This window comes from Myotis daubentonii, chromosome X (assembly GCF_963259705.1).
Source record: "Myotis daubentonii chromosome X, mMyoDau2.1, whole genome shotgun sequence".
Taxonomy (NCBI): domain Eukaryota; kingdom Metazoa; phylum Chordata; class Mammalia; order Chiroptera; family Vespertilionidae; genus Myotis; species Myotis daubentonii.
The window spans coordinates 131100013-131388370 of NC_081861.1; the positions used below are offsets into that span (position 1 = coordinate 131100013).

A 288358-nucleotide genomic window follows, 5' to 3' on the forward strand; every position below is an offset into this window, starting at 1 on the left:
GAGAGCATGGGGGATCCTATATTTAATACCTTGCCATCTCAGCCAAAATGTGACACACATCCCTACCACTTACATCCCATTGGAAAGAATAAGTCGTGTGCAAAGAGAGCTGGGAAAATACAGCTCCTGGCTGAGCAGCCTGTTCCTAGCAACAAACAACTCTACTCTACAAATCCTTGGTAGTCAGCCAATCATGTCTTCCACAACACCTCTTTACCCATTGAATTACTTCCAACCTCTCTTTTTTCTTTTTGTTAATCCTCACCCAAGGATATTTTTTCCATTGCTTTTCAGAGAGAGTGAAAAGGAGGGAGGGATAGACAGGAGACAGAAAGAGAAACTTCGATATGAAAGAGACACATTGATTGGTTGCCTCCCCTGGGGCTGGGATGGAACCTGCAACCCAGGTATGTGCCCTTGACCAGGAATCAAACCTGCAACCCTTCTGTGCATGGGCTGACACTCTAACCACTGAGCACACCAGCCAGGGCTATTTCCAACATCATTAGGATGGCATTCAAGGCCTATCCCAGTTTAGCTCAAATTCAAGTCATGAAGGCTATCTTCTAACCAATCAAGATGACCCAGTTTTTCCCCAAACATATCAGTTAGCTTTTGTTACACAGAAAACCATTCAAAAAATTAATGGCTAAAAACAACAACCATTTATTTAACTGTCAATTTGGATTGAGCTCAGCTGAGAGATTTTTCTGGTCCAGCTGTGCTCACTCATGTGTTTACAGTCAGTTGTTAAGTTGTCTGGGGGGTTTGAATCTAGATGGTTCCTCAGCTGGGATAGCTTTCCTTTGCTTCACATGGTCTTTTAACCTCCAGTAGGCTAGGCCTGGCTTTTAAACATAAAAGTGGTTGGCTTATAAGAATGAGAACATAATTGTACATAGCCATTTGAGGCCCAAACTCAGAACTCACTTCGGCAGCATTTTATTGGACAAAGCAAGTCACAAGGCTAGTTCAGATTCAAGGGGTGGAAAATAAATTTCACCTCTTAATAGGAGGAGCTTCAAAATGACTACACTAGATATTGGCTGTACTCTCCATGTCTTCCTGACAATCTACAATTCCAGTTCAAATGCCTTCTATTCCACAATGGTTTCTGATTTTGTGTAGGTTCTCCCAAAACCAGAGCCTGAGACAAGGACTTGAGTACAGATGTTGAGTGAAGAAGTGAGGAGAGTAAAGCATAGATGGAGGAAAAACCAATGTAAGAGTGCTTTACTGAGACCATTGCTGTGGTCAATGAGAGGTTGATTCCATAGGGATCCCTGAGTAACTATGGGATACCTCTCACAATTGCCCATCCTTCAAAGAAGTGTAACCTGGAGAGTTCATCCACCAGTGACCATTTCCATTGGTTGAGGATTACCCTGGAGGGCAGTATCTCCCCCACACCTTTGGGTTGCTCTTGCAGATGAACCAAGCCATTCCCACTGCATCATGGAAAGCCTTGAGGCAGAAAGAAAACATAAGCAAGCTTGAAGTGGTATGCTGTCAGCATGACCCTAAGCTTGCCTAGACTACCCACTACATCTGTGTCTGAAATCAGAGACAAGGGAATGTTTCATGAGGTATCAAAAATGTCAGGTATAAATTATCTGATGTCTTGTTGGAGGGGAATTCTCCTTCCACAGGGATTCTGTGCTCTGAAGTTTCCATCATTCTTCTGGCACCTATTACACACTGTTTTTAATTGCATACATTCATACATGTGCATAAACTCCCCTGATGTACTACAAGTTCCTGGAGGACAATGGCCACATTGGACAGAACCTTTTAGACCCCTATGTTGGCTCCTATGGCAAAGCCCTATCAGTTATCTTGGCTGAGTGAGGGAAGAAACTCCTAGATCCAAGGCATTGTAATCTTTCACTCAAACTCTCTTTCAAGGAGGAACTATAGGTACCTATGATGGCAGTACTAGAAGAGTTGTCAAAAATAAACAAAACAAGCAGAAGACCAACATTCCCAAATCTTGAGAATATTTTTAATCTAGTTGTGCTAGAAAACCACACATACACACCATAGAGTCTAAGATGCCCAAAGCAAAAGTAAGCATGTTTAAGGCAGTGCCACAGGAGTGATCAGGGAGGACAATGGTTATGCAGGGAGGGGTTATATTGGTCTGGCTCACATAATGCAGGCCTAGTTGAAGAAGGACATAATGCAATAAAAACGAGTTGCCATCTTCACCAAACCATTCAATATTTTACAACGTCCTTCTGATCATAAATATGATACATGTGCATTAAAAAAGTTAGAAGATGCCAAAAAGAACAAAGAATAGAGCTGGCACTCCTTCATAATTCTACCACACAAGGGTAACCACTGAAAACATTTTGGCATAGTTCCTTCTTGCCTTCTTCCTACATATTTATGTTACATGATTGAAGTCATACTGGATATTGATTCCTGGTTTATTTAGCATGAGAGCTATAAAAGATAGCTAATGGTGTCCAATTTCCTCACTATATAAATGAGAAATAGAAGGCCCAAAGAAATCAAGGGATATATGAAGGCCCTAGATCTGAGACCTGAATAGAAGTTTCCCAATCCCAACCCAGTGCTACCTCTATTTACCTCTTCTTCTTCCCCCACATAATTGTGACTACAGACAAGAAACCGGTTTGGGACTTTAAATTTCCCAAATCAATATGTGCATTTAAAATTGTCTGTCTACATATGTATACATTGTTCTGGAAAGAGATAAAGGCTGCCAACAGAGCCACTGTGCGAGTTAAAGGAGATAACATAAATGAGAAAGCACCCAGCATGCAACAGGGACTCTGTCAGTGTGGCTGGGGTGTACGTGTTACTGGAGGGTGTAGAGAGAGGCAGAGCAGAAATCCAGCTGTTTTCCCCCCACATGTCCTCAAATATAGGCTCACAATGTTCTTTTGCCCATGCTGGAATATAAAATAACAAACTTCTCAGCCAGGAAGGTGGTTCTGCGAGGTCTCCTCTGTCTGTGTGGATTCGTTATTCTATAAACTTTATGGTCCTTTGCAAAGAATGACTACAAGGGCTGCAGATGTTGCAGGCTCCTGTAAGCAGATGTTCACAACTGTAAAAATCTCAGAAATTATACCTCAGCCTTTTAAGTCAATGAGCTAAAACCCAACATAACATGCTGGGTTCATTTATTATTTTCCCTTCTTACAGAAGGCTGAAGATTAGTAGCAGGGAAACAAACCTACTTCCTAGGGAATAGCCCACAGTCACTAGAGTCACAGATAAGCCCAATCTTTCTGTGTCTTGGCCATTGTGATTATCCTTCTTCTGGGGTTAACTGACAACACAAACCCTCTTGTATCAGAGGAGGAATATATCAAGGGATTCTGTGGGTGGCAAAGAAAGCAACACCTCTCCCACCTCTCTTCCCACAAGCAACTTCTAACCCCTCCACTGCCATTATCACCCATGCCAGTGGTGAGAGAAGCAGAACATCATAAAAGAGCTTTGGAATTATTGAACCTCGCTCCTGTGCTGGAATCCAGTGTAGTCTTACAAAAATTATGTATAATAATCAGGAAGGCTTAAAGAAATTTTAGAAATAGAGCATTAGAAGAAGTCACAGCTAGCTTGCTTTCTGTCTTTCTTTGAGTAAATGTAAGAATATCTATTTTGCTCACATATATCTCAGTGTCTAAACATTTTGTGGGAAGGGATCAGGTTACTTGTGTAAAGCTATGCATCATTCTCTTCAAGAATAAGGACAGGGCATAACACTCTCATCATGAGCAAACAAGTACACAAGCTGTTCTCTTTCCTCCCCTCCACACAACCTCTCCTCCCTTCATATCACTCCTTTCTCACAAGCTTGGAAGTCAATTAGTGATGAATAACAACCTCCCTAGCATGATGGTTCAGCATTAGGCCAGGGCATTGCAAAAAAGAAGATTCAAAGTAACTTTCAAAAGTAGAGTCTGTTCAAAAACATACTCTGCCCCTCCCTCAGATAAACAAGTGAGGTGCAGATTGGTTCACAACCAGAATCCCCGCCAATGGAAACATAGAGAGAGTGGCACCCTTTGAAACAAAACTGGGGGAAAGCCACATAAAAATATTGGACTCACTTTAAATGACTAAGATTGCCAGGCACTAAGAACAATTTCTAACCAGCAAACAAATAGGCAATTCATTGTTGAGTCCATCCTAAGCAATGCAACTAGGAATCAATCTGGTTCTGTTGGTGGCAGTGGGCAAAGGTCCAAGTTCCCTTAGTTTATTCAAACTGGTTTGTCCAATCTCTCACTTACATGTGCAGAGTTTGTTTTCAAAAGTCTTCACGAAGGGCTTCTCTCACACTCCCATTGACTCACCAGATCTGTCTTTGGTGGAGAAAACCAGGGCTGTTTAGTAAGTTTGGGGGTCAGAAGTTGAACAAGTTCCCATCTGATGCCTTCTATCTTCTCTGTAAAAAGAATGACAAGTTTATTTCCTATAAATTTAATGCAGGTGGTACGGGGATGTGTGTGCATGTGGTGATGGAGGGCAATTTTAAGGAAAATGGAGAAGGTTGAAAATAGCTCCTGCCAAAAAATGGGACAAAGAGAGTGAAGGACATAATGATCGTATAACAGTTTTGATGTCACAGCTAATTTCAACAATCTAACTTTCTTTGTGCCATTGTCTAATTTTTTCCCTATGAGCCTAGGTAAAGATTGAATTGGTCAGAGATCTAGATTGAACTAAGGGTGGGGTCTTGCCAGTTGAGTGCAACTAAAGAACAATGAGACCATGGAGTTGAGGATATTAAGACAACTACAGCATAAAGGGGAAGCGAGGGGAAAGGGATCCATACGGGAGTAAGGTTTCTAGATTTTCATTGAAGTAAGAAAACATTGATTCTAAGTAGACTGAAAAGTTAAGTATGCATTTTGAAATCCCTAAATCAAGGACTAAAAGATAATCCACTGTTTAAAACACACTACAGAACTGACCCAATACAGGAAATTCTACCACTGCTGCAATAAAAAAGCTAATAGAAAAAGCCATCAGAAAACTACCACCACTATTATTGCTCTAGGACAGGGGGTCAGCAAACTATGGCCCATGGGCCAAATTTTTATAAATAACATTTTATTGGAAAACAGTCATGTTCATTCATTTGCATGTTATATATGCCTGTTCTCATACTTTAAGGGCAGAGTTGAGGAGTTGCAACAGAGACCACATGGCTCACAAAGCCAGAGTATTTGCCATCTGGCCTTTTACAGAAAAAGTTTAACTGCTCAAGTACCATACAGCCTCAGCCCAAGCCATATCCACAAAATGAAAGCCCCACAATCTGCTTCTCAACACCCATAAAGTTATAGAGTTTCACCCAGGGACCACTGTACCGCTGCTGCAGAGAAACAGAACTTTGTAACTGCCCGTGCCATGAAAAGCATGGCATCCACCTCATTTCCACTTTGCAAATCTCTCAGTGAGGTATCATCAAGGCAAAACCTGGGACACATATGGAAACCAAGCTGTAAGAGAATATGGGAAATGAATTATTTAGATGTTCAGTCCCTAGCAGTCTGTAAGGCATGCTATAGAGGGTTTGGAATGGAACGGAGTGGGTCAATTTGTACTATCTGCCAAACCATCCACCTTAGTGGTCATTCCAAATAAGAAATCCACAACCAAACCAACAGGATGGAGACCAGGAAAAGGTTTAAAGAGAATTAGAAGGCTCCTTTTATTATTTTTTCTTTATTGATTAAGGTATTACATATGTATTTTTTCTTTATTGATTAAGGTATTACATATGTGTCCTTAGCCCCCCATTGTCCCCCAAACCACCCCCACTCATGCCTTCACCCCCCCCCTGGTGTTTTTGCCCATTGGTTATGCTTATATGCATGCATACAAGTCCTTTGGTTGATCTCTCCTCCTTACCCCCATCCTCCCCTACCTTCCCTCTGAGGTTTGACAGTCTGATCAATGCTTCTCTGTCTCTGGATCTGTTTTTGTTCATCAGTTTATATTGTTCATTATGATCCACAAATGAGTGAGATCATGTGATATTTATCTTTCTCTGGCTAGCTTATTTCGCTTAGCATAATGCTCTCCAGTTCCATCTATGCTGTTGCAAATGGTAAGAATTTCTTATTTTTTACCTCAGCATAGTATTCCATTGTGTAGATGTACCACAGTTTTCAAATCCACTCATCTGCTGATGGGCACTTAGGCTGTTTCCAAATCTTATCTATCGTAAATTGTGCTGCTATGAACATAGGGGTGCATATATCCTTTCTGATTGGTGTTTCTGGTTTATTGGGATATATTCCTACAAGTGGGATCACTGGGTCAAATGGAGTTCCAGTTTTAGTTTTTTGAGGGAACTCCATACTGTTCTCCACAGTGGCTGCACCAGTCTGCATTCTCACCAGCAGTGCACGAGGATTCCTTTTTCTCTGCATCCTCACCAGCACTTGTCATTTGATTTGTTGATGATAGCCATTCTGACAGATGTGAGGTGGTACTACATTGCCATTTTGATTTGCATCTTTCGGATGATTAGTGACTTTGAGCATGTTTTCATGTGTCTCTTGGCCTTCCTTATGTCCTCTTTTGAAAAGTATCTATTTGGGTCCATTGCCCATTTTTTTTATTGGGTTGTTTATCTTCCTTTTGTTAAGTTGTCTGAGTTCCCTGTAAACGTTGGAGATTAAACCCTTATCAGTGACAACATTGGCAAATATGTTCTCCGATGCAGTGGGCTTTCTTGTTGTTTTGTTGATGGTTTCTTTTTCTGCACAGAAGTTTTTTATTTTGATGTAGTCCCATTTGTTTATTTTCTCTTTAGGTTCCATTGCTCTAAGAGATGTATCCCCAAACATATTGCTATGAGAGATGTCTGAGATTTTGCTGCCTATGGTTTCTTCTAAGATTTTTATGGTTTCACAATTTACGTTCAAGTCTTTTATCCATTTTGAGTATATTCTTTTGTATGGTGTAAGCTGGTGTTTTCATTTCTTTTTTTTCTTTTTTCTTTTTTTGCATGATTTATCCAGTTTTCCCAGCACCACTTATTGATGAGACTGTCTTGATTCCATTGAATGCTCTTGCCTCCTTTGTCAAATATTAACTGAGCATAATGGCTTGGGGCGATTTCTAGGGTCTCTGTTCTTGTACCAGTACCAGGCTGTTTTGATTACAGTGACTTTGTAGTATAACTTGATATCTGATATTGTGATCCTTCCAATTATGTTCTTTCTCAGGATTTCTGTGGCTATCTGGGGTCTTTTGTGGTTCCATATAAATTTTGGAGTATTGTTCTAGATCTGTGAAATATGCCATTGGTATTTTAATAGGGATTGCATTCAATCTATATTGCTTTGGGTAGTACAGATTTTTTAATGATGTTAATTCTACCAATCCCTGAACACGGTATATTCTTTCACTTGTTTATATCTTCCTCTATCTCTTTTTTCAACATCCTGTAGTTTTCCAAGTATAAGTCTTTTACCTCATTGGTTAAGTTTACTCCTAAGTATCTTAATTTTTTGTTTCAATGCTAGGTGGGATTGTTTGTTTAGTTTCTATTTCTGAGAATTCATTATTGGTGTAGAATGTATGTATATGCCATCGATTTCTGGGTGTTAATTTTGTATCCTGCTACATTGGCGAATTCATTTATTAAAATCTAGTAGTGATTATCCTAAGGATTATAATTAATACCTTAACTTATAAGAACCTAATTTGGATTAATACAAACTTAAAATTCAGTATACAAAAGCATTGTTCCTATATAGCTTCTTAGATTGCTGTAAACTTTTGGCTAATTTCAGAGTTCTGAAAAAATTGATTTTGAACATTTTTGTCAGTGTTCTTGTTGCTGTATGGAAGAGAGGCTTTTGGGGGAGGTTCTTGTTCCAACATCCCCAATGATATTAATCCCAAAAAGTTCATAAAAGGATGCTACAATCTTGGAGAGGAGTGAGATGGAGCAGTTAAAAGTGTGTAAGTAAAGGTAACTGTTGTTGCTTCTCAGTCTGTATATAGGTATAGCATCCCATATAAACTTGATTGATTGATTGATTGATTGATTGATTTTAATCCTCAACCACAGATGTGGTTAAAATTTTATTAATTTTAGAGAGAGAGGGAGAGAGTAACATTGATGTGAGAGAGAAACATCGATTGATTGTCTCCCATATGCACCCTGACTGGAAATCAAACCCACAACTGATGGGACAATGCTCCAACCAACTGAGCCAACCAACCAAAACAAATTTCCATATAAATTTTAGAGTTGGAATATCAGTTTCTACAAAAAAAATAAGTCTAGGATTAAACTGCTATGAATCTATAGATAATTTGAGAAGCATTGATAACCTAACAAATTTGAGCCTTCTGATCCACGAACATGGTATATCAAGAGAGAGAAATAAAATTCAATCTTTGTTTAGGTACATATGTGTTTTTATTATACTACTAGAGGCCTGGTGCACGAAATTCATGCACGGATAGGGTCCCTAGGCCTGGCCGGTGATCAGGGCCAATCGGGGCCTTCCAGCTGCTGGCTGGGGCCTCCCTTCCCCGTCTGCCAGCTGCCGACTGCTGGCTACCGGCCAGGGCCTTCCTTCGTTCCACAGCACCCCCTGGTGGTCAGCTCATGTCATAGTAAGCAATCAACCTCCCGATCAAACTCCCGTGGGGACAATTTGCATATTAGGCTTTTATATATATAGATTTTCATTACCTATGAAACATTTTAAAAATTATACAGACAATTAAGGGAATATTTTTAAAATCACCCTTAGAACACAACAGCAATAATTGCTGATGGCAAGATTCATTGATTTGTATATATATGCCAAATTCATCAAATTTTACACTTTACATATGTGCATATTGTAAATCAGTTATACCTTAATAATACTAGAAAATGCATTAATCTGATTGTATTTTATTTTCCAATGAAAAGTTACCAGTTCAGTGCTTTCATTCAAATAAAGAAGGTGAACTTTCTATAGGCAGAAGAACTGTTCAAATATCTATAGTTTGGGTATCAGAGCATATCAAAAATAATCAGAGCAGTCTGTGTTGGGGTCTTTTGTGGACCTTCACCCTTATCACTTCAGGTACTGCCCAACTTCCGACAGCCAGCACTTGCATTTGTCTGATGGACTTCTCTGGCTGTTCAGACCTACTTTACCTGCTCATTTCTCAGGCCAGAAGTGCCAGGGAATTAATGCCCCCTGAGGAACTGCCTCCATTAGTAACTGCTTGGAATTGATTGTTATATAAGTATCTCAGCTTTCTCCCCCTTTGGGTGGAGTAACTCTGGAATGCATGTTCTATACTGTTTCCCAGAGTTCCACAACAAGATTATGTTCTGCAGATGCCTGCAGAGCTAACTGGCTGGATAATGTACCCTTTAATGGCTGCCTTCCCATTCTTGTTTCACTTCCCCACTTCCTGGACTGGCATTTACTTTATTTCCAAATTCACTAGTTGCACTAAATTTTTCTCTCAGAAGTGGCTTCTTGGGGAACCCAAACTAAGACAAATATGTTGTAGGCCCCTTTAGTGACTACATGAGCATCTTTTAGAAAAATTACAAAGGAAGATATTCCCCTTGAATAGAAAAACTACCAAGAATTTCAAGAACTTAAAACATGGGGGGTTTTTTAGCCCACAAATAGGTTTCAGAATTACTGTCTATAAAATCCATGCAATTAAAAATAAGCAATAGTATACGCAACTGGATTAAAGCTGGCCTTCTCACCATTTCTAATGGACAACTCAAACAACTTTGGCCGTCACTCAGTTTCTTCTCATCCTAACAGTATATACTTGTCTATTTGTCACTGTTCAGCAACTTTTCACCCCTTGGGCTTTTGTTTTTGCTATCCCTAACTTGTTTGTTTTCTTAAGCTATCCGAGAAGAAAAGAAGTGGGCAAGCTCATTGCAAAAAGCTACAGATTCATAAGGCAATTACTTATCCTAATGAGAAAGGGTGCTGGGCTCAAGGCATAAACACAATGGACTGACAATGAACAATTTGCATCATGCATTAACATGGCAATTAAAAGCCATGAGAAACCTAGATATTGAAAATGAAATGGTTGTGGAAATAGCAGCAGCTGACAAGGTTAGTAACCACCTCTGAGGAGAAAGTGTTGGTAATTGTGATAGATGGTGAAATTTGCCCAAATTCTTCACCTTTCCCTGTATCCACGCCCTTTTGCCACGTGGCTTACTTTAGGACTACAGAATATAAGAGGACATGACACAAGCAGAGGCTAGAAAAGAGCTTCCATGATTGGACTTTCTTGCTCTTGATCTCTGCCATAACCATGGAAACATGCTCAGGGTGACCTGCTAGTGGATGAGAAAAAAGTGGAGCAGAGCCAAGCTGGCCCACTCATTTTAGCCAAGGCCATCTTGAACCAGCAGACAGTCAGCTAATCCCCAAATATGTGAGTGAGTCAGGCAACACCAGAAATACTGCCCAGCTGAGACCAGCTTAAATCATCAACCCACAGACACAGTTAAATTTATACATAATATTTGAAGCCACTGAGTTTTGCAGTGGTTTATTACATAGCATTTTGATGGATATAGGTAATTAATACAATAAGGTTTGGAGATTGAGGAATATAACCTTTCTTGGGACAATAAGGCCCAAAAGTCACATGAAAATAGATAAATTCAGCAAGTAATCTAAATGATCATAAATATCTAGATAAGTGATAGATTGTAAAATACCCAGATCAGAGGTTTCAAACTGGTGGCCCACCATCCACATCCACAGATGTGTTTCTATGGAATGTTGAAAGCATGATTTCTTGTCTTCTTTTAAGTCAGAAAGAATAAGTGAGTCTATATTAGACAGCTTACCTCTAATAATTTAAACTTCTTTCACTACTATAAATTGGATGTAAAAATCTAAAGCTAAACCTTGGGGTCAGGAAAAGTTGACTCTGTGTATCAGACAGGGTTTAGTCAGAGAAGCAGAACTACTAGGAATGATGTAGAATAGAAATTGATCATAGAGATTTGACCTTAAGCAATTATGAGCACTGGTAAAACAGTCTTGTTTGGCTGTTTCCTCTGCACCTGGGGCAACTAAAACCTGTGAGGAACAAGCTGGAATGTGCATTGGCCTTTACCCATCTCCAAGCCTCCAACCTTGCTGTTTTGGATGACCTGCAGGAGAAGTTAGTGCTATTGTCATGAATCCACAGTAGCACCTGGCCTAGGATGTGGAGAAGCTGAAGGAAGAGATCATGCAATAACTGGAACTGTAAGCCTGGGTGCTACCCTGTAAACAAGGTACACCAGCAGAGCCATGAAAATGTGCACAAGCTGTAACAGGGCCTGACCGACACTGACCTTCTGACAGCAAACATGGCTACTGCTTTACTTCCACCTTCCACACCTGCAAATTTCTCCTGTGACTAACTCTAACTAGAAACATACAGGGAATGGAACTCTGGGAAATGTAGTACCAGCTTCCAAAATGACATATTACAAAGCCACCACATCTTAACACTTATTTGAACAAGTGAAAACTTAGGTGCAAATCAGGAATTCAGCTATTATATCCTAAGCTTTAAATTTATGGGAGAAAAGTAGAGAGAGAAGAGACATCCAGTTGCTGTGTGTCTCAGGAAGCTCTTGACTGCAAGTGAGACAAATTGGCTTAAATGTAGGGAGACTTCTTTTATCTCATATAATAAGTTGAGGCAGGAAGATGGTGGCGTAGGCAAATGCCTATACTTACCGCCTCACACAACCACATCACATTACAACTAAAATACAGAGCAACCATCATCCAGAACCATCGAAAAGCTGGCTGAATGGAAGTCCTACAACTAAAAAGTAAAGAAGAAAGCACACTGAGACCAGTAGGAGAGGCAGAGGCGCGGAGCGGGCTGGGCCAGCACCCATGTGTGCCGCTTTTTAAATTGAGAGATGGTCTCTATAGAGGCTGCCCAGAGGAACAAGGGGTCCCAGCCCCACACCAGACCCCCAGCCCAGGGTCCCAGAGCTGGGAAAAGAAAACCCTGTAAATATGGGCTATAAAAACCAGTGCAGATTGGGGCTCAGTGACACAGAGGCTGCTGGAGACCCAGCTGCTCCTCTTAAAAGCCCGGCACACAAACAACTTACAAGGTCCCGTTTGCTTCCTCTGAGTTCCAGCACCAGGGCGAGGCTCTGGGGAACACAGACACATATGAGGAGGAACTGGATTGTCTGGCATCGGGGCAGGAACTTGGGGGTGGCTTTCTCCCAGACGGAGGTGCTTGCAGGGATCATTGTTCCTGTTCTGGGACCTCCCTAGTGGGTCGCAGGTCTGACTGACAGCCATTTATGTTGGCTCCACCCTGGTGATTCTTTAAGACCCCGCCTCATCCAATTTACAACCCCACCCAAGCTGCCTGCAGCTACTTTTGCATATAAATGGCCTGTCCTTGAAAATCCCAAACAAGCTGCAGCTGGGTCAAGGAGCCCCAAACCTATCAATAAAAGGCTGAAGACCTAGTACCAGCACCAGCACCAGCCTGCCTTGCTTCATAGCTGAGCCTCAGCTGGGCACTTCCAAAACCAATACAAACAGGAGGAATCTGCAGATCTCTCTGTAGCTCCTGCTAGGTGGCCCCAGGCAGTGGCTGACTTTGCACCTCCCTGGATACCCAAGAGCCAGTGTACTCAGTGCTCAGTGGCAAACCAAACCTGATTACAACTTTACACATCTATAAGTGACACACTCAAGGTGCAGACTCAGTGAGCACCAAAGCCCCACTGAAGCAAGTCCTGCTCCATAAGGGTGTCTCCTGCACAGCTGCTCTCCCATTGGAGTCACAGCTGGTCCTCACAGCCAATTGGCCTGGAGGTCAATTCCTCCCAGTGACACCAACAGCAATCAAGTCTCAACTACAACAAGACTGTGCTCACAACTCACAAAGGGGTGCACCTAGAGTGCCCAGCTCAGGTGACTGGGGAGGCTGAGCCACGGGGCCCTATAGGACACCTACTACACAAGGTCACTCAACCAATTCCAGGAGACATAGCAGCTCTACCTAATGCATAGAAACAAACATAGGGAAGCAGCAAAAATACAGAGACAAAGAAACATGTTACAAATGAAAGAAATGGAAGAAAGCAAACTACTGGATATAGAGTTCAAAACACAGTTATAGGGTTACTCAAGAATCTTCTAGAAACCTCCATGGCTACCCATTACCTGAACCAAACTGGGTTTCTATTAGCAAAGAATAATAGCAGAGATGGGAGGGCAATGGCTTTTTATGTCTATTCATTCACTTGGCATTTATTTAATATCTGCAACCATATCAAGAACACCAGATACTAACGCTCCACAAATAACATGTAGGAAAGGGGGAAGAATTTCTTCCAAAGAAATAAACTGTGACCATCTTGTGAGTTCTAGAAGGAAGCTTAAAAATAGACATAAAGTGACCAACAAGCTCATAAAAAGATGCTCAGCATCATTAGTCATTAAGGAAATTCAAATCAAAACTACAATAAGGTACCACTTCACATCCACTAGGATTTTCCAAAAACAGGGAAAATAAGTGTTGGTAAGAATATGGAGAAATTGAAACCCTCATACACTGTTGGTGGGAAAGTAAGTTGGTACAGCTGCTCTAGAAAACAATCTGGCAGTTACTCAAAAGGTTGAACAGAACTATCATCACCCAGTAATTCTATTTCTAGGTATCTACCCCCTAAAAAATACAAACATTTGTCCATACAAAAAAAAACTATACACAAATATTTATATCAGCATTATTGATAATAGCCCAAAAGTCAAAACAACCAAAATGTCCATCAATGAGAAACCAGATAAACAAATCACAGTATATACATACAAAGAAATTTTATTCACCTATAGAAAAGAATGAGGTTCTGATGATACATGCTACCATGTAGATGAACCTTGAAAATATCATGTCAAGTGAAAGAAGCCAGACACAAAAGGTCACATATAATGTGTGATTCAATTTACACAAAATGTCCAGAAGAGGCAAATCCATAGACAGAAAGCAGATTAGTGGTTGCCTGGGACTGGGGGACAAGGAGCTAGGCCAGGGGTCCTCAGACTTTTTAAACAGGGGGCCAGTTCCCTGTCCCTCAGACCGTTGGAGGGCCGGACTATAGTTTTAAAAAAAACTATGAACAAATTCCTATGCACACTGCACATATCTTATTTTGAAGTAAGAAAACAAAATGGGAACAAATACAATATTTGTATTTGCATGTGGCCCGCGGGCCGTAGTTTGAGGACCCCTGGGCTAGGCAATGATTGCTTAATTAAACCCCACTGAATTTTTGGAATGATGGAAATGTTTTGTAGGTAGATAGAGGTAGTGGTTGTACAATACTGTGAATGTGCTACCACTGAATTGTTCACTTTAAAATGTTTACTTTTATGTTATTTGAATTTTATTTCAATTTTTGAAAATTTAAAAAGGACATATGAGAGAAAATAGCTTTTTCCACTCTGTTGTTAAGAATAAAGTGGTTGGAACTGCTAAAGCAAGTTCAGGAAAAAACAAGTGTGAGGAATAACAACCTTCTAAAGATGGCAGGAAAAAAGATAGAAGGAACCTGGGTTCTGGATGGGTCATCAAGCCATTTAATTGATCTGCCATAAAACCACTCTTCCCTAGTACTTTCTACTTTGTGAGATAATAAATTCCCCTATTAAGAAGTCCTACTAGGGATATAATGTTTTCCAAATGCTTTTATTTTCTCTTTTATTTATATTTGGTACCTGGAATCTAGTAGGCTTCTGGCAATTTTCCTGGGTGATTCCAGGTATTCCCATAATCATTTTCAGGCACCACAGCTTTGGAAAACACTCCTACTTACCTGAAGAAACCAGACATGCACCATTCCTGCTGTTATAAAAGCCAAGCCCTGTGAATCTAACCACTTGCAGAATCCTACTATTCCAGACCTCCCAGAAACACAGACCAGAGCAGGACAGAACACAGGCACATTCTGTCCAGATCTTATCTGCAGTCCACAGGCACTTGAGATTCCACAGTCAGAAGAAAACTGACCTTCAACATAATGGATCTTTCTCTCTCTTTTTAGTCCTAATCTTACTTCAATTAATTTTAGTGTTTCCATATATGCTATTGGGGTCTCTTACCATTCCACCACTATATTCATACACGCATATACGCACACCTACACACACGTCACTGAATGTATTTTCCCTTGAAATCACTCAGAAATCACAATGCCACAAATCCCTCAATGTAGTTTTCCCTCAGCCTCCTCTAACCCCATCTCCAAGAAAACCACCTTGGGTGGAAGCGAAAAGGAGGTAGGAAGGAAACTTGCCACTTCCTGCCCCTACTCCCCTGGAGTTGCGAAGGAGGGAGAAATCCTTTGGGATACTTGAGCTATGGTTGTGGGGATCCCATGGCGGTAACCCCATCTGCCACTTACCAGGAACCAAGGGAGGGTCTCCTTTGTATTATCCAAGACATTTTATATGAAGCACTCAATTGATGTCTGTTGATTTAAGTTTTGTATCAGGTGTAACAAGTTCCAGCTGACATGTGATGCTGTGTAGCTGACAGAATACTTCCACGTGCAGTATGTTATTTAATTGGGGTTACCATTCCTCAAGGTGGACCCTCTTGTCCCTACTTTATGATACAAAGCCAAGGAGAAGTTAGGAGGAATTATTTCCACCTAGCTACAGCCTGGAAGTAGCAACCGGGCCCCCAGTCCAAACCTTCTGATCCCAGATATATTGCTCTTTCCTTTTCTGTTCCTTGTTGTGGACATCTGGGGCCCAGCTGCTAGTCCTTGCCCTCAGGATTCTCCTCTGAAGGTCTTGGGAGTCTCCAGGGACTCCTAATTCCCAAGGTCCAGGCTGTCTGATGCTCCCTCTACTAACCTCACTGTTATAGCTTGTATCTGCAATTGTGCTAATAACAAGTGCTGCTTTCATGGCCAGATTTATGAACTGGGGAGTAAATAGCAACCCTGCAGGACTGATGTAAGAAAGAACAGAGCCTCCTCTAGAAACCAATTAGAAGCACCTGTTGTAGTTCTATGACATTTTGAAAATTTTTTTTCAAGAGACATTTTTTCATAAGGAAAAAAAATAAATGCTCAGAGAGGTCAGAAAGGGCCTTTTATCACCCTGGCCAGTTGCTCAATGGTTGGAGCACCAGCCCTCAGACCAAAGGGTCACAAGTTCGATTCCTGGTCAAGGTCAAGGGCACATACCTTGGTTGCAGGTTCCTCAGCCTCCATAGTGGTGAGGGAGGGAGGCAGCCAATCCATGTGTGTGTGTGTCTCTCTCCCTCTTCTCCCTCCCTTCCACTCTCTCTGGAATCAATGGAAAAAATATCTTTGGGTGAAGATTAAATTTTAAAAAGGGGAGGCCTTTTATCTTTTGGCCTCTCCCCTATCCTTTCCTACCAAACCCCTAGAAATTCCTACTAGACACCATAATGTTAGAAACTGAATAAGGACTTTGTATTGGCTTCCTATTGCTGCCATACCAAATTACCAAAAATTTAGTGGTTTGAAAAAATATAAATTTATTGTCTCACACTTCTCAAAGTCAGAAATCTGGGTACAGCATGACTCAACTGAGTCCTCTGCATATAGTTTCTCAAAAACAAAAATCAAGGTGTTGACAAAGCTATATTCATTTCTGGAGGCTCTGGGGATGAATCTGCTTTCATGAACATGCAAGTTGTTGGCAGAAATCCGTTCTTGGTGATCACAGGGCTAAAGTCCCTGTTTCCTTGTTGGCTGACAGCTAGAAGCCTCTCTCAGCATCTCATGGACACCTGTATTCCTCATCACATCACCTCCTCCACCTGCAACACCTCATGCTTCACATCTCTCAGCCTTCCTCTGCTGCCTATAAGGGCTTATGTGATCACATTGAGCCTGTTGGATAATCTGGGATAATCTCCCTATTTTAAAGCAGCTGATTAATCACCATAACTACATCTGCAAAGTCTCCTTTGCTATGTAACATACTATTATCACAGTAGTAACACTAAAGGGCTAAGACCATGGGGGCCAAAATTCTGCCAACCACAACCCATACTCAGGTGAGCCCCATGATTCCCATCCACTCCACATGCATCCATTCCTCATGGCCTCCAAGTCCAGATGTTTACTAAGTATCTTTACAGTATTTAGTTTTAGGCTTTCACTAAGATGATTTAGGGTTTTTCTACACTTGTCCTTAATCCTTCTGCGTCATCACCAAGTTTTTAATATCCATAGTTCTACCAACAGTCTGTTCAAGACATTGAAAGTATTTTTCTATCATGCTGCCATGTTCTCGGTAAGTTACTTTACCTCCACAGTTAAAAATTTCCTCATCTACATAATAATTCTAATTTCAAATGTTAGGAGAAATAATACCCCACAGAATGATCTTAATCATCTTCTGTGTGGCTTTGGAGCTCCGTCATTACTAAGCTCCACAAGAAGAATGTCATTAAACCATCCAGTAGTCACATTTTGGCCAGTTCAAGGAAGGTAATGAGGAAGCAGTTTGGCCAAGCTGTTTGCCTGTTTTTAAATCAGGAGTGGGCTGGTGGTCTTTGAAATTATCTCTGAGGTAGAGGCCCCTGTGGCCTCCTATTTTCCAATGCTGAACATAGTGCCAAGGCCTGACATCAGCCAACCAGCCTTCAATTTTTAATTTAGCAAACACATCTAATGCTTACTAAGCACTGTTCTAAGTGCTTTGTATTTATATTAACATATAGGCATCATTGGTAACTAATGGATGAGGAAATGAGACAGAGAAGCAAGTAACTTGCCTAAGATCACATAGCTATTAAGGGATGGAGCCAGGATTTGAATCCAGGTAGTTCTCGTGTTTTTAACCACTAAGCTATGTTGCCAGAGTTCCAACCTTTAGGCCATCTCTTCTTATTCATCTTAACAGTGGGGTTAGAAGAGGTGACAACAGGAAATTATTCTCCCATCTCCCTCCATTGCCTCTAACTGGGCCATCTGAGAATTAAGGAAGAGTGGTGCTTGGGAGAAGAAGAGAAGAAGAAGACCAAAACCAGAGTTAGGGAAGGAGGTAGAAAATAAGGAAGCTGGACATTAATGAGCTCAAAATGTTAAAAATTTAAGCTCTGTTTCTCCATATCTTCTGCCTCACTGCAGCTTGAAGCTGACTTCCAGAGATGCTGGGAAATTCTAGAGACAGAGAGCAAAGTGAAAGGGGTGTTCACAGGGCCCACAGGCTAAACACACAGTGGAGACCAATAAAAGAAAACTCGATCAAATTGTATTTTAAAATAATTTATTTAATTAATGTTTCCATCAGAGTTGAGAGGAAGTGCTTTTAAACCCTAAATTCACTCTCACCAGCCACTCTGCCACCAAAGGGAATATTTCCTATTATTGATAAATAGATCTCTACATTGCTTCTTCCCCTTACAGAGGCTGGCAAGGAGAGAATGAGAAAATATGGAAATGTGAAAACTTCTATGACTCTTCTACACTGCTAAAGGTGAGATCGCAAACTGGCAATGTATGGGCCTGAGCTGGCTCCCAGGCATGTTTTGTTTGGCCTGCATAATAGTAGCCTGCACAGTGGTTTTTCTCCCTCAGTGTTTTAAATTGGAACTAGTTGCTAACATATAAAAATATTCTTTGGCAAGAATCCTTTGACAGATGTATTGCAAATAAGTTCTACTGTTCCACAGCTTGCCAAAACTCTTAGTTATGAATTTTGATAAACAGCAGTTCTTAATGAAATCCAATTTATCAATCTTTTCTTTTATGGTAGTGCTTTGTATACCCTGTTAAAAAAAAAAACTCCTTATGAAATTCATGAAGATATTATTCAATGCTTTCTTCTAGAAGCTTTATTGTTTTACCTTTCACATTTAGGTCTATGACTCATATTGAATTAATTTTTGTGCATGGTAGGGATCCAGGTTCATTTTTTCCATGTGGATATCCAATAGTTCCATCACCACTTATTGAAAAGACCATATTTTCCCCCACTGAATTATGATGGCATCTTTATTGTAAATCAAGGGAACCTATATGTGTGGAGGTGTTTGGTGGCTCTCTATTCTGTACATTGATCTATTCATCTAACATTTACAATACCACTCTTAAATTACTGTGGCATTATCATATGCCTTGAAATCTAGTCATGTAAGTCCTCTAATTTTGATCTTCTTCAAAGTTATCCTGACTATTCATTGGGATGAAAACTTAAAATTGGTGCACGTAAGTATGTATGTTATTTATCAATGAAAAAGTAATGCCAAAAGGACTTTCTGGAGGTGAGGGAGATGAGACATTGAACCTCTCTCAAGGAATCAGAAACCTAGCAACACAAGAGCCTATATGGCAATAGTCCAGGACAAGGTGTACAAGCTCTGATTTGTCATAGTCCCCACGTATTGTTCCCTATCACTGAGGCAGATGGCCTAGTACCACTTTACTTTCTCCTCATGGCTTCACTTATTTACATTGCTACTTGGACCCTGAAGGTATTTGAATTAATGGGCTAATTTAGCAGAGCCTATTGATGTAACTTTGACCCTGTGAAGGGATGTTCCTGGTAGTCATAAGGAGAAAGCTACATTGCTCTGAATAATTGCGGGAAATGGAGAGAAAACTGAGGGACTTCTTTGAAGCCACTTTCTCCACCACAACACTATTGATATTTGGGGTAGTGCCGGGGTCCAACCCCAGCAGGTCCAGGGGTTCCATATGCCAGGTCCCTTGAAACAGCAAGGATGGACTGGCTCCTGGCAGGGTAGGATCATTCTTTGTGGTGGACACTGTCCTATGCACTTTAGGACATTTTGGAGCACCCCTGAACCTCTACCCACTAGATGCTCCTCCACGTTATGACAACCAAAATGTTTGTAGACATTGCCAAATAGTCCCTGGGAGCAGGGACAAAATTGCACCCAGTTGAGAACTACTGGCCTAGACCTAGAATAGAAACAGGAAGGGTAAAAAAGAGGTCTACAGTGGGGGTATAGGCACTGTATTATAAATACTGGCAGGATTCCCAAGGTTACCACCTGCCCCCTTCCCTCAGCCAGCAGAGGCAGAACAATAGTGTATAGAATATGTGAATAATGTCCCCTACAGTTGTTCAATGTGGTGGCCCTGGGGAAATTATGTACAAGCTCCCTCTCCCTAAGTATTCTGTGTATTCTGCCCCTTTCCCATTCCACTCTATCTTCCATACATATACACATGAACAACTGCTGTAAATGATGTTGGGGGGGTATGTGATAGATGGTCCATTTATCAAACTAATTCCTAGGAAGCATACCATAGTCAGAAGTGACTAGGATAAAAACATCAGTTCTTCCACCATTACCTCTGCCTCTCAGAAAGATTGAGATGCAGGCTCTCACAGCACATGGGTTGAGGTTCAGGCCAATTTCATTTGCATTTCAAAGGCCCTGCTTCACCATTCTCTGTATCTGTATTTAATTCCCCAAGCATTATATTTCTTTCCCTTGGCTTTCCTTCAGCCTTGTAGCTTTGATTAAGTATAACACAGGGGTGGAGGCACTGCTCTACACCAAGGATGGGAGTGTCCACCCCAGGCACAAGTATAAGGGGTGCATTTTTGCATTCTCTGTAGAAAATGTTGAAAACACTAAAACTTACTAAAAGTCAGTCTGCTGTTATTATCACCATTTACCAGGAATTCTAGAATTGTTTAGACATTAGTCTTCTCCCACCACCACCCCCAAAATATTCTATTGTTCTATGTTCTAAACAATTATTGTGGCTATTATTGTTTTAAACATATATGTAATTTTTATATTTACAACGTGGTGCAAAAGTAGGTTTACATTTGTGAGTATGCAAAACAAGGAGTTTATTCTTGTATTACTATTTATTATTATACTAGATGCCTGGTGCATGGATTTGTGCACTGGTCGGGTCCCTCAGCTTGGCCTGCACCCTCTCACAATCCAGGACCCCTTGGGGGATGTCAGACTGCTGGTTTCAGCCCAATCCCCACAGGCCAGGCTGAGGTACCCCACCAGTGCTTGAATCCATGAACTGGGCCTCTAGTATGCATGTAAGATCTTTGGTTAATCTCTTCCCACCCTCCCCGCTCCCTCCTCCCCCCTTCCCTCTGAAATTCATCAGTCTGTTCCATGTTTCCTTGCCTGTGCATTGAGCATCTTCCCCCTGGTGGTCAGTGCACATCATAGCTACCAGTCGAATGGTTGAATGGTCACTTAGACTTTTATACTACTATATATAGATTATATTCCATACTGTAAACCTACTTTTGCCCCACCTATATATTTATCCACTGAGCCAAACCAGCTAGGGCCCCACCCCGATATAATAAAGTGGTAATATGCAAATTGACCATCACTCCAACACACAAGATGACTGATCCCATGTGGTCAAAGATGGCTGCCCCCATGTGGACACACGATGGCCACCACAAGATGGCTTGCAGGGGAGGGCAGTTAGGGGTAACCAGGCCTGCAGGGGAGGGCAGTTGGGGGCAACCAGGCCTACAGGGGAGGGCAGTTGGGGGGAACCAGGCCTGCAGGGAGGGCAGTTAGGGGAGACCAGGCTGGCAAGGGAGGAAAGTTAGAGGTGACCAGGCCAGCAGGGGAAGGCAGTTGGGGGCAAACAGGCCTGTAGGGGAGGACTGTTGGGGGGACCAGACCTGTAGGGGAGAGAAGTTAGGGGTGACCAAGCCAGCAGGGGAGGGCAATTAGGGGCAATCGGGCCAGGAGGGGAGGAGTTAGGCATCAATCAGGCTGTCAGGGAAGTGGTTAGAGGGTGATCAGGCTGGCAGGCAGAAGCAGTTAGGGGCAATCAGGCAGGCAGGCAGGCGAGCAGTTGGAAGCCAGCAGTCCTGGATTGTGAGATCGGGCCTAAATGGGCAGTCAGACATCCCTCGAGGAGTCCCAGATTGGAGAGGGTGCAGGCTGGGCTGAGGGACACACAAGCCCCCCTGTGCATGAATTTTGTGCACCGGGCCTCTAGTCTATATATATAAAAGCCTAAGCAAGTGGCCGGTTGGCCGATGTGACTGGCAGGTAGCTATAATGCACACTGACCACCAGGGGGAAAACATTCAATGCAGGAGCGGAAACCACTGGCATGGAAACATGGAACAAACTGATGAATCTCAGAGGGAAGGAGGGAGGGGGGGAGGGGGGAAGAGATTAACCAAAGATCTTATACGCATGCTAGAGGCCTGGTGCATGGATTTGTGCACAGTGGGGTCCCTTGACCTGCCCTGCACCCTCTCACAATCTGGGACCCCTCAGGGGACGGCCGGAGAGCCGGTTTCAGCCCAATCCCCACAGACCAGGCCGAGGGACCCCACTGGTGCACAAATCCATGTACCAGGCCTCTAGTATATTTATAACATAAGCATAAGCAACACCAGCAAAAGATAAATATTCTCTATATATGTACACATATAAATATAGAATACACACACACACATACATACACACACATACATACACACACACACATATATATATACATGCAGTATTTCTATTCTAATTATGTTGCTTTCGCTTATGGTGCTAGAGAATATAGTAAGTCCTCACTTAACATCATCAGTAGGTACTGTGACTAAGTGAAATGACGTATAATGAAACCTACTTTAAACACAGGCTAATTGATACACTAGTAAGCAAGAGCTGAGTTCCTGTGCATCTCATCAACATTATAATAAAACAATGTTATTTGAGGACCTGCTTATACTCACAGGTGAATCTTGAAAATTTTATGGTTTCTGTGCCAAATCTGCTAAGAGAATTTCAGGGCAAATAAAGGAAGGTATATCTGGGTTACAATCTTTTACTCAAAGGTAAAAATCCTTTTTAGTCTGTTTGAAAGAAAAATGCAATGAGGGGAAGCCCACTCAGATGCCTGAAAATACTAGTGTCCACACTTCCAGAACACCTCATATTTGAAAAACAACATGGCAGGACCCCTTGAAGTTGGAGTTTGCCATGGAGATGCAACACTGTGAGAATTTTCACCCCCAGGCTTAGGGATATTTCAGACTTGTTAAATAACCTCAACTAAGAATTTTTGTTCAAAATGAATTGGATATTTCAGCTTCATTTCCAAACCCTACACTTTGATAAGCCTCTGTGCCAAAAGAAGAGCTTTGCACCTCTTGGTCATCTCGAGGCCCCCTGATATCTCCCAAAAAAAGAGCTGAGGATGGAAAAGTCTCAACTTACCCAATAGGACTCTTGCCTACCAGTGTTTAGGCCCTTGTGTTCTGGGAATTGGACCTTTGTCCAAGCACACGCCAAAAGATGTGTAACAACTCAGACAGGCTGAGTTCATGTTAGAAACACTAGGTTACAATCTCCCAGGGAAGCATTTTCTTTCTAGGGGGAGGAAATAATTGGGAGAACACAAGTATTCCTTGAAGATGAATGAAGTAAGTGACTGCATGAATTTGAGCTTAAATCCTGAAAGGGAGCTGTAATCTCAGGGTGCTTTGTGCCTTCTCATGACATGTAAGACCTTCCCATCTGGCCCTGTGTACAACTCTTGCCATTTCCCCCCACTCTACACTCCACATCAACCCATTCTGTCCACAGGAGAATCTTTTATAGTTCCCTGCATAACCACAAAGAAAATGGCAAAACTATGAACACCCACTCTGGTGTAGGTGAGTGAGAAATCAGCCTTCACTGTGCCAAGCCACTGAATACTTCGTGTACTTTGTTACATCAGTTAGCTTACCCTAATAACCTATCACCTATCTCATGCTGCTTTGAGAATCATTTTTAGGTCTCTGTGAGCTCCATGAGGGAAGGAATTCTGGAGGTTTCATCTCTAGCTCCTATCATAGTGCTTGACACACAGTAGGGGCATAGTAAATATCTGTGGAAGGAAGGTCAGGAAAGGGAACAACTCATGAATGGGCACTGTAGCACAGAAGAAAGTCTGCCCTGGGAACATTTTTATCCCTTGCTCTGAATTAGCTGGGACCCTAATGAGTCAGTTTTGCCTCTCTGGACCAGTTTCCCTGGTTCAACTCCAGTGAGTGAGCATCAGTATCACCTGGGGACCTTGTTTACATCAAGATTACCAGGCCCACTCCCAGAGTTCCAGATTCAATTGGGGTGGGTTCAAATAATTTGCATTTCTAATAAATTCCCTGATGATGCTGATACTGCTAATCTGGGAAACACTTGCCTAGATAATCTCAGATCTCTTTTATCTCTAAAGTGAGTAACCCAGTGATCCTCACCAGTGCTTGGGAAATGTCAGGGCCTGGTGATCTCCAGTGTCAAGCTTATGAACCAAATCATAGATGATTTTCCAAGAATTAGTTTAGCATTTGGTACCAGATTAGAAATATCCTGTGTTGGCCCACCATTGGCATTCACTTTACGGAATAAAACCCCCACCTGATAGGACACTAGTGCCTCCAAAATCATTCAAATTTTAAATGAGGGAAACTGCTGGAGTACCAGATTACTTGGTCAGAATTTTCAAGCCAACTCTTCCCGATCCCTCCCCTTCACTTCCACTCCCACTAAGGGCATTATGATGGGACCATTTTTTGAAGGGATTAAGCAGCCAGTGAATGGTTCTCTCTCATTGATATTTCTTCCAATTGCAGACCATAAATAGACTGACACCAAGACTCCATAAAAGCCACACTTAGTTATCATATATTTATTTTTAACATAGCACCCCAGTTTCACATCATATACATTTTCCAAAGTTAGAGATTCTTAACCTACTATGTTCTTCACAGACTTTTCAACAAGTGTGAAAAAGAGGCAGTAAAGGTTAGCTGGAGTCTACAAGTCACAATCCAAATACAGGATACCCTATATTTATTTACATTTAAGATCAATATAGATAATGTTCCCAATGCTTAGCAAATCAATGAGACTGTGGCTGAGTAAATATTAGCACAACTTATTGGCACATACTCATGAAAACACAGAAGGCATCAAATATATACTTTACTGTTACTTGTTTTACTGTTCAATGTACCTGTCATGAAAAAATATACATTTTTACCTTCAAGGTTAAAATAGACCATCAGCTCATTCTCTCTTCTGGCCCATTGCTACGGAAACTAAAGTGGCTCTTCCCACCTGTGGCTCACTTGAACATATTTGGCCTGAAGAAAAACAGAATGGTAGTGCTAAAGAAAAAGGTACACCCAGTTTCCAGGGTGGGTGCAACTGAAACCCTCACACAAGTTGCCTTAAAACAAAACAATACAACACAATTCAGTTGATCTAGACACAACATAATGGGTTTATTGTGTCAACTGTTCCATCCCCAGGGCATAATGGAGCTATGTTTCCTTACTGTAGTCCCCAAATTCCAATGCATGCCAATGTTCTCTGGTCTTCAGAGTCATAAACCTGCTTTTTCCAATCTCACACAGCCATGAATTTAGCTTAGAGTGAGATATGAGCACTCACAAAACATGAAAAATGAACACCCCTCAATTGTTAAAAGCAGACCAAGGCTTCTATAACTTGAACAAGTCATCTCAATTGAAACCCTGCAATGTCTTTTAGAAAAGGTTCCTTTAACATCATGTGTGTTAGTCAATGTAGAAAATAACCATAGAAGCCTAAAAGCAACTACATACCTGGAATGTCTTGCTCAATTAACAGACTGAAATTTCAAGGAACACTTGTAAGTCAGCCTCTGAAAGCCTAATTTTGAGGAGGGAAGCAGCTCTTAGAATCTGCTTGTATTGCTTTTTAAAGCCTGGCCCTCTGTCTGCTGTTCTTGCAGTTGCTCTTGGGAAGGTCACATAAATAGATGCATTTCTCAATGCAAACAAGCAAAGCAGGGTGGCTCACAGAGTAAGTCTCACATTCAAATATCCATTAATGATTTATCTGTTGGCATTGGTGGGCAGCTCCCCTTAGCCTGTGCCAAAAGAGAAGCAAGATATGCCAGCTCAGGACTCCAAAAACTCCAATGTCTACTTTGTTCCACACTAAGTCATGGTACAAAAAAAAAACATGACAAGAACACAAATAACTAAAGTGTAAATTCAAGTAATCCTTTGATTAGAGTTTTAAAAGTGTACACTTAAAACAGAATAAACCAATTGGAAAGAGAAACCAAAGTTACTACTGTTCTATTTAACTAAAAATGAAAAAGGCCTCTCAACTGATATTTCATTTTGTTCACACATTCATAATTTTCAAGCTACAACCTACTGAGTCATACTTGTCAATATGGAAAGACCTGGTTGCTAAGATATTTGAAAATCTTTTTATATGTTTAAAATCACATTTCCCTTGGTGATATCTATCCAGGAGGTGTGATTCTAGTTTGTGTTGAACAAATGTTTTTAGCTCTAAGGTGTTATACTATAATTGAGATTTTCAAACTACTGCTTAGAAGGCATTTGCAAGAGCTTGCCTTAACTGCAAAAAAACACACATCCATTCCAGATTACTTTCTTATTGATCTTCTGAACACACATCTATTATCACCATGAGTGTGAGATAATTTAAGAAATAGACAATATCATTTAGAAACAGACTATAGAATCAAGTCACATATGAAAAGAAGGATGCTTTATGATAGTTTAGACATTGGTAGAAATCAAAGGAAAACTCATGTTTTTGACTACTCACCCTAACATATGCTGAAATTGAACATTTGCAACCAAGTAACTAAAGATATATTGAAGAAAACTAACTTACTACATATTGAGTTCATTTCTAGTCTATTTAAAAACAAATTCCCATAAGGAATACAGGAATGGAATCCATTCAAAGCAACAGCTCTCAAAAGTTCTGCCAAAAAATTCAGAGTAACATTGCATCATGAAAGGTGAGGTGTTCAAAAGAACAAATAGTTAATCATATTCTTTCCCTTCATATTTTATTTTTTGCTTCAATCCATGAGAAACATCTAGAACTAATATTCATTAAAACATGTTTTAATATTTTAAGATTGATTAAGTAAATAAAATTCAACAAGGTAAATAGAAGAAACCTTCTAATCTGTTTTTAATATTGCTAGAGGTTCAAGGAGTTAATTTAGAATCCATAAATCAGGTGGGCATCCCAATTCTGCCACTAATTCTATGGATCCTTGGGCTAGGAACTGTGGTTTCTCAGGGCCTTGAATTCCTTAAGCAAACAGCAAGAGATGGATACAGGTCCTCAGAGGTCAGACTTCCTAATTCTCCAATGACAGTAAAATGGGCATAGATTCCAGATAAGCTGCCTCCTCTCCCAATCAGGCCCAAAGCACTTCTATAATATTAATAAAGCAGTTAAATCTTTCCAATTAAAGCAAATATCTGCCTTGATGACAACACATACTTCCATTCCAGATATCTATCTTTTGGTTTTGCTCCATGCCTACTGGATAAGGAGTTGGAAAAAGGCAATATGCCATATACAAGAGACATTAAGGTATCCAATAGGCCCACTATCAACTCCTACTGTACTTTCATCCTTGGGACTATGGGACCTCTATGAAGGACCACCACTTACCAACCAGGTTATTAAATCCCCACAGATGGGGGCAACATTGGCCTTCTGTCCACAGAACTCTGCCCAACAAGCAGGTCTAATTTTGGAGTAGTTTTATAGAATAGGTATAGTAGTAATTTCAATAGCTCAGTCTTCCTATAAATCACATTAAAGGCGCACAGAAACATTATTGGGAGTTATAATCCTAAATTGAAAGTATACATCCTAAGAAAACAGAGAAACAACGAATGAGCACTAGTTAGGTAATAATAATGTGTGTAACTGTACGTGCATCTATGTGTTTATGTTTGATTTTTAAAAATCTACTTCTAAACAACTAATAAACTGAGGTCACTAAAGGTCCAGTCAAGAAGACTAGGTATAGATATTATTGGTATGTGCTTTAATGCAATGTCTATCTTAAAATATTGGTGAGACTATGCAACTCATGGAGCCTTGATTGTCTGATGCAAGTTTTTTCCTTTAATGAAAACCAAACCAACTAAACAAAACCCCAACCTAATTTGGCTTACTCTGTCACTGGCTTGATGGGGGAAATGTCAATATTTTAAAAGTACATCATATAACATTCCTTGGTTTATATTTCTGCTTAATGGATATGAAGTGCTATCTCGAGTGAATGTGTATGTACTGGAAGATTATGGGATAAAGTGCATAGGCTATTCTTTCTTGGATTTAATGTAACAAAAGGCAAACATACTATAAAATGTCTGCAACAAGGACACTGTTGATAAAATCTGTTGCAGTCCCCAGATCTGAGAACATGGGAAAGGAGGTTAACTTTGCACTGACCCATTCATGATCTTAGGAAGGGTTTAAACTGATTCTGAACACTTTCTACAGGGACCAAAATGGTAGCCAAAGGGGAAGGAAAAATGTATGAAATAGAGAAAGAGTTAAAGATTCGTGATTTTTAAAACCAAGCCAATTCAAAAACCTTTAATATGCACAGAACAAAATCAACAATTTGTTTTTCTTTGGAAAAACATCATCTGTTTAAGCCTTATTTCTGCCATTAAGCCATTGATAAAGCTTGACAATGGAATAAGGAAACATTAAATAAACTCCTACTTTTCTAAAAGCTGTCAACTCTATTGAAATCAAAGACTTAATCTCACATGCTACAAACCTATCCAAAACACTTCAAAAGGACCCTAGGCACACCCCACCCCTCTATTCTAAGAATGGTTAAAGTAGAAAAATGCATAGGAGACAGCTTTTCTTGGCATCAATCTCTCAAAGTGCTATTAAAGCTGACGTGCCCTGATCCCTGTGAGGGTTGGTCAATTCCCATTTGCAACTTGAGTTTTCAGGTGAAGCAGCAGTTATCAGAATTTCTATAGGATACTGGCTTCTGCAATTTGAGCTCACTATTTTACCTCACGTACACTGGAGTCAGTTGGGCCCTTCTGTACTGCACATGAACCAATCACTTCCCAAGAGTATGCCTCACATGGAACCAAATACTTATATATCCAGTGTTGTAATTGGCTTCCTTTCATTATTTCTTCACATCCAATATACTCACAATCCAGGTTACAATAACAAAGACAAAAATAATTACCAGAGATTGTTGAATAGTTAGTAACAACCATTTTCCCTCTTCTTCCCCAGTTTGAATACCTGGGTTCCAACAACAAATGTTTATCAATCCAAACAGTCTCATCAGCCTTTCATATTTGGTGGGTAGTTTCCAAATTCATGCATTTACAGATATGTTTTCCCATGCAGGATAAAAGTAAGAGATCTGGCAACTATTTTAATATGATCAGGAGAGGCAGCTAAAGCACATTGCTCTTGCCTAAAAATTTACATGAAAGGACTGAGTTATCTGGGTTGACGGCCTAGCTGGGCCAAGTTAAATAGATCACTGACAAAACGTCCACTTTACAGAGGTGTAAAGACCCAGTAAGTCTTTGACATTCAGTAGAAAACAATAGTTATATATTATTTATAGCTAGATAAAATCAAAATGGCACTAGAGAAGCAATTTTTGGCATATGGTGGTGGAGGGCACAGCGCCAGTCTAAATCTGATGCTTCTGTTTTATTTTAGTTTTTGTTTTATTATCATCATGCCAAAGACTATACAGTTAGAATTCCAATTATTCAGGAAACCAACCTACTGTACATGATATACATCCAAAAATATAACAAGCATCCTAAAGATACAAGATTATAAGGTCTTGTACAAATCATAAATTCTTTAAATAAATAATGCTCTACATTGTCATTTGCTAGAAGGTTGATTTTTGTTAAGGAGCAACATCTAGCATCTCAAGAAAGTACTGAAGAATGAGAGAAATTCCACCGATAATTACAATTTCAAGTGTGATAATCAGTTATATATTTCCATCACAGTAAAGCACATAAGTATAACAGTAAAGGTGACATGGATTCTATTCCACTGCTTACAGCTTTTGACACAGTCAGACATCTATGACAAGTAGTTGGATTGAAACAGTTAAAGGAAAGATCTTGGCAGAAAACGTCACCCGCTATTACTTGGATCTTGGGGTCACAACACGGTGACTGGACGAAGTTGTTCCAATTGGTTTTCCAATGCAATCCGTTCTTGATGAACCTCCTGAGTTATATAAAGCAGAGAAAAGAGAAAAAAAAGCAAAGGGGTCATTTCCTGGGTTCATCTTTAGTTCATGAGATATTAAAAAGGAATATAACTGGACCCATAAACACTTAAGTACCGTATGACTCAAGGACGGGTGGACTGGAAGGTATCATGTTTATAGCTGGTGATTAGTCAAAGGAAGTTTCACATTCTGTAATCTCCTAACTCTTTTCTGAAGATGATAAAATGGAACTGACTAACACACACACACACCTGCCACAGCTTCAATCTCACCTTCAGTTTTAACAGGATCAGTGACTGGCAGAGAATAATGTTAAACATTAAAAGACTGATTAGTGAGTGAGTAGAAAAGCAAAAGTAGACTCCTAATACTGAGAGGTGAAGCCATCATGGACTCAACTTCAATTCAATCTCTTGTTTCTAATCCAACACCATACTCAGTCAGATTTGAAGGATAAAAAAGTGCACTTGGATGGCCCTCTACCAAAGTCTCTTCTAGGCTGTTGCACAAAATATGGCTTGAGGTGTAACTTCTGGGTGAAAGGCAGAAAAGAAGATCAGCAATATGCTATTTAGGAATTCAATTTTTCGGCCCTAAAACAGATTTATTGGCAGGGAGAGAGGGAGACACATAAAGGCATTCTTAGCATTTATTCACCCACCCTCCTATCCACCCATCTAACAATCTGAGATCTATCTACTATGGGCCAGATTCTGCTCTAGGTGCGATCATACCAGCAAAGAACAAGATAGATCATACAATGGAATATTATTCAGCCACAAGTAAAAACAAAATCCTGCCATTTGTGACAACATGGATAAACCTTGCAGCTATTATGCTAAGTGAAATAGAGAGAGACAAATACTGTATGATCTCATTTACATGTAGAATCTAAATAAGTGAAATTCATAAAAACAGAGAGTAGAATGGTGGTTGCCAGGGGCTAAGAGGTGGGATAAATGGGGATTTGTTGGTTAAGAGCACAAATTTCAGTCATAATATGTATAAGTTCTGATGATATAGTGTACAGTATAGTAACTATACTTAACAATGCTGTATTTATACACTTGAAAGTTGCTAAGAGAGTCAATCTTAAATGCTCTCACCACATAAAAGAAATGGAAATTATGTTAGGTGATGGATTTGTTAACTAACAATACTGTGATAATCATACTGTAATATATAAGTATAGCAAATCAACATATTGTACACCTTAAAATTACACAATGTTACACATCAATTATATCTCAATAAAGCTTAAAAAATAATAGAACTACCATATGACACAGGAATCCCACTTCTGAGTATACGGTATATCTAAAGGAACTAAAATCAGTTTCTCAAAGAGATATCTATATTCCCATGTTCACTGAAGCTTTATTCACAATAGCCAAGACACAGAAGCAGCCTAAATGTCCATTAATGAATGAATGGATACAGAAAATGTATACATGCAAAGCAATATTATTCATCCTATAAAAAGAAAGAATCATTACTGGACTTATAGTGTGGTGATCACCTCATAAGTTATATAAATGTTGAATCACTATATTGTACACCTGAAACTAATATAATATTGTATACCAACTCTACTTAAATGTACAAATAAGTAAATAAAATAAAGGAAATTCTGCATTTGTGACAACATGAATGAACCTGGAAGACAGTATGCTAAAGAAAATAAGCCAGACACACAAGGAAAATACTACATGACCTCACTTATACAGTATGAGGAATCTAAAATAGTCAAACTCATAGAACCAGAGTGTAGAATGGGGGTTGCCAGAGGCTGGAGTAAAGGAGAAATGGGGAGGTATTATTCAAAGGGTACAAAGTTTCAGTTATGTAAGATGAATAATACGCATGATCCATTTGTTTTTTTAAACCACTTTATTGAGGTATGGCCGTCATACAAAAAAGTTGTACATATTTAATGTATACAATGTGATGAGTTTGGAGATAATTATATATCCATGAAACCATCACTACAGTTTATGCCATAAAACTATCACCTCTAAAAGTTCCCTCCCACCCTCTTTATTATTATTATTTTGTGTATGTGATAAGAATAATTAACATAAGACCTACCCTCTTAGCAAATTTTTAATAAATATATTACAATAAAGCCTTTAGAAAAAAAAACACAAGAGAGTATCTTCATTATTTAGATACTAGGGGCCCGGTGCACGAAATTCGTGCACTGGGTGTGGGGGAGGGGGAGTGTCCCTCAGCCCAGCCTGCCCCCTCTCACATACTGGGAGCCCTCAGGCGTTGACCCCCATCACCCTCCAATCGCAGGATCGGTCCCTTGCCCAGGCCTGATGCCTCTGGCCTAGGCGTCTGGCCCAGGCAGAGGGGACCTGCAGTGGCAGCGGGGGGCGCCACGATCGCGCGGGCTCCGCCCCTGCCCCTACAGGAAGCCTCTGGCTGAGGCGTCCGGCCCGGGCAGCGGGGACCCGCAGCTGCAGCGGCCCCGCGATTGCGGGCTCCGCTTTAGGCCCAGGCAAGGGACCCCTAGCTCCTGGGACTGCCAGCTTCGACCGTGCCCAGCTCCCATCGCTGGCTCCACCCCTACTTCCTGCTATCACTGGCCAGGGCGGAATAGGCGCCCGATTCTCCGATCATGGCTGGGGGGCCCCCCAGCTCTTAGCTCCCTCCTGGGTTTCTGATCACTGTCAGTGGCAGGGGGCTTCTTCCTGCTTTCCCTTTCGCCTCCCTGCATTGTGCCTACATATGCAAATTAACCGCCATCTTGTTGGCAGTTAACTGCCAATCTTAGTTGGCAGTTAATTTGCATATAGCCCTGATTAGCCAATGAAAAGGGTAGCTCGTATGCCAATTACCATTTTTCTCTGTTATTAGTGTAGATAGGCAAAGTTTCCTTATATAGGAAGAATGCCGGAAGCCAATTCCAGCATGTCATAATTGCAAGAGTTTCATCGAAAGGTTGATGGAACTTGGGGACTCAACAAGGGCTGAGTCACATATGTTATCGCCTGTTGGGAATGGCTAAAGGCATTTTCCCAAACCTGAAAAGGGATGACTGCTTGCTGCCAGACGGCTCAGGGCATCTTAATCTATAGGTTATTGCCTCCTACTGGCCAAACACCTAAACAGCCGTAGGCAAATTCTTCCAATCTGACAATGGACTTTGTAAATGAAACCTAACCCTTTGACGTGTATATCTCTGCCTCACCTTAGGACAATTTGTATTAATAAATAGCATGGGGTCCTGAGACGAGGAGAACTTAGTTCCTTTAGCTAGGCTCCTCTGACCCCCGAATGCCATTCAAAATTATGCTTCATCCCTGGACTCTTTATTAAGTTACACACAGCCCTTCTCCAGATTGCTGAACCCTTCTAGATGCTGGAACAAGAACCCTAGCAGAAGAAAGTAATAATTATAAGAGAAAAATGATAAATTAGACTTTATCAAAATTCAAAACTACTGTTCATAAAAAGACACGGTTAAGAAAATGAACAGGTAAAACAAAGGCTGGAAGAAAACATTCATAAAACAAAGCACTAAAAACCCAATTTTTAAGATGGCCAAAAGTTTGAAAGGGGACTTCATAAAATATCTGAAAGGTAAATAATCACATAGAAAAGTGCTCAACATAAGCATCAAGAAGATGAGGAAATTAAAACTATATCACCACAGGACTGGCTAAAACTAAAAGAGTAACACACTAAATGTTGATGAGGATGTAGAACAATTGGAACTCTGCTATATTAGTGAGGGTTAATACAAAAATGCTCTAGCCACTTGGGAAATACTCTAGAAGTTCTAATAAAACTAATCACATATTGTCACCACCTAATCTACAAATCCTAATCCTGAGTAGTTACCCAAGAGAAGTGAGAATGTATTTGCACACAAAGACTGGTTCAAAATGCAGTTTTACACAAAACTAGAGGCCCAGTGCACAAAAATTTGTGCACTCGGGGGAGGGGGGTCCCTCAGCCCAGCCTATGCCCTCTTGCAGTCTGGGACTCCTCGGAGGATGTCCACCTGCTGGCTTAGGCCCGCTCCCCCAAGCTGGCAGTCAGACATCCCTCTGGCAGCTCAGCAGCCCTCAGGGGATGTCCACTTACCAGCAGGGAGCAGACCTGAGCTGCAGTCGGACATCCTTAGCGCTGCTGAGGAGGCGGGAGAGGCTCCCACCTCCACCTCCACAAGCCATCAGCCTGACTTGTGGCTGAGCAGAGCTCCCCCTGTGGGAGCACACTGACCACCAGGGGGCATCTCCTGCATTGAGTATCTGCCCCCTGGTGGCCAGTGTGTGTCATAGTGACCAGTCATTCCCAGTTGTTCTGCTGTTAGGGTCAATTTGCATATTACTTTTTTATTATATAGGATAGAGGCCTGGTGCATGGGTGAGGGCTGGCTGGTTTGCCCTGAAGGGTGTCCCAGATCAGGGTGGGGGTCCTGTTGAGGTGCCTGGCTGTTGGGGACCGTCATGCTGCTGGCAAAGTCTAAGCTGACCAGAGGATATGGCAAAGCCCTGGACTCTACCCTATATTGATCCTGGAAGGTTTTAAGGTCAAAGCTCAGGAAAGGTTTAAGGCTTAATCAGGGTTTGCAGCAAAGTGGAACTAAACAAGGCTTGACCGAGGCACGACCTCTGTAGCTAAAAGTATTATCGTAGTAACTGTCAAACATAGATGGATCTAGACAAAGCTTGCCCAGTCTTGCCCAGCCTGTAACGATCTGTTACTTCCCTATGACAGGCCAAGCCCTAGCAGTGATCTATGAAGCATGACCAGTCACAGCTTAGCTATAAAGCAGTGTGTGTAAAGAATAAAGTTGCTGGTGCCTTGTGCCAGTCCTCCCAACCCTGTCTCCTGGTCTTTCATCCCACTCCGCCTCTACCCATCGGACCCTCTCCAAGGTGCGGGTCACCACAGAGTGGCGCCCGAACAGGGACTTGAAGGTGGGCTCGTGAGGACCCCAGAGTTGCCAACGAAGTCAGAAGTCTCAGTGTTAAGTGAGTTTTCCTGGGGAAATTTGGTTCTTATTAATTGGGAGTAAAAATGGGGCAGTCTGAGTCCAGAGAAAGGCAGCTTTATGCTCAGATGTTAAAGTCTATGTTAGTTAGTAGAGGAGTGAAAGTCTCATCTGCTCAAGTAGAGAGGTTTTTAAAATTTGTTCATGAGCAGTATCCCTGGTTCCCTGAGGAGGGTACTGTCAGCCCGGAGACCTGGGAGCTAGTAGGGCAACAGCTTAAGGACTTTCATGCTGGAAACCTGACCCATACTCTGTTGGATGCATTTTCCATCTGGGGTTTGGTAAGGGACAGCTTGGGGTCTGTGCCCGAGTCCATGTGTCGTTCTCGGTCTCTGGATTCACTGACGGGGCCTTCTCATAGGAGACCTCAGCGGCCCAGGGATGATAATGAGCAGTTCTCCACTCTTAAGGAAGATCATTTGTATGACTTCCCGGAGAAGGGTGATGAGGAAGAGACCTTCATGGCCTTAACAGAAGATAGTATTGAGCAGATGAGAACAGTGTTGGATGAGATCCAGAAAAAACTACGAAAGGGTAAAAGGAAGCATGAGGATGAAGGAGAGGGGCCAACGGCTCCTCCTCAGCCTCCGCCTCTACCCATCGGACCCTCTCCAAGGTGCGGGTCACCGCACCTGGCCAGCCTGGGTGAGGGGCTGATGGGTGTTTGCAGGCTGGTCACACCCCCTTCAGGGTGGGGGTCCCCACTGGGGTGCCAGGCCAGCCTGGGTGAGGGGCTTATGGGTGTTTGCAGGCTGGTCAAGCGCCCTCCCAGTGGGGACCCTCACCCCATGGAGGTTTGGCCAGCCTGGGTGAGGGGCTGATGGCTGTTTTCAGGCTGGCCACACCCCCTTTAGGGTGGGGGCTCCCCACTGGGGTGCCTGGCCAGTCTGGGTGAGGGGCTGAGGACCTTTTTCAGGCTGGCCAAGCCCCCCAGCAACAGAAGCTCCCAGTCTCTCCTTTTTTTCTTTTTTTTATATTCTGGAATTTATTTACCTTTTATAATTGAAACGTTGTAGCCTTGAGTGGAGCTCAGAGCTGGCCAGGGCGGGGTGGGAAGCTTGGCTTCCTCCATCACCAGAGGCAACCCAAGCCTCCTGCTCACTCCAGCTCTGTGGCCACAGCCAGCTGAAAGCAGGTATCTGGGCCTTATTTATCTTCTATAATTAAAACTTTGTTGCCTTGAGTGGAGCTCAGAGCTGGCTGCAGCAGGCAGGAAGCTTGGCTTCCTCCATCACTTGGGCAACCAAGCCTCCCACTCGCTCCAGCTCCGTGGCTGCCAGCCGCCATCTTGGTTGGGTTAATTTGCATATAGTCGCTCTGATTGGCTGGTGGGCATGGCTTAAGGCATAGCAAAGGTACGGTCAATTTGCATGTTTGTCTTTTATTAGTGTAGATAGCTCAAAACTGGAAACAGTTCAGGTGTCCATTAATATGAGAATTGATAACCAAATTGTGGCATATTCACTCAACAGTATACTACTCAGCAATAAAAAAGAGCAGATTATTGACACATACAGCAGTATAAATGAACTTCAAAACCAATATTAAGCGAAAGAAGTTTCACAAAAAAGTGAATGTTAAGAGGGGTCAGAATCGACCAGGAAGGAGCAAGAGGGAGCTTCCCAGGATGATGGGAGTATTCTGAACCTTGATAGGGGTTTGGGCTCTGTAAGTGTATGCATTTGTTAAAAATTCAACAAATGTACCCTCAAGATTTGTGTATTCACTGTATATAAAATGTACATCATAAGAAATGCCTGTAAAAATATTAAACTATAGTTAATGCTATGCATGCTGAAATATTTAGTGCACATGTACAGATGTCTTCAATTTACTTGAAAATATGTTAAAATAAGATGGACTATGGATAGATAGAGGAATAGATAAAGAAATGAATATGAAAAAAAGAGAAATGGATAAGTAATAAAACAAGTATAGGAAAATATTAATGGCAGAACCGAAGTGGTGGCTATAGAAATATTTACTGCATAATTCTTTCAACTTTCTTGAAAACTTGAGAATGTACATAATAAAATATCGAGGCAAGTGGGTTAACAAAAGAGAAATAAAAAAAGGAATAGACAGCAGAGAATGCTAAAGAGGAAGCACCAGTGAAGTAGAAAAAAAATGTGCCAGGTTTGGTTTCCCAAAAGTCAGTTAGAAAAGTGTCTTCAGAGGAGGGAGAGGCCAATTGTGTAGAATTCTTTGGAAAATTCAAATAATATTAAAACAGGCTCATTGGATTTGGCCATAAGAGGAGTGGAGTGGAGGAGAAGGAAGCCACACTGAAGTGAAGGGAGAGAAAATTGTTGGTGAGGAAGCAGAGATAGTAAATGGAAAGGACTCCTAAGAAACGTGTCTGTGAAGGAGGCCAGAGAGACCCACAGCAGCTGAAGAAGGATAAGGGAGCATGTTCGCATGTGGATGGGAATGAGCCAGTAGAGAATCAGGAGACTGTGTCCCCTGAAAAGATATGTTTAAGTCCTAACCCCCAGTATCTATAAGTATGGTCTTATATGGATAAAGGATCTTTGCAGATTTAATTTATTTAAATGAGGTTATGCTGGATTAGGCTGGGCCCTAATCCAATTAACAGTGTCCTTATATGAAGAGGACACTATCAGAAGAGAAATTTGGACAGAGACAGAAGGTCTTGTGAGAGTGGAGGCAGAAATCGGAGTGATGTGTCTACAAGCCAAGGAACTCCAAGCACTGCCAGCCACTACCAGAAACTGGGAAGAAGACAGGCAGGGTTCTACCCTAGAGCCTTCAGAGAGCGAGCTTGGCTGTGCTGACACCTTGATTTCAGACTTTTAGCCTCCAGAACTATGAGACTAGATTTCTGTTCTTTTAAACCACCCATTTCGTAGTACTTGGTTGTGGCAGCCCCGTGAAACTAATACGGGGAGATTAATAATGAAGGGACACAGATGATAAGAACAGGGGTGATGTCCTTGACAAGGTGATATGGAGCCATTTCCAAGGTACCAGGAAAGGGGCTGGCCTTTGATAGTATCAGGACCACTTTCCTCCACTGAAATAAGTATAGCATCATTCAGGGTAGATCTAAACAAGTAAGGGTTTACCCAGAAGCTTCAGACTATAATTAATGCTTCAAACCGCCCTTGTAATAGATTCCCTGCCCTTTTAACTAACACAATATGCAACCTACATATTCAAGTTACTAGTCTTCCTCTAAGTATTCAAGAACCAATCCATGAAACTTAGATACAGCAATTCTCTGCCTTCTAAAAGGAGTTTGAGAACGAAGAAGCAAGTCTTACCAACAGGAATGGAACCAGATGCTCAGCTAATCGTCAAAACAGAACAAATAGGTGAAAAGCCTGGTAATCCAAAATCAGAAAGCCCCTTACCTTGAGTTGCTGCTGGAGTTCACTGTTCAACCGGGCCAGCACTGCATTTGCCTCTTTATTTTTGCGGATAGCAGTTTGAATAGCCTTCTTCTGTTTGGAAGACTGTCTACAAAAAGTACAAACAGTTCAGTGAAATAGAACTTAGAGGTCTGGACCCTTGTCAAGACTCTGTGATTCATGAGAAGTGCTAAATTAACAAGGGGCTAATGTCAGAGGGCTCCAAAAATAAAATCATATGTTCACAGCCAGGCAGGCAGACACACCCCAAATAAAACAAATTTGTCAGGATGAATTATTTACACCTGAAGTAATTCCCATTTTATAACTTGAAGAAAGGCTGTGAATCGGCCTTTATAAACACTCTGCATTCCATTTATTCCAAGATATTTTAATAAGTATTTCTTCTGTACAAACCATATTAACTGCAATGCCCTTTTTGTGTAAGCATTAATGGCATTTAAAAAAAACTGCAGGTAGCCCCTGTGGACTAGTCTGAAGGTAAAAATAGAACATTCTCTTTAGCAAAGATCCTACATTAATTTTACCAGTCCCCATAACTCTCCTTTATTCCTTTATTATGAGGCATGAATGCCTGAGTATGAGCATGTGCATGTGCATACACCAGCATGTATATCTGTAGCACTTGAGAAATACACAGAAATGTCTCAATACTTGTACTCCCAAATTAAGTCAATAGTAAACTCATTCAATCGATATAAATAAGGTGATCATATGTCTCACTTTGTCCATTACAGTCTCTGCTTAGACTGCTTGTCCGGCCCTTATTATTCTTAGCATCCTGTTTCTCCCTCAAAACTGTCCACAGTTGTGATAATAAATCAACATGGCTGTATAACCTACAACTTTATATCTCACAGCAAGAAATACTGAATATCAGAGCAAAATGGCAATTTAAATTCCCCTAAAAAAAACAAACATATTTGTAATCATTGGGAGATGGGTTCTAGGCCAGAGCAACTCAACTGATATGCATTGTGACCACTGTAGTGATATGATTAATATTCACTGAGAATATTCTCTATGCCAGCCACTCTGCTAATCTGTATAAAGCATGCATACTCCTTTCCCCAACAAATTTGAAAATTAATTTTTCATACATATATATGCAGGGAAGGGGCTTCGAAACCTACTTTTTAAAATATATAGATTGGATTTCTGGTTTCAGGACAAGATGGAAAAGATACACTTCTCTCTATTCCTTCCAATAAGTACATACAGTTAAAACCCTGGACATAATGTATAAAACAAACATAAGATGACTCCAAAAAGTGGAATGGAGGTGACTAGGGAATTCGGTACCCAGGGAAACATATTGCAGTAAATTGTTGTTGTTGTTGTTGATGTTGTGTGTCTTGGAGGTTTGTGTTTGTTTGTTTGTTTGTTTGTTTGTTTGTTGTTTTTTGCTTCATAGATCCCAGACTGGATAGTGGAGAAGGTGGCAATCCAAAAATGAACAAAATAAATTGATGAACAAAATAGATGCAGAGACATAGAAGCATGTAACAGACTGTGGAATCTCAGAAAGAAGGCAGGGAGGGAGGATGGGTGAGTGGGAAGAGATATGCATATATGCGTAGCCCATTGATGCAGACAATAGGTGGTAGGGGCCTGGAGCAAGGGACAGAGGAGGGCTAGAAGTCAATGTTGGGGAAAAGAGGACATATATAATACTTTCAACAATAAAGATATTTTTTTAAAAAAACTACAGCTGTCATACTTAATGAAAAAGTGAATGTTTTCCCCCTAAAGATTAGGAACAAGACAAGATTTCTACTTTCATCACTATTTTCATGATAATATTAGAAATCCTAGCCAGCACAATAATGTGAGAAACGGTATTAAGGTACACATCTTGAAAAGAAATAAAATTGTCTCTATTTGCAGATGACATGATGGTCTATGTAGAAAATCCCAAGGAATCTACAAAATCTCCTAGAACTAAAAAATGATTTCAGTATGGATAAAAAGGAATTTGCAGGATAGATTAACATACAAAAATCAAAAGAATTTCAATATACTAACAGTGAACACTGCAAATCAAAATAAAAAATATGATATGACGGGCGAGAATAGAAGCGATCACAGGAGAAGAAGTAAGAGAAGAGATCAGCAAGAAGAGATCTCGGGAGAGGAGGCAAAAAGAGATCACACAAGAAATGTTGGGGGAGAAGAGGAGATCAGGCAAGAAGAGAAGAGGGCACAAGAATAATTCACAAGAAAGGTAGAGTATCACCCGAAATGGGGAGGGTACAGAAGAGAAAAAGAGATCATGTGAGATAAGAGGAGTGCGCAAGAAGAGAAGCCATTACAGGATAAGAGGTGCATAAAAAGAGATCATGCGAGAAGAGAAAACGGGAGAAGAGAAGAGCTCGAGAGAAAATAAGAGCATGCGAGAAGAGATCACGTAAGATGAAAGGAGCGCCTTTCTTAACCAGTGTTCTGATAGAGAATTAAGAAAATGATTTGTGACTCTTTGCTCGATTTTCTAAAAGACAATACAGAGTAAAGACCATTCTAGATGAATAGGAGAGAAATTTACTTACTATAGACAATGGATGTCTAAGGGCACCAGAGCTTAATTCTTTCCCAGAACACTGGCCGAGACAGGACCATAGACTCACCATCATGTGTATAGCTGTCTCTCTTCCTCAGGGCTTAAAAATTATTAATGCTAAGTCACTTCTTATTACTTCAAAATAAACTGGTCTGGGAACTAAAGTCAGTTGTATGAAGTTCCCTGACCCCCAAACTTAAATTCCTGCCATTTATAGCACTATTTGTGTTACCTGGTGGGTGCTAGTCTCTCAGCCTGACACCATGTGTTTTTACCTAACCAGTGAGAAAGTATCATAGTGAGGGACAGTCACTGAATAGGCAGATAAAATAGCTCCTTTCAACAAGTGGTGCTGGGCCAACTGGATATCCATATGCAAAAGAATGAAGTTGGACCCCTTCCTCATACTATACACAAAAATGAACTCAAAATTGGCCATAGGCTTCAATCTAAGACGTGAAACTACAAGACTTTTAGAAACAAACATAGGAACAAATCTTTATGACCTTGGGTTAGGCAATAGTTTCCCATATGTGACACCAAAAGCACACGTGACAAAAGAAAAAATGAATAAATTGGACTTCATCAAAATTTAAAACTTTTGTGCTGCAAATAATACTATCAAGAAAGTGAAAACAACCCACAGAATATATTTGCAAAGTATATATCTGATAAGGTACCTATATCCAGAATATGTAAAGATCTTATAACCCAAAAATAAAGATAAATAATCCAATGTAAAAATGGACAAAGAATCTGAGGAAACATTTCCCCAAAGACAGTATACAAATGGACAATAAGCACATGAAAAGATGCTCAACCCCATTAGTCATTAGAAAAATGCAATCAAAACCACAATGCAATATCACTTCACACACACTAGGATGGCAATAATAATAATAATAATAATAATAATAATAATAATAACAGATAACAACAAGTGTTGGCAAGGAAGAGAAGAAATGAGAGCTCTCATACATTACTGGCAGGATTGTAAAATGCTACAGCCACTGTGGAAAGCAGTTTGGCAATTCCTATGAATTAGGAGGTCACATTCGATTCCTGGTCAGGGCACATGCCCGGGTTGCGGGCTTGATCCCCAGTGTGGGGCATGCAGGAGGCAGCTGATCAAAGATTCTCTCTCATCACTGATGTTCCTATCTCTCTCTCCCTCTCCCTTCTTCTCTGAAATCAATCAAAATATATTTTTAAGAAAGATCACGGGGATGTAACGTACAGATAGAAAAAAGAGTCAATAACATCGTAATAACTATGTAGTGACAGATCATTAATAGGCTTATTATGATCAATTTGTAAGAAATATAAATGTTGAGTCACTGTGTTGTACACCTGAAATATAATACTATTTATCAATTATAATTATAATAAATTATTTTTTAAAAAAATTTTAAAAGAAATCACACCCCACATCTACTGAAAGTTGGGTCTGAGGGTCATGAAGCAAGCTATTTGCCATGGGAAAACATGAGATAAGACAGGCAAAGAGAAAACTTCCATTTATATTACTGTCTTCTTCCTGAGAAAATGTGGGCCAGTACAAGGAAGAGAGATCAGAAGAAGTGGAAGGGGAGGGAGGAAGGGAAGGGAAGGAAACATACCATGGCCTTGTCCTCACTTGCCCCTTGTGTCAGGATATGTCCTATAGCTTATAAGCCTCTTTCTATGTGACTGGAAAATAGTAATCCCATCACAGAGATAAGTAAGGTAAAACTACATCCATAAAATCACAACCTTTTATGGTATGAGTGTAAATGTAAACATCTACATTTACATATACACGAAGATTTAAAAGGAAGCCTCCAATACTGCTCTCACTTATCTGTTCTACTTACTTCTGGACTATTGGATGGGGTTTCACAGTTGCTACAGACGCTGGCCCGCCAACGGTGGTAGAAGGCTCTTGATTTTCTGTAGCTTGATTTTCTGGTCGTAATTTTCTACGGATGGGCTTTGATGGAGGCTGAGAATATGGTGTGTCCTGCAGGTTAAGAACAAAATAAACACCCCCAACAGTTAAAAAACAGGCATGTGTTCTATTGAAACTCTGCATCCAACGATATGTGACTGATTCTTGGCTAGGTAAGAGAGGGACATGGGCATCAGATTTCAGTGGCCTTTGTTTCTTTCCTCCTTTTTTTTCATGCTTGCAGCCTATTATCTTTTTGTCACCTGGAAGGACCCAGGAATCAGATTCCAGGGGTCCACCAACCCTCTTTTCCTTCCTATTTTAAATGCCGTGTGCATCTCACAGCACAGAGCCTTTTCCACTGAAGAAAATTCACTCTTGCTCTACTTTGGGGCTTTTTGGAATATAGTTTTGAAGTTTGTAATGATCTTAGTCATAAGTTCAGAATTCTCCTACCCCCAATTGCTACATGAAATCAAGCTCAAGAGCCACAGTGTCTTCTGGAAGGAGACAGATGGCCTGCTTCCTTGAAGGTCCCTGCTTTACCTGTGTTCCTGAGCCCAGGGCCCACTCTCTTTCATGAGAGAAGGGCCTGAGAAAATGGGGAAGGACAAGAAGAGGGTGAGAAAATGAAAGGACAGCACCATGAGTGAGTGGTGTTTACTGAGCAAATGACCCAGGACTCAGTGACGCAGATAGGCTGAGGTGAAGATGCTAAGATGCAGAAGAGACCACAGCACAAAGACAAGGAAGGAATGGCTACCATGCCCCCAAAACGTACTCCTAGAGGCTTAGCAGTGTGTGGGATTCTGAAAAAGGCATCTGTCCCTCCCCACCTCACCTCTTAGTCTTACTAACAGCAAAGCCGCCATATTTAGCTGGGAGGTTGAAGAGGAAAGTACAAACTGTCAGTGACATCAAGGTCCAGCCCAGGAGTCATCAGGACCCCATTTTCACAAAGAACCCAAATTCTAGGAAATCTGGGTCATTAACATTAACATCAGGACATCAAAACCTTAAAATGGTAGATGTGCTCACAGAAACAAGAAGCCCAAGGAAGGGCTCGCAACGCCATCCCAGTGGCACCCCTGTGCTGGCCTTACCTTCTTTGTTGGACTACTCTCTGCAGCTTGCGAGGGGGCTCTGTTCAGCTGGGGGTGTAGCTCAGCCTCAGACACTTGTTCAGACTGCAGCAAAAGATCAGAGAGAAGATAAAAACGTCAAACCATAACCACCCAAATATATAATGAGGAGCACTTAAGAAAACAATCACTATGAGGAAATTGATTTAGATCAGGTTGCAACCAAGCATATGCAAGTCTGCTGATCCTTGAGAAAACCTTCTATAGACCCTGCTCTTCCCTCCCATCCTTCCTTCCAACATTGTTGAATATTAGGAAAAGGAGTCATGAGGATGTCTTCTATAAGTGGACATATATATTACTAAAAACTAACACTTCACAAGTTCAAACTGAAAATAACAGAGCTTACTGGAAAAACAGGGCTGGGAAAGAAGTTAAAATTTTAACCTGGACACTAACAAAAACAATAATCATAATTAAAAAACACTGAAATTTAAAAATATATATTAAATTCCTAATAAAGAAACATTCTAGTAGCTATGACTCCTTACCTTAAATAAGGTAAGGGAGGGTAAGCATGATGGAAGCAGTAAACAGGGGTTCCGGCTGCTAAGTGATACAAAAATCAGTGAATGGATGCACAAAGATGGGCAAAGACTGCCCAAAGCCCTTCTAGACAGAGCGGGCACCAAAGAGCCAAGCAGAAGACCCAGGGAGACTGGGTACTATGTCCCCTCATTCCCTCAGCCCGAGGCTGCTACATTCAGCTGTGCTAGAGCATTTTGTTTTCAGCTGCTACTGGCCAGGGATGCAAAATAGTAACACTGGGGGGGAGGGGGGGGGCGCCTTTATTCAAACCAACATATATCCACATTATACTGACATCAGTCATCTATTTACCAACAAACTAATTTGTGTTACACAAGCACACATTACAGCATAAGAGCCAGCCTTAGTGTTCCCCCTTCATCCCTAACCTAGCCTCTTCTGAATGTGGCTTCTTTCTTCCTGACTCTACTGAAAAGGCTTGTACCCAAGGACACTACTGCTCTCCCATTTAGCTGATTCTAGTGGCCTCTTCTAGTCTTCTCTAGACCAGTCCCTGGCATCTGATGAACCATGATCTCCTACTAAAATCATCTTTCTTTCCTGTTGACTTCTCTTATTACCACACAGACATAAGATTTCTCAAGGTTCTGTCATATATTGCCCAATTTTCCCCTCCCTTTTCATTCTTCCCAGAGTAATCTCATCTGCTCCTACATTTTCACCGCCCTATCTAGAAACCTTGGTTCAAAACCAACTCCCACCTGTTCCAAGCCCATTTTACAAGTACTCAACATGCCTGATTTCTAGTTCCAACTTTTTCTTATAGTCTTCTCCTTTCCATTAAGGCTAACCGTATTATTATGAATTATTATTATTAGATACTGCAAAACACAGAACACTTACTATGTGTTACACATTATTCTAGGTCAGGGGTGGGCAACCCCTGGCACGCATGCCAAACATGGCACGCCAGTAACTTTTGCTGGCACAAGAAACCCTCTCTTATAATCTTCCATTTACAATTTTTGTGAACATTTGAATGACTTAAATATTAAATTACAAGGAACTGGCAAGACACTTGATGTTATGTTTGGTTACATAAAGGCTTTTGAAAAGAAACTGGAAGTCTTTAAGAGGGATGTGGATGGTGAGAGATTTAGATATTTCCCAAACCTCAAGAGGCACATCAAAGACCTCCCAAAAGATGACAGAACAGACTGTCAAAGCCTTCAAAAGCTGTTTTTAAACATCATCGAGTCAACTATTGACCAGTTCTTCTCAAGATTTGCAAAATTCAGAGAACTGGAAGAGACAGCAAAATTCATGAGGTTTCCAGACAGCATGAAACTGGAGGAACTAAACTTACAAATGTTTTCATGGATAGACATGGCTAACTTTGAAATGCAGTTGATTGAATTTCAGAGTAGCTCAATTTGGAAGCAGAAATTTATTGACCTTAGAGTTGACTTGGAAAACATTGAAAAAAAGCAATTAGAGACAGGAGTACCAGAGAGAAGTGTCAAAAAAGAACTACGGAGGACTTGGAATGCCATTCCAGAAAATTTTTTCTGTTTAAAAAACTTTGCAACAGCATTACTCTCCATGTTTTCATCCATATACACTTGTGAATCTTTGTTCTCAGTGATGAATTTTGTTAAGTCTCGTAATAGGAGTAGCCTGATGGATGAAAGTAGTAGCTCGTGCATATCTCTGAAGGTCACAAAATATAAACCTGGTGTAAAATCTCTGTCATCAGTGATGCAGCAGCAAAAGTCCCACTGATAATATCAAACGGAGTCATAAAGTTTTCTGTCAGACTATCAATGTACATGTATACATTTTTTTAAAAATGTATTTTTCATCATCATATACTGTGTTTTTGTCGCTCGAGTGAATTTTATTATTTCTTAAAGGTTCTTCACATACGTACACCTTAAGAGATATCAAGTAGGCGTAACATGTTCTCAAAAAATTAGGGTTGGCATGCCAAAGAATTTTGAGTCAGAGATTTTGCTGGTTTTGGCATGCACTCACAAAAAGGTTGCCCACCCCTGTTCTAGGTGCTTTGCATGGATTATGTCATTTCATCACACATCCTAGGAAATAGTTATTATCCCCATCTTATTAGTGAAAAAATTGAGGATTGAGAAGAAACTCACTCAAAATCACACAAATAGAATGGTCTGAACCCAGGCCTCAGGTCCTAATGCTGGACTATGCTTTATATTTCCTGGGCCAAGAAATATCTACTAAACAGCTACTACAGGCAGGCCTTATGCTGACACTGGTATTAAAGGATGAGCAAGCCCCAGACCTTGCTTTCAAGGAGTTTGAAGTCTAGTGGGAAAGGCAGAGAAATGATGGGTCAAACATGCTTCAGTGGAATTAAGATGGTGGTAGGGAAGTGTGAGGGCTCCAGAAGCACTCAGCCTTCTGGGTCAGCAAAGATTCAGCTGAAGGTGATATCCCAGCTGAGATCAGAGTAATAAGCAGGGTGCAGCCAACCAGAGGGGCACCACATGGAGATAGTGAGAAAGGAGGCTCAAAGGGCCTCCTATGTTCCAATACCCAGAATATCAGCCTGGGGTACCACAAGAACACTGAGGCCAATCACCAAGAAGGAAACCACAGGACAAGCAGGTATGAGGGGGAGCTCACTTTGAGGCCTACTGAGTTTGAAGCATGTGGGAAAAACCCAAGCAAGCCATGTAAGAGCCTTCACTATCAGGAGTCTGGGGGATGCAGGCACTCACCCACCTTCCTGGGAATTCTGACAAATGGCATCTTACTTGAAGATCTGCCAGCCTCCTGTCAGTTTTATTAAGGGCTGAATGAGGGCCCAATAAACCCCCAAATGAAGGGCTTCCCATGAATTGTACTAAAGAATTACAAATTGGGCCCAATGTCCTTTGTTGCCTTCTACCTAAAATCTATTGCTTGGAACACATATGTTCTGGCCCCAAGCCTATGTGTGTAGCCCCCTGCAGGGACCTCAGGTACACTGCACATTCCACCAGCCAGGCAAGAGAAAAGGAGAGACAGAGCAGTCAGTCAATTACTCTGCCTTTCAATTGGTCAGCTCCCTTTTACCATCAAGCAGAGAGAAGCATTTTCCCTAAGACTCCCTTTCCTAGAGGGATGAATGAAGTCTCCTTCTTGTGAAAATATTAAAGGAAATGATAAATTGGATCCTCTTTTTTTAAATGACGTTTCTGAGCACAGCAAAAGTAGTAGCTGTACTTGTCATTGCTTTCATTTTCTCTTAACCATCTCTAAAAACACAAACAACAATGGGTTGGGGGTTGGAAAGGATAAGAAAGCAGTTGTGAGATGTGTCTAAATTTATTTTTTCATTTACATATATGTATCTTCCTGAAATGGCATCCAGAGGCCTGGGTTTTCTAGTGTATGACCAGTAACCAGTAACTCCTCAGCATTATGTCAGGCTGGATGGAACCATCAATCTCCTTACAAAGAAACTCAAGACCTCCCCACCCTTTTGTACTGCTCCATAGCTGATTCTAAATGGGTCCATCTGTTGAACATACAAAGGAGTGAATCTCATGAGGAAGCAGGAAGGTCCTGGAAAGGCAGAGCCTCACCAGAGCCAGAAATTATCCCAGGAAAAGAGATGGGGCAAGAAAACTAGCCTTGTGGGGGGAAAAACTAAAGATGAGATTTAGACATGTAAAAGCCTTTCTTCCCAATAAACTATTTCACTTTCTTTCATGAAAAGTAGTATGAGGTTTACATTAGACTTAGCAGCTGGAAAGCAGAACAAACCAGGGAGATTTCTTTGCTTTTCTTCAGACTTTTCTAACTTAACAATTTTGGGGAAATGATAACTCATGAAAGCAGGGGGTCTCAGTGGCTCCCTTTTTCTTCCATGTATTAAAGAAAGGGGGGAACAACTCTGCTATCAATATGGACAATATGCCCTTGTCCAAAAGTATAAGTTGTCTGAACTGAAATCCAATGCTTGAATCTTGTGAAAGAAACAAATGTTCAGATTACAATTAATATTGCAAATGGCAGTGCTTCCCTCATGACTCCTATGTAACAGTATGCACCCAGCCAGGATGTGACAACCCAGGAAAAATGTACTTTTAGTCAAGAGCTCATTGAAATTTGAGCTAAGTTCCAATTAAAAATATATCTCTCATATTTTAATATTAATATTCCCCTACCCACAAAGGAGAAATATATTTCATTCTAGTTTTGTAATAAAAAGCCTGAATAGGTCACATTGATGTTGAGGTGCTGCCGCAGGATGTGGAAACTTGTTCTGGGCTTTTCCCAATCCTATGGTTGATGGGACAACATGGCTCCTGTTCAGTTGGCTCTCCAGAAACGGACATGGCCCAGGGAGGCTAAGCATTTTAATTCTTTATCAGAAGAGGGGTTTATTCAGTTATTCAATTATACAGGTTTTTATTTCATACATCTGATGTGTCATTTTCCAAGAATCCTCATCTCAGGTTCTGGACCCCAGACACCAGGCAAAGTGCTCCCAAACAAGGGGTGTTAAAACACTTAGAAGAGGATCCTCCAGCCTTAGTTGAGCCTTCAGATGATTACAGCCCTGACTGACATCGTGCCTGCAGCATAATGAGAGAGCCCGAGCCAGAACCACTCAGATTAGTTGCTCCCACATCTCTAACACATAGAAACTATGAGATTATAAATGTTAACTGTTTTAGGACTCTGAAAAAATACTCTAGTATGTCTACAATTTGGGGCCTAGTAGGGTGGAATAAGGATGAGCGGTGGAGAAGAATGGGAGAACTGAAGCTGAACAATGGCAGTGGAGTGGATCATACATGGTCTTACAGATCATTGCCCTGAATTTTCTATGAGCCACTCATCACCATTCCCTGCTTCTATGCTCTTCCCTACACTACAGGGAGTAGAAGCCTGACAACTACATTTATAGAATCTCCTTTAAACAAAGGTCCTTGTTACCACTGAGACTCATGCATATGAAACCAAGAAGGTAAAAGAAAAACCATGCCATTTCTCCTCTGGCAGTGTCTTATACTGGACTCGGGCATTTCCCTGCAAATCATTACTTAGGTGCTGCAGGCAGTTTGAACAACTTCAGCTGTTTCCTTCAGTTCTTACAATATCTTAACTTTCAGAAAATTGTAACAAATACCATAGTGGTGGCCTTCCCCCTCATCTTTGTTCCTCTAGAACATCTTCTTTTTAAGTACCACATTCCTTGAATGAAACCTCTTCCAGTGTGAAATACCTAGAATGGATTCTGTTTTCCTAACTAGGCTTTGGCTGACACATCCCTATTCAGGATATGAACTTATTCTGAGGACCATGCAGGCAAATGGATTGGAAGCAACCCATACTAGGGGAAGGGAACTCAATTAGAAAGCAAAAGAAGAAAACAAGGTAAGAGATTATGGTCCTTTAAACCACTCTGGTGGGAGTGGGGATAGGCAGATTTGAGAGCTATTTAGATTGGAGACTGTATACAACCTTGGTGATTGGTGGAATGTGGTAAGTGAAAGAACAATGACATGAAGAATCCAGGTACTTATCTTAGACAATGGGTAAATGGTTGAGAGAGAAAATAATTTAAAGCAATAGGGAAGAAATGTGGTAGCATAGTAACTGAGGAACATTAAGCAAATTCATCACAAAGCAGTGCTAGGCCAACACCAGTTCCATAAATTGCCTAGAGCAGGGACTGGCAAACTTTTTCTATAAAGAGCCAGATATTAAATATTTTCAGTTGTCCAGGCCACTCAATCTCTGGGTCTCCAGGTCTCCATTGCAATTTTGCAATCCTGCCCTTGCATGCTAAGCTGTGCAGGCAATACAATGAATGGGTGGGGCTGTGCTCCAATAAACTTTATTTACAAAAACAGGTGATGGGATAGATTGGCATGTGGTTCATAGTTTGCCAGCCCCTGGCCTAGAGGGAAAAAGTATCACAAATAAGCTTAAGAAACACCACACAGTCTATCTCCCTCTTAGAAATTCATAAAGCACAGAGCACATCACCGACTCTGAAATCCTGTGAGGTAAAGGAAGCCACTGTCTTTGCTTATCCCAGCAGTTCCCAAATTTATCTAGCGTCCACTCCTTATTCTCATGTACCTTCTATTAACATCCAGCAGAATAATGTTCAGTGAAACACATTTTGGGAAACACTGAACCATAGGCTGGGTTTTAGAGGAACAAAGGAAAAATATTCCATTTTATTTGAATGTCAAATGACATGTTCCACACCCAATCCTTCGAGAGGAGCATTCTCCACAGTGGTTGGCAGATCCAATTCCAGACGCCCCTGCTGTATATACCTCCCACTCTCTCCTTGGCCAAGAGCATGAGGCAGGGTGACGATGGGGTTGCTGCCTGGCAAAAATGGGCTCCCTTCCCTCCTCCCATCCTTTTCTCCCTCCCTCCCTCCCTTCTTCTCGGCAGTAGCAGCTGTTGCTCCTGCTGCCAACTACTCTGCATGAATTTATTTACTGGGCTCTTTTAAAACCTTCTGGACACAAACAATAAAAATTATTCATTATAATAGTTAAAGCATATGAACACAACACTGATAAATTATGGCTTTTTTTAGTAGCTTAAAAACAACACATCTCATATCCAGTTCCACCCAGGCAGGCCAGTTTTACAAAGGTCCCATAGCGCCCATCTAAGTCCAGGTGCTCAACACACCTCCTGCCTGGGCCACTACAAAAATGTCAGTGGGTCTTTTTCCTCCCTTCAGCCAACTCCCACCACCCCCCCAGTCCAATCCACCCTGCACACCACTGAGGAACTACTTTGTAAAGCACCTTCTCATCAAAACACATTTTCTCAAAGACCCTCAGTGAGTCCCTAAGGCCTGTGGCACACAACACAATCCCTCAGCCAATTAAAGACCTTCCATCATCTGGCTCCAATTTCCCTCTGCATCACAATTGCATTAGCTCGCCCAGATGGAACCCGCTCCAGGCACATTTTTTACCTTAATCTTCAAACACCACAGAAGTTTCTTCCCAATTCAATTCTGTTTGTTCTAGACCATTTAGCCCAGTGGATCCCAAATACAGCTGCACAGGAGAATAATCTAGGAAATTTTTATAAATTATAGACTTTTAGATACTATCCCAGACTTCCCTAATTATAATCTCCTAAGGGTGGAGCATTAGAAACTTCTATTTTAACAAGCTCCCTGTGTGATTTTTATGAAGCCAGCCCAGACCAACTGGGGACCACTGATGGTCCAAACTCTTCATTTAAGAGATGATAAAAACAAGTATCCAAGGTCCTAGTCGGAAAGGGCCACGAGTGCTCCAGTAAAAACTAACTAGGATTCTCAATTGTTTTCTTGCCTATTTGCCATGGAGGGAATAGAGGGTGTGTGCAATATGGTTCTATAAGTAAATAAATAATTGAAGCTAAGCAAAATCTTCAGCAATAAGACTTGTTTAAAAGTCAAATCTACAACTACAAGTCAAATCTCATTAAAAAATAAGTAATCTAATTGCTGAACTATTTGCTAAGGTGTATATAATTGATTAATTTTTAAAAATTCATAATATTCATGCTACTGACACATTAGAAAAAGAAACTCAAACTCCATTTATCACCCAAGAATCCAGGCAGATCCTAAGGCCAGGAATCACAAAGGCAGTGGCTAAATTCTAGGCAGATGAGCAGACAATCCTGCTACAGCCTCTAGGGCAGTGGTTCTCAACCTTCCTAATGCCACGACCCTTTAATACAGTTCCTCATGTTGTGGTGACCCCAATTTTATTGTTACAAATTGAACAATATTAAAGCATAGTGATTAATCACAAAACAATATGTAATTATATATGTTTTCTGGGTCGCGATCCACAGGTTGAGAACCGCTGCTCTAAGGGATCTCCAGCATCTTATTGGTATTCTAACTATCACCTAACCCACATCTCTGCTAGGTAAGGGCACACTAGAAAGCCATGTGGTCAAGCACAGGCATAAAAGATGCAACACCAATGGCCAGCATCACACTGCCCACAGCAAAACCCATCATTCCCCAGTCAGTCTCAATAGGGAATCCTTAGGACTGAATTCTCTGTAAGAACAACTCCCAAAACCCATGACCAAAGTTACCTGTAAGAGACAGAAATAGAGCTGAAGTATAAGCACCTCCTAGAGGGTAGGATCTATGTCTTGTTTCATTCTCGTTTTCCTGGTGCCTAAGCTGAATACCAGCAAATAGCAGGCCTTCTGATCAATGTGTGCAATGAACTAGTAATGAACCCAACACTGTTTCATGCTCCAGGGGACAAGTCAAAAATTCATCCCACTGTAACTGGAACCATGGAGCAGAGCAGTTATAAGGCACAGGCTTTGAAATCAAACTCAGGCTTTGCACTTGCTTGGTGTATAACCTGGGCATGTGCTTAACCTCTATGAGCCAAAATTTCATTGTCTGAGAAAGGGTATAATACACCTAAACTCCTAGCATTATGAAGATTAAGTGAGGACAACCAAGATGGCGGCATAGGTAAACACCTGAACTTGCTGTTGTGCACAACCACATTAAAACTACAACTAAAAGACAAAACGAGTATCATCCAGAACCACGGGAAGGCTGGCTGAGTGGAAATTCTACAACTAGACAGCGGTTCTCAACCTGTGGATCATGAACAATGAAAATACATCCTGCATATCAGATATTTACATTACAATTCATAACAGTAGCAAAATTACAGTTATGAAGTAGCAACAAAAATAATTTTATGGCCAAAACCGGTTTGGCTCAGTGGATAGAGCGTCGGCCTGCGGACTGAAAGGTGCCAGGTTCGATTCCTGTCAAGGGCATGTACCTGGATTGTGGGCACGTCCCCAGTAGGAGATGTGCAGCTGATTGATGTTTCTCTCTCATTGATATTTCTAACTCTCTATCTCTCTCCCTTCCTCTCTGTAAAAAAATCAATAAATTATATTTTTTAAAAAAAATAATTTTATGGTTGGGGGTCACCACAACATGAGGAACTGTATTAAAGGGTCACAGCATTAGGAAGGTTGAGAACCACTGAACTAGAAGGAAAGAGAAAAGCACATTAAGTCCGGTAGGAGATGCAGAGGTGTGGAAGTGCAGAGGTATGGAGACGCACGCGAAAGGGGCTGGCAGCTGGGTACGCTGTTGTCTTTTTCAATTGGGAGGGAGATACAAGCTCCAGGCTGCTCTGAACTCCAGTTCCGGGCGAGAATCTGGGGACCCAGACTCATACCGAGAGAAACTGGACTGTCTGGCATCGGACAGAACATGAGGGCGGCTTTCTCGCAGAGGTGCTTGCAGCAGTCATTGTTCCTGCATGGGGCCATGGGACACAGAGACCCGGGGATCTCTCCAGGGCAGGGCTGACTGGCAGCCATTGCTCTTTGCTCTGCCCTGGTGATTCCCTGAGACCCTGCTCCACCCAATTTACAACCCCATCCAAGCTGTGTGCAGAGCCTTTTGCATACTAATGGCCTGGCCTTTCTCCACTTAAAAACCTGTCAAACTGCAGCTGGGTCAGAGAACCCCAAAGCCTCCAAAAGAAGGCCTAAGGTTCATCAGCAGCCTGCATTGCTTCACAGCTGTGCTTCATCTGGGCACCTCCAAACCCAAAACAAAGAGGAGGAATCTGAAGATCTCTCTGTAGCCCCTGCTGGGTGGCCTCAGACAGTGGCTGACTTTGTACCTCCTTGGAGATCCAAGAGCCAGTGTACCCAGTAGTCAGAGTGAGACCATCCAGATTACAACTCTTCACATCCATAAGAGACACACTCAGGGGGTAGACTTAGTGAGTGCCAAAGCCCCACTAAAGCAAGTCCTGCTCCATAAGGGTGTCTCCAACACAAAAGTTCCCCCATTGTAAACACAACAGGTGCTTACAGCCAATTGGCCTGGAGGTCAATTCCTCCCAGTGATACCAACAGCAATCAAGGCTTAACTACAACAAGACTGTATACACAGCCCACAAAGGGGTGCACCAAGAGTGTCCACCTCAGGTAATTAGGGAGGCTGAGCCACTGGGCCCTATAGGACACCTAGCCCACAAAGCCACTCTATCAACACAGGAAAGCAGCCAAAATGTGGAGACAAAGAAACAGGTCACAAATGAAAGAAATGGAGGAAAGCAAACTACTGGATATAGAGTTCAAAACCATGGTTATAAGGTTACTCAACAATCTTCTAGAAACCTCTGAGAAATATAGTGAGACCCTCAAGGATAGGAAAAGGGACCAATTAGAAGCATACACTGACTGAAATAAAGAATAATATACAGAGATCTAACAGCAGACTAGAGGATCCCAAGAATCAAGTCAAAGATTTGAAATACGAAGAAGCAAAAAACACCCACCCGGGAAAGCAAAAGGAAAAAAGAATACAAAAATATGAAGATAGTGCAAGGAGCCTCTGGGACAACTTCAAGCGTACCAACATCTGAATTATAGTGGTGCCAGAAGAAGAGAGAGAGCAAGATATTGAAAACCTATTTGAAGAAATAATGACAAAAAACTTCCCCTACCTGGTGAAAGAAATAGACTTACAAATCCAGGAAGTGCAGAGAACCCCAAACAAGAGGAATCCAAAGAGGACCACACCAAGACACATCATAATTAAAATGCCAAGGGCAAAAGACAAAGAGAGAATCTTAAAAGCAGCAAGAGAAAAACCATTAGTTACCTACAAGGGAGTACCCATACGACTGTCAGCTGATTCCGCAACAGAAACTATGCAGGCCAGAAGGGAGTGGCAAGAAATATTCAAAGTGATGAATAGCAAGAACCTGCAACCAAGATTACTTTATCCAGCAAAGCTATCATTCAGAATAGAAGGTCAGATAAAGAGCTTCACGGATAAGAAAAAGCTAAAGGAGTTCATCACCACCAAACCAGTATTGTATGAAATGCTGAAGGGTATTCTTTACAAAGAGGAAGAAGAAGAAAAAGGTAAAGATAAAAATTATGAAAAACAAAGTGAAAACAAATACATATCTATCAACAAGTGAATCTAAAAATCAAGTGAATAAAAAATCTGATGAACTGAATAAACTGGTGAATAGAATAGAATCAGGGGCATAGAAAGGGAATGGACTGACAAATCTCGGAGGGAAGGGGGTGTAGGGGGTGCAGGAAGAGTCTGGACAAAACTCGTACACCTATGGACGAGGACAGTGTGTGGGGGGGTAAGGACAGGGGGTTGGGTGGGAACCAGGTGGAGGGGAACTATGAGGGGAAAAAGAGGAACAACTATAATAATCTGAACAATGAATATTTATTTTTTAAAAAAGAGCCCTAACTGGTTTGGCTCAATGGATAGAGTGTTGGCCTGCGGACTCAAGGGTCCCAGGTTCGATTCTGGTTAAGGGCATGTACCTTGGTTGCGGGCACATCCTCAGTAGGAGGTGTGCAGGAGGCAGCTGATCGATGTTTCTCTCTCATCGATGTTTCTAACTCTCTATCCCTCTCCCTTTCTCTCTGTAAAAAATTAATAAAATATTTTTTGGGAAAAAAAGAAAGTGAATAAACCTGAAAAAAAATTAAGTGAAAGATATGTCTGCAGTACGAAGCACAATTATATGGTATCTGTTCAATAATGGCAGCTACTATCATAGTCAGAAGTAAAAGTACAGTTGGTTTCCCAGACATAGGATCCGCTACTAAAAGTAACAGCCAATTCAACATAAGGGACTTTTCCCCTCTTGCCAAAAGATTAAAACTTAAACTGAGAAAGTGCTGACTCAAGTTTAGATTATAAGCAGATCCACTATAGCAGGTTATCCACAATCCAAATTTGTGCTACTGGATATTACTACTATCAGTATAAGAGGAAGAAATTTTCAAAAATAAAAGCCCTTTCAGATTTCACCCTGGCTGCTTCAGCACAGACATCTCAGGCAGTTTTAACTGAATGTCTCTGGTGGCCCCTACGACTGGCCAGTCCAATATTGGAGATAACCAGGGGAACAGTGACAGGGGAGCTCAGGGACAATTCTGATGGACATAAATAATCAGTAACTATAATGGGCAACTAACCCCTGGATACAGTAATGACACATCATAATCCCTTGGGGATTCCTGGAACCACGGGATTATGGACAACATCCAAGAAACAGACTTACTGTTACAACTGTAGGACTATGAGCACTACATTTTGGTCTAAAAGACAAATATTTTTACCATGACTAGGGTTTTGTTCTTCCAGTTACATTTCTAGTCATAGAACACAGACCCTCTACTCATCACATACTCAAAGCCATATTATAATGCCACCTGCAGAGCCAACAACATGGGTCTCACAGAAATGGTGATCTGTGGCAGGATTCTCTTGAGACTCATGTTCCCTGTTGGATAAGGCTGAAGAAAGATGCCGTCTGCATGCCTCTTACCACACCAAGCAGACCCTTACTAAAACAGGCACCCACCATCATCACAATTCAAAGGCATCTGGTTATGAGGCCTTTAGAAATCCTTTTTTCTGGTCCCAGATGCTAGACATATATAGGCCTTGCAACAATACCTAACGTATATAAAAATTTCAAAGTGTTTCAGGGTCCTGGCCTCACCCAATATTTTACCACACTTATAATTTTGAACCCCCTTCCAGGTTTCATTGCTCTGTATTAGTGATGAAATGTCTGAATAATATATTTTCTAACCACTGATAGCTCATATTTAGACTATGATAAATGTCCCCTTTTGGGTTGACACATCCATTCCTGAATAAGCTATTTCCATCAGAAGAAGGTGCTTTTTAAAAATCCAGTTGGAAATAGCTGGCTAGAGAGGGACCTATGAAATTATGCGAGAGTTAGGACCCAGCTAACATAAAATAAATTCAGTATTGATGAGGACGTGGAACTGAAATGGGAACACTGTGGATGGAGTATAAATCACTACAAACACTTTATAAAACTATCTGGCAGTATCCACTAAAGCTGAATAGATGCTTACCCTATGACCCAGAAATTATACTCCTAGATATATATCCAAGAGAGATGAAAACTTGTACATGAATATGCATAGCAGCATCCTATACTAATAAAAGAGAAAAATGGTAATTGGCGTACAACCGATACCTTTTTCATTGGCTAATCAGTGAGATATGCAAATTAACTGTCAGCCAAGATGGCGGCTGGCAGCCAGGCAGCTGAGAATAGGAGGCTTGGTTGCCCCAGCGATGGAGAAAGTCAAGGATCCCCGCAGCTGCGGGGCTCTGAGCTCCTGAAGCAACAACTCCAAAAGATACAATGTTTCAATTATAGAAGCTAAAAGATGGCGGTTAATTTGCATACTCAGGCTCCAAGCAGAGCGAAGCCAAACAGCCCTGAAGCCGCAGGGCAGAGAGGCCTCAGGGCCTGGGATCAGCAGAGCCGAGAGGCCTCCCGGCCCGAGATCAGTGGAGGCCAGAGTCGGCCCAGCCCCACAATCAGGGAGGCGAGAGTCGGCCCAGCCCAGCAATCAGCAGAGCCTAGAGGCCCCCCAGCCCCAGTTACCATCCGAGCCGAGAGGCCTCCCAGCCCCGGTGATCAGCGGAGTCGAGAGGCCTCCCAGCCCAGGTGATCAGCGGAGCTGAGAGGCCTCCCAGCCCCGGTGATCAGCGGAGCCGAGAGGCCTACAGGCCATGGTTATCAGCAGCCGAGAGGCCTCCAGGCCAGGGATCAGGGGAGCTGAGAGGCGTCCTGGCCCTGGGATCAGCAGAGCAGCGAGGCCTCCCAGCACCGGGATCAGTGTGACAGGGTGCGGAGCCCCAACCCTCTGATCGGCCCTGCTGTGTGTGTGACAGGGTACAGAGCCCCAACCCCCCTGATGGGCCCTGCTCTGTGCATGACAGGAGTGGCGCTGCAACCTCCCTATGGACCCTGCCTTGAGTGTGACAGGGGGCGGTGCCCCAACCCCCCAATCGGCCCTACCCTGAGCGTGACTGAGGGTGGCATCGCAACCTCCCAATCCGCCCTGCTCTGTGCATGACAGGGGGCGGTGCCCCAACTCCCCAATTGGCCCTGCTCCGAGCCCGACCAGGGGCTGCACCTAGGGATTGGGCCTGCCCTCTGCCACCCGGGAGCAGGCCTAAGCCAGCAGGTCATTATCTCCTGATGGGTCCCAGACTGTGAGAGGGCACAGGCCAGGCTGAGGGACCTCCTCTCCCAACCCTGAGTGCACAAATTTTTGTGCACCGGGCCTCTAGTTATTTATAATTGCCAAAATATGATAACTACTCAAATGTCCACCAAAAGTAGAAAATAGTGATATATTTGCACACAATGGAATACTATACAGCAGTGATCTACAATTACACACACTATAGATGAATCACACAAACAGCATTTCAGGAAAAAAACAGACATAAGAGTATATACTGCATGGTCCCACTTACGTAAGGTAGAAAACAAAACTAATCTATGCTGTTAGAAGTCAGAATAGTGGTAACCCTAAGAATAAGGGATAGAAATGAAAATAGCATAACAGGAGCTTTCTGGGGTGCTACTAATGTTTCTTGATTTCAGTTTTGATTACACACACGTGTTCTGCTTGTGAAAATTTATTAAGTTGCACGTTCAATGTGTACTTTTCAATATGCAAATTATACTTCAATAAAAACTAAAAAAATAAATCCAATAGAGCCAATTTCCTGTAGTGTCCTTAAAGCGCCACCTAGTGGTACAAGTTAAATGTAAACAAGAGGGAAGATTCATCTCTAATGACTTAATTCATCTCTAATGTGCCCATTTCTAACAGCACATGCTGGGATTGGGCTGAAACAGTGGCCCTAGATGACAAGAAAACAAACAAGCAAAACCAAAACAAAAAACATAGCGCATGCTGGTAGCAATGAGCCAGTGATGATGCACATCTATTCCTGACTCCACCTGCAATCAGCCACAATGGGAGGATTTACAGCATAGACATCAGCACAGGTATAAATTGGGGCTTTTTGTTTTTCGTGGGGGTTTTTTCAGAGAGGTTTACCAACATACCATTATGGTATCTGCTGAGCAGAGCAGGGTCTTCAGGAGGGCGTCTGAAGGAAAAAATCCTTTATCCTGTTTCTACTGACAGCCTTATTTCCCTTTTCCTCCCCTTGAAGGTGAGACCTTACTTTGGTTTCTTCTAATAATGCTTGAGAAACACAGATTTGGGAAGGACCACCCACAGCAAGCTTTTGAAGCTGCCAGTTGGATAAAGGATATCTGCTCAAGGTTTTGCTTATGGAGTCTGAAGGATAGAGCATCTTGATCAGATAAAGTTCCTCAAGGCAAAGCCACAAACTAGACATGGGCATTGATTATAGTCCTTGAGTCAGGAGATAGTGGGTTAAAAGGCTAATGGGGAGACTGATCTGTCTTTCCATTGATTCATCTCATTTCCATTATCTTCAGAAACAGGTGATGACGTGGATTTGGTCTACAGAGTGTAGTTTGCTGACCCCTGATATAGGCAGAGGGCCAGCTTGTGAAAGGTCACAGAAGTGGGAAAGAATGTGATTCTACTAAGAAGTTAGTGGACTTGTGACCACTAACTTCTGGCTATCCTGAATCTGTTCTTCTGTGTTTGCTAACTAGCCTCTGCCTCTGTTTTTCTGGGCCTGGAATGATGATAAGTATTAACAGCCAATTATCATTGAGGGTTGACAATATGCTAGGCACCGTTCTAACTGCTTTAGGGATACTAACTCATTTAAGCATCACAAGAACCCTATGAGAGCAGACACTATCATTATCCCCATTTTACAGATGATGAAATTGAGACACAGAGAGGCTAAGTAACTTGCCCAAAGACACACAGCCAGTAAGAGGCAGAGAGAGGATTTGAATACCGAGTCCATGTTCTTAATTACTCTGCCTCATTGGGCCTGACCTCTGGTTGACCTCCATTGTCCTTTCTCATTAACACCATAGCACATTTGAGTGCGATCCCATCCTGCCCCATTTCTGCAATCGCTCCTCCCCTGACATTTAGGAGTGCTTCTTTGTTCCTGCCACTGTGTGGTTGGGGAATCAGAGAAGAGAAATAAGGATTCCATTAGTTCAGGAACCTAGAAACCAGCCATCACTGACCCCCAGGGGGGAAACTGGACTAGCTTGTTATAGGAAACATGGTATCCAACTATTGCTTACAACCCTTGACAATAAAGCATGAGGAGATAGGTTTAAATGAGACACACAGAAAATGACACAGTTATACATGCACACTATGAGAAACTAAGAATGGATGGCATTAGGCACGAAGGTAAGGAAGGCTGAAGGAGCTACAGGTTAGAGCATATAATAACCTTTGTGCTCCTGCAGCTCTCAGCAAAGTGTGGCCCTATGGTAAGTACATTCTATTAACCCCTGATGAATTATTACATGAACATGTAGCATCTTCCAAAGGAATTATGTTAGCAAAGTAACTTTTACACAATATCATGAACATGAACAATAAGGAGGGAGAAGCCCAAGAAAGAAAACAAGCTATCAGTGGTGAAGTATAAACTAGTTTGTTAAGAGGTTCATAACATAAAATATATTCCTGACCAAGATAACGTGTCAACTCAGTTGTTACAAAGAGAGAGGTTAAGAAAATAATTCTGAGATGTGGTTGTACAGCACAGCATAGTAGGAGGAGCTGGCACTCCGGGGCTAAATGGCCAGGGTCAGGATCGCAGCTTTAACTCTTACTTTCTGTGAGTGACCTTGGGCAAATTCCTCAAGTTCTCTGTGCCTTAGTTTGCTTATCTTTAAAATGACGATAGCAACAGAACCTATTGCACATGGTTGCTAGCATTAAATGAGTTAATATGTGTAAAGCACTTGGAAGAGTATCTGGCGCATAAGCACTATACTTGAAGTGCTTTGTAAATTAATAAAATAAATAAGAATCACACAATGCATCTATGGTTTGTGTACTTCTAAAATCAATTTTGAAAATAATTATTTATGATGATGAAGTTGTCTTTTTTTGCCAAAATAGCTTTCACATTTTGGTCGGTATGTCATATTTGGTATAGCAAAAAGCCAAGTGTAACCTTCTTGTTCCCTTTTAGAAGGCAGGATAAGGGTTACACTTGGCCTTTTGCTACACCAAATATGACGCACTGACCAAAATGTGAAAGCTATTTTGGCCAAGATTAATGTAAGTCTGCACTGGGAAGGCACTTTGTAATAAGAATTTTAGCTTAATGTGAGGAAATACTTCATATTTGGAAAATTGCTGATGGGCACAGAGATTAGTAATTCCTATTAACTTTTGCTTAGCAGATCTATAGTTAATTTTTGTGACACACGATAAATGATTTTTCTTTCTCTCTAAATGCTTATCATCAAATTCCTAGCACTTCCACAGACATCTTTCCCGGCTCTCCTTTCTCCAGAGCTGGCTCTGTCACTTACTAGTTGTAAGGTTCCAAGTATCTCACTTCTGCTTTCTGAACCTCAACTTCCACTTCCATAAAATGATATGCAATGACAGATGTGAGCATAGGCACCAAAGTGTTAAAATTCAAAATGCTTAGACACAGCTTGGAAGCAAGATAAAGATCCCTGAGGGACCAAATCACAAAGTGTAGGCCAGGCTGACAGTTCAGAAGCAGGTAGAGGCAGCTGGGAGCTGATACACAGCAGAATAGCAGGGATTTAAATGCCCACATGAGGCGAATCCAGAGGTTAAAGTGTGTTTTACTACCTGTAAGCTGAAAAACCAGGATGGAGTCTGTGAAGGTGCTCAGGGCTATCCTCTTAGGAAAGAAAGAAGAAGCAGATATAATAGTGCAGGCTGGTCTTGGGCCAAGCCACCATCTGGTGCCATCTGCACGATCCCTGACATCAGAACCAGATGAAAGTGCTGAACCTCAAGTGTAAGAACTGGGCCTAGACTGGAGGCCCCTGAGTTCAGGGGTATGGGGTGAAGTCGGTAGAGAGAGACTCCATTGAACTGCTGGAAAGACAGGCACTCAGAGAACTGAGAATGAAATGTAAACTCCAATTCAAAAGAAGACTGGTAGCCCTAGCCAGTGTTGCCCAGCAGTTAGAGTGTTGGCCTGTGCACAGAAGGGGCACGGGTTCAATTTCTGGTCAGGGGCATGTACTGGGTTACAGGTTTGACCCCTGGCCCCAGTTGGGGCACACGTGGGAGGCAATCAATCTATGTGTCTCTCTCATATTGATGTTTCTCTCTCTCTCTCTCCCTCCTTTCTATTTTTCTCTAAAAAATATCAAGGAAGAATATCCTCCGGTGAGGATTAACAAAGCCAAAAAAAAAAAGACTGCTAAACAAATTTCCAAAAAGCATGAAGAAGAAAAAAACAATAAAAACAGCCCCCCCAAAAAATGAATTTACTCCTGGCAAAATGAAAATCGAACACATTTAAAATAACTTTTACAAAATTATGTTTAGAGTCCTTCCAAAATTAAAATTAGAAAACACATTCTTTAAAAAGAGATATGTAACATAAATTAGGAAAAGTGAAAGAATAGATTGATATTTTTAAATAGATTATAAAACCTAGAATTATACACAGTTATATAAAAAGAGTTATTAATTTAGGAGACAGAAATTTCATCCAGAGCCAGCCTAGAGCAATCACAACATACTAGTAGAAAGATTTTTTTTAAAGCCATTACTGGAAATAAAAGATGTATTAACAGGCATAGAAACATAGCTAATTGGAGTTTGAGAAGAAAATAGAAGAAATAAATAGAGAATCAAAACCTGCAGAAATACAATTAAGAGTGTTCTAAAATTAAAGACGTGCTTTTCCAGATGGAAAAATGCACATCAAGTGTCATCTTAGAATAAATAAGTTCAAATCTATGCCTTAGACATATCACAGTGAAATTGAAACAGAACATCCAAAATAATAATAAAGTTTTAAAAGCCACCCTAGAGAAAAGAAACTCTAAAGAAACCAAAAATAGATTGACAGTAAAATTCTCAATGGCAGCAACAATAAATACCAGAAGAGGAAGGAGGTTAATACATTCAAACGGCTGAGGGAAAATAACCTCCAAACTATAATTCTATCACAGCAAAATTACCATTTAAGAGAAAAGGCAGTAAGATTTTACTATCCAGAGAACACGGATAAAAAACTACTAGTTGATATATTTCAGTAAGCTGTTTATTTGAACCTCACAATTGCTGGAACTATCCCAACTATATGATTATGCATCATTTCCCCATCTATTTAAACATCTACCAATTACTTAGTAGTATACCTCCAAATTCTTAAGAATAGACATTGACATTTAGGACTAAAACAGCTTGAGACCTTTAAGGATACCTCAATTCACAAATATACTACTCATATAGAATCTTCTGAAAATAGAGAATGTACTTATATAAAGATAGGTAAATTGTAAATGAATTACTTAAGTAACCGCTTTAAACTGCTAGATAAGAGTTAGTGGAGCCCTGGTTGGTGGCTCGGTTGTTTGGATTGTTATCCCATATACAGAAAGATTGTGGATTTGATTCCCAGTCAGGGCATATACCTAGGTTGCAGGTTTGATCCCCAGTCAGGTTACGTACAGAAGGCAATCGACAGATGTTCCTTTCTCTGTGTGTTTGTCTCTCTCTCTCTCTTTCTCTCTTCCCTGTTCTCTAAAATCAATAAGCGTGTCCTCGGGTGAGGATTAAAAAAAAGAGTTAATGGAAATTCACTGAGGAGTCAAGAACCTCAAAGACCCACTGGGAAGGGAACACTGGCCAATATCACTAAAAAAGTGAGTAAAAATCTGACCACAGAAAAGGGGTCAACCACTATATTCCATGGACCTTCAAGATCACCCTCAGAGAGCAGAAAACCTTACTGTCAAGGTTTACTATGCACTTTTATGCAGTGCAATCAAGAAACATTTCTGTAGGTAGTTGTTACCCCTCTTTTCTAATACCTTCCATGTAATCATTTTAATGGATGTCTAATATTCTATTAGGTGGGTATAGAGCCTTAACCAGAGCCTCCTTCTTAGACATTTATGTTGTAGTGTTTTTTATTTTTATCAATAATACTAAAATTAATGTCATCATAGAATTCATTTCTTTTGAACTAGTTCTTGGGATAAATTCTAACGGCATTTGTTGATAGTTGGCAAACTTTAAGTGCTCTTTTAAAAAAGAAAGGTTTATACTTAATCTTTTCTCCTCTATTCCAATGCCAGTATTTCATCACCATTTCTCACTCTCGCTTCTCCTTGAACTTATCCTTACAGCCGATTTCCTTTGCCTTTTGAATTTCTCATTCAGTGCCAACTTTTTGAGAATAGTAGTTTTCAAATTCCTTTAATAAATCCTTGTAAGAGGACTTGCAGAGCTCTGGAGATTCAATCAACAGATGTTGGTCTAAACCACAACTGTTTCTTCATGCTACACCAACCTGAAGCTATGATTAGCTCTTTGAGTAATCTATGAACCAATTCTACAACTAGGGAACATAGTACAGCAAAATGTACCATCAAAGTCAGTACAGGAAAAAATAACTTAAAACGGAATCACTTTACTGAAGTATTCAACTTTGATAAATTCAAAACAATGTTATCCACAGTGAGAGATAAATTTATCAAAACCTGATTTTAATTTAAAATATAACCTTGTATTTTGACCAGAGGACAATACACACTTAAATTCATTCTTGATCAGTCTAACAAAAGGTTTGTCAATTTTATTGATCTTAAAAAAAAACTTTTGGTTTCAATGATTTATTTCTCCATTGTTTTTCTATTCTCTATTTCATTCATCTCTACTCTACTCTTTATTTCCTTCTTTTGCCTAGCTTTGGATTTAGCAGGCTCTTCTTTTGCTAGTTCTTACCATGTAAAGTTAGCTTATTGAATTTGGTTCCCTCCTTTTTTTCCAGTTTTATTAAGATACTAGAGGCCCGGTGCATGAAAATCGGCCTGCACTCTCTCACAGTCTGGGACCCCTCGGGGGACGTCCACCTGACAGCGTAGGCGCGATCCCCCCTGCAGTCAGTCATCCCTCTCACAGTACGGGGTTCTCAAAAGTCCGGGACCCCTCACTTCTTACCTCGCTGTGCTCACCAGCCATGAGCCCAGCTTCTGGCTAAGTGGTGCTCCCCCTTTGGGAGCGCACTGACCACCAGGATTCAGCTCCTGCGTGGGGCCAGGGTGGGATGCAGGAAGTTGGCCAGCCTGGGAGGGACCATGGGAGGACTCCAGGGCGTATCCAGCCCATCTTACTCAGTCCCGATTGGCCGAACCCCAGCAGCAGGCTAACCTACTGGTTGGAGTGTCTGCCCCCTAGTGGTCAGTGCATGTCATAGCGACTGGTCGACTGGTTGACTGTCTGCCCCCTGGTGGTCAGTGCACGCCATAGCAAGTGGTTGAGCAGCCTTAACATATCATTAGCATATTATGCTTTGATTGGTTGAATGGCCAACCGGACACTTAGCATACTAGGTTTTTATTATAGAGGATAATTGACATATAGCTTTGTGTAAGCATAAGGTGTACTGCATAATGACTTGACATACATATATTGCAAATGATCATCACAATGTTTAGTTAATATCCAATCTACTAATATAGTTACAATAAAATATTTTTCCTTTTGATGAGAATTTTAGGAAGGATCTTTCAAATATACCATATAGCAGTGTTACCTACAGTCATCAAGCTGTACATTACATACTCAGTACTTATTGCTAGGAGTTTATACATTTTGATGATCTTCATCCAATTCCTCTACTCTCTGCCCCCTGCCTCTGGTAACAACAATGTAATTTTTTTCATGAGTTTGATTTTTTGTTTTGTTTTTTTGTTTTTTAGATTCCACATATAAAAGAAATCATACAAAGGGAACAAAAATTTAAAAATAAAATAATTCATACAGTATATGTCTCTCTGACTGGCTTTTTTAACTTAGCATAATGCCATCAAGGTACTAGATAGATCTGTTCTTTCTTAATGTAAGTGTTTACAGCTATAAATTTACTGCTATCACCGCATTCCGTAGGTTTTGTTATGCTTTGTTTTCATTCTTCCCAAGGTATTTTGTATTTCACTTATAATTGTTTTCTTTGACCCATTGCTTTTTAATAATATGTTGTCTAATTTCCACATATCAGTGAATCTTCTGATTTTACTTCTGCCATTGATTTCTGATTTTATTTCATTGTGGTCAGACTAGATAATTTGTATGATTTCAAACTTTTTGAATTTATTGAAACTTGTTTTATGGCCTAACATATGGACTATCCTCAAGATATTCCATGTGCACTTGAGAAAAATGTATATTCTGCTGTTCTTGGGTGGAGTGTTCTGTAGATACCTATTAGGTCTAGTTGACTTATAGTTTTGTTCAAGTCCTCTATTTCTATATTGATCTTCTGTCTAGTTCAGTGGTTCTCAACCTTCCTAATGCCGCGACCCTTTAATACAGTTCCTCATGTTGTGGTGACCCCCAACCATAAAATTATTTTCATTGCTACTTCATAACTGTAATTTTGCTACTGTTATGAATCATAATGTAAATATCTGATATGCTATATGTGTTTTCCGATGGTCTCAACCCACAGGTTGAGACCACTGGTCTCGTTGTTCTAACCATTATTGAAAATGAGCTATTAAAGTCTCTATTACTGTAGAGCTGTCTATTACTCCCTTCAATTCCATTAGGAATTGCTTTATATATTTTCAGACTCTGTTGTTAGGTGTGTATAAGTTTGTGTTTATCTTCGTAATGGATTGACCATTTTATCAATACATAATGTCCTGTGTCTTTTATAACAATTTTTGTCATATAGTCTATTTTGTCTGATATTAGTATAAACCCCCAGCTCTCTTCTGGTTACTATGTGTAATAGAATATCTCTTTACATCCCTTTACTTTCAACCTACTTGTATCATTGGATCTAAAGTGAGCAGACAGCATATAGTTGGATATTTTTTAATCTATTCCATTTTTGCCTTTTAACTGGAGATTTTAATAAAATAATTACTATGAAAGAAAGATTTATTTTTGTCATTTTGCTATTTATTTTCTATATCTTATAGCTGTTCTGTTTCTCAATTCCACCATCACTGTCTTCTTTTGTGATTAATTTTTTTCTAGTGTACCATTTTTCTTACCTTCTCATTTTTTCTGTATATTTTTTTAGTTTTTTTTTCCTTAGTGGTTACCCAGGGATTACAGTTAACATCATAACTTTTTAACAATCAAATTTGAATTAATACCAATTTAGTTTCAATAATATACAAAAACTCTGCTCCTTTACAGCCCCACTGCCCCCTTATATATTGTCACGAATTGTATATTTATATACATGCCCATTAACAGATACATAATTATTGTTTTAAGTATTTCCCTTTTAAATCATATATAAATATAAAAGAGGAGTTACAAACCCACACTGCAACACTACTGGCTTTTGTTTTTACCAATGTAGCTACCTTTACCATCCTTCATTTCTTTATATGGCTTCAAGGTACTGTCTAGTATCCTTTCATTTCAGCCAGGAAGACTCACTCCCTTTAGCATTTCCTATAGGGAAGGTCTACTAGTGACAACTTCCTTGAGTTTTTGCTTATCTGGAGAGGTTTTGGTCTCCAGTGACACTGTCTGTCGGGGGGGGGGGGGGGGTAAAGTGCCTCCCAGGCCACCTGCTGCCATAAGGCTGGGGTTAGGAGACTAGATTCCCTCTTTGGTCTCTGTTGAAGCCATCTCTGCCAGGTAGGAAAGCACCACCCCGGGCTGGTTGCCACCAGGTAAGGGGCAAGATACCATACTCCTCAGTTAGTCTTTGCTGATGTCAGAGGGAAGGGTATCCATGGTGATTGGCTGGAGTAGGGCAGGTATTGCCAAAGATTTATATCCAGCTTGGTTATCCATTTTCCAGTCCTTTGGCTAGACAGTAGACTGGGGGGGGGGGGGGGTTGGCCTGTGTCTGTTTATGGTTCCAGGTTGTAGGCTTCTATAGTGCCCAGTCCAGAATACATGGGAGACTTTAAAATTTTTTCAGGGAACACACCGCCATGCCATTCCTCAGGTCCTAAGACCATAGCTAGTTACTTTCCTCTTTATATCTTTTAAAGTCCTCCTTCTGTTATATTATGTCCAGGGTTTTTAGTTGTAAAAACTAAAAAAAAAAAAAAAAAAAAAAACTTAGCAGGGTAGAGCAGGGAGAAATTAGCCTAAGCCATCTTGTCCCCCAATTGTGTAGGATGATGTTTCATCTATATTTGCAACAAAATTTTTCTTGGACAGAAGAATAAGACACAGAATCAGAGATCATAAGCATTAGAAGGAGCCATCTAGTCTAATTTTCTCATTTCCATTAACTTATGGAAAGAACACTTGTAGTGATAGGATATTAATTTACAAGGACAGGGTATTTTTTAAAACACAAACTGTCAAATATTTCAGAAGTCAGGGCCTCCAAGTGGCCATTTGAGTTTATGTGAGCCTCAATCTTTCCTTTTAAATGAAACATAGGCAGTACTTTATAAAAAGCTGTATCTAAGCAACTTGGCTTTGAAACAGAGCAGCATGCCCAGCATATTCCTATTGGGTGTAGTACTGCCTTAGGAACCTGATTCTAGGCACATGACAAAGTTACAAGAGAGATTAGCCATCTGTGTTCTTGGCTAGTCCTTCACCACAGTACACACAGGACCTGCAGCACACAGTGACTAGTCCTTCCAGAAAAACCTCCTCATAGTGTTCTCTGATCCTGTGGGCATCATTCATCACAAGAAGCACAAGGCCCAGGCCACTGTCGTGATCTGGGTTTTTGTCGCCATGGGATCTGAGTGCAGTCGTAATTTGACCGCCCACCTCCCACCCTCCCCAACTCAAGAAAGCCTTCCACTGTGCCCTTGAAGAACTCATGGCACATCATCAACAAATCTCCTATATTTTCAACATCTCCGCTGAACAATCCTTCCTCTTGCCTTAAATCACTGCTTCTCAGTCTTCGCTGCATTTCAGAATCACCTGGGAAGCTTCTTAAAACTCCCAGTTCCCCAGCCTCACCCCACACCAAAATTTCTGGGTATGAGACCCAGACCTCAGTAGGTTTAGTTCCCCCAGATGATTCCAGGGCACACAGAAATGAGCACTGCTGAGCTAAGTAACACCCTGCGCTCTGTCTTAAGGGGCTGCTCTCAGATGGAGCTCTCTTGTCAAGAGGCCCTTCCTCTCCCACAGCTCTGGCAGCAATGGGACTGGAGTGAGTGGGCCACTTGCTTTTTTCACTGCCGCCTCCAAACACTAGATCTCTCTCCCCCAACATCTCATGCTTTTCCAAACTTCAGGCAGTTCCTGGAACACATGGGGACCTCTTTGCATGCCTGTTCCTTTGCATTTTCTTTTTCTCTACAGTAAATCTCTGAATGCCTCAATCATCTAAAAGGAAAAGTTATCTTGTTTCTTTAAAGCTCATTTTAGCCCTGACCAGTGTGCTCGTTGGTTAGAGCATCGGCCCCAGCACCAAAGGGTTTCAGGTTTGATCCCCAGTCAACACCATGTACCTGGGTTACAGGTTCGATCCCTGGCCCCACTTGGGGTGCATTCGGGAAGCAACTAATCGATGTATCTCTCACATCAATGTTTTTCTCTTCTTCTTCTTAATCTCTCTCTCTCTCTCTCTCTCTCTCTCTCTCTCTCTCTCTCTCTCTCCCTTCCTCCCTCCCTCCATCCCTTCAACTCTCTCTAAAAATAAATGGAAAAAATATCCCTGGGTGAGGATTAACAAAAAAAAACTTTTAAAAATAAAACGCATTTCATTGGTCACCCCAGCCCTTCCATGAAACCCTCCTCTGTCTCTCAAAGCTTCAAAGTATTGATAAAGTGCTTCCTTCATAATGCTTTCTTCTTATAATGCTACTTTAGTACTCATCAGACTGCTGGTGAGGAGCACCTGCCATTATAAGGTGAGCCATTAGTGATATAAATAGGAAAATTCTGAGCACATTAGTCTACAGAGAGCCCAGATTCATCAAATGTGGTGCTAATATAAAATTGAACAGATTATGCTTTGTATCAAAAAATCTTTTCTTTAGTAAAGATAATTACATTGAAGCTGCAGCTCTATTACAATTGCCATAAGAAATTTGGCATGAGATCAACACTATTAAAGGGATTTAGCTCCTGAAGTACTAACTGGCCCTTAGCAGAGAACTGACCTCTCTACCTATAGGACAAGCACCAGTTCTGTAGATGGCATTTCATTTAGTTTATATACACACAGTGAGCTAATAAGCTTAACTAACTCTCATTTTAACACTGCTCCCTATGAAACAGTTAACTTTAATCACCTTTTAGTCATTTATGCTATGAATCAGTCTCTTAAAAAAAAAAAGTGTGTCACCTCTTCTGAACTGAGCCAAAATAACATGCCCTGTCTCTAGCCTGTCCACAGGAAAATGGGGACACCAACCATTTGATTCTTCACACAGTCACTGGGTCCTTCTTGATCTTACCTACAGTATGAAAAATAAAAGGATCTGTTTCTCTGAATTTATTCCTTTTCCTAACTCCAGGGCCCCATTTGTATAACTCAATCCAGATGTTCATATCACAGTGGTGCTTAGTGTAAGTAGAGGCCAGCTAAACTGTGTTTTATGCTGAAAACCTATACTCATCTCTCTCACTTAATAACAGTGGAGATATACTTTTGGTATATGTAGAAATGATCTAAATATACCTTTGTGCACACAGCTGCAAACATATAAACTCTTTTTTTTAATCCTCACCTGAGGATATTTTTCCATTGATTTTAGAGAGTGGAAGAGATAGGGAAAGACAGAAAGAAATATTGATGTGAGAGAAACACATCCATTGGTTACCTCCTGCATGCACCCCAAGTAAGGCCCAGGGCCACAGAGGAGCCTGCAATTGAGGTACATGCACTTGATCAGAACTGAACCTGGACCGTTAGGTCCAAAGGCCAAGCCTCTGTCCACGAGCCAAACCAGCTAGGGCCAAACTCTTTCTCTTATATACTTAAAACCTGGAAGTACATCGCTGATGGGCCACATAGTTTGTAAAAGTGTTTCTTTCTAGGAAATAAAACATTTTCTTATTTATTACAACCTAGTTTTGCCCATTTAGCAATAACATGAAAATTTTAAATCCAAAAATAATTTGAAAATATTTCTCTTAATCTCTTCTCAGAACTACAATAAACATAATGATTTTAATTATACCAGGCTTCCTGGTTTCTCCCCTAGTTTAAGCCTCATAAAAGAAATATCTGTAGTTAAGAGCAAGATGGGGCAAAAGTAGGTTTACAGTTGTGAGTATGCAAAATGCAGTTTATCAACATATTATTATTCATTAATTATTGTATTTTTTCCATATGAACAACTGCAAACCTACTTTTCCTCCACTCTGTATATATATCTTTTTCCCAAAGTCAGGAAGACTGTCCAAGGAACATTCAAAAATATTTTTAACAGCAAAGAAGAATTTAGAGTATTTAGTGGGGGGGAAAAAAAACTCATAGGAGAGTAAGCAAGAAGGAATAGGAAAGGGAGGAAGGAAACACAACAAACTGAAAACATAACTTGAAATCCCAAGCTAATGTGCAGTAAACTTTCTTTTTCATTTTCTAGAAAAAAACTATTGGCAGAAGATATAAAATTTTAGCTTTAATCACATATAGAGATGAGGTGACAGATGAAAGGGGTTTGGAGATGTTCTTACCAATACCTTAAGGCTGGTGTATAATAATGTTTCCTAACCACTAAGCCCTCCGGATATGAATAGGTATTTTAAAAATAAAGAGATGAATGGTCACACAAGCTAGGAAATTGCCAGCTTTAACAAAATTGACCAGGTTTCTTTATTGTATGACTTCAAAGCCTTTCACGGGCTCATATGCACTGGGAATCTCCCAGAGCCACACAGAGGCAGCAGCCTGCAAATGTGTCTTACCACAGGGCCCTAGTAATGTCTCCCAGAGACCTTTTTATCACAAGTAGTTTGGGGAACACAAGGTGGAGAGTGGGGTGGGGGCTTCCTGCCTGAATTCTCACACACCTGTTTCTGTAGTCTAAAATCTCCATAGTTAGGCAGCTGAGTTGAAGGCTTGGGCTGAGTGCTGGGCTCACTGTTTGCATTGTGATGGGAAATGGAGCGGACAAGGCAGCAGTCTCATACATTAACAGTGACTTGAGAATTCCCAGTTCCTGTCAGATCCTGGGTCACTAAGCCCCAAAGCAAGCAGGAAGCCCACCTCCAGCAGCTCAGATGAGGACTGCTGATAGCAGAAGCACAAGGAGAAGTAACTATTGGCTCTTGCACAGCAGGAGAAAGATAAGGAGGTTGGTCACAAAAGCCCTTTCAGACAGGCCTTCCATTCATTCATCCAGGTGCCTCCCAAGCCCATTTGAAGGCAGCAGCTGGCAGAATGCCCACTAATTTTGCTGTGACAAAGTCCAGGTTTGCTGTTGGTGCAAATCCAGAGCCTCATCTCATCTAGGTCCTCCTTAGGGGGACGTGGTGAAAGCCTCAATTGCCAGTGTTATGGATCACTGTCTTCCTGTATACAGAGACATTCTGACTCCAATGATGGGGAGGGGAGGGATCTGCAGGAGATGGGCCTCAGTTTGGGAGCTGGCTCTACTATTTACTAGCTATGTCACCTTGGGTGACTTGCTTAACCCCTGTATGCTTCAATTTCCTTATCTGTAAAAACAAAAAGGATAATATTAGTACCGATGCCATAGAATTTTTGTGAAGATGAAAGAATGCATTGAAAGCACTTTGCTTAATGCCTGGTCTATTGTAGATGCTCAATATTGTAGATGCTCAATAATTAAACAAGCAGAAATTATAACCAGAAAAATGCTTAGGGTGGAACTAAAACTGGGCATTAGACATATAGCAGAGACTCTATAAATACTTATTGACAGATTACCCAACAACATCTCTTAAACCCATTGCTGGAGTATTGGAAAAGAGGTTCTCACTTGTTTATATGTGGTAAGGAAGAACAGGGCTTTTATTCCACTTCAAACTGAAGCAGGAAATCAATACCTCACAGTATTTACATCTCAAGTTTGAGTGAATGCCAAAAACCATCTAATTCTCTAAAAGGACAAACAAGTGTTAAGTGGTTTTAGTGACTCAGCGAGTCCTGAGATGCTGATATGGAAAGGTATGCTCTGAACTACCCAGAGCAATACGGTAGAAACTGAGAGTACTTACTGAGAAATTGCCCAACATTGTCTGCCAAAAGTCAGAAGGTCTTTAAAGATAGAAAGTATCTTAAGCAGAAATGAATAAAAAGAAGGATCTGTTGCACCCTTTACCACACTCCACAGATTGTTGCTTGCTTCTCATTTTCAACTCTACAAAGAATGGTGATGAATAAGGCCAGAGTAGCACATGTAAATAAGGCAGAATAAATTCACAGGTGAACGAGTTTTTGGTGACATGCTTTCCCAATTCCCGCTGTTTCAGCTTATTTTTCCAAGGAAAAATACTATCCTAAAGAAAGCGCTGTGGGCCCAAACCACAGCACTAACCCCAGGTTAATAAGCATTTCTTTTTAGTTTATTCAGAATTAACACAGCTCCTAAAATACATATGAAACTATACTGTAGGCACCAAGAGTGCACATGCTATACAGAAAAACCATGTCCCCCACCTTAATTAGAGAGATTCCCCATTTACTACTCCCTGTCTGTATGAAAACCACATGCAACCTTCTACAGCCAAGAGTGAACTAGTACACATTTTCTTGGTTGCTTATTGAGGAAATTTTCCCTTTTCCACAAGAGGTTAGGGGACTAGCTAGATAAGAAAAAGTTCAACCATTCTCAGCTCTTGGAAACCTGACCGGCCAGTTGTGCGGCGATCCACCCTCACAAAGGAAACCCAGTGGTAGGACAACTGTTCTCTACCACCCAACAGTTTACAGAAATCAACATCTGTCTCCTACCTGTGATGGACAAGGTCTCGGAGGGAGCGCCGGTGGTGGAGGTAACAATCCTGACTTAGTAGCTGAAAAGAAAAACATACTGTTAAAGACCACCAAAAACAAAATAAAACACAACTTCCACTTGTTAACTAGGAATAGCATATTGTTACTTTTTGTTGTTGTTGTTAATCTTCACCCGATGATATTTTTTTCCACTAATATTTTTTTAGAGAGAGTATTAAGGGAGGGGGAGAGACAGAGAGAGAAACATCAACATTGATGTGAGAGATACACATCGATTGGCTGCCTCCCACATATACCCCGACTGGGGCTAGGAGATTAAGCCTGCAACTAAGGTATGTGCCCTTGACTAAAATCGAACCCAAAACCCTTCAATCTGTGAGCCAACGCTCTAACCACTGAGCAATAAAGGCTAAGGCAGGAATAGCATTTAATATATTTAAGTTGTTAAAGTCCATCTAAAGGCTTAATTTTTAAAAAAGAGTACATGCTTTTTCTAATCCCTTTTTTCATTTTTATCCCACCCAATAGTCAAGTATTTATATAGGCTGTTGTGATTAAGAAAGTGTAAAATGGTAAGAAAAACCACTCTGATAAAAAAAATTGGAACCCAGCAAGGAAAGGCAGTCGATCGCTCATTATTCTGCTGTTAATTTTTTAGTTTTAAATGATCTAGAGCCTTTGTTCTCCCTAGCTGTGGGCTATTACACTGTTCATTGGCTCAGTGAGTAAGCTGCAGAAACTAAGAGAACCAGGATCGATCCCAAGGCAACAATAGTGCCCTGTGAGTGAGTGGGTCTGGTAGCAGTAGGGAAAGCTGAGGTGATGGACTAAAATGATATTTAGGGGTTCTTCAAAGATCACAATTTCCTTTTCGCTCCCTACTCCTTATTATCATGGATAATTAAATCTGTTTCTAAAATAACCTGGTCCCATCTGAAGGATCTTTTGAAAGAAACTTTCAGTCTAATTTTTTTTATTTTGTGAGATATAGAGGAAATTTTAGTTAAGCCAAAAACATTAGAATTGTAACTTAATGAAAATAAACATCTGCTATTGAATTATAAATAAAGCTCATAATCACACAAAAAATAAGTTTATTATTACACACTGGCAAGTTAAACCACATTCTTTATAGACTCCTTAGAAAAGCACAGCATGCTCTATATAACTATATATAGTTTATTTGCAAATCTGTAATATGTGTGCTAATATTTAGACAATTTTCTGTGCCTTAAAAATAAATCATAGCAATGTGCCAAGAACATAGAAGTTTCTGCAAATCACTCTTGATTTTGTCCTAGCTAGATCAGACAAGCTAGAAGATGGAGTTTGGGGCTTTCCACAAAGGTAACTCAGTAATTTCATAGAGATTTTCATTCTGAGCCAGTGCATAAATATGGTACAACCATGTGGCCCCATCAATGATTTCTCTCAATCTGTATTTCATTAAAATTTATGAAATAATCAGTGGGTCAAAACTCCAAAGTTGAGACCTTGAACAGCCTTCAATAACAAAGCACGCAGCAACAGAGAATGACAAAAGCCTCAGGAATTATCCATCTCAGGGCCCCTACTCTACAGGTCCTCATGGACTGGTCCTTTAAATTACCAGCTACTTTAAAAACAAAATGAAAACACAAACAAAAAAATCTCTATGTGCTTTTAAGGGAAAAGCCTTGCACCAGCATTAATGTGTTTGTTAAAACAACCCTTTATTAAAAGAAGACTGAGAAATATGCCATTTAATTAAACTGACTTCTGCTTCTAGCCAAGATGGCCAGATGAAGGCATTAGGGCCATACTGAAAATAGGAAGATTAGTAACATATGTACTCTGGATGCTGAGTCTCTTCCAGCCCTCTTCCTCTCTGCTCCCAGACTATTACATCCAAAGAGTGGAAGAATGTGCTCCAGGTAATTGAACCAGTCAACAAGGAAGATCTAGACACAACATAAGGAGATATCCAACAAGATGGCCAAACAAGATCATTCTACCATGAAGCCCACAGATAGCAAGTCCCATCTATTTATTCTTTTACTCCAGTCAGCTTTTAACCCCCATTCTTAAATATAAACAGATGATGAAGTATCACCAAGTATCTGCAGAAAATTTTCTAATCTAAGAGCAATCTATAATAATAAAAGCATAATATGCTAATTAGACCGGACAGCCAAATGACCTTCCGAATGTCATTCTGGACGTCCTTCTGGACGAAGCCGCAGTGGCGAAGGCCAAGGCAGAGGCAGTTAGGGGTGATCAGGCAGGCAGGTGAGTGGTTAGGGGCTATGAGGCAGGCAGAGCAGTTAGGGGCAATCAGGCAAACAGGTGAGTGGTTAGGGGTGATCAGGCAGGCAGGTGAGTGGTTAGGGGTGATCAGGCAGACAGGTGAGTGGTTACGGGCTATAAGGCAGGCAGAGCAGTTAGGAGCAATCAGGCAGGCACGTGAGTGGTTAAGGGTGATCAGACAGGCAGGCAAGTGGTTAGGGGTGATCAGGCAGGCTAGTGGTTAGGGGTGATCGGGCAAACAAAGGCGGTTAGAGGCAATCAGGTAGGCAGGCGAGTGGTTTGGGGCGATCAAGCAGGCAGAGGCCGTTAGGGATGATCAGGCAGGCAGATGAGTGGTTAGGGGCGATCAGACAGGCAGGCAGAGGTGGTTAGGGGTGATCAGGCAGGCAGGCAGAAGGGTTAGAGGCAATCAGGCAGTCATGCAGAGTGGTTGGGGGCGATCAGGCAAGCAGGCAGGCCAGCGGTTAGGAGCCAGTGGTCCCGGATTGTGAAAGGAATGTCCGACATCCCCTGAGTGGTCCTGGATTGCGAGAGATTGCAGGCCAGGATGAGGGACTTAACCCCCTACCCTGTGCATGACTTTTGTGCACCAGGCCTCTAGTAAAAATATAAAAAGGTAACACCAAAAAAAAAGATTAGATCTATACTAGGAGAAAAATTTAAATGTATATTATTAATACCGTCAGAAAGATAATCCAGCTTATTCCAGAAATATCTAAACATTTACTATGTGCTAGACACTTTGAGATTCTGGTAAAATACTAGTGGGGAAAAAATATCTCTACCCTCATGAAACATATTCTACAGATAACGGGGTCAGAATTGGGAATGCAATTTTAAATAGAGTCATCAGGGAAAGTCTCAATGAGAGATAAATGTTATTTATAAAGATGAAATAATGGGATGCTATTGGAAAACGAACATTCAAAAAAATCAAAAAAGCACTTGGAAATTAAAAACATAATAGCAGAAAGAGAAAGCTTAATAGAAAGGTTCTTTATATGTCTAAATGAAACTTATTTGATCCTTGATGCAAAGAAGATTTCTGAGTTGTCTTTGTATCTTTTTTTTCCTATCACCTTGCCCATGGTAGGTGCAATCAATTGTAAAACAATGTGTGACTGGTATGTGTGAGGCCTGTGCTAGGCATTGGGATACACAAAATGAATAGATGTGATCACTTCTGAGGCAGTACAACGAGTGGAATCCACACATTTTCTTTAAAAGATGATAGGTATAAAGAGAGCTGAAGATTTATGGGACAAGTTAAACCTCATTCTAAGTGTAGGCACAGTTATAAAATATCAAGATGTTAGGGATCTTTTTTAAAAGTATTTTTTTTATTGTTTTAAGAGAGGAAGGGAGAGCGATATAGAAACATCAATGATGAGAGAGATTCATTGATTAACTGCCTCCTGCACGCCCCGTACTGAGGATTGAGCCTGCAACCCAGGCATATGCCCTTGACTGGAATCTAACCCAGGATCCTTGAGTCCATAGGCCGATGCTCTGTTCACTGAGCCAAAACGGCTAGGGTAAGATGTTAGGGATCTTGAAACCCAGCCTAACTACAGACTTAATCCTGTGGCCAAAAATACTTCATTTCTTCATTATATATCTTTTAACATTCAAAAATAAAAGCTTAATAGAAAGTTTCAAAGATAATCTGAGGAAATCTTACAGAAAGTATAGTAATATCCAAATAAAAGTTCCACAAAGAGAAATAGAGCAAATAGCAGGAAAAAATCAATTAAATAGTTCAAGAAAATGTCCCAAAAATGAAGAATATGAGTTTCTAAATTAAAAGAGCCCACTGAGTACCCAAGACAATAGGGAAAAACAAACAAAACAAAACAAAAACAGATCCCTGGCAGGACACATCAACATGAAATTTTAAAACACTGGAGTTAGAAGATTCCACAAGTTTCCAGCAGAGGGTGGTAGAGGAGGGCAAGCCTCATATAAATGATCAGGAGTCCATATGGTTTTAGACTTATTAATATACTACTGGATGCTAGAATTCATTGGAACAATGCCATTAAAATTCTGAAGAAAACTTATTTCCATAATAATTGTATGCCCAAACTAGCAGTCTTCGTGATGGTTAAATTAAATATATTTTTAGACATTCAAGGTCTCAAATTGAGTTCCATGCACCCTTTCCAAGAAAGCTACTCAAGGATATTCTCTACCAAAACAAGAGAATAAACCAAGAAAGAGCATGACATAGATACAGGATAAAGTAGATTCAACATAGGAGAAAGAAGAAGGGAATCCTTGAATGACAGTGTAGGGAGATACCATGATAAAAACTATATAACATGCATAGAAAACAATTGCTTTAGATTTCCTCAGAAAGATGAAACTTGATGTGTCAGAATTTCATAAGAAGAACTTTGGAACACTGAGTCTACAGTTGATTTAGGGGCAAGTACATTGAAAAGAAAACAAGCTGATTATTCACTCCAAGGCATACAAAAATTTGTGCAAGGAAGAAAAGTAAATAATGTAGCAAATGGCTTACATAGCCATAATAAGATAAACACTAAATACTAATCTAACTAAAACTATAATATAACTATATTGGGAGAGTGGGAGAGGGGAAAGGTGCTGAGGAGGGGAAGACAAATGATGATGACTAACACTGAAATATCAACAAGAGGTTATACAAATGTTATTTTGAAATATGAAGGGAACCAGAACAATCAACATAAAAGATCCTGTAGCAGAGTGTATTCTCCCAAGTCCTGAGGTAAACCAATGGCCTTGGAGTACTTCTCAGACTTTAGTTTGTCTCCGCAGTTCAGCATGGAGCTCTGGGCCTTCCCTTCCAGCAAATCACTTTTCCAGCTTTTTCTCTCTCTTTCCGGAAGTCTTGTCCACTGACTCTCAGTCAAGAGAAGGGAAAATTGAGATTACCTACTCACTCCACTTCACTCCCAATTTGGAGTATCAGTAAGATATCTTAAGTTTCACCTACTCACATATATGGCTTCTGGAGGGAGACAGGCAGTCGAGAGCATGCCCCAAATCTTAGGTTTTCCCTTAGTTGCCACTGTTCCCAAAGTAAAAATGCCATTAGCTCAGGCATCTTTCCTTGTTTGGATGCTGCTGAAGAATCTCATCCTTGTGTTTGTATTCTGTGTTCATTTCCTTTAATGGTAGGAGATATTAATCTAGCTTTATTCTACCAATTTTTTATCTACTTCATCTTTTTGTTTCCCATAGCACGAAAACACACTGCCTTGTGTTTAGTAAGCACTCACACAGTGAGTGAATAATGAGAATTAAATTCAGTAAAAAATCTCCTCTTATAATATTTTTAGTTAATTCATGATGTTAAATTAGATTCAAAAAATTGTTTTAATCCTCACTGGAGACTATGTTTTATTGATTTTTTAGAGATAGAGGAAGGGGGAAGAAGAGAGAGGGGGAGAAAAAGAGAGAAAGAGAAAGAGAAACATCTATGTGAGTGAGAAACATCAATCAATTGCCCACTGTACATGCCCCAACTGGGAATTGAACCTACAACCCAGGTATGTGCCCTGACTGGGGGTCGAATCTGCCACCTTTTGGTGTATGGGACAACATTCCAACAACTAAGTCACCTGGCTAGGGATATATTCAAAATTTTTATCCAGAATGCTCTAATCAATGTTTTTAAAAACAGAAAGAAAGAAAAAGCATAACTTCATGAAAAATGAAATTGAAAAAAATACTTTGGCTGAATAATCTAGGATATGCATGCAAAAGATGACAATGTAAGTGCTTTTCCAGAAGGTAACAGAATGAAAGAAGAGAGGGGAGGACAACATTTTTCTGCAGACATTAAAGCCACCATACTCATGAAGCAATTGCAGGTTTATTCATGATGTCTTATAGTTAATAAGGTGGGACACCAGATACCAGCAAGGCTTTCTCAAATCCACAATTTTATAAGTGCAACCATGGAAAAAATAAAACATAACCAAATCCTGAAAAAAAAACACAGATTAAAAAGTTCATGAAAGAAATTGCCATTTAATCCTAAATGTAGAAAACACATTAATGATTTCCAGTGTTTATTAAAACACCATTAGAAGATGTATATTTTCTGAAACTGATCTACTAAATCTGTTTCTCGGTATCTTCATTCAAAACTCTAACTTCTAAAAATCTTTATCCTCTTCATTATACTTAGAAATTTCCAGGCAAAATATTATTCATAGATATTACTGTCTATTTACTAATTTCCTTCAGATTTTTACAAAGCCCCAAATCAATGACTAAATGAAAACATGTTCTAACTTACTGAGTGGAAATAAAGCAGCAGATGTGGTGATTGAAAGCTTCAAGGAAAGAAAGCCGATTCTTCAGGGGAATGAAACTTGGAATAACTTCAGCTGTGGAAAAGGGCCCCTATCCTCCCAAACTCGGAATATTTTATGAAGAAAATAAAAGCATTCTAATGCCAAAGGAAAATAAAAAAAAACACTTACAGGATGGAAAATGTTGAAAGGAGCTTGCCAGTGGGAACTACACTTTTAAGTATCAATCAAGTAGAGAGTTAGCCATATGCAAAGCTTCAAGGATTTCATCAGTAAGGACCATTCCTCTTCTTGGCAAGTTCATAAAAATGGCTCTTTCTTTGTAACAGAAATCATTCTCTCTCCTTTCTAATCACAAAAGCATGTGCAAGCCTATGCCTACCTAGCCCCTGATCACCCAGTTACACAGTGATGGATTCATCTGTCATATACACCTATGTACACAATAAAATGTTTGCCAGGAGCCACTATGGAAGACAGTATGGAGTTTCCTTAAAAAACTGAAAATGGAACTCCCATTTGACCCTGTGATCCCACTTCTAGGAATATATCCCAAGAAACCGGAAACACCAATCAGAAAGGATATATGCACCCCTATGTTCATAGCAGCACAATTCACCATAGCTAAGATCTGGAAACAGCCTAAGTGCCCATCAGTAGATGAATGGATTAGAAAACTGTGGTACATCTACACGATGGAATACTATGCTGCTGTAAAAAGGAAGGAACTCTTACCATTTGCAACGTCATGGATGGAACTGGAGAGCATTATGCTAAGTGAAATAAGCCAGTCAATGAAGGAAAAATAGCACATGATCTCACTCATTCATGGATAATAGAGACCATTATAAACTTTTGAACAATAATAGATACAGAGGCAGAGCTGCCTCAAACAGATTGTCAAACTGCAGCGGGAAGGCCGGGGAGGGTTGGGGGGCAGGAGGGAGGGGGTAAGAGATCAACCAAAGGACTTGTATGCACGCATATAAGCATAACCAATGGACATAAGACACTGGGGAACAGGGGAGGCTAGGAGACTGTCTAGGGCGGGGGATAAAATGGACACATATGTAATACCCTTTGTAATACTTTAAGCAATAAAAAAATAAAAAATATATAAAAAATATAAAATGAAAAAAAGAAAGGAGAGAAAGAAAAAAAAATGTTTGCCAGGACTACCTTTCCAATGATACCTGCCCCGATCCTCTGGTGATGCCCAGCCTACCCTCAAAATACAAGCTCATTCAATTCTCTGTTAAAAGAACAATTTTTTCACCAGTAGAAAGAGATAAACTTACACATACCTTGGAAATGTTCAACAGGGAAAATATCAATGACTGAGACTGGAAAAGTAATAATATCAAATTCAATTCTTTCACTTTGCAAATGAGAAAATTAAGGCCTGGGGAAGTAAAATGACATCATCAATGTCACAAGGCTACTATGATCAGGCAGCAATCAATATAACATTTTGAACCTATGAGACAGGTAGTAGTAAAAAGCAAAAAGGGAACTGAGTTGGAGGATAAGCAAGTAGACAGGAGTTATTCTACATCCAGGGAATAAGCATGTCAGAAGGCTGCAAAGCAATAAAGTATTGCAACTTTAAGGAACTAAAAAAAAAATGCTTCTCATTACGCTTGCATCACAAATTCACATAAATAAGACACTAGACACTATCTAAAAATATGCTAGTGTAGCACATATTTAGCCTTCTGAGTCAGGTGATTGCCTCTTGACAAGACTATATATGACTCCTCTGCTTTAAAAAAAACATTCAGTGTAGCACTGGCATAAGGATATACAGAGCAACAGAATAGAATGTAGTGCAGAAATAAACCCTTTATTCACAGTCAAATGATGTTCAACAAAGGTGTCAAGGCAATTCAGTACAGAAAGGAGAGTATTTTTCAGCAAGTAGTGCTGAGAAAACTGGATATCCACATACAAAGAGATGAACTTAGACTCTTAACTCATACTATATATAAGAATTAAATCAAATGGATTAGAGACATGAATGTAAGAGTAAAATTATACTTTTAGAAGGAAATATAAGAAGGTCTTCAAGACAAAGATTGCTTAGATATGATACCAAAAGCATGATCCAAACAGGAAAAAACTGATAAATTGCACTTCATCAAAATTCATATTTTTGTGTTTCAAAAGACACCATTAAGAAAATGAAAAGACAAGTCACAGATTGGAACAATGTATTTACAAATCACATATCTGGTGTAGGACTTATAACTTATATACAAAGGACTCCAGAATATGCAACTCAACAATGAGACAAACAATTAAAACTGGGCACACAATTTGAGTAGATATTTCACCAAAGAAGCTATAGGAACCACTAATAAGCACATGAGAAGATGCTCAACATCATTAGTCATGGGGGAAATGTAAATCAAAACCATAACAAAATACCACTTCACACCTACTAGGATGGCTATAATAAAAACGATAATCAGTATTGGTGAAGATGTAAAGAACAAGCAATCATCATAGATTGCTGCTAGGAATGTAAAATGGTAGAGACACTTTGGAAAAGTTTGGTAATTTCTTAAAAGATTAAACAAAAATTTACCATACACCCAGGAAATGTACTCCTACATGTATACCCAAGAGAAATTAAAATATGTGTATACCAAAACTTGTATTCAAATGTTCACAGCAGTATTATTCATGATGGGCAAAAAGTAGAAACAACTCCAATGTCCATCAAATTGAAAAATGAATAGACAAAATGTGGCACGGCCATACAATGAAAGTTATTCAGCAATAAAAAGAAATTAAATACTGATGCATGCTATAACATGGATGAACCTCAAAACCATTATACAAAATAAAGGAAGCCAGACACAAAAGGCCCCAATTTGTATGATTCTGCTTATATAAAATGTCCATAAAAGGCAAAGCTATAGAAACAGAAAGTAAGTTAGTAGTTGCCTGGTGCTGGTATGGGATTAAAATGTTAACAGACATAAGGGATATTACTGGGGTGCTGAATATGTTCTAAAACTGGATTATGGTGACAGTAGCACAATTTGATAAATTTACTAGAAATCACTTAATTGTACACTTATAATGGATGAACTTTATGGTCTGCAAATTATATCTCAATTTTTTTTAAGCTAAGGGTAGAGTCTAGCCGGCATGGCTCAGTGGTTGAGCATTGACCTATGAACCAGATCACAGTTCGATTCCTGGTCAGGGCACATGCCCAGGTCACGGGCTCAGTCCCCAGTGGGGGTGGTTCTCTCTCATCATTGATGTTTCTCTCTTTCCCTCTCCCTTCCTCTCTAAAAATCAATAAAAACATATTTTTAAAAAAGCTAATGGTAGAACAAAATGTAATTAATCTTATGGGAGGGAGAATACAGATTAAACAAGATGGGCCATAATTGATCATTGTTAAAGTCAGGGATTCAATATACTATTCCTTTTACATATAATATATACTATGTATATATATTATATATACACTCTATAATAATTCTTATCATTAAATAAAAAATAGATATATTCCTAAGATTTCTAAGTATTTATGAAGACAAGACTTTCTTTCCTGTCTCCCTTAAGTATCTCAGGAAAATCTGCCCAACACTGTAAATCACATGGGAGAGAACACAGGAAAATAATATTAATTTCTTGCATAAAGAGCGTACCATATTTATTCTTTAATATAGCTTTTAAGTTTATATATTAGTGTTATTACCTATAGAAAAATTAAGGTGTGCCCCTCAAGTTAAATTAATATAGATTGCTTTCTCTGATACCAAATCTGCTGCAACAAAGATCTGAACAAAGATTTCCCATCTTCACAGGATTCTGAAGGAGAACAAAGCAAGTTACATTCACTGGATCTCAATCTCCTTGCCTATAATATGTGAGAACTGGCCAAGATGATATTTCAATTCTCTTTCAACATTGACACTCTATGATTCTTTAATTTATTTGCCAGTGTTTACCAATAACTCCTTCATCATGCACCATGGGATATGTAGTAACAGTTTACTAGATCCCAGATGGAGAGACATGCACAGAGTTAAGCATCAAAAACACATGATATTTAACCTTATGAAAGTCAAGTTTAATTTCTCATATTACATTTACATCAACGAATTTCCCCTGGGAAAAGATTCTACTATCTTGAAACTGTCTCTTTTCTATCATGAATTTTTTAAATGTGACATATAGTCAGACAAATTTCTAAGCCTTAAGCATTTCAAAATGAGTTTGTGATGACAACTACACTACATCAGTTTCTCAATCACTCCACAACCTTTTACAACGTGGATTAACCCTATCACTGCAAAAAACTGTTCTAAGACTTCCTAAGGACACAGTTTACAAATTTCTCCCCTACTTGTCATTCTTTTTGCCCCATCAGCAGACTTTTTAGTCTTCTGGTCTCCACTTATTCCTGAAATATACTCCCCCCTGAGCATGCCAGACCATGGTACTATGTCCCTTACTGAACTCATGTATTCTCGTGGCTTCAGGTCCAGTTTTCAAGACAAAGATATTTGGTATTCACATAAAGGAAGGGTTTTAGTAGAGAGGTGACATCATAGTTGTGCTTAAGGAAATTAATCCTGTTGCTCAATGAAGGAAAGAACAAAGCAAGCAAGCCAGATTAAAAATTGCTATAGTAGCCTCCCAGACAGCTGGTAATAAGAAGTGAACCAAGGCAGATATCAAAGAAGAATCAACAAAATCTGACTCCAAAAATCATATCCATCCTTCAAAGGTTAGCTCAACAGCTTGTGTACCCTCCCCACCACCACATCCACAGCCCGTCCTAGTTAGAAACCACCCAGACTTCAGCACTCTTCTCACAAGTTAACTAATACTGATTGGCAGAATGTGGGGCCATATCCATATTCCCCTTTGAATTCTCCACAGCAGCAAGCACACAGTACATACTCAGTAAATATTGGTTAAATGAATAAGACATTCTTCCTGGTCATCATTACTGAAGTCTATTTCAGTTTTCATACGATTCTATAAACTCAAATACATATAAGGAATGTGGTGATGTATTGAGAATTATATTATTTTATGGTATTCTTCAGCTCACAAGTTTTATAATAGTCATAAGTGAAATGTCCAACAATAAGAAAAATGGTTAAATAAACCATGGTCCAAATTAATAAAGGTAAACATAATAAAATAGAGTATCACCATAGTACCTTGCAACTACCAATGAAGTAATGGATCTAAGCTGTGGTTTGCTGGAAACAATTCAAACCAGCTTGTGAGAGCCAACTGTGCACATCTGTTCCAACCCCACATTCAGCGACACATCAGTAAGAGTGAAATTGGCCATGACAGGAGTGTTTATACCATAAAAACTGGCAAATGGCCAGTTGTTAAACATTTACCAACATTCTTCCGGAATGTAGGCAAGGATCAATACTTGACTAAAAAACATTATTTGAAAGGCTGCTGGGGATCTTTATCATAATGGATTAATCAGCCTAATACTACATGAATACACTGCTCAAGCAAACATCACAAAAACAGCAGCATTAGACATCAGGGACCTCCTAACAGGATGCAGTAGGAAGTACACAGCATCACTATGAAGTATTCTTGCCAAAAATAGAATCTGATTCTAATCAAGCCTAGATCTACCTACCAATTTATAGGAAATACAGGAGGTGGAAGAACAGACAACCAGCCAAATACAGAATGTGGAAATGTCTACAGGTTGGATAATTTTCCTATGAATAAATGAATGAATGAGTATTAAAAGGGGGAGACTGAAGGAGGACCCTATCTATTGAAAGAAAGTTAACATATGTCAAAACAAGCACGATGTGCATGTAGCCCTTGTCTGGATACTCATTTGAACAATCCACTACAAAAAGACATACTTGAGACAATTCAGTAAATCTGAACATTGGTTAGATATTAGATGATATAAAGGGTTTATTGTTAATTTTTACATATAACAAAGGCTTAGTAGCTAAATTTGTTCAAAGGCCTTATCCATTAGAGCAGGGGTGGGGAACGTCCAGCCCGCAGGCCCTATAAGGCCCGTGAAATCATTTGGCCTGGTCCTGCCAAGGCATTAGGGGTGAGTTAATTAAATGTTGGACCAAATATAGCAGGCTAATTTTTAAGTTGATAATTTTCTATGGCCCAAGAATGATGTTATAAATATCCCAATGGCCCTTGGCAGAAAAAAATGTTCCCTATCCCTGCATTAGAGATACATATAAAGTATGTATGCATGAAATTATAATATCTGGAATTTGCTTCAAAATAATCTGTGGATGGGGTTTCTCTTTTACATATATTTGAAATTTTCCATAATACAGTCTTTAACAGAGTAGCCAGGATATAGAACATATATAAAAGAATTATAAAATTATCAGTACTGACATGGACATTATCTCCAAGAAATAATCTACTATGAAAAAGCATGGAGGGGCCCTGACCAGTATGGCTCAGTTGGTTGGAGTGTCGTCCATGCACTGGGTCACGGGTTCAATTCCCAGTCAGGGCACATAGCCAGGTTGTGGGTTCGAACCCCGGTTGGGGTACATGTGGAAGTCAACCGATCGATGTTTCTCACATCGATGTTTCTCTCCACCCCCCCTCCCTCCCTCTCCTTTCTACTCTCTCTAAAATCCATAAATACATATTCTTGGGTGAAAATTAAAAAAACACATAGGGGAAACATGCACAATGTGATTCCAATTATTTTAAAGATAAATAACATGAAATTGATGTCACAGGTACACATCTATGTTTGTAAATGCACTAGAAAATGTCTGAGGAATACATTCCCCGGGGAGGATGCCATGGTAGGGATAACATTAGGGACAGTCCTGTGATGTTTGATTTTATACACAAGAAAGAATTTGTCTATCTCTCAAATGAGTTTTATAAGCATTTTTAAGTTAAAGGTTATACTAACATTTCCCACTACACCCTCCAGAGATTCAAGTCCTGTTCCTCCCCACAGGCCCTTGTCAACGGACTCAGCCAGCCAGGGACAGCTGTAAATCTGGAGGGTGGATATAAAAGAGCATGCACCCTGCCCAATAGCTGGATTGGCTGCACCCTCACCTTGGCAAGCCTTTGAAAATTTCTCCAGGCTTTTGGCATTTAGAGGCATAAATCACAGCACTGTTCTAGTATAGAAACTTTCACATAAGTTATTGAGGGGGGAGGCATAAGTAGAGAAAGAAACAGGAAAAGGAAAAAGAAGCCAAGAATAGACTGTACACTGCAACCACACCTTCCAAAGACTGAGACTGGCATACATCTCAATGAGCATGATGGATACTGGCACAGACAAATACCTGGACTGTACTTTTACCTCTGAAAATTTTCAGCTAGCCCGACAGCCCATATATACTTCTCTATGCTCAAAACGAACTTTTAGACTTCAAATCTCATGACAAAATAACACTATATTGCAGCCAACACCTTTTATTTATTAAATACTGAGAAGCTCAAGGAAAACCTGGTGCTCTGTCACTATGAATTCTGAGCGTTACATCTAATAATAGAACCCTACCACAAATAAGATCAGGCCTGAAAGCAAGGATAATTGGGAAGCTCAGGATATAACACAGCAACATAGTATGATCCAGTTGATCAAAAGTGACATATAAAGACAAGTGTAGCTGAGAGGTTACTACTAGTACATGGGCATCATGGTTCTCACTGGGTGCACTATTTTGATAGGTTTATAGTCTACTTCATGCTTTCCTAGTTTGTCAAAAATTTTAGTAAGTAATTTCTAGCAAAATGCAATACACTAAAATTCTACATAACTTAGATCCTTATACTTTCCTATGAAAATTAATCAGCATGGAAACAAAATAAGTAAATGCAATGGTATCACCTGTTTTCCATACTGCTCTTTTCTCCATGTGATCAATTTAAACTGCTAATTAAAATGTTTTTAATAAAGAGTCTCAGTAAAGTGGGAATAGAGGGATCAGACCTTAACTTAACAAAGGCCACATATGACAAACCTATAGCCAACATCATACTCAATGGGCAAAAACTGAAACCATTTCCCCTAAGAACAGGAACAAGACAAGGATGTCTGCTTTCACCACTCTTATTCAACACTAGTGGCCCGGTACACGAAATTCGTGCACGGGGAGGGTGTGTTCCTCAGCCTGGCCTGCACCCTCTCCAATTTGGGACCCCTCAAAGGATGTCCTACTGCCAGTTTACAGGGATCGGGCCTAAACCAGCAGTCGGACATCCCTCTCACAATCCGGGACTGCTGGCTTCTAACCGCTCACCTGCCTGCCTGCCTGATTGCCTCTAACCACTCTGCCTGCCGGCCTGCTTGCCCCCAAATGCTCCCTGCTGCCAGCCTGATCACCCCAAATTGCCCCCACTGCTGGCCTGCTCGCCCCTATCTTCCCTCCCCACTGGCCTGCTCATCCCCAACTGTCCCCTTGCTGGCCTGCTCACTCCAAACTGCCCCCCCGCTGTCCTGATCACCTCCAACTGACCCCCACTGATGGCCTGCTTGCCCCCAACTGGCCCCCCTGCTGGTCTGCTTACCCCCAACGGCCCCGCCCCCCACCAGCCTGATCACCCACAACTGCCCTCCCCTCTTGGCCTCTAACCACCTCTACCTCGGCCCCACCACCATGGCTTTGTCCAGAAGAACACCTGGAAGGTCTCCCAGTCTAATTAGCATATTGCTCTTTTATTAGTATAGATATATTTGTCTGTAAATATGGTTATGATTGCAGATGTGAGTAGGACCAGGTAAAATTTTATAGAATGGGCCTTTTATTACAGATGGTTTGCCATGTATGCATTTTTTCTAAAGAAGTAAAAATCACTTTAAAAAATGTTTCAGGAAGACTTTCAGAAATTTATAGTATCTGCTTTTCTTCCAAGAAAGTTGTCACTTTTATGCCAGAGTGAGAATTATTTGTATGCTTTGTATGTCAGTATTGGGCCACTGTGACTGGGGGGCACTTAGCTTGACTTGAGAGTAATTATCTTGCTCACTGGCTGGGAGGGAGGGTGTGAGGCAGAGGAGATAAATACTTGGTTCTGGATTATTCATAGATTGCTGACTTTCTGGATTGATTGTGCAAGCCCCTCCTTTTATTGATGTCCACCTTCTATTGACAGACATCTACCCTGGGAGAGAAATGAGATGAAACTCTCTTTCTTTTCATTGTAAAAAGCATTTGAATTCCTAAGGTGTGATAAGGCCACCCAGCCATCCACAGTCAAGGTACACATTTTCATGGAGGATGTTCCCACTCTTGAATAAATTAAAACAATTTTTTTCTTTTAATTTAAACTTTCTTCTATAACTGTTTTCTTGCTACTTAAAAGCTAGTTTTTCTGAAACTACTTCCAAAGCTTTTCAAGCTGTATATGTCCTTGGAATGAATTTATAAATAAGAATTGAGCCCGGCCGGTGTGACTCAGTGGTTTAGCATCGACCTATGAACCAGGAAGTCACAGTTTGATTCCAGGTCAGGCCACATGCCCGGGTTGTGGGCTTGATAACCAGTACGGGGCGTGTAGGAGGCAGCCGATCAATGATTCTTTCTCATCATCGATGTTTCTCTCTCCCTCTCCCTTCCTCTCTGAATCAGTAAGAATATATTTTTTTTATTTTTTTAATATATTTTATTGATTTTTTACAGAGAGGAAGGGAGAGAGACAGAGAGTTAGAAACATCGATGAGAGAGAAACATCGATCAGCTGCCTCCTGCACACCGCCTACTGGGGATGTGCCCGCAACCAAGGTACATGCCCATGATTGGAATCGAACCTGGGACCCTTGAGTCTGCAGGCTGACGCTCTATCCACTGAGCCAAACCGGTTACGGCAGTAAGAATATATTTGAGAGAGAGAGAGAGAGAGAGAGAGAGAGAGAGAGAGAGAGAGAGAGAAGAGTATATATGTTTGTAAATAAGAAAACATGTATTTGATGCTCTTAGAAAGTCTTATTTTCTTTCATTAAAACTTGTGCAGCCGAAACCGGTTTGGCTCAGCGGATAGAGCGTTGGCCTGCGGACTGAAAGGTCCCAGGTTCGATTCTGGTCAAGGGCATATACCTGGGTTGCGGGCACATCCCCAGCGGGAGATGTGCCCGAGGCAGCTGATCGATGTTTCTCTCTCATCGATGTTTCTGACTCTCTATCTCTCTCCCTTCCTCTCTGTAAAAAATCAATAAAAAAATATATTAAAAAAAAAAAACTTGTGCAGTATAGGGAACTCCACAGATTCTCTTAATTTGAAGAAAGTTAGAAGGAAAGGTACTAATTCAGAGTTCCTTGGGGAAATGTGTCACTTACATATTTTTTATGTTTATTTTTTTAAAATCAAAAACTGAAATATTTTCTATTCAGAAATATATTTGGATCTAAATATCTTCTATAATTTTAACCCTAAAATATCAATTTAAATATTTTAAAAATGGTTGGGATGTTTGTTTTTTAAAATAAGTTAGGTTACTGGCGTTCTACATGTTACTGGATCACCTGGGGTAATTTTCTGATTAGAAAATTAAGAATTATAGTCAGAGGGGAGGACATGAGAATTTTTGAAGAACATATTCAATTTACTTTAGAAGCCGAACCTCTCTTATCATGTGACTTGTTTTGTATGTTTGTTAAACTATATTATCACATAAGCATTGCTGCTATTGGGACAAACAGTGACAGTTGATTCGGGTCATTTGAATGTCCACTGTCTGTTTTAATTTTTATATTCGTTTTGACTCTGTCATACGCTCAAACTTCAGTGGAAGTCATGAGAACCTATTATTTTTGCCTGCTCCCTACTTTACATTGGAAATATTCTTTTCTACTCAGAGGGACCTTAACTTTGATGTAAGGGATTGCTTCCGTTGCCAGCTTTTTTCTTCCTTGCCAAGTAAGAGAGTTGTTGTGAACTCTTCAGTGATGCCTTCCCCAGGATATTTGCAGATGTGGTTGGGAAAAGTCATTTCATCCCCAACCTTTGCATCTCAGGTGCTGGGGTGCCCGGGTGCCGCCTTGCCTGCAGCCAGGCTCTCTGATCGCGATTCCAATCCCAATTGCAGATCACGGGGCCACAGGCATGGCGGCACCCGGTGCCTGGGGTGCCGCCATGCCTTCGGCCCTGGCTCTCCCTTCACGATCACCGGCTGGGGGCAGGCAAAGGCAGCCCTAGTTCTCCGATCCAGGGGTGGGGGGCAGGGCAAAGGCAGCCCCCAGGGCCGCCTTTGCCCTGCCACCCTGCTCTTGCCTGCCGCCTGGCTTTCTGATCACCATTCTTCCCTCCTTCCCCTTTCACCTCCCATCACTGCGCCTATGTATACAAATTAACCGCCATCTTTCTTGGCAGTTAATTTGCATATCGCCCTGATTAGCCAATGGGAAGCGTAGTGAAGGTACAGTCAATTAACCTTTTTGTCTTTTATTAGATAGGATAGTACTGGAAGTCCTAGACACAGCAAACAGACAAGAAGAGATAAAAGGTATCCAAAATGGAAAGGAGGAAATAAAACTGTCATTATTCACAGATGACATGATAGTGCACATAAAGACTCCACTAAGAAATGATGAGATTGCCGAAACCAGTTTGGCTCAGTGGATAGAGCGTCGGCCTGCGGACTGAAGGGTCCCAGGTTCGATTCCGGTCAAGGGCATGTACCTGGGCTGCGGGCACATCCCCAGTGGGAGATGTGCAGGAGGCAGCTGATCGATGTTTCTCTCTCATCAATGTTTCTAACTATCTCTCTCCCTTCCTCTCTGTAAAAAATCAATAAAATATATTTTTTTAAAAAAGAAAGAAATGATGAGATTTAATAAATGAATTTGGCAATGTAGCAGAATACAAAATTAACACCCAGAAATCAATGGCATTTTTATATACCAATAATGAACTCTCAGAAAGAGAAACTAAGAAGAACAATCCCATTTACCACTGCAACATGAACATTAAGATACTTAGGAATAAACTTAACCAAGGAGGTAAAATATCTGTACTCGAGCCCAGCCGTCATGGCTCAGTGGTTGAGTGTTGACCTATGAACCAGGAGGTTCAATTCCCAGTGAGGGCACATACCCGGGTTGTGGGCTTGATCCCCAATGTGAGGCATGCAGGAGGCAGCCGATCAATGATTCTCTCTTATCATTTATGTTTCTATCTCTCTCTCCCTTTTCCTTCCTCTCTGAAAACAATAAAAATATATTTTTTTAAAAGAAGCTGTCTTAATTCAGGTTCTCCCAAAAGCAGCCCCTAAGATGGGGACTTAGGAACAGGTATTTTATTTGGGTGTGGGGAAAGTGACACAGGGCAGGAGGGAAGAAAGTCAAGAAAAAATGTGTTATTAATGGAGTACTACAGCATGCAATTGGGGGACAAATCACAGAACTGTCACGCTGGGGAGGCAGTCAAGGATGTCAGAGGGCTTTATCCTCCTCAGACTCCCTTCCCTCATCAGTCTGCTCCAGGAATGAGTGTCTATGGGCCAAACATGTTGCTATTTGGATTATATATTTACTAGAGATCCGGTGCACAAATTTGTGCATGGGTGGGGTCCCCTAGGCCTGACTGGCGATCGGGCAAGCTGGGGGGGAGAAACTGCAGCTGGCCGGGGGCAGGGACCAAGGGAGGTTGGCTGTGGTAGCACACTGACCTCCAGGGGCCAGCTCCTGCATTGAGTATCTGCCTCCTGGTGGTCAGTGTGCATCATAGTGACTGGTTGACCTGTCGTTCTAGTCGTAATGGTCGCTTAGGCATAGATATAGATATAGGCATAGATATAGATATAGGCATAGATATAGATATAGATATAGATATAGATATAGAGATATAGATATAGATATTATCTCACCCAAACCCTCCAATTCTCTGGATATTGGCCCTATTTTACAGATTAGGAAATCGAGGTGCAAAAAGATTAAACCAGTTGATGAAAATCATATGGTTAATAAGCAGCAGAGCAAGTCTCTGAGTCCAGTCTTGTCTCTTCCTCTCTAGGATGCAATGTCATAAAAGCCACAGCACATCCATTCTCCAAACAGCTAGCACTCCTTGTGGAGTTACACAGCCTGTGAGATGCTTGTGTTTCTAGCCTCTCTCCTTGTAAAGAAAACATATTGAGACAGCTGCCCAGATTGTTTTAATCTTCTTGCATCCACAGAAAAATCTTCTAGGTCATAATCCACCAGTCATGTAAAATTTTTATAGCATCATCATCCATGGCTACTCCCACCCCAGATACTAGTTACTATGAAATTATGCCAGAATTTGGATCAAAGTATGGGGGGAAATTCAAGGCAAATTTTTATCTGATGAACTCATGGCAGAGAATCAAATTTCAGAGAGAGCTCCAGATTCTAGTATATTAAAAAACATTCTATAACTTTACTGTGAAGAGAGTACTTTATTAGAACAAATAAAGCATGCTGAGCTCTGCCGGGACACAGAGGTCATGCTAATGTGTGAGCCAAGGAGTCTTTTCTTGCTTTAGTAGAAAAGATAATAATCTGAAAATCATTAGCATATGAGGTTGGCTTGATTTAAAATGCACATAGGTATAAAAAGGTCCAGGAAATCAGTGTATTTATAGCTTGCCTACATTAGTCAGTGGAAAGGCCCTTGCTGCTCCGAAAGTAACACTTGGGATGGCGCTGTATCCTAGTACCTTCAGCAAAGCAAAGGCATGATTCTCATCTTCTGTTCCATAGGTTCCCTAATATTCCACTTTACAGGGAGCCAGGGGAACAGTCAGGCCCCTCTGACACCACCCACACTCTAGCCCAGCTCTACAGCAGCTAGATCAAGAAAGTCACAGCCCCAGGAGTCCAAGAGCATCCCACCTGAAGGAGCCCTTACCCTAGACCCCACCAACTACCACCTAACCATCAGTCAGACTTAGAAAGCAGAGTCCCCTTAGCATTAAACCCAACAGGACACAGGATCTTCGCCACAGGGATAAAATGCAAAGCATTCTGGCCAGGCACTGCTCACCCAAATCTTTCACAGAAGAACTGAGGAAATGACAGATAACAATCATGTATACAAATGACCAGGATGCAGATAACAAGACCCCAGCCACACAATCAGTGGGCTGTCTGAATGAAGCATTTTTATCTTCTTGGTACAGAACTTCATAATTCTTGGTCCAGAGCAAGTGTGGGCAAGGCTCCAGACACATGTGATATCTATCTGCCTAGAACTGCTTTCCCTCCCAAGAATCTCATAGTAAGTGTAGACTTTCCTGGGATGGGAAACAGCCAGGTCTGCTCATTTTCTGGGCTCACAAAGGCCTCTATGGCAGACACCCATCCACTGACTCTAACAGGAAAGGGAAGGGCTGGGGTGCAGAGGGGAACTTCACCTGGCACACTGGGCTGGAAGACTTTATTCAGATCCAAGGAGGAGGCTCTGGAATGGGTTTTCTGTGGCCGCGGTGGCGGGGTGGGAGGGTCCTCGCCCCTTTTCATGGCCTCTTCTATGGAAGTGCTAGAGTAAGATCTGCAGCAAAATAAGGGAAAATCAGAAAGGAGGCAGCAAAGCTTTACTCTCTGAAGTTGGGTTGAAATGGAAAATACCCACAAAAGTCAAAGTGGCTACAAAGGACTGAAAAGCTCCCAAAGCAAACATGAATTCTACTGTCCCCTGGATGCCCTATCTGCCACAATGCCCAAACCCCAATCGTGAATCAAAATCGTTTTAAATCTTTGCTCCTATTATATCTTAAACCTAAATTTACTGAAAAGAAAACTTTCTATAAATTAAAGTCTGTTTCTACTGGAATTATTAATAAGAATAGCATGAAAACCCTTCTGCTTAGGTACTTCTCTATTTTAGAAGAAGGGATTCATGCTATTAACTGAGTGCAGAACTTTTCTTCTGTTTACATGCAAAGGTGATGACAGGCACATACTAAATTGGTACAGACAAGCTGAGAGTAAGACTCAAATGTTCAAGGGAAAATGCCACAAATGAAATTCAGGAAAGGAAAACACACACCAATCAGGTCGAGGGGTCTAGTTTGTCTTACCATGAGAAATACGGGTTTGGGGAAACTTTCAAAACAAAAGCCTCCTCTTTACTTCCTCCCTCAGTTTGTGACAAGGCAGTAGCTACCTAGACAACTTCTGAGATCATAATGTCAATAATGACATTTAAAGAAAAATGAGCTAAATAATTTGCCAAAGGTCACACAGCTAGAAAGTTGCATAGGTTCAATTTAAACTCTAGTCCCTATCTGTTTCCAAATTCCATTTCAAAAATGTTTTGATACTGCCCATGAGCCAGGGAAGAAATCTTTTGGTGATAGCAGCTAGACTATTAGAGACTACTTACTTTCTAAATTAATTCCACTCAATACATTATTCTAATGCTTAGGAATAGGCTTGTGGATGAGTTCCCAATATGATTTTCTAAGAAGTGAATGGGTATGTACGTCTGTTCTATTCAGCTTCTCAGCCGACGTTGTGTCAAAAAAAGAAAATGACCTTTGAGTCAAAGATTTGTCCTAGGGACAAATTAACCTTAGAAAACTGTTCTTGCTATTTAGCTATTAAAGTGGCACTTATGAAATTAGAATCTATCCATTTTTATTAGGTAACTTCAGTTCTTGGTAAAGTTGGTTTTCACATAGAAAGTTTTTGTTTTCCTGAATGAGTTCCTCAAGGTTTCTGTTTTGTTTGCCATACAAAGTTTTGATCTTTAATAAAGCCACCATAATGGCATGTGACGTGCTCTGGGGTGGTCCCTATCACACAACTGGCAAGACAGGCAAGTCAAAGGCATGCAGAAAGTATCAGGAAGAATGCTCTAATACTTTCAACCAGAATAAAATGGAATTTATCTGAAAGGACGACAAAGTTTTCAAATGGGAACTCTTGATTTAAAAAGGAAATTAGAGCCCTGGCTGGTTTGGCTCAGTGGATAGAGTGTCAGCCTGTTGATTAAAGGGTCCCGGGTTCGATTCTGGTCAAGGGCACATTCCCGGGTTGTGGGCTCGATCCCCGGTAGGAGGCATGCAGGAGGTAGCCAGTCAATGATTCTCTCTTATCATTGATGTTTCTATCTCTCCCTCTCCCTTCCTCTCTGAAATCAATAAAAATATTTTTAAAAATAAAAAAGAAATTAGAGACCCTAGCTGGAAATTAAAAGAACTTCTAATGCCAAATATAGCTTTAGTGACATTATTCACTAAATAAAGAAAAAATGTGGGGGGGGGGGTAGGAGATCAACCGAAGGACTTATATGCATGCATATGAGAATAATTAATGGACACAAGACACTGGAGGGTAGGGAAAGCCGGGGGAATGTCAAGGGGGGAAAAAAAGGAGACATGTGTAATACTCTTTGTAATACTTGACGAAATAAAAAAAAAATGTGTGTGGCGTACGCACGCGCACGCGCACACACACAGTTAAACATACTACTCTTTACCACATATCTCATGCCACTTTATTTCCATATATAACCTGTATATTTATATTTTGTTATTGAAAGTTAACTGAATATCAAATAAGTGATGCTGAAAAACTGTGATTGAAACCAATTAAAATATAAATGTGCAGGGAATCAAAAATGATTAATACAGTAGTATTCGAGTGGTGATTTTTCCCACTTTCCCTAATATTTCTACAAAGCTTTATTATTCAAAAGAGGAGGATAAAAATGATTTTATTCTTTTGGTCTCAGTAAAGACCCAAATAGGAGTAGTGAAATAAAAACATCCAAATTCGACCAGCAGACTAATCCCCAAAAGAATAATATATTAAAATTTAGCCAGTGAGATTAATAATCAAATATGTAACTATGAGATTTTGTAATTTCACTCACTTTGGGAGAGAGAGGAAGTCAGAAGTGAAAACTTTGAGGTTCAATTTACAGTTAACATAGAACACATAAGCAGATTTCTGCAGTTGAAAGGTTTTTCCAACTATAAAGGCAGATAAATGTTACTAGTCCTACATCCTAAAGCCTACAGACTAATATGCAAAAGATCCATTCATCTTGTCCACCAGTGTGGCTCAGAGGTTGAGCATTGACCTATGAACCAGGTTACAGTTCAATTCCTGGTCAGGGCACACACCCGGGTTGCAGACTCCATCTCCAATAAGGGTCTGCAGGGGCAGCCAATCAATGAGTCTCTCTCATCATTGATGTTTCTATCTCTCTCTCCCTCTCCCTTCTCCTCGGAAATCAATAAAAATATTTTTTTAAAAAAGGATGATATATATATATATTTGCTCCTTCTATATACAAGGAAACAAAACTCCAATTTGGAAAATCCAGACATAAAAGATACACTAAGGGGTACGGTAAATACGAAAACAAGACTTCCTTAAACATCAATATTTCAAAATACGATCAGATTTAAATTCACTCTTTTAGGAATGTGTCTAGTATCCAAATGAGAAAAAAAAAGTCACTAAGAGCCAAAGGAAACCTTGGAAAAGACACATGTAGTATCCTATCTCACACTGCAGTCTACTGGTGAAGAGGGCTCCCAATATCATCTTCTCTCTTTGATGTCCTATTGGTTCTTTTAGTGTTTCTGTTTTGTCCTTGCTCCGCCTTTCTGATGCCTCATGTCAGCCACAGCTCTGCCTCCCTGGCTCTCCCTCCCTCTTTTGCTAGTCTCTAGTGATTGAAAAACAGTGAAGCTGAGAAGAGGCTCTAATATAGGATGAAACAGACCATAAGTACTGCTTACCTGAAGGTTTACACCTCATTGGAGTCACCGTAAGCATTTCCTTTCCCTATTCTAGATTAGATCCCAGACTTCCTACTTTTTGGTGTTCACCTTATCATGACCATAAATTTCGGTGTTAGTTACCTTTAAATTTTATTTTCCTCTTTACAAGGCTACTTCCCCCTACTCGTTATCATCCTGCAACAACTGGGGCATATCACACAGGCCACTTCATATCAAGTGACCAGAGCATAGCAGCTACTGTCTTCCAGCACCAACAAACACAGAAACTAAGAGTCTCCCAGTAGCACTGCATGCTCCAGTCAGGCCCCTCATGACAGTGAACTCACCCTTAGTCTAACTTTCGAATCAAAAGGAAAAGGAGATTGTGGGTTGGGCTTTAGGTTGGGGGTTTGTATTTCTAATTTGAAACAGGCACAAGGGCATTAAAGTAGAAATTAAACAAACACTACCTGGATCTTGGTCTTGCTTTGAGACTGTTGGAATCCTTAGGAGTTGCTGAAACAAAGATTGATTATTGTTTGCTTGGGTTTCATTTCTGCAGTTAACAGGTTTATATACAACACCTGGGCTAGTACAGAGCACATCAACAGGTTAATGTGAAGTACAGGTGTCCACGTGGAGAACTTGACGTCTTCCACAGTTCCATAATTTCAGAAATTTATTTCTAAAGTTAAAGGCACAATTGAAAGGAAAGAAAAAACAACATATTTTCCTTTCCTCAGAACACTAAGAAGCCATTCTCAAATCAAAGTTGATTAACAAAGAAATTCCAGTCTAAAAAGACAACCTTCTCAAGGGGTTATCTATGTACATAATGAAGGGTTCAGACTTAAGGATTTCTTGGTCTATCATGACAGCCTAGTAATACATTTTGAATCAGTCTCCCCTGCAGGCTAGGAAGAAATCTATTGGGCTATATATGTTAAGGTTTTCTTAAAATACACTACCAGAGCAGCATGACCAGAAGAAATCAAAGTTCCAATGAGTAAGTTGCACTGCGCCAAGCAGCTTTTCCTAAAAGAAAATATTCTTGTGTCCTATGTCTCTATGACCAAATTGTACAGAGAATATTATGGCATGAAATCATTAAAATGTTTTGTCTACCAAACAACCCTTCCTTATCTTATTTCAATCATAAACTAACTTGCTCACTACTGACACCCATAAAGCCTACTTCCCCATCCCAACTTGTTGAGAGTAATTAGAAACATTTACAAAAACATTAATATCCTTTTGATGTTTTCAATCCTCTATGAATGTCAACTTTAGAAAACACTAAAGTTGATATTTTGCCAGCACTGCAAATGTTTCATCATAAAATGGCATAAAAATTCACAGAAAAAGCGCTGCTAACTAGGAACAAGGAAATATAGTTTATATATTGTTTGCACAAATCCTTCCAGAAAGAAAATGTCTCACTGCATCATCTCCTCCTCTTTCACATCGCTCAGAGATAAAACCCTCCTTGTGTATGAAGCAGCCTGAATTTACAAGGACCATTAAAATCCTTGGGTTAGATAAGCAGAGCGGGAAGGGGAGTTAAAGTGCTAACAAGACACAAAGCAAACTGGGATTATGCAGCCCCATTCCATGGGGTCAGCTGCAGAAGAGATACATTTCTCCCAACCTACACATTTTGGCTTGTTGTAGTGAGAATACAGGCATCTTTCAACTCAAACCACTGAAACACTGCCAGAGCCCCGGAAAGCCTGGGCAGTCCAAGAGTCTGAGCCCTGTCTTACCCATTATCAACAAAAACTAATTCCCCCCAGGCATCAAAGGAAAACAGCCTAAGGAGAGCCTCTGAGACCTCCAGCCAAGCTGGCTGCCTTGGGGTGGGTGGAAAGTGTGAGCAGACTCACCACAGAGCTGGGGGCCACCCTCTAGCAGGCTGCCCACAGCAGGCTCCGGTTCTGTGGCCCTCTTCTCCCTCAGGCCCCACTGCTTTCCACAAATATGTAGGTAGAAGTCTCAGCCATGTGAAAATACTGTTCACCAAACCAGACGATGGTGACCGTTAATTCTTTTGTCAATTGACACTATCTTTGTCTTTTTGCTGGGGTAGGGATGGGTGTGGAAACGGGGTAAACCCTGCTGGTGAGAGATAGACAGATGGGGTGAGGGGCGCAAATGAGCATTAGAGACCAGTTCAGATGTCATGAGGCCTGGATGCTCCTCCTGGCCATGGCACTCACTAGTTGTTAGCTCTCTGAGCCTCAGTTCCCTCGCCTACAGGATGAGGAAAATAAAAATGTAGCCATTCCTCACGGGAAGAGACAAGGCATCAAAGGTACTTTAACAACTGTATGTATTTTAGAATTGCAAAATATTACTGTTGTACAGTTTTCCAAATATTTTAAGTTTAGAAATCTCATTTTTAAATATAGTTCCTTCTAGGACAGTAAAGGAAAGGCAGGTGGGAGTAGGTAATGGAAACAGAGAACTGATCTATCCCATAGGACCATGGGGTGATAGTTGGCCATCGGGGAAGCTGCTAGAATCACTAACAGCATTCAGAAGACTACACCAGTTTGAGGATGAACAGGCTTAATCCACTCAGCATTACCTAGAGGCATCAAGAAAAAGACCACCATTGTACAGTGTGCTCTGTTGAATTAGCTGAAATATAATGATAGCTAAGAAATCTATTAGACTCCACTGATATGTAGGCTTTCCACAATTAAAAGGGTCAGGTTATATGAAAAAAATATGTACAAGGGATACTCCCTTTCCCTGATAATAAAGTCGCACCCCATCTGTAACCCACCACATTGTCATCTTCATCACCATTACTATTACTAGTGTCCTGGTGCACAGATTCATGCACATTGAAAGGAAATTAATTAAAAGAGATATTTTAATATCACTGTTCGCCCTTTCTCTATAATAGAAGTGTCAACCAAATTCACAATCGACAGTGACAGATAAAAACATAAGCATGCAACTGGTGCCAGCAAGAGTTTTATATGTATTGCACATGTGCGAGCCAACTTAGCCTTTCATATATATAGAATAAACTTGCTTAATTAGACCTGCTTTCTGATTTAGCTAAACTTTTTCCAGCCCAGTGAAGCACCCCAACTTCTCTTTCAGGTAATTGTCAGCAACACAGCAGTAAATATCAACATGAAGCAGGTTATTATTATAGATCACCCAGGGAGAACAAAGGGTAAGATATTTAACTACAGCGGTGTTTGACTATATGCTGCGCAGTGAGAAAACCTGAAGTCATTTTCAAGGTCCACCATTTCTCACTTCATTTCAGTCGGGTCAAGTTTCTAAACTTTCTAAATCTCCATTTTCCAGCTAATGAAAAGAAAATAGGATTCCTTCGAGTCTCCTAACTACCTACTCCAGGACTTTTGTGAGAATCAAATGAGATGAGGCACATGAAAACGCTTCACAAACATTTGGTTAAAGTGTAAAATGCACCTGGCTATAAAACAAGTCGTGTTTCTGGGCTGAAGAAACTCCAAGGAGAAGTTGCTAAGGAGAGGAAGCTGGGCGTTGCTATGTGACGTCATTACCCGGTGCCCACAGCCACCGGCTGGGCTGTGGGCCGCATTTTGCACCATGGGGTCTTGGCAGCATTGGCTGTGATTTGGTGGGGTGTTGCTCTGGGGTGGGGCCTGTGTCTCACTTGGGGAAGCCAAGTGTTGGTTTGTCAGTGCCAGGTCCGTGGTGCCGTTTATTTTTAAATGGCCAGTGCATGTCATGGCAGCTCCTGCATTGAGCTTCTGCCCCCTGGTGGTCAGTGCACATCATAGCTACCAGTCAGACAGACACTTAGCCTTTTATACATATAGATTATTATCACCACCCACTGTGGAAGAGCAGGGCATAAAGATGCTTTTCCTCCCACCTGCAAAAACATATCCCAGGCATGTCTTGGTAAGTCTCCACAGGTTTCTCCACAGGAGTTCACTATTCCACTTAAGTCTTCCATCAGTCTCTGAGCCCCTGAAAGTCAAGCTCAGCATTTGGAGCATGTGAATATCTGTAAAAACGGTGACGCATGTTGTGTTGAAACCCAGGCAGACGCCAACGAGTGGGTCATTGCTTCTCATTTAGTTAGGAAAGGGAAGAAGAATGACAACTTCCTAGAATACTCCAGGCATGTCATATTTCCAGGAAAGAGGTATGGGATAAGAATGCAAGCCTGAACTGTAATTCTCAAAAAAAAAAGGCAACAACTCAACTGAGGTGAACTGTCCACGTGGCACAGGCAGCCAGAATTAGAAACCACCACCTTGAAACTCCAATGTCTCCTGCTGGGAATCCAATTCCCTCATATAGATTCCAGAAGGGGGGAAGCAGTGGGAAAGCTAATCAGGAATCACATGGCATGGTCCCAGGCAGAATGTGAAACAAATTTGGATGTACTTCACACAATGTGGCACTCCCTGAGAGGTTTCATCTAGTGACACCACATCCTATTCAATGAAGGAATGTTAACGACGATATCTAAAGCTCACCCCAGAGAACACATGATGCTCATGGGGAAAAAACAGAAAGAGTTATTAGCCTCAAAGGCTGTTGGAGAAGCAGCAATTTAACTCGCTACATTAAATAGTTTTTACTAATTTCATAATATGAAGTTTACAAAAATTGGGATGTATCCACTTTAGCTCCACAAATTAGGGTTACAAAGAACCTGCCTCAGGCATTTCTCCTACACAAATAGAGCATTTCCCTCATGATAAAGGAATCCAAATCAATTTCAAAAGCCAAAACTAGGCTTGAGAATTCCTACCACTTTTGGAATCATGGCTCATCTTCATTTTCTATTACTTAACACTAGTGGCCCAGTGCACAAAATTCATGTGTGTGGGGGGGGGGGGTGTCCCTCAGCCCAGCCTGTACCCTCTCCAATCTGGGACCCCTCGGGGGATGTCGGATATCCCTCTTGCAATCCAGGACCTCTGGCTCCTAACCGCTTACCTGCTTGCCTGCCTGATCGCCCCTAACCACTCTGCCTGCTGGCCTGATCACCCCTAACTGATCACCCCTAACTTGCCAGCCTGATTGCCCCCACTACCCCCCCCCACTGACCTGCTTGTCCCCAACTGCCCCCCCCCCCGCCAGCATGCTCGCCCCCAACTGCACCCCCTGCCGGTCTGCTCGTCCCTAACCATTTCTGCCTTGGCCCACCACCATGGCTTTGTCCAGAAGCACGTCCAGTCTCCCAGAAGGTCTCCCGGTCTAATTAGCATATTACCCTTTTATTAGTATAGATGGCCTTCTAGAGATAGCTGTTACCAAAATAGGTTACACATCAGAATCACCTTGGGGCTGCCTAAAAATACAGATCCTTAGGCCTCACATTTGAAATCAATCATAGTCATTCATATGCTCTCTCATGTATTTCTCTCTCTCTCTCTCTCTCTCTCTCTCTCTCTCTCTCTCTCTTCCCTTTTTTCCTCCCCCCTTCCACCTTCTCCCTCCCTCCCTCCTTTTCCTTCTTCCTCCCCCTTTCCCTCTATTCCTCTCTCTTAAACCTTCAATGAACTTGGTGTTGGGGAAATAATGCACTATAACATAAGCCTCAATGTTATATTGACCCCTTTGTTCCAACTTTAAACAAATAAGCCTGGGATGACAGCTAGCTAACCAAAACAAACATGATTTACTTATTAAATATTGAGAGATTAAAAAAGAAAGCAGCAATTTCTTCCATATCCTCATAATCAGAGCTCCAAATACTAACACCTTCCCTAGCTAGTTTGTTTGTAACTAGGTTCATCTTGGTTCAATGATGGGTCCATTGAGAGAGCTGAGGATACAGGCCCGGCAATCTCCATGGTCCACAGATACAGTTCCAACTCTCCAGGAACCTGGGCAAACACAACTCTTATTTTTCTCTTTGGAATCCACTCCATATGCAAGAACATTTGTTTGCCTTCCTGGTGGTAAAGTGTAATAAAAATACTTGAGATTTTTACTTTCGAAATGGAAGATTTCAACTGCAGACCTCCAATTAATCTACTCCATCAACTCATTCTACACAGAAATTTCAATGGCTTGTTGAAATCCTCTCAACTCCAAGCTTTCTCAATTCTACACTTAGTAACAATGAGACTAAATTCAAACTGAGTGATCCTTTCAGTAAAACCTAAATTCAGAACTTAAGAAGAAATACCTGAAAAGGGGAAAGGGGTAAAAAAATTTCCTTGTAATAAAACACAAAACAAATATTTCAAGAGAATTATACATACTATCACACTTATACCAATGTTCTACTCACTAGAACTAATGGAGATTTTTTAATTAGAAATAATTACATACATATGTTAAAATGGTTTTCTCCTACCTGGATCCTCAGATGTGTCCTTTGGTAAGGCTTCATCCATAGTACTTTTCAGAGCTAGTGACGTTTTGTTTTTAAAGAACAGAGAAAGAAAGAAGGGGAGGGGGGGAGAGAAAACTATAACACTTTATTTCTCTGGCAAATTACATTAAAACAAAGAATCCCTAGTCATCACTTATGAAAATGGTGTTACAAACTTCTATAACTGCTATAGCACTTACTAAAACAATAAAGAACTCTTAAAGTATTAAAGTAAGTTCTCCCAAGAGAACAAAGCAGTTATTTTCAACTTTCAAGAGACAGCGCCTCTAGTGGCTATGAGGAGTATTACCAGGAGATATTAGGCATTTCCCCTTTCATTCCTGACATCCAGACCAATGATATCAGAATCTCTCTTGAAGTGAAACCCAGGCTTCAATTTTTTTAGAGCTCAGTTGATTATTCCAATATGAACTCGAGGATAAGACCCCCTAATTAATAAAGAGACTGGTCAGAGTACATCCTGCCATCTATTGTCTACAATGTCCAGTTCTGTCTGCCTCTCCCAAGCATGCAACTATTGTTTCCTAAGGGAAAACTTATTTTTCATGTTTAACTCCCATACCAAGTTTCATCAATGGCAGGTCTCAACAATAAAACCTGAGATTGCTTCAATGATTTTTAGAAGGAGCACTGGCCTGAGAGAAAATCTTGGTTGTTATCCCCTCTCTTTTTCTTTTATTTAAATAGTTTATTGACTTTTAGAGAGAGGAAAGGAGAGAGAAAGAGAGGGAAACATTAATGGGCTGCCTGGTGCATGGCCCCTACTGGAGATCAAGTCCACAACCCAGGCATGTGCCCAGACCAGGTCTAACCAGCAACCTTTCAGTGTATAGGACGCTGCCCAACCAACCGAGCCAAACCGGCCAGGGCCTCTCTCTCTTTTTCTTACTAAGCAAATGATTCATACTGAGTCTGAACTTCAGTTTACTCATTTCTAAATTTTAGGCGATGAACATACCACCCTCCATTCGGTTTTGTGAGTTCTGGGTAGATAGTGTATGAGAAAAGATGTAGTAGATAATAAAGCATTATACATAAGTATGGAGTTGAGGGGGGGGTTCCTCCTGTTCTTCTCAATATTCCCAGGCCAACTTATCTCTGTACTTGGTAATAGCTATAACATGGATCACTGTGTTATACTGCTTCTCATCCACCCACAAAGATAGACAAATCTTTATCATAGCCCCACAGTCACAGATAAAGCCCAGGGACAGAAACTCTCTCCAGAAGATAATTTCCTCATGGACTAGAGCTTTGTACAAATGTGCATTTGTATTGATGCTCTGGGATCACATCTGCCAAAATAAGATGCTAAGCTCTCAATTATTTCAGCTTCCAGTCATTTCCTAATTAGTATGACCAGATTCCAATGTAAGGAGTCAGGATAGCCTGAGGGTCAGCAGTGAGTAAGGAGCCAATGAGCTGTGGGGGGCTTTGGACACTCAAGCTCTTGTTACCACTTTATGAACTATAGTTTTGGGACAACAATTTAAACTACTGAATCCATCCAAATGTGTTCATGTACTGATAACTGCCCTCATGTGCTCTAGAAGCCAACCATTCCAAGAGGAGTGGATAAACAAAATATAGGCAGAATGTCCCTAATGGAAGAAAACTCATTCTTTTCATACCTTGTTTGTCATCACCAGTCATGTCTTCGGTAGAAACGGGAAAGTCAGCCACGTCTTTAATAGATAACTTCTTGGAAAAGGAAAGAAAATTAATTATACTGATTGAATAGAACTTAAATGATGTGCACATATGATGAAAATGTTTTAAAAGCAATATATCTTGCCAATATTTCTGTCTTCAGTAAACCCTAACATTTAATATTATTTTATAGGTTCCTAGTGAGGGATAGTTAATTGCATTGAAATAGATATATGCAGAGAGGAATAAATAACCATTCAGATTAAGGCATATGTATAGACCACATATTAAATCTGAATCCCATGTAGGATTCAGCCAGAGACTCTTGTAGCATTTGTTCATTCAGTGAAGAACAAACCCGTGCCCTAGCCAGTTTGGCTCAGAGGATAGAGCATCAGCCTGTGGACTAAAGTGTCCCAGGTTCGATTCTGGCCAAGGGCACATGCCCAGGTTGCAGGCTCAATTCCCCCCCCCCCCCCCGCAGTAGGAGGCGTGCAGGAGGCAGCCAGTCAATGATTCTCTCACCGTTGATGTTTCTCTCTATCTCTCTCCCTTCCTCTCTGAAATCAATTTAAAAAATTAAAAAAAGAACAAACCTGTAATTTATGTACTTTTTCATAAGCCAAGAGAGATTCTGACAAGTATCCCCATAAGGTGGGTATATGCCAGGATCTGTTAAGCAGAGGGTATTCTACCCTGATTCAAATAGCCTCCTTATCCTGGAATAAGAGCATTTTAATGATGAGCAGAACAAAATGTCCTCCTAACTGACTTATGAGAAAAGTCTTCACTTATACTAATAAGATGAATACCCAAATTGATCAAATATTGATTAGTTTAAAATTATGTTAAAATCTACTTACTATAAATTTATTTCTTATAAAGTCTCAATTAACATGCACTCTAAGACTTCTGATAGATTAAAGAATAATATATTCATATTTTCTATATATAATCAAATCCTAGAAAGATATCTACAAATTGAAGGGTGACTGGGTACATAAAGGAAAGAGATGGGAGAAGGACTTGTCACTATATGCCTTTTGGTATTCTTTTTTATTTTAAACATATTCAAAAAATCAAATAAAGAAATAAATTTTAAAACTTAAAGGAAGTAGGGTAAATTCCTAGAGCTACCTGGAGCTCCAAAATGTTAATTGGTTTATCTCTCAGAATCTGAACAACCCCCGAAAGATAAACAGTACTTCTGTTTTTAAACTGTTCCAAAGAATGGAGTTATAGTACTGCTTGATAGTAATCTGATCTACTAGTAGGATTTAATTCTCAGGCAGGTCATTCTTGGCATTATGATGAAGTATCCAGATGTAATTGCCTATTCAAATTCTACTATCTCCAATGGAACAAAGAATGTATCTTAACATTGCCTTTCTTTCATTTTCTTCTCCCATCTAGATTAGAAACCAGATACTTAGTAGAAGAATATGACTCAGGGGTAGAAAATGTAGATTAGAAAGAAATCTAAAAAAGAGTTGAAATAAATTTTAAAAATCTAAATAAATTGAACAGAAAACTTATTATTAGGATGGCACTACTCCCCAAACTCATCTACAGATTCAATGCAATCCTTTTCACTTTTTTGCAGAATTTGACCATATGATCCTAAATTTCATAAGGAAATGCAAGGAATCCAGAATAATGAAAATATTCTCGAAAAAGAAGAACAAAGTTAAAGGACTCAGACTTCCCAATTTTAAACCTTACCACAAAGTTACAGTAATCAAGACAATGTGATATATACTAGCATAATGACATATAGATGGGATAGAATTGAGAATCCATAAGTAAGCCCTTACATTTGTTCAAGTGATTTTCAATGAAGTTGCAAAACAATTCAATGGGGGGAAATTGTTTTTTCAATAAATAATTCTGGAATAACTAATAATCCATATACACATATAAAAGAATAAAGTTAGACCTCTTCCTCACAGCATACACAAAAATTAACTCAAAATGGATCATAGACCAAAATGTAAGACCTAAAACTACAAAGTTCTTAGAAGAAAACAAAGAAGTAAATCTTCATGATCTTCTATTAGGCAATGGTTTCTTAGATATGACACCAAAGCACAAGCAACAAAAGAACAGATAGATAAATTGAACTTCATCAAAATAAACATTTGTGTTGCAAAAGATGCTATAAAGAAAGGGAAAAGAAAAACGAAAGAAAGAGCAAATACTTGCAAATTATATACCTAGTAAGGGATTTATATCCAGAATACATAAAGAACATGTATAACTCAGTAATAACCCAATTTATAAACAAAAGGTTTGAACAGACATTTCACCAAAGAAGATATACAAATGGCTAATAAGTACTCAAAAAGATGTTCAGCATCATTAAGTCATTAGGAAACTCAAATCAAAATCAGTAGGATGGCTAAAATAAAACAGACAGTAGGGGAGGCCGGGGGAATGTGGGGAGGGGGGCATATGTAATACTCTTTGTAATACTTTAAGCAATAAAACAAAATTAAAAAAATAAAATAAAATAAAACAGACTATAACAAGTATTTACAAGGACATGGGGAAATTGGAACTCTCATACATTGCTGGTGGAGGAATATAAAATGGTGCAGCTGCTTTGCAAAAACAGTTTGATAGTTCATCAAAAAGTTAAACACAAGTTACAACATGATCCAACAATTCCACAACTAGGTATATATCCAAGATAATTGAAAACATGTTCACACAAAAACCTGTACATAGGCTGGCCATGTGGCTCAGTGATTGAGCATCGACCTATGAACCAGGAGGTCACAGTTTGATTCCCAGTCAGAGCACATGCCCATGTTGCGGGCTCAATCTCCAGTAGGGGGTGTGCAGGAGGCAGCCTATTGGTGATTCTCTCTCACCATTGATGCTTCTGTCTCTCCCTCTCCTTTTCCCTCTCTGAAATCAATAAAAACATATTAGAAAAAAAACTTATACATAAATGTGCATAGCAGCATTTTTTCTAACAGCTCAAAAGTGGAAACAATAACCCAAATGTCCATCATCTGAACAATGGACAAAATGTGGCATATCCATACAATGGAATACTATTCACCAATAAAAAGGAATGAGCACTGACACAGCATGAATGAACTTTAAAACATACTAAGTGAAAGAATCCAGCCATAAAAGATCACATATTATATGATTCTATTTATATGAAATGTCCAGAATAGGCAAATTCAGAGACAGAAAATGGATTAGTGATTATCAGAGACTTGGGGGCTGGGGAATAGTGAATGACTTCATGAATACAGGATTTCTTTTTGGAGTGATGAAAATGCTCTAAAACTAGACTACAGTAATGGTTGCATAGCTTTTAATATACTGAAAACCACTGAATTGTATACTTTAAATGAGTATGGTATGTAAATTATACCTCAGTAAAGGTGTACACAAAAGAAAGAAATCCAGTGATCTAAGAAACTCTGCTAAGAGGAGTATACCTGAAATTATAATCTTTAATTCTTGATAGAACATGGTTACAGCTCTGCTGTCTTTAGAAAAAGATGTACTGCTGAGCAAACTTCTCATGACCTGAATCAGCTACAGCTTCATTCCTAACACAAGCACCTGTATGGAGTCATCCCTCACAGGGCTGATGACCAAGATCTATTTAAACTCCATGCATGCATTCATGAAAAAATAAAAGGGTGTAGAAAGAACAATGAATGAAATAGTTTAGAAGAACAAAATATTTAATCATTAGCTATTAAATTCTGACCTATAGTGTTCAAATGGCCAAACCATCAATTAACCTCATTACTTCACCCCTGATTTTTGTTTAGTACATCATTATCTAAAAGCACTGCACCCTTAAAAATAACAGTTTTGTTGGGAGTTTTTGTGTTTTTTTGTTGTTTTTTGTTTTTTGTTTTTTTGTTTGTTTTTTTTGTTTTGTTTAGTTTTTGCTTTCTTGTGTGGATAGGACAAAGCAAAGACTAGGTAGCTTTTAACCTACTCCCTCAAAGGAACCAGTTAAAGCTTATAAAAGTATATAAAACTTAGCTGCACATAAGGTCCATGTGTGTGTAAGTCAGTAATTAATTTCTCCAAAAAAAAGCATTATTTGTCTCTGTTGAAGGGGCAACGACCATCTGATACCATGGCAAGCTGGAACAAAACATTTATCCAGCAAGAATAATAATTTATGACACTTTTTAGTAAATTACCTAACAACCTCATAATTTTACACAAGCAGGGGGACTCATAGCAAAAAAAAAAAAAAAAAAAAAAAAAAAAAAAAAAAGGCAACTACATAAGAAAGCTATGGAGTTTGTGTCCTGGCCTGACAGACAAGCCTCTCCAGACACTGCCAGCAGTCCCAGAGTAGACTGAGGACCATCAAAAATGGTTATAGGGCCCTGGCTCGTGGAAAGAGCAACAGCCTGCAGACTGAAGGGCCCCAGGTTTGATTCCAGTCAGGGGCACATGCCCAGATTGTGGGCTTGATCCCCAGTGGAGGGCATGCGGGGGTGGGGGGGAGCAGCCAATCAGTGATTCTCATCACTGATGTTTCTATCTCGCCCTCTCCCTTCCTCTCTGAAATCAATAAAAATATTTTTTAAAATAAAATTTAAAAAGTGGTTATATGTTTGTTATATGCTTCTCCATCATATTCAATATACAGAAAAAGAAATTTAAAAGGCTGAAAGTCTTCAAAAGCACATCTATCACACCTTCTGAAATCACTGTTCATTACATCTTTTTCCCACGAGTAGAAATTTGTTGAGGAAAGTAACATGGAGGCTATGACTCCAAGAAAGAGCAGCAGAGAAGCCAAGAGCGCTGTTAAGAGAGAGAGCACTGTAGAAGCAGGAAAATAATAATCACACACAATTATAAGAACTTAAAGAAATGGCCCCTGTATACTGCCTTTGGCTTCTATCATGTTGCCACGGTTTTAACTAGTGTCAGAGAACTGTTTTAGGAGCCTGTGAATAAACCTCCATTTATTAAACTTTTCTAGATTTTTAGGACAGGAAGATTAGGTATCATAAGTTGTTATCATTGCAATCATGATGAGGATGATGATGATAGTGCTGAAATTAACAATAACTATAATAACTATTTATCAATGCATACTGAAGGAATACTAAGCATGTGGCTAAGAACCTACATCAATGGCCCACCATGGTGGGAATTCTGGTTTCTCTTGGGGATCATCCAAATCAATCTTCTTCTGGTCCAAAAGTTAAACACTCTGAGGGAGAAGGCAGCTTTGAATGTGGTTTGGGGCCCTCACATATAGTTCTCAAACCTCCTCTCAAAACTGTTCTGGTTCATTATATTTTGTTAATACTTAGCTACTAAAAATACAACTTTACAATTTTTACTTCGAAATTAAAGCTTGGTTAAAGTAAGTAACTTGGCTAGCATTTTTCAGGCTTAGTTTGGCTATACCTCAATTTCACCTCTAGAAAGTCAAGAGACTATTTTGCTTATTTCACCAAATCTAGTTTTAGGGAGAAAATTAAAAAGATAATTATAGATATGCCTGGGGTCAAAATTTGAAAGGATGAGCCCCAAATTAAGAACTAACTATGAAGAGAAAATGTTATAAAAGTAGATTTTACAGAGTTTGTAAAGCACATAGGCTAATGGATTTAATTCTAAACACATCCTTAACTAATTTACATATGAAGATCTTTTACCTCCATCCGATTCAAGTCATGAGGTTGTTGGTTTGCTGGCATGGACTCAGAATAAGAATCAAATAACGCACACTCCCACTTGGGTTTAGGAAAGGCTAAGAAGAAACAAAAAGAATACATATAGTCATAGCAGGCACTGTTTCCTATATAACAACAAAATCAGCTGGCTCCTATAACTGGTTATGGCACTCATCACGCTGAGATATAAATTTTCTATATATATAACCTGGAACTTCTATCATCTCCATTTATACATGATGAAACTGAGGAACCAGGAAGTTAAACAACTTACTCAAAGTCATATAGTTGGTAAATGGTTCAGCAGGGACTTGAATTGCCAGCAGTCCTACTAAATGGTCTTTAGCATTTCATGTTGTAACATAGTTGTTTTCTATATTAACCACTGCTATCACAATACTTAAGTTTTAACTATATACTACTAGCATAATTTTTAAATAGTAGTAACTATGGTAATAGTTTTAATACTATAAACATTAATAAAGGAAACACTACAGTTTAGTTATTCTTGTTGGAAATAGAATCTTACGATGGTATGTGCCCAAGAAAATTTTATGAAATACTCCTTTCTTTTGGTTAGAAGGAGTAACAAAAGTAATAGCACAGGTTCTTGCTGATTTACAAGAGAGGAAATAAGAATCATGTTATGAATTTCTAATACAGAACAGTGACAAGGGCTGTTAGTTTGGATGCTAACTAGATCAGCATGAGGAAAAATCATGCCACTACGTAAGCTAATACTTATTTAACACTCACGCTATTTCTTAGAAGTGGCTTGTTTCATCACTGTGTCAGAAAGTAATTAAGAAAGATCGGTCTCAATAACTAGAAAATTTGTCAATATTCCAAAGAGGAAAAGCAGATTGGGGTAGACAATAAACAGGAGCTACAAATCAAATTTGTCAAGACCAGCTATTAAGAAATCAAAATTTAAATGCCATGTGTGATATTATGATTTATAATAAGGAATACATATTTGGTCCTACTCCCCATTTCTGGCACAGAGTTTCCAAACTCCTAGGAATTTCCAAAGTAATGAGAGCAACAATGGTGTCTCCTTTTATGTTAATGAGATGATGAAACCCATCAAAGAATGTTAGCCAGGTTGCCATGTGGTTAGAGGACTGGAACTCCTAGCCTCAGCCTCTTATTTCCCATGAAGGAGAGAGGCTTGAGGTTGAATCAATCACCAATGGCCAATGACTTAGTAAATCGTGATTATGTAATGAAGTCTTCATAAACCTCCCCCCAAAAAAGAAAACCCTTTTTTTTTTTTTTTTCGGAAAGCTTCCATGTTAGAGAATCAGAATGCTTCCATGTGCCACTGTGTTGGGACTCAAACTCCATGAGGACAAAAGCTCCTTTGTCCAGGACCTCACCCTTTATATCTCTTCATCATCTCATCAGGCTGTTCCTTTAATATCCTTCGTAATAAATCAGTAATCTAGTGGGTAAACGGGTTTTCCTAAGTTCTGTAAGCCATTTTAGCAAATTAATTAAGTCCGAGGAGGGGGTTGTAGAAGCCTGTAATTTACAACCAGTTGGTCAGAGGCACAAGTAACAGCGAAGACTTATGACTGGCATGTGAAGAGGATGGTAGTCTCGTGGAGCTCCGTACCTGTGGAATCTGATTCTATCTCTAGTTAGAAAGCGTCAGAACTGAGTTCTCAGACACAAGAATTGCTTGTTGGTGTGGGGAAGCCTCCATCATGTTTTTAAAAAATGGTTTTAATCAAGGGCTTAAAATAAATTGGCATTGTTGTTAATCCTTTCTCACCCTTCCATCCCCACCAGGGTTTGAAATACCAACTTCCCTCTGCAGTAAAGTACTGGCCAGTGAGTAACAACTACAATAGACAGTTGAGTACAAGTAGATTAAATTGTTCATTTGCTTATTCTGGTCTGAATTTCACTGATATCAGGTCGGGCAAACCACGGATCCTGGTGATTTTCTGACTATACCAAGGTGGTCTCCCTCTTTCCTTGGTAAAAACAGCAAAAACACTTTTTCAAGTACTGTTTCTCAATCCAGCCCCAAGAGCGAAATCCAAGATAAGATTTCTCTTTCTAGTTTATAAGTGATCTCACTAGAATTTCATGACTAATACCTTATCATGAGGCCCTCTTGCTGGGTAAAAAGCTAACACTTTCAAAAACTACAAATGCCATTAACTAACTGCTAAATCTCCCTCCAGTGTGTCCTCATCTCTGCATCTCCATTATCATATCCCCAGTGTCAACCTCCCCACAGCTCCTGACTAGACTACTGCCATAACTGATCTTGTTTCCACCCCTTACTCCTGAAAACCTGTTCTGTGGTCCAAAACCAGCAGGATTCTTTCAAACAACAAATCTGATTGTGTCAGTTCAGTTCCTGCTTGAAACACATCAACATCATTTCCCAAGATTTGTTCCCCACCTTCTTCTTCAGCCTCATCCCCATTCCCTTCACCCTGGCTCTTTGCCCTCCAGCCACTGTGGCCTGAACTGCTCCAAGTCCCTCTTAGGGCTTCTGCAACATACCTGCTGTCCCCTCTACCAGCGCCCACTCTTCCCCCTTCTTCACCTACACAACCCTTAGCACATCCTTCTGATCTCAGCTCAGACATTTAAGAAAGTCTTCCCTAAGGTCATGCACCCTCTTACTGCAGCTATACTTCCCCTTTATAGCACCTACCATTGGCTCCAATTATGTATATGTGTTTATTTAACATCAATCCTCTAACTGCCAGCAAGTTCCACGATGGTAGGAATTCTCTTTTATACAGCATTATGACCAGAGAGAATAGCACAGTGCCTCTCATAGTAACTACTGAAATATTTTTAACAAATTACAGTAAAAATCTATACCAGAATCTACCCCATCACCCAGACATAAAAAAATATCAAAAGGCCCATGTGTAAGCCACCAAATAATCCAACATTTCCTTCCAACTCAGCCCTTTAATTGTCACTGTTAGGGGGGAAATCAGATATAATTCCTGTTTCATTATTTTATTGAAAAGAAGCTTATATAGTTGTAAATGCATGAAGGTATCAACCAAATTTATGCTTTTCACTAATCTTGTCAAAAACTGGATTCGATTTTTTTAAAGAGTGATTATAGATCAATTAGAAGACTGTTGGAACAAGAGCTGAGTTTTTTTAAAAGCCAAAGGGATACCATAAAAATGAACTCCCCAAATCAACAGGACCACTCATATTTCAAAGTCTAAAAGCACAGAGAACTAGAAAGTTCTGGCCATTTTCTTGAGCTATATAGAAAGATAACCATGGGTGATAAAACATTAAGTTAGCTAAACCCTCAGGATTTGCCTAAAATATACTATCACTGAGTTTGATGGGGATTTATGAGGTCTCTCATGTTTTTATTAGAACTATCCTATCTAATAAAGAGGGAATATGCTAATTGACCATCATGCTCTCACAAGATGACGGCACCCACAGCCACAAGATGGTGGCGCCCAGTCCCCTCAGCCCTGCCTCATCCAGCCAGAGTCCCCCAGTCCCCTCAACCCCATCTCATCCAGCCTCAGTCCCCTCAGCCTCGCCTCACTCAGTCCCCGCAGCATCCAGCCTCATCCAGCCCCAGTCCCCCAGTCCCCTCAGCCCCACAGGAGAAGGCAGTTGGGGGCAACTGGACCGGCAGGGGAGCAGTTAGGCATCAATCAGGTCAGCAGGGGAGTGGTTAGGGGCAATCAGGCAGACAGGCAGGCAAACGGTTAGGAGCCAGCAGTCCCGGATTGTGAGAGGGTACAGGCTGGGCTGAGGGACACCCCTCCCATGCATGAATTTTGTGCACGAGGCCTCTAGTATAAATATTATTTAAGACTGATCCCACAGCTCTGGAAATGATGTGTGATTTTTGTTTAATTGAAGGGTATGTGATGGATTCCACAGCTGTTTCTGTATAAATGCATGCTGACAACCTTCACAGAAGATCAGGAAGAACCAAGGGGCTTCATTCCAAATGAAGTGACATGCCTCTTGGCTGGCACTCTATTTTTTTTTAATCTTTATTGTTGAAAGTATTACATACTAGAGGCCCAGCACACAAAATTGTGCGGCCCCACCCACCTGTGCATGCCTCGCCGCGCCCGCCCACCAGCCGCCAGCCGTGCTGCAATCAGAGCCTATGGGCTGCAGGGGAGGGACCGAGAGGTGCCCCATGCAGTTCATGGTGACTGATCATTTAGTCGTTTAGGTCATGATGACTCTGGCGTTTTATTATTATGATGTCCCCTTTTTCCCCCCATTGACCTCTTCTAGACTGACCCTAGCCCCTGACCCAAATGTTCACAACCCTATTGTCTGTGTCCATGGGTGATGCATATATGCATACAAGTTCTTTGGTTGATCTCTTCCCACCCACCCACCCTCCCCCACCTTCCCTCTGAGATTCAACTGTCTGTTCAATGCTTCTATGTCTCTGCATCCACTTTTTTCATCAGTTTATTTTGTTCATTAGATTCAACATATGAGTGAGATCATATGAAACTTGTCTTTCTCTGACTGACTTAGTTCACTTATCATAATACTCTCCAGGTCCCTCCATGCTGCCTCAAAGGGTGAGTGATCCTTCTTTTTTACTGCTGAATAGTATCGCATGGTGTGAATGTATCACCACTTTATCCACTCATCTAGTGATAGGCACTTGGTCTGTTACAGTTGCCAAGATAGCCCGAGGAATACTGGTGCTTCTTTGCCTCAATCCAAGGAAGAAAGAGGGATGGGGAGAGAGGGAAGGGGGAAATGAGGAAGAGATGGAGAGGGGAAGAAAAAAGAGGGGGGTTGGGGGTAACAGAGATGAAGAGAGACACCAAAGAAGAAATAGAGCAATTTGTCATGCTGCCCAATTGCAAACTAGTTCCTAGAGATCACTGAAAGTCTTCCCCATCCTTTGCGAGGAAGGGTAGCAGGCTGGAGTTACAGCCAGCTGTAGTCAGAAAGCAGCTGCTATTGGCAAAGCCCGAGTCTGAAATGGGTAGTAACTTTTGCTCTCTGATGCCTCCCCTTCATATATTTTATGGGGGCATTTGGGGAAGATCCCAGAATGGGTCACTCTTTCCTAACATGTTTACCTGTCACTGGCATCAGCCACATACATGGTCTCTTCCCTTCAAGTCTCAGCTCAACCCCCTCCACCCTCCCACTACCTAATACAGAAAATGACAGACTATTTCAGAGTCAGAGACCCCAAGATTGATTCAGATAAGTCATTGACCACTTTGAATATGGTATGAGGAGGGGACAAGATAAGGTCATCTAAGGCCTTTTCCAGATCTAACTACAAAACTTATACTCTATTAACGACTAATCACATTTTCTTTTTTTTCTTTTTCTTTTTTTTTATTGCTTAAAGTATTACAAAGGGTATTACATATGTATCCATTTTATCCCCCCGCCCTAGACAGTCCCCTAGCCTCCCCTATCCCCCAGTGTCTTATGTCCATTGGTTATGCTTATATGCATGCATACAAGTCCTTTAGTTGATCTCTTACCCCCCTACCTCCTGCCCCCCAACCCTCCCCGGCCTTCCTGCTGCAGTTTGACAATCTGTTTCAGGCAGCTCTGCCTCCACATTTTCTTTTGACACTACTTCCTCTTGTCAATAATCATCCATGACTAGCTCTCGTGTTTTGAAAAGACCTTGCCTGCCTAAAAAGTGAGAAAGTTTGTTGAAAGCACCAGATGTTTCTGGACCCTTTTGATGGAAGCTATACTTCTCTGAGTAACAGAAATCAGATCACTGCCCACTGCCTCTGAAAGGGGCAAGAGAAACTGCTAATTTGTCCAATCTTCTGAAGTAATTGATATAAATGTTGGATATATTTCCTAACCAAAGGGTTTGTGGAGTAACTGTTTTATTAATAAGAAAGGCAATTCTATTCCAACCTTCTGGTGTGCTGGAATTTTCTAAATCATTATCTGATTGTAGTTACATGGATGCATATATATGAAAAAATTCATCAAGTGTATATTTAAGATTATGGCACTTTACAGATTTCATTGCTTATGTAATTTTTTTTAACTTTTTCATTATGTATAACAGTTCTATTTCAGTTCCTTGCCCAAGGCCACTTGGAGACACTGGGACGTGCCTAAAGATGCCATGTCAGCACTTGGCTGTATAGGAAGATCTTCCTCTTCATTTTATATCAGCTGGGAGATTTAGTAGTTGCCTTTGCCACAATTTTCATGAAAGGGCAAGTGACTTTGGTTCAAATCCATCTAGACTAGAGAGTACTAGAATGAAAATAACAGATGACTCACACTCAGATCATCCCTATTAATCATATTATAAGATGCAAAAAGTCTAATATCAGTTAAAGGACAATAACTGTAGATTCCAGGGACTCCCCAAATTACCTGGACACCATTTAAGAAACAAAAGTTTCTTGTAAGGCCAGATGGAAAATGTCTAGGGTTTAAGATTTTGGATGAGCCCTTACCTGCTTGCAGGTACTCTGGCTGCAGAGTTGGAGGGAGGCCCTCGGGCAGTGGATAGCCGTTCTTCCGGGCCACAATGAGATGAAATGCAGCACAGAACTCAGGCAGGGTCAGGGCTCCATCGCAGTCAGCATCACTAAGTTCCCTAAATATAAAAGATGTCATGAGTACCTCACACGGGGCTTAGAGGAAAATTTACTGAGCCCCAGACATGCAAACACAATTCCCAGGGGTTCCTGAATGCTTCTTTGACCCTGCAAAGTCCCCAAACCCATGTGAAAACTCAGGGGGCCATTTGGAGGAAGAAAAAGTATGACAGACAGCACTGGTATCAATAGTACTTTATAAATAAAAATTTAAGTTATTCAGGTCTCTGATAGGTCTGTTTTACAACTATAAGTATACAAGACAAGCATATATGGCACAAAAAGTTAAATGCTGCCCAGAATTCCACAGTTGACAGCCATTCAGTAAGTGTGTGATGTAAAGAGCTCCTGACTTGGTGCTCAAAACAGTCAGACGAAGGGCTGGCCCTGGCCCTTTTACAGTTGTCCCAGCCATTATATAGTTACTGGAGCTCAGGAATGAGCACTTCATTTTTTTCAGCTGTAAGGAAAAACCTTGAACTTTTCAAGTCACACAAATGTTGTATCAAAATTTTGCTTGAGAATCCTCTCCTGGGAATATATAAGTAAACTCAATAAATACTGGTTGAATTATGTTTTCAGATAAAACTAGCAACTAGGGAAGGCTGGAAACAGATAAAACAGAAAAGAAGAAAGGGAGAGTCTTGAACAGGCTTATCTTTGCTTCAGTCATTGTTTCCCACTGAAAGGCACAGACCTATTTACTCAGCACAGGAGAAACCTATTTGCCAAAGTAACTAAGACCTTCTAAGCTCAACCCGTCTCAAGTGTACAGAAACAAGTATACTTGTTAGAACAAGTAAAGACATAAGACATAAAAATGTACTAGAAGTGTGTTACTATTTGAAAGAACGAATATTGAAGGTAAGCTCCATTCACATCCTCCTCCCCCAAATATTTAATATGTACCAGCCCTGAAATAGCAGCTCCCAGGCTGAGGGGACTGCTGCCAACGCTGAATGGAGAGAATATCATTCAGCTTTTATGTATATGTCCCCACAAAAAGATAGGAAGTCTCATGCCAATTATGGTAAGACTGGGAATTTTGCCAAAACAGATTGTATTCTTCTAAAAATGATAATTTCTTTTTTCCTCTAGCTTTAAAATCTAACATAAGGCTTGTTGTAAAAAAATTACACTAGAATATATTGCTGGTGAATAAATCTAGCTCAGGGTCCTAGGTACATTGGCATGCACAAGCATTATTACAATATTTTTCCAAGAAAATGCACAAAACATGACAAAATGATATAATTTTTGTGAATCTCGTGAAAAAAAGTTTTACATAAATATTCCAATGTTTTAATTATATATTTATAGCAGCACAGTCTCCTGCCCAGTCACGAGGAAGAACAGCCCACACACAGCTGGGAGTTTTGGAGGCACCAAGCGTTTTCATAAATGCAAATGGCGCCATCTGGACTGTCCCAGCAAAGCCCTTTGGAATCAGGGCTGTGTCCAGCTAAGCAGCAAAGTACAATACACTCCACAGCTGCAATTCTAAGCTAGAGTCCAGCTGATAAACCTAGAGTCCAGCTGATAAACACCAGCCAAATTTACAGGCAGCTAGAATAGTCAAATTTAACTTAATTCCAAGACATTTCACCCGGCCTCATAAAATATTATAAAGAATAGCTTTTCAAGGTCCTCTGGTTACTTGCATCACAACAAGCCGAAAAATCGGAAAATAAAATACACAAAATGGAAATTCTCATATGCCCACACGTCGCTTAGAGTCCAGTGGTTCTCAACCTTGTGGCCCTTTAAATACAGTTCCTCATGTTGTGACCCAAATATAAAATTATTTTCGTTGCTACTTCATAACTGTAATGTTGCTACTGTAATGAATTGTAATGTAAATATCTGATATGCAGGATGGTCTTAGGCGACCCCAGTGAAACGGTCGTTCGACTGCCAAAGGGGCCTCGACCCATAGGTTGAGAACCGCTGGCTTAGACTGAAAAGGGATCTAGATGAAGATAATAACTAGGAAATTACTTTTTTAAATAATAGCTAATACATACAATATGCAGTATGTTCCAGATACTGTTCATTGTGATTGTCATATAACTTATTTAATTTTCACAGCAACAAAAACTTAAATTCTGCCCTGACTGGTTTGACTCAGTGGATAGAACGTCTGCCTGCGAACCAAAGGGTCCCGGGTTCGATTCCAGGAAAGGGCATGTACCTTGGTTGCGGGCACATCCCCGGTAGGGGGTGTGCAGGAGGCAGCTGATCGATGTTTCTCGCTCATCGATGTTTCTAACTCTCTATATCCCTCTCCCTTTCTCTCTAAAAAAATCAATAAAATATATTTTTTAAAAAACTTAAATTCTTTTCACTCTCTTAGTCTGTTAAAAAACATTCAAGAAATAAGACTTTTAAAATGCAACAGTAGGAACTAAAGAATGAATATGGATGACTATATCATACCATATGGCATTAATTGTACTTACCATATATAGGAGAGTTCTGGAATGGAAAGCTTTGATTTGGTGAAGAAGTTCTTGGCCACTGAACCTGTCAACAGCCATTGTTTAAATAAATCATTAATTAATATGTAGAGCAGCTTTTATATTTAATGTCAATGAATCACCATTTTTTCTTTCAACAATCTCTACCACAAACACAACATTTATTCATTAAAGCAAATACAAATCATGTGTCTAAAAACAATATGTGAACAGCTTTTAAAAGAATATATAAATTAGAATAGGGCAAAGAAGCAATGACATAACACTTATTATAACATGTAAATTATAGTAATTAATTCCTGCTTCACTTTTACTGAAAGTGTGCGAAATTTTACTAAAAATTCAAAAGACAAATTTCAAAATTATTAAAGTAAAAACCTGTCAAGCACTTTTAATAAAAATGCAATACACAATCATGGTAAAAAAATAGCAAAAAATAAAAAAATCACTATTAATCTTATCACACAGACATAAGACAGGCCTATTGGGATAGAGTTTTAGTGAGATTTAAGCTCTTTGGTGGCTCCTTAAGAAACTTACCCAGGAACCTTCTGCTACTTTCTTTAATCATTGTAAATTTACCAATATCAATTTAAATCAGGTACTCATTCCATTTTACATGTTAACAAAGCGGCACTAAAGTCCCAACTACACTTAAAATGTTGGACCCAACCATTATTGAGATTGAAATTTTTATGCTTTCAACTCTAAAAACAATTTCATAGTTCAAAAGCTTCACTTCTAACACAAAGAATAGTCAATTCAAAGCCCCAAGCTCTATGTTAAGCAGATAAAGTCAGAAGTCATTCCATGGCAATGACAAGTCTTCTAATTGGCCTTAAAACAATTAATAAAGTAGACTTATTTTCCTTTGATAGCTCATTAAGGATCAAAAGCAAAGGACCCAATGAACATGGTTCATTCTCAAAAAAATAAATAAAAAAGCAAAGGACCCTATAAACCAATAAGCCTTCTCCCCAAAAGTAGCCTGAAAATAATGCTGACATATGGCTGTTGGCCATCAATGTCAAACGTTTGTCAGGAAGGTCTTGAAAGCCTATTTACCAGCCATAGACAATGTCCCCTCATGTTATTCTTCTTTTTCCCCCTTGATATCCTTCTTCAAATCACACTAGGCCGGAACCCAAAGTGAGAGACCTGGATTGGTCTTCAGAGAGTAGAGACGGTTGTACTATGGTGTCCCAGAGAGGTTAGCTGGAGCCCATAGGGGAGCCAACTGCTAACAAGTTCAGTTGTGCTATGGCTGCTCCCTGCCAAAAAGGGAAGCTAATGAGAAAGCCCCAGTACTCCCTCCTTTGGAACTGACAAAAGTTCAAGCCATGAGTTGGAACCCTCCAGCGCAGCTCCACTCCCAACCACCATAGAAACTCCAAGCCAGCCTCTTTTCCTTGTTCTCTGCAGCTATTATCATACCTTGCTGGGGAGTCACATTAGAGGCACACAAGGGAAAGGAGAGGCTTAAAAGTTGTCAGCAGTCAAACATCAAAACATGAATTCAGACTTGTTATTATAAGAAATCTCTCAGTCTCAGATCTCTCATTTCTCTCCTCATTCTCTCAATTTTCTCAGATTTCTCACTTCTCTCCTCATTCAATTTTCTCAGAACTCTCAAGAGTTACACACACCATTGATATATCAGGGATATAATAGTAGCACACCAAATACATATAGATCTGTGCAAAATAAAGATGAGTAACCCAATATAAAAATGGGTAGACCTGCCTGACCATTGTGGCTCAGTGGTTGAGCATCAACCTATGAACCAGGAGGTCACCACCCAGGTTGCAGGCTTGATCCCCAGTGTGGGGCCTACAGCAGGCAGCCAATCAATGATTCTCTCTCATCATTGATGTTTCTATCTCTCCCTCTCCCTTCCTCTCTGAAGTCAATAAAAATATATTTTTAAAGGCATTTGTATGATAATCAGGGAAATCTGAACAATGACAACTTGATAATATTAAGGAATTCATGTTCTTCTATTTTAATGTGTGCCAATGAATTGTGGTTATATTTTTATTCTTTTCTTAAAGAGAACTCTTTCATGTATTTTTTAATTGATTTTAGAGAGGAAGGGAGAGGGAGAGAGATAGAAACATCAATGATGAGAGAGAATCATTGACTGGCTACCTGCTGCACGCCCCCTACTGGTGATTGAGCCCACAACCCGGCATGTGCCCTTGACCGGAATCGATCCCGGGACCCTTCAGTCTGCAGGTTGATGCTCTATCCACTGAGTCAAACCAGCTAGGGCTGTGGTTATATTTTTAAAAGAGGCCTTATCGCCCTAACCAGTTTGGCTCAGTGGATAGAGCATCGGCCTGCGGTCTCAAGGGTCCCAGGTTTGATTCCCGTCAAGGGCATGTACCTTGGTTGCCGGGAGTGTGCAGGAGGCAGCTGATCGGTGTTTCTCTCTCATCGATGTTTCTGACTATACCTCTCCCTTCCTCTCTGTAAAAAATCAATAAAATATATTTTTAAAAAAAGAGGCCTTATCTTTAGAGATATATTCTGAAATATAGGAATAGGCAAAAATAGGCTTACAATTGTCTGTATGGAAAATAATACAATAATTAATAAATAATACAAGAATAAACTGTGTTTCATGTACTCACAACTATAAACCTACTTTTGCCCACCCTGCATTTTCAAACAAAATTATCTGGTAATTGCTTCAAAACCATCTTGGGTAAGAGGGGATATAAATAAAACAAAATTGTTGGGGCTGTGTGATAGGAGTTTGTTATACTAGCCACTCCAGCTATATCTACATTGGAAATTTTTCAAAATAAAGAAGTTTAAAGAAAGTAAAAACATTCCTAACAGCTACCTATTTGTATTTGTCTAATCATTTGTATAGACTATGAAGAAACTCACTTAAGCAATGGGTAAGGTTAGCAAATAGTCAGTACATACAATCTGTTCCTGCTTATTTCTTTAAAATCATGTTGTTAACATTAACTTGTTTGTCTCTACAATAGTCTGCCTTCAATCAAGCCATTACCATCAATCAGAAAATGATGGTCGCATCTATACAAGTACATTTCGATTACACACCTTATTTCACAAGAGAAAATTAGTCTTAGTCCTCACTTCAATGTCAGGTTACAATTATCAAGGACATATTGTTATTCTACAAAATTAAAGTACAAAAAGAAAGTTTTATGAATTTTTATTCGTCTCTATTATTTCACTGTTTGATTAGTCTTCACCCCAGTAAAATGTAGGCACAGAGGAATTAAATCAATTCCTCTCAGCTTGAATTTTACATGAGAAGGCAACAGGAATACATATGTCTGAAGACAGCCCAAAAGAACTGACATGTGGACATAAAAATGCTGGCCAATTTTCCTCCCATATTTTAATTTCTCTCCAACAAACCAAAGGAGAAAGTCTTGAGCCAAAGAAAACGAGCATGAATTTGAACTTCTAAGGCATATATAACATAAGGAGACTGTAATGCTAGCTATAGAAGGTTATACTACATCTTTCTCTAACTCTAATATAATGAGTAAGCAATTAAAGATGTTGCCTTGGTGCCATACTCTATCATTTCAAAAACTGCTCCAGCTATTAAATCACAAGGTCCAGACCAAATTCTGATTTAACCCTCTGAAACGGAAACATAATTTTTTCTAAATGTCATTGCCAAGTGTTTTTCTGCATGGTTTATAGCTGATAAGAAATTCGATCTTAGAGGGAAATAAATTGAACTCACAGAAGGCTGTCATACTCATTTTGTGTAAACTATTTCTCAAGATGTGTACTGTTATTTATATGAGACAATAACCTGGAACCCACATTCTCACCTGTCAGACTTCATTACCTGAAATGAAGGAACTTGGGTCTGGCTGAAGGGATCGGAACTGATTGACATAGTACTCCCGCTGCTCTTCTGTTATCCTCCACGGTTCATCCGGGTAATTACTGTTATCTTGTGGTTCTCTCTCCACTGAAAAGGACTTTAAAAATAAATAAGAAAATGCTCAGAGCATCTCTCTTTAGTGAGATGAAGTAGATATATTAAACATCAATAAAAGTTATCGTGCATTATATGCAATTTTTTCCTCAAGGGAATAATTTAAACAACATGTAACTAGAATGTAAACTTCTGAAGGGCAGACATCATGCTTTATATTTTTGTAGTGAAATACTGAACACTTTGTGAGTGATGAAAGTGTTTCCAATGTAATGAAGGAGGGTAAAAAAATTATTTGTCACATTTTGATTTTCAATAGCTGAGTAGATAGTAAAATAACCGATTCTTTTTTAAAACACAAAAAGTAAATCTTTAGAAAAGCTATAACCATATCATCCTTTTTTCTGAGGCATTCCCACTGTATAAATCTGAGAATCAAAAATTCCAATTCAAATCCCACCTCCCAGGTCTACTTAAGTGGCAAATAAGGATCACCCAAGCTCTCATCCGGCGTTTGTGAATTGGGGTTAATATTTAGTAATAGAGCTGAATAGAACGGAGAGCTATGATGGTACAACAAATGGAGTAACAGGGGTGCATCAGACATGCCACTAGGGGGCGTGCAAGCCAAAGTTGAGGTTTTAAGGATACAGAGACCCAGAGAAATGGTGCAGAAGAAAACAAAGCTTGTGTATGGTGTCGGGAAAGAAGCAAAAATGGTGATTCTGGGAGAAGGCGTCCAGGGCTTTGCTCTACCCCTCCCATATACTCTAAGGCTAAGGTGCTACTACAAAGGGATACCTTCATGGAACCAAGAGGTGAACACAAGGAAAGTAAACCTCTAGGACAAAAGAGACTAGGAAAGAAAAAGTTTTATTGCAAATAAGCTACCAGGTTGCCACTTATGAACACACTATCAAGAAATAATTAGGAGGCCACTGTATTCACTATTCCTAGAAAAGGCAGCAGTTCATCTTCACCCCCTTCCCCCCAACACACACACCCCATTCCAGGAAGTAATTCTTCCCAGAAACACCTGGCTCTCCTCTGATGACAGTCTGAGAAGACAGGAGACTATAAAACTTTGAGCTGTGATATAACCTTGAGATGTCACCTTTGAAGTTTTTATACTAGGCGAGTTTTTACTAAATGTAAATCAAACCATTTTTAAATGCCCTAGAAGCCACTATCCATTAAGTCAATACCCTAAATTCAGAGTGCTTTGAAATTTACAAAGCATTTCAAACATCCCGATCTCATACAGCATCTCAAAACATTTGAGAGGTAGAAAAAGCAGGTGTCATTGTCCTTTACCCCATGAGGAAAATGAGGGTTAGAAGACTTAAGAGAGGAGCCCATACCCTTCAATGAGCCCCTGCAGTCAGCAAATAACTGCCCTCTTTAAAATATATATGTTTTTATTGATTTCAGAGAAAGAGGAAGGGAAAGGGAGAGGGGGTGAAACATGGATGAGAGAGGGAAACATTGATCGGCTACCCCCTACCTGGGATTGAGCCTGCAACCTGGGCATGTGCCCTGACCAGGAATCGAACCAGCGACCTCTCCGTGCATGGGACAATGCTCAACCAACTTAGCCACACCAGCCGGGGCACCTGCCCTTTTTTTCTCTGTTGTTCAAAGCCAGGCTCTGGCATATTGAGCTTTTTTTTAAATTGGGTTGCTTCCATCTGAATTGTTTTCAGAAACCCCCTATTCATTCTGGTAAGAAACAAACAATATAAATAAAGAAAGCAAGAAAGATCCAAAATCAGTTTGAGCACCTGATGGACCCCAAACAACTTTCCAAAATGCTCCAACCAGATTCCAGAACCAAACTCAAATGTTCCAGGTAGCACTTTCTGAAGAAGCCCAGATGTCTGAGCAGTTCAGGGGGCAGAACCCAGGATGGAGGTAGTCAACATGCGCTGGACTGTGTTCCTGGCCAGATGGTAATGTGTAGAGCTCACAGGAGCTCTGCCCTCCAGGTCAGCACCGACAGAAACAGCTGGAGTAAAGGAACCTAAAAAGCTGGGCACGGACAGGTGAGACAAGAATGACCATCTATGAATGAACAATTTAAGCAGGCAGAGATGGTTCACAAAGCTTGTGGGACACAGGTGGAAAGCTCTGTGCCACTGCTGTCCTGGGAATGAAGGTGCGGATAACTCCGTGCAGGCTGTTGACTGCTGTATTCTCTGGTTCTGACATGGAAACTACTACTCTCATGGAATTCATTCCTTCCCTCCAGGAACTGAAGATGCCATATTCAGTTGCTGTTGTTAATGTCAGCCCATGTTTGTTCTTTCACAAATTCCAGGACCACTACTCACTCTACTTCCTCTCCAACGTAACCTCACTCCTGAGTGGCGTCAGTGGCTTAGCAGGTCTCTCGGATCTATTCTGACAGCAGGAATCAGGAATGGACAGAAGAAAGTGATTGATTCCTCTGTTTAAAAGCACAGTGGCTGGTGTGGCTCTGGGACTGGGGCCCATGAATCTGTGATTTAACAAGCCCTTTGGGTGATTCAAACCACAGTCAAGTTTGAAAAGCAATGCTATAGACCAGTGGTTCTCAACCTGTGGGTCGCGACCCCTTTGGGGGTCGAACGACCCTTTCACAGGGGTCGCCTAAAACCATCGGAAAACACATATATAATTACATATTGTTTTTGTGATGAATCACTATGCTTTAATTACGTTCAATTTGTAACAATGAAATTGGGGGTCACCACAACATGAGGAACTGTATTAAAGGGTCGCGGCATTAGGAAGGTTGAGAACCACTGCTATAGAACATTCATGGCAAAGCAAGAAAAATGAACAGCATTTGCAAAACACCCAATATATCCTAGCAAGAGAAAATAGCCATCTCCTGAAAGTAGCTTGGTTGGGCTACATATAGAAAGACTAGGCTGCCAGTACAGAGAGGGTATTAGTGGAATTGCCTCAAGATGGTCCAAACAGAAAGCAGGTCCCAGATTATAAAGGCCCAGGTGCACCAGGTTAAGGGGTTTAGACTGTATCTAGAAAATAGGGAGCCACAGATAAGTATTAGGACACTGAAATAATGAGATTTGACTTACAGAAAGAACACTTGAGTGAGGAGATTGGAGGAGAAAAGACTAAAGGTAAGCTCTAGCTGGTTTGGCTCAGTGGATAGTGTTGGCCTGTGGACTGAAGGGTCCTGAGTTCAATTCCAATCAAGGGCACATGCCGAGGTTTTGGGCTCGATCCCAAATAACAGGCGTGCAGGAGGTAGCCAATAAATGATTCTCTATCATCACTGATGTTTCTCTCTCTCTCCCTCTCCCTTCCTCTCTGAAATCAATGAAAATATTTTTAAGACTAAAGGTAAAATGACTAGTTAAGGCCATATCAGTAACCCCGACCAGAGGTCAAGGTGACCTCAGGGTAGGGAGGGCTCTGAGAGGAGTAAGAGAAAAAAGCCTTATGGCCACCACCAGAGGAAGGCCCGTTCTAGCAGTGGGATGGCAGCTCGGAGCCTTTCTGTCAGCAGCCAGGGGGCCATCTCGTTGCAGGACCGGAGATATGGAACCATCTCCAAATGAACCCAAAGTCAACCACAAAAATCAACCTAACTTTTCAGACAAAGTCAGTCACCTAAGACAAAATGTCTTATTGCAAAGATTAAAGGCATTGAAAAACAGGGCTGGGTGAACTGTGGACCCTTGGGCTTCCAAGTAGAAGCCAAAACCAAGAAAAGCTCCAGTTTTGCATGCGCCCTAAGAGACCTCCCCCATTTCAACTCCAGCTCCAGTGGTTTGGTTGGCTGGGTGGAGATATATGCTGCTTGGTGCCAATTTTGAGCTCTGCCAGCATTTTTAAGAAAAAATAAAAGGAGAGAGAGAGAAATTGTCTACATCTGTCTGCTTAAGTCACAAACATATGGTTCATTATACAGTTTCTCTAGACGCAAGAGAATTAGATTTGCTTATATTTAAAACATTCAAACCCTTGGTTTTGTTTCAAGTGAAATGCAAATATTTTGCACTGTAAGTTATTATCTCTGGGGAAAACAAGCTGTTTATAATGAAAGGGACTTCAAAAGACTCATTAAAAAATAATACTATTAATAAAATCCCCAAAGTTGACATTTACCGCTGAAGTATCTTAAAAATCAAGCATAGTTGAATAATATGAATTGCAAGGAGGCATTGTCAGGGGGAACTTCAGAAGGGTGTGTATATTTTTTCAAAGATAGAACATTTCTGTTTAGAATACAATCCCACCCTGGAAGCATCCTGTAATTGCTGCCTGTGAGTCCAGCCATTTCATCCAAGGTTGCAATGACCTTACAACAATATATTTTAGGTGCCTTAATAAACAAACCATCTGGAGTAGCAAAAACTGTCACTGAGTGGCTACCCACTCAGGAATGACATTTTCCAGCCCCCCACCCTTGCAGTTAGGTACAGCCATGTGACTGAGTTCTGGCCAATGCAATGTGAACGCAAGTGACTTGCACCACTTCCAGGCAGGGCTAGTGCCGGGAGCCGGTCCATCCTTGCTGTTTCAAGGGACCTGGCATATATAGCATACGGTTCTTAATATGTTTGCTCACCTTCTTGGCGCTGTGTTTTAACCAAGGTCACCTCTCCGAGAAAGGTTGAATCCCCAGGTAGGGATTTTCCCCTGAAGTTAGGGAGGGGATGAAACTCCTTAACTAAGTGCCAGGCGGGTAGTTAATCAATTTAACTACAAACAATCATGCTTAAGCTACATAATCTTTACTCCCTGGAATGGAGATAAGAAACGCCCTAACCTTTGTAATAGAGATTGATAGGATTGAATCAACTGGTATAAATACAGATGTAACTAGACAGCAAGACACAGGGCTTGGAAGACAGAACCAAGAGAGACAGAGCCTAGGCACAGAACCTACACAGAACGTTCTCTAGAGACAGAAGAACTTCGCTGGCGAGAGCATGCCGGAGGATCCTGGACAGGGACTGGCCTCGGAGCCTGGAGGCGGAGCCTGGCGAGAGAGCATGGCAGGGGATCCTGGACTGAACCTGACTGCGGAGATTGGCAGGAGAGCCTGACTAGAACCTGGTGACTGAACCTGACTGGCGAACCTGGACAGAACCTCTCTGGAGATCCGAAGCAGAACCTCTCTGGAGATTGAGACCAGAACTTGGCTGGAGATCCTGGCTAGGCTGCTGATCAACTGAACGCTGTCTCCGTGTCATTCCTTCTTCGCCGACTCCGTCTACGCCTTTGGGAACCCCTGGACCTGCTGGGGTTGGACCCCGGCAGGCTAGCACCCTGCAGCACTCCTCTATGTGTTCCTTAACCATTGGCCCACAGAATGGGAGATGGCACAGTCACGGGACAGGAGGAGCTCTGGAGCCTGAATTGCCATGTGGCAGAAAGCAACCTACCAACCTGTTAGATGAGTGAGAAATATACCTATTGTGGTTAAATAATTAAAAAGTGGGGCACGTTTGTTATAGTAGCTGTTAACCTAACTAATCTATCCTTCAAGCAAGGCCCAAAGTAAAGACAGACCTGTGCAGTCCCAACCACAGCCATTCCATTTTTTGTTTTGTTTTGTTAATCCTCACGCAAGGATATTTTTCCCATTGATTTTGAGAGAGAGTGGAGGGGATTGGAAAGGAGGAGAGAGAGGAGAGGAGAGAGAGAGAAACATCAATGTAAGAGAAACACATCGATTAGTTGCCTCTGCGTGCGCTCTAACTGGGGCCAGGGATTGAACCTGCAACCCAGGTCACTTGCAATCGAACCCACAATCCTTTGGTGCATGGGCTGGTGTTTTAACCACTAAGCCACACTGACCATGGCAGAACCACAGCCATTCCTGCATTGAAGATGGAAGTATGAGGCCATCTTTGTTTTGCAATTTGACCATCTAATGACATGAGAAGATTCTGAGCCCAAATAACTTTCTAATTATAATTTGGTTGTCCATGCAGACTATCTACAGGGACAGCACATGGATGCATCTTTATATCCATCTTTCTATATTTGGTTAACAGGAGTTTATCTTTCATTGGTTTGAAGGAGATTCTGGGGAGGATATAAGAGAGTGAAGAGAAAAGAGGAGGTCAGGAGAGTGAAGAGAAAAGAGGTCTAGAGGAAAACTGCTAAATGAGGAATAAAGAAAGGGAACTAGAAAAGGAGATGGAGCTCAGCTATTTTTTCACATTAAACCATGTTATATTATCCTATATAATAAAGAGGGAATATGCAAATTGATTGTCACTCCACCATAAAGATGGTGGTGCCCACAGCAGAGGCAGAGGTTTCCATAACACAAGATGGCTGCGCCCACAGCAGAGGCAGAGTTCCCGTTACAAGCCTTAACAAGCAATCAGCGGGGACCTGAGGCTGCACTCCCCCCCGCCACCCATGGGGCTTGATAGGGGATCTCAGGCCACGACCCAACCCTGGCACCAGGCTGGGGGGCCTCAGGCCATGCCCCCCACCCAGTGGGGCTTGACAGGATGGGACTGGCCAGGTCAGAATCTAGCCCAATGGGGGGGAGCCAGCCGGGTCTGGGTCTCGCACAATTTTGAGGCGCATGTGGGTGGGCGGGGACTTGACTCTGGGTCCCGTGGTGCACCCCAGGAGGAAGATTTTTATATACATTTTACTAATTTTCTTTCATCTCTGACACTTCTATTATAGAGAAAGGGCAAATAGCAATATTAAAATATTTCCTCTAATTAATCCCCTTCTAATGTGCACGAATTTCATGCACCGGGCCACTAGTACTCTATAAATCTTATCTCCCACCCCACTCTCACTATAAAATAAGGTCCATGAGGGTAAGAAATTTTGTTCATTATGATCACAGCTGTACACCTAGTACCTATCAAATAGGAAACACTCAATAAATATTCATTGAATAAGTAAACAAATAGACAAATGATTGGACAAATTGCCAATTCTGGTCCAGATACAGAAAGGTTAACCCGAGCTCTCCTATAATGACTAGAGCTTAACTTCATGTGCACTTATGAAAAGTGTCACCCAACAGTAAAGGCTAGGCCCTCTCCCTTACCTATGAAGTTGGAGAGCTTAAAAGATTTTTTTATTTTGAAATAATTATAGATTCACAGGAAGTTGCAATAAATAACTTCTGTTTCTGACTACAGAAAAGTTCATTACAATTAAATTCTAACAGCGCAATTTAACCTCATCAGTTTCTTCTTGGAAATAAATGCAAAGATGTCTTTAACCACATGTTGTGAAATTCACTCAGGGATCTACTTTCAACAGCTCAGAAGGTTCTCTCTGAGTCTATTAGGCAATGCACAGTGGCTGTTAACTAAGATAAACAACATTTTTAAAACTACCACCACAGTCACGGAGAATGGTAGGTAACACATATTCATTTCTTTGCTTAGTACCAGTTACTTGGGCCAATTATTGTAAGAACATAATACATGTGACCTATTTTCATCTTCACAACAACCCTGGGAAGTGGGTCCCATTATTTTCATTTTACAGAATAGGAAACTGCACATTGGGGAAAGGAAGTGGCTTACCAAGACCATACACCTAGTAAATGGTAGAGTCAGAACATGAATGGGGGTCCAATGTACTCTTAATCAGCAAGTCCTATGGTTCTCTCCCTCCATCATCAATCCATCCATTCATCCATCCAACAACAATGTACTATTTCCTTTTCAGAACAACCGATTGTGGCAATTTTGCAGATTGAGGATCTGTTGCAAGTAGTCTGCCTTCTAAGACTGTTGGGATGACTGAAAGGACACATACAATCTAAAGGACCACTACAACACTGGGCCAAATAATCACTGGGTCAGTAGTGATACTTTGTTGAGATAGGCATCTGGGGACATGGTGTCACCTGCTCACCTGAGATCAAAGGCAATGCAGATGGGCCTACATCAGGGCTAAAGTAGTGCTATTGTAAAGGAATCTTCCATATTCACAGCCTAGTATATAGTAACTGAGACTGAAAGGTCCTGTGGCATATGCTAGAAACAAACACCACTCTCCTTTCCAGCTTTAAAAAGTACTGTGTGGGACCAGGAGTTCAATCGAGTGTTTTGAGCTACATCTGAGAGGCTAAATCTAACAAATCTATGTGGGCTCTAGCTATTACCAGGAAAGTTCTGGACACCATAAGCCTTTAATGCAATGCTCACACCTTGTGGGGAAAACAACACTGACCCCACAAATTAGATGTATTTATTTGCTTTCATCAGTAGTCTAACCGACCTGCTGCATGGATGCTAGAATTCTAATGTGGACCAGCCTACCATTTTGACCCTCCCCTCACACCCCACTATCTCTAAAGCATGGATTTTGCAAGGCCTCATCAGTCCTAATACTTATGGAGTCAGTGTCTTTTTCCCAAAAATATCCTTCAATTTCTATACCAGATACCCTCTTCTTATCCTGGAGTCACCTGTCTTTCAATGATCCAATATCTTTTTGCTATTCTCATCTTATAACAAAACATTTTTGTCTTTCATGTAGAAATGCCTCCCAGCAAAGAAACCAAGCAATTAACATCACTTTAAGTGTTAAGAAATGTGGGTACAAGGTAAGCACCTGAGGAATACAACAAGAGACAGCTAAGATTTAGGCTGAGAAAAGTAAATTTCAATATTAATTTAAATTAAATGTTTCAAAAATAAGGACTAGGAAATCTGAAAAAGAATTTTAAGTAGGTAAAGAAAGTAGGAAGGCTTGACGCCATAAAAAATAGGACCTCTTTGTGGTAATAGTGACCATTATACATCTGTTAGTCCTAGGTAGACACAGCGAAGAATATGCTGAAGACAAAGCAATCTTTTACCTCCTAGGAATGGTAAAATTCCAGTGAGGGTTTAAAATCAAATAGAGAAGGAATCCGGTAAAACAAGATGTCAAATCAAGAACAACGCACATACATTCCTAAAAATTTATCAAACCAGTTCCTCCTGTTACACACAAAGGCAAACACACATATATTCTCTCCCTCCTTCCTCCTCCACCCTCCCTCTATCTCTCTCCTTCCTATTTCACTCAGAGGAAGAAAACTGAGTTGTCTAAGCAATGCTGAGAGGTCAACACACACAGACACACTAGGTTGACATTTACCATCGCTAACAACAGATTTTCCTAGCCCTAATCTCTACCCATAAACTCAATAACTCAACTTTACTGACATGAAGATATAACCAAGATATAACCATTGTAGGCAGCCTGGGGTACTCCAGAACTGAAAAGAAACTGGGGTCCCTACCTTCCTTCCAGGGCCTCAGGAGCCCACGACTTCCTCTCAACCATGCAAAGAGCAGTTTCCCACATACATTGCAGTCGCTCACTCATCCAAAGGAACAGAACACCAGTTTCTATTTTCAGACTGGTAGAAATGACAAACCAATAAGGAAATACTGATAACCCAAAAGAAAAAAGAGGGCATGGGATATGAACAAGCAATTCACACAAAAAGCAAATACAAATGACTCATAAGCTTAAGATATCCCACTTCACTAATAAAGAGAACTGCTAATTAAAACTACACAGATACCATTTTTCACCTATCAGATTGGCAAAGATTTGTAAGATTTTTAGCACATTGTGTTTGCATGGGTATGGGAAAATAAGCACTTTCATACACTGTTGGCGAATGTATAAATTAATATAGTCTCCAATTTGAGAATCTCTACCAAAAATTAAAAATGTGTAAACATTTCCCCCAAGTATTCCATTTCTGGGAACTAATGCCATACACACACACACACACACACACACACACACACACACACTAATAAAAGAGAAACATGCAAATTGACTGCCCCTCCACTATGCCCACCAGCCAATCAGCATGATATGCAAATTAACCCAACAAAGATGGCGGTTAATTTGCATACACAGGCACAGAGCGAAGACTGAAGACAGCGTAAAAGGAAGCCAAGCACTGCAGAAGGGAGCGAAGAGGCAGAGAAGGGAACAGAGCCAAGGAAGCAGAGATGGGAGTAGAGCTGAGGCAGCAGACATGGGAGGGAGTGAGGCAGCAGAGAGGGGAGAGAGCAAAGTGGCAGAGAATGGAGGGAGTGAGGCGGTGGAGATGGGAGGGAGCGAGGCGGCGGAGAAGGGGCCTCAGGAAGCCCTATTCTTGCAGGAATAGGCCCAAGGACGCCCTATTCATGCAGGAATCTTCCTGCAACAGGCCTCTAGTATGTATGTATGTATGTATGTATGTATGTATATGCAAATGATGCAGTGATTGCAAGTTCTAGATGTTGATCAGAGGGGCTGGTTAAATGGTTGATGGAAGATGCACAGAATGAAATACTATGCATTTGGAAAAACAAAAAGATAGGGAAGTACTTTATGCACTGCTATAGAATATTATTAAATTTTATTGTTAAGTAAAAAAAGTACACAGTGTATAACAGATGTATAACATGCTACCATATGTATAAAAAGGTAGAACTATATATTTTGCATATATTATATGTAATTACATACAAGAATACCTGTATTTACATATATATGTGCAAAATATTCTTAGAACAATACAAAAGAAATCAGTCCTGCCTGGCCAGCATGATTCAGTGGTTGACTGTTGACCTATGAACCAGGAGGTCACAGTCGATTCCTGGTCAGGGCACATGCCTGGGCTGTGGGCTCCCCAGTGTGGGGTGTGCAGGAGGCAGCTGATCAATGATTCTCTCTCATCATTGATGTTTCTTTTTTCTTCTTCCTCACCCTAGGATATTTTTCCATTGATTTTTATGGAAAGTGGGAGAGGAAAGGCAGAGAGAAACATTGATGTGAGACAAGCACATCAATTGGTTGCCTCCTGCACGAACCCCAACCAGGGCCCAGACCGGGGAGGAGCCTGCAACCAAGGTACGTGCCCTTGACTGGAATCGAACCCAGGACCCTTTGGTCCACAGGCCAATGCTCTATCCACTAAGCAAAACCGGCTAGGGCTCATCATTGATGTTTCTATCTCTCTCTCCCTCTCCCTTCCTCTCTGAAATCAATAAAAATATATATTTTTTAAAGTTACAAACTTTTGGGTTGATATGGTGCCTGGCTAGCAATGTCTAACAACCTACCCCTACCTGTTCATTAGGAAACTTCTGCTGAAAACATAGCCAAACCCCCAACTAGAATGACAGTGTGGTAAAGTTCTCTACATGCTATTTGGCATTATTTTGTCTTTGAAGTAAGAAGAAGAGTGAGTATTGAGAATTTACCCCAAAAGACTGTTACATTTGTCTCTCCAGAAAGAGGAGAAAACCTCACAGCATGTATGTTTAGCATTTAAAAAGTGAGTGTGTTTGCCCTGGCTGGTTTGGTTCAGTGAATAAAGGATTGGCCAGTGGACTGAAGGATCCCAGGTTCAATTCCAGTCAAGGGCACATGCCTGGGTTGTGGCCTCCATTCCAGTGGGGGTCATGCAGGAGGCAGCTGATCAATGATTCTCTCTCATTATTGATTTTCTATCTCTCTCCCCCTCTCCCTTCCTCTCTGAAATCAAGACAAATACATATTTTTTTAAAGTAAGTGTGGTTTTGGTTTAAAATAAAGATAATTTTTTTCAGGTGAGATCTGGCTACAATGATATTTCATTTGCCAAACCTAAAATCCCTAAAGTCGGGTAAAAATAAACTGCATATATTAGATAGCTATAGGAATACTTATATTTGCTTACATATGCATAAAGCATTCCCGGAAAGATACAAAAGAAACAGACATCACCAAATGTCTCTGGGATGAAAAAACAATAAAGATAGGATACCCCTTCCTTTGGCTGAGATTCTTGGATAAATGAGATGAGGAATGAACCATTTTTTAAGAATTAAAAAATGGAAACCTCACATATACAAGAAATATTAAAAAATGCTCACATTTTGTGTTATCAATTGGAAAACGCATAGATGAGCTGAGACAAACGAGAAAACAAGGGCAAAGCAAGGATGAAGAGTAAGGTTTCCACACAGAACACGGACCATATAGGAAATGACGAGGAAGTCTGCATGGCCAGAGGATGGAGGGAGAGAAGTAGTGGGCTGCCGTGACTGAAGAGATCAGTGGGGGGGCCAAACACCAGGCCCTGAGAACCATGTTCAGGAATGTGGATGATATGTTGAGAGCAGCGGGTAGTATGTGACAAGTTTCAATCAAGGGAGTAGGAGGGGCTGATTTGTGTTTTTCAGATAAATTTTGTCTACAGTGAGGATAATGGATTTAAAGAGGGCAAGAGTGGCAGCAGGAAAAAAAGAGTTAGAGGCTTATATAACAGATTTGGTGATGGAAGATGGCCTGAATCAAGGAAGTGCAGCAGATAGATAAGAGAGGTATTTAGAAAGTGAAATGGCAAAGACTTGGTAAGTCAATGGGAAGAAGGAGTGAGAGAAGAGTCAGAGACAGCTAAACCAGAAACAATGGCCACAAGCATGTGCTGATTAGTGGATAGAGCCAGGAATGGAAGAGTGAAAGCTGGTTTTCTGGGAAAGATGTTTAAAATGACAGTGGGACATTAAAGTGAAGATGACTGGCAGATGGAGATATGTGGTCATCAACCTCCACATAACTAAGGAGTAATAGAGTGAGAATTGGTTCTAGGGCTCACCAACATGTATGGGACAGGCAGAGGAAGGAGAAATAAAAAAGATCAGGAAGAGATAGTCATAGAAGCAGTAGAGGACAGCATCGTGGACACCAAATGATGAGTCAGTGTCAAAAGCTTCTAAGGGGTCAATGAGACAGGGGCTTAACACAAGGTAATTTCTGGCAACCATGGCAAAAACAGAGGCAGTGGAGTAGAGTGGGAGAAGAAGAGGCAATTCTAAATCCTATGCCAGCGAAATTACAAATGCCTACATAGTCTATAGTTAGGATAATGTGTGAAAAGTAAACCATAAAATGACCTATAAACATGGGATAAAAGATGAAGCAGAAAAGGAGAGTTTACTTCTTTACAAACCACTATCAACCATCCACCACCTGAACAAAAGAAAACCTGAAATTCCTAAAAAAATTAACCAAAAAGAGTATTCATTCCAAAGTTTGGGTGCTGGTTTTGGCATAAATACCTCTAAAATGCCAAGCTCATGAACTACAACAGAGTTGGACCAGGGTCCTTAAAAGCCTCCCTCAGTACCCAGAGGTAACCCCTTCTAATCAGGCAGGAAGGGCTTGAATACAAGGCCACAGGGGAAACTGCCATCAGCACGTTAAAATGGCAACATAAGGGGACTTAGTTACCCTGACCTGGCCTAGCACCATGCTGAATCCGTATTAATCCTCTTCCACCAAGAACCTTCACTTCAGATCCCCTCACCTACATGACTAATTCAGGTTGGCATTTTGCTTTCTGGGACGTGAAGCCCAGCCAAACCAAGTTGACAGGCATAAGAAGGAAACCTAAGAACTAAAAGAAAGAAAAACACATCAGCCATGAAAACCACATACTGCTGTCCCAAAAAAAGGCTCCTTGCTCTCATCTTAAACAGAAGGCAATGCTCCAAACAGGAGGGGAAGAATCTCCATTGATGCCAAACAAACATTAAGGGAATCAGACTGTTGCAGATTATTACAATAGACTGTGAAATCCATTCCAAGTCATTCATATTACAGAAAAGAGAAGCAACTTGCCCCAAGGTCACACAGAGTTTGGCTAGGCCTGGGCAAGCACCTGTCTGGTTTTTTTATGCACTATACCATAAGTCCTCCTAATGGCCAATTGCTGCCAAATACTTATGTCCAGCCTCACTCTCTCCAAAGCTCCGGACTCATATATCCTACCATCTGACACCTACTCTTGGCTATCTCAAAAGCTCAAATTCCCAACATCCAACACTGAACTCATGATCTTTCCCTATTACTCCCAACACCAGTTTTTCATCCAAGGCCTCTTAGCTTACAGATGACATCACCATCCATCCGGTTCCTGAGCCAGAAACTAAGGAAGCATGTCCAGTGTTTGACCTCCAGCCCTACCACTTCCTGGCTGCAACCTTGAGTAAATTAAATAAGGTCTTTTAAACCTCAGGTTTTAGCAGCTGAAAAATGGAATAATAACAGGAATTACTTCATAAAATAGCTGTGAACAGTGAAAGAGATGATGTGTATAAAATGCTAAGCATAGAAAATATGTGTGCAGTTCCCTCTATCTTATTGCCTGCTTCCTCCAATCCTACCCCTCCACCTGCTTACCACCTATAAATCATTCTCATTTCAACTCAAATGTTACTCACTGCTGGAAGCCTTCCTTGATCACCCTCTGCCTGCCAAGGTTAGGTCATAACCGCCCCCCTGCCACTTTTAACCCTCAAAGCACAGTTTAATTTCCATTCACATCACACTATGATGGTTTGATTAATTGCCATCTCCTCCAATTGCCTATAAACTTCATGAAGGCAGAGAATGGGAGTGTTATACCTCATTTTTATATTCTCAACACTGTACTTAGCACATAATAGGTGTTTAGTAAACATTAGTTGAGTGAAATGCCCAAGATGCATTTTTATCAGCAGAAAAATGGACCTAGAGTTTTGAAGAGAAGTCACAGAACATCAATTCAAGCTAGAGCTCATGGCCATCCCATCCAGGGGGCCAGGTAGAAGGCCTGGCGAGCCCCATCTGACCTACAAAGTTCATGACTTACTGCCTGTTTGACCGTCATTCTAACTGTTAAGAATTTGGTCTCCATGGTGCTAGAATATACTCTGCATAAACATGCACAGCCACACCCTGGGCATTTTTTTAGATGAACCCCAGTCCCTCCTATACCTTTCCTAATGTAACCATCACTTCACCGTAGGTGTAATTCTAGTGTTTAAAGACACATATTTTTGTACCACAGGACCTCTAAACACAGCCAACTGCTACATCTGGGGCTTATCTGAAGAAACAGTTGTCTGTTCTAACTCCAGGGTAAAATTGAGTTCTATGGGATCTAGGAGGGAATGGCATTTTGGCTCTCCAATGTGGTACCAATAAGGTATTTTCAGGAATATTTTTTCACTACACCCAACATTTATTTATGCAGAAACTTTAGAACCTAGCCTCCTTCTAACATGGGACTCTAATGTATAGCAAAGTATTTTAAAGTGCAGGTTTTGACATTAGGCAGGCCTGGGTTCAAATTCTGGTTCTGCTACTTAGGAATTATGAATATAATCTTAGACCCATTACTTAACCTCACTCAGTCAGTAAACTCATCTATAATAATAGATATAATAGCACCTAGATATTGTAGTGGCAAGGAACACTAAATATAAGTACCCTGCTTATGGCTAAATTATTGTATTTAAGAAAGTTCTTTGTATGGGGTGGAGGGTGGGGTGGGCTAAGGAAGGTCAATGGGGGAAAGGGAGACATATGTAATACGTTCAACAATAAAATTTTTTTAAAAAGGAAGTTCTTTGTACACAGAGTGCTATCACCTTAGAAGATAAAGTTCTGTACCATGCCTAACAGTGCCCATTCCCAGTGGGTATTCAGTGAACACCACGATCTTCCTTAGCTTTGTCTATTTTGGTCCAGACACCAGCCCACTTCCTTATGGGAGTATCTGACACCACCCTGCTATTTTGAGTAGATCTGCCTGCACATAAATGATCCTCTTCCTAACTTGGACAATTGAAATGTTATACAAATCACCCTACTTCCTCTTGTCTTTAGGGTCAAACAGTGAACCAAGTTTTTTCATAACTTCTCTCATACACACACACATGCACACACACACCCTTTGTTGAGAATATGACTTCCCCAGCACAGGACTCAGAGATACTACACAAGAAAACAGTGGCAGACACAGGGGGAAAAAAAGAGTTCTTTATCCAAGGGAAAACACTAGAGAAAGAAAGGGGAGCTGAAATGTTCTAAGCGATGGTGTAGCCAGGAAAAACTGAAATATCACTGTTTCTACCATAATATTTCTTTTGTATCAATTAAATATGAGAAAGAGTAGTTGCTGCCACTTATAAGATAACTGCTCTCCAAACAGCATTGAACTAGGCACTGAGGGAGAATACAGAAGGACTACCTCTGCCTTCCAAAAGCTTGCAATGTAATTAGAGGCACAAAACAAATGGGCAACACCTAACTATGCACTGGATAAATGATAATAAAGAATAAATAAGGCATAGATACAACAGGCTGTTTTGGGAAAAGTAAAGCTCTCCTGAAAAAGGTACCTAATGATTAAGTAGATGATGGTGGAAGGGCATTTTAGACATACCAATGACCAGGAACCAGCCTGGATTAGTCTAGATACAGTCAGAAACATATATAATAAAAAAAGATTTAGGAAAATATATAAGCAATAGAACAAGAAGTACAATCTATGCATGAGGAGGGCAGTTTTATATCGTCCTTGCAAAAAAAAAAAAAAAAGAGGACCCATCAAAAAACCATATCCCCAAAATCTCCCATTGGCATAACCCCACAACATCTCTTACCCGGATGAGGGAAGCCTGATGCCGAGGCGGCTTGGTTCCTTGGTTCCCCGATGAGGGTCCCTCAGGCTGTCTAGCTTCATAAGGAGCTGAAACCGGAGCAAAAGTCATCATGGTACACAAAAATTCTACCCAAGAATTATGACTTCACATTCCAACCGATACAGTGTCTGCTTTTAAGGGTAGAATTATCAAAGGAATCAGGGTTTATGTACATAGGGCAACCTAGGACCAACAAACCTTGGTGCCCCTGGGTGCAATTTAACTGAACAATCTAAGGATATCCAACCAATGTATGATAAGGCAGGAAAATATTTACATCAGGTTAAGATTAGGAATAAATTGTAGGGGTGAAATGGTAAGAACCTAAATTGGGATAGAAAACAATGAGAGTCATTAGAAAAGTGCCATGTTATAAATGTTCAAATTCTTGAGATAGGTAAATTCTATATATACCCTCCTATTTAAAAGTCTTCCATTCATTCCCCTCTCCCTACCCTCCACCCTTGCAAAGAAGTAAATGTATATGCATTTTGTTGTTGTATTTTGTTTTTGTTTTAATCTTTAATTTCTTTATTGGTTAAGGTATTACAAATGTGTCCTCATCCTCCCATTAACCCCCAACCTCCCCCCCACACACGCACTCATGCTCTCATCCCCCTGTTGTCTGTGTCCATTGGTTTGGCTTATATGTATGCATACAAGTCCTTTGGTTGATCTCTTCCCCTTACCCCCACCCTCCCCTACTTTCCCTCTGGGGATTGACAGTTTGATCACTGTTTCTCCATCTCTGGATCTGTCCCTGTTCATCAGCCTATGTTGTTCTCTATATTCCACAAATGAGTGAGATCAAGTGATATTTATCTTTCTCTGACTGGCTTATTTCACTTAGCATAATGCTCTCCAGTTCCATCCATGCTGTTGCAAATGGCAAGAATTCCTTCTTTTTTACCATAGCATAGTATTCCATTGTGCAGATGTACCACAGTTCTTTAATATGCATTTTGAATACTAAAGCTCAATATTATCATTTATTTTGTTTGTTTGTTTTTGAGAAATAAATAGCACTATCTTCTTTTCCTTTTTGGAAAGAATGTGAAACCAAGTTGAGAAAAATACCAAAAAAAATAAATGTATTTTATTTTTTATTTCCTTTTACTACGAATAAATGTATTTTATATTTATTATTTTATCATTTGATAACCAAACTAAAACTAATTTTGTTATCTTTAAAAGAAGGTTTTTTAAGGCACAAAAAATGAACACTTTTTTTACTCCTTTTATTTCCAGAACACTTAATGACCTTGCCAATAGGGCAGAAAAACAGTTAAACATAACCAGATAGTATGCAGCTCTAATAGAAAAGAGAAATTATCACCCAAGATGAAACCATTTCTGATATGTGTGGGTTAACAGTTCGAGCTTTTGGAAGTATGTAAAGAAGTAAAATGCTTTCTTTCTGTAGTTTCCTTATAAGTAAAATTAGGCAGAGAGAGCAGAGCAGCCTATTAGTGCAGCACCTTTAGCACAGTGTGATCTTTTTAAAACAAAGAAGGTATAATAACAGCACATCAAGAATAACAAACAACTCCTCAGCTCACATCTGCTTATTGTGTTTCATCCAAGAAACTGGAACACAAGATTATAACAAAATAAAACACATTAACATATCAAAATCATTGCCTAGCAAATCATTTAGTGTATTTTCAGACTCTACTAAGAATTATTAAAAATATAAAAATTGCAAAAGAAACATAAACAGGAAGCACATAATCCAGATCTTAAAAATAAATTTCAGCTGGTAGACAGGTGTTGAGAAAGATTTTTAAGATCATTTCACTTTGATGAAACACCAAATTAAACTCAATGCCAGAAGGTTTGGATGACAGTAAACTGTTTCATAGTTGGGATACTAATGGTCAGAAGCTTTCCCTGGGAAGTTGATCCTACATGGTTCTGGTTCCCCTCAGAAAGAGGGAGCTTCTATTGCCTAGGAGGGAACCGTTTGGGGGAGAACATCTGGCCCATAACTCCAGTCCTTTACCTACATGGACCTTTTTCCCTTGGAAGAGACAGACCTAGCTCATCAATAAGCTGAATGAAGACTCAGCCACATGGAGGATCATTTTTGGAGAGCCTAGAGAGCAGATTTTCTCTTCCTACTCCTGTGGGAAGCCTGGATTAGCCACACCTGCCTGTGACTAGAAAGATGTCTGAAACCCATGCAGTCACAAATCTAAGACTCATGCTCTGATCAGTTCTATCAGCACCACAGCTGATATTCAGGCCATAATTGGTCTGACTGCTGTCTCATTCCACCACTGGATATGAATTCTACTCTCCTTCCTCCCAAATAAAACACAAGACATGGAACTCAATGCAAAATATATATATAATATATTAATTCTTAGATCCCCTTACAAGAGGTTTAATGAGGAACTAGAAGTTCCATTTTTCTCCAAGAATCGGAATATAAAACAAACCCTAAAGATCTCATCAATCGGAGATTCAATGTCAAACTAGAACAGTACATGTCAAACTAGAAGTGACATTAGTAACTTCACAATAAAGACTCTACATCTGCAGTCAACCCAATGAATGGTGACCTGGAGGTGACTTTCAAGAATACTTAAGAATTTCACAAATAAAACGAATACCAGATTCTAAAAAACACAAAAGAAAATACTAGGGAACATTTGAGCACCTACAATGTGCCAGAAACTGGTAGGCACAGATGTTTACATTTCTCATTTGATCCACAAAGCAAACCTCTGAGGCAGAGATTATTCTATTTCACAGATAAAGGAAACTGAAGCCCGGAAAAGTGAAATACCCATAGTCACATAGGCTGGAAATGGACAGAAATGAGAACTGTAGGCCCACCAAGTCTACTTTTAGGGCCAGGAAACGAACATCACAGCTCATGCTCGTAAGTGAGTAAATACCTAGAATTAATACATCAGAATAATATGTATAAATAAAAGCAGAACAGACATATTGATTTTTGAGATAACACATTAGACATCAGAAGAAAGAAGTAAAAGAGTTGAAAGTAGTTGCCTCTGGAGATCAGAAACAAGTTCAATGGGAAGAATAGTTGTATTTACTATAGGCACGTAAATATTATTTAACTATATACATGTATAACTATGATTTAAACATCATTTTTACAATATGGATAGCATTATATGCCTCTGAGGGTTGTGGTAAGAAGAATAGAATGCACATAAAGACCTCGGCATGATGCCTGGCACATAAGTCTTACGCAATGAACATTAGCTACAGCTATATCCAGCAAGTGAAACTAACAGGAGCCCAAGAGAGAAGCTGAAGAGGGGCTCTGAATTCCAGACTGGTCTGATGATGCTAATTCTGATTTAAAGCATACTCAATACATGTCCCACCAGCCAGGAATCATGGCAGAATATTGAACAGGGAAATGACCCCAGAAAATGTATTACAAGAAAATTATATGCCAGTAGCAAAACTCCTTTCTGAAAAGGTGGAAACTAAAAATAACTCTGGCCAAAACCGGTTTGGCTCAGTGGCTAGAGTGTCGGCCTGCGGACTGAAGGGTCCCGGGTTCGATTCCGGTCAAGGGCATGTACCTGGGTTGCGGGCACATCCCCAGTAGGAGATGTGCAGGAGGCAGCTGATAGATGTTTCTCTCTCATCGATGTTTCTAACTCTCTCTCTCCCTTCCTCTCTGTAAAAAATCAATAAAATATTTTTTAAATAAATAAACAAATAAATAAATAAATAAAAATAACTCTGGATTGCTTAGTACCAGATTCGCTAAGGTTTAACAGGTATTAGATATGCTACTGTCCAGACCAGCGGTTGCCAGCTGGTGGTCTGCGAGGTCTGAAAGGTTGGCGACCGCTGGTAGACCAAAGGTAAGATGGAGTACAAAAATAGGAAAGAGAATCCCGAGTCCATCAAATGGGTTGGAGAAATTGAGTTCTGAAAACGTGGGGAGAGAGAGAAGGAAGACATGTGATCTTCTCTTATTTCTTGACATAAAGATATGTAACAAAAAAAAAGGAAGCAAATAAGTAAAGAAAATCCTTTGGGGGGAAATCCACCAACACTTATAAAAACAGGAATTAACAAGCTTTGATGTGAATAGTACCAATTAGAAGCAAAAATCACAAGATGGACCCAAGTTGCAGATAGAAAAATTCTCCCTTCCTTTGACTTACATGGATGAGGAAGTCTAAATAGAAATACCTATAAACATTTTATTTATGAATGACCTTGTTCCTAGCTACAGGAACCTAACAGCCTCCTAATTGGTGGCTAGACCCAGAAAACTCAACTCCTTGAGAAACAGGAGACTGTTCACTCAGATTCCTCTTCATGGGTAAGCTGCACAAAGAATAACCCTCTAGAAGAGCAGCTCATCAGTCTAAGGATCATAATGTAGGAGAAAAACCAGGAAGGGATAACAGAAACTTAGAAAAAATGTTTCAAGAATAAAGGGAATGACCACAAAAATATACACTTCACATCTAACAGAATGACTAAAATTAAAAACACTGAAAAAAAAGAAACCACTGAGAATACCAATTGCTTTCAAGGAACTCTCTCATACACTGCCAATGGGATGTATACAACCACGTTGGAAAACTCTTTGGTACTTTCTCATAGATTTACCCTAAGTCTAGCAATTCTACTCCTAGGTGCCAGGGAAATTACAACATATGTCACACTCATATTCATAACAACCAAACACTGGAAACAACCCAAATGTCCATTGTCAACAGGACAATGGCTCATCAACCTGTGATCCATTCATGTGATGGAACACTACTGAGTAATAAATAGGAACAAGTTACTGATATACACAATATGGATGAATCTCAACCACTATGCTGAGGGAAAGACTGCAGACAAACAAGAGTACAATCATTAAATATGATTATATTTATATGAAGTTCTAGAAAAGACAAAACTAATCTATGGTGATAAAAATCAGAACAGTGCTTGCACTAGGGAACAGAGGGTGACTGGAAAGGGGCATCTCTGAGGTGATGGAAATGTTCTATTCTTGATCCAAATGGTGGTTACATGGGTATATCCATTTGTTAAAACTCAAACTGAGTATTTTAAATGTATGAATTTTATCATATGTAATTTTTACCTCACTCTTTTTAAAAACATATTTTTAAAAAGCATAAAGGCATGAACAACCTTGACAGAGGCTGCTAAGAGTCAAGAAAGATGGAGAGAAGGATGTTATCTCCTTGCCACTGGAGGAACGGAAGCCCAATTTGAATGGGATGAGGAGAGAATGGGCCATGAAATAAAGCGAGTACAGACAAGGTTTTTAAGGAATATCAAAAAAGATAGGGTGGAAAGTGGTGATACACTGAACAAAAATGACTCACCTGCGAAATGAAAATCAAAAATCAGGCACCATGCTAGGCACAGGACTCCAACTTCCAAGCCCAAATAAGATTAGGAATTTTTAAAAACCCACTTCTAAAAACAGGGAAATCAGGCAGGAGGGGGACTGGACTGTAAGAAGAAAATGAATTCTCAACCCCATTTTGTTGCAGACATCAGTAGGACATTCGAGTTCCAGGAGAGTGATTTCCTGTTACAATATCATCTTGCATTTGCAAAGGACTTAATTTCTAATCAGATTTTATACTCACGTTCTCACTAAACCTTACAATACCCCTACAAGATACTCCACTTTAAAAGAAAAGAAACCGTGCTTCAGAGCAGTTAAATGGCTTGCCCAAGGTCACATAGCTAGTCACATAAACCCACACCTTCTGATTCCAATCAAAAAATTTTTCCATTATGCTATACCTGCTTCTTTCTGCAAGATTACAGCCTCTCTCTAGTCCGGGCTAGCACACATTTTATATCTGTATCCCTCTAGAAGTCACCACTATTTTCAATGCAGCAAAAGCCGGCAGAAACTGGGTCATTTTCAGCCATAGTCCACAAAATAAAAAGGGGGATTATGGGTATCCAATTCTAGAATACCTTTAATTGGTCATATCTTAAACTAGGAGTCTGAGCCCCAGGAGGACAAGCTGCTGCAGTGAATTTATGGAGTTTTAGCACTGCGCCTAGGCAGCCAACTCTGCAAGTCATCCTTAGAACCAACTAACGGATTTTACCAATAGCATGGCCAGCACAGCCTGAATGTGAGCAAGCAGGCAACCCCACAATGGACACTCTACGTACTTCTCAGCAAAATGCTTTCCCTATCATTTCCTTTATTCTTACTCCCAAACACAAGAGCTAAATAATTCCATTTATGTGATCAGTCTTTAACAGTTGAATCAACTCTTTTGCATTTGCAGTGTTATATTTTTAAGTCATTCCATAAAAGCAGTTCTTATATAAATATGTTTGGTATGTTTGCAGGAAAGAATAACATTTCCAAAACAACACAACCCCTTAATATGCCACTTTCCTGTATGATGAAATCTGTATATGAGAGATTAAATCATCTAAATCGTTGTTTACAAGTCTAAAGTTTGTAGGATGGGAGACAAGGCATTACTAAGATATATTTCATTTTATTTTTTTAAACCTTGCTTGAGAGGATAAAATTAAATTGAGCCATGTTTCCAAAGACAGAGGTAATTAAGTCCGGAGATTCAGCAGCTGGCAGCATTGCTGCCTGATAGATTAAGGAGTCTCCAAGACCTTGCCTGGGACAGCTGGCCTGCAGATTGCCTCTTACCTGGATGCATCTGCTCCGTGCTGCTCCGCAGTTTGCTGTAGCCATGGCTCAAGGGCACCCTCTGGTAATGAGGCGGAGAAGAAGGAGGGGAGGCGAGGGGTGACATCGTAGGAGACTGTGTTTCCTGCTTCAAAGAATCAGAGCAGAGTTCAGAAGCAATCACTGGAGAAGCCTGGCACTCTGAGCTGCAGTTATGAAGCATAACACAGCTCTACTGCTGGTGAGCCAGTTGATTTAACAAATGGAGGAAATGTTTTCTCAAAAATTCAGCTGGGTTAAAAATCAGTGTCTGCGGATTCAAAAGTCTCCCAGAGAATAAAGTCTCACCAGTACTCAGGTACCTAAATTATTACAATAAGCCTGGAACACTTTCAGTTATTCCAATAATATTTTCCTTTGGAAAATAAAAGACACTGATCATCACAAGAAATAACATTCATACTCCCCAATTTTGACCTCTTTGTAGATAGATTCAATTTTCATTCATTAATAAAGGCCCTTTCTTTCTGGATTTACACTCATCAAGTCTTCCAGCAAATGTGGATATTAAAATATTTTAAATGCTTAATGCTAAATATTCTTAGAGTTTACTATGCCAAGTAAAATAGCAGGGTTTTTTTTTATTTTTACATCGAGAGATTACAAAATAGTTAATTATGGGTGAACCACTCCAACTAGCCCACTCGTAAACACTAGGATGGAGCCTTAAACATGTTACAATTAGAATCTCGATTCAAATGTGAACCTGATGTTGGACCCTAGAGAAGAAAATCAACCTTACTCTGATACTGGGTTTCCTCCTCTGTATTTTCTTAATGCTAACAGAGTGGTAATTTCAGAGTGCCCAAGTATCAAAGAAACAGTAATTTTTATCAACACAGGCACTATATAGTTGCTATTAGTCTAAAAAATTCAATCTGAGATACTGATTAATACTTTTCTTCAAGAAAAATAAAAGAATATTTGCTTTGAACTGTGAGCAGATTGGGTGGGCCTAGCACAGTGATGGCGAACCTTTTGAGCTCGGCGTGTCAGCATTTTGAAAAACCCTAACTTAACTCTGGTGCCATGTCACATATAGAAATTTTTTGATCTTTGCAACTATAGTAAAACAAAGATTTATATTTTTTATATTTATTTTATATATTGAAATGCCATTTAACAAAGAAAAATCAACCAAAAAAATGAGTTCGCATGTCATAGGTTCGCCATCGCTGGCCTAGCATAAACCCAGCCAAAAGGATGTGTCCTTACTCACACAGCCAGGGGATGGGTCCAGAAAGTTCCCAGGGCACCAACCATCCTGGAGTAGTGAATCCTCATTCCTCTCCAAATGCTGATAGGAAAGCATGCCAAAGAGTGGTAACTGAAGATCCCTAGGCTCCTTTTAATATATATATCCTTGAAGAACATGCTACACCTCACTTAAATATAAAACTACTGGTGTTCTGGTGCACAGATTCATGCACATTGAAAGGATATTAATTAGAAGAAATATTTTAATATTGCTATTCGCCCTTTCTCTATAATAGAAGTGTCAACCAAATTCACAATCAACAATGATAGGTTGAAACATGAGCATGCAACTGGTGCCAGCAAGAGCTTTATATGTATCGCACATGTGTGAGTCAACTTAGCCATATATATATATATATATAAAACTTGCTTAATTAGACCTGCTTTCTGATTTAGCTAAACTTTTTCCAGCCCAGTGAAGCACCCCAACTTCTCTTTCAGGTAATTGTCAGCAACACAGCAGTAAATATCAACACAAAGCAAATTATTAAAAATCACCCAGGGAGAACAAAGGGTAAGATATTTAACTACAGCGGTGTTTGACTATATGCTGTGCAGTGAGAAAACCTGAAGTCATTTTCAAGGTCCACCATTTCTTACTTCTTTTCAGTCAGGTCAAGTTTCTATTTCTAATCTTTCTAAATCTCCGTTTTCCAGCTAATGAAAAGAAAATAGGATTCCATCGAGTCTCCTATCTACCTACTCCAGGACTTCTGTGAGGATCAAATGAGATGAGGCACATGAAAATGCTTCACAAACATTTGGTTAAAGTATAAAATGTTTGCACCTGGTTATAAAGCAAGTCGTGTTCCTGGACTGAAGAAACTGTAAGGAGGCTAGTCATTGCTAGGGAGAGGAAGCCGGGCATTGCTACATGATGTCATTACCCGGCACCCACAGCCACCATTTCTGGGCTGGGCTGAGCTGTGGGCCGCATTTTGCGCCATGGGGTCATAGCAGCACTGACTGCGATTTGGTGGGCTGTCGCCCCAGAGTGGTGGTGAGGCCTGTGTCCCACTCGGGGAAAGCCAAGTGTTGGTTTGTTGGCGCCAAGTCTGTGCTGCCATTTATTTTTAAATGGCCAGTGCACGCCATGGAAGCTCCTGCATTGAGCTTCTGCCCCCTAGTGGTCAGTGCACATCATAGCTACCAGTCAGATGGTCGGACAGACACTTAGGCTTTTATATATATAGATAAGTATAAAACTTCTGCAGTAAGACCTCAGATATCCAGCATTATTAAGGTGAGCCATATAAATTAGTTCTCCAACTTTAATTTTACTGCATTTTAAAATCATTTTTGCCCTGACCAGTTTGGCTCAGTGGATAGAGCATCATTCAGCAGACTGAAGGGTCCCAGGTTTAATTCATCAAGGGCATGTACCTTAATTGCAGGCTTAATTCCTGGCCCTGGTTAGGGCTCATGTGGGAGGCAACCAATTGATGTGTCTCTCTCACATTGATGTTTCTCTCTGTGTGTCTCTCCCCTTGCCTTCCAATCTCTCTTAAAAAAAATCAATGGGAGAATATCCTCAGGTGAGGTTTAACAAAAAAAATATACAAACAGACCATCAAACCTCAGAGGGAAGGTAGGGGAGGGTTGGTGCAAGGGGGAGAGATCAACCAAAGGACTTGTATACATGCATATAAGCCTAACCAATGGACACAGACACCCCCCCAAATATAAATATTTATATATATATATTTCATCTTCCTAAAAATATAACAAATTTATTTGCCTTATAGAAGATATTATATTGAATATAATTTACTTGTCTGCATGATTCAATATCTTTAGTAAAAGTATGAGCAGTACCTTGATGACTTCAGGGTTTACTAATGTGTTAAGACCATTTACCTCTTCTTGATGGGCTCACTCTTCTGGCATTTTATACTTTTGCCCCTACCAATCATCATCTGACTATCATAATTAGTGGTCTAATTTTAAAAGCCCATCCTCCCTATTCTTATTCCTAACTTGCTAATGTGCAATGACAGTAGTTCCCAAGATGCATTCCAAGCATGCTCCCAAAAAAAGATGCCCTGGTGAAAGAAGTTTAGTAAATACAGATCTCCGGGTGCATTTATTGCAGGACTTCTCAGGGCATTTAATGTGCTAATGTGCACTATGAATCTCCAAGACTAAGGATTTAGTCTTCCTCCCAAAATAGGATACGAAGCAGCATTCTCCAAACATATCTAGCCAAAGAAACCTTTCCACCAGACTTTCTTAGAAAACTCCTAAAAGTTACATTTCAAAAAACTCATTTGAAAGTAGATTAATCAAATGAGTGCGCTAAATCGGTGGCCTTACTTTGGACACAATTCTACATTAATGTAGGCTCTAAAGGCCCCATGGGTGGCTCATGATAATTCCTATGCATTGGCCTCTATTTCTTGATACAAGGAAATTTCATTGGCTCACTTCCAAGTCTGTAATTGTAACCCAGATGGTGAGATTTGCTGGAAGCTTGACAGCAGATAAGAGGCACTGCTACGTGAGGTTTCATGGTCAGTCAAATGGACATGCCTGATCAGATTGTTTACCTGTTTATCCTCATCATCCATTCTTTTGAAGGTATTTTTTTCCGAGATTAAATATGGAATTTGAGTCTTAGTTCCATGCAGCTCAGCCGAGTTCCCAAATCGTATGTCACTGTCCGTCTTTGACATCATAAATCGAGGCAGCGGCAATTCTTTAGGACCAGAATCAGAGAAGCTCAAGTGAGACTTTATTTTAGAACTGAGGAAAGGGAACTCACTCTCCAAAAGATGAATCACTTTTGAGGAAAATTTCCAGAACACTAAATATAGATTAAATTTTTATTTCGACACAATAAGGACTCCTATAATAGTGTCAAGATAGAAAAATGCTACCAGTTTTACCAAAGTATTTTGGCTTAACATTTTTAAATGCCCTCAAGTCTTCGTAGACCTAATTCAGGGTTTGGACTCATCTCCCACTTCAGCCTTTATTTCAGCACCAAGAAAAAAGGATGTGATATTATATAAATAAATGACAAATGGTAGCAGGCAAAAATTATATAGCACTTATTATATGCCAGACACTGTATTAAGATGTGCAAATATTAGCTCATTTAATCCTCACAACAACTCAATAAGGTAAGACTATCATTAGCCTTCACTTACAGATGTGGAAATAGACATCAATCATCTGAAGTGCTAACTAACATCCCCATGACCACACAGCTCATCGGTGGCAGAGCTGGCTCTTTACTAGTGCCCAGTGCTGCTGCCCTACAGAACAGTTACTTATCCTATGTTATTCCTTAATGAACTTTCACATTCAATCTCCAGTTGTCTTTTCATAATGGAATAAGGAAAATGGTATCAAGTTAAAGCAATTAGCCCAATGTTCAGCCAGATCCTACTGTCAAAACCATTAGCCACACTCACAATGCTACGAAGAACTGAAATGTAACTGATATATTTACTTATCTTTCAAATCTGACAAAACTATTCTGAAAACAGAAATAATGCTTTGGCACATTTCTAGTTCTCAGCACAGCAAATTACACAACACAAACAACTCCAAAAATGGGGATAATATTGTGAATTACGCATAATGATTTGCATCTGTATCTACTGTTCAGGATAATACTCAGTGTGCCTTTGCGCTTCTATCAGTTCGCTATTCCAAAAACACAGCTGCACTTCCAATGATTGATGCTGTGCTAAAGCCAGAAAACATCTTAGCAACAGCAAGCAAGTATCCTAGTTCCCCAGGCAAAGAAGGTCCCTGGTTCTCTAATATCCACATCATGTTTATTTTTAGTTGCTATGTCCACATTTAATTCAAAGAAGTAGGCAATATGACAAATCCCTGTGTGATCAATCAGCCAAGGGCCCAAGAGACTTAAATAGGATAACCAACCTGGAAAATTAAACCAAGACTCTCCTAAAGAGAGGATGGCTGCCATTTTTTTTTTTTATTTTTTTTTACTATTTTAATGTTTCCCAACTTCAGCAGCTCTCCAGCACTCAAAGCAGGAATGGACTTCATAAGAGAAAAGTAAATCAAATATAAGCTAATCCTATGGTGTCTTCTCAGAAAGGTATTTGTTTCAGCTCAGTCTGCAAAAAAGGATCTGAAAAGATGGAACAAGATCAAATAAATAATTTGTACTCTGATCTGCCGAAGAGAGGATGATACTGCTTCTGAGTACTTGAGGGGGGAAAAGAAGTAAATGGTCCAGCATTTGCAAGCTCCCTGACCAGTATTTTACTGGTGTTCAACAGATAACCCTGGCTGTTTAACCCAGCTCTGACTAAGGTGAGGCAAGAGATGCCTAGTGCCAATATTTAAGGATGCACTCACTCTCAGGGACATGTAAATGCAGAGTCGACACTTGCAGGGCCCTGAGAGTGAGTGCCCCCTTAAATTATGCACCCTAGGTACCTCTTGCCTCACCCCAGTTCAGGCCCAGGTATAACCAAATACTCATAGCTGAAGCAAAGCTCTTGAAAATGCTCCACTTGGCTTTCATTAGAAGGCACTCTCGACACTGGCTGCACATGAGTCACCTGGGGAGCTCTTAAAAACCCCAATGTTTATCCCAGCAGGCATGACTCAGTGGTTGAGTGTCAACCTATGAACCAGGAGGTCACAGGTTCAAGTCCTGGTCAGGGCACCTGCCCAGGTTATGGGCTCTATCCCCAGTTGGGGGCATTCAAGAGGCAGTCGATCTATGTTTCTCTCTTGTCAATATTTCTATCACTCTCTCACTCTCCGTTCCTCTCTCTCTAAAATCAATAAAAACATCTTTTTTTAAAAAAATCCCGATGTTCAGGCCACATCTCAGGCTAAATAGATTAGAATGTCTAGGGGTGGTCTCTGTTTTTTATTTTGCATTTAAAGCTCTGTAGGTCAGAGGTAAAAGGCATCAGGACTTACAAAACACAACTGAGAAAGGCTTATATTTGTGAAAAGTGTTAATCCTATATTTGTGAAAAGTGTTAATTAGGATACCAGGCAATCCTCCTCCCACCCCCTCGGAAACTGAACTGTAGATTTGGGCACAAAGCAGGTAAAAGATTTCAGTCTTACTTAAAATAAGCAACAAAGGTGTCTGAGCTTCATTCTTGTATACAACAGAGCAATTCTAACTTCTCCGAAAGATAAAGTTGGAAGATGCTACAATAAAGCTTAATGCCCATTTACAATGGAATGGAAACTATCAGTGCCTACCACAAATCCACTGTGATGTAAGTTTAACTATAAGTGACTAACAGCAGAGACGGCTATGTCTCATAGCAATAAACACTAAACGAGCCACTGAAATTATGCTCCATCAAGAAACTTGTTTCAAGGAACCAAATTATGTAATACCAACGGATGCCTTTTGGGTCAGATTTGTTCCCCCATTTGGATAACATTCCATGATTACAGATTACAGTCAGCACTTACTAAACAGAAAGAATAATCAAGAAGAAGCTACTTTGCATAACAATGAAGAGCATGGGAACTGGAGGCTGAGCTCCTGGCTCCAAACTCTACTAGCCTTGCATCCTTAGGCAAGTTACTCAACTGCCCTAAACTTCAATTTCCACATCTGTAAGATAGGGATAATAACAGTCCCATGATAAAGACCACCAGTGTTCAGCCACTTCTCTCTTTGCAGGCACATGAGAAAATTATATCCCCTCCAGTCTGCTTTGCAGTTCAACGAATCATGTGACAAGTTCTGGCCAATGCACTGTGAGTGGCAGTAACATGAGTCACATCCAGGCATTTAACTGCTAGGGTGAGAAACTATTTCTCTGTTCTGGCAATTATGGGAACAGGTGCTGTGCTGGAGGTGCCAAAAGAAAAAGCAGCCAGGATAACAGAGCCACCACATGGAGGGCAGCTGCCCTAGACTTCACCCCAACCCACTGCAAAGCAGGAAGCAAAACTTTGTTTTGTTATGACACTGAGATTTCAGTGGTGTCTCTTATCACAGCTTATCCGAGGCAACACAAACTGATACAAATACTGAATGTAGGACTTGTGAAGACTAAATGAGATAGTGCCTGCCATACACTAAACTTTTGATAAAGATGAGCAGAATGATCACAGTCCTCTGATGGTTAGGTAAAAGGGCTGTGTTTCCCCAAGCTATGAGAATCTTCTCAGCTATTTGGAGTTGTCCTACAAGGTTACCATGGACTAACCATAAATCCTGAACCCTCTTCGAGGTCTACCAGGGCAGCTGTAAACAGCTGATTGGGTTTCATCTCAATATGAGGAAAAGGAAAAAGTTCCTGCATGCTGTGTGGACATATGAAAGTCATTTGTATAAGAGCGAATTAACAGGGGACCTCAGCACATCCCTTGAGTATTCACCTTCTTCATACAGATTTGTAAAACCAATACTGAGGCAGTATAAATGATGACAAGAGTCAGGAGCTTTGCTTTTTGTTCAAGTTGTGGAAAGTGCTCAAGTATACAGTGGGTTGGGAGCAGGGATGGCAAGATAAGAAAATGTTAAATCAAAACTTTGAGAAGATAATTTCATTCTGCCAAAATTGGTACCCCCAAAGTACTTACTAATCATCAGGATGGTGCTTCAAGAATTGGGGAATTAAAGGATGATCAGAGCTGATATGACTGACAGGGACAAGAGAGAGAATGAGGGCAGTTCTACCCAGACTCTCCCACTTACTCAACCCCTTGTCCTGAACAAAGCCTTAAATGACAGTATAAATTCCTCAAGTGGAAAATTAAACTGAATGCTATTCTTTTGCCAAGGCTCTGGAATTCCTGTCCCAATCTCTTCCTGCTAAAGAACAAAATCTATTTTAATGGCAAGTCAGTTAAAAGGAAGTAATCTCAGGTTGCTCTCTGAATTTTTCCCACTTAAAAAAAAGAAACTAAGATACTTGCTGAGTTTTCTTATTTTAGTTTACAGGAAAGTTGAATAATGCAAGGAGAAATTCCACAAATGCTTATAGAATAGGCTTTAAACCCACTACAAATGGTTCTCAGAAATAAAAACAGGTCATGGGTAATAAAATGTATAACTGGGAGCTACTTACCACATTTAATACTCTCTATCCGCACAGGGAGGCCAGATTGTGCTGCAGCAATTAATTTCAAGGCAATGTAAAACTGAGTTGGACCAAAATAACCAACGCGCTTGGCACCACACAGTTCTGTGATCTGAAAACAGACAAGAAAAGTGATGCTGAAAAACCCCATTTCATAACAGGAAAATGAGACAAGATATATTATGAAATCTCAAGGTTTTCACAGTTTCGCTAATCACAAGTCCCTGGAGAACCTATGTGTACACACCGGTTTCCTTTTCTTCCAGTTTACAGGGAGGTATTCAATTCAGATAATTAAATTCTACCTACTCATGATGTTTCAGGACTGATTATTCCTCCTCTTTCAACAATAAAATTAAAGGTAACAAAGGATGGCTATTATTCTTCTTACAAAAGAGAGTGACTTTTTCAGGGGGTGGATTCTGATGTATAAAATCTAGAAAGTCAGTGGGGGGCGAAAAGAGAACAGATTAGTCATTTCTACTACCTGTGGATGATCCTAGTTGATTGAAATTAAAAGTGATTATTTTTTTAAGTTCTCAGGCAAATGATTTCCTAAGCATTAAAATTACATCTTGAGTGCTCATTTCAGAGGAACAAAACGGAAGTATTTTCAGGATATTGCACCCTAGCTAGTTTGGCTCAGTGGATACAGCATCGGCCTATGGACTGAAGAGTCCCAGGTTCGATTCCAGTCAAGGGTACATGCCCGGGTTGTGGGCTTGATCCCCAGTAGGGGGCGTGCAGGAGGCAGCCAATCAATGATTCTCTCTCATCATTGATGTTTCTATCTCTCACTCCCTCTCCCTTCCTCTCTGAAATCAATAAAAAATATATATTTTTAAAAAAGATATTGCAATCTTTCATTTGTAGACCTTTAACACATATCCTATTGGTGGTTTAAAATAACTTAAATTCATGACTTATAGATACTCAAAAATTCAAATAATTGTAAGTGGGTGTGAAGAATTAAAAATTATTCCCCCACTTCCTATGCCCCAGAGAAAAACACTATATGTTCTTCTAGAAATGTTTTTTATCTCTAATAATAAGAGGGCAATATGCTAATTAGACCAGATGTCTTCCAGACTACCTTCCGGACATCCTTCTTGACAAAGCCGGGCCCAGGAGAAGTCGCCCGCAGTCCCGGGTGCCTGCAGCTACAGCTGGCCCAGGAGAAGCCATCCGCGGTCCCAGGTGCCTGTGGCCGGCCAGAGGGAGGGAAGCCTGGGTCCTAGGTGTGGGGGCTGAGACAGAGGCAGTTAGGGGTGATCAGGCTGGCAGGGGAGCAGTTAGGGGCAATCAAGCAGGCAGGCAGAGTAGTTAGGGGCGATCAGGCAGGCAGAGGTGGTTAGGGGTGATCAGGCAGGCAGGCAGAGGGGTTAGGGGTGGTTAGGAGCCAGAGGTCCTGGATTGGAGAGGGTGCAGGCCGGGCTGAGGACCCCCCCTCCCCCGTGCACGAAATTCACGCAAGGGCCTTGGCCCCAGCCCCCGCCTGCTGCCGCGGCCAGGGCCACGGTCCCCGCCCACTGTGGCTTTGTCCAGTGGTCTAATTAGCATATTACCCTTTTATTATTATAGATATATACTAGTATGATGCACACACCTGTTTTTTTCTTGTTGGTTATTCAATACTTCATACAAATAGAATACCACATACTATTTTGCACCATTTTTTCATTTAGCAATACTGTTTTCATGCCTCAAGACATCTCAGCCTGGATCCCCACCACCCTCAGGACAAAATCCTATCTCCTTAGTATGGCATTAAAGCCCCTTCACAGACTGTCCCTAAGCAGGTTTTCTAGTTTCATCTCAGGACACACACACACATATACACACAGTTCTGTAGCTGCATTCAGCTTCTCCCACTGTCCAAACACATATTGCCCTTTCACATCTTTGTATCTAGTGCACATGCTATAGGAGATGGAAAACTAAAAAGCCTTAAAGCCCTGGTCTGTGTGGCTCAGTTGGTTGGAGTGTCGACCCATACATCAAAAGGTGGTGGGTTCAATTCCCAGTCGGGACGAGTATGGGAGGCAACTGATCAATGTTTCTTTCTCTCTCTCTCTCTCTCTCTCTCTCTCTCTCTCTCTCTCTCTCTCATCCTCTCTCTCAAATCAATAAAAAATATCCTCAGGCCAAGCCAGGTGCGGTTCTGCAGTTGAGTGTTGACCCAGGAACCAAGAGGTCACCAGTTTGATTCCTGGTCAGGGCACATGCCCAGGTTGTGGGCTCAATCCCCAGTGCAGCACATGTAGGAGACAACCAATCAATGATTCTCTCTCATCACTGATGTTTCTATCTCTCTTTCTTTCCCTCTCCCTTCTTCTCTGGAATCAATAAAAATATATTTTTAAAAAATATCCTCAGGTGAGTATTAAAAACTAAAATAAAATAAATAGCCATAAAGTCAATGTTGGTTTTCAATGAAGAAACTAACTAGTTTTATGACTTTGGGAAAGTTAATTTAATCTGCCTGAAACCTAATTTCTTCATATGTAAAGTAGAAATATTCTCTCTCTCATAAGACTATTGGAAGGAAAAATAAATAAATAAATAAACGAACCTAATACAATACTTAGCACTCTATCTATATATACAAGAGCCTAAGCAACCAAATGACCGGTCACTATGATGTGCACTGACCACCAGGGGGCAGACGCTCAATGCAGGAGCTTCCCCCTGGTGGTCAGTGCACTCCTACAGCCAATCTCCCATGGCCAGCCAACCTCCTGTGGTCCCTCTCCCTCCCCCCACCCGCAGGCAGCCAGCCCCAGATGGCCCTGATCCAAACCTCTCGTGGCCCCTCCCCCTGGCTGGCCAGCCCCCATGGCCCCAATTGTAACTTCCTGCGGCCAACCTCCCACAGTCCCTCCCCCCCCCAGCCATCCTCCCATGGCCCCTATCAGCCCTGATCGCCAGCCAGGCTGAGGGACCCCACCCATACATGAATTAATGCACCGGGCCTCTAGTATTCAATAATTGTTGGTTTCCATCCCATTCACCTGGAACTGGAACCTCTTCACTCTCTACTAGATTTAATTCCAATGCTATTTCTCTGTTCCTCCTTCCCAAGTCCCCAGGTATGGTTTATTTTCCAAGCGTATTCTCTGACTTTTCAAATGTCCAAAAACATCATTCACATGATACACTGTCTTAGACTTGCTTCCAAATAAAAGGAAAGAAGGAAGTAAGTGGGGAGTATGGGTGGAACAAGTCTGACCAAGAGTTGAGAACTACTGAAATTAGATGATGGGTTCATGAGGGTTCATTCCCCTATTCTATACTTTTTTTTTGTATACATTTGAAATTCTCCATATTCAAGCTTTTAATGTCTATTTAAACACATCACATTATATTACAATTATATGTTTATCTCTGCCTCCCATTAAAATGTTTTCTCGCCGAAACCAGTTTGGCTCAGTGGATAGAGCGTCGGCCTGCAGACTTAAAGGTCCCAGGTTCGATTCCGGTCAAGGGCATGTACCTGGGTTGTGGGCACATCCCCAGTGGGAGATGTGCAGGAGGCAGCTGATCGATGTTTCTCTCTCATCGATGTTTCTAGCTCTCTATCTCTCTCCCTTCCTCTCTGTGAAAAATCGATAAAATATATTTTTAAAAAAATGTTTTCTCTCTAAGGACAAGGGGTAAGTTCCATTTATCTCCAAGCACAAGGATAGGCACCCAGGATATAGTCAAAAAATTCTCAATCAAGAGAATAAAACAACCCTCAAAAATAAAAAGTAACTGAGTTGCTCTGGCAGGTTTGGCTCGGTGGTTAGAGCATCGGCCCTTGGACCAAAGGGTCACAGGTTAGATTCCTGGTCAAGGCACATGCCCAGATTGCTGTCTCAATGGGGGCATGCAAAAGGCAGCCAATCAATGTTTCACGCTCACATAAATGTTTCTCTCCCTCTCCCTTTCTCTCTCTGAAAATCAATTTAAAGGTCTTTTTTAAAAAGTAACTGAGTTTTACAATACAATCCCTTATTGTGAATAAATTATACATTTTCAGGTATAGGCTTGCCTGTACCTAGAGAAAAACACCAGCTACATTAATGTAATTCCAACATCAATATAGTTATCTTGCAAAATAGTTGCTAATATTAAGAAATTGTAATCCTTGGTATGTGAACAACTTAACAACTTTAATTTAGTACTGTTAACTCTCAGTTATTCCTTTACTATAACTACCACATAGAACTGAAAAGCTCTTAAAGATAACTGAAATTGCTGCTAAACCACTCACTATGAATGGGACTTTGAGAGTAGCACCTGAATCTGACATTAATAAATCAACCTTCTTTACACTGGAATCTGTCCTTTCATCCATATACCACTAGAATCACTTTTGTAGCCAACACAGAATAAGTGGAACTGTGATATGAAAGAACTAAGTGAAGTGAGCCCATAGGTCACTTAGTACACCAAACCTCCAGGAGACATGCCAAGAACATTCTGGAATATTTGAGCCACAAGGAAGATAAACTAATCATAAGCCTTTAGAACTTACATGTGGAACCTCATAAATTGGATACTTCTCAATCCCAAAAGCAGGTTAATGTGGTAAGGGTATTTTCTTTGTTTGTTTATCAAGGTTCAAAATGTTCTAAGTCTAAATTCTCCGTGGAAAGGTTCTAAATTGTGGGTAGAAATATTTTGATGCAATCTAAAGAGAATAATGTGGTGCTTTATCCCAAATACTTGGTTAGCAGGACATATTTTATATAACTGCTCCTTCCAACAGTCCAAGTTGTCAAGCTTTTCTCAAAATAAAGAAAAACAATGAAAAGATTCCATGCCTCTTCTTTAGTCTAAACTCCAAACCTGTAACACTCAGCTGGATTCGTCTTAGATTACACGTTGTGCAAATTTCTAATACAGAAAAAGAACCTATGGACTGGTGTTTGTTTTCTCAGGTGGAAGGCAAGAGATGAAGAAAAAAGAAATGGATGAAATCAACTTCCTTAGAGCTTACAGATGTACAACTAAACTGTCAGGGTGCTGGATATGAATCAGAAAAATTCACCGACCATTTGAGAAGAACCTGGACAAAGTTCTGGAAGAAGATTGAAGGCCCCTAAAATAGCTTCCCTCCTACCTAATTCTGAAAGATTAAGTGACTGTGCTGAGTAATCAGTCCACACCCATTCCAGTTTGTCTGAAATAATACTTTCTTTCCTAGCTGGAATGTAGTAAATTTTTAGAACGTTCAAAGGTTTGAATAAGCTTCTCTCTTTCAAGTATTTTTTAAAGACCTCCTTACAAAGATTTAAAATTTTTAAAAGACTTGGTGCGAGGGGCTGAAAAAATTCACCAGTGGACCCTCTTTTTCATGCTCTCTCCGCTGCAGCTAAGCCAGATTGTTTGCTCACACATCGACTGCTTCAAGTCCTGAACCTAGACCAGGGGTGGGCAAACTTTTTGACTCGAGGGCCACAATGGGTTCTTAAACTGGACCGGAGGGCCGGAACAAAAGCATGGATGGAGTGTTTGTGTGAACTAATATAAATTCAAAGTAAACATCATTACATAAAAGGGTACGGTCTTTTTTTTTTTTTTTAGTTTTATTCATTTCAAACAGGCCAGATCCGGCCCGTGGGCCATAGTTTGCCCACGGCTGGCCTAGACTGTGAAACTACACACCATTTTCCACATTCCCTCCATGATGTCTTATAACAACAAGATCATCCCCCAACTCAAACAGGCTTCCAGGGCTCCTTTTACCCTTTCCTATAAAACCCAGACTCCTGAACATGGCTTTTGAGGCCCTCCCATCTGGCCCAAACTACCTTTCCAACAACCCCATGTCTGTCTCCTCCCCACCCTGCATCTAAGGCTTCAGCCATTCCACATGTCAACCATCTCTCCACACATGAGAGTCATTCAGGCCTCTGGGCACCTGGTGTGTCCCCTGCCTGGAAGCTGGATGTCTCCCAACTTCTTTACCAACCAGGCTCATCCTTCAAATCTTATCTTCGAAACCTTAGTCAATTCCATATGGCATGTCTTCTACATTCCCATAATCCTTTTCACTAGCTTTCTATCACATCACTAGCCTTGTAATATAGCAAAATCGGTATTTTGGTCATTGTTTCCACTGTACCCCATCTCCTTCCCATACCCCCCAAATGCCCAACACAAAGCAAGAGTATATTTTTATCATGTGTACCCCCCAAGACTCATACTTTATGGTACTTGCTATATATTCACTTGTTCAGTGAACTTTTGTCGAATTAATTATTTTTCACAGCCTGTAGTAGCAAAATTGTTCTTTCATCTTATAATTACTTTTACAAGTGGCTGCTAAATAGGCTTTAGTCATCTCACACTATATAGCCATAAGAGTTCCTGCAAGAATATAACAAAATATTAACTTCTTTGGTCCCTCCCTTCTCAGATAGGAGGGACTGGTTAGGGTCAAAGCATAAAGAGTAGGCCTCCACCATGCTTTATTCTGGCCCTCTGCCTCAGTTGCCCAGAACACCTCATTTGTGCTCCAACCACTCAGCACTCAAGAGATGCACAGCAGGCCTTCTTTCTCTGAACCTCCTTCTACTCAGCATACCCCCAGGGGATCTCAGCCCCCAAGTAGACACCCTCAACAACAGAAATATAAAGGAGAATTTGAAATACATGCTTGCAAGTTGTACCTCAGCCTCTCAGGAAAGAGCTGAAGAGCCACGTCAACTATCCTGGGTTTCCCTTTTCTGTTCATTTATAAGTTCGAAAAATCAAGAAGGACTTTCAGTTCAGAGGGACCTGGGTAAGCTACCCAAGAAAATATAACCCTCATATCCTATTTCCCAATATTAGGTACCATAGTGTATGCCTAAGCCAAACCACTACACTGTTAAAGAGAAAGCAGACATTCAATGCTTAGGCATGATTCCAGACAGAGAAGCCTAGTAATACCTAAAAGTATTAATTTAAAATGTTTTGGGCATCTCCCATTGAAAGCATTGTGCCATGTAGAAAATGAGTAGCACTGAACAAAACTTATTCTCTCTCTCTCTCCTTCTCCTCTTCATTCCCTCCCTCATCTTCCACCCCTAAATATTTTTTTTACCTCCCAAGAACAGGGATATTCTCCTATACCAGTGGTCGGCAAACTCATTAGTCAACAGAGCCAAATATCAACAGTACAACGATTGAAATTTCTTTTGAGAGCCAAATTTTTTAAACTTAAACTATATAGGTAGGTACATTGTTATTAACTTAATTAGGGTACTCCTAAGGCTTAGGAAGAGCCACACTCAAGGGGCCAAAGAGCCACATGTGGCTCGCAAGCCTCAGTTTGCCGACCACAGTCCTATACCATCAATCACCACACCTCAAACATTATTATCATAGAACACGTGATCCAATCATTTCCTCAGTTATCCTAAAAATGGTAGAACTGGGTTTTCTTTTTCCAATCCAAGACTTAATGTTCATGCATTACTTTTTTTGTTATGTCTCCTTAGTCTTCCCCTAGTCTAAAACAATTCCCCTTGATTCTTCATGACACTGAATCCTTTCCAGAGTTCAGGCAAGTTGTCCCGCAGACCATTCCACATTATGGATTTGTCTGTTTCCTTGTGGTAACACTCAAGTCAAACATTTCTGGCAAGAACACCACACAGGTGATACTGTGTTAGACCATCCCACCACTGATTGCCACGTTTAGCCATTCCATTAAGGTGGTGACTGCCAGATCTCTCCATTGCAAAAACATGTTTTCACATAGTGCTTTTAGAGCACGTGAACATTCTATTCCCTAGAAAATTGGCTTTTGAATCTGTTAAATACAAATTCTAAGTCGGTCTAGCTAAATTACATCAGCATATACAAAACTGGGATCCTAAGGCAAAATCACAACAAAGATGGGAATGTTATTTATTCTGTGAGGTAGGTATTATTACCTTCAGTTTATGCACTAATAAATGCCACAACTCAAAGTTAAGTATTATGTTCAAGGTCAAAAGTTCACAGCTAGTACTCAAGCCTATATGAGCCTGGATTCAAAGCTCACGGTCTTTCCATTACATCAGGGGTTGGAAAACTACTGTTCATAGGCCAAATCTGGCCCACTGCCTGGTTTTATATGGCCCATATGTTGAGAATGGTTTTTACAGATGAACATTTGCAATCAATTTGATGATAGGGAACACTAACTTTGAATCCCATTAGGTAAAATGTTACCTCAAAACCAAGAAGTCCGTGCTTCCTACTAGCAGACCTGCATTATCAAAAAAAAAAAATTGTGCTCAATTATCATTATATTTTAAATTTTTTTCAATAAAAAGTTTGTGGAAGTATATTTTCTCTCTTATTATATAAGTATTTGTATAATACCCTCAATTTTACCTCTTGGCCTACAAAGCCTAAAATATTTACTACCATGTTCTTTACAGGAAGGACTACCAACCCCTGCATAAAAACATACTGCATCTCTGAGCTATACTTTATATCCTTGCAGATACCCTCAAATGCCATACATGAAGGGTATTTTCTGGAAATAGCTACAATAAGTAAATACAACTTAAAGAGTGAACACTCCCAGCCCTAGCCAGTTTTGCTTAGTGGATAGAACGTCGACCTGCAGACTAAAGGGCCCCAGGTTCAATTCTGGTCAAGGGCACATGCCTGGGTTGTGGGCTCAATCCCCAATAGGGGGCGTGCAGGAGGCAGCCGATCAATGACTCTCTCTCATCATTGATGTTTCTCTCTCTCCCTTCCTCTCTGAAATCAATAAAAATATTTTTTTAAAAGTGAACGCTCCCTTTAAAAGAAAAGAACACGTGTATTTGTTCCATTTATATATTTGTTTAAAATTTTCAGATGCTTTTGAACAAGAGCTTCCTACAATACTATAAACTTCCATGGCAACCAATTGGAGTAAATGGATGCCATATTTCAGATATGAACAAAATCTGTGCAATAACTCAATGTTAAAAAAGGTTTTGGGTTTTTTTTTTCAGCTTTAAGGTACAATTGACAAAAACTTGTCATATAATTAAAGTGTACAAAGTGATGATTTGCTCTATTGTGAATGAATTCTCACCATTCAGTTAATTAACACATCACCTCTCATATTTACCTTTTTGTAGGGTTCTATTTTGTTTTCTGGGTGTGTTTTTGGGGGGTGAAAACACCTAAGTTCTTCTCTCACAGCAAATTTCCATTATACAATACCGTATTATCAACTATAGTCAACATGTTATACCTTAGATCCCTGCAACTTATCCATCTTACAACTGAAAATTTATACCCTTTTACCATCCTCTCCTTTGTCAATCACCATTCTATTCTGTTTCTATAAGTTTGACTTTTTAAAATATATATTTTTTATTGATTTCAGAGAAAGGAAGAGAGAGGGAGAGATAGAAATATCAATGATGAGAGAGAATCACTGATCTGCTGCCTCCTGCATGCTCTACACTGGGGATTGAGCCCACACCCCAGGCATGTACCCTGACTGGGAATCAAACTGTGACCTCCTGGTTCATAGATGACGCTCAACCACTGAGCCACGCCAGCCAAGCTTTTTCTCTCTTCTTCTTCTTTTTAGATTCCACATTTACTAGTGAGATACCATGCAGCATTTGTCTTTTCCTATCTGGCTTATTACACTTTATATGCTTTTTATTTTTAAAGGGAAAAGGTGTTATAAATCTTCATAACCGTTCTTTGAAACATCCTTCTGAATTTGTGAACATATAATGATCCAAGATCTCCCAATACATAAGCTACTCCCAAGTTGCAAATCAATTTTGGAAGCTACATTATCTTTCGGAACGCCCAAGATGCCATTTAATTTAGGGACAGAGAGCCTATAAAAAGTTATAGGCCAAATCCAGCACAGATGCTAAATACAGGCCATATTGGCAGAGGCTATGGCCCAGATTTGCTTTGTCAGCATTCTTAGCCCAAGGTCCCAAACTCACCCCAGGAGCACCAAGCTTACCACTCTGGCTCTGATGGAATTTGAACAGGGAAACGACTCTGGAGGAAAATTTTGAACTTGTACATTGCTAGTGGAAGCACATATGGATGTAACATCCAGAGACTTTTTGGCAAAATCCAAAGAATTATAATCAACCTCTTGATCTACCAATTCTAACTCTAGGAACTTATATTCCATTTTAGACTAGCAAAATGACATACTGTACAAGGTCTTTCAATACATATCATCTAAGATACAGATTTAAAAACATCTAGAGGTCCATCATCTAAAATATTAATCAACTGTGCTTCATCCACACAACAGAATTCTAGGTAGCTCTAGTGGACATTTGTCATACCTGTAACTGCCCATCATCTTTTGGAAAGCTTTTCTCTATTGAAAGCTGAGAATCAAATACCTAGGTGCCTTCACAGCTAAACTGCAAACCTGTGACCAAGTCTCCACTGATCAGACAGATCCACACAAGACTTTGCTTTGGAAGTGAGAAATGTAAGGAAGAGGCTCTGCTCAAGACTTCCACTTTGCCAAGAAGCTGCCTTCCTGGCTCAGGATGGCAGTGGAAGCAGTTGCAGTAAATCATATCCCTGCTGTCTGCTGCTCAGTACAGGCAGGAGTAGGGGTGGCTTCCACTCCATAGTACTACTACACATGGCTTGGAGTTTCGTTTCTGGAAGCAGATGCAGACCTGTTCCTCCAGCCCTCCGAATGATTCCATGAGTTACCGAAAACCCCTTTGCAGCTTAGCTTAACCATCTCGAATGGATTCAGTTGTTTGCCACAAAAACAAACTAAAAAGAAATGAGTTGTGATACGGACAGATCATCAGATTAAACTGTTGAAAATTTTAAAAAGCAAGGTGCACAATAGTAGGTATGGTAAGTATCAGGGGTTTTTTTTAGGGGGCTGCATATAGATGCAGTTACTTACATATTCACACACTGTCCCTGGAAGTTGAAGCTAACAAACCTGACTGCTGGCTGCCTCCAGGCAAAGGCACAGGTTGGCCAGGGCACAGGAGGAGGGAAAAGTTTACTGCATTTCATTTTGTACCTTTTGAATTTGGAATCATGTGGATGGATAATCTATATTTTTTTTGGATTATCTATATTTAAATGAATTTAGAAAAAATTTGAAAAGAGACAAAGGCTAACCCTGTGTCAGCAAGAAATATTATAGATGGACCCCAAACCCATTCCCCTCCCACCTGCTCTGCATGCAATTTCAAAACAAAGCGCCCAGCTGGACAAAACTGCAGTAGTCCTCACTCACCAAGCCCAGACTTCACAAACACATTGCTCTTTCCTCTAAGTTGCCAACACAGAACAAGGCAGCAGCTTTCTTTATAAAAACTAGTCGTCTTTGTCAAAGGTAGTGCTGTTTAGCTGGGTGACTTTGGGGAAGGCACCTGGCCTCCCTCGGTCTCAACACTCATATACTGGAATGAAGCCGTCAGACTAGATAGAACACAAGACTTTTTCTATATCCAAAAATCCTATAAAAAAAATGAATTCTGGAGAGAACCAAGATGGCGGCATAGGTTAACGCCGGAGTTTGCTGCTTTGAACAACTACTTCAAAAGGGGATAAAATGGATACATATGTAATACCCTTTGTAATACTTTAAGCAATAAAAAAAAAAAAAAAAAAAGTGAAACCAAAAAACAGAAGGGACATCACCCAGAACCACAGGAACGCTGGCTGAGTGGAAGTCCTACAACTAGGAGCAAAGAGAAACGCTTACGGACACTCAGAGGAGGCGCAGTGCTGAAGTCAAATTCTGAGGTGCGGAGTGCGCGGAGCGGGCTGGCGGCGGAGGGCGCGGTTGTTGTTTTCAATCGGGAGGGAGTCGCAGACTCTGAGCACCAGATCCGGTCGAGTCCTTAGGGACCCAGACTCAAATGGGAGAAGCGGGACTGTCTGGCTCCGGTCAGAGTGAGTGCAGCTTTCTCTCCCAGCTTTGCAGCGGGTGCTGGGACTCAGAGAGGCAGAGCCCCTGGGGACAGGACTGAGAGCCGCCATAACTGCTCTCTCCGGCCCACCCTGTTGATCCTGTGCGACCCGCCCCGCCCAAGCCCTGCACAGAGGCATTTGCCGGATAGCCTCAGGCAAAGGCTAGATTAGCACCGCCCTAGAGGACAGAAGTTCTCTCACTGCTGACACAGCTGATTCTCATAGCCACTTGGCCTGGAGGTCAAACCCTCCCTGGAATTAGCTACAACAATCAAGATTTAACTATAAGACTGCGAACAAAGACCACTAGGGGGTGCACCAAGGAAGCATAACAAAATGCGGAGACAAAGAAACAGGACAAAATTGTCAATGGAAGATATAGAGTTCAGAACCACACTTTTAAGGTCTCTCAAGAACTGTTTAGAAGCTGCCGATAAACTTAATGAGATCTACACGAAAACTAATAAGACCCTCGATCTTATATTGGGGAACCAACTAGAAATTAAGCATACACGGACTGAAATAACGAATATTATACAGACGCCCGACAGCAGACCAGAGGAGCGCAAGAATCAAGTCAATGATTTGAAATGCGAGGAAGCAAAAAACATCCAACCGGAAAAGCAAAATGAAAAAAGAATCCAAAAATGCGAGGATAGTGTAAGGAGCCTCTGGGACAGCTTCAAGCGTACCAACATCAGAATTATAGGGGTGCCAGAAGATGAGAGAGAGCAAGATATTGAAAACCTATTTGAAGAAATAATGACAGAAAACTTCCCCCACCTGGTGAAAGAAATGGACTTACAGGTCCAAGAAGCGCGGAGAACCCCAAACAAAAGGAATCCAAAGAGGACCACACCAAGACACATCATAATTAAAATGCCAAGAGCAAAAGATAAAGAGAGAATCTTAAAAACAGCAAGAGAAAGAAACTCAGTTACCTACAAGGGAATACCCATACAACTGTCAGCTGATTTCTCAACAGAAACTTTGCAGGCCAGAAGGGAGTGGCAAGAAATATTCAAAGTGATGAATACCAAGAACCTACAACCAAGATTACTTTATCCAGCAAAGCTATCATTCAGAATTGAAGGTCAGATAAAGAGCTTCACAGATAAGGAAAAGCTAAAGGAGTTCATCACCACCAAACCAGGATTATATGAAATGCTGAAAGGTATCCTTTAAGAAGAGGAAGAGGAAGAAAAAGGTAAAGATACAAATTATGAACAACAAATATGCATCTATCAACAAGTGAATCTAAGAATCAAGTGAATAAATAATCTGATGAACAGAATGAACTGTTGATTATAATAGAATCAGGGACATAGAAAGGGAATGGACTGACTATTCTTGGGGGGGAAAGGGGTGTGGGAGATGTGGGAAGAGACTGGACAAAAATCGTGCACCTATGGATGAGGACAGTGAGTGGGGAGTGAGGGCGGAGGGTGGGGCGGGAACTGGGAGGAGGGGAGTTATGGGGGGAAAAAAAAGAGGAATAAATGTAATAATCTGAACAATAAAGATTTAATTTTAAAAAAAATGAATTCTATTGGGTGAAAGCTAAAACTATGGTTGAACCTCTCCCTCTGGTGCTTACCACTTCTGCTTTGTATTATGGTTCCCAGTATACCTACTACCTCCCGCTACAAGGCTGTAAGTCTCTTGTCGGTTAATCCTGCATTTTTTTTTTCAAATTAACCTTGCATTTCCCACAGCATCCATCCCATTTATTTCCACTAGGAAGGCTTTGGGAATAAATTATATATGCCTGCTGAGTTTTAACTCTTCACTGAACTAAGAGAATCCCCATGCATGTTGTTTTATACCTTTGAATTGTGACTTATGTGACTATATCGATCTGTTCAAAAGAATACTTTTAAACACTAAAGGGTCAGAGACGGTACCTAATCCCAGAATAGTAAGAACCTCAAGTGAGTTCAGGGAAGTCATCTCATAATCATCTGATTCCAAGGAAAGCCAAAGAGAAGTATAACATATCCTCCCTAAACTTTGAATTTACTTAGCTTTTTTGCATGTGGGAAGGGGAACATTTTGTATTAAAACACAGAAAATGTTAAGGAGTTGAATATGAAATTAATACATCCTTAAATTGAAAGAATTCAAAGAAATTCTACACTCAGGCTAGCTGCTTTGCTTTTTACACAATGGATTAGCATATATAGGTTTGTCAGAGTGACTCTATAGTTCGTGTCATACTCCTAAACTGTCTTCTGGAATAAAGCAGGATTATAGGTAGTCATGGCATTTGATGACAATGATTTCTTATTATGATTTTGTAAACTAGGCCTTATTTGGCAAGCCAATGCCACAGCTTTTCAAACTGCCCAGCTGGGTGCACACGTGCAGCACACATCTGAGGGTCAGGAGTTCATCCGGGCAGGCACCTGCCTGGGGAAAAAGAGGGATCCAACAACTCAAGGGTGAAGAGTGGGGAAGAGCCCAATGGGGGTGAACAACCAAGAACAAAGGAAGCATCCTCCCACCATCATTGTGATGTAGGCGAGCAGTTTAGGGAGAAAGAACAGTAGAATCGACAGTAAGAACATTTACTGAGGGCCAATTGTGTGCAAGGCGCTGACTTAAATGCCAAGAATTGATGAGATGAAGGAAATGCACACAAACTAATCTTAACACTAGAACTGAATTAAAATAAAATTATAGCTGAGATTACAAAAGAAAATTCATTTTAGGATTCTGGCCCAGGTTTCAAGGCTCTGCATATCACAGAGTTTTGTACAGCTGGAGGCAGCGAAATCTCAAATAAACACAAATGCACTGCCAGAATTATTACATAAAGCTTTTACTGGTTCTGGCAACTCAGATTTATCTCAGTAGCCAAAAGATTCACTTTTCAGGCAATTTGTTTGTTGACATTTTTAGTGCTTTTGAAAAATAAAACTATAGGTTAGGGTTATCTGGTATTTTTATAAGTTTGTTGATTTCAGCCCATTCTATATTTTATATCTTTTATTTTATACACACGCATGGGTGCATGCATCCACCCAATCATACACTCATTTCTTTTTAAAAGAAACTAGTGCCTTAGTGAGAGGAACAGCGCAAGCCAGGACATCTCATGCAAGTGGAGCATTGTGTATTATACACAGATCCTTGAAATGCTTTCAGAGGGAACAAATGGAAGTTCAGTCTCAGATCACACAGGAGTTCTCTCTTCAGCCTAAACCCAGACACAGTTAAACACATAGAAAAAAATAGTTTTTGATGGGGAATGCAATCTGACTTCATTAATTGGGTTTCTTTGTCGAATTTCTAGTGAAGACAGTATTCGATTGTTACAGCAAGTGCTCCTCTCACCTCCATGACATTGTGGCAGCCTCCCTCTGAGGAGACTGAACCCCTTAAAGTGGGCTACTGCAGGGCATTGAAGCTGGACACAGCCCACTCCCCCCCCACCCCCTGTTCAGGATCATTCTCCCCACAGCAGGACCTCGTGATAACTAGCACACTCAGCCCCCTGCATCATCATGGCAAAAGCAGATGGATTTAAGGAGCTTCAGCCCAACCCGCAGAAACCCAGCCCCAAGCCCATCCTACTACTGGTGCTACTGTGACCTAATAGCCATATCATATTGACCAGACTGACCTCTTTCCATGACCAAATCCCCTTTCTATTCCCAGCTACAAACATCCATCTCCTTCCCTCTCTAGCTTAACAGATACCCATCATTTGAGACTGGCCTGTCTGTCCTTGTCCTGCACCTCACCCCAAAGTACCCAGTGACACTTCCTTGATACCTAACCCCCAGAACGTTCTCCTGCCACTGAGCTATGCTTGCCAAGAGGGACATTTCTAGGACCCAGGTAGATAGATCTCCTATCTCCTACCTTGAATCACCTGTAGACACCATACCATCAGCCTGGATAGACTTTGCATTGCCTAATCTGATACAATCCAGCCATCTCACAATGGGGCCCTCTCACAATGGATGAGCAGAGACTTAGGTCCTTATTTCTCCCAGGACACTCTATCCCAAGTACAGTCCACTCTTGCAAGCCATGCCTAGAGATCTGACAACTTAGAGATATTTGATTTAAAAAAAAAAAAAAAAAAAAAAAACAGCCTCTGCCCTCAAAGAGTTTATAATCTATTATGGCCTAAATGTTTGTGTCCTTCCACCACCACCCCAAATTCATACCTTGAAATCCAACCTCCCCCAATGTGATAGTATTAAGAGATAGAGCCTTTGGGAAGTGATTAGGATTAGAAGAGGTCATAAGGGTGGAGCCCCCATGAATGGGATTAGTACTCTTATGAATTCACAAGAGAGCTTGATTTCTGTCTCTGCTCTCTACCATGTGAAGACACAACAAGAAGCTGGCAGTCTGCAAACCAGAATAGGACCATCACCAGAACCTGACTGTCATAGCACCCTGATCTTGGACTTGCAGCTTCTAGTACTGTGAGAAATACATTTGTTGTTTATAAGCCACTCTGTTTATGGTATTTTGTTATAGCACTTGAGATAAGACAATCTGATTGGAGTGTGTGTATCTAGGAAGTCTGAGAGAAAGGATCACCATTTCTCAAACACCTACAACACACTCTCCAGGCATTATGTTTTTCTCTTTTATGTACTATTTCTAATATTTAAACTAATCCTACATGAATGGCTTTGCAGATAGGCACTTCAGAGTTTGGAAATGTTATTAGAGAATTTCTGGAAAATGAGAAACTGCCTGAATTGAAAGACCTTGCTGCCCATTTATTTATAAATGTCACAGGAACCAAGTTCACTGTGCAAATAGGCAATCCCTTATGTTCACTATGCTACCATTCATTCAGTTCCCTTAGGTGGCACACTATAGAAGTAAATGGAGTTTCTTTATGCCCACAAACTGAAAGACACATACTGTCTGTACCTTGGCAGCCAGAAGCACATGCAAATTAGGTGCCACTATTTCCTGGCCTTCCAAATGGCCATGGGCGCACATCTGTGAGAGAGGGAGCAGGTGTAAAGGATACAGCCTCAGAAGTAAGTGTTTTCTCTCAATAGAACCAAGGAACAAACCACAAAGCTGGCTTCATCATAACTGTGCTGTAACCAACTGAGCTAACCAGAGTCCAGAACAGAAACTAATGAATACTTGCCATCTTTCTTTTGGCTACCCAGCATCAAAACCCCCTGCCAATGTTTATGAAAATTTCCACCTGCCCTCAGCTAAATACACTTAAATGTCACTTACTCACTTTCCTGATTTCTTCTCAACCAGCGATTGGGCACAGGACCTAAGCTTGGCCAGACACACTGCACAGGCATTTTGAATCAATAGCCAGTGATGTGAAACAGCAGGAAAAGTAGATCATAGTTTTCTGGAAACAGCAGCAATACTAGTTCCCAGAGTGGCAGGGTTGCCAAACCCCACACCTGATGTCTAGTGCCAGCAATGTGTAGTGTAGCTAGAGGCACCCACTATTTAGAAGGTATACAGTGCCAGCCTCCTCACCAGATCAACTCTGTGGTAGGTATAATATGGCTGTAGTTCTGGTAGTGCTGTACATTTTTTCAGGCCTATTCTCCAGCTTTCCTAGAGAAAAACTGAGCTACCCAATATCCTTCCAACAAATTCCTTTTCTGCTTAAATTACCCACAGGTAATTTCTGTTATTGAGCTCATGTTAGTTAGAATCTTGGGTGTTAGAGGACAGGTCAAAAGGTGAGCCTTAAGTGATCCAGAACATCCAAATTTAGCTATATCAAATTATCTAATGCTGCATAACAAACCAACCCAAAACTTTAGTACCTTCTATTTAGTTCATAATTCTGGGGGTTAGCAATTTGGGCTGAGCTAGCTGGGCAACTACACTTATCTAGGCCAGACTCCCCTGATCTCAGATGGGGCTCACTTAAGCTTCCACAGTCAGCTTTTGGGTCGACAAGGTGCCTCTCTTCTCCTCTACATGGAGGAGGTCTCTTATCCTCCAGCAAGTGAACTTGAGCCTTTTCACGTGGTGGCAGAGTTCCCAAAGCAGCAAGAACTAAAGATGAAATGTTTCTTCAGGCCTAGGCTCAACACTTGCACAAGGTCACTTCTACTGTATTCTACGGTCAAACCAAGTCACAGGGCCAGCCAAAACTCTAAGGATAGAGACACAAACTCCACCTCTTGATAGGAGGAATTGCAAAGTATTGGGAGAGTTTTTCAATCTACCATACCTGTTTGATAAACAGCATAATGGGGAAATTGTCACAATAGAGATAACCCTAAGGATTCCCCTTTATTAGAACTGCTTATATCTAGAATCTGTGCTCTCCCACCATTTATTTCCATTAACCACCAACCAATACCAGCCATTGATTCAACAATAGCTAACTAGAATAACTAGAAGCAATAAACATACGGTGCTGAGTCTGCCAACTCTTTAGCCTGTAAATAGTTTCATACAGGAAAGGTAAAAAGAATTTGAGAATTCAACTCAATTCTGACACTATCTACCCAGATATAGCATCAGATTCCACAGGTTGAGGACTCAGTCCTACAAGAATGCTCCCACCCCCACTTGAGACACCAGTCACAAGCCCAGGCTGTTTACCTGTGCTTCTGACTAACTAACTATAAATCAGAGAGTCTCACAATCTCCTCCTCAGGTTCAATTTATTTGCTAGAGTGGCTCACAGAACTCAGAGAAATATAACTATATGCAAATGGGGTCGAGACTCCATCACGGTCACAACCAGCTCAGGAGGAGGGACCAGGCTCTGCCTGAGCCTGAGAGATCAACAAAGAGGGGCGCCTGCTCTGAGCCTCTGCGGTGCGGCTGGGGGCAGTCCCCCAATGGACACACACACACACACACACACACACACACACACACACACACACACGGGGCGCCTGCTCCAAGCCTCCATGGGGAGCGGGCCTAAGCCATCAGTAGGACATCCCCTGAGGGCTCCCGGAATGTGAGAGGGGGCAGGCTGTGCTGAGGGACCCCCACCCCCCAGTGCACAAATTTCATGCACTGAGCCTCTAGTTTTATTATAAAAGGCTATAACTCAGGAACAGCCATGTGGAAGAGATATATGGGGTAAGGTGTGGAAAAATGACATGGAGCTTCTATGCCTATTGCACCACTCTCCCAGCACCTCCACATGTTCACCAACCTGAAAGCTCTCCAAACACAGTCCTTTTGTTTTTTTAATGGAGACTTCATTACACATTGACTAATTCATTTACTACTGATGACTGAACTCCATACCCAGTACCTCTCCCCTCCCTAGAGGTAGAGGTGGGACTAAAACTTTCAATGTTTGGCTCCACTGGCAGTCAGTCTCCACCCTTAGGTGCTTTCCAAAAGTCACCTCATTTATATAACAAAAGACAACTTTATTACTCTCAACACTTGGGAAATTCCAAGGGTTTTGGAGCTGTGAGCCATGGATGAAAACCAAATATATGTGAGATACATATACATTTGAATGTCCAATCTAAATATATAAAAGCCTAAGCAACCTTCGACCAGAAGCTATGATGGTCACTGATCACCAGGGGACAGACACTCAACACACAGGCATGGAAACATGGAACAGACTGATGAACATCAGAGGGAAGGGGGAGGGGGGAGGGCGGGAAGAGATTTAAGCAAAGATCTTATATGCATGCTAGAGGCCTGGTGCATGGACACTGGTGGGGTCCCTCGGCCTGGCCAGCGAGGATCAGGCCGATCCATGCACCAGGCCTCTGACATCTCCCGAGGGGTCCAGGATTGCGTGAGGGCGCAGGCCAGGCCGAGGGACCCCACCAGTGCACGGTGCACTGAGCCTCTAGTTTTTTTTATAAATCACAATATTGCAGCAGGCTTCTTCAATTTCTCATACTATATAGGGCATGCTAAAGATCATAGACTAGAGTTGTGTGGCATCTGACACCAGCTCTCTAGCTTTGGGTTTTCTTTGAACCTCAGTTTTACTCCCCAAAGCTCAAAATCAACATTTTTTGCATATGAACAAATTGGTAGTTTTATCACTTCAGGCAGAGGACTAGTTAATATCCCTATGTTACAGAAAAGCCTACTATAATTTTAAAGCAAACTAAAAAGCTCTACTCTGAATTTATTACTAGTATCTTGGAGAGGTTTAAGCATATCCTCTTCCAAGAGCCACACAAATTGGCAGATCCCACAAATTGAAACGAGATGTTTCCCTGACAACTGTTGAACTGCAAGAAGTCTCCATGGAAACCACCCAGTCCTCCCAAGTACCATGTACCTTATACTTTGGCTGGCATTCAAGCACATCAAATCAGCAATAAAAACGTAAGGAAGTTGGAAGAACTTTGTGTAATGAGGAATATCTATGTTTGGTACAGTGATATTTTCCGGGGGGTGAGGGGGAAGCATATTTAGTCCAAGTATCTCAGGACTCAAATTCAACCCTGGTCATGCCCAACCCATTTTTGAAAATACCTGAAAAAGAAGTTTTAAAACACAGTGTTCTTCTGGCTTACCTAAGGCTGCTGTGACAAAGTAGCACCAAGTGGGTGCCTTAAACACAGAACTGTATTGTCTCAGAGTTCTGGAGGCTAGAAGTTCAAAATCAAGGTAATAGGTTTGGTTCCTTCCAAGGGCTCTAAGGGAAAATCTGTTCCATGACTCTCTCCCAACTTCCAGTAGCCCCTAGGAGTTCCTTGGCTTATAAATGCATCACTCCAATCTCCATCTTCACATAGCATTATCCCTGTGTGTCTGTGTCTTCAAATGACCACCTTCTTATAAGGACACCAGTAATATTGGATTAGGGGCTCATTCTACTCCATTATGATCTCATTTAAACCTGATTACAACTGAAAATACCCCATTTCTAAATAAGGTCACATTCTAAGGTACTGGGGATTAGGATTTCAATATCTTTTGGGGTACACACAATTCAACCCATAACACACTACATTTATATAAAGTATTTTATATTACCTGTTCATTAAGTGTTTGTTAAAGCAAATTGATAGTTCCATTTCATTTGTGGCTTAACCAAAATAAGTGGTTTGTAGTTGGTCACATAGCCACACTTAGCTACAATGAATTCTGAGCAATGAAACCTTTACTCTATGAAGCCATAAGCCCTGCTCAAAACTGGAGTTTCTACCGCAAAAGAGAAGAAGGGGATAAATATCGAGGGACAACTATAAATGTCTATCACATAGGCAAATAGAAAAATCTTTTGGGAAAAATAAGTCAGTATCCAGATACTCTGACCCTTAGGTAAGGACCCACTGCAGAAACAATATCATAAAAGTTAATAGCATTTTGTAATGACTTTGGACCTGAAACTAAGAAACTAGTCTAACAGAAAATCAGAGGCAAAAGGCACTCAAAGGGCATACAGTGAACAGCATCCCAAATTAGAACTTGACGGTGGAAAGTCAATCATACACTTTCATATAGGAATTCTCATGGACCCATATGGCTCCATTTCAGAACATAACTGGGCCAGGACCTCAGAACACCACCCAATATAAAAGTGCTACCTTATTAGTATTTATGATTCTTCTGACTCAGATCCCTTTAGACCTGTTTTCCTTAAATAATTTTTTAAAAATAAACTTTATTTTGAGATCATTGTATGCAATTGTATGAAATGATACAGAGATCCTGTGTAACCTTTACCCAGTTTCCCCCCACTAATGACAACATCTTGCAAAACTATTGTGCAATATCACAAGGATATAGACTTTGATACAATCAAGATTGAGAACATTTCCATCACCACAAGGTTTCTTCATGCTGCCTTTTTATAGCCAATCACTTCCCTCCCACCCATGTCTCCTCAACCCCTGGGGACTACTAATCTGTTCTTCATGTTTATAATTTTATAATTTAAAGAACATTATAATAATGGAATCACATAGTATGTAATCAATAAGGATTGGCTTTTTCACTCAGCACAATTCTCTAGAGATCCATTCAGGTTGTTGTGTACATCAATAGTTCATTCCTTTTTATTGCTGAGTAGTATTCCATGGTATGAATGAACCAGTTTCTTTAACCACTCACCCACTGACAGACATGTGTATCATTTCCAGTTATGGGCTATTATGAATAAAGCTGCTATAAACATTCATGTACAGGTTTTCTGTGTGAACACAGATCTTCAATTCTCTAGGATAAATGCCCAAGAATGCAATTACTGGGTTACATATGGTAGTTGCATATTTAGTGTTTTTAAGAAACTGTCAAACTGTTTCCAGAGGGGCTATATCACCTTACGTTCCCATCAGCAAAGTATATATTCCTTTTTTCTGCAGCATTTGGTGATGTCACTATTTTTTATTTTAGCTATTCTTTTTTTTTTTTTAAATATATATTTTTATTGATTTTTTACAGAGAGGAAGGGAGAGAGATAGAGAGTTAGAAACATCGATGAGAGAGAATCATCGACCAGCTGCCTCCTGCACACCTCCCACTGGGGATATGCCCGCAACCCAGGTACATGCCCTTGACCGGAATCGAACCCGGGACCTCTCAGTCCGCAGGCCGACGCTCTATCCACTGAGCCAAACCGGTCTCGGCATATTTTAGCTATTCTGATAGGTATGAATGACATCTCATTTGGCTTTAATTTGCATTTTTCCAATGGCTAATGATGAACATCTTTTCATGTGCTTATTTGTTATTTGCTTATCTTCTTCAGTGAAATGTTTCATGTCTTCTGCCCGCTGTCTAATTCAATTGTTTGGTTTTTTACTGATGAGTTTTGAGTTTTTTATATATTGCAGATAGTTTTTTGTCAGATATGTGGTTTGCAAATATTTTCTTCTACTCTGCAGCTTGTTTCTCTTTTCTTAAGAATAATTTATTGATGTTGAGAGAGAGAGAGAGAGAGAGAGAGAGAGAGAGAGAGAGAGAGGAAGAGAAACACTAATGTGAAGGGTAACATCCATCAGCTGCCTCCTGCAAGCCCCTCACTGGGAAACAAGCGGGCAATCAAGGCTTGTGCCCAGACTGGAAATCAAACTGGCCACCTTTTGGTAAACGGGATGATGCCCAACCAACTGAGCCACACTGGCCAGGACTGCAGCTTATCTCTTAATAAGGTCTTTCTCAAAGTAAAAGTTTTTAATTTTGTAAAATCCATTTAATTATTTTTTCCTTTTATGGATCATAACTTTTGGTGTCAGGTCTAAGAACCCTGCCTAATCCTAGGTCCCAAAGATTCTCTATTTTTTTAATTTTATGTTTTACATTTAAGCTTGTGATCCATTTTGAGTTATTTTTTATGTAAGGTGTAAATTTTAGGTCGAGGATCTTTTTTTAAGATTTTTTAAAATTGATTTGAGAGCGGAAGGGAGAAGGAAAGGGAGAGGGAGAAGCACCAATGTAAGAGAGAAACATCAATCGGTAGCCCCTCTCATATGCACCCTGATCGAAGATTGACCCCAAAACCCGAATATGTGCCCCGACTGGGAATCGAACCCACAATCTTTCGGTGTATGGGATGACACTCTAACCAACTAAACTACACTAGCCAGAGTGGATTTTTTTTCCTACTGATGTCCAACTGATCCTGAATTATGGGTTGAAAAGGCTATCTTTCACCCTAGCTAGTTTGCTCAGTGGATAGAGCGCCAGCCTGCGGACTGAAGGGTTTGATTCCAGTCAAGGGCACATGCCCAGGTTGCGGGATAGATCCCCAGTAGGGGGGCATGTAGGAGGCAGCAGATCAATGATACTCTCTCATCATTAATATTTCTACGTATCTCCCTCTCCCTTCCTCTCTGAAGTCAATAAAAATATTGTTTTAAAAAAAGGCTTTCTTCCTCCATTTAATGGCTTTTGTAAGTTTGTCAAAAATCAATTGGGCATATTTCTGTGGGTCTATTTCTAGGTTCTTTGTACTGTTCTACTGATCTATATATCTATCCCTCTGCTAATACCATATAGTCTTGATTACTATAGTTATATAAGTCTTGAAATTAGAGTAATTCCTCCTACTTTCTTCTTTTTCAAAATTGTTTTTAGCTAGTCTAGTTCCATATAAATTTTAAAATAATATCTTTATCTACAAAAGATCATGCTGGGAATTTTGGTTGTTGTCAATCCTCACCTGAGGATATTTTTCCATTGATTTTATATGGAATAGAAGAGAGGGAGGGGGAGGGAGGAAGGGGAGGAGGAGGAAGGGAAGAAGGGAGGGAGGGAGAAGGAGAGAGAGGCGGGAGTGGGAGGGGGAGAGGGAAAGGAAGTGGGAGAGGGAGAGAAATATCAGTGTGAGAGAGGTGAGAGAGACACGTCAATTGGGTGCCTCCCACACATACCCCAACCAGGGTCAGGTATTGAACCTGTAACCCAGGTATGCATCCTTGACAGGGAATCAAACCCGCAATCCTTCAGTGCTCAGGCTGACGCTCTAACCATTGAGAACCATGGGCCAGGGCTTGCTGGGATTTTTATAGCAATGATGTTAAACCTGTATGTCAATTTGGGAAAACTGACATCTTTATTATGCTGTGCCTTCTAATCCATGAACATGGTATGTCTCTCCATTTATTTCGATATTTCTTTCTTTCATCAGTATTGTATAATTTTCAGTATACAAGTCCTGTGGCATGCTTTGTTAGATTTATACCTAATTTTTTGAATGACTGTAAATGTTACTGTAATCTCAGTGTCCATGTAATATATTGTCCAATATAGAAATACAATTGATTTTTGTATGCTTATCTTGTATCCTGCGACCTTGCTGAACTCACTTATTAGTTCTAGGAGTTATTTTGTAGATTCCTTGAAATTTATACACAATCATATCATCAGAAAATAGGGGAAGTTTTATTTCTTTCTTTCTAATCTGTATGCCTTTTATTTCCTTTTATTGCCTTACTGTACTAGCTAGAACTTCCAGTACAAAGTCAAACAAGAGATGGGAGCAGAAATCCTTGCCTTGAAAATGAACCAAGGTAAAAAAAAAAAATGAACCAAGGTAGATGAACTTCAGAGATGTAACAAGAAATGAAGGAAAAATAAAATAGTAAGTATGCAGATAAATCTAGATTAGGACAACTCCTAAGGCCTGCAAGCCAAATCTGGCCTGCTGCCTGTTTTTGTAAATAAAGTTTTATTTACATATTATCAGTGGCTGCTTTGGTGTTACAACAGTGGAATTGAGTAGTTGTGACAGACACCATATGGCCCACAGAGGTTAAAATATTTAACATCTGGCCCTTTATATAAAAGGTTTACTGAACTATGATCTAAATAAACAATGTCTGCATAAAGTAATGTCTTGTAGAGTTTTGCAGTACTGAAATATAAGGTAAAAGCAACATAAATTGGGAGAAGGGAGAAGTGGAGTTAAAGATCCTGCATTGTCCAGGAAAAAGAAAATGATAAACATTAATAGTAATAATGTTTTACCAAAACATCCCCTAAACACATCTTCAGGTTCAAAAGGTAGAAAAACTTCCATCTCTTCTCATTCCATTGTTTTTCAGTCAAATCGAAGTGCAATCACTCACCCACTAGCATCTCTGGGCAGGCAAGATGCTATGTGTCTATGACAAATCCCTCCTTAAAATATCTATCAGGGTACTCACCAATTCCAAACCATCCATCCCCATGCTTTTCACTGCTAGTGTGACCAACCATCCTGGTTTGCCTGGGATTAACAGGGTTCCCAGGATATAGGATTTTCAGCACTCATGGATACCTTGTCGGGCTGTTTTCTCACCTTCTAGATCCCAGTGTCCTGCTAAAGTATACCAGCACTAAATCTGAGAAAGTCCAAGCTGGTCACCCTACTTCCAGCTCCAATGGGCCATACTAGTGAAATGGACTGAGTGTGGCATGACAAGTTCTTCTCTTTTCCATTCACTTCTAGCAACCTAGTGAGCAGGTGAACAAGAGTAACTCATTAAAGTCAAGCACAGAGCCTCACAGATGTCACTTGTAATTGCTTTCCAAATGATGCCTTTGAAAGGACACAAACTCTTTGGCTCCTCAAAGGTGCAGTTATGTCAACAACTTAACTGAAATAGAAGAACTCATGGATATCTTGTCAGACTGTTTTCTCACCTTCTAGATCCCAGTGTCCTGCTAAAGGATACCAGTATGTAGCACAGAAACAAAATCTATTTTAACCTAAGAGAATTGGGAAACTTCCAAAGTGCAATGACCTGAAAAATCTTGACAGAGCAGAGGAAATTGATTTTCTACCAAAGCCATGCAGAGGATTAGACTCAGATTTAGGCCAATAAAAGATTTATATTCCATCCAAGTCCCAATATAACATGATACACAGATGAAAATATGCCCGTGAGCTGACATAGCTAACACATGCTAGAAAATCCGACGTAAAAAATCAGCTCTTAAGAATGTTAGTCACAAAGGTAGAAACACAATATATAAGTTGCATTAAAAGTCTTTAATGTATCACAACATAATCAGTCTTTCAAATAGTTTTTCATAATTAATTTTTATTCTCATTCTGGCCCCCTTTCAAAAAGATTGCTCACAAAATTTCAGGATCAGGAAAATAGCATCAGTCATGCATATATAATGATCAAAAATTCTTTAAATTGATACTAGATATTTTAATATTTTTTAAAAACCTCCAGCTTCCCAGCTTTCAAATATTAGACAACTACTCCACCCCCATGTCACCACCCATACAGACAACTATGAAACTATACCTTGTTTTTATTATAGTCTCTATTAATTAGGGTAATATGCCTTGTGCACAGCTACACTTAGAACCAAAAGTAATACTGGTGACCAGCTTGACCTTGATTAACCTGGGTACCTACACTGGGCAGTGTGCAATGAGAAGGCAGGTCTGCCCATCAGATGGCCACCTATTCTGGCTATTAGTAAAAATTAATATTAAAGCTGCCTCTTTCACAGTGCAAATTTTCTTCAAATCCTGAATTTTTTTAATCTGCCTAAGTCTTAAAAAGAAAATATGATGCATAGGCTGTCAAGTCAACAGATAAAGTCAAGAAAATCTATTACTGTATAACTGAAACATGACATTGGGACAGTAGGAGTCAAGAATGAAAGTGAGTGAGCTGGCCTCCATGTAGAATTAATCACATCCAACTGAAGACAATTTTGAAATAAAAAGAAAAATACTCAAAGGAAGCAAAAAAGCACTAAGCCAATGCAATCAACAGTGTTTAAAGTGATGAGTTGATTCCTGAGGTGGAAACGTTTTTTATTTAATGGTTGCATGATTAGGCAGAGAAAATGCATATACCTCTGTACCCAGTCAAGGCCCTCTTTCATTCCCCAAAGTTCAAACCAAGTGTAATAAACAAAAGCATAAACTGCTTCAGTAAAAAGAACTGTTAATATCCTCAATTTCAGGAAAACCTAATTCAACCTTAAAATATATAAAAATAACTCAGTTCTGAATTTGTTTAAACAAATCCCCTTTCCAAGAGCTACTCAAATTGATGGCCACCAAACATTAACTGGAAGGGGATGGTTCCCAGCAATAGCTGGATAAAGAAAAGGAAGGGTTCCTGCAAGAAGTCTCCATGGAAACCACCCAGTCTTTGCATCTACCGTTTATCTTATACTTTGGCTGTCATTCAAGCAAATCAAATCAGCAATAAAAATGTAAGGAAGTTGGAAAGACTTTGGAAAATGAAGAATTCAGTGTTTAGTACAGGGAGATTTTCCAGGAAAAAAAAGAAAACACCTGTAGTCCAAACTTCTCAGTACTCAAGAGGCCTCTGCTAATTCAACCCATTAAAATACAATTCCCACAAAATTAAGTATGTGCAACATAGCTTTTATATTAAGCATTTGATTTTTATTGAAATTTTTTAAATTTATTGATGAGAGAGAAAAAAACATTGATTTGTTGTTCTACTTACCTATGTATTCATTTGGTTGATTCCCGTATGTGCCCTGACCAGGGATTGAACCCACAACCTTGGTACATTGGGACAACACTCTAACCAACTGAGCTACCTGGCCAATGTTTAAGTATTTGATTTTGCCCATTTACTAAATGTTTATAAAAGGAAATTTTTTTATTTACATTGTGAATGATTTGGGCATTTTAAAGAATATTTTTTATTTGTTTGTTTATTTTAATCCTCACCCGAGGATATTTTTCCATTGATTTTTATTTTTTTAATAAATCTTTATTGTTCAGATTATTACAGTTGTTCCTCTTTTCCACCCCCAGCTCCCCTCCACCCGGTTCCCACCCACCCCATGTCCTTACCCACCCCCCCACTGTCCTCGTCCATAGGTGTAAGATTTTTATCCAATACATTGATTTTTAGAGAGAGTGGAAGAGAGAGGGAAAGACAAAGAGAAATATCAATGTGAGAGAAACACATCAATTGGTTACCTCCTGCAGGAGCCCTGACCAGGGTGCTAGGGCTGGGGAGGAGCCTGCAACCAAGGTACTTGCCCTTGGCCGGAATTGAACCCACAACCCTTAGGTCCACAGGCCAATACTCTATCCAGTGAGCCAAACCAGTTAGGGTGGCATTTTAAAGAATAAAATCCTGGTTTGGAATTTTAGAATGTGAAAAGGAAATGCAATTTATAATTTTGCAACTATAAGAAATAAGGATCCTACACATGTGGTAACCAGCCTCCAAGATGACCCCCAATGATCTCCACCTCCTAGTATTCATGAGACCCTTGTAGAGCCTTTTCCCACGTAGTGTCAGAGTTGTCTGTGTGACTAATAGATTATGTAATGATATGTGACTTGAGGTGGGGACATAAAAGATATGTGGCTTTTGCCTAGCTGGCATGGTTCAGTGGTTAAGCTTCGACCTATGAACCAGAAAGTCATGGTTCGATTCCCGGTCAGGGCACATGCCCAGGTTGTGGGCTCAATCCCCAGTGGGGGGGGTGCAGAAGGCAGCCCATCAATTATTCCCTCTCATTATTGATGTTTTTATCTCTCTCTCCCTCTCCCTTCCTCTCTGAAATCAATAAAAAATATTGGGAGGAAAAAGATATGTTGTCCCCCTCCAGCCCCCCCGCAGATCCCTCACTCTAGGGGAGATCAGCTGCCATGGGAAAAGAGACACAGCAAACCACCTGCTAGCTCTTAGAGCCTCTGCCTTACAGAAGGCCCACATCACCTCCCCTTGTAGGCCACTGGCCAAAGCAAATTCACAGTCAAAGATAATATCAAGAAAAGGAGAGTGCAACAGGGGGATGGGAGCATGAGTTTGTGTGTGGGGGGGAGGTTGGGGGTTAAGGGGGGGATGAGGACATATTTGTAATACCTTAACTAATAATAAAAAAAAGAAAAGGAGAGTGAATATTATCTGTAACCAATTGTGCAGTCCATCAACCCATAAAACATCCAGAGGTACTAACATTTTAATCATGAAGAAAAATATTCACAAGTAACTTCACAAAACTCATACCATAGTTTACCAAGATTCGGCCCACCTCTACCCAACACACACACAAATCAATATTCTCACTACTTTAACACCGGTTTGCGAACTGTGCTCTATGGAAATGAACAGCTTCTAAAAGCGCATCAGAGATTCTGTAACATTTAATTCATTTTAATATCATTTTTTAAAATATATTTGATTCCACTCTTAAGTATACAGCCAAGAGAATTGAAAACATATGTCCACACAAACTTCAGTCTTTTACTGTGCTTTTGCAATATTCTATATATAATTTCCTTAATATGTAAATTTAGTGATTAGCTAATGATCACTTAATGAGTGATAAATCTAACAGTACAAAGTTCACAATGTTGTGTCCCTAGCCTATCATTATTTTTTCAGCTGCATGTACAAGGGGGGAAGATGATTTATTGATCATTATAAAGACTTAACATTGTTTTGTGCTGAAGTAGTCATATTTTCAAGGGGTGAAACCATCTCATACACAACAATGAAGGTAGTTAGTCATTGACCTGGAATGAGACCATATGGGGATAAGATACTTCTAGTTAACTGAGTACTGCTGTGTGTGTTCATGGGATCCTTCAACTGAGGTTGAGCAGTGGAAACTAGACCAGTGGAAAACTAAGTTAGCTATTTATGTTAAGTACAGCTTTTAAAACAAGCTAATAAGGCTTTCTAATTTTTCTAAAGCATACTTGTACAGAAAGTAGCTAACTCCTAGCCTTTGTCTGCCACCTGTAGCCTTGATTGTTCTTTCTAATCCATTCTGATTTTTTAAAATAAACATAAAAAGCAAAAACAATATGTCCACATTAAAACCTATGCATCAATGTTCATAGAAGCATTGTTCATACTAGCCAAAAACTGGAAACAACCCAAATATCCACCAATGGATGAATGGATAAACAAATGTGGTATATCCATAAAGTGGAATATTATTTGGCCATAAAAAAGGAATTAATACTGAGGCACTGGCTGAGTAGCTCAGTTGGTTAGATCATCATCCTGATATGCCAAGGTTGTGGGTTAGATCTCTGGTCAGGGCACATGCAAGAAGCAATCAATGAATGCATGAATGGTTGGAGCAACAAATCGATGTTTCTCTCCCTCCCCCCCCTCTCAAATCAATAAATTTTTTTAAAAAAACTGAAACATGCTACAATATGGATGAATCTTAAAAACAATATGCAAAGTGAAAGAAGCCAGATACAAAAGATTACATATTGTAAAATTCCATTTATATGAAATATCCATAACAGACAAATCTATAGAGACAGAAAGTAGATTAATGACTACCTGGAGCTAGAATGGGGGGCTGTTAAAGGGTATTCAATTTCTTGTTGGGGATAATGAACATGATCTAAATTTGACTGTGGTGATGGTAGCACAATCCTGTGAATATTCTAAAAACCACTGAATTGTACACACTTTAAATGAGTGACTTGTAATAAAACTATTACCAAAAACAAGTTGTCAGAATAGAAATGGGTTTTTTGTTTTTTTTCATCATTGCCATCTGTTTTGTCCAGATCACTGTAAAATAAATGTGATACAATTTTTGCCTCCAGGTGAGGATAATCGAGGTTCTCAGGTAAAGCACTTGATTATACTCTAAAGAACTTCATAATAGGGAGAAGAAAATGCAATTTGGAAACAAACAAAGGTAGAGGACCCAGATTCACAAACTTGGTAGAGAACAAAAATTAGTTTGAAATTTCACAAAAATATGGTGGTGTTTTGTTTTTGCTTTTGTGGGGGTTTTTGTTGTTTTTTTTATTATCTTATTGGAAAGATAAGATAACACCTGTCACAGAACCAAGTACCAACTACCTACTCCTTGTGTGTGCTTCTTGAGCATTCTGCTAGAGCAGTGGTTCTCAACCTTGGCTGCACATTAGAATCACCTGGGAATCTTTTTTAAATCCTGATTTCTGGGCCTCATCCTCCAGAAATTCTGTTTCTTTGTTATGGGGTGGGGCCACAACATTAGTAACAAAGAAACAGAATTTCTGGAGGATGAGGCCCAGAAATCAGGATTTTTAAAAAATTCCCAGGTGATTCTAATGTACAGCCAAGGTTGAGAACCACTGTGCTAGAGGATATTAAAAGGCTACCAAAACTTTTGGAAAGATAAAGGAGCTGTCTATGATCAAGGAACAGAACAGAATGATGCTTCACATCACAGCAAATTCACTCTGCCACCTTTTGCAAAATAATATTTGGGGGGGGGGGTCCGTTACGACATTTTATTAAAACTTCCAGTCATTTGCCTGTGTTTTGTGCATTCACAGTCCTAGCCATGAAATGAAATGGTTTCATGGCTAAATTTCTGATTACTCCCCACCAGGGTAAGTCAGAGAACAGCTCCACGAGAAAAAGTCAGGATCCCAGTTCCCATGGAGCACCCAAGCTCCCACCTCTGTACAGGAAAGAAGGAAGCAAGAGACACTGGGTGGGGAAACTTCTGGAACAGTGTGACCCCATATACCACAATCTCCAAGAAAGTAAATGGGAACCTTTTCTCCCCTCCCATGGATTTAACAGTGATCTACTGAATGCAGCCCATCTTAGACCTGAAAATCTTTTCTTCTTAAACTCCTACTCATGATAATAACTTATCCCCTGAAGACAAGTTCTCAAATGAAAGTCAATAGTGACTGCAAAATACTTCGTAGGGCCCACACATGAGTCAACAAAAAAGAATTACCTTTTAACCTTTCTTTTTAAAGATTTTCCATAAAAGGCACTTACCAGTAAGTAGGACACTGTGCTCTGAAATTATGATCTGAAAATTAAGATATAACTCTTAACGCACACTCTATGAGGAAAGCAGTCCTTCGTTTTTGGTGTCATGGACCCTTTGGCTGTCTGCTAAAACTTTATAGGTCCCTTTTAGGAATGATGTTTTCAAATGCAAAAATAAAACAGAATTGATTACATAGGAAGTCAATTATATTAAAACTAGAGGCCTGGTGCATGAAAATTCATGCACTGGAGGGGGGATCCCTCAGCCTGGCCTGCCCTCTCTCACAGTCCGGGAGCCCTCAGGGGCAGGAGGCGACCCGGTGATCAGGGGAAGGTGACGCCCCATCACATCTCTGCTGCTGCCACTGCCAGCAGCGCAAGCCTCGGCTGGCCCTGGTTACCTGAGCCTCAGGCATTCCTGGGCAGCTGGGCAGCCACCATTCGAGGCTTGCCTGTGCCTCGAGCCAGCCCTAGGCGGCTGGGGTGCTGAGGGGACTGAGGGACTCTGGAGGCAGGCGCACCTGCCGCCCTGGTGGGGCAGAGGGGACTGGGCACCACCATCTTGTGACTGTGGGTGCCACCATCGTTGAGGGTGGGGCAGTCAATTAGCATATTCCCTCCTATTGGCTGTGGGTGCCGCCATCTTTGAGGACGGAGAAGTCAATTAACATAGTCCCTCTTTATTAGATAGGATAGTTATTAAGATGTTATACTAATTTGTGATATGGTAATACAGAGTAGGGCAAAAGTAGGCTTACAGTTGTTCATATGGAAAATAATACAATAATAAATAATAATGTAAGAATACACTGTGTTTCACATACTCATAATTGTAAGCCTACTTTTGCCCCACCCTGTATGTGTACTTATTATGGTATTAAGTATCAAGAACTAGCAGAAACTCTAATAACTGCCAAAATTTTGAAATAGTGATTAGCATAAATGATATTTCAAAATATCTGCAACAGCTGTGATGTGGTATGAAACTGATTTATTGATGACAAAGTCACAGGTGGGGGCTCATAGTGCTGTGATTAGTTGCCTGCATTCGTTACCTGATGAAAATGCTAAATATTTATTGTAAGTCAAAATAAAGTACTTTTTTCTCCATCCAAGGTTAGAGTCACCTTGATTTCTATCCACAGATCCCTTGGAGAGCTGAAAAACCAGGTAAAGAATCATGTTTAAAAATGAGTAATAACCTAAGATGTGAATCCTTCCCAGAGGATGCAGGTTTTCAGATGTCTGCAGACACCATTTAGAATATTTTCTTTATAAACGACATAGATACAAAGGGTTGTGATTTTTGTTTTTTGTTTTTGAATGCTAATGCCTTGTACCCAGCACCTAAGGAAGTGAATATAAACAAATAAATAGCATCTACACCTTGGATAAAAGAAATAACCCATGTTCACTTTTATTCTGGACATGCTTTTGACATAAATCCTGTTGCTAGACTTGGCTGACTCCCTGGAATTTTATCTGCACTAGCCCTTAACCATGGGAGAGAAAGCAAAATTTATATTAACCACAGAGTTTACCCTCTGCCTACCTCCTACACTTCTTGTGATTGTTCTCAGATTTCTTAATCAATACTGAAGCAAGTAAAATCTCCTGTGGCTATGAATTTGGCACCCTTAATGGTATCCATGGAAACGCCCTAATTGAAAACATTCAGTTCCCATTGGATCTTCTTATCCCATGAAGCATTTAAGAGAATTCATTTAAATCCTCCCACATATTTGACACCCTATAAAGAGTCTTGCAGTGCTAGGCAATATAGATATGGTGTGGGGGAGAGCATTCAAAATAATTCTGTAATCTGAGCATTCAAAATAATTCTAAGAAACTGCTTATGGGCATTCAAAACCCTGACTAAGATGTGTTTGCAAGGCTTGGTAAATTTAGCATTTTGTCTGTAATATAAATGACACTATCAAGTTAGGCAAAGCTTATCAGAAATTTCCTTTTACTGCATTAAAAACTGACTATTAACTTATGCCATAAAAGATAAGGTGTTAGAAGCTGGGAGACACTTGGCTTCTCACCTTTCCTTTATACATGTTATTAAATGGCTCACAATTTCTAGTTAGAATCAACATTGCTTCTCCCACTTTAAAGATCCAGTGCTACAAATAATAAATACAGGATCACAAAAAGACCCAGCTCTTCTATTTTTCTCTTGTCCAAGGCACATCTGTTTTGTGTTATCAAAAGGTACTAGGGTAAAAAGTAGAGAATCAGATGCTGCCAGTAAGAAAAGCCATTTTATGTTTTTATACTTCTTCTTCCTTATGTGTAAAATGGGAGTGAGGATGACATGCCCCTCTTCTACCAAAAATTTAGGATTACTGCAATTGAACTCAAACCTTACTCTCACCCATTCCACATCCCAGCAATGCTCCTCCTTCTAGTACTCTGGAGTTCACTCAGTAGGAGTGGCTCAAGAAAAAGAAAAGAAACACAAGGGCACAGAGAGAACATGGATACCAGCCAAGGCTGACAGAGTTTCAATAACCTGGGATTAGAAAAGCTGTGCAAATATATTTATTATCAAGATGTTTCAATTTGTTATTATTATCAGCTTATTTTTATTGAGTAAAAGGTCTTCTGTGTTCTTGCCAGATGGCCAGGAGAACATTAGGAAACCATTTCTGAAGGATGGTCCTCAGTAATCCAAAGCAAGCCAAAAAATTGAACTTCCTGCTATTTGAACAACCCATCATCCACACAAAAAAAACAGAGGAAATGAAGTGCTGCTTCTTCAATTTCTACCCTGACGGGGTTATAAATATGACAAAATAAAATGATAAATATCACAATCCCAATGCCAAATATATTCACCAATAATAATTGAATTTAAAATAGAGGCTTTCATTTCACCACCACCCTGTAAGAAGTGCAACTACCCAGGGACCACCATGATGTGAGAAGCCTAAGCTGTGTGGAGAGGCCCCAAAAGATGAGATACCACATGGAGAGACTGGCCATGGACACTGAGGAGCTATTCCTAAGAGTGAAGAAGCCACCTTGGAAGTGGAACCTCCAGGCCCAGATGTTCAACCAACACCATCTAGAGCAGAGATGAACTGCCCAACTGAGGCCTTCTGAAATCCCTGACCTACACAACTATGAGAATTGTTAATATAAGCCACTCAGTTCTGGGGTGGGTTTTTGCAGACAGCAATGGAGAATCAAACAGTCATCACCTCTTGCATGAGCTTTGGTACCATCAGAGAATCAACAGTAAAGTGGCCTAACCACTCTTCAGACAAGAGTGAAAAATGAACAAGTGTCCTTCTAGCTGGCTCAGACCTCAGAGTCACTTATCCTTAATCCTCAGGTAGAAGTTAGTAACAACAAGAAACAGATCACCTGACTTCTAGCCAACTCATCCCATAAGAATCATTAAACCCCTAGAGGCACTAATGGTGAAAGGTTACTTCATTCAAATAAGATCCCCCAACAGCAGAAAGCCTGGAGTAGGACCCTAAAGTAATTGTTGACTCTCAAGATAAATGACCTCTTGCCTCTAGGAATCTTCCCCAATTATGTGAACCCCTGAGAAATCCTGTAAATTGTTTGGCAGGTACCTAATCAACAATGGATATGCAATCTATCAATATACTAATCTCTCAAGAGCAAGACACAGGTTAGTCCTAGAGTCTATCTTCCAGCTACAGCCCACCTGAACCAAGGAATCTGCTAACAGTCTCTAGGCCAGTGATGGCAAACCTTTTGAGCTCGGCGTGTCAGCATTTTGAAAAACCCTAACTTAACTCTGGTGCCGTGTCACATATAGAAATTTTTTGATATTTGCAACCATAGTAAAACAAAGACTTATATTTTTGATATTTATTTTATATATTTAAGTGCCATTTAACAAAGAAAAATCAACCAAAAAAATGAGTTCGCGTGTCACCTCTGACACGCGTGTCATAGGTTCACCATCACTGCTCTAGGCCTTGTCAAACTTATTAAGGAAATGAAACAGACACCCAATACCACACAGCAAAGGACTAGGTGGGTCATCCAGGCAATTTTAGTATTTGAATATTTTTAAACTTATAGTTGTTCTTTCAGCGCCAGCAAACAAGGACACGTGGCCGTGCTTTCTATATTATATGGTACTATTAAAATTAGTTATAATAAATATTCCTGCTATAGTTAGAAGAATGATTGGGAGTGGGTGAGCCCTTGAAGAACACCGAGAAATGTTACTAAGAATAAGGAGCTCTTTCTACTCTGCAAAGTCTTTTACAGTTTTGTCCTGAAACACTCTTTCGAGGGAAGTTACTTTTGTTATGTTCTTTACAGACCAGGAAATAGGGACACATAAAGACTGCAGTGAGTAGAATTTAGATCAGTTTACATGTATTGATACCCATCAAGCCATGTACAAAAGTGTGGATGATCTATACAACTGGTTAGATATCCAAGATGGAAAATATAACAGGGAATTATACTCTGGTCTGCTACACTAAAAGAATAATTTCACTTTTCCTTGCCCTTCTCCTCTCCAAAATACGCCAACTTTCAGAATAAAACTGCTTCCTTTACCAGGATTTAGAGTTACTATATAGTAATTCATGCCAAATACAGAAATTGTTCTGTAGTGTATGGCAAATAATAATTTTATCATAGTCCAAATATGGGAGAAAAAGTTGAGTGACCTTATCCCAGATAACAGGAAGCTGATGTTTATTCTACAATATTGTGATTGCATATAAAATGAGGTTACCAGGAGCTGGGGGAAGGGGAATGGAGAATTGTTTAGTGGGTACAGAGTTTCTGTTGGGATGATTAAAAAGTCCTGGAAATCCATAGTGGTGATGGTTGCACAACACTGTAAATGTACTTAATGCCACTGAATTGTAGATATAAAAATGGTAAATTTTATGTATATTCTATTACAATAAAAAATTTAAGGAAAAATGCTTTAATGAGGAACTAAAACAGTCATAAATTACTAACTCGTGCATTAACATTTCAGTGGTAGAAAATGACTCAAGAAAGAAAAATTAAGTTTGTATTTTATGTTACATATATTTCCATCTGAACGGTTTTGAAAACCTTTTAATAATAATTTTTCTATCTAAAAACATAAGAGGCTTAATGGTATTGATCACTGACATTTCATATCTAAAAACACTTCAGACTTAGATAATACTTTAACCAAATTATCAAAATTTAATCACCAATAAGGGGCAATGAGACATCATGTGCCTCCTGATGCATTCATTTCCTAAGGACACATCATGTATGCAGTATCCAAACAAAAATGCAAAATCTTAATCTAAACATGAAAGCCACCAACCAACCCAAATTTGGTGCATTCTACCATACAGTGTCATGAAATGTCATTGTTCAAAATGTCAATGTCACGAAAGACAGCAAAAGGCTTATAGGAACTGTTCCAAAAGGAAACTAGAGGGCCATGACAAATAAATCAAATATGTGAAACCAGGCTGGGGACAAATGATGGAATTGAAATACAGACTGCAGACTGCTGTATTAATATTAAATTTCCTGAATCTGAATAACGACATGTGCTTATGTACAGTTTTCAAGTTTAATATGTCAATGGAAAACTGCTGAAAACAGTATATTGACTAAATACTATAAGGCTAAAGGAAAAAGAACTGTTCATAAATGCTGTAATCTAGTTAGTGAAAGTGTTTCTCACATAGGTATGAGTTAGCAATTATGAAACTACTTTGTGTATACTAGAATTAAACAGATAAATATGTAACTTTAAACTATCATCCTATCTAATAAAAGAGAAAAATGGTAATTGGCGTACGACGATACCCTTTTCATTGGCTAATCAGGGCTATATGCAAATTAACTGCCAACTAAGATTGGCAGTTAACTGCCAACAAGATGGCGGTTAATTTGCATATGTAGGCACAATGCAGGGAGGCGAAAGGGAAAGCAGGAAGAAGCCCCCTGCCACTGACAGTGATCGGAAACCCAGGGGGGAGCTAAGAGCTGGGGGGCAGGGCAAAGGTGGCCCTGCCCCCCAGCCATGATCGGAGAATCAGGTGCCTTTTCCGCCCTGGCCAGTGATAGCAGGAAGTAGGGGTGGAGCCAGCGATGGGAGCTGGGCACAGTCGAAGCTGGCAGTCCCGGGAGCTAGGGGTCCCTTGCCTGGGCCTAAAGCGGAGCCCACGATCGCGGGGCCGCTGCCACTGCGGGTCCCCGCTGCCCGGGCTGGACGCCTAGGCCAGAGGTGTTAGGCCTGGGCAGGGGCGGAGCCTGCAACCACGGGGAGCTGGGGGTCCCCTGCCCAGGCCTGACACCTCTGCCGGAGGCCTCAGGCCTGGTCAAGGGGCTGACCCGGTGATTGGTGATCGGAGGGTGATGAGGGTCAACTCCTCTGGCCGAGGCATCAGGCCTGGGTGGGGGGCGGAGCCGGGGATTGGGGGGATATGATGGTCCCCTTGCCCAGGCCTGAAGCCTGGGTCAGAGGCGTCAGGCTTGGGCGGGGGGTGGAGCAAGCGATCAGAGGGAGATGGGGGTCCCCTGCCCAGGCATGATTCCTGGGCCAGAGGCCTCAGGCCTGGACGGGGGCCAGAGCCAGTGATCGGGGGGGAGATGAGGGTCCCCTGTCCAAGCCTGACACCTCTGGCGGAGGCGTCAGGCCTGGGCAAGGGGCCGATAAGGCGATCGGAGGGTGATGGGGGTCTATGCCTCTGGCCGAGGCATCAGGCCTGGGCTGGGGGCAGAACCAGTGATGGGGGGAAATGAGGGTCCCCTGCCCAGGCCTGACGCCTCTGTCAGAGGCATCAGGCCTGGGCAAGGGGCCGATCCTGCGATTGGAGGGTGATGGGGGTCAACGCCTGAGGGCTCCCAGTATGTGAGAGGGGGCAGGCTGGGCTGAGGGACACTCCCCCCGCACACACACACACACCCAGTGCACGAATTTCGTGCACCGGGCCCCTAGTAATACATATAAAAGTCCAGTGACCAAACGGCAGAACAACCAGTCGCTATGACGCACACTGTCGCAGTCAACCGGCCCGATCTGGGCCCCAACTGGCCCCCCCACCTCCCGTGGGCCCTCCCTCTTGCTGGCTCCACCCCTGATTGCCCATGTCCCCTCCCCCTAGGCTGCTCCCCCCCCCCCCAGATAGGCCTCAATCATCAGCCAGGCCGAGGTACCCCACCCATGCATGAATTCATGCACCAGACCTCTAGTATATAATAAAGAGCTAATATGCTAATTAGTCCAAACAGCAGAATGACCATCCGGACCACCTTCCGGACAAAGCCAGGGATGTGAGGGCTGAGGCAGCCAGGGCTGTGAGGGCCAAGCCCCTTGCACAAATTTCGTGCATCAAGCCTCCAGTCCTATATAACAAATTCCCAATATGCTAGGTGTCCAGTCATCCAGTCGTCCGTTGAACCAATAAAAGTGTAATAAGCTAATGATATGCTAAGGCTGCTCAACTGCTCGCTATGACATGAACTAATCACCAGGGGGCAGTCAACCGGTCAACCAGTCATTATGATGTGTACTGACTACCAGGGGACAGACGCTCCGACTGGTAGGTTAGCTTGCTGCTGGGGTCCAGCAGATTGGGACTGAGTGAGACATGCCAGACATGCCTTGGAGCCCTCCTTTGGTCCCTCCCTGGCTGGCCAACCTCCTGCGTCCCTCCCCGGCCCCAATCATGCACCAGTGAGGTCCCTTGGCCTGGCCTGCACCATCTCGCAATCTGGGACCCCTCAGGGGATGTCAGAGAGCCAGTTTCGACCTGATCCCGCAGGCCAGGCCAAGGGACCCCACTGGTGCACGAATTTGTGCACTGGGCCTCTAGTTAAGGCATAAAAGAGCAACTTAATCTCAAATGGTTTGGTATAGATAGATGGATGGAAGGAAGGATGAATAGATGACAGAGGAAGGAAGGAAGGAAGGAAGGAAGGAAGGAAGGAAGGAAGGAAGGAAGGAAGGAAGGAAGGAAGGAAGGAAGGAAGGAAGGAAGGAAGGAAGGAAAGAAGGGAGGGAGGGAGGGAGGGAGGGAAGGAGGGAGGGAGGGAACATATGGAAGAAGAAATAAAATAAGGCAAATGTTAAGTAAATCTAAGTAAAGGGTATGCAGATTTCTCGGTAATATTTTTGTAACTTTTCCACCAGTTTGAAATTACTTCAAGATAAAAAGTTTAGCCTGGGTTCTTGAATCACTACATGACAGAAAACCACCTACACAACCAGAAATACCCACACTAGAAAGAAAAGCTTCTATTGTGTTAAGCCCCTGAAAGTTAGGGTACACAGCTGCTAGTGTTACACTAACCAATACGATAGAACTTTAGTGTAATTGATCTTTGCTTCTTGTAGGGTACAGCTCTATTTTACTTAATCAAATATTTGTCATAAATACTCTAGGAAATGATATGAAATGAAATGAATGTGGATCCACCAATGAACAATAAAAATCAATGGGCAAAAGTTTGAGGAGAAATAGGTTATTTTCATAATCCTCAGAGCATTTCCCCCAAGATACTTTACAAGAGGAAAGATTCTGATCAATACTCTTCAAAAGTGTCATGAAAGACAAGATTAAGAAACTATTACAGACTAGGTGAGTCTAAGGAGAAATAACTAAATGCAATATGAAATCCTAGATAGTATCCTGGAACAAAAACAGACCACCAGTGGAAAAACTAATGAAATTTAAATAAGGTCTATACTTTAGTTAATAATATTGTACCAATGTTAATTTCCTGTTCTTGATCACTGTACTATGTTAAGATGTTAACATTAAGGGAATAGGGTGAGGAATATAAGAATTCTCTATACCATTTTTGTAATTCTTCTAAAAGTCATTTTCTGGCCCAGCCGGCTTGGCTCAGTGGTTGAGCATGGACCTATGAACCAGGAAGTCAGGATTCGATTCCCAGTCAGGGCACATGCCTGGTTGGTGAACTTGATCCCCAGTGGGGGGGCGTGCAGGAGGCAGCTGATCAATGATTCTCTCTCATCATTGATGTTTCTGTCTCTCCCTCTTCCTTCCTCTCTAAAATCAGTAAAAATATAAAAAATAAAAGTTTTCTGTAAGCTCGTCTCTTGACTGATTGAACATCCTTACTAGATTCCACATACATGGTAACCTCTACTCCCACTCAAAACTCCAGTAGAACAAAAATACAGGGCTTTTTTAAAGCTTAAACCTACAAGAAAAAGAGAAATTTCTCAAGAAAGAACAAAATTATGGTGGTAAGAAAACAAAAGGAGCCCTGGCCAAGTAGCTCAGTTGGTTAGAGCATCGTCCCTATAAGCCAAGGTTGTGGATTTGATTCCCAGTCAGGGCACATACAAGAAGCAAACAATGAATGCATAAATAAATGGAACAACAAATCAATCTCTCTCTCTCTCTCTCTCTCTCTCTCTCTCTCTCTCTCTCTCTCTCTCTCACACACACACACACACACACACACACACACACACACACATCAATAAAAAATCAATAAAAAAGAAAACAGATGGACAAATAGTGACTGCAGGAAGTGGAAACCAAGAAGTCAATTCATACAACAGACTCTGACAAAGGACCCAGCTAAGGTGTAAACACAGCTAGAAGCAGGAGGATAACAGCATTTCAAACCTAAGACACCATTATTTTAAGTAGCACTAACAAAGCATTGCCAAATAAGATATGACATAATACTTTACCACCTTTCATTTATCTTAGACTTATTAAAGGAGCTCTTTTAGACCTATATTTTCACTTATCATTCATATATACATAAAAAGGAAAATAAGTAGTAGTACAATGTATATCAGACTTTTAGGTCTAAAATGCCCAGCCATACATTGTATTTTCTCAAGAGAGTTTTCTAAAATTCTTACAACTAGAGTAAATTTTATTTCAGCACCAGGATGCTATTATTTAAATGTAAGACAAATTTCTAGAAGAAAAATAAGAGCATGACAAAATGTTTAAGTTACTGTTCTAAGGATTGCCCAAAGGATTTTTCAAAGGAAAAATTAATAATAGGGTCAAGATTCCATCCTTGGCTACATGTGAGGCCAATGCTAAAACCAACAGGGGAACTGACTTTCAACAAGGATCTGTTCCATTCCATTTGCGAAACTACAAGAAGTTAATATTTGATAAGCAGCTCAGAGCTCCTCTATTCCACCTAACCACTTGTTACTTCTTGGTTTAAAGTTCAAGGCACTTAGGCAGAAACATCTGTTCAAGAATTAGAGAATTAGCCCTGCCGCCATGGCTCAGTGGTTGAGCATCAATCTATGAACCAGAAGGTCACAGTTCAATTCCCAGTCAAGGCACATGCCCAGGTTGCGGGCTCGACCCCCCGGTGTGGGGTGTGCAGGGCACAGCCAGTTAATGATTCTCTCTCATCATTGATACTTCTATCTCTCTCTCCCTTCCTCTCTGAAATCAATAAAAAAAATTTTTAAAAAAAGAATTAGAGAATTATACTTGTCCCCCTTCCCAATCTTGTATTGCACACCCTGTAGCACTACCAGAAAGAGCCACTTACTTATCACCATGAGAGGTGGCTCCAATCATATTTACTAGACCTGCAAAGGAAGGTTATAATTCACAATTAAATAGAGTACCACTACCTGCCTATTCCAGATAAAATTAGATTTTGAAAACTGATTTTAAAAAATCCAGAGACATCAAAACATGCAACAGACTGACGTATTTTAGAGGGAAGGAGCAGGTGGGAAGAGATTAACCGAAGAATTTATATGCATATATGCATAGCCCATGAACAAACAATAGTTCAGGGGAAGGCCTCGGGTGGGGGCAGGAGAGGGGTGGAGGGGTTCAATGGAGGATAAAAAGGGGAAATCTGTAATGCTTTCAACAATAAAGATTGTTTAAAATTTTTTTAATTAATTTTGAGAAAAAATCAATACTCATTTTGATTTCTCAACTTTAAACAATGGAATGCTGACAAAGCACCCTGCTATACATTCACCCAATCACCTATCACCAACATCAGCCTCTAACACAAAGAGCTATTTTTATGTAGTACCCTACGGAGATAGATAATATCCCATTGCCATGGCAACAAGTTTTCCAGAACATACATTAGCCCATGAAGAATGCAAAAGAGAACAAAGCTGTTTCTTTGCATTTGCCCTTACTTTACAGTATATGAGGATAATTCTTAAAAAAATGTAAGGCCTCAGTTTGCTCAATAGGTCTTAGTGAGTCTAAGCAAAGAAATCCTATATAGACACATATATACATACAGGAATGCTATCCTTCAGGGAAAGAAAAAAGCCAAACTAATGCAAAGCCATACCCCTATATGTTATAACTAGAGACCCAGTGCACGAAATTCATGTGCTGGGAGCAGGGGAGTCCCTCAGTCTGGGAACCCTCAAGGGATGTCCAACTGCAGGGAGTGGGCCTAAGCCAGTAGTCCAGACATCCTTAGCGCTGCCGTGGAGGTGGGAGAGGCTCCCGCCACTGCCATTGTGCTCACCAGCCGTGAGCCTCGCTTCTGGCAGAGCGGGGCTCCCGCTGTGGGAGCACACTGACCACCAGGGGACAGGTCCTGCATTGAGTGTCTGCCCCCTGGTGGTCAGTGCATGTTGTAGCAACTGGTCATTCCACTGTTCAGTCGATTTGCATATTAGCCTTTTATTATATAGGATATGCTTTCTACTCCCCTGAACTAATTCATCTCCGGTCCTAATGCGACCTTTCCACCATGTGCCACTAACTTCTGGCAGAATCTCCAATGCTCTGAACAAGAACAAGCATTGCAACTCATGAAACTGCCCCACTCTGATCAAAAAGCACAGACACTCCATATCCAAATGCAGACAGACAACCCCATAGTCCTCAAGGTTTCCCTAGATAAGTGCAAAAAGCAGCTCAGATGAGTCAGTTGCTCCTGTCCAGCCCTCTCTTGTGCCTCCTAGAGGTCATACACCCAGACCTTGCTTGGCACAAATGGACTTCCCTCTCTCCCCACACAATCCATGCCCCATTTTCTGTAGGATTCAACACAGTGGTTCCCAGTCCATGTTGTAGCCTCTGCTGGCCTTCCCTCTATATATTCCTGAGGCACACCCAACCCTTCTTTATCCCCTCTACCCATGAGGCTGACCTCTATAAGCTTCAACACCCAGGCTCCCCTGTCCCTGACTTCCATTTGGATGAAGACAGTGAGGGGCACCTCAGCACATCAGAGGGCAGGAGAGTGGGTTATCTTCCCCTCAGCACACCATTCCCTCCCTGGACACAGCTCTAGCAATTGCTGCATTCTTCTAGACTACTGTGTCTGTTTGGGAGCCACCTTTCAGGGCTCCAGCAACAACATCCCCTCCCCTGGCCACCTCAGATCTATGGAAGGCACTGGCTTCCTGCTGTTGCAAGTCTCTCTATGCCTCAATGGCCCTGCTTTTAGTAAAACCATCTGAGCTTGCTATTTCCTGCAGGGCTCTGAATTTATATATATATATATATATCCTATACTAATAAAAGAGAAAAATGGTAATTGGCGTACAACCGATACCTTTTTCATTGGCTAATCAGCGAGATATGCAAATTAACTGTCAGCCAAGATGGCGGCTGGCAGCCAGGCAGCTGAGAATAGGAGGCTTGGTTGCCCCAGCGATGGAGAAAGTCAAGGATCCCCGCAGCTGCAGGGCTCTGAGCTCCTGAAGCAACAACTCCAAAAGATACAATGTTTCAATTAAAGAAGCTAAAAGATGGCGGTTAATTTGCATACTCAGGCTCCAAGCAGAACGAAGCCAAACAGCCCTGAAGCAGCAGGGCAGAGAGGCCTCAGGGCCTGGGATCAGCAGAGTCGAGAGGCCTCCCGGCCCCGGTGATCAGCGGAGTCAGAGGCCCCGGTGATCAGCGGAGCCGAGAGGCCTCCCGGCCCCGGTGATCAGCGGAGCCGAGAGGCGTCCTGGCCCTGGGATCAGCGGAGCAGGGAGGCTTCCCAGCACCGGGATCAGTGTGACAGGGTGCGGAGCTCCAACCCTCTGATCGGCCCTGCTCTGTGCATGACAGGAGTGGCGCTGCAACCTCCCTATGGACCCTGCCTTGAGTGTGCCAGGGGGTGGTGCCCCAACCCCCCAATCAGCCCTACCCTGAGCATGACTGAGGGTGGCATCGCAACCTCCCAATCCGCCCTGCTCTGTGCATGACAGGAGGCGGGGCCCCAACTCCCCAATGGGCCCTGCTCTGAGCCCGACCAGGGGTACACCTAGGATTAGGCCTGCCCTCTGCCACCCGGGAGCAGGCCTAAACCAGCAGGTCCTTATCTCCTGATGGGTCCCAGACTGTGAGAGGGCACAGGCCAGGCTGAGGGACCTCCTCTCCCAACCCCGAGTGCACAAATTTTTGTGCACCGGGCCTCTAGTATATATATATATATATATATATATATATATATATATATATATATATATACACACACACACACACACACACACACACACACACACATATATTATTGTTGATAGCATTACAGATGTCTCCCACCCCCCGCCCCTTTAGGGTCCTGAATTTCTGATGGTTTACTTGGCTTCAAAGTTTGATCAACTTTGACCCTAGGCCAGGGGTGGGCAAACTTTTTGACTCGAGGGCCACAATGGGTTCTTAAACTGGACCGGAGGGCTGGAACAAAAGCATGGATGGAGTGTTTGTGTGAACTAATATAAATTCAAAGTAAACATCATTACATAAAAGGGTACGGTCTTTTTTTTCAATAGTTTTATTCATTTCAAACGGGCCGGATCCGGCCCGCGGGCCGTAGTTTGCCCACGGCTGGTCTAGGCTGACCCATGCTGTCTCTAGGCTCCACCATACCACAGACATACCACAGAAGCTCCTTGGAAAAATGGCCCAAAACTCTCTCTCTCTCTCTCTCTCTCTCTCTCTCTCTCTCACACACACACACACACACACACACACACACACACACACACACAATCACCTTTTAAGGAAGAATCCCAACATTTACACAGAATTGCTATGAAATCGATAGCCTCTTCATTAAGGCAGCATCAGGAAACTTCCCTGTCATTTTTAGTTTGTCCCTTCAACAAAGACTGAGTCTCAACCCAAATAATTATGAAAGGTATTACCAGAAGTCACTTATCTCTGTGACCTTGGTTAAGGTTCTGAACTTCTGCACCTCCATTTTGTTTTCTTCAAATTGGAGACAATAATACCTATCTAGTAGTTTGGTTGTGAGAATTAAATAAAATGAACTTGTGCCAAGTTATAGGACAAGGCCAAGTACATGGCAATCAGTAAATAAATGGTAGCTGCTACTATGAAGGTTTTCATCATATATCTACAACCAGAGTACATTTTTGCTGCAGGGGACACTTGGCAATGTCTGAAAACATTTTTTTGTTTTAGCACCTAGGGTAGGGACAGATACTGGCATCTAATGGGTAGAAATTAGGGGTGCTGCTAGACATCCTGACACAGACCAAAGTGTTGACAGTGCTGAGGTAGAGAACCCTTGATCTAGAACAATGAATAAATTAGAATCTAAAACATAGACATGCTAAAGTGCACCTGCTTTACTTCCATTGCCATCTCTCAGTAGTAGAACTATGACGGTACCAGGGTGTTCGCAAAGGAAAGGAATTGAAACATTTTAAATTTGAAAGAGATCCTAAAGAAAAAAAAAAAAAAAGCAAGCACACCAAACATCTCCAGGGACAAAAAGCTGTTCACATATAATCATGTTTTTCACAAGGCTGACCATGAACTAAGGGAGAAACAAAGAGATTATTGTATTAAATATGTTCTTTTGCAGGCATGGGGCAAACATTACACATTTAAGAAAGTCTGCTTTAAAAAAAAACAATTTGAAATTGCTGGCATTTATTGGTATACTTCAATTAGTCAGGAAATTAACACAGGTGAACCACTTAATTACCCCCAGGAGGCTGAACAAAGATATTTTTCTGTAAACCAATGGCAAAGTGTTAGAAATGAATTAACTCAAAACAAACATTTACTATTAGCCTAATGTTAATAACCTCTCCTGTTCATGAATTAATTCTAAAGATAGCTAGGTTTCTCTAGTCACTTAAAAATCACTTCTTCCTTCAAGTCATGGTCCAGCCAGTCTTAGAAGTAGAACTATTAGTGGTAAATAAAAGAGGCCCAACAGCCAGCTGGCACCTGCTCCAAAGGGACTCTCTGGAGTGAGACGGAGCTGAGAGGGCCAGATAGAAAGGTCAAGAGCACAGAGAGCTCAGGGCCAGGACAACAGGGTCTGCAGAGACTGCAGCGTAAGGTCCTAGAGCAGCGGTTCTCAACCTGTGGGTCGCAACCCCTTTGGGGGTGGAACGACCCTTTCACAGGGGTCGCCTAAGACCATCGGAAAACACATATATAATTACATATTGTTTTGTGATTAATCACTATGCTTTAATTATGTTCAATTTGTAACAATGAAAATACATCCTGCATATCAGATATTTACATGACGATTCATAACAGTAGCAAAATTACAGTTATGAAGTAGCAACAAAAATAATTTTATGGTTGGGGGTCACCACAACATGAGGAACTGTATTAAAGGGTCGCGGCATTAGGAAGGTTGAGAACCGCTGTCATAGAGGAAGCAGAGCATTCATTCACTCTGGGCTTCCTTTCCCCTTGTAAGACGGACTAGAGGGGGAGGGACCTGGGCTGGCCAGTAGTGCTACTGCCATTCTGACTTTGGAAATAATGAACTCCGAAAACTGGAATTTCTAGTCCTGACACCTCAGAGCAGGGCTTCTTAACCATTTTTGTGCTGTGGCCCCGTTTGGCAGTCTACATGTACCTCTTCTCAGAATGTTTTTAAATGCATAGAATTAAACATTTAAAATACATAGCATTATTAGTACAGACAAAATATATTGAAATGCAGCTATCAAAATATTAAAAAACAAGTTTCTGGTAGTAACACATTTGTTTCTTTTTTTTTTAAATTAAATCTTTATTGTTCAGATTATTACATTTGTTCCTCTTTTTTTCCCCCCCATAACTCCCCTCCTCCCAGTTCCCGCCCCACCCTCCGCCCTCACTCCCCACCCACTGTCCTCATCCATAGGTGCACGATTTTTGTCCAGTCTCTTCCCACATCTCCCACACCCCTTTCCCCCCCAAGAATAGTCAGTCCATTCCCTTTCTATGTCCCTGATTCTATTATAATCAACAGTTCATTCTGTTCATCAGATTATTTATTCACTTGATTCTTAGATTCACTTGTTGATAGATGCATATTTGTTGTTCATAATGTGTATCTTTACCTTTTTCTTCCTCTTCCTCTTCTTAAAGGATACCTTTCAGCATTTCATATAATCCTGGTTTGGTGGTGATGAACTCCTTTAGCTTTTCCTTATCTGTGAAGCTCTTTATCTGACCTTCAATTCTGAATGATAGCTTTGCTGGATAAAGTAATCTTGGTTGTAGGTTCTTGGTATTCATCACTTTGAATATTTCTTGCCACTCCCTTCTGGCCTGCAAAGTTTCTGTTGAGAAATCAGCTGACAGTCGTATGGGTATTCCCTTGTAGGTAACTGAGTTTCTTTCTCTTGCTGTTTTTAAGATTCTCTCTTTATCTTTTGCTCTTGGCATTTTAATTATGATGTGTCTTGGTGTGGTCCTCTTTGGATTCCTTTTGTTTGGGGTTCTCCGCGCTTCTTGGACCTGTAAGTCCATTTCTTTCACCAGGTGGGGGAAGTTTTCTGTCATTATTTCTTCAAATAGGTTTTCAATATCTTGCTCTCTCTCATCTTCTGGCACCCCTATAATTCTGATGTTGGTACGCTTGAAGCTGTCCCAGAGGCTCCTTACACTATCCTCGCATTTTTGGATTCTTTTTTCATTTTGCTTTTCCGGTTGGATGTTTTTTGCTTCCTCGCATTTCAAATCATTGACTTGATTCTTGCGCTCCTCTGGTCTGCTGTCGGGCGTCTGTATAATATTCGTTATTTCAGTCCGTGTATGCTTAATTTCTAGTTGGTTCCCCAATATAAGATCGAGGGTCTTATTAGTTTTCATGTAGATCTCATTAAGTTTATCGACAGCTTCTAAACAGTTCTTGAGAGACCTTAAAAGTGTGGTTCTGAACTCTATATCTTCCATTGACAATTTTGTCCTGTTTCTTTGTCTCCGCATTTTGTTATGCTTCCTTGGTGTACCCCCTAGTGGTCTTTGTTCGCAGTCTTATAGTTAAATCTTGATTGTTGTAGCTAATTCCAGGGAGGGTTTGACCTCCAGGCCAAGTGGCTATGAGAATCAGCTGTGTCAGCAGTGAGAGAACTTCTGTCCTCTAGGGAGGTGCTAATCTAGCCTTTGCCTGAGGCTATCCGGCAAATGCCTCTGTGCAGGGCTTGGGCGGGGTGGGTCGCACAGGATCAACAGGGTGGGCCGGAGAGAGCAGTTATGGCAGCTCTCAGTCCTGTCCCCAGGGGCTCTGCCTTTCTGAGTCCCAGCACCCACTGCAAAGCTGGGAGAGAAAGCTGCACTCGCTCTGACCGAAGCCAGACAGTCCCGCTTCTCCCGTTTGAGTCTGGGTCCCTAAGGACTCGCCCGGATCTGGTGCTCAGAGACTGCGACTCCCTCCCGATTGAAAACAACAACCGCGCCCTCCGCCGCCAGCCCGCTCCGCGCACTCCGCACCTCAGAATTTGACTTCACCACTGCGCCTCCTCTGAGTGTCCGTGTGCGTTTCTCTTTCCTCCTAGTTGTAGGACTTCCACTCAGCCAGCGTTCCTGTGGTTCTGGGTGATGTCCGTTCCGTGTTTTAGTTTCACTTTTGAAGTAGTTGTTCAAAGCAGCAAACTCCGGCGTTAACCTATGCCGCCATCTTGGTTCTCCTCCCACATTTGTTTCTTTATTAACACAATGAGTAAGATCAGCCAATGTGTCTAAACTATTGTAAACTGTCATTGAATTATTTGAAACAATTGTGATATGATTTTTTAAATATCCTATTTCTGTAGGTGATAAGGTCACAGGTACTGCTAATCCTACTGTGGTTTGTTGTGTACATGCTTAATAGAAAGAAATACTCAATTTCAGTCAGAGGTTAGTATAAAGATGTATTTTTCCCACATCTAAATTCACAGCCCCTGAACTGGACCCTGCTTTAGAGTATTCTGTGCTAGAGTGGGCATGCAGGGCATTCACATCACTTTTTTCCTGCCTCCTACTAGTTGAGAGGAAAAACAAACTGCCTAAAGGCTAAAATTGGAAATAATAACTTAGAAGATATATATATATATATATATATATATATATATATATATATATATCAGTTCTACTTGGCATAAGAAAATGAATTATGTATGGAAGTGGAAGTGTTTTTAGAAAGATAAAGAAATTTGAAATGAGTGGTGAAGATAGATGATAGATAGATAGATAGATAGATAGATAGATGATAGATAGATAGATAGATCGATAGATAGATAGATATTCTGGCCACATAAAAACTAATCAGAATAATTTTCTGCTTCAGAAAACTCTGAAAGGCAAGTGTGGTGGAAAGACCCTAAGGTGCCTCTCACCCCGAATAATTCTCACTTCCTGGTGTCTGCGCTTTTGTAGAATTCTCTCCCCTTGAGTGCAGACAGAACCTGTGACTTGCTTCTAACCAACAGAATATGGCAAAGGTGATGGGATGTCACTCATCTAAGTCAACTGGAGAGAATCTCCTGCTGATCTCAGAGGAGCAAACAGGCATGTTATGAACTGCCTATCGAGAGGACCACGTGGCAAGGAACTGCGGGGTGGCCTCTAGGAGCTGAGGGCTTTAGTCCTAAAATCACAAGGAACTGAATTGTACTAACAACCACATGAGCTTGGAAGAGGTCTCCAAGCTCCAGAAAGGAATGCTGTTCAGCCAACACCTTGATTTCGGCCTTGTAAAACTCTGAGCTGAAGACCCAGTTAAGCTATGTCAGGACTCCTGACCCGCAGAAATAATAAGATAATAAATGTATTGTTTAAAGCTGCAATTTAAATTAATGGAAATTCATTATAAAGTAATAGGTAACTAATGCAGTAACCAATGGGGGGGGCGGGGGGGGGGCGCGGGATGACCATCCTAGTTTGCATAGAACTGTCCTGGTTTGAAAACTGAAATCTCCACATCCCAGTAAACACCTCAGTCTGGAGCAACCCAGGTTAGTTGGTTGCCGCTATGATCTGAATGTTTGTCCCCCCAAAATTCGTATGTTGAAATCCTAATGCCTGACATGATGGTATAAGAAAATGGGGCCTTTGGGAAATGCTTAGGCCAGGAGGGTGGAGTCCTCATGAGTGGAATTAGTGCCCTTGTAGTAAGAGGCCAGAAAGCTCTTTAGCCCTTTCCACTATGTGAGGACAGGACAAGAAGGCACCAGCTATGTACCATGAAGGGCCTTCACCAGACCACAAATATGCAGATCTTGGACCTCCAGCCTCCAGAACTGTGAGCAATAAATATCTGTATCTATAAGCAACCAGTTTGTTGCAACTGTTATAGCAGCCCAAACAGACTAAGACAGTTGCCCACCCATAGACATGCACCAAAGAAGAGAATTATATAATACAAAATACTAAATGCTTGCCTTTAGAAAACATAGAAAGTTTCACAAACCTGTATAGGACCCAAACCCTCTTTAAAAATTAACCAGTAATGCCCGGCCAGTGTGTCTCAGTGGTTGAACGACTTATGAACCAGGAGGTCACAGTTTGATTCCCGGTCAGGGCACATGCCATGGTTGTGGGCTCGATCCACAGTGTGGAGTGTGCAGAAGGCAGCCAATCAATGATTCTCTCTCATCATTAGTGTTTCTTTTTTTTTAATATATTTTATTGATTTTTTACAGAGAGGAAGGGAGAGAGATAGAGAGTTAGAAACATCGATCAGCAGCCTCCTGCACATCTCCTACTGGAGATGTGCCCGCAACCCAGGTACGTGCCCTTGACCGGAATTGAACCTGGGACCTTTCAGTCCACAGGCCGACGCTCTATCCACTGAGCCAAACCGGTTTCGGCTAGTGTTTCTATCTCTCTCTCCCTTCCTCTCTGAAATCAATAAAAATATTTTTTTTAAAAAAAGAAACATCAATGATGAGAGAGAATCATTGATCAACTGTCTCCTGCACACCCCACACTGGGGATCAAGCCCACAACCCCGGCATATGCCCTAACTGGGAATCGAACCGTGACCTCCTGGTTCATAGGTTGACACTCAACCACTGAGCCACACCAGCGGGGCATCTCTTCCTCTCCCTTCCTCTCTGAAATCAATAAAAATATATTTTTCAAAAAGTTACCAATAATTAGTGAAACAAGTCAAGATTTCCTCAAAATCAATTTTCTATATCCTTAAAGTAGGGCAGTCCCTAGTTATGAGTATGAAACTAGGACAATCTTCAAATCCATCTTATATTTCTAGTCTTCACCTTGTTACTTTTTCCATCTCCCTGTTGGTTTCCCCAATTATTCTAAATCAGTTCTCAAACATTTTTATCTTAAAGACTGCCAATGGCTTGATTGCGTGGAACCATCAATCAGTCTTGCCATTTGACCATAGACCAGAGTTACTTTTCTGACCATATTAAATCCCTGGATGTTTCATCTCCTCTAACCAACCCCAGATTTCTTCCTTAAATATAAAACCTATGAATCATATGATGTCTGAGATTTTCTTCAGGATAATAGAAGGGGAAGGGAACAAAGGTGGGAATGCAGATAGAATAGAATTAATCATGTATTGATGGTTATTCAGCCTGGGTGACAAGTGCAGACGAGTTTAATGTACTTTTCCATCCACTTGTTTGTTTGAAATTTTCCATTTTAAAAAATATGAGAAAAAAGCAGGCCTATGAAAGCCTAATAAAGATCCTCTAACACTCTCAAGAATATCAGTGTGCATTTTGGTATCTATAAAGGCATTTTTAATATTTGTCCATGTTTAGAACAGTCCCCCTGTCATATGATTCTATATAAAGAAAAATGCCACCTACTTTCCTTAGGCATGAAGGTCTCTACAACACCATAATTATGAGTGGGTAATGAAGATTTTTAAAAAGGAAACATAAGGCCCTGGCCAGGTAGCTCAGTTGGTTAGAGTGTCATTACGATACGCCAAGGTTGTGGATTTGATCTCTAGTCAGGGCATGTACAAAAAACAACCAATGAAGAACAACAAATCTCAATATCTATCTCTCTCTCTCTCTCTCTCTCTCTCTCTCTCTCTCTCTCTCTCTCTCCCCCTCCCTCCCTCCCTCCCTCATCATAGATTTTTTAAAAGGAGACATAGCCCTAGCTGGTTTGGCTCAGTGGATAGAGTGTTGGCCTACGGACTGAAGGGTCCCGGGTTTGATTCCAGTCAAAGGCACATGCCCGGGTTGTGGGCTCGACAGACATCCCCTCAGGGGTCCTGGACTTCAAGAGGGCACAGGCCGAGCTGAGGGACTCCCTCCCCCAGTGCATGAATCTCATGCACCGGGCCTCTAGTAGTTAATAACATTGTACTGTATACCAGGAAGTTGCTAAGAGGGTAAATCAAATAATCTCATCACAAGAAAAAAATTTGTAAGTATGTGGTGATGGATGTTAACTAGACTTACTGTGGTAATCATTTCACAATATATACAAATATAAAATGATTATGTTGTATACCTGAAACTAACATAATGCTATATATGTCAATTATATCTCAATGAAAAATAAAGACAATATTTCAAAACAAAAAAAGAGTTAACTATCATAAAAAATAATTATGACTGCTTGAAATATGCACATCATCCCCAGAGACTAAGATACCATCCTAAGAGATAGATATTATAAAGGACTCTATAAAGTCTGTTAATTCATTATGTCATACACAAAAGTTGCCAGTTTAAGGTAAACATTTTTTTCTAGATGCCATATTTCAAATATTTTCTTACTCAAACTGAAGAATAAAAACATTGGCATTGGAATATAAGCTCCATGAGGACAGGGATTTGTGTTTGATTCATTGCTATAACTGTAGCGGTTAGAACAGTGTCTATCTGATGCACAATAGAATCTCAAATGACTCAAATACCCTTCAAACCCAAACCTGATTCCCATCACACCCTATGCCTTCTAATAAAATGCTAGCCATTGAATACCAATGAGATACTTCACAACCTGGGAAACCCATAACTCCAACATTTCTAGTTCTTTGTCTTAAAGTATTTAACAAAAACTATTTACCTGTTTCTCAGACATTGATATTCTCCTTTTTTAATTTAAGAGTTTCATTCTACCGTTTTTCTAGCTAATACTAAAATCCTGCTTTTAAAATGAATCAGCACATGAGGAGAAACCAAGATGGCGGCATAGGTTAACACTGGAGATTGCTGCCTCGAACAACCAATTCAAGGGTACACCTAAAAGACGGAACGAACATCATCCAGAACCACAGGAAGGCTGGCTGAGTGGAAATTCTATAACTAGGAGGAAAGAGAATATCATCCCCAGACTCAGAGGAGGAGCAGTGCTGAAGTGAAATACTCAGGTGCGGCTTGCGCACGCGGAGTGGGCTGGCAGCGGAGGGCGCGGTTGTTGTTTTCAATCGGGAGGGAGTTTCAGACTCTGAGCTCCAGATCCGGGCGAGTCTCTAGGGACCCAGACTCAAACGGGAGAAGCGGGACTGTCTGGCCTCGGTCGGAACTCGAAGGTAGCTTTCCCTCCGAGGTTTGCAGCGGTTGCTGGGACTCTGTGAGGCAGAGCCCCTAGGGACGGAACTGAGAGCAGCCATAACTGCTCACTCCGCCCGCCCTGTTGATCCCGTGCGACCCGCCCCACCCAAGCCCTGCACAGAGCCATTTGCCAGATAGCCTCAGGCAAAAGCTAGATTAGCACCTCCCCAGAGGACAGAAGTTTTCCCACAGCAGACACAGCTGACTCTCACAGCCAGTTGGCCTGGAGGTCAAATCCCCCCAGTATTAACTACAACAATCAAGGCTTAACTACAACAAGACTGCGCACAAAGACCACTAGGGGGTGCACCAAGAAAGCATAAAAAATGCGGAGACAAAGAAACAGGACAAAACTGTCAATGGAGGATATTGAGTTCAGAACCACACTTTTAAGGTCTCTTAAGAACTGTCTAGAAGCCGCCGATAAATGTAGTGAGATCCTAAAGAAATCTAATGAGACCCTCGATGTTACGATAAAGAACCAACTAGAAATTAGGCATACACTGACTGAAATAAAGAATACTATACAGACTCCCAACAGCAGGCCAGAGGAGCGCAAGAATCAAGGCAAAGATTTGAAATGTGAAGAAGCAAAAAACACCCAACTGGAAAAGTAAAATGAAAAAAGAATCCGAAAATACAAAGATAGTGTAAGGAGCCTCTGGGACAGCTTCAAGCGTACCAACATCAGAATTATAGGGGTGCCAGAAGATGAGAGAGACCAAGATATTGAAAACCTATTTGAAGAAATAATGACAGAAAACTTTCCCCACCTGGGGAAAGAAATAGACTTACCGGTCCAGGAAGCCCTGAGAACCCCAAACAAAAGGAATCCACACCAAGAGGACCACACCAAGACACATCATAATTAAAATGCCAAGAGCAAAAGACAACGAGAGAATCTTAAAAGCAGCAAGAGAAAGAAACTCAGTTACCTACAAGAGAATACCCATACGACTGTCAGCTGATTTCTCAACAGAAACTTTGCAGGCCAGAAGGGAATGGCAAGAAATATTCAAAGTGATGAATACCAAGAACCTACAACCAAGATTACTTTATCCAGCAAAGCTATCATTCAGAACTGAAGGTCAGATAAAGAGCTTCAGAGATAAGGAAAAGCTAAAGGAGTTCATCACCACCAAACCAGTATTATATGAAACGCTGAAAGGTATCCTTTAGGAAGAGGAAGAAGAAGAAAAAGGTAAAGATACAAATTATGAACAACAAACATGCATCTATCAACAAGTGAATCTAAGAATCAAGTGAATAAATAATCTGGTGATCATAACAGAATCAGGGACATAGAAAGGGAATGGACTGACTATTCTGGGGGGGGAAAGGGGTGTGGGAGATTCGGGAAGAGACTGGACAAAAATCATGCACCTATGGATGAGGACAGTGGGTGGGGAGTGAGGGCGGAGGGTGGGGCGGGAACTGGGAGGAGGGGAGTTATGGGGGGAAAAAAGAGGAACAAATGTAATAATCTGAACAATAAAGATTTAATTAAAAAAAAATTTTAAAAATAAATAAATAAATAAATAAAATGAATCAGCACATGAACATAAATACTCTATAAAGGGTCCAAAAGGCCTTTTAAAATAGGCTATTTCAGAGAACCAAGATGGCGGCATAGGTTAACGCCGGAGTTTGCTGCTTTGAACAACTACTTCAAAAGTGAAACTAAAACACGGAACGGACATCACCCAGAACCACAGGAACGCTGGCTGAGTGGAAGTCCTACAACTAGGAGGAAAGAGAAACGCACACGGACACTCAGAGGAGGCGCAGTGCTGAAGTCAAATTCTGAGGTGCGGAGTGCGCGGAGCAGGCTGGCGGCGGAGGGCGCGGTTGTTGTTTTCAATCGGGAGGGAGTCGCAGACTCTGAGCACCAGATCTGGGCGAGTCTTTAGGGACCCAGACTCAAACGGGAGAAGCAGGACTGTCTGGCTTCGGTCAGAGCGAGGGCAGCTTTCTCTCCGAGCTTTGCAGCGGGTGCTGGGACTCAGAGAGGCAGAGCCCCTGGGGACAGGACTGAGAGCCGCCATAACTGCTCTCTCCGGCCCACCCTGTTGATCCTGTTCGACCCGCCCTGCCCACGCCCTGCACAGAGGCATTTGCCGGATAGCCTCAGGCAAAGGCTAGATTAGCACCTCCCTAGAGGACAGAAGTTCTCTCACTGCTGACACAGCTGATTCTCATAGCCACTTGGCCTGGAGGTCAAACCCTCCCTGGAATTAGCTACAACAATCAAGATTTAACTATAAGACTGCGAACAAAGACCACTAGGGGGTGCACCAAGGAAGCATAACAAAATGCGGAGACAAAGAAACAGGACAAAATTGTCAAAGGAAGATATAGAGTTCAGAACCACACTTTTAAGGTCTCTCAAGAACTGTTTGGAAGCTGCCGATAAACTTAATGAGATCTACACGAAAACTAATAAGACCCTCGATCTTATATTGGGGAACCAACTAGAAATTAAGCATACACGGACTGAAATAATGAATATTATACAGACGCCCGACAGCAGACCAGAGGAGCGCAAGAATCAAGTCAATGATTTGAAATGCGAGGAAACAAAAAACATCCAACCGGAAAAGCAAAATGAAAAAAGAATCCAAAAATGCGAGGATAGTGTAAGGAGCCTCTGGGACAGCTTCAAGCGTACCAACATCAGAATTATAGGGGTGCCAGAAGATGAGAGAGAGCAAGATATTGAAAACCTATTTGAAGAAATAATGACAGAAAACTTCCCCCACCTGGTGAAAGAAATGGACTTACAGGTCCAAGAAGCACGGAGAACCCCAAACAAAAGGAATCCAAAGAGGACCACACCAAGACACATCATAATTAAAATGCCAAGAGCAAAAGATAAAGAAAGAATCTTAAAAACAGCAAGAGAAAGAAACTCAGTTACCTACAAGGGAATACCCATACGACTGTCAGCTGATTTCTCAACAGAAACTTTGCAGGCCAGAAGGGAGTGGCAAGAAATATTCAAAGTGATGAATACCAAGAACCTACAACCAAGATTACTTTATCCAGCAAAGTTATCATTCAGAATTGAAGGTCAGATAAAGAGCTTCACAGATAAGGAAAAGCTAAAGGAGTTCATCACCACCAAACCAGGATTATATGAAATGCTGAAAGGTATCCTTTAAGAAGAGGAAGAGGAAGAAAAAGGTAAAGATACAAATTATGAACAACAAATACACATCTATCAACAAGTGAATCTAAGAATCAAGTGAATAAATAATCTGATGAACAGAATGAACTGTTGATTATAATAGAATCAGGGACATAGAAAGGGAATGGACTGACTATTCTTGGGGGGGAAAGGGGTGTGGGAGATGTGGGAAGAGACTGGACAAAAATCGTGCACCTATGGATGAGGACAGTGGGTGGTGAGTGAGGGCGGAGGGTGGGGCGGGAACTGGGAGGAGGGGAGTTATGGGGGGGAAAAAAAAGAGGAACAAATGTAATAATCTGAACAATAAAGATTTAATTAAAAAAAATAAAAAAATAAAAAAAAATAGGCTATTTCGATGCATTAAAATAATTCAAGATGGCAAATATGCACATGAAAAGATACTCAAAATCATATGTCATTAGGGAATTGCAAATTAAAAGAACAATGAGCCCTGGCCAGTGTGTTCAGTGGTTAGAGTGTCGCCCTGCACACCCAAGGTTGGCAGGTCTAATACCCTGTCAAGGGCACGAACTTGGGTTGCAGGTTCGATCCATGGGAGGTAACAAATCAATGTGAGTTTCTTTCTCTCTTCCCCTCCTTGCCTCATTCCCTCCCTCCCCCTCTCCCTCTCTCCCTCCCTCCCTTCTACTCTCTCTGAAAATCAATGGAAAAAATATCCTCGGGTGAGGATTAACCAAAAATAAAATAAAAAGAACAATGAGATACAACTACATACCCATTAAAATAGTCAAAATCTTGAAAACTGACAACAAATGCTCTCAAGAATGTGGAATAGCAAGAACTCTTATTCATTGCTAGGGGGGTTGCAAAATGGTACGTCCACTTTCAAAAACAGTTTGGCAATTCCTTATAAAACTAAACATACTTTTACCATATGATCCAGCAATCATGATCCTTGGTATTTACACAAAGGATTTGAAAACCTAAGCACACACAGATGTTTATAGCAACTTTATCCATAATCGCCAAAGTTACAAGCCACCTAGATGTCCTCTAACTGGTGGATGGATAAATAAACTCTGGTACATCCAGACAATAAAATATTATTCATCACTAAAAAGAAATAAGCCATCAAGCTATGAAAAGATATGGAAGAATCTTAAATGCATATCACTAAATGAAAGAAACCAATCTGAAAAGATTACATACTGTGTGATTCCACTATATGACAATCTGAAAAAGGCAAAACTATGGAAACAGTAAAAAGATCAGTTGCATGCCCAACCAGTGTGGATCAGTGGTTGAGTGATGATCTCTGAACCAGGAGGTTGAGGTTTGATTCCCAGTCAGGGCACATGCCCAGGTTGTGGGCTTGATCCCCAGTGCAGGGCATGGAGGAAGCAGCTGATCAATGATTCTCCCTCACCATTGATGTTTCTGTCTCTCTTTCCCTCTCCCTTCCTCTCTGAGATCAATAAAAATATATATTTTTTACAAGATCAGTTGCCTGCCAAGGGTTGGGGGTAAGAGGAAGAGATGAAGCACAGAGATGGAGCATACCAGATTGTAGGGCAGTGAAAATACTCTGTATGACATTATAATGATGGATACATGTCATTATACATTTGCCCAAACCCATAAATTGCACATCACCAAGAGTGAATCATAATATAAACTATGAACTCTGGGTGATTATGATGTGCTAATGTAGGTTCATCAATTGTAACAAATGTACTACTCTGATGGGGCATTCTGATCATGGGAATAGCTGTGCAGGTGTGGGGGTGAGGGGCATATGGGAACTCTGTACCTTCCCTTCAGTTTTGCTGTGAACCCCAAACTGCTCTGAATAGTCTATTAAAATATATATATTTAGTAAATACTATATATTTCAACTGAAAAAAATTCCTAAGATAATTCACTTCCATAACAAAGTAGCAGGTGTAGTGGTTTATTTTTATTCCAAGGAGAAGAAAAAATTAAGTATTTTTATAGAACACTTAATCCAGATAAGATTTTTGCCCTTCCTGAAACATTATGGTAACCTTAATTGTATGCTTATTAAGGAGAACATCTGACTGTTACTATAGAAACTACCTGAGCTGGTTACTGCCTTCATGATTTGAGCAGTTATACCTGTTGGGCCACTTAATCCTGAACTTACATATAAATATTTTTTTAAAAAAATGGCTAATGTTGCCCAGCCGGTGTTGCTCAGTGGTTGAGCATTGACCCATGAACCAGGAGGTCAGGGTTCGATTCCCAGTTTGTGGCTTCATCCCCAGTAGGGGGCGTGCAGGAGGCAGCTGATCAGTGATTCTTTCTTGACATTGATGTTTCTATCCTTCTCTCCCTCTTCCTCCCTCTCTCTGAAATCAATAAAAACATATTGAAAGACAAAAGAAGAGAGAGAGAAAGAGAGAGAAGCTAATATACCTACAGTGTAGCTCAGTGCAACTCAAAGTGAATGAAGAATGTGTGTGCACAGACACACATATACATACTCAGACATATACCACCACACAACACCAAAGTGGTTGGTAAAAATTAGTGGCTGTTGGCTGCTCGCTTTGTTTTAATCTCTTCTAATTACATTTCCCTGTCCAGGATGCCTTTCCTGTTTATTTTCACCTGTAAAAACAATATTGGAGCCCAGCTGGTGTGGCAGCTCAGTGGTTGAACATCAACCCATGAACCAAGAGGTCACAATTCGATTCCCTTGGCCAGAGCACATGTGCGGGTTACCAGTTCGATCCCCAGTGCAGGGCGTGCAGGAGGCAGCTGATAGATGATTGTCTTTCATCATTGATGTTTCTGTCTCTCTCTCCCTCTCCCGCTCTGAAAATCAATAAAAACATATGTTTTAAAGAAATACTGGATTACTCCAATTGTGTTAGGTTAATGGGGAAGGGAGCATTTTGTTTTGCTAGGCTGAAAGGGGTAGCTTAAAGCTCTGAGATTTACTACAAGCAATCTGCTGATCCCCCTTTGCCAGTCTTTTTGCAAGCAGATTTCCAGTGAACATTAAGAATAGAATCTCATTCATGCAAAGGCACTGTGCCTTGGGTTCTTCTCAAATTACCTATACCTCAAGGGAGCATGGGTTCTAACACCAGGAAAGCCCTCTCCCCAGCTCCTAAGGAGCAGATTTAATCAACATACTCAGATTTAATCTACACACCTTCTCACACTCCATGCATTACCTAACAACATAAGCTTTAATAGGTGCCCAGCTGTGTGGTCTGTCACTTATTCCTCTTTCAGTGGAGAAGTAGTGACAGCGTTTAATAAATTGATGATGCTTGGAAGTATTCTGAGGGCCTGATGTAATAACCATGGTCTGTGTTTGAAGGCACTGACTTTTTCTCTACCTGGTCCAACTCAACTGCTCAATAGCAGTGGCACAACTGTCTACATATCAAGGACTTTTTTAATTTATTGGGGTGGCATTGGTTAATAATATGATACAGGTTTCAGGCATACAATTCTACAATATATCATCCGTATATTGTATTGTGTTTACCACTCCAAGGCATGTCTCTTTCCATCATCATTTTCAAGGACTTTTTAAGGGACAATCAGCCATGCTAAATTCCGTGAATACTAATTATATCTTCAGAAATCCTGAATTCTAAAAGGTGAAAGATTACAGAATGGCTAAAGTTATGCTCACATACAGGTATAATCATGCTCCAGCAGTATAAAAAATACCTACAAACAATGATATTGCAAGTGAACCATAAAACCCTCAGTGCGCCTTTGGAATTAGATTTTAGAGTACACTCTAAATATTCCATTGATGTTAACTTCATATTGGCTATTGCTTTTAACAAAAGTTTCATTTCACGTTCTGGGCCTGATATTAAGAATCTCATCACCACTTAGTGCCAGTAACATCAAAAGATAATGTGCTTATCAAGTTGTCTTTCTCCAAGCTCCAAGGAAAGCACAAAACAAAAACAGCATCTGCTGTGGATCATCCCCTCCTTGTTTTCCAGGTTTGGAGCAGCCAAAAAGAGGTAGCTGTGACACACATTACTTTCCAATTCTATTTCCAAGTCCAAGCAATGATAATGTGGGCAATACAGCTGTCCTCCACACTGGACCTCTGGGTCCACCTCTAGCCCTAAATTGGAAGGTTGCTCTGCCCTGCCAGATGTTCTCTTGCAGCCTGTGTCCACACTCTGCAACTTGTCAATATGGCTTTCCAGTTTAATACTAATTTTCAGAAATATGTTAGTAGGCAATATATAGGGTAGATATATACATAGAGAGAGGGGCAACATTTAGTCTTGGGCCCCGGGCCCTAGACACACACATCAGACATCCTTCAAGTTCAAATCCCAGCAAGCACCCCAAGCGCCCACCCCTTCCCACCCACCCAGGAGAGGGAAGGGCAGGAACCTGGAGCAGAGGTTAAACTAGTCACCAGCCAAAACAAACACCACTTCCAGAACAAGGCAAACTTTGGGTCTAGGTGGCTGCAGAGCCCCAGAAATGGCTGGAGGAGGGGAGGGAGTACCAGTCCGCCTCAGGGGAGGAGGACGGTGAGCGCACCCAGCACTGCTGTGCTGCAGAGGAAGCTGGTGTCCCCCGGGAACACGAGCTCCGTCTCCGTTCCCGGCTGTGAAGCCCCTTCCTTGCCACCTGGTCGAGGCCTCCGGGTCCCTGTGAGCAACCCTGTCGCCCCACCCCTTGTCCCTACAGAAATGATCCCCACAGACCCGCAGGGGCACGAGGACCTACCTGGTGCAGCGTCTCAGCGGGAAGCTGCGACGCCCGAAACAGGTCGGCCACGGGCCCCGCGGCTGCGGTGGCTGCGCTGGGGGCGGCCCGGGAGGCCTCAGGGGGGCCGGACCCGGGGCCCCCGCTTGCAGCGCCGGTGCAGCGCGCGAAGAGCTCTGAGTAGCACTGCTGCTCGCCCTCGCTCAGCAGCAGCGGCGGCCCAGAGCCGCAGCCCGCGCCCGCTGCCGCCTCCATCGGGCCTGGAAGAGGGCCCGTCGGAGCACTGTCCCCGGTCCGGGCGCCGCTGCCTTCACCGCAGCCTTCGCTGCCTCAGCCTTGGCCTTGGCCGCCGCCGCCACCGCCCCCACGCCCCACAGCTGCTACGAGGCCTCTTCCTCCTGGCGCCGCCGGCCCCGCCCCCGGACTTGAATGTTGTGCCTCAGCGGCGCGGCACATGGAGACAGGCGCGACGCGGACCAATCGGAGCCTGGGGTCTCACCCTGGCCCCGCCCCTGCCCCGCCCCCGCCTCACCTGGTGAAAAACACCGCGCACCTCCCGCCCTGCAGGGGGTCGTCTGCTCCGCCCCGCTGCCGGGCCAGAGAGGGCTGGGGCCCGCGCCAGTCGAGCGCACCCCGCACGGGAGGAGGGTCTTTGCTCTCCGCCCCGGGCTGGGAAAGGGACCCACCTGGAGAATGGCTCTTTTCAGGGGGCGGGGAAAGCTGTGGCGTTTTTCTCCCTGGGATGCTGGAACAAGTGCCCGCCCAACGCATGCCTAGCCCCTCCCAGAAAGGAGACCACGCAAGGGAAATGAGGCTTCCCTTTTTTCTCCGCTGTACCGGTTAGGTCCTGAAAAGCTGAAGGATAGAGATCTTCATACGACTGAGGTCCCAGTGACTCCCCATTGCGTTCAGGGTGGCGATGAGGTTAGGCCACTTTCTGAGAGATGGCTCAAAGCTGGAGTTGAGCCTTAAAAAGGAATAGCATTAGTTAGTTAATATTAAATATTAGAGTAATAGGTGTTTTTTTTAAAAAAAAAAAAAAAAGGCCCTGGAAAGAACTGCACATGTACATGCATTCAACCTCTCTGGGAAACACTAACCCAAAGAAAAAATAGACAACATCTCGAGTGGCCTTCCCAAGGCTGAGGCGGCGGGGGGCGCCCGCAGCGGTGGCTCCTCTTTCCCCTCCACAGTGGGTGGAGGAGACCGAAACCGTGCTGGGCGCTCTCCCCTTTCCTCTGCCTCCGGACACCTCCACCAGCCCCTTCGCGCTGTGAGGTCTCTCACCTCGGACACAAGACTGTTCCTGCCCGGATATGGCTCGTGGACAGCAGACGATTCAGTCTCAGCAGAAAAATGACAAAAAGCATTCCGGACAAAAGAAGAAACAAGGACATGACCAAAAGGCTGCTGCCAAAGCTGCCTTAATCTATACCTGCACTGTCTGTAGGACACAAATGCCAGACCCTGAGACCTTCAAGCAGCACTTTGAGAGCAAGCATCCTAAGACTCTACTCCCTCCAGAATTGGCTGATGTCCAGGCATAAAGTTATTTACAGGTGAATTCATGACAACTTTGACTCTTCTACTGTCTCAGTCCTTAGGTAGCAAACTTGCAGCTGCTTTTCTAACAAACTGTTGATCAGCAAAAATAAAGGGGCTATAGAAACACTCATTTTTATGCTGTTCCCTTTTGGGCTTCATGCAAAGACAATTCTGTGTAAATGTACAGTTGACTCTAATTTGGAAATGTGAAAATCAGTCCATCCTTGTTATAAAATTTGTTTACAGTTGTAATTATATTGATGTTCATAATGTGTAAAATAACTCATTTAATAAAGTAGTACTTTGATTTTACAACAAAAACAACATCTCAAGAAACAGCACTGATGATATAGACCAGTGATGGCGAACCTATGACACGCGCGTCAGAGGTGACACGCGAACTCATTTTTTTTGGTTGATTTTTCTTTGTTAAATGGCATTTAAATCTATAAAATAAATATCAAAAATATAAGTCTTTATTTTCCTATGGTTGCAAATATCAAAAAATTTCTATATGTGACACGGCACCAGAGTTAAGTTAGGGTTTTTCAAAATGCTGACACGCCGAGCTCAAAAGGTTCACCATCACTGATATAGACTTTGGTATTTGGGTCAACTAAAATAAGGACCAAGGACAGGAAAAGAAAAAACATCAGCAGATGGTTAAGGCGGGGGGAGATACATAAGAAGAAATAATAAAAATTATGTCAATTCATAAGTGTTGCCCAAAGTAATACATCCCTTTTGGAATCTAAAGAAATGAAATAAAGGAGAGGATCCACTCCAAAAGCAGGCAGTTCTTCACTAAGTTTTCCTTACATGACATTTGCTTCAGACCTGCCAGGAGAGAATTAAGACAGCAGTAGGCTTGGGACAAGAGTACAAGAAGGATAGGTAAGTTGGGAGCAGCAAAGACTAACTTAGCTGGAGAACTTCCATTTCAAAATCCATTGTATTTTCCACAACTGTAATACCTTCTCGGGAAAATTGCAAGCCAAGAGATCATGTTTATGCTCTTCCTACCATCCCAACTGTACTTGGGCTCCCCTGAGAATAGACCACCATTCTAACAAAAGTTAAAAAGGGACCCACTCTTTGTGATAAATGCCAAACCCTAATTTCCCCTACAACTCCTATGAAAAGAAATATGTGGTATCGTAACCCCTAACATTCGTGTAGTTCAAAGCTACATTACCTCCTTTAAGCCTCACAGTAACTCTCAGGTAGGTTGGGAAAACATTTTTATCTCAATTTTACAGATGAGAAAATGGATGCAGAGATGGTGTGATACTATATTTGAAGCTGATCTGCATTACTCAACTCAGTGTAATAAATTTGACAGATATTTCTTAAGCACCAGATACTACAAAGATGGGTAGAAAGTCTCACATCTGTGCCTATCAATCAACTATTTCTGGTAGAACAGGGAGTATTGGTGGTGCCCCTCCAAGAGTACTGTAAGAGGTTTTGAAAAAATAAAGATGTGTTGTTTCAAGGAGTCTGCAACCTCACCGGAAAAGACAAAACTGACACAACAAATAAAAACAAACAATAAAAGACAATGTATAATTAAGTGCTAAATTGTGTACTCTGGGCTAAGTGCTGTGGGAATTTAGAGAAGAGAGAAAAATCCATGAACCAGAGCTCAACCAGGAAGGTTTGATGAAGGAGACCCAAGATGGATGTTGATGAATGGGTGGGACTGGAGAAGCCAAAGAACCAGACAAAGAGGTAGGGTCACGGGAGAGGGAAGAGCCCCAGAGACTTGAGCCAAGGATGAGGGACTGCAGGGTGGAGCAGGGAGGAGGGGCAGCCCTGATGGGTTCTGGGATGCTGGAAGGGAAGTTTCTCAACAATGGATAGATGGATGGATGGATGGATGGATGGATGGATGGATGGATGGATAGATGGATGGATAGGTGGACGGACTGACAGACAAGAGGCACACCCAGAGTGACCCAATAGCAATAATATTTAAAACAAGAACTCAGGAGGAGAAAATGGCATTTTAAAAATGTTTTAATATCTAAGGAATTCTAAGCACTGTTCTTTACTTCTACAACAGCTTTTCTAATACAAGAAATAGTTATCAAACTTCAAAATAGATAAGAATATAAAACTATAAACATTCATATCACTTAAGGCTGACAGTAAATAAGAACATTTTAGAAGAGAATTTCTGTATACTCTTGCAGTTCTAAACTTACACACTTGTTTCAGCTCCATCATGGCCAAAAAGATAATATATTCGAGAATAGCCAAGAGATATCTTTAAGTTATGCTTTTTTTCCTTTTAAATCCCCACATAAAGATAACCACAAACTCAGAACAAGGTAGTGGTTACTTCTAGAGAAAAGTTTTCTAAAGCAGGGGTTGTAAAACCAAGACCAATACCTGATTTTATATGGCTCATGAACTAAGAGTGGGTTTTACATTTTTTTTAATGGCTGAAAAAATTATTAGTGTTTCCTGTGCACCAAACAATATTTCAGGACACATAAAAATTATATGAAACTTACATTTTCCAAGCCGGCATGGCTCAGTGGTTGAGCATCGACCTATGAACCAGAAGGTTGCAGTTCGATTCCCCATCAGAGCACATGCCTGGGTTGCAGGCTAGATCCCCAGTGTGGGGCAGGTGGGAGGCAGATGATCAATGATTCTCTCTCATCATTGATGTTTCTATCTCTCTCTCTTCCTCTTCCCCCTCTCTGAAATCAATAAACATATATGTTAAAAGAAACATTTCAGTGTCCATAACCAAGTTTGGTTGGAACAGTCATGTGTTGTCTGTGGTTCTTTTCACACTATGATGGCAGAGTTGTGTTATTGCCTAAAATATTTACTCTCTGACCCTTTATTGAAAAAATTTGTTGACTTCTAAAGTATGGAAACCTAATAGTTTTTTGTTTTGTTTTGTGTTGTTTTTGCCTACAGCTGATCTTTGGGTTACCTGGGAGGGGGCGATATGGAGAATTCAGTTTGAGCTTCTGAATTTTCATGAGTGATACTGAGATACTTCATATTGTATCTCAAAGATTGGTGAAGTTTAAAAAGTACTTACTGAAGGACTGACCACTGTACAGTAGCCCCCTGTTGTAGGTGGCAGGAATGACACTGGGTGTTAGACTGGTAGGGAAAGACCAGACCTGGGTTCAGCAACCTCCATACTTGAGTTCTGGCTCAGAAAGAATTCAGAGCCAAGGCCCAAACTATAAGAAAACATTTATTGCCCTGACTAGTTTGGCTCAGTGGCTAGAGTGTCGGCCTGTGGACTGAAAGGTCCCAGGTTCGATTCCGGTCAAGGGCATGTACCTTGGTTTCGGGCAGATCCCCAGTCGGGGGTGTGCAGGAGGCAGCTGATGGATGTTTCTCTCTCATGTTTCTAACTCTCTATCCCTCTCCCTTCCTCTCTGTAAAAAATCAATAAAATATATTTTTTTTAAAAAAAGAAAACATTTATTTGTAAATGTTAGAAGAAGTAATTCATACAAGAGATGGGCTGAGGAAACAAGTTGTGGAAGCAAAAGAAGGGCCCTCGGAGCTTGGGAGTGAGGAAAATAATGGTAAGGCACCTAGAGGGTGGAAAAGGGGAAAGGGAAACTGAAAAGGGAAAGGCACCAGCATGCTCCCTGGAGGGAGAGCCCTCTGGGTCCTCCACCCTAAGTGTTTTAAGGTTGGAGATTTTAGGGGAGGTCACAGGGGAAGCTCTTAATAGAATATTCAGCAGCTTTCCAGGTGTGTCCTTTCAGGGTCTAGGTCTCCACTGATTGGTCGGTGGCTGCATCAGGCAGGGGGTCATTATTCAATGCAGCTGGTCCTGAGGTCAGCCATGGGGTTGCTGGTCTGGTTTATTGCTTTTCTCGGCCTGGAGCTGAAATACAACTGAGGTCTAAATGTTCTCTCAAGGGATCCAAACTGCATGACCATCGATATGCTAGGGATGAAGACCACTCTGGGGGCAATGCCCACCCTACAATTGTCCTTTGCTAAGCACCTGAGGCTTTCCACCCTGGAGACCTTCTGTACCATCATCCTTGCTCTGCTCATGTCTGTCCACCACACCCCCTCACCCTTGACCAGTTTCCCTTTCTTTTTTTCTTCTTTTTTTAAAATATATTTTATTGATTTTTTACAGAGAGGAAGGGAGAGAGATAGAGAGATAGAAACATCCATCAGCTGCCTCCTGCACATCTCCCACTGGGGATGCGCCCGCAACCCAGGTACATGCCCTTGACCGGAATCGAACCTGGGACCCTTCAGTCCGCAGGACGACACTCTATCCACTGAGCCAAACCGGTTTCGGCGATCAGTTTCCCTTTCCATGGTTTTAGTTGCCCTTGGTCAACCATGGTCCAAAGATATCAAATGGAAAATTCAAGAAATAGACAATTCATAAGCTTTAAATTGTGTGCCGTTCTGAGTAACCCCGCCAGGCTACCTGAGAGGTAAATCTTGCCTTTGTCCAGCGTCTCCCTGCTGGATTAGCTCCTCCCCCCTCCTTCCCCCCATTAGTCACTCAGTAGTTCAGTTATCAGATGACTGGAGTACCTTCACGTTATCTACAAGAAGGGTGAGTACAGTACAATAAGATATTTTGAGAAAGATCACATTCACATAACTTTTATTACATATATTGTTATAATTGTTCATTTTATAATTGGCTGTTGTTAACCTCTTACTGTGCCTAATAAATTAAGTTTTATCACAGGTATATATTTTCTTGCATATAGGAAAAAATATAGTATATATAAGGTTCAGTACTATCTAATCATTTGTTTGTCTGATTTTACCTTTTTTTTTTTTTCTAGAAGTGAAGAAAGGTACATCTTTAACAGTGGGAGTGGGAATACTATTCCCCTGGCAGCATTTTTTCATGAGAAAGTTTCCTCTCTACTCCCAGAAGGGAATATTGATGAAATAACATTGCCACTTCTCACAGCTCCTCTCATTTACTCTTCTCTAAGGAAGAAGTGATAGGAGGGAGAAGAAATTGATCATTCTTGGCTCCAACAGTGTCTCTATGTCCCTCTCTGTCTCCCTATGTTCCTCTCTTTTTCTCTCCCTCTCCCTCTCTCCCGACCACCACCACCCCTGAATTCTGCTACCTTCAGAGGGGACTCCACTCTATCCCTGCTTCTGCATGCAAAGTACACCTAGTTTGGGGCCACTCTCTGTTCCCACTTGCAGGACCTGATGGGTATAAGACATCAATTTCCTTTCAGCTTCCTAGGTAAGGGCCTATTTTGTAGATGCTCTCTGAAGTGGGGAGGGAATGGGGTAGAGATAGTAAGAAGCCTGATTGTGGCCACAAGTCCAATCCAAATGTCCAGTCCAATTCCAGCAACAATGAAGCTGACGTATCCCCATGGACCTTACCCAGTTCATTCTACACTCATAGCGAAAAAGAGGGGTTGGAATACTTGCACCGTCATATGCCCTACAAACCACTAATAACAATGGAATCTTACAAGTTACAGTCTCCCATAAAACCAGTTTTGAACATGAAATTATATCCTGTACCCACCGAGAGAGAGAGAGAGAGAGAGAGAGAGAGAGAGAGAGAGAGAGAGACCTCTTTTTTCATATATCAGCTCCATCCTCTGGAGAAAAAGCTTGACAAATTGAGAAGGTAGCTGCTCTCAAGCAACAAACAGCTTGTTCTCAGCAGCCCTGCTGGCCTCTTATGTAAGTTATCAGACAGTTCACCTCTCTCCATGGAATGAAGCCTTTGGTAGTCCTGGGAATGGCTGAGCAGAAACGTTAAAGCTTTCTGTGCACTGGGAAAGCCCAATAGTCATGTCAGACAAACTGGAACCAACAGTTCGCACTACTCATTAACAATAGCAAGCTGTCTAACCTTGGGAAGGCAGCTTCCTGCTTTGTTTCCCTGAACAGGATTTTGGATAGTAATTATCCTAGCCATGTATTTTCATGGTGCTTTTGAAAATCACTTATAACACTCAAATATACTTCAGAGTGTTTTTTTCTATGTTTTAAGGAATTAAAAACATTTCTTACTTATTTAGCACTTCAGTCATAAATTTGAGAAATTATCATTTATTAAATTGATAAAATTCTGAAAATCAACTTTTCAGAAGCTATTCGTGTTTCTGAAAAATGTGGGGTACACTAAATGAGTCAGGGTAGGCTAACTACTGAAACAAACATAGTAATGACTTATTTCTTGCTCATGTCACAGTACAATGGTCGTGGATGGGGGTTGTTCATTCAAAGACACCCTAGGAGCCCCTCCATCCCCTGGGACCCCAAAGTCCTCCACTAGATGCTCTACACTTGACAGTTATAAAAATAAAGGAGCTCAGCAGAGTTGGAGAGAGTGCATGGAAGATTGCTTTTATAGTGGAGTTTATGGGGCAGGGCCAAAGGTGGGACATATCTTCCTGCTTTCTATTGATTAGCGCTGAGTCATATGATCACACCAAACTGCAAGGGAGTCTGGGAAATGTAGTCAAGCTGTATACCCAGGAAGAAGAAATGGGTTTGGGGAACATCTAGCCAGATTCTGACATAATTACCATGTAAAAATGTCAGACCTATTGTAGACACTGTTAATTCACTGCCAAGATTCCTGTCACCAGGCAATGCACCTTCAGTGAGTGTTGTCTGATAATGGCACACAACTGCTACTTTCTTTAAAGACTGGAGCCAACCTGGAGCCACTTCAGGTTACAACTCCACACTCTCCCCGCCCCCTCCTGCAGAGCAACCCATAGCCAATGGCTAGCTAACAGGAAGGACAAAAAGCTAGCCCCTTGCCTCAAGGTGAAACCAACTTTATAGTACAAATCATGTTCCAGAGAGCCCTGTGGGATGAGGTAGACAAGTCTCCAGCTGAGACATACTTACTCAGCTCTTTCCCCTGCCCCATCCGGCTTCCCTCACTGAGAGCTCTCCCACAACAGAGCACTTAAATTCGAATCTCCATTTCAGTTTCTGTTCCCAGAGAACCCAACCTGAGTCAGGATTTTACATCAGAATAATATGTCTCACATCTCTTAGAAAAAGCATGTGCAGCACAAGTTGATCTGTAAATATTTAAGTGATTTCAGTAGAGTATACTAATAGTCTTACACTCAATAAACAAAAGCCACTTTCCCAGGGCTGCAAACAGAATCATTTTATGGCAAATATGGATTGTGGTCTCATTCTTCATTTTTTCCTGTCCTTTTCTATATTGACCAAGTTGATGTGACTATTGGGTCATCTAGGATCTGAGTCTCAGCATTGCAAGGTCAGAAATACGTGTATCACTTCTTTGAAGGTATGGCAACCCATGGGAGAGGGCAGGTACATAAATCACAATTCCAGTTAACTGATTTACATCCACATCCATATGCTCTTTGAATCATAATTCTCACACACTTAGCATTTCCCTTCTATGTGCATAAGTTTTCTCTGTAGATACATTTTTATGTATGTATGTATGTATGTATGTATGTATGTATGTATGTATGTATTGGGGTGGGGGTGGTAATCCAAATTTTATTCTCCAACAGTCAGCATCAGCAGGTAAAACTACAGGGCTTTCTCTTATTAACTTAACAATGAGAAAGCTTCTGGTGTGTGTCCTCTGTAACAATATTCACTTCACAGTGTAAACAGGTACTATTATTGTGTTCACGTACAATTCCAGAAAGTAAGGCACAACTTGGCAAAAAAAAATTAAATTTATTTTTTGGATCCTAAAGTCAGGTGCAATAACTCAAACTTTTGAGAACAGCCTTTATCTACATTCCATATTGAAGGGGAAAGACTCCTCCACACAGAAATTAGGGTCTTTCTTTCTTGTTTCTCATTAAACCATTACAGCACTGTTTCATCATTCACTAAATATCATATACACACCAAAAAAAAACATTAGAAAAATCACAAAAACATCTTGAACGTCCAGCTGCTCTCACCAATACAACAACTCTTAGGTTTAAGACATGGACTAGGAAAACTTCAGCAGTCATAAAACAGGAAAAGAGAGACTAAGGCTACAAAAATAAGAAATAAATGAGGTAGATAACAAAGCTTTCATACCCAGGACTTGCCTGTTCCAACTTTGTAGCCTTCATGCAATACTCATGAAGAGACATCTTCATAACTATTTGGCATAAGCTACATCAAGAAAGTTTTTATTAAAATTAGTATGTGAAACTCTGGCTGGGTGGCTTGGTTAGTTGAAGGAGCATCCTCCCATACACCAAAGGTGGTGGGTTGGATTCCCAGTCAGGGCACATATTTAGGTTTGGGGTTTGATCGGGGCCCATACAGGAGGCAACCGATCGATTTTTCTCTCCCACATCAATATTTGTTTCTCTCTCATTAATAAAAATATATCCTTGGGCGAGGATAGTATGTGAACCTATGAGAAAACACGCCCTTCTGTGAGTTTCTTCAAGAATGAAAACCCACTTATTTGATAGAATAAGCATTGGTGAACTAAACTAAGTCACTTGAGGTCCCCTGCTCGGGTGCCCACCTGTTCTGGTGTTCAGGAAGAAGGTGGCATCTGGAGAGCACAGGGAATAATACATTGGTACTCTTAGGGTTCCAAATGAACTGTGTTTCAATAAGTAGCAGCACATACATTGATTCCCTAAGGACTAAAATCAGTCCATTTGAGGGTATCCTACTTAAGATTCCAAGGTTAAAGGAATTTTGTAATTCTACAACATTAGTTTTTATAAAGGTACATTCAAAAACGGGGGCGGGGGAGGCCCCAGCTGGGTAGCTCAGTTGGTTAGAGCATCATCCCGATATGCTAAGTTTACAGGTTCCATCTATGGTCAGGGCACATACAAGAATAAACCAATGAATGCATAAATCATTGGAATAATTTCGATGTTTCTGTTTCTCTCTCTCTCTCTCTCTCTCTCTCTCTCTCTCAAAATCAATAAATTTCAAGGAACGAAGGAAGTATATAGCACCCCCTCATCCCAATTAGGCTAAGCAGTTGTCTTTTACATTGTGATTCGGTAAGTTCCAACTTGAATCAAATGACAGTCTTTGGAAATAGTAACTCTATCTTGTACAAAGGTTTTATGTACACAGTTGGTTGCAAGTAACAACGCTACTTTACAAGCCCTACTTCTTTCCAAAATTTACAAAAACACCAGTCTGTAAGATTTTTTTTGTTTTGTGTTATTTTCACAAAGCAGCATAGCAACATTGTGATTGTAGGACTTTGCTTGAGTTGGTGGTCACAACTGTAAACATCGTTTGCACATCAGTAAAAACAAACAAACAGGAGGAGATGGGTTATAACAAAAAAAAGAAGAAAGTCCAGTTCAAGAGTGGTCACTCTACATTTCTCCAGGTGGGCTCCCCTGTAGCTTAGCTTCCAGTAAGTGAGGGGACTGGTGTTTGGGAATGCTGTCAGCAGCACCTGGTTTTTCCACATCAGCACTAAGAGCTGACTGAGAGCCATCTATCTTGGAGACGGTGGTGTTACCCACAGCAGAGCTTGCCCCCTGGGAAACTAGGAGAGTAGAGAGATCTACACTCTGGATCACTGAGCTATTGTTGGTATTATTGGCCAGACCACCACTGAGCATGGTGGTGTACTGGTTGCATACAACAGGGTCCACATTCACTGAAGGGACCATGGTTTCCTGGGGAAACATTACAGGGAGCCTCTTTCCATCTGTTCCTAACAGAACCATGGTGTTCTCAATACCCTGCTTCCTCCCACAGTGTGCAGAGCTATTGTTGGCCCCATGAGTCATATAGTGGGCTTCCAAGTTGTCTTTGGTGATGAAAGCTTGCCTACATATGTTACACATGAAAAGCTTCTTCTCCCCAGTGTGAGTCCACTGATGAATTTGAACAGCACTGGCCAATGAGTTCTTCCTGAACTGTGTGTGGCCATGTTGCTTGTTTTGTTGGCATGGCTGAGCTGCTAACGAAGATGCCATGCCTGGGGATATGGTTGTGGGTCCAAATGCACCAGGAACTTCAACTTTGATATATGTTGGCTGAGCCTTGGCAACTGTTGATGGGAGACTGCTCCAACCTTCCATATCAGTGTGGCTCTTCTCTGAGCTCTCTGCTTTGCCACCAACATCAGGAAATTTGGACTTGTTGCTTTTTGCTTTGCCATTGGCTGGGGCGATGGCCTGAAAGGATGTGACTTCCAGAAAGTCTGGACTTTGGCTCTGATACTTCTGGTCTCCTATCACTGAGGACAAGTTGGTCACGCCACCACTCTCCACCAAACCTTTTCCTCTGCTGCTCTGCTGCACAGCAGCAAGACCCACAACCAGGGGAGCTGTGATGGTTACCCCTGGCATAGGTGATGTCGAGTGGGTGCTCAGAAGAGGCATGGGGATCTTCGATGAACTGCTAGGGGCATCCTGAGAGCCAACTTTGTTTACATCAGTGCTTTCAACATCATTGTGAAATATGGCACTTGTGCTGCTATTCTCACTGATCTTCATCGGCTCAGGATCCCTAAAGTCACAAGGATTTTCCAGAACAAGTGTGTTGAGAATCTGACCACCCATGTGCATCCGAACATGTCGCTGCAACATGACTGCATTGGTAAACTTCTTCTGGCAGATGGGACACGAATGCTTTGTCTTTGTGGATGTGTTGGCTTCGTGAGAGTTTAAGTGTGTATTCAGGTTGTGTTTGGTGGAGAAGATTCGGTCACAGATGTTACACTTGTATGTACCCTCCCTGGTGTGGCTGCGGTAATGCATTTTGAGAGACCTTTGGCTGCTTAAGACACGGTAGCAATCGGAACATTCATTGGGGTTAGTGGTGGCCTTGTCATTGTTCTCCACCAGCTTCTGCAACTTGAAAGTCTCTGACCCTGGCTTGGGTGCCCCTCTCCCTTGGGAACTACCAACCCTTGGGCAATTATGATTTGGCCCTACCCCAGAGAATCGGTATCCATCCTCACTTTCTGGAGGCCAGGGCTGAGGATAGTTGGCCAGTGAGCCACCCATTAGGTCCTTGGGGTTAGTCCCACAAGAGAGATTCTGAGGTAGCCCTAGGGACCTGGGGGTCCCTGAGGCCAGGACAGATTTGTTAACACTTGATTCATCTTCAGGGACAGGTACAGAGAGTGCATAAGGAACACCAGTGCCTGTAGTCATTTTGTTGTGGAACTCGCCAGACAGCTGGGGGTTCGCTTTCACCTGGAAATGTTGATGTGAGTGCGTCTTGAGGTCGTCCTCTGTGGTGAACCACTGGCCACAGACAGAGCACATGAAGAGTCTCTCTCCAAAATGGGAACGGAGGTGGAACTGTAAGGAGTTATCAGTCTCAAAAACCTTGTTACAGTAATTACATTTGTACATGTAGATGCCAGCTTTGTCTTTGGGTTTGACATACACTGGGGGCACACTGGATGGCCTCCCTTTCCCATTCGTGGATGGGTCTAATGCCACAGTGGAGAAAGGGCTCTGGGAGGGCACAGAGCCTGGGGCCTGAGGTATCAAAGCACCTGGGAGGTGGTTCGGAAGCACCCTTGACCCATCTGGCCTTGGGGCAATGAATACCAGCCCTGGGGGCACAGAGCTGGTGGTGGGAGGGATATTTGTGTGAGGTGGGCTTGCTTGTTTCAAGGGGTCCAGAGACGGACCTTGGACCTGCTGGGACACATGGCTGCCTAAGGTCTTCAGGGTATCAGCTCCCACCATGCCTGAGTGGAGGATGTAGGTGGCCCACATGCTCATCCAAATGCATACCTGCTTGGTGAACTGGACCTGCTGTAGCTGCTGCTGCTGTAGATACAGGACCTGCTCCAGGAACCATGGGATGCTGTTGGCAGCAGGCAGGGGAGCAGGCAGGGAGGCAGGCTGTGGGGTGGGCTGGGGAGGAGGCATGTGGGTGGGTAGGGGGGTGGGCAGGGGAGAAGGCTGGGGAGAAGGCTGGAGTGAAGAACAGGAGGTAGGCAGGGGGGTAGGCAGCATGTCGGCTCTCTGCTGACCCACCGCCACCTTGGTACCCGGTAGTGCTTGAAGAGTGACATCAGTGTTGGCCACTTTGCCTTTGGGTAAATAGCTTAAGTCCTGGGATGTGGGTGGCAGGGCAGTCTTCATCTTTAAAGGCAGAACAGACTCTGCCCCTGGCTTCTCCTTCATGTCCCATGAGCTGACACCATGCTCCCTGGGACTCTCCTTACTGCTTGGATTGTGTGGTTGGTAGCTCTCCACAGTCCTGAAGTCTTCTGAAGGCACCAGGCCCTCACTGTCGTTCATGATGAAGACAGGTAGAGATTTAGTGCAATTTTTCTTATGTTCTAAGAATGTAGACAAGCTAAAGAACACTCCACAGCATATCTCACAGATGTGAGTCTGCTCCAAACAAGGTCTCTTTACCTTCCCTTGGTCCCCATTCATGTCCTCACCAGTCCCCGGGTTGTTCATTGGAGCACCTGGCTCCCTCACCATAGACACCACTGGGGCCGCATCTGCAAACTTCAGGGCCAGCTGCTGCGGCTGCTGCTCTCCCTGGTCCTCCTCCAAGTTGATGTGTTGAGGTTTCACCTGCTTGCGCCTCGACATGATGCAAGTATTAGGACGCCAATCAAGCCACAATTATTTGCCCACTCCACCACAAATTCCTGGAGTTGGAGATAAATTTTAAATAATAAAATTCTCAAATATAGAACCATAGAAACAAACAAAGGAACTAAGTAAGGACAATGTACATGAAAAAAAATTTTTTCACACTCAAGGATGTTTCCAAATAGCATTTTGAGAAAAAGGAACATGTCTTAATCATGTGGTGTTCAATATATGCAAGATTTACATTAAAGGAGGAGTCAAAATTACCTGAGGAATACTAGAAACACAATGGCAAAGTAGCCTTTCAAGATTTTTTCTCATGGCTTATGTTTATCCTAGCCACTAAATCTACTCCTAGTTTAAACCTACTTTCATGACGTGATTTTATCTCAACTTCAAGTCTTCTTTGACATTTTCACTCATTTCTTTAATTCTCTATAAGTCCAGCCAGTCACTACTAGTAGATGTCCAAGATGGCACACTCACAGGGCTGTTGAAGGAGGCCTTGAGTCCTTCTTATGGAGGCCTCTCCACAAGGCTGCCTGAGTGGCTTCAGGACAAGGCAGCTGACTTCCCCCAGAGCTAGTGATCTATGACAGCATGCTTTTTCAACCACATGGTCTTTTATGACCTAGTCCCACAGGAGACATAGCACTTCTGCCACATTCTATTTATTAGAAGCAAGTCACTAAGTCCAACTCACACTCAAGAAGAGGGTACTTGAGCTCCAGTTCTTGAAAGGAATAACAAAGAATTTATGGATAGATTTTAAATCACCACACAACTCTTCAAAGAACTGGTTCCTAACTATTGTCTTGTTTTTTACGAAATCACTCTCAAATTTGCAAAATGCTATGGTTTTGAGTTTAAACTGATGCCAATATATTTATAACCTTATAATGAGAACAGAGTTTTTAAAATTCATAAGCATTTAGTTTACTATCCTTTTTTGCAGTAATTTTAGATTCACAGATAATTACAAAAAAAGTACAAAAGATTCCTGTATACGTTTCACCCAGATTCCTCAAATGTTTCCATGTATGCTTCTCTCTCTCTCTCTCTCTCTCTCTCTCTCTCTCTCTCTCCCTCCCTCCCTCCCTCCCTCCCTCCTACTCTCTTTCTAGATATATCTTTTCTGATTCATTTGAGAATAAATTGTAGGCATAATTATCCCTTTACTCCTGAATACTTCAGTGTACATTTCCTAACACTTATGTTCTCTTGTATAATCACCATACAATTGTCAAAATCAGGAAAGTAACTATCATCTAATCTATAAACTTTATTCAATTGTCACCAATTGTCCTACTAATGTCCTTTAGAGTAAAAGTGGGGCAGGGGACAACTTCCTCATCCAGGATCCAATTCAGGAACACATGTTGTATTTAATTGTCACATCCCTTTACTCTCCTTTCATCTGAAGCAGTTCTTTGGTCTCTTTGTCTCATGACCTAAGACTACAAGTCCTTTTTTTTTTTTAAATATATTTTATTGATTTTTTACAGAGAGGAAGGGAGAGAGATAGAGAGTTAGAAACATCGATGAGAGAGAAACATCGATCAGCTGCCTCCTGCACATCTCCCACTGGGGATGTGCCCGCAACCCAGGTACAATGCCCTTGACCGGAATTGAACCTGGGACCTTTCAGTCCGCAAGCCGACGCTCTATCCACCGAGCCAAACTGGTTTCGGCGAAGACTACAAGTCTTGCCTGGCTGGTGTAGCTCAGTGGTTGAACGTAGACCTATGAACCAGGAAGTCAGGGTTCAATTCTCAGTCAGGGCACATGCCCGGGTTGCAGGCTCAATCCCCAGTAGGAGAGATGCAAGAGGGAGCCGATCAATTATTCTCTCTCATCATTAATGTTTCTCTCTCCCTCTCCCTTCCTCTCTGAAATAAAAATATATATTTTAATGAATTAGGCAATGTACAAGGATACAAAATTAACACCCAGAAATCTATGGCTTTTTTATACACCAATAATGAACTCACAAAAAGAGAAACTAAAAAAAAACAATCCCATATACCATTGCAACAAAAAAATTAAGATACCTAGGGATAAACTTAACCAATGAGGTAAAGGACCTGTACTCAGAAAATTACAGGATGCTGAAAAAAAGAGATAGAGGAAGGCATAAACAAATGGAAGAATATGCAATGTCCATGGATTGGTAGAATCAACATCATTAAAATGTCTATACTACCCAAAGCAATCTATAGATTCAGTGCAATCCCAATTAAAATACCAACGGCAAATTTCATAGACCTAGAAAAACTCTACAAAAATTAATCTAAAATAAAAAAGACCCTGAATACCTGCAGAAATCTTTAGAAACAAGAACAATGTTGGGGGGGAATCACAATACCAGATATCAAGCTATACTACAAAGCCACTGTTCTCAAACTGCCTGGTACTGGCACAAGAACAGACATATAGACCAATGGAACAGAACAGAGAACCCAGAAATCAACCCAAGCCATTATGCTCAATTAATATTTGACAAAGGAGGCAAGAGCATACAATGGAGTCAAGACAGTCTCTTCAATAAATGATGTTGGGGAAATTGGACAGATACATGCAAAAAAAATGAAACTAGACCACCAACTTACACCATACACAAAAATAAACTCAAAATGGATAAAGAACTTAAACGTAAGATGGGAAACCATAAAAATCTTAGAAGAAGCTATAGGCAGCAAAATAACAGACATTTGTCGTAGCAATATCTTTACCGATACAGCTCCTAGGACAATGAAAACTATTTTTTCTAAAGAGAAAATACACAAATGGGACTACATCAAAATAAAAAGCTTCTGCACAGAAAAAGAAACTATCAACAAAACAAGAAAGCCCACTGCATAGGAGAACATATTTGCCAATGTTATCTCCCATAAGGGTTTAATCTCCAAAATTTATTTTGTTACAACTTAACAAAAGGAAGATGAGCAATCCAAACAAAAAAATGGGCAAAGGACCTAAATAGGCACTTTTCCGAAAGAAGGTCAAGAGACACATGAAAACATGCTCAAAGTCACTAATCATCTGAGAAATGCAAGTCAAAACAACAATGAGGTACCATCTCACACCTGTCAGAATGGCTATCATCAACAAATCAACAAATGACAAGTGCTAGCGAGGATGTGGAGAAAAAGGAACCCCCGTGCACTGCTGGTGGGAATGCAGACTGGTGCAGCCACTGTGGAGAACAGTATGGAGTTTCCTCAGAAAACTGAAAATGGAACTCCCATTTGACCCAGTGATCCCATTTCTAGGAATATATCCCAAGAAACCAGAAACACCAATCAGAAAGGATATATGCAACCCTATGTTCATAGCAGCACAATTTACCATAGCTAATATTTGGAAGTAGATGAGTGGATTAAAAACACTGTGGTACATCTACACAATGGAATACTACACTGCAGTAAAAAAGAAGGAATTCTTACCATTTGCAACAGCATGGATGGAACTGGAGAGCATTATGCTAAGCGAAATAAGCCAGTCAGAGAAAAGTAAATAGCACATGATCTCACTCATTTATGGAAAATAATGAACAACATAAACTGATGAATAAAAACAGATCCAGAGACAGAGAAGCATCTTTTAGACCGTCAAACCTCAGAGGGAAGGTAGGGGAGGGTGAGGGTAAGGGGGAGAGATCAACCAAAGAACTTGTATGCATGCATATAAGCCTAACCAATGAACACAGACAATGGGGGGGGGCATGAGTGGGGTGGGGTTAGGGGGAGAATGGGGAGGTAAAGACAGCTATGTAATACCTTAATCAATAAAATAAAATTAAATTAAAAATAAATAAATAAAAAACAAAGTCAGTCAGCCCTGGCCAGTGAGCTCAGTGGTTATACCTAATGATCACAGGTTCAATTCCTGATCAAGGGCATATACCTGGGTTACAGGTTACAGCCCCACCCCAACTGGGGCACATGCAGGAGGCAACCAATCGATATGTCTCTCTCACATCAATGTTTCCCTCCCACCTTCCTCCCTCCCTTCCACTCTCTCTAACAATCAATGAGAAAAATTTCCTCCGGTGAGGATTAACAAAACAAACAAACAGAAACAAAGTCAACTAAAAGGGGAATTTAAATGTGGACTGTGTATTAGATGATGTTTAAGGATATTGCTTATTTTTAAAGTGTGATAATGGCATAGTATTTATGAAAAACAACACTTATAGATGCATTTTATATTATCTATAGGTGAAATGACATACTATCTTGAATTTGCATTAAAATACTCAAGACACAAAAGAAGAAAACAGGGAGTGATTTCTTTGAAACAAGAATTGTAAAATATTGGCAACTGTTTTAACTGAGTGATGGGTAAATATCAATCTAATTTTTTATGTTTGCGTTTTCCAAAATAAAATATTTATTTTATTTTTAAAGAAAATACCAATCCTAATGAGCACCTCTCTTAGCAGTCCAATTTTTAATTCCAATATGCAAGCTCTCACCTGGACTCCTATATCTAAGTGTTTTTTAACCTAACATTAGACAGAAATGTTAAACAACATAACAATATTAGGTCATGCCTTTCTCTTTGAAAATAGTGACATATCTGGCAGCTACTCAGATTTTTTTTAAAGAATGTGACCTCGTAAGAAAGTTCAGCACATCTGGCTGACAATGCCTGCCCGCCTTTTGCACTGAAAGAAATTAGAGGAGCATGTTCATTTTGAAGAGGATGTTTATTCACATGTGGGATATTATCTTCACAGGGCTCCACCCTTTAACTAAAATGGGGGCCAGGAACAGGAGCACCCACTAATAAACTGGATTTTTTCTTTTTTTTAGCTTCAGAACCTCTTGGGAGAATGTGTGTTTGAAAACAGTTTCCATATTACTACACATGCCAACACTGGATTTTTTAAAAATTGAAGAGTTTATCACCGGAGTGCTGTAACTGCATTGATAGAAAAAGGCTTTGCCTGGCCAGTGTAGGTCAGGGGTTGAGCATCGACTGAAAACCTAGGCTCAATCCCCAGTAGGGGCATGCAGGAGGCAGCAGATGAATGTTTCTCTCTCAGCAATGTTTCTGTCTCTCTGTCCTTCTCTCTTCCTCTCTCTCTCAAATCAATAAAAACATATTTTTTTAAAAGACTGTAATGTGGGAAAACCAAGATGGAGGCATAGGTAAACACCGGAAATTGCTGCCTCCCACAACCACTTCAAAAATACAACTAAAAGACAAAACAGACATCATTCAGAACCACAGGAAGGCTGGTTGAGTGGAAATTCTACAACTAGAAGAAAAGAGAAAAGCACACTGAGACTCAGAGGAGGTGTGGAAGTAAAGTGCAGAGGTACGAAGGCGCACATGGAAAGGGCTGGCAACTGAGGACACGGTTGTCTTTTTTAATCGGGAGGGAGTCTCAAGCTCCAGACTGCTCTCAACTCCAGTTCCGGGCGAATCTCTGGGGACCCAGACTCATACGGGGAGAAACTGGACTGTCTGGCATCGGTCAGAACTCGAGGGTGGCTTTCTCTCAGAGGTGCTTGCGGTGATTACCAAGACACTGAGACCAGGGGCCTCTTAGGGCAGGGCTGAGGAGCAGCCATAGCTGTTTGCTCCACCCTGTTGATAACCTGAGACCCCGCCCCACCCAAGCTGTGCACAGAGTCTTTTGCATATGAAAGGCCTGGCCCTTTGCAATCTGAAAATTACCTAACAAACTGCAGCTGGGTCAGAGAAACCCAGAACTTCCAAAAGAAGGCCCAAGGCCCCACAGCAGCTTGCATTGCTTCACAGCTGGGCCTCATCTGGGCATCTCGAAACCCCAAACAAAGAAGAGGAATCTGCAAAGTTCTCTATAGCTCCTGCTGGATAGCTTCAGGCAGAGGCTAAATTAGCACCTCCATAGAGATCCAAGAGCCAGTGTACCCAGTGATCAGAGTGGGACCATCCAGATTACAACTCCTCAGATATATAAGGGACACACTCAGGGGGCAGACTCAGTGAGCACCAAAGCCCCACTGAAGCAAGTCTTGCCCCGGAGGGGTGTTTCCAGCACAGAAGTTCTCCCACTGCAGACACAGCTGATCCTCACAGCCAATTGGCCTGGAGGTCAATTCCTCCCAGTGATACCTACAACAATCAAGGCTTAACTACAACAAGACTGTGCACAAAGCCCACAAAGGGGTGCACCAAGAGTGTCCACCTCAGATAATTGGGGAGGCTGAGCCACTGGGCCCTATAGGACACCCAGCACAGAAAGCCACTCTATCAACACAGGGAAGCATAAAAAATATGGAGACAAAGAAACAGGTCACAAATGACAGAAATGGAGGAAAGCAAACTACTGGATATAGAGTTCAAAACCACAATTATAAGGTTTTTCAAGAATTTTCTAGAAACTGCCAATAAATTTAGTAAAACCCTCAATAAGTCTGGTGAGACCCTCGAGGATATGAAAAAGGAACAACTAGAAATTAAGCATACACTGACTAAAATAAAGAATATTATACAGAGTTCCAACAGCAGATTAGAGGATCACAAGAATCAAGTCAAAGATTTGAAATACGAAGAAGCAAAAATGACCCAACCGGAAAAACAAAAAGAAAAAAGAATCAAAAAATATGAAGATAGTGTAAGGAGCCACTGTGACAGCTTCAAGAGTACCAACATCTGAATTATAGGGGTGCCAGAAGAAGAGAAAGAGCAAGATATTGAAAACCTATTTGAAGAAATAATGACAGAAAATTTCCCCTACCTGGTGAAAGAAATAGACTTACAAGTCCAGGAAGCGCAGAGAACCCCAAACAAAAGGAATCCAAAGAGGACCACACCAAGACACGTCATAATTAAAATGCCAAGAGCAAAAGACAAAGAGAGAATCTTAAAAGCATCAAGAGAAAAAAGTCAGTTACCTACAAGGGAATACCCATACGACTGTCAGCTGATTTCTCAACAGAAACTTTGCAGGCCAGAAGGGAGTGGCAAGAAATATTCAAAGTGATGAATAGCAAGAACCTACAACCAAGATTACTTTACCCAGCAAAGCTATCATTCAGAATTGAAGGTCAGATAGAGCTTCACAGATAAGAAAAAGCTAAAGGAGTTCATCACCACCAAATCAGTATTATATGAAATGCTGAAAGGTATCCTTTAAGAAGAGGAAGAAGAAGTAAAAGGTAAAGATACAAATTATCAACAACAAATATACATCTATCAACAAGGGAATCTAAAAATCAAGTGAGCCCTAACTGGTTTGGCTCAGTGGATAGAGCGTCGGCCTGCGGACTGAAGGGTCCCAGGTTCGATTCTGGTCAAGGGCATGTGCCTTGGTTGCGGGCACATCCCCAGTAGGGGAAGTGCAGGAGGCAGCTGATCGATGTTTCTAACTCTCTATCCCTCTCCCTTTCTCTCTGTAAAAAATCAATAAAATATATTTTTTTAAAAATAAAAAATAAATAAATAAAAATCAAGCGAATAAACAATCTGATGAACAGAATAAACTAGTGAATACAATAGAATCAGGGGCATAGAAAGGGAGTGGACTGATTGTTCTCGGGGGGGGGGTGGAGTTTGGGGGGTGCGGAAAGAGACTGGACAAAAATTGTACACCTATGGATGAGGACAGTGGTGGGGGGAAAGGGCAGAGGGTGGGGTGGGAACCGGGTGGAAGGGAGCTATGGGGGGGAGAGGAACAACTGTAATAATCTGAACAATAAAGATTTAATTTAAAAAGTTTTAAAAAGACTGTAATGTACAATCACGCTTTAATCTGAGGACTTGTGCAACAGAAGAATTGGAAACTGTTTTTGAGTTCATGAAACTCATTCTCAATTTTTACCTAAACCAGCCGTTTCATGTAAGCCAATGGATTTTTTTTTAACTATGCTGTCTGGAGCCTGATCCCACCTAGCAAAGCCTCAACAGACTTCTGATCCTTTAGAAAAGCACTATTACTCCTACTTGGGTCTAAAGGCCTTAACTCGCCGAGACCGGTTTGGCTCAGTGGATAGAGCGTCGGCCTGCGGACTGAAGGGTCCCGGGTTCGGTTCCGGTCAGGGGCATGTACCTGGGTTGCGGGCATATCCCCGGTGGGAGATGTGCAGGAGGCGGCTGATCGATGTTTCTCTCTCATCGATGTTTCTAACTCTCTATCTCTCTCCCTTCCTCTCTGTAAAAAATCAATAAAATATATTTTAAAAAAAAACAAAAAACAAAACTAAAGGCCTTAACTCACGGATGTTGTTAAATCAATTGGGATAATGTGTGTGAATGTGTTTTAAATGCACTAGCTTTCAGGCCTTGGGATACAACTTCAACACCTATGACTGAAGGAGCTGAAAGCAGAGAGGAAGCTTGAGCCAGACTTACCCAGATGAGTAAGGAAGACTGAGACCTGTCCACAGTCAGTTTCACAGGAGCTCCTGACAGCACTGAGGGCGAGCAAGAGGAAAACGTCTGGTCTCCAACGCTGGAGGATTTAGAGACCTGCGGGCAATCAGGGATTCTGAGAGAACTTAAGGTAGCCTCGGTCCTTCTCCTTGCTTTGATTGTTTCTACATTCATTATTTTTGGTCCTTCTGAGTTTGCATTTATCACAGCAGTTCATTTAAAAGTTTTAACCCCTTTCCACAGGAGAAAGCTGACAGGTGTGTGTCTTTTGAGAGCCATGACTCTCTTGGTAGCTACCCTTTATGTTTACATTTTTGCTTGTGAAGCTGCCTCCCCTGTCCCCTTGCCTTCCAGACAGCAATTTGATTTGCTACAATGCAATTAAAAGTATATTTATTTCCCGCCCTAACCGGTTTGGCTCAGTGGATAGAGCGTCGGCTTGCGGACTGAAAGGTCCCAGGTTCGATTCCGGTCAAGGGCATGTGCCTTGGTTGTGGGCACATCCCAGTGGGAGGTGTGCAGGAGGCAGCTGATCGATGTTTCTCTCCCATCGATGTTTCTAACTCTCTGTCCCTCTCCCTTCCCCTCTGTAAAAAATCAATAAAATATATTTTTTAAAAAAGTATGTTTATTTCCCCATTTTCACACACACACCCCAAAAAAGAAAAGAAAAGCACTATTAGAAAACTTTTACAAGCCTGTTACATCCCCAGAGATAACTGGCTTAAAATGTTTATTACGCAAGTGTATGAGAGTTCATCAAGTACATAGCATGACACACTAGAATGACTATAATAAAAAAGAGAGATAATAAGTGTTGGTGAGGATGCAGAGAAACTGGGACCCTTACACACTGCTGATGGGAATGTAAAATGGTGCAGCTGCTTAGGAAAGTAGTCTGATTTCCTCAAAAAATTAAAAACATAATTACCATATGACCCAGCAATTAGAAATGAAAATATATGTCCACACAAAACTTGTACATATAACAGTATGATTCATTTATCCATAAAGTGGAAACAACTCAAATGTCCACCAACTAATGCACAAATAAAATGTGGTCTATCCATACAATGAAATATTATCCTATATAATAGAAAAGGCTAATATGCAGGTCAACCAAACAGTGGAACGACCGGTCGCTATGACATGCACTGACCACCAGGGGACAGGCGCTCAATGCAGGAGCTGCCCCTGGTGGTCAGTGCACTCCCACAGGGGGAGCACCACTCAGCCAGAAGCCCTGAGCCGGGCTTACGGCTGGTGAGCACAGCAGTGGTGGTGGGAGCCTCTCCCGCCTCCACAGCAACACTAAGGGGGAGCGGGCCCAAGCCATCAGTTGGACATCCCCCAAGGGCTCCAGGACTGTGAGAGGGCACAGGCTGGGCTGAGGGACCCCCCCTCCCCGTGAGTGCACAAATTTTGTGTACTGGGCCTCTAGTTTGATAATAAAAAGGAATGAAGTAATGGTTTATGCTACAACATAGATAAACCTGAAAAAAATTATGCTAAGTGAAATAAGCCAGACACAAAGGACCACATATTATATGATTATATTTCAATGAAATGTCCAGAACAGGCAAATCTAGAGAGACAGAGTGGTTGCCTAGGGCTGGGTGGGGGCAGATTGGAGGAAAATGGGAAGTGACTGCCAGTGGGTACAGGGTTTCTTTAGGGGGTGATGAAAATGTTCTGGAATTAGTACTAATGTCTGAACAACTCTGTGAATATACTAAAGCCCAGTGAATTATACACTTTTAAAGCGTTAATTTTATGGCATGTGAATTATGTCTCAATTTCTTAAAATGTTTTTTAAATACACAGCATGTCACTACCACCTCTCCATTATTTCCTTGTCAGAGCAAAGAAAGAACAGTGTGTGGTGGGTAAGACAACATCTAGTTCCTCTCCTTTACCTAAGTCATGCTTGGAATTTAACTTCCAGTTTATACCAGTCCATACTAACACAAACACACAACACTTCACACCAGGTGTTGCCACTCTTTGCCACTTCATTACATCATGCAAATGCCATGATCACCTTGGACTACTTCAACTAAAAACAAACATAAAAACTCGGCAGGGAGAGCAGTGAAACTGAGCCTTCCCAAATGGAGCCCTTTTAAATCTTGTCTCTCCCTCCCTCTTTCTTACCCTGGATCGGAGTCCCCAACAGAAGTCTATGGTTCTTCAGAGTAGGACCACATGAGGCAGCTCCATCTGGGTGCCCAGGTGGAGAGGGCAGGTCTCCAGCCCCTTGCAGGCTTCGTGACAGCTATTTCTCTTTCCTGTCCTGTGGGGGAAAGCAGTTTAATAGCTCAGTAAGCTCTCACTTGACACAGGGGATATGTTAGATAGGTTTCTGAAACTGTATAAACCATATTTTCATAAGGATAAATTAAATTTGAACAAATTCAGGACAGGCTTAAAAATAAATCTTATTAGGAATCATTTTGTTAAATGATTAATTACCTCTATTATTTATTGGGTCATCCTTGATTTTCAGATATCTAGTTGACTTAAAGTACAGGAGATATATAATACAAAGATTCTGTATTATAGATACATTTATACATATATATATATATATGAATATTTATTTATATCTATAATTCATCAGAGAAGAGCTTCCTGAACCCAGAAAATTATTAAGTTCAGATCTTAAGTAGTGAAAATAATTTAAAACTTTCTTTTTAGCAATTTTCAAACCACATAGCCAAAATGTACTTAGTAAGTTAGTACGGCTAACGCCAAGTGGGTTCTGTTGTTTTATTTTTCTTTCTTTTTTTAAATAAATGAAAATTCTCCCTCAAATTAATTTATATAACAATGATACAGGATATAAGCATGTGAAATAATAACTAATTTTTTAAAAAATATAATTATCTGCCCCAAATTTTCATCAATAGATGAATGGATAAATAAAATGTGGTTTATACACATAATGGAATATTATTCATCCATACAAATGAAGGAAATCCTGACACATGTTACAATATGGATGAACCTTGCATCTATAAAATATCAGAGAAAGGCAAATACTCTATGATCTCACTTATATATGAAATATAAAAACATCAAGCTCATAGAAACAGAGAATGATTACCAGGGCTAAGGGGAGGAGGAAATGGGGAGGTGTTGGTCAAAAGGTACAAACTTCCAGTAATAAGATAAATAATTTTGGGGATATAATGTACAACATGGTGACTACAGTTACCAATAATGTATTGTATATTTGCAAGTTGCTAAGAGAGAAGATCTTAAAAGTCCCATACTGCTGATATTTTGGTAAATCTTTCTGTGGATGCCAACGGTTCTTCCTACTGTCAAGCCTTTCCTGTCCCCAATTACCTCCTTGGTCACTTTCCAACAAGTATCCTCTGAGACATTTTCCAACAAGTATCCTCTGAGATGTGTTGGCTGAGTGCAGTCCTCAGAAGGGGTCTATATTTCAAGAGTCTCAAAGGAAAAATAAAACAACTGTGTCTACATACAGTCAATAAGTTTGAAATGTAGAATAAATTACGATTTTCACAGGCACTTCAATTATCATTACAATCCCAAAGTTTGTATACTCACCATAAAGACTCAATTGATCAGTTTCTTTCAACTAACATTCAGTTGCTAAGGTGAATTTGATCTCAGCTCATGTATTTTTATGTCACTTACATAATATTATTACTTACATTTATCCAATTTTCATTTTTAGTTGTAACCAAAGTGCTTCCTCATATTCCCAATTTGTAAAACTGGGTAAGCGGTCCACTGAAGCATAAAGAAAAGTTATCTAGGCTGTGGCCAAGTAGCTCAGCTGGTTAGAGCATGGTCCCCATAAGCCAAGGTTGCAGGTTCAATCTCCGGTCAGAGCACATACAAGAAGCAACCAATGAATGCATAAAAAGTGAAACAACAAATTGATGTGGGGTTTTTTTCTCTCTCTCTCTCTTTCAAATCAACAAATAAAGAAAAAGTTATCTAAATATTGCAGTGCAGAATAAATTCATAAATGCCAAAGTGCATAAGAAGTCTGTGTGAAAACAGAGCTGACTGTATTGCTGAGGCAAGAATGATGGGCAGACAAAAAAGAATAAGAATAAGAAACACAATAATTATATAAAAATTAGATTTTGCCTCTAGATCCCTGTGCTTTGCCTGTTCTGCAACTGTCAAATAGTGGCAGGAAGTCACTGAAGCCTTTGAATACTGCTCATAAACAAAGCACAATGACCTCTCTGGTACACCAACTGGAAATTTCCAGAATAAGTTAAAAATTGTGCTTTCCAGGATGCTAAAGGTTCAACTTGTACTACTGCCAAGAATTTTGTAAAATCACTCACAAAGTTAATGGAAATGTTATGCTAAAAAGGAAAATGGAATGGCCAGTTGCCAATATTCTCTGATCAAATGATGGTGTTGTACACCCCCTAATACCAATGGTATTCTGTATAAACAAGCACTTATTACAGTGTTTATGAGAATAGATAGTTCACATTACAGTTACAATAAATATGTTCTTGGCATATAAAATGAGCATGTATGAGTGAAATGTGCTCAGTGTTTTCTTTTATCTCTGAATACCTATGTTACACAGCAATTTTTCATTTAGGTAAAAAATATTGTGGGAGCCAGTAGCTGGGGTAGTGCAGGGCTTTGCTAAGTGAATCGGAATGGTGGCAAGTGACAGAAAAATAGTTTAAACTGTCATAAGCCATTGATATTTTTGTTGTTGTTAATCCTTACTGGAGGATATTTTTCCATTGATTTTCAGAGAGAGTGGGAGGGAGGGAGGGGGAGAGACAGAGAGAGAGAGAAACATTGATGTGAGAGAGACACATCATCTAGTTGCCTCCCATATGTGCCCCAACCAGGGCCAGGGATCAAGCTTGCAACCGAGGTTCATGCCCTGGACCGGAATCGAACCCAGGACCTTTCAATCCTCCGGCCAATACTCTATCCATTGAGCCAAACTGGCTAGGGCAAACCATTGATCGTTTATTGGCTCATAAAACTTAATTCAGGAACTCAAACAATATCATCACAAGTTGTTTTATTTCTAGTTCTCTTCTCTGCCATCCCCTCTGTTAGCTTCATTTTCAGGCTCCAACCAGCTGCTCCAGTCACACATGCTCTCCGATTTAAGTCCAACTGGCCACTCTTGCAATAGCCCCAACTAACATCTACTTGAATCTCATTGGCTAAGTCTAACTGGGTCACATGCCCATCCATGAATCAGCTTCTTTGGCCAAGGGAAGGTTATGCTCTGACTGGCCACCCTTGAGTCACTGTCTATCACACCAAAGCACAGAATCTGAGATGCAACAGGGGCTGGTCTTCCAAAGGAAAACCAGGAAATTATATCAAGCAAAGGTTGAATGGACGATATGGAAGGGGATAATTGATGACAGCTACAGTGTGTGAATAAAATGGCACTTTTTTTCACACTCCTTTATTCATTCAGGACAGCCGAATGTCAGCACCCTGCTTCTTGATTCAATGTGAAAGTAATGTCACTAAACTGCCACCACTGCTGCCTGTTTTTTTCATTTTGCTGAGAAAAGAAATAGGCAGCATATACAAGATGGCTTTTCCACAATGGAGTGCATTAACTATCAAGAAAAATGATGCTCATATAAGCATGACACTGATCATGCCAGTAAAGGCTATTTCTGTATATTCCAGTGTTTGCTGCTTTCCAAAGTGCAATCCAGTGATGCATTTAGTACATTGGATCGTTTGAGCTTATCAATCAAAATCCAAAATACTGTGATTTCTAATGCTCAGCATAAGATATTGGACTTTTTAGAGACCAGACTGAGGTTCAAATTATTCAATCCCAGGATTTTGACCCTCTCTAAGCCTTTGATGAGTTCCTTCATTTCATGGAGAAAGAAACCACTGTGCTATTTTGGAGTATATTTTAGAATTACATGCTATTTTACTTAAACAAGGTAGATTGAATATACTGGACAGCACTGGAATAAGTGAAAGGAAAATTTTAAAGTCACAGACTTGCAAGGGAACAGAAGGCCCTAGAGAAGGTGACAGCAGATAAGATATGAAAAGCCCTAGCCGGTTGCTCAGTGATTAGAGCGTCAGCCTGGGGACTGAAGGGTCATGGGTACCTCATTTGCAGGCTCAATCCCCTGCCCCAGTCTGGGTGCGTGCCAGAGGCAACCAATCGATGTGTCTCTCTCACATCAAGTCGATGTTTCTCTCTTCCCCCCACCCTTTTCCCTCCCTTACACTCTCTCTGAAAATCAATGGGGGGAAAATATCCTCAGTCGAAGATTAACAAATATATATATGACAAAAAATTTTGAAAGCTGGAAGGTAGATGGCCAAATGGTATATGGCATAATGAAGCATAAAAAGCTAAGTGCCTGCAAGGTGGAAAACCAATGGAAAGTAAGACAATCCATGTCACAGAACCCCCAGAAAAGTTTAGGAACTAGAGGGAGAAGGCCCTCTGAAGGTAGGATACAGTGTGGGGCCCAAACAGAGTGAGTGAAAGTTCTTTCAAAGAAACAGCTAGACCCCAGATCTTTATCCTAACACCACCCATTCCCAAATAACAAGATGTCCCAAACAAATGTATACACACTTTAACAGCTGATAGCTCAATTTTGAAAATGAAACATATTTTCATAAACACTGTCTTTATAATTATTCAACATGTATGTATACATTTTTGGGGACACCCTACAGAATGAATGTGTGTAAAAATTTTGCTTAGCTTATAATGAAGAAATCTTGTAGCATGGAAAAACTGGTTCCAAGATCTTTTAAGAAACTGAAATGTATGTACTCAAACAGGAAAAGCATGCTGAAATAAGTTTTAATTTAACAACGAAAGGGTTCCTATCCTACAGGGCAATAAAACCATAGCCTTGGGGTTATCCTTTCTACTAGACACCTCTGTTAAACACAAATCTACAAGTTAACATGTAAGTTCACAGAATATGAACCCTAATAAGTAGAAAGTAGTATGTCCAAGATCCATACTCCAGAGAATGAAATAATCCTTGGGCAGGCCTGTTAGACCAGCCGTGGGCGAACTACGGCCCGCGGGCCGGATCCGGCCTGTTTGAAATGAATAAAACTAAAAAAAAAAAAAGACCGTACCCTTTTATGTAATGATGTTTACTTTGAATTTATATTAGTTCACACAAACACTCCATCCATGCTTTTGTTCCGGCCCTCCGGTCCAGTTTAAGAACCCATTGTGGCCCTCAAGTCAAAAAGTTTGCCCACCCCTGTGTTAGGCAGTACTGCAACACAACACTGAAAGAACATTCAGTCACTCTTTTGCCTTGTTTATATGTTTGGAATAATTTTTCTCAATAAGAGAAATAGACATCTCTTTGAAAAGCCATAATTTGATTACTTACAAGCATTCTCCATGTTACAATAGCAAAAATATTCTCTCACATGTGAATGTAACCTTTTCTACTGTACTAGCTCCTTTCCCTTGGAGTATTGGTTCTTAAAACTATGTATAAAACATAATCTGGGGTGTTTGTTTTTAAAGAGGGCAGATTTCAGGCCCACCAGAAAGTCTGACCATATTTTAAGAAAATAGACTCTAGTACATAAAGGTAATAGATGTGCAGTCACAAATTAGAGATGGGTTTTGTCACTGCCTAGGCAGGGTCAAGGACTCAAATAAGACAACCAACCGCTCTAAATAGTCTCCAGGGAGATCACTACCTGACAGTCTTATACATGAGGCTCCCTAAATAGCTCTCCAGACTGCTTTCTCTGTGGCTATCTCCAAGTCCTCAAAGTCCCACTGGCCTTTCTAGCTTCCTTTTTCTCCCTCCTCAATCCTCAGCCTGCCCATCTCAGAAACCAGGGCAATCTTAATCCCATTGTTGTGCGTTGGTTCGATACGATTTCAAATTCACTTGTTTATGACAATGACAACAAAGTTGTTTTTAGAAGTGAAGTGGTTTTAGTATAAAGATGAAGCAAGTTATTTAAGGATGTCATCATCTCATCTGTCACTGAGAAGCAGTCAGCAGCTCAACTCAGGGCTTATCAATGACAATATGTGGAGAAGCAACTATGCCAAGAGGACATAGACTATAAATACTAAAAGTTCGTGAGGACCATTGGAAAGTTTGGGTATGGGCGAGGTGACACTTTGGTGGGCAGCGGTGTCAAGAAGCAAAAGGAAAATGTGTTCCTACCTCAGAGAGGAACTCACGCTGTGCAGCGGCCCCTGGAGGGATAACCCTCCAAGCAGCCAGCCTGCCGGCCAACACCAGCACCTTCGTTCCCTAGCAACAGGCTCCAGCAACAAGGGACTTGATTATGTGGCTGGCAAATGGAAGTCAGCTCTCAGTTGGTTAAAGCCATATCTCCTCAGTGCCTACTGGTATGAAAAGGTCCATCGCAGCTAAGTTTGGACTTCCTTTCATCTTCCCTTGCCTAGAACAATAGTCCAAGTAATCTATCATTGCTATGGAGGTTATTTCTTTCCTGGTTTATTAAGAGAAATTATCCTGTATGCTTTTGTCTTATAATATTTCTGCAGTGAACCTGTGTAAAATAAAGTGCTGGCAGGCCCCGCCAGCGTGGTTCAGTGGGCCCTATAAACCAGGAGGTCACCGTACGATTCCCGGTCCGATTCCCGGTCCAGTTGGGGCACATGCCGGGGTTGCCGGCTTGACTGGGGTTGCGGCCTCCACCTGGGTTGCGGGCTGTGGGGCGTGCAGGAGGCAGCCAATCAATGATTCTCTCTCACTGATGTTTCTATCTCTCTCTCCCTCTCCCTTCCTCTCTAAACTCAATAAAAATATTTTTTTTAAATAAAGTGCTGGCAAAGACAGAATCAGTCTCTGAGCATAATTTTGCAACCCAAAACAAACCACCCATCCTCATACAAGGTCATTCATTTCTTTCTCCTCTCTCTTCTAAAGTCACTGTTCATGAATAAAACTTATTCACAACTCTTTTAGGGTTCTTATCCTTTGGTTTACAAAAACCTTATCTTTCTTCAAAAACTCTGGCTCATGGGAATAAAAATCATTGGCTTTCACACTATGTACAATACTGGCTCTCCCAAATACCACCAAAATAAAAGATTGAGGAGCAAAGCTGAGCTTATTGCTTATTGCAGTAAGGGAGATCACTACCTGACAGTCTTATACAATCTCTGAAAGGGCAAAGGCAAAACTGGGATATTTACCAGGGTTTTTGTTGGTTGTTGTTGTTTTTTTTTTGGGGGGGGGGGGAGTCCGATCTGGTTTAAGGCTGGTCTTTTGATCTGGGGACTTGATTAGAATTGAATAAGTAGTTTTAGGATTAAAAGACCCAATGAGGTATTTCAATCAAGTGTTAGAGGGCAAAGAGTCGTTTGATGCTATCTATTGAGATATTGAGTATCTGACATTCCTTTAAATCAAAAGGTTTCTGAACAGAGCAATGAAGTTATTTATACTTTTATTTTCCTAGGCCAGAGGTTCCTGGGGTAATTAAATCATTGTTGATGAGGTTCCTGGGGTAGTTAAATCATTGTTGATGAAGGCACTGGGATAGTAAAGGCATGTTAATATAGGCAGTAAACTGTGTGGGAACAGAATCAGGGGAGGGGAATGTTCACCCACAGGCCGGCTGTATAAGGCCCAAGATATCATTTGGTCTGGCCCTGCCAAGGCATTAGGGGTGAGTTAATTAAATTTTGATCAAATATATAGCAGGGTAATTTTTAAGTTCATAATTTTGCATGTACCTCAAGTGATGTTATAAATATCTAAATGGTCCTTGGCAGAAAAAAGGTTCTCAACCCCTGGAATAGGTAGTTTTCACTCTCAACCACAACCTCTGAAATGGGTTTCAGAAGCTACTTGAGTAATTAAAAGTTAGACACTGACTTTCCCTTTGCATTCCTGCTGTAATAGTCTTTAAAATCTTCAAAACAATGGATATCTCTGGCTTAGTGTGATAAGATTCAGTTTTATAAATATGAACTTGAAAACATATTAACATATCTCTAACCTTTATCTTCTTATATAAATATGTGAAAGCCTCTCCAATGCTTTAAAACAAATCTCTCCAGGTAACCTAGAGGCTCATGGGGTAGTCATCATTGTCTGTGATTCCCAAGGTGTATAGTTTCTGGTCATGATCAGAAACCTGCTCCCGGAAGACAGGGAGGGTCTCTGCCATCTCTACATCCCAGCAGCTCCAAGAATAGCTCCCTGTATGGCAGGTGTGAACTAACTGCCTGGAGAACTGCATTAATAAAGTCGATGAGAGAGCAAAAAGCAAACAAACAAAACCCCCAAACAAAAACAGTAGCAACCTCCAAGCTTTGTGAAACAGAGGCCCACAGTCACTACTCTTTTTTCTGTCCTTTGCAATCCATCTTCTGTCTCCTCTACTCCACTGTTTTTGCTAACAGTATGGATGACATCACAACTAGTAACTCAATGGTCATTTCTTATTCTTTATCTGGCTTCCGCTCCCTGCCCATCTAGAAGTGAGAAGGAATTATCAGAGAGGATGAAAGACAATTCAGAAAGTACAATATCATGGAGGGCTACAGAAGAATTTTAAGGAGACAGTGACCAAATTATCAAATACTGCAGAGAGATAGGAACAAAAAAATCATTCCATGCTTTTGGGCAGTTAGGGGTGATTTGTTTGGAGAAAGACTGCAGCCATTTGGGACTCAACACCTCCCCCATGTTCCCCTTCTCCAGCAGTTTCCACTATTTAACCATGGTTTGGCACTGACTACAAATGCAGGAAGAGGCCTATTCTCCTCAAACCAAGGATGATGGATACTCCTGTTGGTTTATTATTAATTCCAAGAAATCTGAACTAATGGAACCTTGCTTCAAGTTGTATTTGGGGATGCTCTTGTTTTGTCTTTTTCTCCCAATCTTTACTTTCTGTACAGCAATACAAAGTGTACAGATTTTGTCAAAGTTCTCACAAAGATTACCAGAGCCACCCTTTGATAGCACAAATTGGGTTTATTAAACTTGCTGAGTAAGAGAGTGTCAGATCTGTAACACAATCTAATGGCTTTCCCGGGTTACTCCTTCTCTCTCTCCCTTTATCCTTCAGGCATGTCCCCTAATAAGTCTCTTGCAAATATAATTTGGTCTCAGTGTTTGCTTTTTGGAGGATCTAAGCTGAGAGGGCTCCCGAAAACCAGTGTTCCAAGGGGGAAAAAAGTAGAACCTACCAAATGCTCCTAGGCCTAGGACTGGCCCAGGCAGGGCCTTTGATGCCACATTCTATTGCTTAAATCAAGTCGCAAACCAGCCAGATTCAATGTGGGATGGGAATACCACAGCATGAAGATTAGCTGCCACAACTGCATATATGTTATACTGTACCTCAATTTAAAACGTTTTCTAAAGTCGTCATTTGGAGAGGCTGTGAACTCTGGAGCTGGAGGTGGGCTGTCTATTGGGGAAATATAAAGAGAGAGAGAGAGAGAGAGAGAGAGAGAGAGAGAGAGAGAGAGAGAGTGATAGACCTCTTGAGGGCACCACTTGGGTTCCTGCCACATTTGGAAGTGTTTGACTTCATATGTGGGCTTAACTGTGACCTAGATGTGTTCCATTAACAGAGGCCACTCATCTTGTCAGTTCAACCTTGTATACCCCCTGATGATGGAGGCAGGATACACAAAGGATGGGTTAAGACAAGCACTGGTTGATTTCAGCTGATTTTACCTGTGAGCTCTTGCCATGAAAAATTCAATTTAATCACTATTTGAGGTTAATATAAACAGTAATCTAACCTAATTAAATAATTACATTGCATCAGATTTGGCAGTTAGAAAAGCCAAACACACCATTGTGGTTTATCTTAAAAAAAATAGAGTGGGTTAGACTCAAAAAGACAACAATATTTTTTCTCTTTTTCATATATATTGTGCCTTACCAACAAATACTTGTAGTCAAAGGATCAAGGAAAAGATAAGACAGGAAATGAAAATAAAACTTGAGTCAGAAGGGAAGTCGTTAATAAAACACCAAAATAAGATTGGAGGTAAAACTCCAGGATCATCAGATTCAGGTAGTTAATCCAAGCAGAGGATCCAGGTTAGGTAAGGCTCCAGTGTGGACCCGCAACATACGACCTAGGAGGCCTTAGCCTGAAAAAGGATGTTTTGCACTGTAGCTTTTGAGCAGACATTTTCTTGAATGGGATAGAAGTAGGAGGGTACCTCATTTTTTAAATTGAAGTATAATTACATAAAAATAAACACATAGACTGAAGTATACAGTTCAATGGCTTTTGACAATTATATACCCATGTACTCACCACCCTAATCAAGACATAGAATATATCCTTCTTCCCATAAAGTTTTCTTGTGCCTCTTTCCAGTCAATTCCCATCCAATCCCCAATCCCCTCCAACCACTTTCTGATTTTTATCACCACAGGTTAGCTTTGCTTGCTCTAGAATTTCATTTACATGGAATCAGACAGAATGACGTATTTCATTCAACAAAGTTGTTGAGATTCGTCTAGGACATGGACAACATGGTGTCTGGTGAGAGGTGCCTCTAATACCTATATCCCTATGAAAGCAAAGGGGTAGAGTTCTCTGATGGATCCACTTATTCCTGGCCAACCTCAGCTTCAGGGATCCTCACAGTGACTCCTAAGGTACATCATGGTCTGTCTTCAAGTATCCCTGTAGCCTCCCTGTCAGAGGAGGAGAAAGTCCCTACCATTACTGTCCTTTACCCCTTGGTCTTCCCAGCAGGCCTGGCTATATAATTTTGGGACCCAGTGCAAAATGAAAATACAGGGCCCCTTGATTTAAAATTATGCAGAATCTCGAGAGAGGACCAGCAAAGCATTAAACCAAGCACAGCTCTGTGCAACTACAGGGTCACTTGCTCATGAAGCTACCCTGCTTCCCAGTCTCCAAGATGCCAGCTATCTCTCTGCGCTTAGCCAAATCCATTAAAATTGCCCCCTCCACTCCCTGTTCCTCTAGGATTAATGAAGGAAAATAGAAAATCTTACCTCCTTTTGGGGCCTCGAAAACGCAGGGCCTGGCTGGCCGTAATGGAGGCAAGGAGAAGGTTGTCTTAGCAGTTAATCTTTTTGATGAGTCACAGCATAAAAATCAGATAAAATACAAATCAGCATACAAATTAAACCAAGGATTGTTTAAAAATAAACACCTCTAGGTGCTCTGAAGATGCTGGAAAACATTGGTGTGGTCCAAAAGTATTCCATTATATAAATATAATAAATATACCACTATTTGATAATCCCGTCTCCTGCTGATATTTGAGTTGTTTCCAGTTTGGACTTTTATAAATAAAGTTGCTAACAAACATTTTTGTACAATGATTTGGAGGACAAATGTTTTCATGAGTCATGAGAAAAATACCTAAGAGTGGGATTCATAGGTCCTAGAGTATGTTTAACTTTATAAGGAACTGACAAAAAGGTCTCCAAAGTTGTACCATTTTACACTCCTTCTGGCAATTCAAAAAAGTTCCAGTTTCTCTACCTCCTTGCCAATAGTTGGTGTCGTCAGTCTTTTTATTTAAGTCACTGTAGTGATAACTCAATTGGATTTTAATTCCACTTCCGTGATAACTAATCATGTTGAGCACCTTTTCACATGCTTATTGGACATGCCTATATTTTCTTTGGTGAAGTGTCTGATTTTAATGCCTTTGATCTGCCTGCCTTTTTATACAGCCTGCTTTATTGCCCTTAAAGAAGCAGTTATCCAAGTTTGCTGCCTAAAAAGTTCCGATAAAATAGATCAATTCAAGCAGTACATTTAGCCAATATTATTTTTTATACTGACCCAGTTTCACTATTAAAAAGCAAATACTCTTGCTCAAATAAATTGGTATGACATCCCCAAAGTAAAATGCTGACTCTACGATTTTATTTCCAACTCTGGGGCTTATGAATGTACACTAAATGAACAGTTTCAGCACAAGTACAACAACTGGAGGCTCTGCTCTATTATAAATAAATTATGTTTTTAAAAAACAATCTATTTGTGTTTAAATAAACTCTGGCCTAAAGCAACATGGCAAATCATAAGTATTTCTATTCTTATAAAATGAGGCTGGGGAAAAAATTAATAAATAAATAAAACAAAATGAGGTTGCGGCAACAGCATATATAATATAGAGAGTATGGAGATTCCTCAAAATATTGAAAATGGAACTGCCTTATGACCCAGTGACTCCACTTCTGGGCATTTATCCAATGAAACCCAAAACACTAATTCAAAATAATATATGCATCCCTATGTTCACTGAAGTGTTATTTACAATAGCCAAGATGTGGAAACAACCCAAAGTACCCATCAATAAATGAGTGGGTAAAAAAGTGATGGTACATATGGACAATGGAATATTGCTCGGCCATAAAAAGAATGAAATCTTACCATTTACAACAGTATAGATGGACTTAGAAGGAATTGTGCTCAGTGAAGTCAGTCAGAGAAAGATAAATACCATATGATTTCACTTACATGTGGAATATAAAGAACAAAATAAATGAACAAGCAAAAGTGAAACAGACTTATAGACACAGAGAACAGACTGATGGTTTCCAGAGTGGAGGGGGGTTGGGGAACTAGGTGAAAAAGGTGAATCGATTGAGAAGTACAGATTGGTAGTTAAAAAATAATCCTGGGGATGTAAAGTACATCATAGGGCAGTGATGGCGAACCTCTGACACGCGTATCAAGAGGTGACACGCGAACTCATTTTTTTGGTTGATTTTTCTTTGTTAAATAGATTTAAATATATAAAATAAGTATCAAAAATATAAATCTTTGTTTTACTATGGTTGCAAATATCAAAAAATTTCTATATGTGACACGGCACCAGAGTTAAGTTAGGGTTTTTCAAAATGCTGACATGCCGAGCTCAAAAGGTTCGCCATCACTGTCATAGGGAATAGAGTCAATAATATTGTAATAACTATGTATGATGCCAGGTGGGCACTGGAAATATCGGGGGAACACTTTTGTAAAGTATATAATTGTCTAACCACTATGCTGCACACCTGAAACCAATAAAAAATAACATTGAAAGCGAAGTGTAATTTTAAAATGTGGTGGCTTAAAACAACAGAAATTTATTCTCTAATAGTCTTGGAGGCCAGAAGTCCAAAATCAATGTGTTATATGAGTTGGTTCCTTTCTCCTCACTTCTGGTGGCTACAGGCAATCCTTGGCATTGCTGGGCTTAAAGATGCATCACTCCAATTTCTACCTGCAACTTCATATGGCTTTCTCTGGGTCTCTCTGTATACATTCTCTGTCTTTTATAAGAACACCTGTCATTGGATTTAGAGCCCTCTGTAATCCAGGATGATCTCATCTTGAGATCCTTCCTTTAATTACATCTCAAAGGCCCTTATTCCAAATAAGGTTGCATTCTGAAGGTCCAGGTAGAGTCCCAGGGGTGGGCAAACTTTTTGACTCGAGGGCCACAATGGGTTCTTAAACTGGACCGGAGAGCCGGAACAAAAGCATGGATGGAGTGTTTGTGTGAACTAATGTAAATTCAAAGTAAGCATCATTACATAAAAGGGTACGGTCTTTTTTTTTTTAGTTTTATTCATTTCAAACGGGCCGAATCCGGCCCGTGGGCCGTAGTTTGCCCACGGCTGAGGTAGACATATCTTTTGGGGGACTCCATGCAACCCACTACATAAGGCCTAATCTGTCTTTTTGGAGGGAGACCCTCCTTTAGCTCAGAGTTGAACTCGGGCTTACGAAATCCAGGACATTTGAGAAAGGGCTTCTTTTCTAAATTTTTTTTAAAATATATTTTATTGATTTTTTTACAGAGAGGAAGAGAGAGAGAGATAGAGAGTTAGTAACATCGATGAGAGAGAAACATCGATTAGCTGCCTCTTGCACATCTCCTACTGGGGATGTGCCCGCAACCCAGGTACATGCCCTTGACCGGAATCGAACCCGGGACCTTTCAGTCCGCAGGCCGACGCTCTATCCACTGAGCCAAACCGGTTTCGGCAAGAAAGGGCTTCTTTTCAATCTACCTTAGTCCCTGTCCAAGCTTCTATGTTACAGGGCAGTGAAAAGCTAGAAAAATTCCCGGGCAAGTGGAATGGGAAAACTGAAACAGAAAAATTAAAACAAGGCCAAACAGTGTGGCAATTTGCAGGCAGCTTGTAAATAACAAGCCATTATCTTCCCAGTCAAGGACACTTGAGAGCAAATGGTTAAAAGCCTCCCTACCCAAGAATGCAGAAAAGGAGTGGGGGAGGGTAAAGGGAAAAGAGAGCCATTTCACTCCCTAAGAAGAGAAGCCAGAAGTCTCAAGGCTTGGCAAGGTAAATTTGCCAGGTGCTTCCCATGAGTTCTGGGAAGGCCACAGTAAAGTAAAAAGGGACCTTGAGAATTCATCTGTACCAAAATATTCAGCAGAGAAATTTTTGAAATTTGTAGACAGAAGGGTATATAATGCCTCAAATCCCCACCCCCACTTGCTCTTCAAATTAGTTGAGAGGCCATCTGCGCTTTATAAGCCAGATGTATAGGTTTGCTTGCCTTGCTTCTTTAAGAAAAGTGCATGCTTTAATTGCTTTAATACAATCAGCTTCATCATAATGCAATAACTGGAGTTTTCTCATCTAAATTCATTTACATGAGAAAACAAGAATGCAGGTTGGGGATAGCCCTCTTCCTCCAACTCAGGGGGCTGTCCAGTGTCTGTGAGAGGTGCCTCTAATACCTATTTCCCTATGAAAGCAAGGGGGAAAGTCCACTTATTCCTGGCCAACCTCAGCTTCAGGGATCCTCACAGTGACTCCTAAGGTACATCATGGTCTGTCTTCAAGTATCCCTGTAGCCTCCCTGTCAGAGGAGGAGAAAGTCCCTACCATTACTGTCCTTTACCCCTTGGTCTTCCCAGCAGGCCTGGCTATATAATTTTGGGACTCGGTGCAAAATGAAAATATAGAGCCCTTTGTTTTAAAATTATGAAGAATCTCGAGAAAAGAACAGCAAAGCATTAAACCAAGCACAGCTCTGTACAACTACAGGGTCACTTGCTCATGAAGCTACCATGCTTCCCAGTCTCCAAGATGCCAGCTATCCCTCTGCGCTTGGCCAAATCCATCAAAATTCTCCCCTCCATTCCTTGTCCCTCTAGCAATGTGAACAAAAATAGAAGCTCTTACCTCCTTTTGGGGCCTGGAGACTAGAACTCGGAACACAGGGCCTGGCTGGCCGTAACGCAGGCAAGGAGAAGGTTGTCTTAGCAGTTAATCTTTTTTGATGAGTCACAGCATAAAAATTGGATAAAATACAAACAAATGAACAAAAGGATGATTTAAAAGTAAACATCTCTAGGTGCTCTGGGGATGCTGGAAAACATTAGTGGGGGTCTAGCCGTTGAAAACAAAGAAAGAAACAATATAACAAAACAAAGAAGGCGTTCCTACCAAGATATCACATTACTTTATGTCTCTGTGCAATTTAAATGGCCAGTGTGCCTCAGTTGGTTGGATTGTCCTCCATGCACTGAAGGGCAGCTGGTTCCATTCCTGTCAGGGCACATACCTAGGTTTTGGGTTCCATCCTTGGTCTGGGCGCATATAGGAGGCAGCAGTTTTCTCTCTCACGTTGATGTTTCTTACTCTACCCCCGCCCTTCTCTCCCCCTTCCTCTCTCTAAAGTCAATTTTAAAAAGTCCTTAAATAAGCTGTGGAATAGAAAAGTAACTGACCAAATTCTTCTGGATTATTTTTTAAAAACTGTCACAGAAGAAAATGTGTTGTTATAACTCTTAAAAGTACCCACTCTAAAGAAAATTGACAAAGTTTTAATTTTTCCACCTAAGTAATTATCTCTACATTTAATATGTCATTGTCAAACTGAGTTTTGTTTCTGTTAGGCTACAGAATGATATATTTCTGCTTTCAGTATAGTAGCAGATCTTTTCCCCACAAAATTTGCTATGAAGTTTTCAGAATTTCAAGCTTGTTGTTTGCAAAGTAAATAAAACAAGATATATATGATTTGAAAACATGTTTGAGTTAGTCTTTTAATATATTCAATCCTACAATTGTGTATAACTCACTTAAATAAAAGTAAACTTTTATCCCATGAGAATCATGAAAGTATAAACATGTATATGAAAAATGCTTGCCGAAACCGGTTTGGCTCAGTGGATAGAGCGTTGGCCTGCGAACTGAAAGGTTGCAGGTTCGATTCCGGTCAAGGGCATGTACCTTGGTTGCGGGCACATCCCCAGTGGGGAGTGTGCAGGAGGCAGCTGGTCGATGTTTCTCTCTCATCGATGTTTCTGACTCTCTCTCTCTCTCTCCTTTCCTCTCTGTAAAAACTCAATAAAATAAATTTTGAAAAAAAAGAAAAATGCTTAATTTTACCGATTATCTCATGAGAAAAATGTACAAGTGGTATATATATATATATATATATATATATATATATATGAAAAATGCCTGATTTTACTAATGATCTTAAAATGTACTTTTTTTTCTTTTTGTACACTTTTACCAACTTTTTCCTATTTTCCCAACCCCACCCCCAGCCCCAGAGAGTTTCCTACTCTCTGTTTCTATGGGTTTTACTTTTTCATTTTAGATTCCACATAAATGATCCCATGCAGTATTTGTCTCTCTCTGTCTGGCTTACTTCACTTAGTATAATGCTCTCAAGATCTAACCATGTTGTCAAACGACAGGATTTCCCTCTTTATTGGGCTGAATAATATTCCATTGTATATATTTACCACATCTGCTTTACCCATTCATTCACTGGTGGAAATTTAGGTTGCTTCCAAACCTTGCCTATTGTGAATAATGCTGCAATGAATATGGAGGTACAGATATCTCTTCGATATCCTGTTTCTATTTCCTTTGGATTAAATACCCAGAAGTGGGATTGCTATATCATGTGGTAGTTCTGTTTTTAACTTTTTGAGTAATCTCCATAGTGTTTTCCATAGTGGCTGCACCAATTTACATTCCCACCAACAGTGCATACACTGTTATCTCTTGTCTTTTTCACGAAAGCCATTTTTACAGGTGTGAAGTGATATCTCATTGTGATTCTGATTTGCATTTCCATGATGACTAGTGATGTTGAGCACCTTTTCATCTACCTGTTGGCCATTTGTATATCTTTTAAAAATGTACATTAAAACAATTTATCCAAACATTTATCATCTAATAATTGCCAGCTAAGAAATTCTAGATATAAATACAAGAAAGATATAATACCTACCTTTCAGAATCTTAAGAGTCTACAAAAAGGGAAACAGGCATGTTAACAAGTGAATACTAAAGTTACATAGGTACAAAATTAGAAATCTGTATATTGTTCTACAGATTCCAAAGAAGGAACTGTTCCAAATCTACCCAATAGGCAGGATGGGCTTTCTTTTATTTTTTTCAATATGTTTTTATTGATTTTTAAGTTTTTTCTATATATTTTTATTTTTTGAAGGGAGAGGAAGAGAGAGATAGAAACATCAATGATGAGAGAGAATCCTGGATCGGCTGCCTCCTGCGCGCCCCACACTAGGAATCCAGCTCGCAACCCCTCACCCTGGAAAGGGAACGGTGACGACCTAGATCCATGCTCAACCACTGAGCCACGCCAGCTGGGCCAAGATGGGCTTTCTTAAGGACGTACACCCTTTTCTGTCTTGAAAGATGTTCAAAAATCAATGGTAGATTAGTGTGTGGGACTCAGAGTGGGTGACTGTACTCCAGTTGAATCAGAAGAAGCAAAGACGTAGGGTAAGATATAGTAAGGTGTGTTCAGATAACTATAAAAAGCTCATTTGCCTGGTATTGAGGTAGAGGAAAGGAATAGAGTCAGATCATTGGAACAGGTAGTCGTAAGTCAGAGCTGAGAACTCTAAACTTTATCTCATAGGGACTCATAAGATTCAGACTGGCTATTAAAGTCAAGGACTACTGTGATAGCTAGCAAAATGGTCGCCATTATTCTCGTCTCCGCATCTATGCCTTGAGTAGTCCCCTCCCCCACTGACTCCGGGCTTGGCCGCGTGACTTGCTTTGGAAAATGGAACCATTACAAATGTGAAACTTGAAAAGTGTTTGCACTTTGAAATAATTCTGAGCCTCGCCCCTCACTCCGCTGCCCAGCCGTCTGGTCCCACCAACCCACGACCTGCCCACTCACTACTTACCGGCAAATCTGCCCAGCTCCGCTCTTGCGTGCACCATGTCGGGTTCCTCCAACATCGTCACCGCTATGAAGAAAGTGCTCCAGTCCTGGCCTTTGGGGCTCAACTCAACCTTTAGAGCGTCAGTCCACGCACCAAAGGGTTGAGTGTTGGATTCTGAGCACATAGGTCGCAAACTAGGCCCCAGCCCCCAGGCGGGGAATGTGCAGGAGGGAGGCAACCAATGTCTTTCTCTCTCCCTCTCTCTCTCAAAATCAACGGAAAAAATATCCTCTGGTGAGCTTTAAGAGAAAAAAAAAAAAGTGGTTCAACATTTCCGGCTGGAGCTAGGCAACTGCAAATTTGAAACAATTCTGTCCGCAGAATGCTCAAAAGGACCCCCTGCCTACTGGAGTATCTTCAGAAAGAACCAATCCCGTCAGACCCCAGAAAGTCTGTTCTTTTTTGTAGCAAAATGAATCTATGAAGGCGTCCAAACGACTTCTCTTGAGCTGGTGCAGAGAGCTAAATTTGAAGCCTGTGCAAAAACCTTACCCTCTAACATGTGCCATACTATAAAAACTTCTGCTTTTGTCAGTCCTTAACATCTACCTCTCTGAAATTTTCATAAATTTCTATTTCACAAGGATAATTATTTTATATACACTGGCAGCAGCATACAAATAAAATACTCAGTATTAAAAAAAAGAAAGGAAAAGTGTTTGCACTTTGGAGCTCTTCCTGGGAACCATGCAGCCATCACTATGTGATTGAGTCCAGGCTAGCCTGTTGGAAACACATGACCAGTTACCCCCATTGCCCTAGCCAACACCAGCACCCACTCCAGACATGTGAGTGATGCCATACTAGACCAATAGTTTCTCTTAATACATAGTCATTACGGGAAATCAGAATATAAAAAGAAACATGTCACTTATAGTTGTAATACTTAAATATAGCCATTATAACCTTTTTAAAGGATCTCTATTTCCAATCTTTTTCTCTGAACAGATTTTTTTTCTATAAGGTGATAATAATTCTATATGGACAATTTTTGCATTGTGCTTTTTATTTTATTTTTAAATATATTTTTATTGCTTATGAAAAGGGAGAGGGGGAGGGGAAGGGGGAGAGGGAGATAACAAATCATTGATAGGCTGCCTTCTACATGCCCCCTACTGGGGATCCTGCAATCCAGGTATGTGCCCTTGACCAGAATCGAACCTGGGACCCTTCAGTCCGAAGGCCAACGTTCTATCCACTGAGCCAAACCAGCTGGGGCTGTGCTTTTTAAATTGTATTTTTAAAGTATGATTTTTTTCATTTTTTACTCTTCAAAACTACCATCTTTAATAGCTGGATAATAGTCCATCTAATGAACCATAATTTAACTGTTGTTGGGCAATTAGGTATATACCACAATGAGCCTGCATAAGCATAAAGCTCTTTCCTGTTTCAGATTCCTTCCTTAGAATATTCACATTAACTAATTGGATCAAAGGATATGACTATCTTTTAGAGCCAATACATATTGACAACTATTGCAAAGGATCTCATACCAATTTACACACCCATCAACATATTCTGAGTATCCATTTCACCAAAGCCTCAAAGGCCCCATGCACTTTTTGTTGTTCATTTTGTTTTGTTTTCCATCTTTGTTAATTTGGGTGACAAATGAATTCTGGTTTCCATTTAAAAATTGTTTTAATATATTTTTATTGATTTCAGAGAGGGAGAGGGAGAGAGAGAGATACAAACATCAATGATGAGAATCATTGATTGGCTGCCTCCTGCACTCCCCTTACTGGGGATCAAGCCTGCAACCGGGACGTTTGCCCTTGAGGGAATTGAACCCAGGACCCTTCAGTCCACAGGCCAACGCTCTATCCACAGAGCCAAACCAGTTAGAGCCTGGTTTCCATTTTAATTATTTCTTCAATAATTAATAAAATTGAAGAATTGGAAAGATATTTCTCAGTGCCTATCACAGCACTGGGTTAATAGATTTCTCAAAGTAACTTTCTTCTTATAATCCACACAATAGCTGCTTGCTATAAAGGAAACTATCCAGAGGTAGCTATCTGTTTGAATCTGTGTTTGCACAGCAATTTACAAATACTGAGAGCATGTCGTTGTACATATCTAAAAATGGACCTACCTATATGAGGATTAGTAGTGGGAGGCCTTAAACTTCCCCCATGCTACCTGTTGGCATTGTTAAAGAAAAACCAGGGCTAAATGGCAGTTAAAGTGGTAAAAACAGATTTTATTCAAGTCTACTGCAATAGAGGCAGGGCCGGCGTGGCTCAGTGGTTGAGCTTTGACCTATGAACCAGGAGGTCACAGTTCGATTCCCAATTCCCAGTCGGGGCATATGCCTGGGTTGTGGGCTTGATCCCCAGTGTGGGGCTTACAGGAAGCATGTTTCCATCTCACTATAACTCTCCCTTCCTCTTTGAAATCAATAAAAATATATTTTTGAAAGACTACTGCAATAGAGAAAGGAGACCACATATTGAATGGGGCTCAATTCTGTATACAGCATTGGTAAGTGGGGAATCTATAGCCAAGGAGCAGGTGGGGGCGGGGGGTTGCAGGGGATGGCAGTGGACAGGAAATTACTAAGAGGAAACATCAGGGGTAAGGAAGATTCTGGTTAAACTGACCTAACTGGATTCCTTACTGAAGACAAGCCAGGGTGATCAGACATCACCTAGGAGATGGTGAAGGATGTGGGAGCTGATTAGATATTGACAGGGACCCAATGTGGAGGATGGGAGGTTCTGGTTAATCTGACTTAGCAAGGTTCTTGCTAAAACTGCATTTTACAAAGAAGTGCACAGATGGGCCTAGAAGAAGGTTCAGGAGCCCGATTAAATTTTGGTCAAGCAAAGAATCCTTGTCAGTATCACCAGGGAATTCACACAATATTGCTGTCATTTACAGGTGAGTACCATAAGCCTTGCAGATTTTAAGAGACTTGCTCGAGTCCCATTGATATACAAACATTATAGAATGTAAATAGAATATCAGGGCAGGGTGGATGGGATCCCTTAGTTCACAGAACAAAACTAAAATGAAGTAGCAAAAAGAATAATGCGTCATGATAAGATCTTTCTCATTTTTCTCAACCACTTCTCACATCTCTACTGCTGCCACCCCAGTCCAAACCACAATCATCGCACCAGCACTGCCAAAGTAGTTGGTTAACTAGATCCCCTGATCCCACCCATGCTCCTCTATAGTTCCACATATCTCCTAAATATTTTAGCAATCTTCATGTTTCCTTTTATTTTATTTTTTAAATATTTTTACTGATTTCAGAGAGGAAGAGAGAGAAATAGAAACATCAGTGATGAGAGAGAATCACTGATCAGCTGCCACACACACACACACACACTCTGGGGATCAAGCCCACAACCCAGGCATGTGCCCCAGCCAGGAATCAAATTATAACCTCCTGGCTCATAGGTCAATGCTCAACCACTGAGCCATGCCTGTTGGGCCATATTCCTTTTATACACTTGGCAGACAATAAACTTGCATAGATAATCCTGGTCAGCCTCCTCTCACAACCTCTTTATCTCCCCCCTCAAAGGAAAAAAAAACTAAAAGTGTGTAAACACAAGTTGATCCACTCTCTACCTGCAGGACTTGGACCTTGCCCATGCTTGGATGAGAAAGGCAACCAGACCATTGTCTCAGCCACTTTAAATAGTCTCCCTCACTCTCCTTGATCAATTCCGAGCCTATCTCTATTTCGTTTTTCTTTCCATAAATCTTGAGTATCTGCTATGGGACAGGTGCTGTGCTATTTACTAGGGACAGGACAGTGAACAAAACACAAATTGGCCTAGTATTTTGGAGCTTACAGTCTAGCAAAGGACACTGAAACACCAAGTAAATAAAGAAAAAGTTCACACAATGAGATAAGCACTAGGAAGAAAGCAACCTGTTATATTCTATTAGAAAACAATAGAGAAGGGGCTGACTTAGGTGGTTGGCAAAGGTCTTCCTGGGAAAATGACATTTAAGCTGAGAATCTAATAAAGAGAAGGAGGGGTGGGGTTGGGGTGTGGAGAGGCAGAAAGGGACTAAGTTCAAAAGCCCTGTGGTGGAACAAAAATTGGCAAGTTCAATAAACTGAAAGAAAATCAGAATGTTCTTGGTGCACAGTGAGCATAAAATTTGCCTGAGCGGTAATCAGGAGTCCAATTACGCATGACCTTAGAGACTACAATAAGGAGTTTGGATTTTATTCAAGTACAATGGAAAGGTATTGAAGAGTTAATTAGGAAATAGAAATAATCAAATATCTCTTGATGGTTTGTTGGAAATGGATTGGAATGGTTAAGGGTGACAGTGGGAAGACCAGGTAGGAGACTGTCATTCTGGTTAAGTGAGGGATAATGGAAGTTGGAACTGGGCTGATGGCCAAGAATATGGAAAGAACTGGAGGGATCTAAAGATGTATTTTGGAGCCCTGACTGGCTTGGCTCAGTGGATAGAGCATTGGCCTGTGGACTGAGGGGTCCCGGGTTTGATTCCAGCTGAGGGCACATGCCTGGGTTGCAGACTCAGTCCCCAGTGGGGGGCATGTAGGTGCAGAAGGCGGCCGATTCTCTCTCACCGTTGATGTTTCTATCTCTCTCTCCTTCCCCCTTCCTCTCTGAAATTAATAAAGAAATTAAAAAAAAAAAGGCCGAAACCGGTTTGGCTCAGTGGATAGAGCATCGGCCTGCGGACTGAGGGGTCCCAGGTTCGATTCCGATCAAGGGCATGTACCTGGGTTGCGGGCACATCCCCAGTGGGAGATGTGCAGGAGGCGGCTGATCGATGTTTCTAACTATCTCTCTCCCTTCCTCTCTGTAAAAAATCAATAAAATATATTTTTAAAAAAAGATGTATTTTGGAGTTAGAATAAAAGGAAACTAGTTTTTTAAAATATTTTTTCTTTATTTCAGAGAGGAAGGGAGAGATAGAAACATCAATGATGACAGAGAATCATTGATCAGCTGCCTCATGCATGTCCCAACACTGGGGACCAAGCCTGCCACCCGGGCATGTGCCTTACCAGAAATCAAACCATGATCTCCTGGTTCATAGGTCAATGCTCAACCACTGAGCCACACTGGCCAGGCGGAAACTACTTTTCAAAAATCCACTCTTGCCGTAACCGGTTTGGCTCAGTGGATAGAGCGTCGGCCTGCAGACTGAAGGGTCCCAGGTTCGGTTCCGGTCAAGGGCATGTACCTTGGTTGCGGGCACATCCCCAGTAGGAGGTGTGCAGGAGGCAGCTGATCAATGTTTCTAACTCTCTATCTCTCTCCCTTCCTCTCTGTAAAAAAATCAATAAAATATATATATTTTTAAAAATCCACTCTCACCAAATAGTAATAAACTCATTTGTTTCATAAATAATAAAAAACATGAAATATCCCTATATCAATACTAGAGGCCTTGTGCACAAACTCATGCACTGGTGGGGTCCCTCAGGGTGGCCTGCAGGCATTGGGCCCCAGCTTCCGCCCCCAGCCTCATAGCCCCGCAGCCCTGCCTGGCACCCCGCCTTGGCCTAGTGCTGCCCCCTCACCTGCTCCACCATCCCACCTGCAGAGTAATCAATTGGGCCGGGCCCCCTGCTCGGCTCCCTCAGTGCCTGGGAGCTGGGCAGCAGCCCCGCCCCCACACTGCTGCTGCTGGTCACCATCTGCAGGGCAATCAGTGGGGCGATCAGGCCCCCACTCAAACCCACCTTGTTCTGGAGCCACCCGCTCACCTGCTCCACTATCCTACCACGGTGCCACTCTCGTTGGGGCCCACGGGGCCAGCAGCACCTCCACTGATGCCCACTGCTAGCACTGCGTCACCAACGCCCACCATGTTCCATGCCACCCCCTGGTGGTCAGCACACCTCATAGCAAGCGGTCAAACTCCTGGTCAAGGGGACAATTTGCATATTAGGCTTTTATTATATAGGATGGCAAAAAAATGTAGAGTATTCTAGAAAGAAAAGTTAAGTTATATTGCCATTTGTGTCTTAGATATAAATAAATTATTCTGAAGGAGTTAGATGAAATGTGGTATTAAAACTCTATATGCCCCTAGCCAGTTTTGCTCAGGATTGGCCCACAGACCAAAGGGTCACAGGTTCGACTCCCAGTCAAGAGTACATACCTCAGTTAGAGGCTTGATCTCAGGCTCCAGTCGGGACACATGCAGGAGGCAACCAATCCATGTGTCTCTCTCACATCCATGCTTCTCCTTTCTCTCTCTCTTTTCCCCTCTGCTCCCTCCCCTTCACTCTCTCTTTAAAAAATTCAATGGAAAAAATATCCTCGGGTGAGGATTAAAAAAAAGAAGAAATAAAAATAAAGTAGGCTATAAAAAAAGCACCTCTATATGAACTGTTGTATAAATGCCATCAGATTTGGGAATACACATCATTCTAATTCACTTAAAATGAGAGGAAGTTATATTAAGACACTTATAATTGGATGACTGATAACTTACAAAATGTTTACTCATTTAAAATATTTTAAAATAAATTGCTGCCCTATCCAGTTTGGCTCAATGGATAGAGCATTGGCCCACCTACTGAAGGGTCCCAGGTTCGATTCCAGTCAAGGTCACGTGCCTTGGTTGCAAGCTCAATCCCTGGCCCTGGAGGCAACCAATCAATATGTCTCTCTTACATCAATGTTTCCCTCAGTGTGTCTCTCCTCCTCCCTTCCACTCTCTCCAAAAACCAATGTAAAAATATCTAAGGGTGAGGATTAACAAAAAAAAAAGAAAAAAAAGTTGCTGATTGGATTAGATGTAGAGAAGGTAGACTCAAGAATGGCTCCAAGATTTCTGTTTGAGCAGTCACTTGCTTGTATTGACTTTTAATGAGATAAGGACAATTGAGCAGGGCATGAGGTAAAGGTTGTACACAGGGATTAAAAGTTCAGTTCTGAAGCCCAGCAAGTGCGGCTCAGCTAGTGTGGCTCCGTGGTTGAATGTCGACCTATGGACCAGGATGAACCAGGAGATCACGGTTCAATTCCCAGTCAGGGCACATGCCTGGGTTGTGGGCTTGATTCTTGGTAGGAGGCATGCAGGAGGAAGCCAATCAATGATTCTCATCATTGATGTCTCTATCTCTCTCTACCTCTTCCTCTGTGAAAACAATAAAAATACCTTAAAAAAAAAAAAAAGTCCAGGCCCTAGCTGGTTTTGCTCAGTGGATAGAGCATTGGCCCACCAATTGAAGGGTTCCGGGTTTGACTTTGGTCAAGGGCAGGTACCTCAGTTGCAGGTTCGATCCCTGCCTGGTCAGGACAAGTGCGGGAGGCAACTAATCGATGTGTCTCTCTCACATCAATGTTTTTATCTCTCCCCCTTCCTTCCACTCTTTAATAATCAATGGGAAAATATCTTCAAGTGAGGATAAATAAATAAATAAATGTATATATATAAAACCCTAATATGCAAATAGACCAAATGGCGGACCAACCAAACAATGGAACAACTGGTTGCTATGTCATGCGCTGACCACCATGGGCGCACGTGGAACATGGCGGGCGTCGGCAGCAGTCAGCAGAGCACGGAACATGGTGGGTGTTGGCCGCAGCGGGATGGTGGAGCAGGTGAGCGGGGAGGCCAGAACAAGGCATTGGTCGCTGTCATCGGGGCGAACCTCTGGTGGTACTGAAAATTCTTTGCTCCTGCATGCCGCAGTCCCACCTGGCACTTGCACCTCCTGCCAGCGCAGGCTCCAATCGTGTCTCAAGGCTTCTCTACCTCCCCCTGCTTCTGAGGGGCGATTGGGGCTGGCAACCACCTCTCACACCTGCTGCTGGCAATGACCCCACTCTCACCCATTGTCGGCGTTGGCCCTGCTCACACCCGCAGCCAGCGCCAGAGCCGCCACTCACACCCACTGCTAGTGCCCAACACCAGTCCTGATCACTTGGCGCCATCAGTGGGTGCGAGCAGTGGCTGCCAGCCCCTATTGCCCCGATGGTGCCAGTCCCACTTGCACTCGCTGCTGGCACTGGCCTCAATCTCTCCGTGCCATCAGCGGGTATGAGCGGAACTGGCACCGTCAGCACATGGGAGCAGTGGCAACAGGAGTGGGGCTGCTGGCAGACAGGGGACCAGGTGCCATGGCGGAAGGGGCCAGCCAGGGGCACGGATGACGGGCTGAGACCCACCCCTGTGCCCACTGCAGCCTCGCGGTCCACAGTTCCTTTCAAGGTTCATGAATTTGTGCACTGGACCCCTAGTAAATAAATAAATAAATAAAGTTCTGGACATGTTAAGTCTGAGATGGGCTTAGTCTGCTTTCTTTTGAATTTTAATTTATTTTTTCAAATACAACTATTCTGTATTAGTTTCAGGTATACAGCATACCAATTAGAAAATCATGTACTTTACAGAGTGATCCCCCAATGTTTCAAGTACCCACCTGGCCCCATACATAGTTATTATGATATTATTGACTAAATTTCCTATGACTTAATCTACATCCTTATGACTATGTTTAACTACCTATCTGTATTTAACCCCTTCATCTTTTTCACCCAGTCCCCTAACCTCCCTCCCCTCTGACAAAAGTCTGTTCTCTGTTTCTGAGTCTGTTTCTATTTTGTTTATTTGTTCTTTAGATTCTACATATTACTGAAATTATATGGTATTTGTCTTTGTCTAAGTCCATCTGTGCTATCACAAAAGGTAAGATTTCACACAAGATGGTTCTTGATGAAAATAAATGTGACCTAAAATGACACAACTACACATTGAGAACTAATAACAGAGAAAAAAGATGGAAATTTGTGTAAGACTTTCAAAAAATAAAAGCACCTAGAACTTTATGTTTCTTGGAGAATTTATTTCAAACTTGTAAGTAATAACACCATTATGAAGTAGGTACAGGATTACTATTCTCTTATAGATGAGTAAAAGAAAGGAATAGAAACTTTAAAAACTCATCCAAACTACGCAGAAAATAAGGGGAGGAATTAGTATTCTATAAATTGTAATAATTTATGGTAAATGTAGGAAACAATTACCTTATTTTTCTATGACCTTATGTCAGACAGTTTTTGTCTCCAGCTCTAAAATCCATTTTATATTCTGGCTCTTGAAATCTGCAAACCACATCTCTGCCAGTAGGGGGAGCTAGAGCGAGAGACTGAAAGGCTGGAAAGGGAAGAGACTGACTTGCTGCACTCTGTTGGATCTCTACACCTTGACAGCAGCAGTTCCTTCCCACAGCAGCATCTGAGTCCATATGGCAGCTTTTCCAACATTTGCTGAGCCCACTTCATTGTCACTGCACCTCAACCCCAGAGATAGCAGCCCCAGGAGGCTGCATCGCTCCCCTGAGGTCTGGATCCCAGTCCCCTCATCTAAGTTTCTAAGTTTTAATAATTCCAACCTCTTTCTTTTGTTCACTCAGCCATGATGTCTTAGAGTCCTTTTTATCCTTTCCTAGTTAGTGATTTTCTAAATGAAATTATTTTTATATTATAATCTATTATTTACTTTATAACTCAGAGTTATAAAATGTCCCTTTAACAGTGATTTCTCCAGGTTATCTTAAAGCTAAAGGGATTATTGCAAATTCTCAAGAAAATTTATTGTGTAAAGACTTTCTTTTACCCAAATTATATAATAGAACCCAATTTGGATTCCATATGTAAAGAGAGCCTTCTTCCAGGTGATCTTTATTTTCCTCCAGAACTTATTTTGCATAACTGAAACTTCCTACTCTTTGACAAACACCTCCCCGTATCCCCCTCCTCTTAGCCCCTGGCAAACATCATTCTATTCTCTGCTCCTATTTGTTTGACTATTTTAGATTCCACATATGAGATCATGCAGTATTTGTCTTTTGCCTAAATATCTGATGTGGTTTCTGTCTCCTAACTAACCCTGCTTGATACAGGCCTGAAAAAATGAAAATTACCAGCCAATGCCAGTTATGACTACACATGCTAAATCCTAAATAAAATTTTAGTAAAGTCAGAAGCAAAACAGTTAAGGCACAGTCTGAGGCCATGAAATGGATCACCCCGGTAGGGCATGAATCATTAACTAAACTATTCATTTAACACGTTAAGTGCCCAGTCAGTCACCAGTGACTGACACTATACTTTCCATCCAGAAGACAAAACAGGCTGGGCGCTTAACGTGTTAATATATTCTTATGGAGCACTGCCTATATTCAAGACACAATCAGGAACAGGCCACAGGAATGAGAGAAAATACTAGTAAATAATGTATCAGATAAAGAATTCTGTATCCAGAATCCTATGTTATAAAAGGCTAATATGCAAACAGACTGAACGGTGGAACAACCGACCAGTCACTATGACATGCGCTGACCACAAGGAGGCGCGCGTGGAACATGGTAGGTATGGGCCATGGCAGGATGGTGGAGAAGGTGAGCGGGGGTACCAGACCAAGGCGGGGTGCCAGTTGCTGTCATCGGGGTGAGACTCTGGTGGTTACTGAAAATTCCACCACGGTCCCCCTGGCACTCGCACCCGCTGCTGGTGCTGGCCCCGCTTGCACCTGCTGCCAGCACCAGAGCCACCACTCATACCTGCTGCCAGAACCCAGCGCTGGCCCCGATCACTCAGCACCATTAGTGGGTGCGAGCGGCAGCTGCTGGTCCCAATCACCCCTCAGGGCTTCTCCACCTCCCTCTGCTCCTGAGGGGTGATCAGGGCAGCAGCTGCTGCTCACACTTGCTGCTGGCGCCAGCCCCAATTGCTCCGCACCATCAGCGGATGCAAGTGGGGCCGGCACCGTTAGCGCGTGGGAGCGGTGGGAGGGGCCAGGTGGAGGTGTGGAGAATGGGGTGAGACCTGCCCCTGTGCCCACCACAGCCTCATGGCCCACAGTTCCTTTCAAGGTGCACGAATTCATGCACTGGGGCCCTAGTAAATATATAATTCTTACAGCTCAATAATAAGTCAAATAACCCAATTTTAAAATGGGCAGAAGATTTGAACAGACATTTTACCAAAGGAGATAAAAGAATGGTCAATAAGTACATGAAAAGATGCTCAACATAATTAAGGAAATGAAAATTAAAAACACAAGGACATACCACTTCACACCCATAAGAATGACTATAATTAAAAAGATAGCCCTAGCCAGTTTGCCTCAGTGGATAGAGCACCAGCCTGTAGACTGAAGGATCCCGGGTTCGATTCCAGTTGGGGACACATGCTAGGATTGCGGGACCAATCCCCAGTGTGGGGTGTGCAGGAGACAGCCGATTAATGATTCTCTCTCATCATTGATGTTTCTCTCTCTCTCCCTCTCCCTTCCTCTCTGAAATCAATAAAAATATTGTTTTAAAAAAGACAGACAATAATATGTTGGCCAGAATGTGGAGAAATTGGAACCCCCATAGATCACTGGTGGAAATGTAAAATGGTACAGCTTTGGAAAACAGTTTGGCAGTTTATTTAAAGGTTAAACATAAATTTGCCATGTGACCCAGAAATTCTACTCTTAGGTGTGTACCCAAGAGAAATTAAAAACATGTCTATATTAGGACTTGTATTCAAAAGTTCATAGCAGCTTTACTCATAATAGCCAAAAATTTGAAATAACCTAAATATCCACCAACCATCGCTTCTCGGCCTTTTGGCTAAGATCAAGTGTAGTATCTGTTCTTATCAGTTTAAATATCCACCAACCAATGAATGGATAGACAATATGCAGTATTCTGAGTACAGTTCATTGAGGAAAGCTGGATAAATTTTTTTCATTAATTTACTGGCTTTAAAAATAGTCATTTGATTTTCAAATATTCACCAAAGGTGACCAATGAATTTTTAGTGTTATTTTTTCAAGTAATCATGATGAATTCATTGATTAATGAACATTTGATGTGTTTAGTTTCTATTTTTAATAGCTTTCAAATTAATACCTGTGCATGTAAAATACAGACAAAAATTTAAAAAGTCATCTATATTCATGTGCACCAGAGGCAACCACTGTTAACATTTTGTTTTGTTTCCTTCCGGTCTTTTTTTTACACACATAGTTTTATTGGGTGAGTGTACTAGATTCCAAATATTTTAGCATTTCTTTAACACAAATGTAAACAATACCATTTGCTAGTAAGCACAAGAGAAAGGGTGAAAGGCCAGTCTTTGGCCTTCCAAGCGCATACACAGGACAGTGGTCCTATTATCTCAAACTGACAATAATACACAGTCATTTTCCCATGAATCCTGTGCTCCAGGAGTCTGTAATCTAGCAGGGAAGAAAATATGAATATAAATAACTATAATTCAAAATAAAAATATTAAGTGACCTGAATGGAAAATTCTATGGGAGTTGAGAGGAAGGAGAGATGATTTCTACTGATCATGTACCCATCCCAGGACACTGCCTTCCCAGGCTGAGTCCCCTCTGCTCTATAGCATCTCTTAAGATCCTATATAATAAAACTCTAATATGCAAGTCAACCAAACGGTGGAACGACTGGTCGCTATGACGCACACTGACCACCAGGGGGCAGACGCTCAACACAGGAGCTTCCCCCTAGTGGTCAGTGTGCTCCCACAGGGGGAGCGCCACTCAGCCAGAAGCCAGGCTCATGGTGACAGGAGCCTCTCCTGCCTCTGAGGCAGCGCTAAGGACCCGTCAGGGGATGTCCACCTGCCGGCTAAGGCCCTCTCCCCCGAGGGGTCCTGGACTGCAGAGGGCACAGGCCAGGCTAAGGGACCCCCCCCCCAGAGCACGAATATTGTGCACCAGGCCTTTAGTGTTACTATAATAGTTGATTGCTAGATCTCTCATGAGAATTAACATACTCCATAGAGCCTGGTCAGTTCTGTTCATTGGTTTATCTTCATATCAGAGCAGAATAGGTGCTTACTACATAATTGTTGAATGAATGAGTGAATCAATCAGTAAATGGCAGACCAAGATGGATTTCATGGAGTGAAAGGGCAATGCTTACTGATGAGACTTCCTGGCTGAGACTCTTATGGTAAATTGGAAAAAATAACTCCACTTTCTTACCCTTCTACTCTAGCCCAATTCCAGAGAACATCATGTAGCCATACAGGATTTTACATGGAGCTCTGATTGTGACTCCATGTCATTGTACAGCTGCTTATCTGCCAGTTCACTGTGGTAAATGTTTCCCTCCACACCCGCGTGGTTCAGGGTTCAGGATCTAGAAGAGGAGCCGCACACAAATGAAAGAGAAAAGACACGAGATAATTTGGGCATATTGGGGGTCAGGCAGGTAAGTCCAACTCAAGAGGAAGGACTTCCACCGGTGCTCAGGCCTCACCAAGCTTTTCTAGTCGGAGGTAAACAAGGCAGTGGTTACCATTGTTACACAGTTCTTGTGAGTTTCACTTGTTTTGACCATAGTTGCACTTCCTGCACTTCCCTCAGCCCATTAGCTTCCCAGATAAGATCTAGGGAGTGTTATAAGGTCAAACCTAATTATGCTAAGAGGACTGAGCCCTCTAAGCTGGGACTTGTTTGTGACTTTGCCAACAGGTCAGTCCGAGCCTTAACCCTATATCGGTTCCCCACAGTTCATGATTTTGATTTACCCAGCCAAGTTACATAATACATATCGCCATTAGGTGAAACAGAAGTTGTCCACACGGGTTACCATTGTTTGAGAAGTGAGTGAGAGTTCCTTTCGCACATATGCCAGTGTGTCTTCATGGACACAGAAGTTCCTGTGCTGGGGGCCCTTCCTGACCTCTCCCTATGTACCTCTCCATCTGGCTATTGATTTGTATCTTTTATAATAAACTGGCAAGTAAAGTGCCTTCCTGGAAAAAAAATTTGGGGTGAGATCAGCATTTTAAAAATTCCCCAGAATTTTTATTCCAATGTGCAACCAAGGTTGGGAATTGACTTTTATTTATTTATATCCAAAACCCTATGCTAAATTCTACGCAGTACTGTATATGGAGTATATACAGTGCCTGTATATGGAGGCACTAGCTTTTTAAAATTTTTATTTTTTACTTTTTTCAATTACAGTTTACTTTCAACATTATTTTGTATTGGCTTCAGGTGTACAGAATAGTGGTTAGACAATCATATACCTTACGAAGTGTTCCCCCTAATATTTTCAGTACCCACCTAGCACAGCACTTCGCTTTTTTTTAATTTTCCTTTATTTTATTTTTATTTATCTTTTTAATCCTCATCCGAGGATATTTCCCCATTGATTTTTAGAGAGAGTGGAAGAGAGAGGGAAAAACAGAGAGAAATATCGATGTGAGAGAAACACATCAGTTGGTTGCCTCCTGCACGCGCCCGGACCAGGAGGAGCTGCTGCAACTCAGGTACATGCGTGCCCTTGACCCTAATCGAACCCAGGACCCTTCCGGCCGCTCTATCCACTGAGCCAAACCGGCTAGGGCCAAAGCATCATTTTCTTTTTTTAATATATATATTTTATTGATTTTTTACAGAGAGGAAGGGAGAGGGATAGAGAGTTAGAAACATCAATGAGAGAGAAACATTGGCCAGCTGCCTCTTGCACACCTCCTACTGGGGATGTGCCCGCAACCAAGGTACATGCCCTTGACCAGAATCGAACCTGGAACCTTTCAGTCCGCAGGCCGACGCTCTATCCACTGAGCCAAACCGGCTAGGGCACTTTGCTTTTTAATAGCATGCTATTCTTACATCAAGTAATTTTCTTGTGCATTTCTGTCTGTTCAAGCAATTAAAGATAAACAGGTTGGTCATTTTAACTTATAACTATTTGTACCTTATTTATTGCCCACTCTAACAGAACTAGTGGAGTTAAGATGCAAATGGAAACTGCAAGTTCAAAGCTATCAGAAATTAATGATTTACCCTCCCTGTTGTTGCAGAAAGATGACTATTTGATAACACTTGTGCTTATTTTGAAAGCAAACGAGATGCCTGCTATAAATAATGCTCCAGTCTCCACTCCCCTAATCTACAAGTTTAAAATTGTAGCTACCTTTTAAAAATAATGTCAATACAAAATAATGTTTTATTGTGAAATAATTTCAAATTTATAGAAAAGTTGTAAAAATAGTAAAATAATATCACATATCCCCTTCACCCAAATTCAATTGTTAACATTGTACCACATTTGCTTTATCATCCTCTCAATAGGTAGATAGATAGATGTAGATAAATGCAGGTAAATATAGATAGTTTTGATCCTTATGAGAGTAAGTTTATCATACATCTCTACCCCCTAAAAACTTCAGAGTGTATTTCACAAGAATAAAAACATTCTCTTGCCGAAACCGGTTTGGCTCAGTGGATAGAGCGTCGGCCTGCAGACTGAAAGGTCCCAGGTTCGATTCCGGTCGGGGGCATGTGCCTGGGTTGCGGGCACATCCCCAGGGGTGTGCAGGAGGCAGCTGATCGATGTTTCACTCTCATCGATGTTTCTAACTCTCTATCTCTCTCCCTTCCTCTCTGTAAGAAATCAATAAAATATATTTTTTTAAAAAAAACATTCTCTTACATAACCACAGTTTAATCACAAGAATCAGGAAATTTAATGTTGATATAATACTATTATTCAATCTACAGCTCATAGTCAAATTTTCCCACTGACCCAATAATGTCCTTTCTAGCACTTTTTCCAGTTCAGGACCCAAACCAAAAGTACTACACAAAGCATTTAGTTGCTATGTCTCTCCAGTCTCCTTTCATCTGAAACAGTTCCTCAGCCTTCTTTGCCTTTCTTGACATCAACAGCTGTGAAGAGTACAGGCCAGTTATGTTATGGGAGGTCCCTCAATCTGTGTTTGTCTGGTGTTTTCTTTTTTTAAGTATGTTTTTATTGATTTTTAGAGGTAGAGGAAGGGAGAGGGATAGAAAGATAGAACCATCGATGAGAGAAACATCAATCAGCTACCTCCCACATGCCCCCTACTATGTTGAGCCCACAACTAGGGCATGTGCCCTGATGGGTAATTAAACCAATGAGTTCTTGGTACATGGGTCCATGCTCAACCACTGCGCAACATTGGACGGGATGGTTTTGTCTGATGTTTTCTAATGATTAGATTGAGTTTGGCATTTTTGGATGGGAATACCACATGAGATCTTGTGTGCTTCTCATGGTAGCACATTAGGAGGATCATGAAGTCAGCTTCTCCCATTCCTGGTGAGGTTAACTTTGAAAAGTGGTTAAGGTGGGGTCTGCTGTCTACCAGGTTTCTCCACTGTAAAGTGACTAATTACCCCTTTGTAATATCCTTGGGGGCTTGCAGGACCAGGGCTAAAATGTGGTGAGCAAGGTGGGGCAGGCAAGTATTAGTCCAGCCCCTGAGAAGGAGATACTAGTCTTCCTTTTTGAAAACACCTTGTCACATAAGCAATTCATCTGCCGTCTTTTTTTTAATATATATTTTTCTTGATAACAGAGAGGAAGGGAGAGAGAGAGATAGAAACATCAATGATGAGAGAGAATCATTGATTGGCTGCCTCCTGCACACCTCACACAGGGATTGAGCCCTCAACCTGGGTTTGTGCCCTGACCGACTGGGAATCGAACCATGATCATAGGTCAAAGCTCAACCACTGAACCGCACTGGCCAGGCCATCTGCCATCTTTGTCAGGTTCAGGAGGCCATCTTGCAAACTTAAAATTATATTATCAAATTTGAAAAACAAAATTGAAATCAAAGTTGATCTAAATGAGAAGAGGAAACAGGAAGCACAATCCGGGTGAATGATTAAAAAAACAAAGCAAATGGGAAAGGGTGTGTTGGGCAAACTGTCACTGGTGCTGGGAGCAGAAGGTTCAGGTCAGAATTACTGTGAAGGCCTCCTAATTGGACCCCCTAAGGCCATTTCTGTCCTCCATCAGGTCACTCCTCTTGTTCTCCAAGTGAAAGACTAATCGCTCACCAGACCCTGCAGGAACCACCCTCACCCACATGTCTGCCTTCTTCTCCCACCACTCGCCATAGATCACTGAGCTGCTCTGCAAGAACAAAGCAAGCTCAATTCACTTGGCTGGGGGACTTTGGGCCAATTCCCTGGTCTGGGACATTGTGTCCCAGATAGCCCTGTGGCTCCTTCCCTCCCCTCCTTCAGATTTGTGCTCAGTGTCCTCGATAAGGTCTTCTCTAACCACCCAAAAAATTCCTCCCAGCACACTCCCACTCCCTAGCTTCCTTTCTCTGCTTTACTGTCCTCCAGAGCACTTATCACCATTACAAAAATGTTTCTTTGTTTCATCTACTCCACCTCACCACCAGGAAAAGGATTTTTGTCAGTTTTGCTCACTTCTGGACCCCCAGTGCCTAGAATATGCCTGGTACATAGAGCTCAGTGTGTGTGTGTGTGTGTGTGTGTGTGTGTGTGTGTGTGTGTGTGTGTGTGTAAGGTTTAGAGGTGCTACTGACTCTATGACTCTACCAGGATGGATTTATCATGAAGTTAATGAAGCTTAAGGAAAGGTCCTAGCAACATGTTTGCATAGCCACATGTTTAAATTTGCAAAAGTAAAATGCTTAAGCTGCAATCAGTGAAAAACACCATCTCTTTCCATTCCTGTGTCCCCTCCCTCACACTTCCTGTAATAGCTTAGTTCTGCATCAACTTAGCTAAACTGGACTATGTTTCTTTGTGTGTTTTTTCCCCTGTATGGTTCCAGGTTAGCACTGGCCACTAAAGACATGTTGTGGGAGGCAGATGCGAACCAGCAGTCCTATTTTTGAAGTTCTGAAGGTTAGTCCAGGGTGCCAGGCACCATGGCAACTCGCACGCAGTAGTGTCACTGATCCGATCCCCCACTTGGATGGCACTGGGCTGCCACCAGATCTCCCACATTCGGCTCTCCTCCGCAACTGCTGACTGTAACAACTTCCGCTCAACAACAGACACAGTGGCAGCAGCCCACAGACTCATCCACCAGCTCCCTCAGCTGCCAAAGATCTAACCCTGACTGACATACTTCCCCTGTGCTCAGTGGCACTGGAGTGGCCACAGGCATTTGGGGGGCCCAGCTAAGGGGAAGTTGAGTTGGAGATTCATTTCGCTGGGTTTCAGATATCCTTACATGGTTTGCAATCACTTCCACAAATGGTTAGGTCACTGCCAGCCATCCCAAGTAGGAAGGGCTCCCAAGAATGTGCCTATGGCCCACTGCCAGCAGGCATATGGCAATATGATCATGTCTTGGGGCACCTGGCACCACAAGTGTGTGGGTAGTGGACAAGAAACAAGGTTTAAAATGTACAGAGCTGAAGCAAGTCTATGGAAAGATCTTTCAAATGTATTATGTGATTTTTTTTTCAAGTTTTGTGATGTTTCTGGTATTTGTCAGCTTTTTAACATTTGTAATTTGTTATGCTTTCTTTTCTCATTCCAAATAATTATTCCTTTTTGTACCCAATGTTGTATTATTAAGTGAGTATGACTGTTCTTAAAGAGGACCTCCAAACTGCATAAGGATTGGAACCCATGAGATTTGGATCATCCCCTGCCCTTAAATATCAAGCCAGAGAAGTTGGCTTTTATCCTGGAGGCAATCAGAAACCATCCCAGGACTGTGGCAGACCTGTATACTGGAGCAGGGTTACATTGGCTTGAGAGAGCTGTCAAATTTTCAGGAATTTTACAAAGTGGTTGACGTCATATTGGTAGCTTAAAATCAGCCACTGTGGGAGTATTTATACCACAGAAATTGACAACCGCTACAAATCAGGCCTTCCTCCACCCCCATTCCCAGAGAGCCAGTTGTAAAGTATAAACCAATACACCACTGGTACCAAGCGATTTCCTTGGTCATAAATCTTCATGAGAAAATATGCCCATAATTAATTCACTCTCAAGTGTAGCTGATAGAGACAGGGGTTAAGGAGAGGAGAAACAACAGAGGGTATCATGGAGGAAATGATGCTTAAGAGCTCTGAGTACCTGAAGAAGATAAAAATTTTTTTAAAGGATGGGAAACTCTCAAGACAAACAAAACTTCATCCACCCTCCAACTTTGCCTAAGATTAATCTGGCTGATTTCAGTACGATGTAGCAGACTTCTGAGTTTGTGTGTTGCATGCCATGACTTGGCCACTTAAGAAAGAACTGATTATGACATATGCAATTTAATATTCTAAACTGGATTTAGAATCACAATAAAAGGTCATTGTCTTTGCCTCTCGGGGATTTCAAAGTGTATATTAATATAAATATTTTCACCAGTATTCTAAAATTACACAGACCACCAGCATGCTACCCCTCGCGTTCCATGTGAAAGAAACAGCGCTGAGAGATTGAGGCCGCAAGCGAGATGCCAGTGGCCGTGGGTCCCTATGGACAGTCTCAGCCAAGCTGCTTCAACAGCGTGAAGATGGGCTTTGTGATGGGTTGCACCGTGGGCATGATGGCTGGGGTGCTCTTTGGCACATTTTCCTGCTTCAGGATTGGAATGTGGGTTCAGGAGCTGATTGGCAGCATTGGGAAAGCCATGATGCAAAGTGGCAGCACCTTTAGCATATACATGGCTATCAAGATGGGCATCCAATGCTAATCAGGGCAATTGTTGCCCACATCTACCCCATCCCATCAGTCCCAATCCATGTACTATAATAAAAAGGCTTTGAGTAAAAATAATCTATAATAATAAAAGTGTAATATGCTAATTAGACCACACAGCTGAACGACCTTCCAGGCGTCATTCCGGACGTTCTTCCAGATAAAGCCCCTGCAGCAGGGGCCAATGCAGAGGCAGTTAGGGGCAATCAGGCAGGCAGGTAGAGTGGTTAGGGTCGATCAGGCAGGCAGGTAGAGTGGTTAGGGGCGATCAGGCAGGCACGTGAGAAGTTAAGAGTGATCAGGCAGGCAAGCAGAGGGGTTAGGGCAAACAGGCAGGCAGGTGAGGAGTTAGGGATGATCAGGCAAGCAGGCGAGCAGTCAGGAGCCAGCGGTCCCAGATTGTGAGAGGGTGCAGGCCAGGCTGAGGGACCTCTCCCCACCCCCCCTCCCTGCGCCATGAATGAATTTCATGCACTGGGCCTTTAGTAATAATAATAATTTTTTTAAAATAAAAGTACACAGACCATATTTCATTTAGTCTAAGAAAAAATGCTGCCAAAGGACTTGAATGTAAGACAGGAAACCATAAAAACCCTACAAGACTCCATAGGCAGCAAAATTGCAGACATATGTCATAGCAATATCTTTACAGGCACAGATCCTAGGGCAAGAGAGACTAAGGAGAAAATAAACAAATAGGACTACATAAAATAAAAGGCTTCTGCACAGAAAAAGAAACCATCAACAAGAAAGCCCGCTGCATAGGAGAACGTATTTGCCAATGTTATCTCCCATAAGGGTTTAATCTCCAATGTTTACAGGGAACTCATACAACTTAACAAAAGAAAGATAACAACCCAATCAAAAAAATGGGCAAAGGACCTAAATAGACACTTTTCAAAAGAGGACATTCAGAAAGCCAAGAGACACATGAAAACATGCTCAAAGTCACTAATCATCTGAGAAATGCAAATCAAAACAACAATGAGGTACCACCTCACACCTGTCATAATGGCTATCATCAACAAATCAACAAATGACAAGTGCTGGAGAGGATGCGGAGAAAAGGGAACCCTCCTTCACTTCTGGTGGAAATGCAGACTGGTGCAGCCATTGTGGAAAACAGTATGGCGTTTCCTCAAAAATTTAAAAGTGGAACTGCCATTTGACCCAGTAATACCACTTCTAGGGATATATCCCAAGAAAACAGAAATACCAATCAGAAAGGATATGTGCATCCCTATGTTCAAAGCAGCACAATTTACAATAGCCAAGATTTGGAGACAGCCTAAATGCCCATCAGTAGATGAATGGATTAGAAAACTATGGTACATCTACACAATGGAATACTACACTGCTATAAAAAAGAAGGAATTCCTACCATTTGCAGCAGCATGGATGGAACTGGAGAGCATTATGCTAAGTGAAATAAGCCAGGCAGTGAAAGAAAAATACCACATGATCTCACTCATTTATGGATAATAGAGACCATTATAACCTAATGAACAAAAAGATAGATACAGAGGCAGAGAAGCATGGAACAGACTGTCAAATTACAGCGGGAAGGCTGGGGAGTGTTCGGGGGAGGGGAGGTCAGAGATCAATCTAAGGACTTATATGCATGCATATAAGCATAACCAATGGATACGAGACACTGGGGGGGGGGGGGGGTAAGGGAGGCAAAGGGAAGGTCAATGGGGAAAAAAAGGAGACATATATACTACTATTTGTAATACTTTAAACAAGAAAATAAAATTTAAAAAAGAAAAGAAAAAATGCTGCCAACTTTACTCTGAAGTGTCACTGACTGTCAAGAAGAAATCTGATGTTAAAATGTGAAAAATAGCCCTACCCTGTTTGGCTCAACGGATAGAGTGTCAGACTGCGGACCCAAAGGGTCCTGGGTTCGATTCCCACCAAGGGCACATACCTCAGTACAGACTCCTCCCTGGTGAGGCCCTGGTAGGGAACATGCAGGAAGCAACCAATCAGTGTGTTTCTCTCACATCAATATTTCTCTCTGTCTTTCCCTCTCTCCTCCACTCTCTCTCTCTGAAAATCAATGGAAAAATATCCTCAGGTAAGGATTTTTTTTTTAATTTTAAATGTGAAAAATGTGAGTCTTAGAATCAGTAAAATATGAAATAGCCCTTGGAGATCTCCTAGGCCCGTGGTCGGCAAACCATGGCTCGTGAGCCACATGCAGCTCTTTGGTCCCTTGAGTGTGGCTCTTCCACAAAATACCACGTGCGGGCACGCACTTTCAGTGCGATTGAAACTTTGTGGCCCATGTGCAAAAGTCGGTATTTTGTGGAAGAGCCGGTATTTTGTGGAAGAGCCGGTATTTTGTGGAAGAGCCACACTCAAGGGGCCAAAGAGCCGCATGAGGCTCACGAGCTGCGGTTTGCCGAGCCGCAGTTTGCCAACCACTGGTAACCTAGGCTAAAAGCATGTTTTGAGAAATGAGGAAATTCTACCTCTGGAAAGGCAAACCATCTACTTAAGGTCATAGATCTAGTTAGTGACAGAATTGGAACCCAGTAGGAATCCCCCTACCTAGATCAGAGTTCATGGTGATAGAGAATGTCATGCATCAGAGAGTGCTCAGAGTTAACCTGGAGGTTCCTTTCAACTCTGAGAACATGACGTGCATAAATGTACGACTCATCCTCAGATAAATCAGAAAATGCGACATTGGACAGAATTATAACATTTACTAAAAAAGGTCCTCATATCAAGTATCGGTTCCTATTACAGATTTCCAGTGTCTATAATAGTGCCTAGAACCTAGGCCCTAGATGGTATATTTATTGGCACATTGTAGGTTCTCAAAAATATTAGATGGGCATATCTGGCTCAACGACTATCTCGATGACTTTGGGCCAGTTACTTCATCACTCTGGAGTCTGCTTCTTCAGTCACAAAATGGACACACTAATATCCATCTCTCAGGTGCCAGTAAGGGTCAAGTGAGATGGATCTAGAAGTATGCCTAGCACAGTAGCTGGTCAATAATAGGAACATCAATGCTAGTTTCCTTTACCTCTTAAGTTATTGTTAGATTCAAAGTTGTTTAAATGCCAATATCATGAAGCCATTCAGAAAAACCTATATTCCTATATTCTAGTACTCTAGACTTACACAGTCCAATACGGCAGCCACCAGCCCCATGTGGCTATTGAAATGTATCATTAAATTAAAATTTCAAATTAATTTCCTTGATCACATTAGCCACATTTCAAGGGTTCAACATCCATATGTGGCTATCCAATTGGATAGCATAGACACAGAACACTTCCACCATCGCAGAAACTTCTATCAGACAGTGCAGCTCTTCACTAACAAGAGTACAATAGTATTCATGGTTTTTCCTCTCAAACCCAAGTAAAGATCATCCAAACCTTTTCAACAAAACTTCACTTGATAAATGTATTTGTGCGCCCTCCTGTGGCTAGAGATGAAAACTAGTCCTGTGTCTGCAGTGAAGCGGCACATTTTATAACCAGGATAGTTCAAAAATCTTTAGTAATCTGACGGCTAGAAAAGTAACATAAAACACATGTATATGCATTTTGAATTATCTAGAGACTACTAAGGAAAATCTCTTTGAGAAGGTCTGATAGCGTAATCACAGTATTCCTAAATCAGTATTTTTTTTAACTACCCACATTTGCGGACACTCCCTGTTTAAACAAAGGACAATACTGTATAACTGTTTCAGCGAGGAGAGACAAGCAGGATTATTCGATGAATGATCCCAGGCGCTCTCAGTGACAGCTGGCAATAAACTAGCTGGAACGTGTGGCTCCCCAGTGCGGATGGGAGGAGTGTGCGTGCCTACCAAACTCAGACTCAACTTCCCACTGAAGGGGTGCCGGTTTGTGGGTGCCAGGCATGTGGTCTTTCCCAGCTGGCACCCAAGCTCAGCCTACTTGGTTTCAGATCCCAAAAGTGTATTCCCCATCTCTTCACTCAGCATGCCAGGCAGTTCTCACGCTTGCACAATAAAACCCGAGACCAGTGGCGACAGGTGGGGCCTCCCCTGAAGCAGTTGACGCCAGAGTTCAGCAGCCTTGCCCAAGCACCCTCGCCACTGGATGCACAGAGCATGGGGAGCCAGCGCAGCCACTGACTCTTCTGCACAGGGTTTCAGCCTCACCAGTTATACTCCTGGTGTGGAAAAGAAAAAAATTAAACTCTTTAGAAAGACTTACTTTTACCGGAGACGACATTAATATTGTAGTTCTACCCCCTCGTCCCCTCCCCCCAAAAGTGACAGAGCTTCTGGGTTGGTAAACACGTGGAGATGCTGGGAGGGTTTCCCTCTGGGAGAGGGCATGGAAGCTCCAGGCCCCTTTCCCCACATCTTGCCCTACATGTCTCTTCCATCTGACTGTTCCTGAGTTTTATCTTTTTCTAATAAAATAGCAATCTATAACAGATTATTCCTATACTCAGCTAGCAGTTTCAAATTATACAAAAGCATGGAAAATTCTCTAATTCATTTTATGAGGACAATGCAACCCTGAAATCCAATCTTAAAGACTATAGCGGAAGAAAAGAGAGAACAGAAAAGCCAAGGTGCTAGATGAAAAACTATAAATAAAATAATAGTTAATAGCAAACAGAACTCAATACATGAATAGAATCATTCACCATGACCAAGTAGGATTTAGCTCAGGAATGCGAAGACTTTTGTTTTTCAGATCATTTTATTTAAAAAGAAATAACATCTTTTAGATTTAAAAAATCAGAAAACACAGGGAAGTATTTTAAAACGGATCATCCAGTGCACCTAGAGAGTATTATGTTAAGTGGAATAAATCAGTCAGAGAAAGACAAATGCCATATGATTTCACTTATATGTGGACTCTAAAGAACAATATAAATGAACAAACAAAAGAGAAGCAGACTCATAGACACAGAGAACAGACTGATGGTTGCCAGAAGGGAGGGGGCTGGGGGGCTGGGTTAAAAAGGTGCAGGGATTGAGAAGTACAGATTGGCAGTTACAAAATAGTCATGGGAATGTAAAGTACAGCATAGGAAATAGAGTCAATAATGTAATAACTATGTACAGTGCCAGGTAGGTACTGGAAATATCAGGGGGAACACTTTGTAAAGTATATGATTGTCTGACCACTATGCTGTAAACCTGAAACTATATAAAATAATATTGAATGTTGACTGTAATTGAAAAATGTTTAATTTAAAAAAGGAAGAAAAGATCATCCAGAATCCTATCACCCAAAGAGAATCACTTACTAATACAGCTAAATATAAGGTCGCACTGCACATTATAGTATTCCCTTCCTCACCACACACACAATCATTTACTTAACTTTAAAATTTATGCAGGAAGCAATGCATGGGGCCAAAAAGCAACTGCCTCCTGGGGTCTGGCCAGGAGGTCAAGAGCAGCTTCAGCATCCCTCCACCACAGGAAGCAAGCTCAGTTGCAAGAGTTGGGTTGAACCACTGTGCAGAGCACTTCAGCTCAGGTCAGCCATCTCTTGGATTTAGCACCTAAACGCAACTATGCTTGGTGCATTGTCTCTGGGAGTAAGTGCCAAGTCACATCCCCCTACTGCAGCTGCAACTCATCAATCAGGGTTTTCACAAAGAATGTTTTTGAAAACCAGGTACAAGCAGTCCAGCAAACAGTCCACACTTATCTCAGTTTGCTACATTCTAGGGAGCAAATACGCTTCATATTGCTTTTTCTTTGCTTTTTAAACATAGCTTTGAGACACAATTCACAGGCTGCACAATTTATCCATTTAAAACATACAATTGACTGGGTTTTAGTATATTCACAGGCTTGTGCAACTATCACCACAATCTAATTTTACAACATTTCATTCTCCCTGAAAGAAACCTGGTCCCATTAGCAGTCACTCCCCATTTCCTCCCAAACCTCCCAATAATCACTAACCTACTTCGTATCCCTAATGGATTTTCCTGTTTTGGACATTTCACATAAACAAGTCAAATCATACAATGTGTCTTTTTATGTTTGGCTTCTTTCACTTACCATAATATTTTTAAGGTTCGTCCATGTTGTAGGGTGAATCACACTTCATTTCTTTTTATTGCCAAATAATATTCCACTGTAGCATAGACCACAATTTACTTATCCATTCGTCACTTGGTGAACCCTTGGTCGTTTCCACTTTTTGGCTATTATGAATAATGTTGCTATGACCATTTTTGTGCACCTTTTTGAGTGAATAAGTGTTTTCATATCTCTTGTGCACATACCTAGGAGTGGATAGTTCTGTGCTTAAGTTTTTTGAGGAATTGTTAAACTGTTTTCCAAAGTGGCTGCACCATTGTACATTTCTACCAGCTATGTTTAAGGGGACGAGTTTCTCCATGTCCTTGCCAACACTTTTTACTGTTTTTGTCTCTTTTTTTTAATATATTTTTTATTGATTTTTTACAGAGAGGAAGGGAGAGAGATAGAGAGTTAGAAACATCGATGAGAGAGAAACATCGATCAGCCGCCTCCTGCACATCTCCCACTGGGGATGTGCCCGCAACCCAGGTACATGCCCTTGACCGGAATTGAACCCAGGACCCTTCAGTCCACAGGCCGACGCTCTATCCACTGAGCCAAACCGGTTTCGGCATGTTTTTGTCTTTTTTTAAAATCTATCTTTATTTTTGAAAGCATTACAGGTGTTCCCCTTTTCCCCCATTGCCCCCCCCCC

General features: G+C 41.1%; 5 protein-coding genes and 1 pseudogene across 11 annotated transcripts; 4 read left to right on the top strand and 2 right to left on the bottom strand.

Annotated features, from left to right (window-relative positions):
* Window positions 1-24664: 24664 nt before the first annotated feature.
* REPS2 (RALBP1 associated Eps domain containing 2) lies at window positions 24665-219929 on the bottom strand. Of its 6 annotated transcripts, none has more exons than XM_059678506.1 (18): window positions 219546-219929; window positions 156929-157052; window positions 152438-152586; window positions 148596-148719; window positions 141890-141975; window positions 125370-125505; window positions 121508-121571; window positions 118905-119047; window positions 112435-112529; window positions 106750-106819; window positions 105080-105133; window positions 99219-99264; window positions 95425-95561; window positions 74479-74540; window positions 44073-44156; window positions 42896-43041; window positions 38468-38573; window positions 24665-30081 (listed from the first exon to the last, which is right to left on the bottom strand). In XM_059678506.1, exons 1-18 carry the CDS (start codon window positions 219777-219779, stop codon window positions 30013-30015), a joined length of 1929 nt encoding a protein of 642 aa, XP_059534489.1. In that variant the 5' UTR covers window positions 219780-219929; the 3' UTR covers window positions 24665-30012. The 6 variants fall into 6 exon arrangements, with proteins under 6 accessions (XP_059534489.1, XP_059534490.1, XP_059534488.1 ...); XM_059678507.1 differs by having other exon boundaries at window positions 106750-106816; window positions 148596-148722; XM_059678505.1 differs by having other exon boundaries at window positions 148596-148722.
* A 768-nt stretch (window positions 219930-220697) lies between these two features.
* On the top strand, window positions 220698-221327 carry LOC132223257 (zinc finger protein 706-like). Its single transcript, XM_059678477.1, has one exon. The coding sequence runs from the start codon at window positions 220841-220843 to the stop codon at window positions 221069-221071; it is 231 nt and encodes a 76-aa protein (XP_059534460.1). The 5' UTR covers window positions 220698-220840; the 3' UTR covers window positions 221072-221327.
* An 8631-nt stretch (window positions 221328-229958) lies between these two features.
* On the bottom strand, window positions 229959-233630 carry LOC132224014 (sal-like protein 4). Of its 2 annotated transcripts, XM_059679073.1 has the most exons (3): window positions 233006-233630; window positions 232375-232885; window positions 229959-231093 (listed from the first exon to the last, which is right to left on the bottom strand). In XM_059679073.1, exons 1-3 carry the CDS (start codon window positions 233591-233593, stop codon window positions 230384-230386), a joined length of 1809 nt encoding a protein of 602 aa, XP_059535056.1. In that variant the 5' UTR covers window positions 233594-233630; the 3' UTR covers window positions 229959-230383. The 2 variants fall into 2 exon arrangements, with proteins under 2 accessions (XP_059535056.1, XP_059535055.1); XM_059679072.1 differs by having other exon boundaries at window positions 229959-232885.
* Window positions 233631-262171: 28541 nt separating this feature from the next.
* LOC132224649 (guanine nucleotide-binding protein G(I)/G(S)/G(O) subunit gamma-5-like) lies at window positions 262172-262583 on the top strand. The gene is made up of 2 exons (XM_059679771.1): window positions 262172-262258; window positions 262464-262583. The coding sequence occupies exons 1-2, from the start codon at window positions 262172-262174 to the stop codon at window positions 262581-262583; spliced, it is 207 nt and encodes a 68-aa protein (XP_059535754.1).
* An 11165-nt stretch (window positions 262584-273748) lies between these two features.
* On the top strand, window positions 273749-273954 carry LOC132225462 (U2 spliceosomal RNA; annotated as a pseudogene).
* A 7427-nt stretch (window positions 273955-281381) lies between these two features.
* Window positions 281382-281640, top strand: LOC132224861 (reactive oxygen species modulator 1-like). The gene has a single exon (XM_059679985.1). The coding sequence runs from the start codon at window positions 281401-281403 to the stop codon at window positions 281638-281640; it is 240 nt and encodes a 79-aa protein (XP_059535968.1). The 5' UTR covers window positions 281382-281400.
* The last annotated feature ends 6718 nt before the right edge of the window (window positions 281641-288358 follow it).

Excerpts from the sequence above, each read along its gene's own strand:
- LOC132224649 (XM_059679771.1), top strand. The coding sequence starts at position 262,172 with ATGTCGGGTTCCTCCAACATCGTCACCGCTATGAAGAAAGTGCTCCAG. Across the intron at positions 262,259-262,463 it reads ACTCAACCTTTAGAGCGTCA|GCAACTGCAAATTTGAAACA; the intron begins GTCCACGCACCA and ends GGCTGGAGCTAG.
- LOC132224861 (XM_059679985.1), top strand. The coding sequence starts at position 281,401 with ATGCCAGTGGCCGTGGGTCCCTATGGACAGTCTCAGCCAAGCTGCTTC.
- LOC132224014 (XM_059679072.1), bottom strand. The coding sequence starts at position 233,593 with ATGTCGAGGCGCAAGCAGGTGAAACCTCAACACATCAACTTGGAGGAG. Across the intron at positions 232,886-233,005 it reads TGGCGGTGGGTCAGCAGAGA|CCTGCCTCCCTGCCTGCTCC; the intron begins GCCGACATGCTG and ends CCCACCCCACAG.
- LOC132223257 (XM_059678477.1), top strand. The coding sequence starts at position 220,841 with ATGGCTCGTGGACAGCAGACGATTCAGTCTCAGCAGAAAAATGACAAA.
- REPS2 (XM_059678505.1), bottom strand. The coding sequence starts at position 219,779 with ATGGAGGCGGCAGCGGGCGCGGGCTGCGGCTCTGGGCCGCCGCTGCTG. Across the intron at positions 125,506-141,889 it reads ATCAGGCTTCCCTCATCCGG|TCCTTTTCAGTGGAGAGAGA; the intron begins GTAAGAGATGTT and ends TTATTTTTAAAG. Across the intron at positions 105,134-106,749 it reads GACTGGTGATGACAAACAAG|CTCTGAAAAGTACTATGGAT; the intron begins GTATGAAAAGAA and ends AAACGTCACTAG.